Source organism: Peromyscus maniculatus, chromosome 8 (genome assembly GCF_049852395.1).
Source record: "Peromyscus maniculatus bairdii isolate BWxNUB_F1_BW_parent chromosome 8, HU_Pman_BW_mat_3.1, whole genome shotgun sequence".
NCBI classification, from domain to species: Eukaryota; Metazoa; Chordata; class Mammalia; order Rodentia; family Cricetidae; genus Peromyscus; species Peromyscus maniculatus.
In genome coordinates this window covers 89,568,757-89,820,877 of record NC_134859.1, presented here as the reverse complement: position 1 = coordinate 89,820,877, position 252,121 = coordinate 89,568,757, and the positions used below count along the sequence as shown (strand labels likewise).

At 47.6% G+C, this 252,121-nt stretch overlaps 5 protein-coding genes, 1 long non-coding RNA gene and 3 pseudogenes across 21 annotated transcripts; 4 read left to right on the top strand and 5 right to left on the bottom strand.

The window, feature by feature from the left end:
- Positions 1–17,465: 17,465 nt before the first annotated feature.
- Positions 17,466–17,980, bottom strand: LOC107401233 (large ribosomal subunit protein uL24 pseudogene; annotated as a pseudogene).
- Positions 17,981–57,255: 39,275 nt separating this feature from the next.
- Positions 57,256–60,929, bottom strand: Fzd2 (frizzled class receptor 2). Its single transcript, XM_015995359.3, has one exon. The coding sequence runs from the start codon at positions 60,568–60,570 to the stop codon at positions 58,858–58,860; it is 1,713 nt and encodes a 570-aa protein (XP_015850845.1). The 5' UTR covers positions 60,571–60,929; the 3' UTR covers positions 57,256–58,857.
- Positions 60,930–63,271: 2,342 nt separating this feature from the next.
- On the bottom strand, positions 63,272–87,869 carry LOC121831468 (uncharacterized). The gene is made up of 3 exons (XR_013053117.1): positions 87,471–87,869; positions 76,400–76,506; positions 63,272–63,481 (listed from the first exon to the last, which is right to left on the bottom strand). It is a non-coding gene; the product is annotated as an uncharacterized LOC121831468 (long non-coding RNA).
- Positions 87,870–112,477: 24,608 nt separating this feature from the next.
- Positions 112,478–198,553, top strand: Gpatch8 (G-patch domain containing 8). 14 transcript variants are annotated; one of them, XM_076543444.1, is made up of 13 exons: positions 112,645–112,664; positions 130,537–130,611; positions 131,661–131,695; positions 137,966–137,983; positions 140,915–140,987; positions 149,143–149,214; positions 160,357–160,425; positions 160,719–160,763; positions 162,580–162,647; positions 163,408–163,494; positions 166,528–166,671; positions 187,221–187,351; positions 192,385–198,553. In XM_076543444.1, the coding sequence occupies exons 9-13, from the start codon at positions 162,621–162,623 to the stop codon at positions 196,259–196,261; spliced, it is 4,266 nt and encodes a 1,421-aa protein (XP_076399559.1). In that variant the 5' UTR covers positions 112,645–112,664; positions 130,537–130,611; positions 131,661–131,695; positions 137,966–137,983; positions 140,915–140,987; positions 149,143–149,214; positions 160,357–160,425; positions 160,719–160,763; positions 162,580–162,620; the 3' UTR covers positions 196,262–198,553. The 14 variants fall into 14 exon arrangements, with proteins under 14 accessions (XP_006970648.1, XP_076399552.1, XP_076399557.1 ...); XM_042282900.2 differs by lacking the exon at positions 131,661–131,695 and having other exon boundaries at positions 112,549–112,664; XM_076543443.1 differs by lacking the exon at positions 149,143–149,214.
- LOC102921797 (small ribosomal subunit protein eS19 pseudogene) lies at positions 125,997–126,512 on the bottom strand (annotated as a pseudogene).
- On the top strand, positions 155,468–156,074 carry LOC102920761 (ATP synthase F(0) complex subunit g, mitochondrial pseudogene; annotated as a pseudogene).
- Positions 198,554–206,165: 7,612 nt separating the features above from the next.
- Positions 206,166–222,677, top strand: Itga2b (integrin subunit alpha 2b). 2 transcript variants are annotated; one of them, XM_006970589.4, is made up of 30 exons: positions 206,166–206,624; positions 208,436–208,557; positions 208,645–208,742; positions 208,847–209,009; positions 209,241–209,290; positions 209,677–209,722; positions 209,818–209,946; positions 210,250–210,297; positions 210,432–210,475; positions 210,633–210,686; positions 210,831–210,883; positions 211,036–211,247; positions 214,359–214,541; positions 214,804–214,849; positions 214,942–215,046; positions 215,135–215,190; positions 215,283–215,434; positions 215,569–215,694; positions 216,032–216,099; positions 216,222–216,369; positions 218,040–218,132; positions 218,343–218,422; positions 218,699–218,779; positions 218,982–219,081; positions 219,182–219,334; positions 219,426–219,557; positions 220,099–220,215; positions 220,461–220,562; positions 220,765–220,881; positions 222,451–222,677. In XM_006970589.4, the coding sequence occupies exons 1-30, from the start codon at positions 206,221–206,223 to the stop codon at positions 222,502–222,504; spliced, it is 3,336 nt and encodes a 1,111-aa protein (XP_006970651.2). In that variant the 5' UTR covers positions 206,166–206,220; the 3' UTR covers positions 222,505–222,677. The 2 variants fall into 2 exon arrangements, with proteins under 2 accessions (XP_006970651.2, XP_076399551.1); XM_076543436.1 differs by lacking the exon at positions 220,765–220,881.
- Positions 222,678–227,307: 4,630 nt separating this feature from the next.
- On the top strand, positions 227,308–237,476 carry Fam171a2 (family with sequence similarity 171 member A2). Of its 2 annotated transcripts, none has more exons than XM_076543435.1 (8): positions 227,308–227,570; positions 230,811–231,038; positions 231,265–231,357; positions 234,490–234,648; positions 234,732–234,911; positions 235,020–235,136; positions 235,267–235,372; positions 235,893–237,476. In XM_076543435.1, exons 1-8 carry the CDS (start codon positions 227,453–227,455, stop codon positions 237,343–237,345), a joined length of 2,454 nt encoding a protein of 817 aa, XP_076399550.1. In that variant the 5' UTR covers positions 227,308–227,452; the 3' UTR covers positions 237,346–237,476. The 2 variants fall into 2 exon arrangements, with proteins under 2 accessions (XP_076399550.1, XP_076399549.1); XM_076543434.1 differs by having other exon boundaries at positions 235,246–235,372.
- A 428-nt stretch (positions 237,477–237,904) lies between these two features.
- On the bottom strand, positions 237,905–244,611 carry Grn (granulin precursor). Its single transcript, XM_006970590.4, has 13 exons — positions 244,222–244,611; positions 241,600–241,744; positions 241,363–241,488; positions 241,160–241,244; positions 240,671–240,780; positions 240,437–240,572; positions 240,204–240,313; positions 239,880–240,003; positions 239,551–239,648; positions 239,215–239,460; positions 238,771–239,004; positions 238,464–238,688; positions 237,905–238,376 (listed from the first exon to the last, which is right to left on the bottom strand). The coding sequence occupies exons 1-13, from the start codon at positions 244,251–244,253 to the stop codon at positions 238,236–238,238; spliced, it is 1,812 nt and encodes a 603-aa protein (XP_006970652.1). The 5' UTR covers positions 244,254–244,611; the 3' UTR covers positions 237,905–238,235.
- Positions 244,612–252,121: the final 7,510 nt, after the last annotated feature.

Here is a 252,121-nt window from a genome sequence, read left to right as displayed (position 1 = left end):
GTCATCAAGCTTGGGGGCAAGTGTCTTTCTTACCTGCCAAGCCTTATCTGGCACTCTGCAAAATTTTTATCTTTTTTTGTTTCCTGTGTAGCGCTGGCTGTCTGGCACTCACTCTGTAGCCCAGGCTGGCCTCTGAACCAGTCAGAGATCTGCCTGCCTCTGCCTCCGGAGCGCTGGGATTAAAGGCGTGCACCACACACCCATCTGAAGCATGTGCTTAAACCACAGAGCCATCTCCCCAGCTCCTTATTTGTATTTTTAATTACTAATGAAATTAAACATTTCATATTTATCAACCAATCAATGATTTCTTGATAAATTATCCGTTTGTTCATTTTTCCCAGAAATCATTGGTGTTTTCTTTGTTTTTCTTCTTTGGGTGTGTGTCAGGTGCCAGGGGTCAAAAGCAGGATTTCATAAATGTTAGGCAAGGCCTCCACCACACCCAGAGGCCCAGCTCCTCCATTTTCCTATTGACTGTAGAGATCTCCAAGTATTAGAGAAGTCAGGAAGTCTGTCAGAAGAACTACAAACATGTTCTGGTTTGTCATTTGCCTTCCAACCTTGCTTATAATTTCCGTCATATAGGCAGAGGTTGGTTGGTGTTGTCTTTGTCAAATGTACTAGTCTTTCCATTTTTACCTCTAGAACTCATGTCAAACTTAAAAAAAAATCTTTTGTAACTCAGGATTATACATAGTACTGCCATGTTTCCTTCTAGAACTCTTGTGGCTCCATGTTCTAAATTTAATATGGAATACATGTAAATTTTTAAAAATATGTGATTATTTTATGTGTATGTGTGTGTGTCACATGTGTGCTAGTGCCCTCACAGTTCAGAAGAGGACATCAGATCCCCTAGAGCTGGAGTCACAGGTGGTTGTGAGCCACCAACACGGGTGCTGGGAACTGAACGCAGGTTCCCTGGAAGAGCAGTGTGTGTTCTTAACCCCTGAGCTGCAGCTCCAGCTCTGGAAAATCTGGTTTTATTTATACAGCAAGGTAGAAGTCTCCCTGTCTATGTACACGTGTGTGTGGTACCAGGACTTCCAGCATGCCAGGCAATATTCTGCTACTGAACTATGCCTCCAGCCTGGAGCTTACATTTCTCCCAAGAGCTCTTCATTTATTCCAATATCACTTACTAAGCTATCAATTTTAACTTCCATTGGTTTGAACTGTTTTATTTAGCACATACTAAATTCTTGAAAATTCTTGAATCTACTTCTGACCTCCATTCTGTTTCCTTGGCCTATTTTCTACATCTGTAGCAATAGCACATTGCATAATCGATGCAGAATAAAAATATTTCTTTTATATAGAATATACAAATTCATAGAGACAGAAAGATTAGATGTTATCTCAAGATGGAGAAGAAAGGAATATAGAGCAATGATTTCCTAAGTACAGAATTCTGTTTTGTGTGATGAAAAAACTTCACAAACTGACAGTAGTATCAGGACATAATATCATGAATGTAATAAATCAATACAATTAATGTAATTAATGAATATCATAAATATAGTTATTGAATGAATACTGTGAATGTAATCAATGAATGTAATTAATATCATGAGTGCAATTAATATCTTGAATGTAATTCATGCCACTGAATTGTGAACTTAAAAATGGTTACCATTGCAAAAAAAAGAACAAAAAACAAAAAAAAAATATTTATTTCTTTAAGGGGATGAGGTGGAGAGGATGTGGGTGAGTACAGATGCCCGTCCACCTAGAGCTGAAGTTAGATGTAGAGAACAGCTGTTCTGTCTATGACCTTGAAGCATTGCCCCTAGAGATGTAGCAGGTAACTGCCCTAAGTACCTGCCCCTGGGGTGTGGCTCGGGCACCCTTAAGACCTGAGATGCTTGTAGGTCGCTCTCTTTGCTCCCTCGTGGGACTTGGATGCTGGGGCAGTTTCAGGCAGAAGATCATCGTGGGACTGTGTCTCACCTTTTCCAGGACCCTGAGACAATTCCTCCGTTCTGTCTTGTGAGTTTTCCTTTCTGAATAAATCCCTTTGCCCATTAAGCAGACTCCGTGGATTTCTCGCATTAGTTAGAGTTACAGGCTCTCATGTGAGCTGCCTCATGCAGGGGCTGGAGCCCAGCTCACATCCTCTGCGAGAGCCATACATGACCTTCAACAGCAAAGCTATTTCTTAGGACTGCTCCTTAAAACAGTACTTTCATACTTCCACAGACTTATTAATTGATGTGAAGTTGATATAAATTTATTCATTCAGTATGTTCACAGTGTCACACCCCTTACCTCCATGTGGTTCCAAAGCATTTCATCCCTCCACAAGGAAACCTCATATCCACTAAGTAGTTTTTCTCTCTATTTTACTTTCTCCATATTTCTTTATTTTATGTTTCATTTATATGTAAGGGTGTGCATCTCTGTATCTGCCGTGTGTGTGTGTGTGTGTGTGTGTGTGTGTGTGTGTGTGTGTGTGTCTACAGAAGCCAGAAGAGAGCATCCCCTGGAGCTAGAGTAACAGGCAGTTCTAAGAGGCCAATGTGGGTACTGGGAACCAAACTTGGATCCTCTGGAAGAGCAACAACCATTGAGCCATCTTTCCAGCCTCCTACACAAGTTTTTTGGGGTTTTGTTTGTTTGTTTTGTTTTGTTTTTTCGAGACAGGGTTTCTCTGTAGCTTTGGAGCTTGTCCTGGGACTCTCTCTGTAGACCAGGCTAGCCTCAAACTCACAGAGATCCACCTGGCTCTGCCTCCCGAATGCTGGGATTAAAGGCGTGCACCACCACTGCCCAGCCCCTACACAAGTTTTTAACACACACACACACATACACACACACACACACACACACACACGAGCATGTGTGCATGTGCAAACTTGTATTACTTGTATTATAAAATCTAGAATTGGAGTTCCAGAGGATCTGGCACCTTCCTCTGGCTTGGAGGGCACCAGGCACACATGGTGCACAGACATATATTCACACGAATCATTCATCATTCATACATATAAGATGAATAATAATTTTTTAAGTTAAAAAAGCAAAGCAAAACATAGCTGAGCGGAGCTTGCACACACCTTTAATACCAGCAGGTGGGAGGCAGAGGCAAGTGGATCTCTGAGTTCTAGGACAGCCAGGGCTATACAGAGAAAGCATGTCTGAAAAAAACAAAACAAAACAAATAAAAATAAAACAAACAACAAAAACACAACTAGGCTTGGGGCTGGAGAAATAGATGCCTCAGTGGTTAAGAGCACTGGCTGCTCTTTCAGAGGACCGAGGTTCAATTCCCAGCACCCATATGGCAGCTCACAATCATCTATAACTCCAGTTCCAGGGGATATGATGCTCTTTTCTGGTCTCCATGGGCACCACACACACACATGGTACATAGACATACATGCAGGCTAAACCACCATACACAAAAAAAGAAAAGAAAAAACAAAACACCAGTCAGGTGTGATGACTCATGCCATCCTCTAATCCCAGCACTCGGGAAGCAGAGGCAGGTGGCTCTATAGCCTGATTTACAAAGTGAGTTCAGGCCAGTCAAGGCTAGACAGTGAGACCCTGTCTCAAAAAGCTCAAAACAATGAAGAGTTAATCTAATTAATCTTTATCAATAAAAAACCAGGAGTCAAATATCTAGGTAAGAACCTGAAAGATAGCAGGGCAGTGGTGACTCATGCCTTTAATGTGAGTACTCAGGAGGCAGAGTCAGGTGGATCTCTGTGAGTTTGAGGCCAGCCTGGTCTACAGAGTGAGATCCAGGACAGGCACCAAAACTACACAGAGAAACCCTGTCTGGAAAAACCATACACACACAAAAAGAACCTGAAAGATCAGAGAAGCAGGGAACAGCTGCCAGTTGTTCCCTACCTCTAAGATTCCTCTGTCCAAAAGGCCTCTCTCAGCCTGGTCTTACTACTTCCTGTCTTCTCTGTCTACAGTCCTCCAAACCTCTATGGTTAATTTTGGTCAGCTAGTGGCTGGCTCCACCCTCTGACTCCAAGCAAACTTTATTTGTCAGAACACAATAAAAATATCACACAACATTTCCCCTTTTTTTGTCTAAATAAAAAGTGAAGATTTTGCCGGGCGGTGGTGGCGCACGCCTTTAATCCCAGCACTCGGGAGGCAGAGCCAGGCAGATCTCTGTGAGTTCGAGGCCAGCCTGGTCTATAGAGTGAGTTCTAAGTCAGCCAGAACTGTTTCACAGAGAAAAACCAAAACCAAGAAAAAAAAGCCATATTCTGTAGGTCTTTGAAGTGTTTGAAGACCATCTATCTAAATATATCTGTTTATGACCTTGAAAACACACCTAATATGACTATAAGTTTGCTATTATAGATGACTATTAACCTGTTTTTCTTAATTATATATTACATTTTTAAATGAGATGCATAAACATAATACCCTAAGCAAGAGTAAAAATATACATACAGTATAACAAAATAAACTTTAAATTTGTAGCAAAAAATCAAAATCCATGCCAATTTAAAATATTTAAGATTAATAGTTGTTTTTTGGATTAAAGTAGATTCAATAATCTACCCTTTTATCCTATCATTTTTATATCCCCCCTCTTCTTTTTAGAATGAGATCTCTGAATCTAATCTCCTGTGTTTAGTTTTCCTTTTTTTTTCTTGACCATTACCAATAACAACTTGTAAGCAAGCACCCTTAAATGATAATAAGTATCTGTAACCCACTTTTGGGGAATGTGGACATAGTTCTCTAGACTACTTACTATTGATTGGGGGCGCTAGTAATCTTTGGAGGACCCTGAGGAAATTTAGGATAATTGTTAGGTCTTGGCTGTAGTATTCTGTGAGGCTGGATCATCTCAGTCAGCAATTGGAAGCTGTTCTAGATGCTGGATCACCTAGGCCACTGTTTTCATTGGTGTCTGGTCTCCTTGCTCTGAAAATATATAAACTTTTAAAGGTAACATACATATCTGTATCAGTACAAGCATAGATTGTGCATTGTATATAAATCAGCCAGAGATTTTGTTTGTTTGTTTGAGCAGGTAAAATACACATTACATGTCTTGTTGTTCTTTTAGGTCTATTTCTTTATGTTTGCAGCCAGATATTTCAGGGTCTTCCTCGATCAAACCTGATTTTCCTTAGCCAAGAATGAATCCACAGCCTCTCATTTCCTGTGGTAATAAAAAGCATAACCTCTCCCCCACAGCAACACATCTTTTGACTTAAATTTTGAAGTCAAGATGTTTTAAAATGTTGGTTTAATCCAGCAGTTTCCATAATCCAATGTTTCTTAGCAGCCAAAAAATATAAAGCAAACACAATAACATATAGCATCCGACTCTGTTTATTTTCCATCTTTACAAGGCTTATTTCTTTTATATTACTTTACTCCCTTTTTAAGGACTTTATTTTTTAAAACTATATTTTCAAATCTAAGACTGTATATACTTTCTCTTCTCTCTCAATCCTGCGCATATATTCAAACACACTGTGACCCATTTAAAGCCTCTTTTTGTCTAAATATGCCCTTATTGTGTATCTGTAACCTTTTCTGTCTGCATAAGCAAAACAAACAAACAAACAAACAAAACAAAACAAACAAAAAAGAAAAAAAGAAACTGCTGTGTAACTTACATCACGGCATTTTGGCAACTGGCTTCTCCCTCTTGGTTTCCAAAGAGGTTAGTGTTATGACGGAGCCATGTTTACTGCCCCAACTCTGGGAACTTTCTGGGTCCACGCCACCACCAAGTAGCATGCTACCTGCTGCTCATCAACACCATGTAAGTGTTGGTAGCAGGGCCTCTAAAACGATCCTCCTGTTTTTGTCAGGAAGCTCCTTTAAGAGCCAGGAAGCCATCTCTTAAAGGAGCTGCACTTCTGTCTGCCGCCAGCAGAGGCCGCCAGCAGAGGCCACTGCAGAAACGCAGCTACCAAGAAGCTGCGCTTGATTTCATTTTTTATGCGTCTAGAATCCTTTTCTAAGCTTTGTCAGGTTTTATGTGGAAATTTCAGCCTCATATTGGAATGCCATATGAAGCATTAATCTAATTAATCTTTATCAAGAAAAAATTGCAAGTGAAATATCAGGATAAGAACCTGAACGAGGGCTGGAGAGATGGCTCAGCGGTTAAGAGCACTGACTGCTCTTCCAGAGGTCTTGAGTTCAATTCCCAGCAACCACATGGTGGCTCACAACCATCTGTAATGAGATCTGACGCCCTCTTCTGGCCTGCAGGCAAACATGCTGTATACATAATAAATAAATAAATCTTAAAAAAAAAAAAAAAAAAAAGAAAAAGAACCTGACCGATCAGGGGAGCAGGGAGCAGCCGCCATTGACTTCCTACCTCTACCATTCCTCCGTCCAAAAAGGCTGAGATCCTCTCTCAAGCCTGCCTTACCACCTCCTGTCCCCTCTCTGTCTACAGTCCTCCAAACCTCTATGGTTAATTTTGGTCAGCTAGTGACTAGCTCCACCCTCTGACTCCAAGCAAACTTTATTTGTCAGAACACAATCAAAATATCACACAACAAAACAAACCTAGGCTTTGGGCTCACCATACACTAAGGACTCTTACAATTCAAGTTCAAGTTCAGAATCCTAGTGACGTTTTTGCCAATTGAGGTCATCCTGCAGTATGGCCTCTGCATTGCTGGGCCAAAGTCTCAGCTCTGGGTCTGGTTCATCCACCTCTAAGCTGTGCTGTAATTTTTCTCAAGCACCTCTGACTGGTCTCTCAACAGCTTTGTAAACCTGCAACAACAGGGTGTTTTTTGTTGTTGTTATTTTGTTATGTTTTTATTTTTAAATGTTATTTCAGGAGGGATTGTGCCACCGCATGTGAGTGCCAATCAGAAAGCAACTTGTAGGAAGGAGTTGCTTCTCTGCTACCTTTAGGTGGGTTATGGCAATTGGACTCAGGGCATCAGGTATGGTGACAAGTGTCTTTACCCACTGGACCACCTTGCCAGTCCCTACTACAGTTTTTCATTTTCTCCAGTTCAGCCCTAACCACATCTGCTGATGGCTTTAAACTATCACATTAAACTATCACATTGAGTTTTTGTTGATTTTTGACCTCGAGGGGTATCCGAAGACTACTTGGATCACGGTTTAAATGATAATGAAAAGGGAATTCAACATCCAGAGTTTCATTTTCAGACAAAATGTGATGCTGCTAGCTGTTATTTATTAACTGTTTATCAATTGCCACACCACACACATTGTCTCATTTAATTTTTAGTTTGTTTTTGTTTTGTTTTGTTTTTCAAGACAGGGTTTCTTTTGCTGGCTGTCCTGGGACTAGCTCTGTAGACCAGGCTGGTCTTGAACTCACAGAGATTAAAGGCGTGCGCCGCCGCCGCCGCCGCCGCCGCCGCCGCCGCCGCCGCCGCCGCCACCACCACCACCACCACCACCACCACCACCGCCCCGAGTTTGTTTTGATTTAAACCCTGAGAGCCAGGAAGCACCAAAGAACCGTTGCTTCTTCTCTTACTGCACCCCCAGCCAAGCTTTCAAGGATCCGGCTCATCCTTTGCTTCGTTATATTCTCAGTGCCGGCTGGCCCAGTGTTTGTTATAACTGTCATCGTGGCTGGAGCTGCCACGGAATAAGGAAGTACAGCCAGGCTCAGCATCCACTGTAGGGTCGGGCAACATCATTTTCCTGAACAGGAGAGCCCGATGAGTGCCTGAGGTCTGTTTCTACCCAGTCTCCCCACACTTGGCTCCTCTTTATTTCCTGTCGTTTGAAAATGTGTGAAGCTCGGCATGTCTGCCCCTTTTTTTTTTTTAGAGAGAAATTAAGTTTAAATGAATCAAAAACACATGGATCGGCTCTTCCTCAGAGAGACACTCACATTTTAAAATGGAAAGGAAAATACTCGGGACAAAGACCAGATGGATTTTTAAATATGGAAGCAGGGTTGGAATGTTTTGGCAAAGCCTAATCAGTCGGGCACGCCCAGCCCAGACTTTCCCTCATAGCCGCAGAGAGACCGGCCACCTCTGGAATGAGCGGCCCTTGGTCTGTGGGTGACTGCGGAACTGGAAGGCAGGAGTTCATGATGCATCAGTGCCACTTAGAAGTTCCTGGAATCTCTGTGACCAGACAAGCCACTCGGTCCTTAAAATTTTACTTATCTGTTAAAAGGAAGGAGGCCAGGGCCTAGAGAGATGGCTCAGCAGTTAAAAGCACACACTGCTCTTCCAGAGGACCTGGGTTCAGTTCCCAGCACCCACATCTGGTGGCTTACTACTTCTTGTAACTCCAGCTCGGGGGAACCAACCCCTCTGGCCTCTGCGGGTAGCTGTGCTCATGCGCAAATACCCGTACATAGACACACACATATACGAATAATTAAAAATAAATATGGGGACTGGACAGATGGCTCAGCAGTTATGAGGACTGCCTGCTCTTCCAGAGGACCCAGGTTCAATCCCCAGCACCCAGATGGCCACTCACATCTGTAACTCCAATTCTAGGGGATCTGATCCTGTCTTCTGACCACTGCAGGCACCAGGCATGCATGTGGTGCACAGACATACGTGCAGGCAAAGCACCCATACACATACAATAAAAATAAATCTGAAAAAAAAAAAAGGCTGGAATGAAGTTGAGGCATCTAGTTCTAATTAGACATTTTTTTCTTTCTTTCTTTTTTTTTTTTTTTTTGAGGACACACACTTAAGGGCAAAAAATAAAGCCGAAACCCAGATTTTAATCCATTTACTGTGGAGAGAGAGAGAGTGCACACACAAGCAAACAGAGGCTCAGGAGGTTAAGTCATCCACCAAAGGGTCCTCAGCTAACAAACAGCAACCTTGACTTTCTCTTTGGTCTTCAGCCTGGCGCACAGAAACTCATCCTTGGGGTGTGCATCCTCTTCACCATATTGCCTTCTCTGAGAAACATGTTTTCACAGAGAGGATGCAAATTACCATCATGTTCTCGCCTCTTAAGGCAGTATCTGAAAACTCCCATCCTCTCATCTAAAGTTCTCCCAGAGTACCGGACCCTGCTTCTCACTCTGTTTCCCATTGGCAGCATATAGACACTGGCACGGATGCCAGGGGCTCTCCTGTGTTCTGTACCTCTCCATATTGTCTCCCACTGAAGAGCCTCTTCCTCATGCCTCCATGTCGGCTTCCTCTGTCCATCCTTGATTTCATTCGTGCTGTGGCAATTAATCAATGTATCTCAGGCTGGCAGTGGTGGCACTTGCTTTTAATGGCAGCACTTGAGACAGAGGCAGGCGGATCTCTGTGAGTTCGAGACCAGCCTGGTCTACAGAGTGAGTTCTAGGACAGCCAAGGCTACACAATGAAACCCTGTCTCAAAAAAACAAAACCAAAAAGAAAAGAAAAGAATATATTTCTAGGGGCTGGCAAGATGGCTCAGCAGGTTAAAGCCAATTGCTGCCGACCTGAGTTTGATCCCCCGGAACCCACATAGTAGAAGGAGAGAATCAATTCCACAAAATTGTCCTCTGACTTTCATATGTATGCTACAGCATGTGCACACTCAAAGAAAGGAAGGGAAGGAGGGAGAGAGGGGAAAAGGAGAGGCAGGGAGGGAGGGAGGGAGGGAGGGAAGGAGGGAGGGAGGGTTGGCAGACTGTGGAGATGGTTCTATTTTAAGAGCATATGTACCTTTTGCAGAGGACCTGAGTTCGGCTCACACACCTCTGTAAGTCCAGCTTCTAGGGCATCCAAGACCCTGCCTCCATGGGCACCTGAATACATACACACATACACACACACACACACACACACACACACACACACACACGCACACACACACACGATTAAAAAATAAAAAAATAAATCCTTTAGAAAGGAAGGGAGGAAGGGAGACACTTCTTGAGGACTCTTATACCAGAACCTCAGAAAGGCTCTTTGGAAAGATAATTATTACTTATGCTCTTTTTTTCAGTTGGTTTTTTTTTTTTGAGACAGGGTCTAAGGTAGCCAAGGCTAGCCTTAAACTCCTGATTCTCCTGCCTGCACCTCCTAAGTGCTGGGGTTACAGGGGTGCACCCCCACTCCCAGTTTAGAAGAATTATTACCACTCACTAGTCAGATGGTTTGGACCAAGCCATGTCTTCTCTCCAGGCTTCAGTTTCTGCGCCTGTGAGATGAGCATGCATGCTAGCACCTACCCAACACCTGTCTACACAGTTCACAGACACTGCACATTGAGAAGTCAGCAATGGGAGGCGCTTAGGTAGTACGCAGTGTGGGCCGGATTCAGTCCAGGCGCTTTATAGATCCCTGTTCACTTAATCCCCACCAAAATCCTATGAAAATGTTATTATCAACCCTAGTTTCACGTATGTAAAATAGAGGTCGCCAAATTAAGTAATTTACACTGGCTCCCCTCAGGGGGTGGGTGGTGGAGCTGGACTTCAAATTCTGGCCATTCTGGTCCCCGAGTCTCCACCTTCACCGCAGCCCTACGCTACCTCTTATTACCTCATAAAGTGAGGGGGGATAGTTAAAAATAATCCCTTGGCATTTTAATGGCACTTTTCTCATTCTGAAGCACCGTTCATGTTCATTCCTTATTTGATCTTCACAATAACCCTAAGGGTAGGTATTATTAATCCAATTTATGGGGCAAGAACAGAGACTTCTTAAGAGGGTCACGTGTCCCAAGGCACGCAGCTGGCAAAGGCGGTCCGCACTCTATCCAGGACTGCCCGTTCCCAGTGTGTCCCGGGCGTCCCATCCATCCCTTCCTGCCTACGTCTCCTCTAGCTCCAGCACAGACGACTGCTCTGTTCTCTACAGTTTTCTTTAAAGAGGCCCTGGTATTCCCTCAGGACTCCTTGTCAACCATGAACCTGGCTCAGCTCGAAAGCAGCAACATCCCACAAGCAGGGGGTGCTGTGGACTAACTCATGAGTCAGGCACTTCCGGAGCCCCCGTTGAAGAACACAAGAGAGTCCTCCTGACACTCTCTTTTTGTTTTACTATGTTTTAATGTTTATAAGTATTACTTATGTATAGTGTGTGTCCTTAAAGGTATAAATGAGCACACAACATACCTGCTCCCCAGTTCCCAGGTCCCTTAGCATTGTAGTCTAGAAGTTTTGTACACTTATATAAGCAAACATATTTTTTTCACCCAGATGGTAGCACACCATACATTATCTTTTGTTTTTCATACAAATTATATTATACAATAACCACTATTCTTACTCCAGATATTTCAAGATTATTTACCTTTTTTGCTTTTATTTTTGTTAGTGAGGCAGAGTTTCATGTAGCCCAGATGATCTTCAAATTCACTATGTAGTTGAGGATGACTTTGAAATTCTAGCCAGGAGTTGGTGGCTCATGCCATTGATCCCAGTACTCAGGAGACAGAAGGAAGCAGATCTCTGAGTTCGAGGCCAGCCTGATCTACAGAGTGAGTTACAGGACAGCCAGGGCTACACAAAGAAACTTTGTCTCAAAAAAAAAAATTTTTTTTAAAGAAAGATTCTAATCCTTTCATCTGGTTTCTGTGGTCCTTGGCATCAAACACACACATGTGCTAGGCAAGCACTCTTCCAGCTGAGCGACATGGCCCAGCACAAGGTAGCTATCATGCTGATCAATGCACATCATGATTCACAATACCTAATCAATGGACAAGCTAAAAGCTTTGGCCAACTCGTCTTGTACAGTGACGACTGAAGCCGCAATAAATGCACTGGTGTCTCGGTGTTTTGCACACGTGTGTTTGTGAAGAATGGCTTCCCAAAAGTGAGGTTGTTTCGCTGCAGTTTGTGATGTCGGTCAATATTGCTAAGTTCCATCCACAAATGCCACTTGCAGCTGAATCCGCAGTCACGTGAGGATGTTTCTTACACCCTCACCAAACCAGAGACTTATCACAGGTGGTTCCTGACCTTGGCTTGTCTCATAGGTGGGAAGATGCCTTCTCACTGTGATTTTCATTGAATGACTCTGGTAATGAGTGCTCCCTGACCTCTGAAGTTCATATATATGTATAGTTATTCATATATATAAAATTCATACATATGTCATAGTTATCAGGTACCTCTTCATGCTAGGTTCTGTTGTGGCTTCTTCTCCCCAGTTAGCCCTAGCCCAGTTTCCTTTCTTATTTAAGTACATCTGTCTGTCTGTCTGTCTGTCTGTCTGTCTGTCTGTCTGTCTATCTACCTAACTATCTAACTATTGTGTTGAGGGGAGGTACATGCCATGACCCATGTGTGGAGGTCAAAGGACAACTCTCCAGTCAGTTCTCACCCTCCATCATGTGGATCCCAGGGACTGAACCCAGGTCATCGCGCTTGGCTGCAAACACCTTTACCCACCTTCCCATCTGGCTGACCCCTTTGTAGTCCAACTTTCACTTCGTTTCTTGCCTAATGTGCATCATCCTGCTTTATTATATCGTCTAAAAAGCCATTTTCATTGCCTGACCATCCTCACCAGGTCAAGCAGGGGTGACCTTGCCTTTAGAGGGTTAAATGGGAAGGAAATATGGTGGATTTTTTTTTTTTTTTGGTCTTTTCCTTGTTTCTCAAGATTAATTCCTATAACCTAATGAAGCAGAGCTCAGAGGTGTTGGATGGTTCGAGTTGGCCCTGAGTTCTTGTCTGCCGAGACCCACAGTCCAAGGGGTCTCTACACAGCAGTCTGTGTGGGATGCTTGGAAGGTAGACATGTTGCAGATCTATGGTCAAGAGACACTGTTTACTTCATGACTAGCTGTTTGGAAATTCATCCCTAGAAATTTTGGAGCCAGGTAAACATAAAATATGTCTGGGGCTTGTAGCACAGGCCTAGAATCCCAATTATTTGGGCTGCTAAGACAAGCAGATCATAAATTCAAGGCCAGCCTGGTGAACTTAGATCTGTCCTCAAAATAAAAAAATAACGGGCAGTGGTGGCACACGCCTTTAATCCCAGCACTCGGGAGGCAGAGCCAGGCAGATCTCTGTGAGTTCGAGGCCAGCCTGGACTACCAAGTGAGTTCCAGGAAAGGCGCAAAGCTACACAGAGAAACCCTGTCTTGGAAAACCAAAAAGAAAAAAAAAAAAAGAAAAAAACCAAAAGAATAAAATAAAATATACCTAAACACACATTCAAAATAAAAAAATAAAAATGAGGACAGGATACCACCCAATGGGAGAGTACTTCCCTAGTGTGCATAAAATCCTAGGTTCTGTTCCTTGTACTGCCCCAAACAGACAAAGGCCATGAAACATAAAATGTGTTTGCCTGCAAGACTGTTTTGATTGGTTGGTAGGTTAGGGGGTTTCGTTCTGTTTTGTTTGAGTTAAGATCTCATTACATGGCTTTGGCTGTCCTGGAATTCACTATATACTCAATATGTAGACCAGGCTAGTCTCGAACTTACAGAGTTCTGCCTGCTTCTGCCTCCTGAGCACTAGGATTAGTGCCATTATGTGCCACTATGACCCACTACTCTTTTTTTTAAAAACATGGGTATACATGTCCAAATGTATAGGTACCTGCATGTGAGCATGGATGTGGACACCAGAGGTTGAATGTAGTCCTTGATCATGCCCCACCTAATATACTGAGGCAAAGTCTCTCAGTTGAATACACAGCTCATCAGTTTGGTAAGTCCAGCTCACCATCTTGCCCCTGTCTCCATCTCTTGCGCACCCCGGGGTCACAGGTTACAGGCAGGCCATCTGCGATCATCACCTGCAGCTCTTTCAGATGACCTGAGTTTAGTTCCTAGCATCCACAAGGCAGCTTATATCTAACTCCAGTCCCAGGAAATCTGACACCCTCTTCTGGCCTTCGTGGGCAGGAGGCACAAATGTGGCCTACATGCCTACATGAAGCCAAAATATTCATACACATAAAATAAAATAAATCTAAAAGAAAAATATCTTTAAAAGATTTACTTATTTTTATTTGCATAGGTGTTTTGCCTGCATGCATGTCTGTGGGAGGGTGCCAGATCCCCTGGAACTGGAGTTACAGACAGTTGTGAGCTGTCTTGTGGGTGCTGAGTCCTCTGGAAGAGCAGCCATCTAAACTGCTGAACCATCTCCCTAGCCTCTAAAAGAAAAATTGTAAGTAGAGCTTATCTTTTTTTTTTTTTTTTTTTTTTTTTTTTTTGGTTTTTCGAGACAGGGTTTCTCTGTGTAGCTTTGCGCCTTTTCCTGGAACTCACTTGGTAGTCCAGGCTGGCCTCGAACTCACAGAGATCCGCCTGGCTCTGCCTCCCGAGTGCTGGGATTAAAGGCGTGCGCCACCACCGCCCGGCAGAGCTTATCTTAAAAAAAAAAAGTTAGGCCTGGTGGTGGTGGTGGTGGTGCACTCCTTTAATGCCAACACTGGGAGGCAAAGACAGGCAGATTTCTGTGAGTTCGAGGCAAGCCTGGTCTACAGAGTGAGTTCCAGGACAGCCAGGGCTACACAGAGAAACCGTGTCTTGAAAAACCAAAAAAAGAGGGCGCGTGGGGGGGGGGGCGGAGGGGAGGGGGGACGTGGCGCGGCGCTGGAGAGATGGCTCAGAGGTTAAGAGCACTGGCTGCTCTTCCAGAAGTCCTGAGTTCAATTCCCAGCAACCATATGGGTGCTGGCTCACAACCATCTGTAATGAGATCTGGTGCCCTCTTCTGGTGTGCAGGCATACATGCAGGCAGAACACTGTGTGCATAACCAATAAATCTTAAGAAGGAGAAGGAAGGAAGGAAGGAAGGAAGGAAGGAAGGAAGGAAGGAAGGAAGGAAGGAAGGAAGGAAGGAAGGAAGGAAGGAAGGAAGGAAGGAAGGAAGGAAGGAAGGAAGGAAGGAAGGAAGGAAGGAAGGAAGGAAGGAAGAAAGAAAGAAAGAAAGAAAGAAAGAAAGAAAGAAAGAAAGAAAGAAAGAAAGAAAGAAAGGAAGAAAAGGTTAGGATCCCAATGCCCTTTTCCATGTGAAACTCTGAGCCATTTCCCAAGTCTCTCTCTTTGTGGCCCCAGAACACTTCACCCCACAGGTGAGTCCTACTCCTTAAACTGCCTCCATTTACCTGTGAAGTAACCAAAGGCTCCCCTTTAGTCCCTGTCTCCTCAGACCAAAGTAGGAATCATCATACAGATGTTTGTCTTTATTTTTATTACTTATTTATTTAGATAACATCTTTTGTAGCCCAGGCTACCCAAGCTTATTGAGTACCGAGGATGACCCTGTACTTCTCATCTTCAGGGCTCCAGCTCCTGAAGGCTGGGGTTGCAGGCACGTACGGCCATGCCTGGTCTCGGTAGCAGCTCTCTACCAACTGAGCCACATTCTTGGCCCCCCATGGCACCGTCAAGTGAGTTTTCTTCTGCCTGCCAGTGGCTGAGAACCCGTCCTTCAGGAAGCCCGGCTCCTTCTGTGGTCGCCTAACTAACCAGGCCGCCCATTCACACCGCCTCCGCTGCCCTGCCTCGCTCTCCTAACGCACACTTCTAAATCAGTCTTCTGTGGAGGTTCCCCAAGGCCCGCTAACTGATGTGCAAATTCTTTAGTTTGGAATTTAAGGGCCTTGTGATATGGCTCCCGTCTACTTTTCTGGTCCTCTTTCCACTACCTCATGCTCTAGCCACACTGACTTACTCCGCGCCTCTGACCTCACTCACGCCCGTGCTTGGCCCGCGCGGTGTCGCCGCAGCCCAGAGCACGCTCATCCTCTGTGCTCACACTGCTCTCTGTCTGGCTTTGCCCATCAGGCTCTTGTTTGGAAAGGAGAGGTAGCACGTTGTCTTAGTTATGGTTTCCTGTTGCTGCGACAAAACGCCCTCGTCAAAAAACAAGTCGGGAAGAAAAGGTTTCTTTGGCTTACACTCCCAGATCATATAGTCCATCCTTGGGGGAAGTCGGAACAGGAACTCAAGCAGGGCAGGATCCCGGAGGCAGGAGCTGATGCAGAGGCCATGGAGGGGAGCTGCTTACTGGCTTGCTCCCCATGCTTGCTCAGCCTGCTTTCTTGTAGAGCCCAGGACCAGCAGCCCAGGGATGGCCCCACCCACCATGGGCTGGGTCCTCCCCACTGATGACTAATTGAGAAAATGCCTCACAGTTGGATCTCATGGAGCCATTTTCTCAACTGAGGCCCCTTCCTCTCTGATGACTCCAATTTGTGTCAAGTTGACACATAAGACCGGCCAGTATATTTATTTTGTTTTTTTATTTGGGTTTTGTGAGACAGGATCTTATGTAGTCCTGGCTGGCCTAGACTAGCTATATAGCAGAAGGTAACCTTGAACTCCTAATCTCCTTTAGCCTCTCACGTGCTGGGATTACAGGGAAGTGCACCATGCCTGGCTCAACACTTGAAAAAAAAGGTGTGTGTGTGTGTGTGTGTGTGTGTGTGTACACTTGCAGATGCCTACAAAGGACAGAGACATTGGATTCTCCCTGGAGCCATAAACTACCCGATGTGGGTTCTGGGAACAGAACTCCTGGTGTGTGGAGGAATGGCAAGACAACTGAGCCATTTCTCCAGCCCTTAAGATTGCTTGTTTTGTTTTGTTTCAAGACAGGGTTTCTCTGTGTAGCTTTGCACCGTTTTTGGATCTCGCTCTGTAGACCAAGCGGGCCTCGAACTCACAAAGATCTGCCTGCCTCTGCCTCCCGAGTGCTGGGATTAAAGGCGTGTGCCACCACCACCCCACAAGATTTTTTTTAAGGTTTTATTTTATTATATTTTTATTTGTATGTGTATCTGTATTTTAGCCTGCATTTATGTACCACATGCATGCAATGCCTGCAGAGGCCAGAAGATGGCAGCAGATTACCGGGAACTGGAGTTACAGATGGTTGTGAGCTGCCAAGCGGATACTGGGAACCCACCATGGATCCTCTAGGAGAGCAGCCAATGCTATTAACTATTGAGCCATCTCTCCAGCCCGGTTTGATTTTTAATTTACGAGCGTGCTTGTGTGTCTAGGTGGGGGTATGTGCATGGCAGGCTGGGATCACAGACGCATGCCACTGCACCCAACTTTTATAGAGGTGCTAGGATTCTGAAGTCAGGTCCTCATATTTGCCTGGCGAGCATTTAACTGACTGAGCTCTTTCTTCCTAGGCTCTACCTTTTGGGTTGTTTGTTTGTTTGTTTTTTGTTTGTTTGAAACAGGGTCTCCTTGTGTAATCTGGCTGGCCTAGAACTCTCTATGTAGATCAGGCTGACCTTGAACTCAAAGAGCTTTGCCTGCCTCTGTCTCCCAAGTGCTGGAATTAAAGCCTTGTGCCACCATACCTGGTATTAATATTTTTAATATTCTTAATTAGATGTCTGTGTCTGGGTGTGGGTTTATGCTGGAGAGGCCAGAGGCATCAGATCCCCCCCTGGAGCTGGAAGCACAAGTAGTTTCAACCTGAGACACCTGAAGTGGGTGGTGGGAATCAAACTCTGGTCCTCTGCAAGAACAGTTGCTGATCTTTTATTTATTTATTTATTTATTTATTTATTTATTTATTTATTTATTTATTTATTTATTTAATTTATTTATTTTTGACTGTTTAAGCAGTCTTTAATGAAAGCTGTGTAGGTCACACCCCTACTCTTGCATCTTCTCAATTGTTTCTTCCTTGTATTTGTCCTTTTCCTTTCTGACTTGTCGAGACTTGGCTTTCCTTTCCAGGATCTTTTTGCGGTCTTTGTCCAGCTTTAGCCTGGTGATAACCACCTTGCTGGAGTGGATGCTCATGTGGACAGTTGCGCCATTGGCCTTTTCTCGCTGCACTCATTCGATGTAGATGACGTATTTCTTCCTGGACACTTGGACCACTTTGCCAATCTGCTGGCCTTTGCAGTGTTCTCAGACAACCTGAACTTCATCGTCCTTTCGAATGGGCATAGACCGAACATTGTACTTCTTCCTCAGCTCTTTGGAAAGGGGGAAGACATGATCTTCCTCCGAATGTGAGAAGGTGCATTGAAATGCCGTTTGCGGTTCTTGCTTCGGTCCGAAGTCACAAAGGGATTGAACTTCATTTTGGCGGCTACGACCCAGCGATGGCCGCAAAAGGAAAGAGCCAGTTGCTGATCTTAACCCCTGAACCATCTCTCCAGCCCAGGCCAGCCTGGTCTATCTACATTGTGAGTTCCAGGACAGCCAGCGCTACACAGTGAGACCTTTTTAAGAAAAAAAAAAAAAAAAAAAAAAAAAGACAGCATCTTACTAAATTGCTGAGGCGAGCCTTGAACTTCCTATCCTCCCATCTCAACCTCCCAAATAGTAGCTGGGAGTACAGGCCTGTGCCCCCAAGCCCTGTGTGGTGCTGAGGATGGAACTGAAGGTCTCTTCCGTACTGTAAGAACTCTACCTCTAATCCACACCCTCAATGTCTCTCCTGTGTGAGAAAGATGAACTGTTTGGGGCCTTGTCACTTCCAGGGCTATAGCCACCCCTTCAGATTCTTGGAGAGTCAGGAGATGATGCAACTCTGAGCCCCGCCCCACACTCCCCTGTGGAGCACAGTACAAATCTGCCTAGGCGTGGAGACAGCTCTCCCATGTGTGAGCGGAGGCCCCACGCATATGTGTCTAACTGATTGGGAGGAAGAACATTTGTTTACTTGGAGGGTTTGAAATGCATGCAGATGGAAAAGGAAATGGAAAGCTGTCTTATCCCTCGCCCCCCACCCTCCCCCCAGGCCCCAGTGTCCCTTGAGTGAACAGATGGGCACAGACACTTCTCTGCCACAGACCTGTTGGCATGATGGGTGGTGATGGGTGGTGACCTGTGTGCTGACAAAGTCGGACGGAGCAGAAGCAAGCGCTGGCGCTTTTCCACACTTCCTCCCAGCACATGTGCAGAGGGGACGGTGAGATTCCCCACTTTAGGAGACTTCCTTCTCCCTCCAACGGCCGGCCAGATGATCGTGGTCAGGTCCTTAGTCTCCCTTACCCCAAAATAGAGACAGCTGCACCTTCTCTGCTCTCTGTGTGAGCGTCACAGGAGTGCCTTGCAAATTCGCTTTTAAAGGTATTTATATCTTGCCTTGCTGTGGGATGGATTTCCAGGGAGTTAAAGGGTAATGTAAGATGCAAAGAGAGCATAAATTAAAAACGGACATAAAAAAAAAAAAAAAGGAGCAAGAAGCTAACGAGCTAGAAATGAAGGCAGATGCTCACATTGGTGTATGTAGATCTCCAGGGTTGACGGGATGCTGCAAAGTGTGTTCTGAATCACTGAGAGAGGTCACTTGAGGCGATGGTGTTTTAGGGTATCTGGAATGGAGATTGAGAGCTGCAGAAAAGCTGACTAATTCAGATTAGGCTGTGGATCTGAGAGCAGGAACTGGTTCCGATCTCATCCTCTGCCCAGATGTTACTTCTTTAACCCAAATCCAGATGTATTCAAACCTGGGGGCAGCCAGGTCCTTCCATCCCCCACTCACCCTATACAAGGGACCCTTTGGGGACCAACTTGTCTACCTTCTACTCAGACACTCCAAGGAACAACAGCACACAGCTCTAGGACCTGGGATGTAGCCCAGTTGGCAGAGAGCTTGTCCCGCATGCTCAGAGCCCTGGGGTGGATCCTCAGCACAGTGTAGATAGGGTATGGGGGGCACATACATGTAATCTCAGCATTTGGGAGGTGGAGGCAGGAAGATCAGAAATTCAAGGTTACCCTCAGCTATGTAGTGAGCTTGAAGACCACCTAGGCTGTATGAGACCCCGTTTCAGAACAACAAAGAGTTTTATATTTATACATGTACATATATACATGTATGATAAATGTCATAAAGTTAATTGTCTTGTTTGTTTTGAGATGGCTCTCTCAACTACTGCCAAGGGTGGTCTCAGGCTACAGTTTGGCCTCAGCCTCTTCAGTAGCTGAGACTATAGGAAGGTAGCGTCATCCTTAAAAAGAAAAAAAAGTTTATTTCATTAGTAGGTGCACATGCATGCCTGTGTGAGTGATGTGCACCACGTTCATGCAACTGCCCTCAGAGTCCAGAAAGCATCGGAACCCCCTGGAACTAGTGTTCCAGGCAGTCGTGAGCCTCTTCACGTGGGTGCTGGGAACTGAACACGAGTCCTCTGCAAGAGCAGTAAGCACTCCTTTTTTTGTTTTGGTTTGGTTTGGTTTGGTTTTTCGAGACAGGGTTTCCTCTGTGTAGCTTTGTGCCTGTCCTGGAACTCACTCTGTAGCCCAGGCTGGCCTTGAACTCGCAGAGATCTCCTTGCCTCTGCCTCCTGCATGCTGGGACTGCTGAGCCATCTCTCCAGCCCCGATTCATCCTTTCAAAATGTACACATTAGTGTTTGATTTGTTTTTTTTTTTTTTTTGAGTATGCAAACACACTCCGCATCTGTGTCAACGCCACCTCAGCTCACTCTTTGCCACAGAGACGCAGCCCTTTGTCCTTAGCTTCCCTCCTGTCCTCATTCTTAATCCTTCAAGAATTTTGGACCTAAATTTTGGAACAATTGCCTCATATTTCAGCATTTTCCACCTCTGCTCCCTCTCTTTGGCAGTGTTCCCCTTAGATCAACCATGCTGAAAGTAATGATGATCTGGGACCATGAGGTCTCCAGAGACTGTAAGGTCAAGGGGCGCCCTCTGAGAATCCAGGCTGCATGAGGCTGTGGGCAAGACCCGCCCCGGGAGCGGCAGCACTTGACAGATAACATCGTTAGACTGTGACTCACTCCTGCGGCGGCGGTCTGGAAGCTCAATCCTCAGCGCTTACAGCCTTCAAAGGACTGCACATGACCCTCTGAGCTCTGTGGCAAGCCGGAGTTCAGGCCGCCTTATTCCTGAGGTGGACACTTCTTCAAACCCCTTTGCTCCATATTGAGAGCCCCACATGTTGATAGGTTGTTGGTTTGGGGGGGTTGGGTGTTTGTTTGTTTGTTTGTTTGTTTGTTTGTTTTTCAAGACAGGGTTTCTCTGTGTAACCACCCTGGTTGTCCTGGAACTCGCTCTGTAGCCCAGGCTAGCCTCAAACTTATAGAGATCCACCTGCCTCTGCCTCCCGAGTGCAGGGATTAAAGGCGTGCACCACCACCGCCCGGCATGTTAACACTTTATGTGTTGGAGCTGGGTGTGGTAGGGTTCCCCTATAATCTCAGTACTCAGGAGGCTGATACAGGAGACTTGGGCCTCTAAACAGTCTAGACTATGAAGTCTTTAAATAAATAAGTAAATAAACAAATAAAAGTGAATATGTTTTGGGAGTCTGAAGAGAAAAAGAAGCCTGTCCCCTTGGTGGGAGAAGAGGGGGCCCTTCTCATCTAACCAGAGATTTGGCACCTGAGATGACCCACTGTAGGGACCCTAACCCGGATTATGGAGTTAGAACCGGGCAGGACTCCCTAAGAGTCGCACAGTTCTGTTCTCCTCACATTCTTGAGCCAGGACCTGAGTGGAACTGTTGAGAAGGTGGCCTAGAACTCCCTCTGTGAGGGGAGACAGAACTCCTCTGTGAGGGGAGACAGAGCTCCCTCTGTGAGGGGAGACAGAATTTAGTCTCTCAGAACTCCCCATCTGGTGGAGCAATTTGAGCAAAAACAATAAGGAAGTCTTTGACAAAGTACTATTGTTTCCAGTCGCAAATCTTATAAAGGCTGAAGTTACAGCGAGTGATTGGCATCGAGGCAGGATCCTCCAGAAGCATGTGTTGAGCCACTCTGGATCACAGAGGGCCCCCACAATGCTTCAAAAACTCCTTTCTGGGGCTGGCGTATAACTCAGTAACAGAACACTTGCCTAGCGATCTGAAGCCACTTCTGTCCTGGGGGATATCTTCCACATTGCCTTTTTGAGAATCCTCACAGCCATCTGGGTCACACACAAAGCCAAGAGTCAATGCTCGACTGGATGGGGAAACACTGTCTCCAGGTTAGCTGTCCCTAGCAAGAAGAAAGGCTCCCACACCCATGTCTTACTACCTCCTGCTACCACACTGACTTCAGATGACGGGAGGACCACTGAGTATTCCTGAGGTGGAGGTAATGATGCAGGGAAGGGAGACAGCTCGGGGAGGGGGGGATGTGGTCTACCTAAGGAGGACACAGGGATAGAGGAGCCAGGTGCACCAAATGGAGCGGGGGGGGGGGGGGGGGGGGGGAGCCTGGAGAGATCAGCCACTCACTTGCCAACCATGGCATCAGCATGACCATCTACTTTCCCAAACTCTCCAGGCATCTGTCCCAAACACAACCACCCTGTGAGGTCTTGGTGCGTCACTCACATTTTCTTCTCTTTCTTCTTCCTCCCCGCCCCGCCCCGCCGCATGCTCCTGTGTGGATGGCCTCCATAGGGGCACTATTCCTTGTATGTAGAGGTATTTTATTGTACTTCGTGGATGTGCTTTGCCTACCTGTATGTTTGTGCATCACTTATATGTCTGGTGCCTGTAGAGGTCAGAAGAGGGCATCAGATCTCCTGGAACTGAAGCTGCAGATGGCTATGAACCACATGGGAGCAGGGAACTGAACTTAGGGCCTCTGGAAGAGCAACAAGTGCTCTTAACCACTGAACCACGCCTCCAGCTACTTTCTTCTCTTTCGTCTTCTTCTTCTTTTTTTCTTATAGTACTGAGGATTGAACCTAAGCCTCCTCCCTTGCTTTTAAAAAAGTATTTTTTTACTTTTATTTGTTTATTTGTTTCTGTTTTCTGAGACAGGGTTTCTTTGTGTAGCTCTGGCTGTCCTGGATCTCTCTTTGTAGATCAGGCTGGTCTCAAGCTCACAGAGATCCTCCTGCTTCTGCCGCCCAAGTACTGAGATTAAAGGTGTGTGCCACCGCTGTTGCTGCCGCTGCCGCTGCCGCCGCCACCGCTGCCGCCACCTGATTTAAGTTGGTGGCTAGCCTGATCTACATAGTAAGTTCCAGGACAGCCAATGCTACATAGTAAAACTTTGTCTTGAGAAAGAGAGAGAGAGAGATCTGGGTTCAAGTCCCAGTACATACATGGCAGTTAACACTCTCTAACTCTAGTCCTTTTCTGTCCTCCATGGGCACAGACATATAGGCAAACAAAACACCCATACAAGTAACAATAAATAATAAATTTAAAAAATAGAGGAGGACTAGAGAGTTGGATCCACAGTTAAGAGCACTGGCTGCTCTTACAGAGGACCCAGACTTGATTCCCAGCACCCACGGGGCTGCTCACAACTGTCTCTAGTTCTAAGGGATCTGACACCCTCTTCTGGCCTCCACAGGCACCAGACACCCAAGTGGTGGACAGACATACATGCAGGCAAAACACCCATACACAGAAAATAATTTTAAAAAATTTGCTTTTGGTTTCATTTTGTTTTGTTTGAGAAAGGGTTTTTCTGTATAGCCTTGGCTGTCCTGGAACTTATTCGGTAGACCAGGTTGGCCTCGAATTCAGAGATCGTCCTGTCTCTGCCTCTGGCATACTGGGATTAAAGGCATGTGCCACCATGCTGAGCAATAAAATTTTGTGTTTAAAGTTTAGAGACAAGGTCTTATTAAGCTGCCCAGCTTGATCTTGCGTTCTCAGCCTCCCACGGCACATCCTCTTGTTTTCAAAGTGAGGTTCCAAGGCCTGAAACTGCAGACACCTAGCTCGCTGTAGACTTGAGATTCAGTCCTATGTTTTCTGCTCTTAGGCCTAGGAACCGAACCCCTGTGTTACCTTGTCACCCCATCAGGCCAGGGTCCCTGGTCATTAGTGACCCTCTGGTCCCCACTCTGTGCCCAAGCAATTTTTCCTGCCCAGTGTTTGGGGCAAAGCAGAAGGGCTCATCCACAGGGCTGCTCCCCGGCTGCACTAGGTACCTCCCTTCCCCTACCCAGCCCAGCTCTACCTGCTTAGCCCCAGCTGAGTGCCAGGCAAGGGAAGTGAGGCGAGGCCAGAGGGTTGTTTTTCCTAGTGAGAAAAAAATGGCTAAAATCCTGCCATCTCTCATAGAAGACAGAGGCCCTTCTGGCTTTCCTGCTGCCCCCAACATGGGCCAGATAATTGGAGACAGATTTGGGGCCTTGGATTGGGAGGTGAGGCTTGAAATACAGTCATCAAGCCTCCTGTGGGCCTCTGTGTGCTTGAGTATTATGGCTTTGTTGGGATTTGTGTGTGTGTGTAAGTGTGGTATGTGTATCTATTGTGTGCATGAGAACCATGCCTGTGTTCCTTGTATTCTTGGTTAGTGTGCTGGACTCTGTATGGTGTGTATGTGGGTGTGGGTGTGTGTACATGTATGTGTTTGTGCATGGTGTGTGTGTGATTTGTGTCAGTGTGGTATATGTATCTACCATGCTCATGAGAACCATGCCTATGTTCCTTGTATTCTTTGTCAGTGTGCTGGACTCAGTGTGGTGTGTGTGTGTGTGTGTGTGTGTGTGTGTGTGTGTGTGTGTGTGTGTATGTAAGAGAGAGACAGACAGACAGACAGACACAGACACAGAGAGAGAGAGACAGAGACAGAAAGAGAGAGAGAGCCTCTGTGAGAAGCTTCTTAGTTTGATTTGTTTTCTTTTGTGAGATTCAGTCCAGCTTGGCAAGACCTCATCAACCCGTTTAGGATCCTATTACCTGAGACCTGATGATTAAATGTAAAACGATAATGAAGATTAACAAAACAAAAAAAGCAGGAAGGCGGATGGCCTTCAGGGAGAGGATGTGAAGGAGACGTCCAAGCAGAGTGAGAATGATAGCGAAGTGAGGACCTTCGTGCAGGGCTACAGGACTCCGTTCATGAAGACGAGGCCCAGTTTCCTTCCCTCTTTGCTGAAGGACCTCACAAACTTCCAGAGTGGTCCAGCAACTCTGAAACACCCCAGGCCACACTGAAGAGGCCCTGTTACCATCCATCCTACCTGAACCTGGGACCCAGAAAGAGAGTCAAGCCTTTCCTCACAGCCTCTCTGCACACATTCATGAATGTAAATGTTGCTAGAAACTGGAGACAGCTGGGTGGTGGTGGCGGTGCACGTGTTTAATCCCAGCACTCGGGAGGCAGAGCCAGGCGGATCTCTGTGAGTTCGAGGCCAGCCTGGGCTACCAAGTGGTGCAAAACTTATATGTATGTATATATATATAGTGTGTCTGTGTGTGTGTCTGTGTGTGTAAAACAGCCATGAATAAGCTAGATACTACTTGTCTGCAGAGAAAATTGAGGCTTATGATATAGCAAGGACCTTAATCTGTAGTTCCTCCAAGTGATTATGTATCTTTTCATTCCACAAGCATGCATGGGGCCTAGGGCTGTAGATCAGCTTGCATGAAACCCGGGGTTAGAACCCTAGCGTCATATAAACCAGACTTGGTGACACATGCCTGAAATCCCAGCACTTAGGAGGTAGAGGCAGGAGGATGAGAATGTCAAGGTTATTTTCAGCTACATAGTGAGGTAGGGACCAGCATGGGATGGACATGAGACTGACTACTGTGGGATGGTCTGTATGTCAAATTACTCTGATTGGTCAATAAATAAAACACTGATTGGCCAGTGGCTAGGCGGGAAGTATAGGCGGGACTAACAGAGAGGAGAAAAGAAAGAACAGGAAGGCGGAAGGAGACACTGCCAGCCACCGCCATGAGAAGAACCATGTGAAGACACCTGTAAGCCACGAGCCTTGTGGCAAGGTATAGATTTATGGAAATGGATTAATTTAAGATATAAGAACAGTTAGCAAAAAGCCTGCCACTGCCATACAGTTTGTAAACAATATAAGTCTCTGTGTTTACTTGGTCGGATCTGAGCAGCTGTGGGACTGGTGGGTGAGAGAGATTTGTCCTAACTGTAGACAAGACAGGAGAACTCTAACTACAAGACACTGCCTTTTTTTTTTTTGGCTTTCAAGGCAGGGTTTCTCTTTGTAGCTTTGCACCTTTCCTGGAACTCACTTGGTAGCCCAGGCTGGCCTTGAACTCACAGAGATCTGCCTGGCTCTGCCTCCCGAGTGCTGGGATTAAAGGCGTGCACCACCACCACTGCCCAGCGAGACACTGTCTTAAAGCAAAACAAAACAAAACAAAAAACCCAAAAGCCTTATCTGCCTTGAGCATGATGTGGGGCACAGAGACAGGTAAAGAGGCAAGCCCTGCCCTCACAGACTCACTCCCCCAGGAGGACTCCATCCATCAGTGATGCCCCAAGAAGGAAGTTCCTGCTTGTTAGCTGGGCTGACAGTTCTCAATACAGGTGCCCTTGTGCCCGGGCTGTGGACTTAAAGCAATGTTACTCCCCAAATCCATGGTTCCTTACCAATAATTTTGCTGGAAGGACTGGGCTGGGAGAAGGCTACATGGTGGGAAATAGATGTGTGTTCTGGGGCTTGAGAAGACACAGTGATGGCCTGACTGTCCACCCTGACTTCTTCGATGCTTGGCCTTTGCTAGGGGCCTTTAGATGCCAGGAGGAAGGAGAGGAGACGAGAACACACACATTTGGTCCCTCTGGGCTGGTCTCTGACGTTCTGAAGTGACTGGCTGGGTGGGGATGGGGGTGAGAATCCCCTCCTCATTTGTAACAGCCTGACTCAATTCCCCGGAGGGGCCGCCAGCCTTCTCCAGCTAAATCGCTTCCAGTTTGTTTCGTCAAGCCCTTGGCCCCAACATCAAAGCTCCTTTGGAGTTTCTGGGGGTTGTTGCTTTTGCATGGTGTTTATTTCAGAGATGGTTTGCCTGTCGCTGGCCGTGTGGAGTGGGACAGGGGAGAGTGCTGGAGCCTTTACATTTTAGAAACACCAGGTTGGGAAGGTGGAAAGATACTTTCCATGACAGCCTCTCAGGACGCTATTTCCTCCATGCCTGCCTCTAGCTGGGGCAGAGGTCCAGGAGATGGAAGACTGCCTCATCCTGTCCAGAGAGAGCCCTGCAGCTGCCCAGCAGGCCCGCCCCAACTCCTTCCATACCTGAATGCCCTTTCTGCCAAGGGTCCTAATAGCTTTCTCTTTGCCCAATTAATTGAACACGCGCTTGGCTACTGGCACTCTTGGTTGGCCTCTTCTAGCTCCGGGCTCTGGCACCTTTTTTTCCCGGGAGCCGCTGCAGGTTCCAGCAGATCTTGTCTTTCCTGTAACCACCCCAGGTGCCTAGCTCAGGGTGAATGCTCAGAGAGAGGACCTCTGTCTAGATACCATGGGTGGGGCAGGGATGCTGTTGACGGTCCAGGTGGAGGCTGAGTTCCTAGGACTCTCTCCAGGAAAAAAAAAAAAAACCCGCCCTGGGTGAAGTGGAGACAATTCTTGGCCTGAACCATTCTTTAGACTAAGAACAAAGGAGAGAATGAGACAGACACAGGGAATGTGTGTGAGCAGAGGAGCCAAGGCTTCATTAACCGACTGAACGTGAAAGGTTACAGCCCTGAGTTGCAGCAGCAGCATGCTCCTGGGCCGACTGCTGGTCCTTGACATAGGATCCATAGAAACTGGGGGGGCTCCAGACTCCCCTCACTCTTCCCCCCCCCTTCCACTAGCTCATCTACTTCTATTTATTCTTCATATTCTGTCTCTTGCCAGGCCACACTCTTCATGGAGCTTATCTTTCTACCTGTTGTATTAGTGTTCCCAGATGAAGGGAATGTCTTGGGTAACCATGGCCACCTTGTAGCATTTCCCAATTTCATAAGAGGTGCTTGCTAATAAATGAGAGAGCAGGGTCTGGAGGGATGGCTGAGCAATTAAGATCATTGGCTGTCCTTCCAGAGGATCCAGGTTCAAGTCCCAGCATGGCAGCTCACTTCACATGGTAACTCTCAACTGTTGTTAATTCTAGTTCCAAGGGATCCAACACCCTCTTCTGGCCTCCATGGACACCAGGCATGCATGTGGTATGCAGACACACACACAGGCGAAACACCCATGTGCGTAATAAAACAATAAAAAAATTAAAAACAAAACAAAAACACAAACCAAGAGACCAGCTGGGAGAGATGAAATTGGAGACTGGATGTGACTTCAGCTATTGTCCCTGATGGGAGACTATGGAAAGGCTCTGAGCACACATTCATGCGGCGAGACGTCGGTCTTTACCAGGAGCTGCCGTCTAGGCACTCGGCTAGGCTAAGGTGGGCTTTTCCTGCTCTGTGTTCGGGCGAGTCTAACTTGGACTCTTCCCCCACGTGACGTGGACATTCAGAAGACCTGAACGTGGACTCTCCGTCTTCAAACCAATTCCTCCTCCTCTTCCTCATCATGCCATCCATCAAACTCAGAACCTCAAGAATGCCAGGCAGGTGCTGTACCACTGAGCTCAGCCCCAAGCCGCTGTCCTGATTAGAGTGAGGGGTCCCTTTGATTCAGTCAAGCGGATGCTTCTGTCGGCACCCACGCCCTCCTTCCATGCCCATCCTACCTTTGCTGACCAGTTATTTGTCAGCTGCGTGAATGTGGTCACAACTGGTGATTAAAACCATTGGTCCGACTGAGGGTGAGCGGCCCACATCCCTGGCATAGTTGCTAATCCCTTAAAAGTATGTTTTTAATAATCATGGGAGAGGAGGTCAGGGTGGGTGGTCCTGAAAGCTGTGATCCAGCCATCTCTCTCCCCCCACCCCCCCACCCCTGTTCCCATGGTTTCTCCTGGGCAGACACTCCAGGGTGTGTTGGGAAGACTGGCCAACTCTACAACAGATGGACATGGTGCCTGGTACACAGCTGCTACCACCATTCAGGGACAGGCCTGTGCCAAGGGCGTGGCTAACTGAAGTGCCCAGGGGTCAAGAGGCTTTTGCCACGTGGAAGGATTAAGTATGCGCCTGCATTGCTCTCACTCGTGAGCCAAGGCCTGAGGAGGAAGTGTGGACTCCAGGAGACCCCTTACCAAGGCAACCCCGTTCCCTTTTCTCCGGCCTCTCTTCTTAGAAGAGCTTCAAGTTGAAGGAGACCACTCCTACTCACTTAGGTTCTTTGAGTCTCCCAATTGTCCCCAACCATTTGATTAATATTACAGCGGCAGGCACATAGTAAACAGAAGCTGTATGTTAATATGATGTGTGTAACGTCATTATTGTGGGGTACATTTTATTGACCGCTTTGGCAGACCAGCCAGGTGTGGCGGGATTCTCTAATCTCAGTACCCAGGAGACCAAGGCAGGGGTGGTAACTGTAAGTTTGAGGCCAGCCTGGTCTATGTAACAAGTTTTAAGCTAGCCAAGGCTACCTAGCAAGACTCTGTCTCCAAAAAAAAAAAAAAAAAGCAAACAATAAATATGATTATTTCTTTTTAATTTTTAATTTTTTTTTTCACAACAAGATGCCAAACAGTCTTTATTATCCTATTTTATCTTCAAAGCTGGGGATGAAAACCAGGACCTCATGCTAGACAGGAGGAGTATTTCTAGCCCTGTTATCTTGTATTGTATATGGGAAATCTGAGACTCAGAAAGACTAACTTACTCAAAAGCACATAACTAGTAAGGTACAGGGTCAACATCAACCCCCCTCTCTGGCCAACTTCAAACTTATACTTTTCTAATTTTGATGTTATACCATAGAGAAGATGAGAAACAAAAATAATACACAGCCGTCACTTCGAAAATTCAGATAATCAGGTTAGGTGTGGTGGCACAAGCTTTTAATCCCAGCACTCTGGAGGCAGAGGCAGGAGGATCTCCTTGAGTCAGAGGCCAGCCTGGTCTATATAATGAGACCCTGTCTCTAGCAAAATAAAACAAAACAAATAAACAAACAAAAAGCAGATGACCTGGCTCCCCAGACGTGAGGCATGTACACATACTAAAGCATCTTTCAAGGGCGCTTCCCAGACATTGTAGTTGAGAGCCTCGAGAGTGGTACATCACAGGTTTAGAGGATGGAGAGGCCGCTAAGAAAGACAGACGTCACCAAAGACTTCAGAGGGATGGGTGTAATGGTAAATATCAAATGCCCCTTCCACACTCCTGTTTTGAACACTTGTTCACCAGCTAGCAGCATTATTTTGGGAGGTTCTAGAATTTCTAGGAGGCTAGTCCTAGCTGGAGGAAGGTCACTAGGGTTGTAGCCTGGCCTTGATTCCCGCTGTGCCCTCCACTTCCTGGTCCACTGTGATGTGAACAGTCTCCACCACACACTCCTGCCGCCACCGCTTTCCCTGCCATGTGGGCTGAAACCAAAACAAATCAAAATAAACGGCCCTAATGAAGCTCTCCTCCCTCAAGCTGCTTCTGTCATGGAGATGAGAAAGGAACAGGGCAGATCGGAATTCAGTGGCGGTGAGTGGCGGGATTCAGCGGGCTGGCTCTCTGCAGCCTGCTGACTTCTGTCTTCCAATATCTTGTAAATAGGCCTCTCTCTCTCTCTCTCTCTTTTTTTTTTTTCAAACTTTTCTTTTTATAGTGTATGGGCGTTTTGCCTCATGTATGTCTGTGTACCACGTTTGTGCCTGATGCCCATAGAGTGGAGAAGAGGGCATCAGATCCCCTGGACCTGAAGTTACAGATGGTTAGGAGCTGCCATGTGGGTGCTGGGGGCTTACCAAGTCCCATCGAAGAGCAGCCAGTGCTCTTAACTGCTGAGCTGTCTCTTCAGCCCTGGCCTCCTTGTAACATTTGCAGGATTTAAGGCAAGAACCCAAGCAAAAGGTCATAGACAAAAAGTTATAAATAAAGATTATAAGTCAAGAAAATCATCCAATAGAACATTCACCTGGAAACTCGTCTCCCCGATGACTTGGGGTTTTGAACTGGAGCGTGGTGGTACTGTCCTGACGTTGGCGTCCCCGCCTTCTCTCCACACTAGCAGTTCCCTTGGGCTCCATTTCCTGTGAGAATTCTTCTCTAGTCTATCTGCACACATCTGCCAACTTCCAGACATCTATCAACAGCTGTTACTGCCCTCAAGAGGATGGACGGGGCAGTGGCTCCATGGGTCTTGGAAATCGGCTCAAGTCACTGGGACAGAGAATTGGAAGGACTGTGAAAGAATCAGAACTAGGTCAGATGAGTTCTTACCTTGGGTGTTTAGTTTAAGGTATGCCAAAAATGTCATATATATATGGTCATCCTTGGCAACACACTCCACTGTGTCAGGCTGGCCTGCCTCATGGGGGGGAAAAGTAAAAATAAAAGTCAGAATTAATAAAAAATGCCATATTAAAAAAAACAAACTTTGGGGACTGGAGAGCTAGCTCAGCAGTTAGGAGTCTGTATTGCTCCTGCAAAGGACCCTAGTTCAGTTCCCAGCACCTCTATTGAAGGCTCACAACCTCCCGTAACTATGACTCCAGGGTAATCCAAAACCTCTGGCCTCCCCAGGTATTCCTGTGTACAAACCCCACACAGACTCACACCCATACACAAAATCAGGAACAATAAAAATAAATCTTTTTTTTTAAGAAAGAAGAAATCCGCTTTTAAGATAACAAAACCAATATTGCTTTCCTTTTCTTTGTTATTGGTTTATTTATGTAGCCTCAGACTCCATGTGATGTCACACACCCCTGGTGCAGGACCCCAGAGCGTAGTGGAAGGGAGAGTCTGAGGACAGAGCTGAGGCTGGACGGTGAAGGGTAGAAGCTCCTAGAACAAGCTCTCTACAGGAATCCTCTTGTCCGGAGCCTCAGGGGTGGAAAATTAAAAGTACACAAGAGCTTCAGCACCCGGCAGAGCGGCCAACGTTTCCTAGGCTCTCTATGCGCAGTTCTTGAATAAACGCACAAAACTAACTTGCCAGGGGTTCTGAGGAAGGTCCCTCTCAGCATAACCTCAGTGTCGTGGTGTTGGCTGGACCAGGGATGGGAGCAGAGGCAGGCAACCTGGTCATGGCTTCGAGAGGCAGGAGCAGCCATGCTGGGACAGACTTGGAGGCCAGGGTGTCCGAGACTCACCCAGAGCAGGGTTAAGAAGACAGAAGGGGGTTGGGGGTGAGTCTCAGAGGTACAGCTCTTGCTTGACTGATGGAGGGCCCTGGGCTCCCTCTGAATAATACCAAAGAAGACAGGAGGAAGGGAAAGGATGCAAGATGGTGGTGAGTGGTGGAGGAGGAGGGAGGAGCTGAGGGCCAAGCCGAGGAACCAGAGAGTAAGCAGGAAAGAGCTGTGGAGCCTGGCAGGAAGAAAGAGCTCAGGGGGCGGGAAGGAGTGAGTGGGTTGTGTTTCTAGTGAATCAGCAGGGGCCTGGAGACAGGGAATTCAAGGCTCTGAGTAGGGCTCCCAGAAGCCCAGAACAGAAGAAGGCAATTCCTCAAGGAACAGGCTCACAGTTCCCTCCCAGCTAACTGGGGATACACATTGACATTTCCTGCTTCAGGCCTAAACCCTCACCCATTGCCCAGCCTCTCATCCCTCTTTCCTCCCCTACCTCCCCAGGGAAGGACAAAGACACTTAATTATGAAGTCTTTCTACCTAAGTGCTTGGGAACCCCACGACATCTCAGAGTGTGGCAGCCCCATCCTCCCGGCTCAGCTCCTTCTCCTTCTGTCTGGATGTCTGGACATGCCTGCCTTCCTGGGATGTCGCAGAGAAGGACACCTGGTGAGTGGGGACATCCCTCGGGCCCTGGGTGAGCTCTGGGGCTCAGGTGATGATCTCTGGGGTTTGGACCGGTTCCCTCTTTGCTGCCCAAGTCCCTCCCATTTGGTCAGAGAGAGGTTTGGACACTGCCCCCACCCCAAAAAAAGATGTGAACCCAAAAGGAAAAGAAATTTGAATTTTCAGTTTTAAAATGGTCCCCCTGTGCCAGGCCCTGGGCGAGGCTGTTACAAAAATAAACTCAATTCCCTGGAAAGTTTTTTGTTCTTCATTTCCCTCCAGTAAAGTGGTTTATTGTTAGTGTTGGGGACATGGCGGAGGGGGGGGGGCGGCGGTGCACATGAGAGCGTGGCAGCCAGAAGTCAATGTCGGGTATCTTCCTCAACCAGGCTTCACTTTCACTCTGTGAGACGGGGTTCCTTGCTGAATGGGGACCGGCTTCCCAGCAAGCCCTAGCCCTAAGATCACAGGCTTAGTCTCATGTGGGTTCTGGGGTTCAAACTCCAGTCTTCCTGTTTTCATGGCAAGCACCTTCCCCCACCCACTCAGACACCTCCTCAGCCCTCTCCTGGAATTTTTTGAGATAGATTTTTTTTTTTCAACGCTGAAGGTGTAAGGAGGAAAAACAAAAAGAGGAGGAAGCCGGATGGCTCGAGTTCAAGTTCAAGACTTGGGTTGCAGCAAACAGACCTAGGACCAAATCCCAGCCCTTGGCTTCCTCGGCTCTGGGAAAGGAACAAGACTCTGCACTCCTCCGGCTAAGCCTGGGTTCCCGCATCTGCTAAGGAGGGCGGAAGACTCTTCACTCAGCAGTTAGAATAGTTAGAGGAATAGAGTACCAGCCTGGAGAGATGGCTCAGTGGTTAAGAGCACTGACTGCTCTTCCAGAGGTCCTGAGTTCAGTTCCCAGCAACCACATGGTGGCTCACAACCATCTGTAATGAGGTCTGGTGCCCTCTTCTGGTGTGCAGGGACACATGCAAGGAGAACACCGTATACATAGTACATAATAAATAAGTACTGTATATATTATACATAGTACATAATAAATAAGCAAATCTTAAAAAAAGGAAATGGAATATCATGCTTGACACATCGGGCAGATGGCACAGTTTAGGTGCTGGGTTTTATTGTTGCCAGTCTTGGTGAGGTCTAAGCACTCACCAGAAGCTTTGTCTTGCAGGAAGGACCCTGGGCCTGTGGCGTGGGCTTCAGTTCAATGGTTACATGTGAACCAGAGGAAGTGTGTGTGCAGGGGAGGGCCCCCACTCCAATTTCCCAGGAGCCTGGTACAGAAGTACAGATGCTGCAAGCTTAACTATGAAAGAGCCTGAAGTCAGGGGCCCTGAGGACACAGACATCCCTCCCACCCACAGGGGTGGGGTAGGGGGACAATCCACTCCACCGCAGTGGGTGGTTTCTCTGGCCCAGAAGCTTTTTCTGTGACTCAGGGAGAAGTTGCTGTCAGCCCTGGGCTGCAGCGGGGACTCACACTTCCAGTCACACCCCATGTCCATCGCTGGCTCTTCTTGCCTCCAATAGCCACACTTAGAGGTTCGGAACAATGTTTCCCGGGTGCACGAGGAGGTTGTACTCTGAATACAAGAGTGTGGGCCCCTGGCACTGTTTGGCTGCCTGCGTACCCTTTCCTAAATGGGTGCGTGTATGTATGTCTGCGCTCACACCACCCCAGGGTCCCTGGGTGCATGTGTGTGCCATGTGCCGGGATATCTGCTGTGTCCACGGGCATGACTGCTTGTCAAACGAAGTCCCTGGGGCTGGGCTCCGCAGGAAGGGTCAGGCAGCAGGCGGAGACACTTTTCTTGTGTCAGGAAAGCCAGGCTCCCTTTTCAGGAAGCCCTCCCAGGGAAAATAAACCAGCAGAGCTGCAGGGCAGAGCAGCGGGGGCCGTGGGGTAAGAAGGAGAGGGGGTGCTGAGCGGAGAAGCCTGTAAAGGAAGGCAGTCAAATGATACCCTTTGACCCTTTGACCCTTTGACCTCCCCATAAATGCATTTCCCCCTTCTTTCTTTTCCCTCTGCTGCATCCTAAGAGGCCTTTGTTCTTCCCCTCTTTAGAGTCTTTGCTTTGTTTTAGGTTTTTGCAGACAGAGACTATGTAGCCCAGGCTGGCCTCAGACCCACAATCCTCCAGCTTCAACTTCCTGGGTGGTGCGTTTACAGGCGTGCACTACTGTGCTTGTGCCTTTATTTGATTTATTTACTTAGTTTGTGACTTTTGTCCTTCGGTGCCAAGTGGGTCCCAGGCCCCTGGCTGTTGACTCCGACTTGCAGTTCTTCCGCTTGGTGATTGGCTGACAGATAAATGATAGCATATGCTTATTAGGTCCCTGGTTAGTGCCAGGCTTGGCGCTTGGCTCTTGACCTTCAATAGTTCAAGAGCAATAATCAGAAGAAGCACTTGCCTTGTGAAATTTATCAGTCTGAAAGGGGAGTCCGAAACCAATCAAAACGACACAGCGCAATATGAAGTTGAAACAACTTGGGCTGGTGGGATGGCTCAGTAGTAAGGGCACTGGTCACCAAACCTGACGACCTGAACTCAATCCCCAGGCCACATATGGCAGAAGAAGAGAACAGACTCCTAAAAGTTGTCCTCTGACCTACACACATGCACACACATACAGCGTGGCGCACATGCACACACACACACACACACACACACATGCACACACACACACACACACACACACACACACACACACGCACACACACACACAGTAAATAGAATTTTTTGAAATGTAGGGGCTGGCGGCGGCGGTGGTGGCGCACGCCTTTAATCCCAGCACTCGGGAGGCAGAGGCAGGCGGATCTCTGCGTGTTTGAGGCCAGCCTGGTCTACAAAGCGAGTTCCAGGACACCCAGAGCTGTTACACAGAGGAACCCTGCCTACAAAAACCAAAAAAGAGAAAAAAGGAAGTGTAGGGGCTAGAGAGACGGCTCAGCAGTTAGCACACTTGCAGCTCTCGCAGAGGACCTGGGTTCAATTCCTAGCACCCACATTGGGCAGTTTACAGCTGATTGTTTTTCCAGTTCCTGGGGGTCTGATGGCCTCTCCTGGGCTGTGGGCACATACATGTACTCGAGTGCACACACATACACATAATATAAAATAATATTTTTAAAGAGAGGGAGAGGCAAATTTTTTTGTTTTGTGTTTTTTTTTTTTTTCTTCCCTCAGTCAGGGTGTCACTATGTAACCCTGGCTGGCCTCTGCCTCCCAAGGGTTTGGATGAAAGGCAAGCAGCACCACACCCAGCAAGGGCCAGGGTTTCACTATATTGCTGCTTAGGTTGCCCTGAGCTCCTGGGACAACAGATGCACAAAGCCACACCCAGCAGAATCATTTATTTCTGATAAAAAACAAAAACAAAGACTGGTTGTTGTTGTTGTCATTGTTATTATTGTTATGTTGGCAGTGTTGAGGCCTAAACCTAGGATGTCAATCATGCTGAACAAGCTCTCTGCCCCCGAGCTATGCGTTCAGCTTCCGGTGTGATTTATATCCGTGATACCCTTTATATATATATGAGTTTTACTGTTGTTTTGTTTTTCGATACAAGATTTGTCTGTGTAACAAACGGCCCTGGCTGGCTGTCCTGGAACTCGCTCTGTAGACCAGGCTGGCCTCGAACTCACAGAGATCCGCCTGGCTCTGCCTCCCGAGTGCTGGGATTACGGGTGTGCACCACCACCACCTGGCTTTGTTGTTTTGTTTTGAAACAGAGATTATCTGTCACCTTGGCTATGCTGGCATTCACTACGGAAAAGAGGCTGGCCGTGAACTCCCCAGTGCTGGGATTACAGGCGTGCGCCACCGTGCCTGCCGGACAATGTTTTTAAAGTTAAGGAAGCATACACTTGTAAATTTTTCAACGCTTTGTAATTTTTTCACAATAATATCCCCCATACATGCTGAAAGAACAGCAGGACACAGACCGGGGAGACATTGGAAAACTGAATGTCCAAGGATGATGCTCAGTCCATTGATAAATCCCCAGAACCCCCCAGAGACTGAGAGTCACTGTGCTGGGGAAAAGAGAAAAGGGGGCCACAATCACCCCACTATGCTCCAGGGGCCTGGGTCCCACAGAAGCAGTCAAGCTGAGCCCAACTCCACACCCTCCCCACTTGGGCTCCCGTGGGGGCACTCACTACCCTCTGCCACCACAGCCATGTGAGCCTTTAACAGCTGGCATGGCTTGTGGAGGGTAGGGTGGGTGGAAAGGGTGAGACAGCTGAGCAGGGAAGCTCCAGGGGACGAGCGTGGCCTCTCAACCCCGAGCCACCCCAGCAGCTGACAACCTGCTGGAAATTCAAATTCTCAGGATCCAGATCAGATCTAATCAAACCCCTAAAGCGAAGCAGTGGATGAGCAGGTGGGCCAGGGGCCACCCAGGATGGGCATGGTACACACCTCTAACCCCAGGACCTGGGAGATGGAGGCAAGAGGGTCAGGAATTCAAGGTCGTCCTTAGCTATGTAGTAAGTTTAAAGCCAGCCTAGGCGACAGGAGACTCTTTGTCTCAAAAACGAAAATAAAATAAAATAAAATAAACAAGCCACTCAGGCAATTCCTCAGCATGGCCTAGCTTGAAATCCGGGACCATAGGATAAAGATTGGTGGGAAACACTCCAGGCTAAACCATAAATGGGAGCCGAGCTCTTCACTCAAGCCGTCTCAAGACCCTGTTGCCACTTAACCCCATCTCTCTGCCACCAGAGAGCTTTTTGTTTGAAAGGGGGTCTGCCTCATGGAGGCTGGCAACAGACTCATGAAGTAGATGAGGCTGGCCTTGAACCCCTGACCCTCCTGCTTCCGACTTCCAAATGCTAGAATTGAAGGTATACACTACCACACATGGCTCTCATGCAAGTCTTCTGGCTGGAACCACGTAGGCCCTGCTTCCGGCTGCTCTCTGTCTAGCCTCAAGCTCGGGTGGGTGAAGAGCCCCTCCATCCCAGCCTCGGGGGCAGGCCCTGTTTCCTGGGCAACCCAGCTGTCCCTTCGGAGCCACACACTACCCTCAGCAACAAGCACACCCACCCAGCAGCTGCAGGAACCACCCAGCCTGGCCCGGCTCACCCCGATGTCCCCCAGCGTGAGGGATGTGGAGTTCAACCTTGGCTTCCATGTCCGCGATCTCACACCTCCCCAAGGGAGACAGACCCACCACAGCCTGAACCATGACCTCTCCGGAGTCCCCTTCTCCTCCCTCACATATTTGCCAACTAGAAGGTACTGACGACAGCCTAAGGTCCCCCCCCCCCGCCCCGAGAGCCTCCAGTCCGTACCCCAAACCCCAGCCGGTACCCTGCCCCCAGCCAGCAGCTCCTCCTTGGGTTACAACCCATTCGTCCTGGGTACCACCCACACCGTGGGTGGAACCTCATCGCTACACAGGCCAAACAGCTGGCTGGACCACCTGCCTCAAGAGAGACCAAATGGAGGAAAAGGGAAGGTCAGCCGTGGGGGAGGCTCTGAGGGAGAGAAAGCGGGGTGAGAGGGCTAGCCAGGAAGTCCAGGGCATTCTGGCTTGAAGGGATTTTAGGACTCAGCTGGTGCCATCTTACCATTTCCCAAGCTCAGAGAGGGTGTGTTTGGCTCAGTGTCACACAGCAAACTGATATCGGAGCCAGCACAGACTGATCCCTCAATCCAACACCTTTTCCACTGACTGCCCTTCCTAGTGACAGGCACCAGGGCACCTGTGTCTAGAAAAAGACGGTTTTTCTGTGCCATGCCGATATGGAGGAGCCTCTAGGGCGTCTCCCTCAGTGAATTCCCCATTTCTCCTTCCCATCACTCATTCTACGCCTTTTCACTGGCCCTCACCGAGAGCTGAGTTCCCTGTGTGCTCTGCCCTCCGCCAGCCCTGTCACATCTCCAACCTGGTGGGGGCCACCCGTCTCAAAGTGGTCACCCTAGAAATGTTCATGGGTGAGTTCTGTCAGGTCTTGGGTGGTTCAGAGGTTGTGACAAAAATCCCTGTACCCTGTTGGGGGAGCAGAGAGGAGGGCACCAAAACCAGCCCTTAAGGAAGGGTCACCTGCGGTGCATCTACATAGCTGAAATCTTGTTTGTTTGTTTTTTTGGTTTTTCGAGACAGGGTTTCTCTGTGTAGCTTTGCGCCTGTCCTGGAACTCACTCTGTAGACCAGGCTGGCCTCGAACTCATAGAGATCCACCTGCCTCTGCCTCCCGAGTGCTGGGATTAAAGGCGTGCGCCACCACCGCCCGGCCCCGCCTTAGTTGAAATCTTGATGACCCGACTGCTCATGGGAGTTGAGGAGGAGAGGGGCTGAAGCTCATAAGAGAGAAAGCGGGGGCTGGAGAGATGGCTCGGAGGTTAAGAGCACCGACTGCTCTTCCAGAGGTCCTGGGTTCAATTCCCAGCAACCACATGGTGGCTCACAACTATCTGTAATGGGATCAGATTCCTTCTTCTGGTATATATGAAGAGAGAGCACTCATATACATAGAACACATGAGTAAATCTTTAAAGATGGGGGGGTTGTGAGGGGCCCTGGGCAGCTCTGGGGAGGGCTCTGCCTCAGTCATCCCAAAACTTTGGCCCTGGCCATAGCTGCAAAGACTTCCTCCCTCCTTGCTGTGGGACTTTGTAGTTCAAAATGTCTCCAGTGTCAATAGGGTCCCTTCAAAATATCAGAGAGTTTCCCCAGGGAGCAGGTGGGACAGGACCCACGGAGCAGGACCCATTGGCTGTTACAGAGACAAAAGTGTTGAGATCCTGGGGATGAAAGAGGAATGGGGAGCTGTGTGAGATTTCCCCAGGCATGCCTCCAAATGCCACCTGCCATCTCAGCCACAGCCTTTGACTGAGTGCTTCTTGTCTAAGGGTCTCCCAACACTTGTGTCCCAGATCATGTGGGCTAGGGATTAATTTCAGGCCTGCTTGTTAAAGAAAACTGGGGTGGCTGGGCAGTGGTGGCACACGCCTTTAATCCCAGCAGAGGCAGAGACAGACAGATCTCTGAGTTTGAGGCCAGCCTGGTCCACAGAGTGAGTTCCAGAAAAGACAGAGCTACACAGAGAAATGCTGTCTTGAAAAATGAATAAGTAAATAAAATAAAATAAAATTGGGGTGATAAGAAGACACCCTACAAAATTCTGGAGGCTCAAGTCCTATCTTGAGAGGTCCCCCAATCTGTATAGGGGACAGGAAGCTTCTCTTTAGAAGGGAAATGGCATGTCTTCCAGACATACCTAGTGTGAAGATAGAGACATCGTAGCCTCTGACCCGAGGACCCCTACCACCATCCCTGGCCTCCCATGCGCGTGTGCGGGTGTACACACACACACACACACACACACACACACACACGAGTGTCTAAGCTGCAGAGTCACATACACTGGGTGACTTTACACTGGACTAATGAGCCAGCCACCTGCAGTCCCCCCAACTGGAGATGTGACAGAGGTGACCGAATGCAGTAACCCCAAGGGAGCCTCCGTTCTGCCCCATGAGATCTGCTGTACTGCCTTCTCCACTGTGCTGGGACTTTCAGGGTACAGGGTGCCTCCCCAAATGTCGTCCTAAGAATGCTCATGTAAACCTGGTGAGTATTCGTCCTCTGCACATTCCACAGCATCAGTCTCAAGCACTTTCCACATTTACACCGTATTTGTGTGTGTAACTGACCCACCCCACACCAACAAGTCTGAACTGCTTGATGGCCAGCAGCCTCAGTAACCACAGAGCATGTGCACGCCAGCATGCTTGACGGATGGCTTGATGCATGGATGCACAAATGGGGAACGAACGTGAATGAGGAACTTAGACGGGCTTAAGAGGTAGCCAGAGGTGGAGCGCTTATCTAGCATGCCCTAGCAATTCAACAAAATGGTGAGCGCGTAGGCCAGAATGTATACAGGGAAGGAGGGCTCAGAGACCCACGGTCTCATAGCTCACCTGTAGAGACGGAACCCATGTCTCGACTGGTTTTGTCTCACAGCTCTCAGCAGTGCCGATTTAGACTCAAACCCGGGCCCCCCAGAATCCCAGCCTATACCCAAGAGCACTGTGTGCGGCTGAGCAGGTCACACCCTGCACAAGCCTTGGATGTCCTCCTTACATCGGAACCCAGGTAGATAGCAGTTCCTGGAGTTACTGCAAGATGTCACCCTCTTGGCTGTGTGCAGACACCCTGCCTCCAGTCTCCTCCCTGAGCTGCTCGGTCAACACATTCGAATACTTGGGACATGAATCCATGCCCCCTTTCTCCACTACCCAGGGTGCCAGCTAGAAAGAGCCCTTGGAAGGCAGGAATCCGTGACCCAGGAATATGCAAGATCCCCCTCAGGACCAGTAATGCCTCCTGCCTCTCCCAGTAAGAACTCTGTCGGACCTGGTCACGTCCCCAAAAGGCCCCTCACACAGTCCCACACCTGGTTCTATGATTATCTCCCTATAGACGTTAATACAGTGGGGTGGGAGGTGCAGATGTCCAGGCTCCTATCTGAGACACAACCAAGCAGGGGCCTGAGGGCTGGGGCCCACCTCTCTCAACAAAGCCCCCTCCCCCTCCACTCGTGTGCGGGGGCCCTGGCCCCACCCGGGGAACAAGGCTGGGATTAATAAGCGGCCCGGCTCCCTCCCCTAATGGGCTCCAGCTGCACAAACATTCCCAGAATTCAGAGCCGGCTCTGTCTGGGGCGGCCCAGGCCTCAGCCCCAGCATTCCTGACCCCCTCCCCCCAGGCTCGAGACAGCTGCTCCGGAACTCAGCAACTGGCTGGGGATCGAATCCCAATTCAGCTTTTCCAGAGGTGGGGGGCACTGGAATGGCGGGGCTGCAGGCTAGGGGTGGGGGCCAGGAGAAGGGGAGAGGGAAGGAACTTTGAGGGATTTCTCTGATCTTGCTCGCAGACCCTCCCCCAGAACCTCGCCCCTCCCCCAGAGCTGAGCGCGCTCTCAGCAGTAGGTACCAGGGGTCTGCTCAGTGTTACCTAATTTGTCTCACCATGCAGTGCCCTTGGCTGGCACGGCCCAGAAGGAGGTAACAGCCTGTTCTGAAAGGAAAGATAAGCATCTGCCCTTGTGTTTAATAAAGAGATCCGGCTGTGTCTTCTCAGTCCCTGTGGCCAGGCGGGAGCTTGTACAAACAGGTTCTTATCAAGAATGAGAAAGGGGCTGGGGACGCAGCTCAGTAAAGCGCTTGCCTAACTGTGCAGAGAGCCCGGGTTTGACACCCCCACCCAAAAGCGGGGTGCAAAGGTGGCACCGGAAGCAGTGAGGTACATTTGGGGACCCAGTGACAGGAGTCCCAAAGGGGACACATTGATAACCTGTCTTTACATTTCCACCTCTGGATCCAGGGCCGGCAGGGATCGGGCATCTGCCCCTGTTGCCCAAAGTCATGCCAGCTGTGGACAGCAGCGAGGGTTCATCTAGGGAACTGGGGGGCCACATAGGGACTAATGGAAATATAGGTATGATTCTGTCTGTCTGTCTGTCTGTCTGTGCGCGCACGCACATGCACGCGCGCGCAGCTGCTTAGACGTTGTGAGTGTCTTACGTTCCTCACACACTTCATAAGTGTTTCAAGCACACGATGACCAGGGAAGGTTGCCCACCATTCATTCCCCCAGTTATAAGAGTCCCCACCACGAAACCTATGCTAGAGAGAAACTGAGGAAGAAAAGATGAGAAGAAAAGGGGTTATCAGGGTGGGAGGTGGGGAGGGGCACTCGCAAGGGGTTGTGGGATGAGCAGGTTGACACGGCCTGGGAGGGCAGAATGGAGCTGGCCTCAGTCCTCTTACCTTAAATATGGGAAAGCTGGACAGGAGTCTCCCCTAAGTCCCTCCTTTGACTCTACTGTGACAAGAGTTTGGTTGGGGACATAGGAAAGATCCTCCATCTCCTCAGATCTTCAAGAAATAGGACTATGAAGGAGCCTCCAACAAGAGCAGTCAACAGGGTCTATGTAGAGGGTCCCAGGTAGCCCCAGTCCTGTAAAGGGGTGAGGTCCCTGCCCAGGGGAGCCCCAGACTGTATGGAAGCCATGTGTCCCATGGCACAGGGACAGACAAGGCTGGTTCCTCTAACTGGCTGAGTTGGCAACAGCCCTGGGTTAGGGGAGGGGGGACACTTGGGTCAAAGAGCCTGAGGTCGGCACCCTCTCCTTCAGGTGCACACAAGCATGCTCACTCCTCTTCAGGCCTCTGCTCAGAAACAAAGAGGAAGAGGAGGAGGAAGAAGCTCTCTGAGTCTCTGTTCCTGCCAGTCACACTCTCCCTGCATGTGACTTCACCTTCCTCGTGGGCTCAGCCTTTAATCCGTGACGACACAGAAGGAGGACTCCGGCAAGCCCCTCACGAATCCCTGTTCCATATCTCCAGCCCCACCTCACCCCTAGCCACGGAACCAGTTCCTGAGCTGGAGAGAGATGGGAGATGGGCCCTTCTTCTCATAGATAGAATGACCAGGGGACTTTGACCGGAAGAGGAACCCAGGAACAGGAGCCCACCCAGGACTCTATCAATGAGCCTCAGTTAACCGTGCGTCTCTGGCGTTTAGTGAACAACAACTTGGTATGTAACCCTGTGCTAGAAATAGGAATCTTCCAGGCATGGCGGCCCACATATTCTTTTTCCTTTCTTTTCTTTTCTTTTTCTTTTTGATTTTTTTGATTTATTATGTATACAGTGCTCTGCCTACATTCGAGAAGAGGGCACCAGATCATATTACAGATGGTTGTAAACCACCATGTGGTCACTGGAAATTGAACTCAGGACCTCTGGAAGAGCAGCTAATGCTCTTAACCTCTGAGCCAGCTCTCCAGCCCACACATTCTTTTTCAACAGAATGTTTTTACTATTTGAGAATTTCACATAATGCACCTTGACCACACTCACCTCTCAGTCATCCCAGATCTACAACCCCACCCTTGTGACAACCCCCCCCCCCAAAAAAGAAGAAGAAGAAAAGAAAAAATAAACTAAGTCCAGTCTGTGTTGTTCATATCCTCACTGGAGCACGGTCAAACTCCCAGTGGCCAGCCCCCTAAAGAAAACCGAGTCCTTCCCCACCCCCAGCCCTGCCAGAAGCCATCAGCTGTGAAGAGCTGCACTTCAGCATCCCTATCACAGTTTTGAAGAGTCCTCTTCAACAGCTTCCTGTCTAGACTGTTTCTCTTGGGGGGGCGTGGAGGTGAAGGAGAGAGGTTGTCACAGAAGCCCCTCCAAGTCTGTCATTTTCAACCGGGAGTCTACAGTCCTAGATACCATTGCAAAAGTAGCTCCCTCACCCTTGACAGTCATGGGTAGCACAGATCATGGACTTTCACACGATTTCCAGCAACAGCATGGACCATGGACCTCAGTGTGGTCTATGATGACAGTACAGACCACAGACATCAACACGGTCCTAGGCCATAGCACAGACCATGGACACCATCCTGCCCCTAACAGCAGCACAGGCCAAGAATGTTAGCATGGCCTTTGGTGGTAACACAGGCCACAGACACCAACATGGCTTCAGGTGCCAACACAGACCACGGACATCCACACAGCCTTTGGTGGTAACACAGACCACAGACATCCACACAGCCTTTGGTGGTAACACAGACCGTGGACATCAACATGGCCTCCAGCAGGAGCACCGCCCGTGAACATCTGCACGGGTGCCCCACATCTTTAACCCTACCCCTGGAGAGACAGAGGCAGACAGATCTCTGTGAGTTAAGAGGCCAGCCTGGTCCACATACTGAGTTTCAGGATAACCAAGACTACACAGTGAGAACTTGTCTCAGAAAAGAAAAGGAAAAAGCAAGAAGAGGAACAGAAATCCAAAGAAAAAGCACATTCCCAGGAGTATGAAGTCAGGAGAAAGAAAATTCCTTCCCCTAAACTGAAGGCAGAGAAGGCTCACCCGAAGCAGCCACAATCCACATGCAGTTGGATCTCAGAGCTGTTTATGGGGCACGAGAGAAACAACAGACCGAGGCTCCTGAACCTCCCGCATGGAAGCTCTGGATTACAGAGGTGCAGCAGCTCACGGGCACCTTGGGGACAGTGGACCTCTCACTTCCCTCCTCTCTCTTCTTTCATTGAGTGACAGTCCACCCCAAGACAGAGAGGCTTAAAACAATAGTTAATTTTTTAAAAATTTGCCTACGGGTCAGCAATATAAGCCTAGTACAGTAGACAGCTCTTGGCATCATGCAGTGTGGCTGGGTTGGCTCCTGTGGTTCTGGGAAATCCAAGATGGCACCACGATTGTTTGGGGAGAGGTTATTCTGGTGGCTGGAAGAAACAGGGCCACGTGGACTTCGCTTTCCCTTCGCATCCTCCAGGGTGGTCTCTCTCCCGGAGTCTATTGCTGCAGCTGGTGTTTCAGGGCTGGGGCTGGAACTCGGGGTCTCCTGCATGTCGGTACACACGCTGCCACTGAGCCACGTCCTCAGCACCTCCCCCCCTTCCTATGTAGCTCTTCCTTCCTTCAGAGCAGTTAGACTTCTCTGTCATCACTGGCCCCCAAGACAGAAGAAGTACTTTAATCCCAGCACCCAGGAGGCAGAGGCAGGTGGATTTCTGTGAGTTCAAGGCCAGTCTGGTCTATAGAGTGAGTTCCAGGACAGCCAGGGCTATAGAGACTTTTCCTCAAAAACAGCAAAATAAAATAAACAACTAATATCTAACTAGAATATGGAATGGGTTGCTGAAAGGTCTCTATTCTGGGGCTTGCTTTCTCTTAGGCCAGAGTGATCATCCTAAATCCTGCACCTGTAGGAAAGCTTGCCGGCTGGAGGCAAGAGAGAAATGGGGATTTATATTTCATTATGTGCTTTCCACCCTTAAAAATATTTATTTATGGGATGGAGAGAGGGTTCAGCAGTTAAGAGCACTGAGTACTCTCCCAGAAGACCTGGGTTCTGTTCCCAGCACCCACAAGGTTTTCCTCCACCAAGTGCTCTTTGCTGTGATGTACCATTTCACCACAGGCCCCCAAACTACAGGGTTGCCAGGTAAAGTGCCACATGACTTTAATCCCAGCACTCGGGAGGCAGAGGCAGGCGGATCTCTGTAAATTCAAGAACAGCTTGGTCTACATAGCAAATTACAGGCCAGCCAGGAATACACAGTGAGACCATCTCAAAATAATAAACAAAACCGGCTGGTGAGACGGCTCTGCAGTTAAAAGCACTTATTACTTACTCTTACAGAGAACTCAGGTTCAGTGGTGGTTCACAGTCATCCATAACTAGTCTTCTCATCTCCATATACACTAGTCACCCAGGTGGTACATATATGTACACATAAATAAAGCACTCATGTGCATAAAATAAAATAGATCCTAAAAACCACATACATACAAGAACAATAGTGCTGATAGATCATGATCTCTCTCTCTCTCTCTCTCTCTCTCTCTCTCTCTCTCTCTCTCTCTCTCTTTGTCTCTCTCTCTCTCATAGTACTGGGGATTGAACCTAGGTCCTTGTACATGCCAACTAGGTAAGTACTCTGCCATCCTATGTTACATCTCCAGTCCTTTGCTTTTTATTTTGAGAAAGGGATTTACTAAGTTACCAGGGCTGGCCTTGAACTCTCCTCTGTGGCCCGTCAGGCCCTACGCTTGTGATCCTTCCGCCTCATCCTCTGAGTTGCTAAGTTAACTGCATGCATCGCTATGCCCAGCTCACCTTTTCTCTTCATAAATTGATTTACAATGACCCAGAGCTGACTAATACAGACACCTTCTTAGAACTCACAAGGTCCTTAAAAATCTGCCCCCCGGCCCTGCAGGCATTTTCCCAACTCTGACCTCGGTGCTCAGCCAAATGGAACTCCTTCGAACTCCTTGCAGTTCCTCGAGAGCACGGCTTTCTCTCCTACCTTGGAGCTTTTGCACAGGCGACTGCACTCACCGTCCTCCCGGTCTCTGTTTAGATGTTATTTCTTCCAGGAAGTCTGCCATGGTCCATAAAGTTGGGATTTGACTCATCTACACATTCCCACAGCACCTTTGACATCCCTGGGGAAGCGCGGGGCGGGGGGTGGGGTGGGGGGTGCCCGTGTGTACACAAATCCTGAGAGGGAGCTACCCAGTTTTTCATATCTACAGGGAATGACAGTGATTGAAGCCAAGACTTTTGGTACGGTGACTCTGGGACATGAAGGGTCAAGAGTCCAAAAGGAAGGAGGTGATAACATCACATGGTCCTTTCTGTCTTCCCTATAAACTGAAAGGGTTAGAAGGAAATGGGGCTGTGGCTTCATAGGGCTCCACAACCCGACCCACATCTCACACAGCATCGTGTCCACCATGTTCAGTTAGTCAGTGGAGTCCAGGTGCAATGCAAGGAGACATAGACCTTCTATATTTCTGTTACATCTTTATTTTGCATGTGGCAGAGGTAGGGAGTGCATATGGATGTCATAGCATATCGGTGAGGGTCAGGGGACAGCCTTCAGGTGGTGGCTTTCTCCGTCACCTGTGTGAGTCCTGGGGATCAAACTCAGGTCATCAGGCTTGATGACAAGTGTCTTTCCCCACTGAGCCATCTTGTCAGCCCTCTCTTGGCTTTTTGACACAGGGACTCATGTGTCCCAGGCTGGCCTCAACTCAGTATGTAGCTGAAGATGACCTTGAACTCCTGGTCCTCCTGTTTCTACCTCCCAAGTTCTGGGATTACAGGCATGTACCATCCTGCCCAGTAACCCTAACTTTTTTTAACCTATAAAAGAAGTTTTTCATGTGACTTCTAGAAGAATGCCAATGAGCTAGGTGGTGGTAGCACCTGCTTTTGATCCCAGCACTCGGGAGGCAGAGGCAGACGGATCTCTGTGAGTTCGAGGCCAGCCTGATCAACAGAGTGAGTTCCAGGACAGCCAGAAGTGTAACCCAGAGAAATCATGTTGAGAAAAAAAAAAAGGATGCCAGTGAAACCATATCCCTCTTTCTTTGAGAAGGGAATAAGATCCTCCTGAGCCTTAGGGATGGATAAGCAATGTCCTCCTTTCCTAGGGTAAGCACATACACACCCACACATCTACAACTATGCTCACTAGGAACACACAGCCATGTGGTGAGATCTGCTTCCTATGCATAACTAAGTCTGCCCTCAGTTCTACCCACATCTCAGGTAAGGAAGCCCAAAGCACTCTTCCAGAGTTCTTTCTCAGGAAGCTAATGTGTTGACCCTTCCTGTTTCTCTTAGTATTAGTACAAGGTTGGTGAGGACGGAATCCAGCCACCCATTGACTGGGAGGGAGGGATCCCAAACTTGCTCATGTATGCCTTTGACATGTGGGGATGTATGCAAATTTCTCCTGGCCATTTTATATTTATATTTTTGGTTTTTTGAGACCGGGTTTCTCTGTGTAGAGACTGTGCTGTCCTGGAAATTATTTTGTAGACCAGGCTGGCCTGGAACTCACAGAGATCCACCTGCCTCTGCCTCCTGAGTGCTGGGATTAAAGGCATGCGCCACCACTGCCTAGCTAAAATTTTACTATTTTTTTTTTTAATTTAACATGTGTATGTGAAGAGCATGTGTGAGGACCCTGGGAAGCCAGAGGGGATAGATGCCCTAGAGCTGGAGTTGCTGGACTTGCAGGTAGTCGTGAACCGCCTGATGTGTGTGTTGGGAACTAGAAGAGAAAATCTTAACTGCAGCCATCTCTCCAGCCCCCCCCCCCTTTTTGAGGCTGGTTTTTGGACTCAAGTCAGTATAGAAATGAGATCTGGGGTTCAGAGCAGGCAGAGATGGCTCAGACATCTGTGGCAGGGCCCAGGAAAGCAGTATGAGATTTGGATTTCTCTGGGGATCAGCTCAAATCCTCATTTCACTTCACCCTACCACAATCGTCTCCACATCCGCCCTGTGTTGCACACATCCTCCTCATGGACCTGTGACACAACCTTCTTTTCCTCAAGGCCTCGGTGGGCTGTTCCCTCTGCATGAATGTTCTCAGTTCTCTTTTTCTCAACAACTCCCAGGTCTGCCTTTGGTATCGCATGAGTTTACGTATGATCTGTTTATATGTCTGCTTTTCCAAAGCGCAGGGAGCAGAGCCTGGGGACGTAGCTCAATGGCAGAATATTTGCCGAGTGTGCACAAGGCCCTGAGTTCAATCCCCAACACTGCCAAAAATGAAGAAGGCACAGCCAGGTGTAGTGAGTCACACTAGTAGTTCTAGCCTGTAGGAGGATCACTGAAAGTTTAAGGACAGCCTGGTCCACAAAGTTGCTGGGTTACACAGAGAAACCTTCTCTTTAAACACAAAGGCACCAGGCGGCAGTGGCACATGCCTTTAATCCCAGCACTCGGGAAGCAGAGGCAGGCGGATCACTGTGAGTTCGAGGCCAGCCTGGGCTACAGAGTGAGTTCCAGGAAAGGTGCAAAGCTACACAGAGAAACCCTGTCTCAAACAAACAAACAAACAAAAAACAACAACAACAACAACAAAAAACCCACAAAGGCACATCCAACGCTATCTATTACCATATCTCCAGTCTTCTCCCCCCCATTCCCCCACCCCACCCCACTCCCCCACCCTCAGGGACACAGAACAGTGCTCGGCAAACTCTGGTTGAACTCAAATTCAGCAAGTGTTTCTCCTTTCTGTCTCTGCACTATCCAGCTCCACCCTACCTCCTAGGTCCCCATGGGAAGGGGTAAAGACCTTCAAGGATATGTGGGAAGTTTTAGCAGGACTCTAGAGACCCCCAAGGCAATTCTGTAGAGTCTCCCAAATAGGAAAGGGGCCCAACGTGCTGTAGAGGCGTGGTCAAAAGATCCACAAACAGATCCTCACACCCTAAGAGAACAGGCCAAAGAATTCCACGAGGCTCCTCCAATGTGGGGCCAAAATGGTTTCAAATCCTCATGCCTCAGCTGAAATAGTCCGTGAACACACCTGTTTCTGATGGGGTAAGAGTCAAGAGTCTGCGGGAAAACTTAGACCTGGGCCTCAGCCAGCACCTTCCCGGAAGATGACCAGCTGCTGAACTGAGGTGGGGCGGGGTCGGCTGAGAATGAGGTGCCCCTGGACCAGCATTCTTCATTCACACTTGAATGTATCAACAAGTCCCTGGAACCTTGTGAAGATGCAGCTTCTGATTCTGTGGGTTGAGGTCAGACCGAAGAAGAGTCTGCTTTTCGTACAGGAGATGTATCCATAGGACGGCAGAGGAGAGGGTAGTTAGACTCACAGTTGGAGTAATAAAAACCTAAAAGCTGATGATGATCCAGGCATTGGGTTTCTCAGGCTTTAAAGAAAAGGCTAAGCCGGGAGTTGGTGGTGCAGGCCTTTAATCCCAGCACTCGGGAAGCAGAGGCAGGTGGATCTCTGTGAGTTCGAGGCCAACCTGGTTTACCTGGGGAGTTCCAGGGCAGCTGGGGGTACGCAGTAAGACCCTGTCAAAGAGAGGAAGGGCCATAAACAATGTTTAAAATTGGTCAGGAGGTGATGGAGGACAGTGTATGGTGTAAGCCAGCCTGACAAATACCCAACAGGCAAGAAAACTATTAGAATCTATGATTCTGTGGCCAAGTTAGACATCACTAATGGATCCCAGCACAGTGGTCTGCAAAACCAAGTGATGCCTAGGGATCTCTCTCAAGACAGTACTCCAGGAGTAGCTACACAATTCATTATGGTTGACATAAGACCTTTCTTTTCTTTTCTTTTTCTTTTTTTTTTTTTTTTGGTTGTTGTTTGTTTTTCCAGACATTGTAGCTCTGGCTGTCCTGGAACTCACTCTGTAGACCAGGCTGGCCTCAGATTCACAGAGATCAGCCTGCCTCTGCCTCCCAAGTGCTAGGATTAAAGGTTTGTGCCACTATGCCCAGTTCAATATCGTTATTAATATTATCAGTGCTATAGATGTATAGTGTGGGGTATAGTGTGGGGTATGTATACACTAAGTGGCGCCTGTGAAGAAAAAACCGTGTTGGTTTCACAGGTCATAGGGAAATGGATGGTGATGTGGGTGAAAGGGTAACGGGGGGGGGGGGGGGCTGGAGCGATGACTCAGAGGTCAGCGCGCTGGCTGCTCTCCCAGAGGCCCCAGGATGAACCCAGAACCCACACGGCAGCTCACCGCTATTTGCAAGTCCTGTTCCAGGGGATCTGAAGCCCTCTTCTGCGCCCACCCCCCCACCCCCCAGGACACCAGGCATGTACACGGTGTACTAACACACGTGCAGGCAGGACACCCATAAACACAAAATAAAAATTAAAAAAAGAAAGAAAGGCAAGGGAGACAGAAACCAGAAATCCAGCATGAGAAAGAATAAGGGTGGACGGCTTTGCCAGCCTGGGGCCGGTGGATGGTTTATCAGCTCTGTCTGAATGGCTCTTAGCTCCCAACCAAAACTAACACCTTTTTTTTTTTTTTTTTTTTTTTTTTGAGACAGGGTTTCTCTGTGTTGTTTTGGTGCCTGTCCTGGATCTTGTTCTGTAGACCAGGCTGGCCTCAAACTCACAGAGATCTGCCTGGCTCTGCCTCCTGAGTGCTTGGATTAAGGGCATGTGCCATTGCCACCTGGCAAAACTAACTCTCTTTGGTAGGAGTGAGTGGCACTTGTTAGGTTTAGATATCTGTGCTCAGAACTTCTAACTGAAGGAAACTATGAAAGACTTAGCAATGGGCAAAAAGGTATTGCATGTCCTTGCACGTTTTATTGACCTTGAATGATTTTACAGCTCAGACAGCTGATAATAATGGAAGCGATTCTTCTCCACAGAAATGCAGATACTCTGGTGGAGATGTAATTGATTATAGCCCATGGATATTACCCAGTCTGGCATCATTCACTACTCATTTCAGCATTCAAGATAGCCCAGACACGTCTCTGCTTTGGGTTCTCCTTTGAAAGGTTATAATAGCTTATTGGTTCCTTCATCAATTAATGAGTTAATTGGAAATTCTGACTTGTTGATTGCATATTTGAATAATTACTCTGGCTGATAGGAAAACTATTTTTTTTTTTTTTTTAACATTCTCATTAGCAGTGAAGATTGTGAAGGTTTCCAGAATTCTCTGTCCTGGTTAAGCTTTGCCAACATATTTTCAGAGTTTTTTTTTTTTTTGTGTGTGTGTGTGTGTGTGTGTGTGTGTGTGTGTGTGTGTGTGTGTGTGTTATAATGTGAGTGGGTGTATGCATAACTCAAGAGGCTAGACATGGATGTCCTCCATCACATTACCTTATTTCTTTTTTGTTTTGTTTTGTTTTTGTTGTTGTTGTTTGTTTGTTTGTTTGAGACAGGGTTTCTCTGTGTAACTATTCTGGCTGTCCTGGAACTCACTCTGTAGACCACACTGGCCTGGAGCTCATTGAGATCTGCCTGGCTCTGCCTCCTGAGTGCTGGGATTAAAGGTGTGCCACACCGCCTGGCTCCACCTTATTTCTTGAGACAGAGCCTCTCACTGAACCTGATGCTTGCTGCCTTTCAACTGAACTGTTGGATCTTCCTGTCTCCCACTCCCAGTGCCTTGGTTATAGGCACTGGCAGTCAAGTTCAACCTTTACCCCATACTGGGGATTCGAACTCGGGTTCTCAAGCTTGTGCGGCCAGCACTCTTACCACTGAGCCGTCACCCTGTACCATACTCTTAGCGCATGCGAGTTTTACGACAGATTACTCCGGTTCATTGCTTGGATGATTTTTTTTTTTTTTTTTTTTTTTTTTTGAGACAAGCTTTCTCTGTGTAGCCCTGGCTGTCCTAGAACTCACTTTGTAGACCAGGCTGGCCTTGAACTCACAGAGATCCACCTGCCTCTGCCCCCCGAGTGCTGGGATCAAAGGCGTCCGCTGGCTTGGATGATGATTCTGTAGAACAGAACAGTGGCTTCCTTCCGCCACACTTGGTATCTTCGCTGGCTTATGAATTAAGCCAACATCATGTGGAAGAGCAGAATAAAATTTGATTAGACATGTCCACAAGGAAGCCCACATCAGGGGATAGAAGATTACACACTACCCTGGGCCAGGAAGGAAGAGGTGCTCAGGACTGCTGGGGAGCAGGGCACAAAGGGGGTCAGAGGAGGGCCGGGGATAGGGCTCCATTGGTAGAGTGCTTGCCTATCATGTGCAAAGCCCTGGGTTCAACCCTGAGCACACACACCTGGAATCCCAGCATTGTAGGGGATGGGTGGGAAGAAGACAAGAAGATTGAGGATTCTGGGCCAGCCTGGTCTACTTGAGACCCTAACAAATCAAAAAAGGCTCAAGAGAGAAATTGTATGAGTAAAGTTGATTCTGTTATGTAGACAAAAACCTCTCATGGAATAAGAGTCCTCTCCATCACACCACACACCACACACACACACACTCACATACACAACACACACACATACATAGCACACACACATCATATACACAGCACACACACACACACACATACACAGCACACACATACTCACACATATACAGCACACACACACACACACACACACACACACACACACACACACACACACACACACCTTAATAGACAGGTTCCCGAGCCTGTGGTCTTGGCCCCTTGCATGGCTCTGGCACACAGAGATAAAGACTCACCCAACACAGCAACCACCATGGGTATCGAGAAGACTGGATGGGATGTGGCTGCCAGCCTGGGGCAGTTCTGAGGACCTTGTGGGCTAAGGGAAGGGAAAGGTAGGGATTGTAAGTTGCAAAGCCAAGAGGCAGGTTGATCTAGGACCATAAGATCCAGTGTATGCATCATAGGCGATAGGAATGAAGGACTTCAGATATTCCTTGGGGATCTGGTAGGATTTTTTTTTTTTCTTTTTTTCAGTGCTGGGGATTGAACTCATGACCTTGCCCACTTACGGTAGCCATGTTCTCTTCTGCTGAGCCGCACTCACAGCCCTTCCTGGCCTGGAAGGATCTAAGCAAAGGAATTGTGAGCTCTGCCTCCACACTGCTCATGGCTCTCCCAGCCCCCTTGGCACAAAACACTGAGTCTTGTAGGTAGAATTCCCTACAAGCCACCTCTACTGGAGAGGCCCTTGGGATGCTTAGACGTGGGGGGGGGGGGGTGAGCGAGGGGGAGGGGCAAACCCCCTGCCACCTGGGAGCAGTAGCTGGGAACTCTCTCTCTAGCACCCACAATTCCTGCTGTCCCCTCAAGCCCCGGCTTTTCTGCCTCAGCCCACACTCTGCTATCACCCAGGAGGCCAGAGATAAGAATAAGCCCCCCTTCTTTCCCACATCCCTTCCCTGACCATACTCTGTCTCCAGCAGCTGCGGAGCCTGGCTAACCCCAGGCCCTTAGGGAGAGGAAGAAGAAGGGCAGCCAGAGCTTCCTGGGGGAGCCGGGCTCTGGCCTGCACCCTTCCCTCCCACTGGGCTGAGAGGTGATTACTTGTGTTAATTATATCCAAGCTATTTCCGACTGGCATGAGCCCACCCACCCACAGAGCCTGCCCTGAGTCAGGATTTGCTGGGGGTCAGCTATCCTGGGAAGGTGTCTTGTCCCCTGCTATGGCCAAAGAGGGGGTGTTTGTTCCCCCCCAGAACCCTCTTACCCCACCTTCTTCCGGGGCTTCTTGTCGTCACCTTCCACCTCCTCCCTCTTTTTCGCTTGCCCCCACACGAGTCCCCTCCCCCTCTCCCCAGGTTTTAAATGAAATCACGGGGCTCTGAGTTCCGCACGAGGCCCCGACATAAACACTCTGATTGGGGCTAATTATAAGGGCCAGATCGGGAAGCTGGAACCTTCAGAAAGCTTTGGCTTTCAAACAAAGGGCTCCGAGCTCAGCCCCCAGCCCAGGTTGGCTCCTCACTAGGTCTCATTGGGAACGAGGAGACAGCCCCGGCAACAGGCAGTCAAGACTCTAAAGGGCAAAGGATGAGTGCGGCTCCTTGTCCTACCTTCTCCTTCTTCATCTTACTTACTTTTTGCCTTAGCCCTTCCGGTTTGCAAAATCTGGTACCTTTGCTGAGGGCTTGGAGGACTAGTGTGCAGGGGCAGGCGAAGCTGGGGAAGGCTCTTGGGCTGGGAAGCTGGGGAAGGAGGTGGGGGGGGGGGGCACAGGGGAAGCCAGCTGTGACAGCCCTAGCCCTAATTAGCTGGCTTCAAAGCCGTTGGAGAGGCAGTCCCGCCCTGGTGTGTGCCCTGCTCACTCAGGCAAGTAAGACATTTGTGTCCTAATCAGAGAGGGAGACAAACGTTGCCCACCACCACCCTGAGGAGCCCCATGACACTAGGCTAGCATTCAGAATCAGAGCTCGAACCTAGGATCCTGGGAAATCATTCTAATCTGTGCAAGGTACTAATACCAATAGGTTATAAGGCTCTCAAGAAACGTGTGTCCTTTGAGGCAGTAATTCTACTTTCAGGAATTTATCCTAAGTAGTTGGGAAAGTGCTAGCGTGTATCTGACATGTGCTCTGGGCTGGCTCTGTCTGTACCACCTAGCTTACCCTCATGGCAGCCTAGCTTGACAGGAACATGGCCTTTCTGCCCATGGGGACACCAGGCAGAGGTGAGAAACCCTGCACAATTGGCCTGCCTCACCCAGGCGTCTCTCCACACATAGATGCAGAGACCTGTCCTTTGTCCCTCCAAACACTCCATATCGTCAGCTCCCCACACTCTGCTGGGTCTGATAATTTGTTACCCGAGAGAAGACTCTCATCATCCTAAGAACCATCTAGTTTGGGGGTTTCTGCTTTTATAGGTCTAGTTAGTTGTGCCCCTGCCTTCCACCCCGTGTGTGTGTGTGTGTGTGTGTGTGTGTGTGTGTGTGTGTGTGTGTGTGTTTACTGTTGTTTTGAGAGAGTTTCATCATAGCCCAGGCTGGCCTAGAATTCACTTTGTGGCCCAAACCATGCTTTCTCTCAGCCTCCCTAGTGCTGGGGTTACAGGCAGGAGCTACCATGTCTATCACACAGATTCCCGTCCCACCACAGAGATGAGTGTAACTAGCTGGGGCTGGGGCAGGGGAGTTGGCCAAATGGTCTGGAATCCTAAACTTAAAATGTAAAATTGTGTGTTCATGTGGGCTGGCCTCTCCCCAGCCCCCCAAAGAACTAAAGAGTGTTCATATTCCGAGTCAGTGTAATCTTCCATCAGAAATTTAACTTTAGGGGTTTGAGGTGATCTGATCCAGTGAGCAGCAAAATCTGCAGAAGGGACAATTCAACTGAAGGGCAGGCGTATGGATGGCTCCATGAGCTCACATGCATGTTCCACAGCACCTAGCCAGTGTAGCCAGAATCCAACCAAAAGCAAGAGTCCCAACGCCTCTTGGAGACTTCCCCCCTTTAATAGTCCAGGAGTTGGTAGTTACAGGTCCTCTAAAAAGAACCCAATACTCAATCTTTGGGAGACAGAGGAATTTGTCTAGGAAAACTTAAGTGGCTTCTTGGAGGCCTGCTTTTTAACTATCTCTTAAAGGAGTAGGAATTTGTAACAATGGGGATGTATTTGACATAAGGCCGGGACTTGGGGGGGGGGGGCGTTAAACAGTCTAAACAGTAAGGAGGGTGTCTCAAGGAGAGATCTGGCCACCGCAGAGCTGTCTCAAGGAGAGATCTGGCCACAGCAGAGCTGTCTCAAGGAGAGACCTGGCCACAGCAGGGCTGCCACGTCACTCTAGGACTTGAGAGAACTGGGAGACATCACCTGTGGCCTGTGACCTACGAAGTTTTCCTTTTCATTTCTACGCTCCATTAAATGCAAGGCCTTCCTCCAGAGGGAAGGAGCAACCCGTTTACAAGACAGAAAGTGGTTCCTCCACATAGGGCCTAGAAGCGGACCTCTGAGCCCATGTTTTAACTGGGTTCTCCAAACAATGGAGACACTGATCCCAGGTGCAGCCTCAAGCTCAGGCAGTCGACGTTGGGGTTCCCTCTAAGGCCTTTTCTAGCCTGCAGTACCCTCACACTTTGCCCTCAAGCTCCCCCCATTTCAGAGGTTTCATTGAAGTGGGAGTGGGATGGAGGGAGGTCTCCCCCACTGTGTTCTCTCAGGCACTTCACTCCTTGGCTACCTCTTTAGGATCTGTGGCTCTCCGAGAAGCTAATTTATCTTTCCTCCCCCGCTCGTCACGAAGCCACTTTGTCTATCGTCCAGGCCCTGTACCCTAGGTTGGCAGGAGACCTTGAGGTGGGGGGAGGGGGTGGGAAGAAAAGGCTAGCGTCACCAGCTCACCTCTCTTTAAGCCATTCCTGTGAGGGCACAGAAGCGGATGTCACAGAAGCGCACAGAGCCAAGACCCTGGCAATCTCGAGGGTGGGGAAGGCTCTCCCCAATTTTTCAGCAGAAACCAGCATCCTCTTCCTGTTGTACTTCATCCCAGGCACTGGTAAACCCCACTGGATTCCTGGAGTCTCACCTTTATTGCCAGGAGAGACACTCATAATTGTGTGGAATTTAACTCTTTCTCATAGCCTTTACCGGGTCCTTTCAGACTGGGAAGAAATGGAGCCCTGGAGTGGTGACATTGCTTCCCCGCCCCCATCACAGGCAAATTTATGCTGAAGACTTGGTGAATTTAGCACAAATAATTTGGAGAAAGACTATATATTTTGGGAAGGGGGTCTCTGCTGAAATGCCCAGGCTTCAATACAATCGCAAACAAAGCCCCACATATGACTTCAATTACCACCCAACATTCCCACTTCCCTTCCCCCAACATAAACTAACACGCACAAACACATGGAAGTCGGGGTTCCAACTTACTTTCTCCCCGGTCCCCACAAGTCTGCCAACAAAAGATGATAAGAAATCAGTTTCCCCGCAACTATTTAGTCAAACAATCGAGGCCCTGGGCAAGGAGCCCGCTCTCCCCGACCCCCAACCAAATAGGTGAAGGGGAGAGGGGAGGGGGTGTGTGGTTTGGTTAAGGGGAGGGGGGGTTACAACCCTGTTAAACACAATTAAAGGGCTAGATCTCTGAAGATAATTAAATGCGCTTTATTAGGATGATTATTAGGTTTAATTTGCACTATTATCGAGAAACAGGAGAGATGGTGAGGGCACAGCTCTGGCGTGCTAGGCTGCAATTCTTCAGCCTCCAAATTCTAAGACTCCGAACAGCGGAGGGGACTGATGTGTGTTGGAGACTGGAATTCTCATACTGGCAAAGATACTTTATATATCATCTCTCAGGCAGCTAACTTAAGAAAAATCTTTACTTTTATTTGTGTGCAGGGGGAAGAAACATGTTAGACACATTCTATCACTCTTATGATATAGAATGTCACGTAGTAAACACGCAACCCCATCCCCACAGCCACAAAGAGCCTGCCCAGAGAGGCCTTCTAAAGCGAACTTAACCCAGTAGTTTCTGTTCTTGTTTTCCTGGACAACTTTTTATTTTTTTAAAAGGCCAGTCTTTGTCAAAAGAAAACTAAAATTCCCACCAGCCCATCCATTCCCCTCCCTCCAACCCAACCATTTTTACTGCTTTTGGAAAACAAAAACAAACAAACAAAACCCCACACATAACACACAACCCAACCCTAAAAACTGCTAACCTGGATACCACTGCGGGGAGCAGACTACCGGGAGAGAAAGGGATCGAAGAGCAAAAGGTCCCAGGGTTGGCAAATACAGACTTCAGAGGCTAGTGGAATCTCTAAAATTCAGGGAAAGAGGGTAGTTCTTAAAATGGTGTGTGTACTGGGCGGGGGTGGGGGGCGAGTGTCAAAACACACTTCACAAAGCGTTTTGTGGCCCACTCTCTGCGCGTGGGCCGGAGCTGAAACCACAGAAGGGTCTCCGTGCCCGCGGGGGAGTGGGCTGGGGGGGGGGGATGGAGGCCATTCCTCCCCACATCTCCGCCCTCTCCCGAAAAGCGGTATGTTTTTCCGCGTCTGCATCTGGATTGGGAGTTTTCCAGATTTCGAGTGAGGGAGACAGAACAAATGAGGAGGGTGAAAAGGGGGGTGGGGGTGGGGGAGAAGAACGGGAAATAAAATATAACAAAACGAATCCAAGTCTCGTAAAAAATATCCAACAGCTTCCCCAGGCCCCGCGTCGGCGAGGAGGCTTGCAAATTTGGCTTTTATAGAACTTGAGTGGAACTAACTTCCAAGTCCTTGAAGCCAACAAAAACAGCGCGCATGCTAGGTGCCTCTCCCAGCAGGCCCAGCCCTGCCAAATCACCAAAAAATTCGAACCAGAGCACAGGGCGGCTTTTAAAAGGGCACTTAGAAGAGGCGAGACCTCCTCCCCCACCCCCACCCCATTCTTCAGCCCTGGCGCCCTGGCGCCCTCGCTGGTCTTTTTTTTTTTTTTTCCCCCATTTTCCTTTTAAATATAAAATATATAATTAAATTTACAAAGACTATTTACAGTTTTAATTACAAACCTGGTAGGGGGGTGTTGGACAGAGTTCTTTTTAAAAAGCGACCTAAAATAAGATGGTTTTTACTGTTCTTTATTTAAAAAAATAAAATAGGAGTCCATAGGGCGCACCCCCTCCCGAGTGAAGGAGGGCACCACGCGGTCCGGCCCTGGGGGAGGGAGGGGGTGCCCACCAGGCGAGGCCGCATCACACGGTGGTCTCACCGTGCCGGCTGTTGGTGAGACGCGTGTAAAACTTCCTCCACGAGTGCAGCGTCTTGCCGGACCAGATCCAGAAGCCCGACGTGATGCCCACGATGAGCGTCATGAGGTATTTGATCATGTAGACTGTGAAGTCGGGCGACATGCGCGGCGTGTAGTGGGCCGGGCACGGGATGGCCAGGCTCTTGCAGTGCTGGCTTACCCACGAGCGCTCCCAGTGCTCGCGGAAGGCCTGCTCGTAGAAGTAGCAGGCGATGACGATGGTGGCCGGGACGGTGTAGAGCACCGAGAAGACGCCGATGCGCACCATGAGCCTCTCCAGCTTCTCCGTCTTGGTGCCGTCGTGCTTCATGATGGTGCGGATGCGGAAGAGCGACACGAAGCCGGCCAGCAGGAAGGAGGTGCCGATGAACAGGTACACGAAGAGCGGCGCCAGCACGAAGCCCCGCAGCGGGTCCAGGCTGTTGAGGCCCACGAAGCACACGCCGCTCAGCAGGTCGCCGTCGATCTGGCCCATGGCCAGGATGGTGATGGTTTTGACGGCCGGCACGGCCCAGGCGGCCAGGTGGAAGTACTGCGAATTGGCCTCGATGGCCTCGTGGCCCCACTTCATACCGGCTGCCAGGAACCAGGTGAGGGAGAGAATCACCCACCAGATGGAGCTGGCCATGCTGAAGAAGTACAGCATCATGAAGAGTATAGTGCAGCCCTCTTTCTTGGTGCCCTGCACCACCGTGCGGTAACCGTCCTCAGAGAAGCGCTCATTGCACACCACGCGCTCCTGGAGCACGAAGCCCGCGATGTAGGCCACCGACACCATGGTGTAGCAGCCGGACAGAAAGATGATGGGCCGCTCTGGGTAGCGGAAGCGCTGCATGTCCACTAAGTAGGTGGTGACCGTGAAGAACGTGGAAGCGCAGCACAGCACCGACCAGGTGAGGATCCAGAGACGGGCAAAACGCGTCTCCTCCTGCGAGAAGAACATGGAGCCGTCGGGCCGTGCGGGCTCGCAGGGCGCTGCACAATCACGCTCACCTAGAAACTTATAGCTGAGATAGGACGGCACCTTGAGGACGCGGGGGCAGTGGAAAGGGTGCTCCAGAGTGGCGTAGCGTGGGGGCACGCCACCGCCGCCAGGGCCGCCCGGGGTGCCACCCGCGCCGGGCTGCAGCCCGGAAGGCGGCGCGGTGGTGAGTAGCGCAGGAGCTCCGTCCTCGGAGTGGTTTTGGCCCACGCAGATCTGCTCCGCGCCATGACGCGGGAAATGCTCGCAGCGGAGGCGCTCGGGCCACTGGAAGCCGAACTTGTTCATGAGCGCCTCGCAGCCTTGGCGCGCTCGCTCGCAGATGGAGCGGCACGGCGGGATGGCCTGCTCCAGCACCGTGCACACCGGAGCGTACATGGAGCACAGGAAGAAGCGCAGCTCGGGCGAGCACTGCACCTTCACCAGCGGGTAGAACTGGTGCACCTCCAGACCCGCGTCCTCCTGGTTCGTGTGGCCCAGAAGGTTGGGCATGATGGTCTGGTTGTAGGCGATGTCCGTGCACAGCGGGATGGAGATGGGCTGGCAGAAGCCGTGGTCCGGGATGGAGATGCCCTTCTCCCCGTGAAACTGGGCCGGCCCGGCGGCTGGCAGCAGCAGCAGTGGCAGCAGCAAGCGGGGCAGGGCGCTGCGGGGCAGGGCGCTGCGGGCCCGCATGCTGGCCGCCGCCGCCCCCCACTCGGCTCCTGGGCTCCCCCCAGCCCCCGCCCCCAACCCCGAGACCGCGCGCCTTCCCGGCTGCCGCCTAGCTGCCCGGCCGCCTCCCGCGCCTCTTTGCAAACTTTGCTCGCGGCCGCAGAGTTGGGGAGGCCGGGCGGGGGAGGGGGCGGCGCACCCGCCTGCTGGCTCGCCGCGGTCGGACTGAGTGGTCGAAGACACCGCGCACAGCTGCCCTCGCTCCTCTTCCTCCTCCTCTAGCCTCTGGGCTTCCCCTCTCCCCACCCTCCTCTACCCAGCGACTCCTTTGTGCCTCCTTCAGCCCTCACCTCGGCCTCTCCGATCCCAATTAGTCGGTTTCAAGGGGGCCCCCGCTGGCGGCCCCGCCCTCTCCTCAGCCCGGCCCCCCCTCAAAGGGATCCTTGAAACCGCCCCGTCGAGCTTTGCGCCGTCCCAAAATGTGCTCTCGGCCAATCAGATTTAAACTCGAGGACCAGCCCCGAGGGCTGGATTGGTCGACCACAACATAATGAGATCAGAAACCAGATGCCAAGAAAACTCTACCCCCCTCCCTTGGCTTTTTTTTAAAGAGACAAGCTATTATTATATTAGGGGCTGTTTGCCCAATCCGCGATTTCTTCGGAGTCGCCGAGGCGAGGTCCAGAGACACGTTTTCCCAGGGTGGCGTCCGATCCAGGCAACTCAAGCCTGATCTGGGGTCCTGGAGCCCAGGCGCTCTCGGGTACACAAGCTCTTGGCTCACCTCCCCGCTCCTCAACCCCGCCTCCCTTTTCCAATGCCATTTATAAAATCAAGTGAAAATAAAATCTCAGGTTAAAAAATATATAAAAATATAAAAATGTGTGTGTTTTAAAAGCTCGTAAGCGAACTTTTAAAACTTTTTTGCAAAGACTTCTTTCAAGCCCTTCTCAAACAGTCGTGGTAAAAGTGTAACTCCACCCTAAACAAGGACCCCGAGAAGTTTGCCTCGCCCCTCCCCCTTCACACACCCTTAAGTAACCCTCTGAAAAATGAGAGCCTGTCTCTTTAAGGGGCTCTTAAAGGGGCCGGGACTCCGGGGTGTAATTGCCCCATAGCGAGCACAAAGGAGCCCATTATGGTTCTTTGTGTTCCGTGGCACCTCAAAGTGAGAAAATTCAGGAACTCAGAGGCCAGGCTGCAGGGCTAGGGCAGGGGTGGGGGGGTGAGGTGAAGGAGAAAGGCCCGGAGCTGTGGTTTCAATCCACCCCCCTTCCGAGGAAAATCTTAATTATGCAAAGTAAAGTTTAGTTGCCATAAGGAGGAGGTCTTAATAGAAAGTTAATGGCGGGGGTGATGGGCAGTTTTGAGGGAATAAACTGCTCTCTTAGGTCTGACGAATGTTTTGGGGAATTTGCCTTCTCCCTCCCCATTCCTGCCCCGCCTCCTAAAGGCTTCCAGATTTGATCTCCCGGGAGAAAAGGGAGTTTTACCCAAACTTTAAGTGATTCCACACCCGAGAGATGGTGTGTGTGGCGAGGGTGGAGGCTGGGGTTGTGACAGAGGATTTCTCCTCGCCATCTCTCACCTGGCTGAGGGGTGGCGTGGTCCGTAGAAAGCCCCCCCCCCCAACACCCCAACACACTAGGCTTGTAAATTGGAGGTCTGGAGAGAGGAGGGAATTTGCATGGGAATCTGTGTCTGGTAAGGGATGATGGATCAATTATTTCTGTTGTCTCTCTGGAGAGAAAGAGGAGGAGAACTTAAAAAGAAAGAAGATTGAGTTCAGAAAGCCGCTTTTGTTTCTCAGTGTGGGCCAAATCTTCCCGGCTGTGGGAGCTGCTTCCTGCTCCAATCTAGGATTGGGCTGCGTTTGGAACCGGCCAAACTGCAGCTTAGAGGAGAGAAGAAGACTGTATGATGAACCTGGGCTTCACAGGGTTGAGAAGTGGTCTCTTCCCCACCCTACCCCGGACTAGATGAATGATTGTAAATTTTCAGCAGCTCACAACTGTGATCCCAGAAGTCTGAGGCAGGAGAATTACTAGGAGTTCCAGGCCAGCCTCAACTGCAGAATGAGAATGGAAGAAAAGAAATAAACAAAAGTCAGGTGGTGATGGCAGACAGCTTTAATCCCAGCACTCAGAAGGCAGAGGCAGGCAGGTCTCTGTGAGTTCGAGGCTGCTCTACAGAGTGAGTTCCAGGACAGCCAGTGCTGTTACACAGAGAAACCCTGTCTGGAAAAAAAATAAAAAAAAAAAGAAACAAACAAAAATATTCAAATTCTTTACAACCTGAAAATGCTCCTTTTGGATGATTTTTTTTTTTTTTTAAAGACAGGGCCTCACAGTATAGTCCTGGATGACCTAAAACTCTCTATGTAGACCAGGATGGCCTCGAATTCACAGAGATCTGTCTTCTAAATCTGCTGAGATTAAAGGTATGTACCACCACCCTCAGTATCCTTTTGGAGTCTTGAATAACTTCTCTTTCCCCTGTTTTAAAGAAGAAAGTGTTCTGGGGCTGGAGAGACGGCTCAGCAGTTAAGAACACTGGCTGCTCTACAGAGGACCTGGGTTTGAGTCCCAGCACCCACTTAATGGCTCACACAGGTCTAGAACTCCAGTTGCAGGGCATCGGATGCCCTCTTCTGGCCTCCTTGGGTACTACATGAATGTGATACACATATGGGCTGGCAAAATACCTGTACAGGCAAAATAAATAAATAAATAAGCAAATATATAAATCAAGTTTTTTAAGTAAGACAGGCTCCTGTACCCCATTCAGGAAGTTCACAGTCTAATATAAATTGAGAGCAAATCCAGTGTAAGTGTTGCATCTTCAATTTCCTTCCAGGACAAATCCATTTCCAGGTCAGGGGTAGCCTGGGTGGCGGTTATCCCTTGGACCACTCCAAGACTGAGGGGTGAAGCTGGGAAGTGGAAATGAAGAACCTTTTTCATGCAGTCGGTCAATTTTTCATTCCTTCAACACACTATTCCCCTTCGCTCTCCCTCTGTCCCTCCCTCCCTGCTTTCCTCCCCTGCCCATCCTGCCCATCGCACTCCCACCCACCCCACCCATCACCCACCTTGTCTCTCCCTCCCTCCCTCCCTCCTTCCCTCTCTTCTGAGGCTCAAGCCCAGCACCAGAAGAATACAAACTGGGAGCCCTATACCTGAGTCCCATCCTGGGTCTTGTGCCCGGCCCCCCGACACACACCAGGCCTTGCACACACTAAGGATTCCTGATTCCAAGACTAACGTAATCGCTGCGGGAGCTGACTATCCTGTGTCCTTGTTACCCAGGCTGGTCACAGACTCCTTTTACAGTGTGGGCCATGTACCAGGTAACTCCAGGACGTCAAATGTTTTGATGGGGCTGGTCACAGGCTCCTTTTACAGTGTGGGCCATGTACCAGGTAACTCCAGGACATCAAATGTTTTGAAGGACTGGTAAAGCAGCTCAGTGGGTAAACTTGGCACTTGCTGCCAAGCCTGATGATTGACATCAGTCCTAGGGGCCCACCTCAAGGAAGAAGGGGACTGGAGGCCACAAGTTGTGCTCAGACTTCCACACACATACCCCTACATACAAATTAAGTAGATATAATTTTTAAAATTTAAAGATGGGAGCCGGGCAGTGGTGGCACACGCCTTTAATCCCAGCACTCGGGAGGCAGAGCCAGGCGGATCTCTGTGAGTTCGAGGCCAGCCTGGGCTACAGAGCAAGATCCAAGACAGCTCCAAAACTACACAGAGAAACCCTGTCCCAAAAAATTGAAGAAGGAAAAAAAAGGGGGCTGGAGAGATGTCTCAGTGGTTAAGAGCACTGGTTGCTCTTCCAGAGGTCCCAAGTTCAATTCCCAGCAACCACATGGTGACTCACAACCATCTATAATGAGATCTGGTGCCCTCTTCTGGTGTGCAGACATACACGCAGGCAGAACACTGTATACATAATAAATAAATAAATCTTTAAAAAAGAAAGAAAGAAAGAAAGAAAGAAAGAAAGAAAGAAAGAAAGAAAAGAAAAACTGAAAGAAAAAAAAAGTGGTGGCGAGGTCCAGCACTCAGAAGACAGAGGTAGGTGAATCACTGAGTTTGAGGCCAGCCTAGTCTACAGAGTGAGTTCCAGGACAACCAAGGATACACAGAAAAACCCTGTCTTGAAAAAAAAACAAAGTAATAAATAAAATTACCAAAAAAATTAAGGTGCTGGAGAGATGGCTCAATGGTTAAGAGCAGTTAATCAGGCTGGAGAGATAGCTTACAGGTTAAGAGCACTGACTGCTCTTCCAGAGGTCCTGAGTTCAATTCCCAGCAACCACATGGTGGCTCACAACCACCTATAATGAGATCTGGTGCCCTCTTCTGGCCTGCAGTCATATGTGCTGTATACATAATAAATAAATAAATCTTTTTTTTTTTTTTTTTTTTTTTTTAAAAGGAGCAGTTAATCCTGCCAAGGACCCATCTCAGTTCCCAGCACCCACATTCTGGCTCACAGTCATCTGAAAGCCCAGTTCCAGGGGCTCTGATACCCTCTGCTGACCTTAGTAAACACCAGGCATGCACAGGGCACACAGACATACATGCAGGCAAAACACCCACACACTTAAAATTGAAAAATCTAAAAAGAGAGCGAGGCGTGGTGGCACGGGTCTTTAATCCCAGCACCTGAGAGGCGGAGGCAATGGATCTCTATGAGTTTGAGGCCAGCAAGAGCAAAGAGTGAGACTCTATTTCAAAAAACAAAAAATGAAAAAGCAAAAGTAAAATCAGACCTGCTAGGATATACATACATACATACATACATACATACATACATACACACACACACACACACACACACACACACACACACACACAGACATTGTGGTGCCAGGGACTGAATCCAGGGTCTTGCACATTCTAGGCAAGTGCTCTAACATTAAGCTACATTCCTAGCCATTTTTTAAAAAAGATTTATTTATTTATTATGTATACAGTGTTCTGCCTGCATGTATCCCTGCAGACCAGAAGAAGGAGCCAGATCTCATTACAGATGGTTGTGAGCAGCCATGTGGTTGCTGGGAATTGAACTCAGGACCTCTGGAAGAGCAGCCAGTGCTCTTAACCTCTGAGCCATCTCTCCAGCCCCCTAGCCATTTTTTTTTATTTATTTCTGTGTGTGTGTGTGTGTGTGTGTGTGTGTGTGTGTGTGTGTACAGTCATTATTTTAATTGTTTTTTGTTTGTTTTGTTTTGAGACAGGTTCTTACTATGTAGCACTGGCTAGCCTAGAACTCCTTATGTTGATCATGTCTGCTCTGCCTCATGATTGCCACCATGCCAAGCTATTTTGTTAAAGATTTATTTCTTTATACTTATGTGTAGGAGTGTTTTTCCTGTGTGTATGTAAGTGTAATTCATGCATGCCAGGAGCCCTCAGGTGCCAGAAGAGGGCACTGGATCCCTGGTACTAATTGAGACCTATCATGTGGGTGCAGGAACTGAACTCTGGTCCTCTTACAAGAGCAGCAAGGAATCTTTTTTTTTTTTTTTTGGTTGTTTTTTTTTTTTGGTTTTTCGAGACAGGATTTCTCTGTGTAGCTTTGCGCGTTTCCTGGAACTCACTTGGTAGCCCAGGCTGGCCTCGAACTCACAGAGATCCGCCTGGCTCTGCCTCCCGAGTGCTGGGATTAAAGGCGTGCGCCACCACCGCCCGGCCAGCAGCAAGGATTCTTAATGGCTGAAGCATTTCTCCAGTTCTTTTGACTTTTTATTTTGAGACAAGATCTCATTAACTAGGGTGTCTTGGAACTCACTTGTAGGCAGAGTTTTCCTGTCCTGACCACCTGCTCCCAAATAACTGGCAGCCACTTCCCAAATAACTGACTCAGAGATGTAATGTAAATTATAAATGCTTGGCCAATAGCTCATGCTTGTTACTAACTAGCTCTTACAATGTAAACCATTTATTTTTAAATCTCTTTATTTATTATGTATACAGTGTTCTGTCTGCACATATCCCTGCAAGCCAGAAGAGGGCACCAGGGAATTGAACTCAGGACCTTTAGAAGAACAAGCAGTGCTCTTAACCTCTGAGCCATCTCTCCAGCCCCACAATGTAAACCATTTAAATTAATCTATGTGCTGCCCAAGACTCTTGGCTTTTATCTCTATCCTATTTTGTGTATCTGCCTTATTCTCTGGCTGGCTGGTGACTCTATGACTCCACCCTTCCTCATCCCATCATTCTCTGCCTAAGTTTATCTTGTTCAGCTATTGGCTAGTCATCTTGTTTATTAAACCAGCCATAGTGACATATATTCACACAGTGTACAGAAGGATTATTCCACAGCACTCACTCCTGTGATCTTGCCTCCTCAGCCTCCTGAGTAGCATGAATTTCAAAGCTGTGTCACCCTGGGCTTTTTCTTTTGTTTTGAGACAGGATCTCATGAAGCTTGCTGTGGCCTCAAACTCACTTGCTATGTAGTGGAGTATGACATTGAACTCCTGATCCTCCTGCTTCCACCTCCCAAACCCTGGCATCACAGGTGTGCACCCACACCTGGCCCTTAAAGCTGTGTCTCCTCCACTATACAGTGCCCAGTACCTTTTAAAAAACTGTGCATTTATTCGCTTAACGAATTTATAGCTTAAGCACCAGACCCAGCCGCGTTCCTATGCAGCGTAGGTTCCAATGGAGAGGTTCACATTCATCACACAATCACAAGCATGGATAAATAAAGCCGCTGGGCTTTATCTATCAGCTCTCCGGAGAGAAGGTCTCTGGTGATGCGAAGGCATCATGAGGAGGGTATCTAACTGAGTTAGAGGCATGGTTGGAATGAGTGAATGAGGATGAGGCAAGAAAGGCCAGAAGGATGAGCCCTGCAAGACTCTGGATGCAGAAATATGCATTCACAATCTAATGGAGAGGCAGGCAGGCAGTCCAGAGCGTGGAATGCCAGTACAGGGGCATTCTGGGGGAATAGATGGATTGGGGAATGGGCAGGGTGCCCAGGTACTTGGCCCTGTTAGAGCTCCATGTGCATCTGGGGGACTGAGGCGGGGAGTGGGGGGGGGGAGTGGGGGGTGATGGCACAGGAGGCTTTGACTGAGCACCTTGTACACAGACCAGGCCTGGAAGGGGGCGGGGGGGGGGGGGGGGGGGGACACTGTAGAATCTAGCAGAGGAAAAGAGTTACACTTAAGTTATAGGTCGTATATTTGGGCAGCTTTGAGAAACACAACAGGCATCCAGAGACATAACTCTAGGGTGGATTGCAAGGGACCAGCTAAGGCACAGAAAGACAAATCCAACCTAGTCTCAGTCACACATTAAAAAGTTACAAAGTTCACTTTGAACAGAGCAAAGCCATCCTCAGTTACATAGAGAGTTGGAGACCAACTTGAGCCACATAAAACCCAATCTTAAAAAAAAAAAAAAAAAAACAACGGTAGCAAGAGCGGTGGTGTCGCAGGCCTTTAATCCCAGCACTCAGGAGGCAGAGGCAGGTGGATCTCCCTGAGTTCGAGGCCAGCCTGGTCTACAAAGCCAGTTTCAGGACAGCCAAGGTTGTTTGTTACACAGAGAAACCCTGTCTTGAAAAATAAAAAAGGTAACTCCAGGGCTGATGAGCATTCACCTTCCATAAGAGAGATACTGGATTGTCTAGGGGAAAAAAAAGTTTATTTTCATAGAAGTAGGAAGTATAGGCCAACACAAAGAAATGACCAATGTTTAAGGAAATGGAAATGTCTGCTACCCTTTGATTATTACAGATTCTATTCATGTACCAAATGATCACATCAAATCCAATACGTACAACTGTACCAATCTTTTATTTTAAAGCTTTCAGACAAGAGATGGTAAGGGTGAAAACTGAGGTGAGGGGGTGTGTAAATGTGGAGAGAGGCAGGAAGAAAGGAGATCCACCCCCAGGTTTCTGACCAGATATCCCAGCTATCATTGGCCATGGTCAGAACATCAAGGAAAAACCGAAGCTGAGCGTGGACCAGCTTCATCATGGGTGTATAGGCAGATCGATTTTGAAGCCCAGTGTCCAGCGGGGAGGTCACTAGCCTAAGATGGGGAGCTGCAAGTGGGACCGAGACCATCTAGAGAACCCAGAATGGGAAGGAAGGCTAAAAGCTGTCTGAGATGCCAACCTTTAAGAACCAAGAAGGGAGCCTGAGGAAGAATCAGGCCAGGCCAGATTCTAGACAAGAGAATGCCACACGGCTTGTTTTTCCTGATTCCAGTTCAGAAGTTTTATTTACCTTGCTTCAGTTGTGAAATGGCATGTAGCCCTCCCTTGACCCAGTGCTAAGCTAAAAGCTTGGTTAATATGCGTTGTTATTTCTTAAATTAGATTTATTTATTTATTATTTATTTATTTATTTATTTTGTGGGTGCATGCAGACATCAGAGGACACCTTCTAGGAGTCCTGCCTCTCTTCTTTCACTATGTGAGCTCCCCAGGATCGAACTCAAATCCTTAGGCCTGGCAGTGAGCTCCTTCCACTGTTGAGCCAGGAGTTGTTTCAGTTGTTGTTGTTGTTTCATTTGGTTGTTTGGTTGTTTTTTTTTGAGACAGGGTTTCTCTGTGTAATAGCCCTGGCTGTTCTGAAACTCACACCATAGACCAGGCTGGCCTCAAAATCACAGAGATCCACCTGCCTTTACCTCCCGAGTGCTGGGATTAAAGGTGTGCGCCACCACTGCCTGGCTGTTGTTGTTTTTAATCCAACAAATTATGGGGCACCTGCTTCATGTAAGGCAGTCTAAGTCAGAGGTGGGATGGTGCATACCAGTAACACCAGCACTTGGAAGGTTGGAGACAAGGGCATCAGGAGTTCAAGAGCAGCCTTAACTACATAGCAAGTTGAAGGCCAGCCTGGATTACATGGGACCTTGTTTAAAAAAAAAAAAAAAAAGCCGGGCAGTGGTGGCGCACGCCTTTAATCCCAGCACTCGGATGCAAAGCTACGCAGAGAAACCCTGTCTCAAAAAACCAAAAAAAAAAAAAAAAAAAAAGAAAGAAAGAAAAAAAAGACCAGGTATGATGACACATGCCTTTAAACCACCGAGGACATGGGAGGCAGAGGGTGGGAGATCTCTGAGATTGGAGGCTAGCCTGATCTACAAAGCGAGTTCCAGGTCTAATAATAAGTAAAGTTTTTTAAAAGAGAAAGAATTCTAAAAGCACAGGCTGATGTTGGGGAGGGGGAGGGGGCTGTGAGACGACTGTGTTTGCATTTCTGGAACTTCCTTCACTCAAAGCCTCCCAGACCCAGACAGGCTTAAAGGCTTGTGTGTCACACACAGCTGAGTGAATGACAGCCTGCCAGTGATATCCTGCATGCCACAAGCATGCTCAAAAGACAGCATAGAGAATGCCCAGCGAAGGAAACCGGAGGGGCGCTGCCCAGGGTTCCCTCTTCCCCGCAAGACCTCCATGTCGGCCCCCCACCGTAGGGACAGCTGCCCAAGCACTTGCCCACCCTCTTCTCCCCCAGCCCCAGCTCCTTCTCAGAAGCCAGCTTCTCTGCCTCTCTCTGCTACGTCTACAGAACCTCTAGGGGATCGTGCCTGTTGTGGGGTGCTCCTAAGGGAAAGGTCTCTTCTCTAGGAAGCTCTGGCAGAGAGTGAGCCCCACCTTCCTCCTCCATAATGGATCACTGTTCTTCCTCCCCAAAGCATTACCACCTTCTGCCCTGAAGAGGGAGGGATTGTTGGCATCTGTCTGGGGACTATGAAAGGAGAGCAAAAAAATTTCAGATACTTTCCAATCCTTAAAGGTTTTATTCTCTAATCAAAAATACTCCGTTCTTGGGCTGGGTGTGGTAGAGCATAGCTTTAAGCCCAGCATTTGGGAGACAGAGGCAGGTGGGGATCTGCAAATTTGAGGCCTGCCTGGTGTGTTCTAGTCTAGCCAGGGCTACATAGTGAGACTCTGTCTTTAAAACAACGACAAACAAACACCTGAAACCAAAACCAAACCAAATAAACAAAAAACCTTCTTGGGGCTAGTGACTGAGCTCAGATGGGGCTGGAGAGATGGTTCAGTGGTTAACAGCATTGGCTGCTCTTCCAGGGGACCCAGGTTCAATTCCCAGGACCCACAGGGCAGCTCATAGCTGTCTGTAACTCCAGTTCCAGGGGATCTAGCACCCTCACACAGACGTACATGCAGGAAAAACAGCAAAGCACATTAAATAAGGAAGGAATGGGACCAAAGTCAGCTGGACACCGACCCGTGAGCGGTGGTCATGCCTGTAATCTCCACAGTCAGGAAGCCAATGGAAAAGGATCAATGGAAGTCGCTCTCATCTGCAAAGACCTAGGATTCTGTGACCTCTACTTCCTGCCTTTGCAGGTCCTCAGTACCTGTCACCTGGCCCTGCCAAAATCCACGCCTGTTTAGTTAGCCCCTTCATCCCTCCAGCACCTACACCCATGTTTCTGGAAGGCCAAATGGGCTTTAAAAGGATTAAACAGATATCACAGAGAATGTATTACTTAAGGGCTTTAATTAGCCCAGGCCTTAGCTTGAGCAAGCGTGGGTGGCTCAGGGCAGAGAAGGAGGCTCAGAAATCTATGCTGAGTTTGGTGAGTGACTGACTCTGCTTTTATATTGAAGAAATTAGGGTTCATAGGGATCAATGGATCAAGAACTCTGTCTCCTGTTCTAAAAGGCTAGGGCCTAACACCAAGAAGAAAGGGGAAGCCTGAGTGACATGCAGGTTGAAGTGTGGAGGCTCTGTGAGGGGAACCGTGTGGATACCCGCTGGGAAAGTTGGCTTTTCACTGGGGGCTCCTCTCAGCTGCGGCCACTCCCTTCCATTTGGGAGGGGGCATCTCCTAAGCCCCTCTGTTTCTTCTCTCCCTCCTCTCTCCCAGGATTTCTCTCCTTTGCTTCAAGGCAGGGGGTCACCTCGGTCCCCCCTCCCCTCGCTCGCTCTTTCCTGTAACTTAAGCTGTTGTTGGGAATTGGAGGAGCTGGGCGGGTTTGAGCGGAGGCCCCACTGCTTTTCAGGGTGGAATTGAAACCCTGGAGCTGGGCTTGTGGGGTAACGCAGAGGGGGAGGGGAGAAGGAAGTCAAAGCGGCGGCTGCAGCTCCCTCTGGGAAACCAACTTTGATTTACTAGCGAGGACCTGGCTCTCTCACTACCCCCACCCTTCCCACTCCCCCTCCTTCCCCGGACTCCGCGTTGTGGGGATAACTGGGGGATGGGTAAACCGGCCTCTTCCCCCAACTTGAAAATCAGCTCTTGTGGTGGGAGGACCCGCCAGCAGGAACAGGCCTAGGGAATCCTGGATGTCTGGTCCAGCTGCAGACTCTTAAGGGGGCCCCCCTCGAGTCTCAGGAACTGGATCGGGTGTACCCTTGGAGAGAAGGAAGGCCTTCAGCCTGGTCAGATTCATTCCGGCTCTGGCTAAGCTAACTCCCTCTCTGAGATCTGGGGCTGGGGGATACAAAAGTGAGGAGCTGCGGATATTTTTCTGGTTATTTCTCTATGACCTATGATCCCTTTAAATTGATGATAAGAACTAAGATAAGAAGATATCTGGGGGCTGGAGAGATGGCTCAGCAGTTCAGAGCACTGGCTGCTCTTCCAGAGGACTCGGGTTCCATTCCCAGCCCCCACATAGCGGCCCATAACTGTAATTCCAGTTCCAAGAGATCTGACAATCTCACACAGACACACAGACATACATGTAGGCAAGACACCAATGAACATAAAATTAAAAAAAAAAAAAAGGTATCTGAGAATTGAAATGAAAAATACTATTTTAAGAAGCATGAGTTTGAGCCGGGCGTTGGTGGCGCACGCCTTTAATCCCAGCACTTGGGAGGCAGAGGCAGGCGGATCTCTGTGAGTTCGAGGCCAGCCTGGGCTACCAAGTGAGCTCCAGGAAAGGCGCAAAGCTACACAGAGAAACCCTGTCTCGAAAAACCAAAAAAAAAAAAAAAAAAAAAAAAAAAGAAGCATGAGTTTGGATCCCTAACACACGTGTAAAAAGCTAGATGCAGCCCTGGGCTGAGGAGGGGCAGCCAGTCCAGCTGAATTCATGAGCTCTTGGTTCAGTGAGAGATCGTCTCTCAAAAAAATAAGGTGGCTGGGTTTGGTACTTAGGACCCCACGTGGTAAAGGAGAAAAACAGCTCCTGCAAATATCCTCTGCCTCCGCTTGTGCTCATGCACACAAAGTAAATTAAATATGTATATACATATGTATAATGTATTACATATATTATGTATATATACACATATGTATGTGTATATGTAATTATATGTGTATAAGGTATTATATATTATGTATATATGCACATATATTATGTATATATAATTATATATGTGTATATATAATTAATTTATTTATTTTGAGGTAGGGTCCCTCTACATAGCCCTGCCTGTCCTGGAATTCGATTTGTAGACCAGAATGGCCTTGAACTCAGAAATCTGCCCGCCTCGGCCTCCTGAGTGCCGGGACTAAGGGTATGTGCCACCATACCTGGCTACAAAATAAATTTTAAATGTAATTTTTGATGGTGTTTAAAATATTCATATTACTTTTATTTATTTTTTTGGAGGGGTGGGCACACATTCCCGGTGAAATGGGAACAATGTCTACTCACTCCATGGAACTGACAAGAAACCAAAGGAAGTACAGCATCAAAGTGCGCCTTGGTAAACCAATGGGTTTTATTGGGGTTACTGACAAGGGTGTGAGTGAAGGGTCACTTACAGGACCATAAATGACTTAAAGACAGCTGCATCACCAAAGCCCAAGCCAGCATGAGTGACAGTTACAAAAACTGGGACTAGCACTCGCTGTACAATTTTGAAGGCGGCTTGAGAGGTTGGAGAGTTTCCTCCAGGCTGCACACTATTCTCCTCAGAGTGTCTCTCAGCAGTTTCCATTGCTTATATAACCCCGGAGAAGGCCCGGCCTAGTGAATCTGGTCAGTTTCAGGGACTTCCTAAAGCTTTTGAGTTGCTTCCTTCCCTAGTTTCCAGGGGCTTCCCTGCCGGATGGCATGTTTTGCCTTGGAGGAATTTGCTACTCAGCACACAGCAGGCGGCAAGCCTGTGTAGCTCAGAGGGCAACTTGCAGGGGTTGTCTCTCTCACACCATGTGGTCCTGGGGATGGAACTCAGGATATGAGGTTTGACAGCAGTGTGGCCTGCTGAGCACATAAAGCTCTGTAAAATACATAAATAAAAACGAAAGCTATCACCAGGCGGTGGCGGCTCACGCCTTTAATCCCAGCACTCAGGAGGCAGAGCCAGGCAGATCTCTGTGAGTTCGAGGCCAGCCTGGTCTACAGAGCGAGATCCAGGACAGGCACCAAAATTACACAGAGAAACCCTGTCTCAAAAAAAGAAAGAAAAGAAAGGAAGGAAGGAAGGAAGGAAGGAAGGAAGGAAGGAAGGAAGGAAGGAAGGAAGGAAGGAAGCTATCGAGGAAGGCACTGGACATCCACCTCCTGTTTCTCTATGCGTGCACACACATGCACACACATTGCATGCGGCATAGACATTGATTAGGAGGGAGCTCACACAGAACGTTTACACACATAACCACCACACAATACATGCACCACAGATATTTTCACCGATTCTTTGTGCTGAAGCTCCATGTGAACTGTGGTGGATGCGGGCTTCCAGTGGGGACTCAAGGCCCTTTACGGGGGAGCTGTTCTCCCCTCTCCCTTCTCTTACCACTTCTGACCTCACACTTACCCTTTTCTCATCACACCCTTAAGCCCCACAAGGTTTAAGACACTCTCTGGCAAAGGCCCTCCAGTAGAAATAGGGTCCCGAAGATGCCTGACCCCAGAGTGGAAAGAGAGCCGTGAGTCATAACTTGAGGGGACGTCATGCTGCTGGCTGGCTGCTCCAGCTGGACCTTCTCGGTGGGACGGGGAGGTGTTTCAGTCCCCACACTCTTGGGTTCTAGGCAGAGCCCTCACCTCACCGGTCTTTTTAGGGTTCAGCATCCAGCTTTAGGATGAGTGAGAAGAAAGGACCAAATGAGCACGTGCTCAACCCAAATAGAACTATTATTGAGACAGAGTCTCCTACAGACCAGACAGGCCTCAAACGCACTATGTAGCCAAGGATGGCCTTCAATCTCTCATTCTCCTGCTTTCACCTCCCAAGTGCTAGGATTTGTAGGCATGGACCACCATGTGCAGGTCAAACAGGAGCTCTTTAGAGCTCAACCGTTCCATGAGAACCAGAATCAGCCGGTGTAGTGGTGTATGCTTTTAATCTCAGGCCAGACCCAATAAGATGCTGCACATATGGAGGCCCCAGTCATCCTGTCAAACTCTCCACACGTCAGAGGCCTTCTGTTTGACGATCTTTAGATAACCCCAGTAGTTTATGATGAAATTCTGGTGCTGAAAAGAAATCGGTTACCTTGTGCACCAGGAGAAGACAAACCAACTGTCACCATTTATCCCATTAGTATTTTCTTCCTTTTTTACAAAAAGATTTACTTGCCAAGTGGTGGTGGCGCACACCTTTAATCCCAGCCCTTAGGAGGCAGAGTCAAGCAGATCTCTGTGAGTTCAAGGCTAGCCTGGTCTACATAGGGAGTTCCAGGACAGCCAGGGCTATACACAGAGAAATTCTGACTCAAAAAAACAAACAAACAAAAAACAAAAACAAAACAAAAAAAGATTTAATTTTGTTTATGTGTGTATGTGTATTTCTCTCTGTGTGCATGTAGGTGTCCACAAAGGCCAGAAGAGGGCATCAGATTCCCTAGAGCTGAAGTTAGGGGGGGTTGTGAGCCTCTTAATGTGAGTCATAGATATAAAACTCAGATCCTCTGGAAGAATGACAAGTGTTCTTTTGTTTTGTTTGAGACAGGGTTTCTCTGTGTAGCCTTGGATGTCCTAGATCAGAGATATGCCTGTTTCTGCCTCCCAAGTGCTCAGATTAAAGGCTGTTACCACTGCCTAGCTTTGTTTTTTCCTTTTAGACAGGATCTCCCTTGCTGGTCTGGAACTCATTGTGTAAACCAGGCTGGCCTCAGACTCAAAGTGGTCTCCTTGTCTCTGCCTCCCTTGCACTGGGACTAAGAGCATGTGCCACTATGTCTGGTGACATTATTGTTTTCTTTGTTCTGTAACCATTTAACAACACACACAGCCCTTCCTTGGACAGTATCTTCTCTTGAATCCTCCTGCTTCAAAATTTCTCTTGTACTTTTTTAAAAAATGATTTTTTTTTTATGTATGTAGGTGTTTTGCCTGCATATATGTCCATGTATGGGTATCAGGTCTCTTGGAACTGGCGTTACAGATAGTTGTGAGCTGCTGCATGGATGCTGGGAACTGAACCCAGGTCCTCTGGAAGATCAGCCAGGGCTCTCAGCTGCTGAGCCGTCTCTCCACCCACCTCTCTTTCACTTTCTTTTTTTTTTTTTTTTTTTTTTGTTTGTTTGTTTGTTTGTTTTGGAGCTGAGGATCAAACCCAGGACCTTGCACTTGCTAGGCAAGTGCTCTACCACTGAGCTAAATCCCCAACCCCTCTCTTTAACTTTCTAATAAACATGTTGGCCAAGGGCCAAGTGTTCTGTTTCTTCTATCTGTGGGCTTAATTCCTCATCATCTGGAGGACATGGTATTGGAGTCACAGACCACAACTATAACAACTATTACAGCTTAGGAGCTTGTCCAGGATTCCACAGAACACCACAAAATATAAGCGACCCAGAGTCAAAGTCCACCCTTGTTTCTTCTCCTTTGGAGTGTGTCTTAGAGTTTCTATTGTTGTGAAGAGACACCATGGCCACAGCAACTCTTATAAAGGAAAACATTTAATTGGGTGGCTTACGGTTTCAGAGGTTTAGTCCATTATCGTCTTGGAGGGACTTGGTGGCATGCAGGCGGACATGGTGCTGGAGAAGGAGCTGATAATGGAGAAGGAGCTGCATCTTGAACCTGCAGACAACAGGAAGTGAACCGTGTCACACTGAATGCAGCTTGAGCAAAGGAGACCTCAAAGCCCACCCCACAGTGACACGCTTTGTCCAAAAAGGCCACACCTACTCCAATAAGGTCACGCCTCCTAATAGTGCCACTCTCTTTAGGGGCCATTTTCTTTCAAACCACGACTCAGTGTCCGCTTAAGAGCTCAGACCAGCCGGTTATGGTGGCTCATTCCTTTAATCCCAGCAGAGGCAGGTAGATATCTGAGTTGGAGGCCAGCCTGGTCTACATAGTAAGGTCCAGGACAACCAGGACTATGTAAAGAGACCCTATCTTAAAAGGAAAGAAAAAAAAAACCCAACTTAGACCACTTTTATCTCCAGATCCTAAGGAAAAAATAATAATAATAAAGGATAGTGTTTTTCTGTGTTCAAGCTTGGCCAGAATACCAGATGGGAAGTGGGGGGGGGGGGAATGGCCCCCAGAGGGAAGTATTAATTATCAGTTTATATTTACAACCTGACTTGCTTCTCTGGGAGGAGGGAAATGGTATGAGTATGACCTTCTATATATGCAAGATTTCTCTGCTTTGAGAAAAAAAACAAACAAACAAACCCTGATTTATATTTAAAAAAAAAAAATGACACGAGGGGCTGAAGAGATGACTCAGCACTTAATGTTTTTCACAGGACCTGGGTTCGGTTACCCACACCCACATGGTGGCTCACAACCAGTTCTAGGAGATCTGATGCCCTCTTTTGACCTCTACAGTCACCAGGCATGCACATGGAGCACACATACATGTGCAGGCAAAACACTTATACACACAAAATAAAATAAATCAAAACAATTTTTTAAGCTGCATGGGAGGCTGGCGAGATGGCTCAGTTGGCAAGAGTATTTGCTGCCCTAGCAGAGGGCACCAACATGGAAACTCACAACTGTCTAACTCCAGTTCCAGAGGATGTGCCGCCCTCTTCTGGCCTCCATGAACACCAGGAACACACATGGTACACATACATCCATGCGCACAGAATATTCAGACACAGAAAATAAAAATAATTCTTAAACAAAACAAAACAACCACATGAGTTCATGAATTCTAGCCATGATTTTGACTCAATCCCCAAAGCCTTTAAATACACCACATTGGGAAAGAAACTGTCCCATAGAGGAGAAAAGGCTTCCATCTAGGAAGGAGTACCTACAATGTCTCTTTCCTGCCCTCCCTATCTAGGGGAACCAAAACTCCAGGCTCCCCTCTCCCCTCTCCTTTGCCCTTGAGAGAGGCATACCTAGAACCCCAGAAAAGATCCAACCAGGTCCAAGACTGAAGGCAAATTAAAACTGACCCGAGAGGCTCCTGATTAATAGATATTTTCTGGGAACTAGCCCAGTCCTGTGATTTGACATGGACATGAAAAGGCATACTCATGTTTAACCTTCACCCTCACAGAAGACTACAATCTCACGGGCTGCAAAACTGTGTGGGGATAAAACACACAAGGCAGATTCTGAAGGAGACTGGCACAGGGAGGAAATTGTCCCTCTACTGATGGCAAGCAATCCCCATGAGTGGCCCTGAACGGGACAGTCTCCTGGGGAGACTGAGACAAAAGCATTTCTTACTGCATCTTGGAAGGCTGAAAAAGAACCCACACTAAAAACCCTTCAATTACTCCAAGCTGTCTTGAGTCATTCAAGGAGCTGAGTCTCCCACAGCCTTCCTAGGGAGACGCCATGAGACACTAATCATATCCACTCAGATCCTGGGTCAATAGGCAGACTCCTCCTGATCTTTTTTTTTTTTTTCCTTTTTAAGATTATTTATTTATTTAAGGAGTTGGTTTCAAGACAGGTTTTCTCTGTGTAGTTTTGGTGCCGGTCTTGGATCTCCCTCTGTAGACCAGGCTGGCCTCGAACTCACAGAGATCCACCCGGCTCTGCTGGGATTAAAGGCATGCGCCACCACCACCCGACCCTTTTAAAGATTTATTTATTTGCTATTCTGTGTATGTGTGTGTGCTTACATGAGTTTGTGTGTACCATATACATGCAAGTGCCCCGTGGAGGTCAGAAGAGGTCATCAGCTCCCCAGACACTGGAGTTACAGAGGGCTGTGAGCCACCATGTGGTTGCTGGGAACAACTCCAAGTCTGGTGCAAGAATGCTAAGGTCTCGGAACTATTGAGCCTTCTCTCCAGCCCCAAGGGACTCCTGATTTTGACAGATCACGGTTACAACTTGGACATCCCTGGCCATCAGACAAACATTACAGCAGATCTTCTAGGGCCTAATAACACCCTATAAGATTTAAAAAATGATAAGACTGGGTTTTGTGTGTGTGTGGGTGGGTGTTTTGCCTGCATGTATGTATGTGTATCACATGTGCGCAGTACCCACAGAAGCTGTCAGACCCAGCTGGGACTGGATTCATAGATGGTGGTAAGTGACCACGTGGATGTTGGAAGTCAAAGCTGGTCCTCTGAAAGAACAGCCAGTGCTCTGAACCACTGAGCTCTCTCTCAAGTCCCCTAAAGATTTTCTTTTTTTAACTTTTATTTCATGTGCATTGGTGTTTTGTCTGCATGTATGTCTGTGTGAGGGTATTGGTATTGGATCCTCTGGAACTGGAGTTACAGACAGTTGTGAGCTGCCATGTAGGGGCTGGGAATTGAACCAGGCTCCTCTAGAAGAGCAGTCAGTGCTCTTAACCACTGAGCCATCTCTCCAACCCAAGATTATTTCTTTTTTTTTTTTTTTTTTTGGTTTTTCGAGACAGGGTTTCTCTGTGTAGCTTTGCGCCTTTCCTGGAACTCACTTGGTAGCCCAGGCTGGCCTCGAACTCACAGAGATCCGCCTGCCTCTGCCTCCCGAGTGCTGGGATTAAAGGCGTGCGCCACCAACGCTCGGCTCCCAAGATTATTTCTTAATGTGTATGAGTTATTTAGTCTGCAAATATGTCTGTGCGCCACATGTGTGTATTGCCAGCAGAGGCCAGAAGAGGGCATTAGATCTCTCAGAAATGGAGTTATAGACAACTGTGAGCTGCCATATGGGTGCTGGGAATCGAACCCTGGTCCTTTGGAAGAGCAGCCAGTGCCCTTCAATTGCTGAGCCGTCTCTCCAGCCCCTACCCTAGACAAATTTCTCAACAGTGCCACTAATTTAGTCTACAATCAAGACCAGGAAGAAATCAATGAAAGAGAGTGGAGAGACAAAAGAAAGACTACCTTGTTAGTGTCCTCCCTCCAAGCCGGAGAGCTGCCAGGACATCAAATTGATAAGTTTTGATCCCTGGTTGCTGGGTTCCCGCTGCCACTGATGTAATAAGCCAAATCAAACTGAATTAATAAATCCAGGTTTAATGAGCAAAGCAATCCTGAGTGGCCCTTGGGAAGGCAGGGGAAGAGTCACAGAGGAAGGGTCACATGGGAAATATGGCTACCAGGTCCTAAGTACCCTGTAGGCGTGGTCTTGAGCAGCCCCAGGGAGGGGCTGGCTTTTGGCAGGCTTCCTCAGAGGCAGGGGTCTGGAACTGGAGGGCAGGTCTAGGGGAGGGGCTGCTGTTTCCCCACCCATGACAGTATTCTTTAAACCCTGAGACACAGCAGGGCTTTCCCAAACATCACAGTCCGTCTAAACAGCAACTTTGCTATCCCTGTAACACTCCTATTCTTGGAGTCCAGAATCTAACAAAGTGGAGACTAGTCCAAGACCTCAGACTTATTAATAAAGGTGTAATTCCACTTCATCCCTTGGTCCCCAACTCATCCACTCTTCTGGCCCAGATCTCAAAGGACCCCAGAATGGTTTATTGCCCTAGACTTAAATAGTGCCCTTTTCTGTAAGTCCTTACACCCTGAGTCCCAGGACCAGTTTGTCTTTGAGGACCCAACATCCCAAGTTACCCAGCTCACCTGGAAGATCCTGCCCAGGGATTCAAGGATAGTCCCCACCTCCTTGTCCAGGCCCTGACTAGGGACTTGCATGACTTCTTGAGTTCTCAAGCCAAGGTCCTCCAATATGTGAAGATCTCCTTTGTGGACCCACAGAAGATTCCCAGGAAGAAACTAAGTTACTCCTCATCTGACAGGGGCTGTAAGGCATCCAAAATAAAGCTCAATTGTGCCAGCTGTCAATCAAATACTTAGTATTGGACTTAGTTAACAGGAAAAGGGATTCAATGAGGACTGGGTGTGACCTAGCTCTTCCTTACACACACACACACACACACACACACACACACACACACACGTATATATTGTATATGTATGTGTATAGAAACCCGCCATTAAAAAAGAAACCCAGGCAGGAAAAACAGAAACCCTCATCAAGGGGCCAGAGGGACACAGGCCTTCATAAGCAGGCTTTGAGACTCCCAGCTGGTAAAGACTTGAATCTCCATGTAACTGAAAGGAAAGGGGTGGTTTGGGGGTTCACTCAACAGCCTTTAGGCTACCGTAGCTGAGATTCAGATCTTAGGGGAAAGGTTAGCACTGTGGCCGAAGCTGCTCTGCTAACTCCAGAGACCTTGGGGGATGATCTGAGTGCACTGTCCCCGATCACATGGAAGGAGTATCCAAACCAAAAGGGAGGCTCTGGGCAACTCATAGCAGGCATCACCCTGGGAAGGTCCAGCTGTTCAAGGGAAAATCGGTTCCTTCCTTAACCCTGTAACCTTCATCTCAGAGGAAGAGGAAGATGAGAAAAGTCCAAACAAGGGGCTGGAAAGATGGATCAGCAGTTAAGAGCATGTATTGCTCTTGCAGAGGACTTGGGTTCAGTTCCCAGAATCTGCATGGTGGCTCACAACCATCTGTAATCCAGTCTCAGGACATCTGATGACTTTCCTGACCTCCATAGGCACCAGGTACCCACAGCACGTTGCGCACAAACATATATGCAGGGAAAAGTGTCATACACATAAAATAAAAACAAATAAATCTTTAAGAAAGAACAGGGTGTGGTGCTACAGGCAGAGGCAGGAAGATCTCTGAGTTCAAGACCAGCCTGTTCTACACAACGAATTCCAGGACAACTAGGGCCACATACAGAAACCTTGTCTCGACAAACCAAAATATAAATAAATAAATAGATAACAAACAAACAAACAAAAAAGTCCCAAACATGGGCTGGCAAGATGGCTCAGCAGGTACTTATTGCCACACCTGACTCCCTGAGTTTGATCTCCAGGAATCCCACAGCACAGTAGAGAATCAACTCTCACAAGTTGTCCTGTGACCTTCACATGTGGTTAGTATGCACACACACACACACACACACACACACACACACACACACACACACAATCATACTAAATAAATTAATGTAAAAAAAATACAACAAAAAATTTAAAAGCCCAAATATAACAAATGAACAATTCTATAAACTTTTGTCACTAGGGTGGTCTTAAAGACTCCCCTGGCAAGGGATCTGTCTTGGGAGTTCCTTCAGTAAGCAAGGGATCCCCGGAGCCAGAAAAGATAGAGACCCCCTCGAAGGTAAAGCCCTCCCTCCCTCTAGGGATTAAGACTCAGCTGGCTGAACTGACAGCCATAACCAGAACTCTGGGGTTAACCTGCGAGCGTTACCATCCACACGGATTCCCAATATGCATTTTCAGTCCTCCATGCCCTTGCAGAGACGTGGAATCATAGCCCCTTCCTTACAGCTGCAGGCTCCCCTGCTGGGTACCACCAAGAAAGAGACATGCGGTGACAGTCACCCTTTGTAGAAGACATCAAAGGGAACAGGTGAGTGGTCTGCAGGAAACAGATGACTGACTGTGCAGCCAAGGAAGCAGCTAACCAAATTATGACCATGGCCTCTGGATCTTGGCAGGTCCCTCCACGGGTGAGAGCAACATGAGGATGGAAAAGTGGGGGCCCCACGTGTTGGAGGAGTGGCTTCCATAGGGGTAGCAGTTGTTTTTGTTTTGTTTTGTTTGTTTGTTTCTATTCCCATGGCCTCATAGGAAATCGCTTAGGCTGCTTAGGAACTCACTCACTTCTAAAACAGAGTTGTTGATGGTACTTCCATCACATTAGCTTGATTCTGGAGATTGCTCCTACCTGCCACAGGTGGATGGGACATTTTATTTATTTAATGTGTAGAGGTGTTTTACCTGCATGTATATGTGTGTGTGCTGTGTGTGCGGGGTGTGTGTGTGTGTGTGTGTGTGTGTGTGTGTGTGTGTGCAGTACCTGGAGAGGCCAGAAGAGGGTATCAGATCTCCTGGAACTAGAGTTGCAGGTGGTTGTGAGCCACCATGTCATGGCTGGAAATCGAACCTCAGGTCCTCTGAAAGAGCAGTCAATGCTCTTAACCACTGAGTCAAATCTCCAGCTACAGATGGAAATTTTTAAGGACCTTCTATCAGGCTTTTCATCTGGACAAGGATGGAGGCCTACAGTCTCCAAAATGACTATTTGTATTTCTGAAACTGCCAACCAGGTAGTAATGGTGATATACAAATGCATAATCCTCACATCCATTGGCTCATTCCTCCAGGAATACAAAAGATAAGCTCCTATCCTGGGGAAAGACTAAGAAAGATAGTTCACCATTAACATCCCCTAAAGTTGGGGCATCAAAGTCCTCTTAGTGTGGGTAGACACCATCAGTTGAGTGAAAGCTTTACCCTGTAGGATAGACAGAGATCTTTGAGATGGTCCAAATCTTTTTATTTATTTTTTTTAAAGATTTATTTCTTATGTATGCAGTGTTCTGCCTGCAGGCCAGAAGAAGGCACCAGACCTTGTTATAGATGGTTATGAGTCACCATGTGGTAGCTGGGAATTGAACTCTGCACCTCTGGAAGACCAGCCATTGCTCTTAATCTCTGAGCCATCTCTCCAGCACCCCCCCTTTTTTTATTTTTTTTAAATTATTTTATTTTATGTGTGTGGGTGTTTTGCCTGCTGAATGTCTGTCATATGCATGCAGTGCCCATTGAGGCCACAAGAGGGCATTGGTTCCCCTGGAAATCAAGTTACAGACAGTTGTGAGCTGCCATGTGTGCTGGGAATCCAATTCCAGTCCTCTGAAAGCGGCCAGTGCTCTTAGCCTCCGAGTCACCTCTCCAGTCCAAGGTCCAAATCTCTGTGGTTGTTGTTTGAGACATGGCCTCATTGTGAAGCTGTGCTTGGCCTGGAACTCTTGATTAGACGAGGCTGTTCTCAAACTCACAGATCTCTGCCTGCCTCTGCCTCCCAAGTAGCTGAGATTAAAGTTGTACACCCACTATGCCAAATCTTAGTTCATAAAATCATCCAGAAATTTGGACTACTACAGAGCATCCAAAGGAATAATGGACCAGCCTTCAAGGCCTCAATGACACAAGAGCTACCAACTGCCCCAAGAATTCAGCTGAATCTCCACGGTATCTGGAGGGGAAGGAAGAGGAAGTAATGATTTATTTTTGTTTGGGTTTTTTTGTTTTGTTTTTCGAGACAGGGTTTCTCTGTGTAGTTTTGCATCTTTCCTAGAACTCACTCTATAGACCAGGCTGGCCTCGAACTCACAGAGATCCACCTGCCTCTGCCTCCTGAGTGCTGGGATTAAAGGCATGCACCACCACCACTTGGTGGGAAGTCCTTTTCTTACTAAATATTTCTCTTTAAAAACAATTTATGGCCGGGCAGTTGTGGCACATGCCTTTAATCCCAGAGCTTGGAAGGCAGAGGCAGGTGGATCTCTGTGAGTTTGAGGCCAGCATGGTCTACAGAATGAGTGCCAGAGCAGCCAGGGCTGTTAAATAGAGAAATCCTATATCAAAAAACCAAAAAAATAAAATAAAATAAAATAAAATAATAATTTATGTGTATGGGTCTGTGTCTCTGGGTTTGTATATATGCATGTAGTGCAGGTACCACGGAAGCCAGAAAAAGTTGCCAGATTCCCTGGAAACAGAGTTACAGGTGGTTGTGTGCCACCCAATGTGGGTGCCAGGAATCAAACTGCAAGTGCAGCAAGTGCTCTTAACCACTGAGCCATCTCTCTAGTCTCCACTAATGACATCCTACTGTATAAGAAATGAAGTCAGGCCCAATGGCAGATCTCTACAAGTTTAAGGCCAGACTGATCTGCATACGGAGCTCCAAGCCAGTCAGGGTATAACGGATGACATGACCACGCTAAGGTATGGCTGAAGAGAAGGTTTTTATTCTAGAGAACCAGAGGCATCTGGAAGAATCCGGAGTCAACAGAGAAAGTAGTAGAAGTGGCCGGTAGACTGGACTTGACCATCAGAGGAGAGAGACGGGGGAGAATGAGAGAGGAAGACAAAGGAAAGACCTAGTGTGAGAAGTGAGAGGGGAAAGAGATTGCTCAAACAGAAGGGTTATGAGGAGACGAGAAGCCGGTGGCAGTGAGGCCCCGGGGCTGGAAAAGTTTAGGGTAAGGGCTTGGGTGGGAAGATGGAGAAGATGGGTCGGGATGCTAACATGGAGACTCTGAAGTGTGCAACAGGTACTTGTGATACTGAGGGAGCCTGGGAGCTAACAGATACTTCGGTATACAAATAGGTACCAAAGACAGCCATTTGTCCCTTCTGCCAGTGATGAGAACCGGCTTCACAAGTTCCTAAAGAACGCTGACTTTTGTCTGATGACCAGAATTTGGACCTGACAACAGCAAGACCTTGTCTTTTCTTTCTTTCTTTCTTTTTTTAAAGATTTATTTATTATGTATACAATGTTAGAAGAGGGCACCAGATCTTCTTACAGATGGTTGTGAGTCACCATGTGGTTGCTGGGAATTGAACTCAGGACTTTTGGGAGATCAGTCAATGCTCTTAAGCCCTGAGTCATCTCTTCAGCCCAAGACCTTGTCTTAATAATAATAATAACAATAATGACAATAATAATAAATTAAAGATCAGATGAATTACTCAACCTCGTTGACTCCCATCCTGCTCAGAGACACAACCCTAGACTGTGGGAAAGGCCACTCTTCAAGCCAGGGAACCTAATGATGGTCTGACCATCCTAAGACAGGTCTCATCCCTTTACCCATTTGTCCAGGAGTCTTATCAAGGGGTTCTTTTCATCCCTTCTGCAAAGTCCCTGGAATTGACTTTTGGATTCACCACACTTATCTTGGCCTTGAACTCCGGATCCCTCCTCCCCAAGGGCACCCCAACTCCAGAGGAGCCTTATTCTTATGAACAGACAGAGCCAAGAGTATCTCCACACGAAAACAAGCAAATGTAGGAATGCCGTGGAAGCCACTAAGTCTGGCTAAAGGGGACAAGCCTTGTTGTTTTGTCATCCCGATTTTCCGCCTTTAGGGCTTACCTGACCGTTCTCAGAGCACCTCTGCTTCCCATAATGACCTTTCGTCAACATCTGCCCACGATGGGTGACGCCATAGGTTTCCTTTTCTCCAGTATCCTCGTGTGTGGCTTGCTTCCCTTTTTGGACTCTCTAACCAGGAAGAGGGCTTCTCCTATGCGGGTGTGGCACACGCCTTTGATCCAGCACAGAGATCTACCTACCTGCCTCTGCCTCCGCCTTCCGAGCACTGGCATTAAAGGCTTATGCCACCACCTCCTGGTGACATAAATTGGTTTTAAAGAGAAATATTTAGTAAGAAAAGGACTTCCCGCCAGGCGGCGGTGGCGCATGCCTTTAATCCCAACATTCAGGAGGCAGAGGCAGGTGGATCTCTGTGAGTTTGAGGCCAGCCTGGTCTACAGAGAGAGATCCAGGACAGGCACCAAAACTACACAGAGAAACCCTATCTCCAAAAACCAAACCAAAAAAAAAAAAAAGACTTCTAACTTAGATTCCTTTAGATTCTCTCCTATAAAAACACACTCTAAATGTGATCAGCCTCCCAATTCTCTAGCCCATCTTTAACACATAATGATGACTCAGTTCATCCGTAAGTGTTTCTTCCTGCCTTCCAGTTTCTCTCAACTTCAATTCCGATGGAATATTCACATTCCACCTGGGCCTCCCATTCAGACTACTGAAGCTCATTGGCCCCTGTGGTCCTTCCTGGGGCCGGTCACACGACGATACAATGGAGACGTTAATCTTCTTCCTCAAGAGGTTGAGAAGGTCAGACAAAGCGATGCCTTCACTTGGTGGACACGGCCCGCGCCGGCCCGTGTTTGTTTTTCCTCCGTCCCCTCGGTCAGGAAGAAGCTGTGGGAGAGGGATGTTTCCCGGGGAGAGGGGCAGGTACAAGGACTTCTAAGCGCTGAGGTAAATGGGAAGGGGGGCTGGGGGTCTCAGGTTGCCTTCCCCCAGGGCCAGGTCACCCTGATAACCCCGGAGGAATTCTGTGGCCTAGGGGGTGGCAAGATAGAATGGCAAATCCACTGCTTGGTTAAAGTAAAACTCTGAAGACATCAGTTTGGGGGACTGATGGATAGGATGTGGCTTCTTTGAAGCTGAGCCTGGACCAGTCACTCTCCAGGCGATGCCTCTTTTACTTCTTCTCCTTCTAAATGCATCCTAGCATCCCCAGGAGGAGGCGGGAGGGGGGACTCCAGAGGAAGCAAAGGAAAAGATCTAAGCCCTGAGCATTGTCCCCATATTGAAAGGGTCCTTAAAGGGGCAGATGAGGGTCCAGGGGCTCTGGTTACCATCAGTACAGGCAGGTCCTCGGATCCTACCTATTGTTGGGGGTCAGCTGATGAAAACACATATCCTTCTTCTCGCCAAGGCTGGTGCGCCAAGGATCCTCCACCCCATCACCGCCCTTCCCTTAGAGAGCCTGCTGAGGCTGGAATGAAAAGAATCTGAACTACAAACAGACCTCTTGGCTGCCTCCCCAACTCTTCCCCAGCCTCTCCAAGGCTGCAGGCTTCCAGGCAAGGCTGAAAGGGGGGGCCTAGGTGGGAAGACCCCACACACAGACCCCGGAGGAAAGGGTGCGGAAGTAAGATGAGGAGAGAGAGACACTACACAGCATACTTTTTTAAACAGGGTCTCACTCTAAGATCCAGTTAGCCTGGAACTTACCACATAGTCCAGGCTGGCCTCCAGTTCTTGGCAATCCTCCTGCCTCGGCTTTCTCAAGTCCTGGAATTATAGATGTGAGCCAGTACTTACGGCTTGGGAAAAAAAAATCATACTTTCCAAGCCAAAAATCAAAACCTTTACAAGTCGATTTGCTGGAGTCATGGCATTAGGGATTTGAAACCAAGCTCACTCTAGAATGAGCCAGGCTGCGGAAGTCTCCATCCAACCCAGGGTTGACCTGTGCTCCCAGCCCTTGTCTCCTCTCTGCTTGGCTCTGTTCTCTCAAGGGCTGAGCTCTCCTGGTGCTAGCCGGGCAGCATTACAGCCCGAGAACTCTCTGGATAGCCTGGAAGACTCGGGAAACATGGAGAGTGGTCCCTAAAAGGACAGGAGGCACAGAGCCAAGGGCCACTCCTGCCGCCACACTTCCCCAGAGCCCAGCATCCTGCCCTCTGGAGCCTCCTCTCTACGGCACCTGAACAATGTGGAACGTCGGCGTGATTTAGCCAGGACAATACATGCCGTGAGATACCCAGGCAGTGTCCTAGAAGGGTGACCTCGGGAGAGGACCAGGGAACTAGAGAGAAGAGGCTTCCAACCAGGAGCAGGAAATTGCCTGAGGCAAGATGACCTCTTTCCAAGGGCAGCTCTTTCCAGCTTGTCTAACACAGCTCCTGCCAAGGGTGGTATAGAAAGGCACTGAGCCCACAGCAGGCTGGGGAAGGACATTGAAAAGGCAGCTTAAGGGCTTCCTGCTGGGTGAGATGGATTAGGGGCCTGTGGGGAGTGAGTCCAGCAGCAGAAAGGCACTGGCCCCAAGCCAGAGTCCCTTGGCCAAAGACACTCTGAGACCAAGAATCCCTGGGTATCTGGCAGGCTGGAAGTCAGCATCTTCCACCTGGCTGAATGGCCCAGACAGAGTGACATATGGTGATAAGGGGAGGCCACAGAGCACAAAAACTGAGGAAGGAAAGCGGCCCTGCTTGTGGGAACCAGTGGACATTTCACAGGAAAACAAATGACTTCGCCAGTGATTTTATCCAAGTCTCCCTGAGACCTTGAACTATCTTTGTCCTTCAGGGCTGGTTCCCTCCTGGGCTCTGTTTCTCTAGTCTGTAAAATGGGAGCTCTGAGGCCACATTGGCAGTAGGATAAGTAGGGAATCTTATTTTCTTTTATCTATTATCTATCTGTCTGTCTATTGTCCGTCTATCTATCTGTCTATATCTATCTATCTATCTATCTATCTATCTATCTATCTATCTATCTATCTATCTATCTATCAATTGGTCTTTTGAGACAGGGTTTCTCTGTATAAGACTTGGCTGTCCTGGAACTTGCTTTGTGAACCAGACTGGCCCCGCACTCAGAGATCCACCTGACTCTGCCTCTTGAGTGCTGGGATTAAAGATTTGCACCACCACTGCCCGGTTTTTGTTTTGTTTTGTTTTGAGACAGGGTTTCTCTATGTAGATCAACGTGGCCTGGAACTCGCTCTTTGAGCTCACAGAGATCCACTTGTCTCTACCTCCTGAAGGCTGAGATTAAAGGCGTGCTCCACTATACTTGGTCATATGTGGCGCTGGGGATCAAACTCAGGGCTTTGTGCATGCTAGGCAAGCACTGACCAACTGAGCTACACTGCCAGCCTATTTAAAATGATATGACCTTTCTATCTTGAGAAGACTCTCATTGTGTAGCCCTGGCTGGCCTGGAACTCACAGAGATCCCTCTTCCCTCTATCTCCTGAGTACTGGACCACTCTGCCCATGACTTTAAAAGTGCATGGCCCAGGGCTCTTACAAGGAGCCTGAGACAGGAGAATCACAAGTTAGAAGTTACATAGTGATATCCTAATTCAGAACAAAAATCAGTCTGTCAAAGATAGGTGATGTGGTGCATGCCTTTAATCCCAGCATTCAGGAGGCAAAGGCAGGCAGATCGCCGGGAGTTTGAGGCCACCCAGAGCTACATAGTGAGACTGTTTCGAAAAACAAAAAGCAAAGTAAAAAAAAAAAAAAAAAAAATCAATCCATCAATCATATTGAAGGCTATGTGGCTCCAGGGACCAGAAGCATCATTATCATGTTTTGTTTTGTTTGTGTTTTTGGTTTTGTTTCTGTTTTTTGGAGACAGAGTTTCTCCGTGTAGTTTTGGTGCCTGTCCTGGATCTCGACTCTGTAGACCAGGCTGGCCTAGAACTCTCAGAGATCCGCCTGGCTCTGCCTCCCAAGTGCTGGGATCAAAGACGGCCGCCACCACCGCCCGGCTATGGTTATTCCTTTGAGGCTAGAATCTTACTAAGTTGCCTGCCCAGGTAGGCTTCTATCTTCTGGGTCAAGCGACCCTCTGGCCCCATTCCTCCTAGTATCTAGAACTAGGTGCAAGCACCTCAAGTCCTGTGTTTACAGCAAAGACATCTCTGATAGCTGGAAGCGGGCTAACATCCTCAGGTCCCCACCCCACCTCACGGGACAAACCAGCGGGTGAGAACGTTTCACCCAGCTAAGATGCGGGCAGCCACTGAGGAGAGCCTTTGGGGAGAAGGGGCTTCCGTGCTGGATACTCGAAGCTCAGGATGTGCCGGCATCAGAGCGGCCCTGTCTCCCAACTCACTGGGCCAGTCCTGTTCTTTGTGCTCAGTTCTTTCCCACAGCCCAGCAAGGGGGGTGCTAGGATCCCAGGCCCACCCCCTCCTGCTGGGCAGCACCCCATCAACCCCCACATAAAAAGCTTGAGAGGGGACAAGGAGGTGGGGACGTTCTCACTCCGAGGAGGCCTCGGCACCCTTCTCCCTTGCTGGGGAACAAGAAACTTGCCAAAGGCTTGGGCCCCTTCCTCATCCCCTGGCCCCAGCGCTGGCTCCCCCAGACAAAAAGCTGCTTTACATGAGAAGAGCGGGCTGGCCTGGCCTTACCCGGGCACTCAAAGAGGCGGTAGCCCCTGACAGCCGGGGCTGCCCCTTCCCCCACAACGAGGCCTCGTTTAGTTGCAATTAGCAATTCTTTGCATACGCCCCTTGAGGCTGGAGGGACGCGGGTCCTCGCCCCCCGAAAGTCAGCCTTTCACCTTCCCCGAGTCTCCCCGCTCCTCTTTCTCCTCGGAGCCCCTCTCCACCGCCCTGTCCCAGCTGGGCACTGGGCTTCCTAGGAGTTCTCCATAGAAGGAAGCCCAGCAGAGGAGCGAAACCGAGAACCCCGAGGCTGGGGGGGTGGGGCAGAGGAGGAGGCTGGGCTTGCTCAAGCTGGAGGACCCATCACAAACCCGCCCTGCCGTGACCCTCCTCCCTCCCTAAGCCATCCTCTCTCCAAATCAAGCCTGACTTTTGGATGGCCTAGAAGGACCAAAGGAAAAGAGGTTTCTAGTAAAGAGATCCAAGGGCGAGGTGGTGGGTGGGAGGGGGGGGAGTGGCCAGGACGGAGCTGCATGGGGGAGAAACCAGGGACTCCGTTCTCTGCTGGCAGCTTGGCTGTCCAAGATTCCATGTCTCTCATTTCGAGGGGCTTCGGTGTAGGGCACAGCTAAGTTTTTCCAGGGACCAGACAGGGAGTAGGAGTAGGGTAGGCCAGGCCTGGAGAGTGAAAAGGAGACCACAGGATCCCGGGTCCTTTTTAGGCTCACCCTCAATCTAGAGGGCTGAGGGCGAGGAAGTGGGACTGTCGCTCAAGAGGGGTCTCCAAGCCTTTGAGCCGTATTATTTCCAGGGTCTCCCTCTCCTTCCCTCCAAGACGCTGCTAGGTTTTTCTTGTCTCCACTAGGGGGAGCCTTCGGTACGGTGGAAACTGCAGGCCTGGAGGAGGGCGCCTAATAGCCGCAAGGGCCTTACTTTTCTCCTGGGACAGAAATGAAATGTCCCGCTGGGAAAGGAGATACCATCTTGATCTCTGTGAGGAATGGAGCAGGTAGCAACATTCGGTACTCCAGTGGGGTGATAAACGGGTGTGTCAAGGCAGAGGGAGGCGGGCGCTAAACCTCCCCGAGGTCATCTCCACCTCCAGCACAGCATCATGGGGGAAGTCAGGTTCCCGGTTGAGGCGGCCTGTGAGCCTCTTCCAGAGGGTTTTTAGAATTTATAACAAGAATTGGAGTAGTGTAACACGAATTTCTGAAGGTCTATCATAAAAAACCTGGAGCCTGATATTGGGGTGACAGCTGAAAGATCAAAGTATCAGAACAAGCCATAGCCACCACCTCTGACCTCACCAGCGCCTCAGCTCACCAGCCTGAAAGGGCTCCAGCTGAAAGAGCCGCCAGCTCAAAGGGACCCTTCTGCTGAAAAGCCTTTAGTTCCTGTCTCCTCACGCTTTATATACGTTTCTTTGCCCAGCCATCACTTCCTGGGATTAGAGATGTGTGCTTCCCAGTACTGGGATTCAAGGTGTGAGCCTGGCTCTGTTTTCTCTCCTAGACTGAGTCAATCTCATGTAGTCCAGGGTGGCTTTGAACTCACAGATCCAGACAAATCTCTGCCACCGAGTGCTAGGATTGAAGGTGTGTGCCACCACTGCCTGGCCTCTATGTTTAATCTAGTGGCTTGTTCTGTTCTCTGATCTTCAGATAAATTTTATTAGGGTACACAATCTATCACCACATTTCCCTTTTTTTTTTTGTCTAAAATAGTAAAAGGTTATAACTAATATAAGAAAAATGATATACAATAAGTATATATAATATATACAGTCAAGAATTACATTAACAATGTCCAGTCCATTAGCATTTGACAAATTCAGAGAAAATACTCCATTGTTTATCCTATTTTGGTGAATCCAAAGTGTAGTACCTAATTCACTTTCTTTCTTTTTTTTCTTCCTTCCTTCCTTCCTTCCTTCCTTCCTTCCTTCCTTCCTTCCTTCCTTCCTTCCTTTCTTTCTTTCTTTTTTTCAGAGCTAAGGACCAAACCCAGGGCCTTGTGCAAGCGTCTACCACTGAGCTAAGTCCCAAACCCCCTAATTCACTTTCTATCCTAATGTATTACCAACCGAAAACTATCTTTTGATGTCTTTCAAACTTATACACTTTACACCTCTTTAGTGAGTTTCTGTTCTGAGTTTGTTAACAAGGAAAACTATAACTATAATTATCTAGTCTTCAACTCTATCAGAGACCTGAGAAGGAAATAATATTACCTAAGTAAGCAGGAAGTGCAAATAAGCAACTTGTGAAAAATGTGAGAAATGACAGAAACAGCTGGCTGCCTGGACAGTCACCCAAGGTTCCTCTGCAATGTTGGGGCATCCATCTTCAGCCAACAGGCCTAGCATATCTGACAGACTTTTCTGTGAAGTGGGATTTTCTGAAGGGCTGTCCTACCTTGTCTTGGCAGAGTTCGGCAGTCCTTTCTTTTGTGTCCTGCTTGTCTATTTGGACAGTATACTGTCAGCAGTCGAGGTAAAGGCACTTTCTTGCCCAGTGGCTGACTTTTGCCACAAAGAAAGTAAACTCCATATGGATGATGCCCATCATCTTCTCTGAAGCAGATTGGTGCTGCCAGAAGCAGACATGTCTCATAGTCATAAAAAAAAAAAAAAAGAATCTATGTTATTAAAACATCTTAAATGCCATATTCTGTAGATCTCTGAAGTGTTTGAAGATGACATGTTTATCTAAAATATATCTGTTTGACCATGAAAACATACTTAATATGACTACAAGTTCGATTGTAGTAGGTGACTAACTACTAACCTCATTTCTTTATATCCTAATTAGTTGGTAATAACTTTCAAGGATTAGAAAATTGCATTACATTGTTAAATGAGCTGTATAGGTACAATACCTTGAACAAGATTAAAAATGTATATACAGAATGTTCTAACAAAATTTATCATTTGTATCATTATACAAAATTGGTATACAGCATACAAAATTCCAATCCAATTTAAAACTAGTAGTTGCTTTTTAAAAGCAGATTCAATAATCTATCTTTTTATATCTATATCCTTTTTTTTTTCCAGAGTAGATTCAATAATCTACCCTTTTATCCTATTTTTTTTTAAGAGTAGATGCAATAACTACTTTTTATCCTATCATTTCTATATAATACATTTCTATATCAGGGTAGAGCTGAATTTGAGGCACAGCAGGAACCCCATGGGGATCGGCTGGCCTGTTTGGGTGGGCATGGTGTAGGTCTAGGAAACAGAAAAAAAGAAAGGTCTGGCTGCTTTGGGGGATGTGGCTTATTTTTGACACTGGATCTCATACTCTCCCTCCTGCTGATTTGGAACTCATGATGATCTTCCTGTCTGCTTCCTAATTCCAGAGATCCTGGGTGTGACCCACCATGCTAGGCTCTTTTTGTTTATTTTGAGGCAGGGTCTTTTTTTTTTTTTTTTTTTTTTTGTTTGTTTGTTTGTTTTTTTTGAGACAGGGTTTCTCTGTGTGGCTTTGCGCCTTTCCTGGAACTCACTTGGTAGCCAGGCTGGCCTCAAACTCAGAGATCTGCCTGGCTCTGCCTCCTGAGTGCTGGGATTAAAGGTGTGTGCCACCACTGCCTGCTTGAGCAGGGTCTTGTTTGCTATGTGGACACTTAACTCCACCTACAAAGTGGCGGAGTTACAGAGTGCAGCAATGTGCTCAGCCGAGATCTGCCCCTTTTGTCGACCTCTGATGGGCTCTCAACACTCAGCCTTAAGCTTGAGAGGTGGCCCAGAGGGTAAAGGCACTTGCTGTCACATATGATGACCAGAGTCAGATCCCTTGGGCCTGCATGGTAGGAAGGAGAGACCCAGCTCCCACAAGGTGTCCCCCGACCTCCGTATGTGTGCTGTTGTACCCACATACATACGTACGTACACAACAAAAAATAAAAATAATAAATGAACGAAAGTTTAAAAAAAAATCAAAATCATAACAATAAAACCTTGGGACCCAGTCTCACAGACCAGACGCAGGAGGAAAGTGCACTCTATTCTCAGAGAAGTGGTGTACGAAGCCCCAGGATTCCTTCCTATGGGGTTTAAAGATGCCCTTTCTCCTCAGAGATTCCCAAGCTCAGCTGGGCAGTGATGGCAGGGCACAAGTCTTTAATCCCAGCACTCAGGGGGCACAGGCAGGCGGATCTCTGTGAGTTCGAGGCCAGGCTGGTCTACAGCGCGAGTTCCAGGACAGCCAGGGCTACACAGAGAAACCCTGTCTGCAAAGGAAAAAAAAAGAATTCCCAAGCTCTGGGAAAGAGCTACATCAGTGAAGTAGGGAATATGAGCTCCTAAGCAGAGGTGAGGGAGGGCGGAGGTGAGGGAGGGCAGAGGTGAGGGTGGGCAAAGAGGAAAACCCTGGGAAGGAAGCAAGGCCTGCTGGGGCGGAAGCCATAGTCCCTGGGTGAAGTGAGACCTCCACTCCTTCCCAGGAGCTCCCAATGTCAGTGCCTCAGAAGTCCCCAGGTGGAGTAGACATCTGGGATCCTTCAGCTTGCTGACGACTTGGGGGCCTCTGGGCTTGCGAAGTCTTCATGGCCACCTAACTCTACTTGAAGGAAGGAATTTAATGGGGGTCAAGCGTTGGGAGCTCTGGGCAGGAAGCCATGTAAGGCTGCAGGAAGTTCTCTCTGGAGAGCCTCCTCCCTTGGTCCCTCCTGGATGAGCTCACTCACAGCACCCCTCAGCAAGCGCATTCTCCTCAGGCTGGAAGGAGGACCCGGGAAAAGAAACCTGAGCGGCTGGGCTGCATTAGGAGGCCCGCTCTGTGAGTCACTGACCCTTCTCCAGTATCTACCTCACCTAACCTTGCCCCAGCCTAACCCTCCCTGACCTGGGAGGTCTGGAATTCTATGCTGCCAAGACCCGCAGCCCTGCCTCAGTCACAAGTCTGTGTTAGCCTCGCCAGTGCCCGGGCTTCCTGCCGCCTCTGCCACTGCTTTCCTGCATCTCGTCTCCCCAGAACCATATTTGGACTTGCAGAACTCCCTGGAACCTGCCACAGCAGCACCCTCCCCCCCCAGGAGTTCTCTCTTCTTAGGACACAGACCACATTCCCTCCTCTCAATGTTACAGTTGCCCCAGATCTTCTTACCCACAGATTCCAGACCAAAGCATCCAACCAATCACAGGTCTAAAACAGTATAAAGGGAAAAAAAGGTGTGTGTCTACATCAAACATCTTTTTTCCCCTTCTTATTATTCCATAAACAGTAACAACTTTTCCACAAAGCACTTACAAGACAGGAGGGATTGTTAGTCTCCAAGAAGATGTGTACAGGCTGTACCCAGATACCACGTCATTTTGTATAAAGGATTTCATCACCCGAATATTTTGGTACCCACACGGTTACTGGAAGCAGCTCTTCTGGATACCCAGGGATGCCCATATTTGAATCATCCCATCTGTCTACACTGAGCACACAGCTCCCAGAGTAACTCTGACTCATAGAGAAAGAATCTGAGTCACCCGTGATATTTAAAATATTCTAGTAGCCACATATTTTAACAGGAAAAAAAATTAAGACAAGTGAAATTAACCCCAATAACATTTAATTCAATGCTCTAAATGATTTCCATATGTAATCAATATAAAGTAATTAGTGCTAAGTTTGCCCTTTTTTTTTTTTTTTTTTTTTTCTCTTTCAAACTGTCTTTGGAATTTAGTTTGCACTTACAGTGCTCCTCAGTTTGGATCAGTTGTGTGCTCATGACGCATATACCACAAGTGGTGAAGATACTGGGCAGCCATTGGGTTTCCTGGCACCTGCCTTGATCCTAGTCCTGAGGAGGCAGAGGCAGGTGGATCTCTGAGTTCAAGGCCAACCTGTTTTTCATAGACAGTTCCAGGCCAGTCAGGACTACATGGTGAGATCCTGTCTCAAAACAACAACAACAAAAGATACAGACCCGTGGGGCTTATAAAATGGCACAGCAGGTAAAGGCAATTGGCAGGCAAAACTAAGGACCCAAGTTCAATTCCTAGAACCCACATAAAAGGTGGAAGGAGAGAACTGACTGTACAAGTTGTCCTATAACCTCCACCCACATGCTGTGACATGTACACACCTATGCACATGCATCCCCCCCCCTCTCTCTCTCTCTCACACACACACACACACACACACACACACACACACACACACACACACACACACACACACACACGATAACAGTAAAATTAAGAACTAAGGGCTGGAGAGAAGGCACGGAGGTTAAGAGCACTGACTGCTCTTCCAGAGGTCCTGAGTTCAATTCCCAGCACCCACATGGTGGCTCACAACCATCTGTAATGAGATCTGGTGCCCTCTTCTGGCCTGCAGGCATACATGCTGTATACATAATAAATAAATAAATCTTAAAAAAAAAAATTAAGAACTAAAAAAAGATATTGAACAATGTGTGGAACCTGTTTGGCTCCATCAAAAAGTCCAGGTAATAGCCCATTTAAAAAGTTGTTGGGCCGGGCGGTGGTGGCGCACGCCTTTAATCCCAGCACCCGGGAGGCAGAGGCAGGCGAATCTCTGTGAGTTCGAGGCCAGCCTGGGCTACCAAGTGAGTTCCAGGAAAGGCGCAAAGCTACACAGAGAAACCCTGTCTCGAAAAACAAAACAAAAAAAAACAAAACAAAAAAAAAGTTGTTGGAAGGGCTGGAGAGATGGATCAGTGGTTAAGAGCACTGGCTGTTGCTCCAGAGGACCTGAGTTCAATTCCCAGCACACACATGGCTGTTTACAACCATCTGTAACTTCAGTTCCAGGGGGATGCAATGCCTCTGACCACCAAAGAGACCTGTACTCATGTATGCAGACACACACACAAACACATAATTAAGACCATAAAAATGAAGTCTCTTAAAAAAATGAAATCTCTTTTAAAATGTCTATTTTATTTATTTGTTTGTTTGTTTAAAAGATTTCATTATTTATTTATGTATATGAGTGCTTTATCTGCATGTACAACTTTATGCCAGAAGAGAGTGTCAGATCCCACTAGAGATGGTTGTGAGTCACCATGTGGTTGCTGGGAGTTGAACTCAGGACCTCTGGAAGAGCAGGCAGTGCTCTTAACCCCTGAGCCATCTCTCCAGGCCCCTTATTTATTTTTTAATTGTTGGGCTGGGCCTGGTGGCTCAGGCCTTTGACTCCAACACTCTGGAGGCAGATGCAGACAAATGGCTGTAATTTCTAGGCCAACCTGGTCTACATAGTGAGTCCAGGCTAGTCAAGGCTACATAGTGAGACTCTGCCTCAGTGAAATGAAATAAAATAAAATAAATTGTTAGGGGCTGGAGAGATGGTTAAGCAATTAAGCACACCAGCTGCTCTTCCAGAGGACCAGGTCCTGTGGGATGTTTTGTATGTCCTGTGGGATGTTCCGTATGTCCTGTGGGATGTTCCGTATGTCCTGTGGGATGTTCTGTATGTCCTGTGGGATGTTCTGTATGTCCTGTGGGATGTTCCGTATGTCCTGTGGGATGTTCTGTATGTCCTGTGGGATGTTCCGTATGTCCTGTGGGATGTTCCGTATGTCCTGTGGGATGTTCTGTATGTCCTGTGGGATGTTCCGTATGTCCTGTGGGATGTTCTGTATGTCCTGTGGGATGTTCTGTATGTCCTGTGGGATGTTCTGTATGTCCTGTGGGAGCCCTTCTTGGGTTCCTTGTGGCGTTACCCAGCAGGTTTGCATAGAGGATGATTAGGACCATGGGCCTGAGTGCAGGTGTCTGAGATGGTCTGCACTTGGCTGTACTGGGGGATGGTCTGTATGTCAAGTTGCTCTGATTGGTCAATAAATAAAACCTGATTGGTCGTGGCTGGGCAGGAAGTGTAGGCGGGACTAACAGAGAGGAGAAATAAAAGAACAGGAAGGCAGAAGGAGACGCTGCCAGCCACTGCCAGGACAAGCAGCATGCGAAGACGCCGGTAAGCCACCAGCCGCGTGGCAAGGTATAGATTTGTAGAAATGCGTTACTTTAAGATATAGGAACAGTTAACAGGAGGCCTGCCACGGCCATACAGTTTGTAAGCAATATAAGTCTCTGTGTTTGCTTGGTTGGGTCTGAGCGGCTGTGGGACTGGCGGGTGACAGAGATTTGTCCTGACTGTGGGCAAGGCAGGAAAACTCGAACTACAACCAGGGTTCCATTCTCCTCATCCACATGGTGGCTCTCAACCATCTGTGACTCCAGTTCCAGGGAATCCAATGTCCTCTTCTGGCCTCCATGGGCATTGAAAACACATGGTACACAGACAAAACAAAGTCATACACATAAAATACTTTTGTTGTTGTTTTCAAGACAAGGTTTCTCTGTCTTTGGAGCCTGTCCTAGAACTTGCTCTCTAGACCAGGCTGGCCTCGAACTCACAGAGATCCACCTGCCTCTGTCTCCCAAGTGCTGGGATTAAAGGCATGAGCCACCACCTCCTGGCTAAAGTACTTTTTTTTCTTTTCCAGAGCTGAGGACTGAACCCAGGGCCTTGTGCTTGCTAGGCAGGCGCTCTACCACTGAGCTAAATCCCAACCCCATAAAGTACTTTTTTTATGAAAAAAAAAAAAAATTCCTGGGCTGGTGAGATGGTTCAGTGGCTCACAACCATCTGTGACTCCAGTCACACCAAACCTGATAACGTGCATTCATTCCCTGGGACCCAGACGGTGGAAAAAGAAAACCAATTTTTGCAAGTTGTCCTCTGACCTCCGCATATCCACTGTGGTGTACGCATGCCCCCATCTCACAAATAAATGTAATAAAAAAAACAAAAAACTGTTGGGGGCTGGAGAGATGGCTCAGCGGTTAAGAGCCTTGGCTGCTCTTCCGGAGATCCTGAGTTCGATTCCCAGCACCCACATGGCGGGTCACAACCATCTGTAATGGGATCCAATGCCTTCTTTTGGTGTGTAGACAGAGCATTCATATACATAAAATACATAAATAAATATTTTTTAAAAATGTTATTGAAAGGCTAGGGCTGTGCTCATTGGTATAGTATTTGCCTGAGTTTACTCCACAAAGTACCTGGTGGAAGAATTGAACTGATCCCACAGAATATTGCTCTGAACTCCACAGGAACACCATGATCTATACATGTGTGCACATAATAAATTCATTAATTAAAAATATTAAAGTTTTTTTTTTAAAAAAAACATATGTGAGTGTTCTCCCTACACTCATGTTTGTGTACCATATGTGTACCAAGGAAGCTAGAAGGTGTAAGTTAGACAGTTGTGAGTGTGCTAGGAACCGAACCTCGGTCCTCTGCAAGGGCAACGGGTGCTCTTAACTGCTGAGCCATCTCTCCAGCCTCCTGCCCCTCCAAAAATTATTTTAAATTAAAAAGAAAATGCTTGCGTTTGAATATTAGCTCAACCCTGTGTGATCTTAGGTAGGTCCCTTAACTACTCTGTGCCTTAACTGTCTCACCTAATAAATGGGCCTGAAACTTCTCAGAGTTATCGAGAGGATGATGAGAAGCGCTTGGCACTTAGTGTGCGTTCAATGACGGTTAACTCTCGTCATCTGTGCGAGTTGGTAATCTCGATCCCAAACAACTGTTTGACGAACGCCCGGAAGGAGTGGCCTTTTATCTCGCAGCGGAGTGAAGCGACAAGAGCTGGACAGAGAGTGGATTTTGTTTGGAGGAGCTGGACTTGCGTAAAGATGGCTGCGGGTGGCCAGACGGCTAAGACAGAGGTTGTTGCTGTGGAATTTGGAACAGTAAAAGAGCAGCATGAAGCCGATGATTCACCCCTGGAACGAAGCTTCTAGGGTTTAAAAAAGAAAAAGAAGAAAAAGGGTGCAGAGGGGCTGGGAACTTTCAGCAATCGTAGAGCGAGCGAGGTGATGTTCACACACCAGCGAGCTGCGTGGCTGCGTAAGGTTTGCCGAGTGCTTGGAGAAAGGCGTCGGTCGGGACAAAGGGTCTGATGGGAGTGGAGCCAAAACGCCCCAATGGGTACCCTCCCCCTCGCCCTCTCTCCACATGCCTCGGCCAAAAAAGGGGTTGGGGGTGGAGGTGGAGAACCTGCATTTTGAGGTTACAGCGCCCTCTGCTGGACCATGGGCCTGGAGGGCAGCCGCAAGAGTGACCGTGCGGGGTGAGCTGAGAAGCGGGTGAGCAGATGAGGTTCAGTCAGGGGTTCTTCCCATTCTGCATTCTTTGGGAGACCACGCACTCAAAAAGAAACAAAAAATGTATACAAAATGAGCAGCCCATGAAATTCGTTCACTAGTTGATTATTTTTTTAATTACTCACAGTTGGCGTAAATAAACGCGTGATGTATGACACGCACCTTCCCTCATAGCCCTTTGGAGTTCCGGGCTGTAAGTTAAAAACAATTAACAATCGAAGCTGAAACCTATGGAACTCTACAGCCAGGTACTATCTGTTCCTTTTACATACCAGGAAACTGAGGGACATATTTAGGTCACATGCCTAAAGTCACACACACTAGAAGAGCCAGAATAAACTGAGCAGCATCGAACCACCCAGAGACCCACTGTTCCATTAAAATAGTCACATCTGGTCCAGCAAGATGGCTCTCGGTAGGTGAAGAGAACGAACTCCCAAACCTGACCTCTGCTGGAGCTGTGGCATGTGGGTACCTGCACTCAAACTCATGCATCATACATACATGCAGCATGGAGATAAATAAAATGTCTAAAAATTCGAAAAATGTATTCAAGAGGCCCGTGAGTAAGGAGCCTTCTGCTAAAAACCTAATGACCCGAGCTCAATTCCAGCACCGGGTTGTCGGAAGGAATTCTCAAAACCACTATGAAAACGCCCTCCTGCAGGTTGTCCTCTGACCTCCACATATGTGCCTATCTACACACATGAAATATATATATATATGCATATACATCTACGTATATGTAGATGTATCATATAGGCACATCTGTATGTATATATATTTCATTTATATACTTATACAGACACACATACATATATATATTCAAGACCATTTTCTCTTACCTGAGGTAGGGTGGATCCTGTTGTTCATGAATCTAGACCTTTTTACTTCTAGTTTGACTTTCAAACCATCTTTCTTTCTTTCTGTCTTTCTTTCTTTCTTTCTTTCTTTCTTTCTTCCTTCCTTCCTTCCTTCCTTCCTTCCTTCCTTTTTCTTTCTTTCTTTCTTCCTTTCTTTCTTTCTTTCTTTCTTTCTTTCTTTCTTTCTTTCTTTCTTTCTTTCTTTCTTTCTTTCTTTCTTTCCTTCTTAATTGAGACAGGGTTTCTCTGTAGAACAGTCCTGGCTGTCCTGGAACATTGTTTTTTATTTAAAAAATTTCACTACACTTGTGTGTGTGTGTGTGTGTGTGTGTGTGTGTGTGTGTGTGTGTGTGTGTTGGTGGGTGCTTGCCACAGTGCACCAGTGACAGTCAGAGAACAACTTGTGGGCCTCAGTTCTCTGCTTCTACCATGTGGGTCCTGGGGATTAAACTCTGATCATCAGAGCTGGATGGTGGTGGCGGCCTTTAATCCCAGCACTACAGAGGCAGAGGCAGATGGATCTCTGAGTTCAAGGCCAGCCTGGTCTACAGAGCAAGATCCAGGATAGCCAGGGCTACACAGAGAAACTCTGTCTTGAAAAACAAACAAACAAACAAACAAACGACTTGGTCTACCATTAGCTAAAGGAAACAGAAGTTCTTCTCTCCTCATCCCCTCTACCTGGCATGGATCCTCCTTCCCTTGTTAACCAAATCGAAGCCAAGGGCGGCCTCTGATACTCCTCCTTCCTTCCCTGTGGAACTTCCTGCTCAGAACAGAACGGATTGTCCCACGTCCAGTGGCTACATCTTGGGACTTCTCTTACATTTTGTAGAGACTGATTTATTGTTTTCCACAGTAGATGGCCAGCTCAGAAAAGGCAGGAATGCCCTTATCAATAGCTCAAAATCCTGGCATATCAGGAATTTTGGTGGTATGGTGGAAGGGGGCCTTGCAGGGATGTGTATGGGGAAAAACTGAGGTTCACTAGTAGCTGAAGCTTTTGTGGTGGTTAAGACTTCTCTGCCAGGATCAGAAGTTCAAGGTCATCCCAAGCTGGCCTCTAACTCTGCCTGTCCCACCTCCCAAGTGCTGGATTACAAGCTTGAACTTCCATTTAGTTTCTGTGGTTTGGGGGGTGGAGCAGCTGAGCTCTGACCCTAAAGAGTTATGTTTATATATGTTTATGTGTCTGTGTGAATGTATACCATATGTGTGCAGGCATGGGAGCCACAAAAGGACCCCCTGGAGCTGGAGTTACTGTTGGTTGTGAGCCACCAGGTCACATGGATTCTGGGAATCAAACTCTTGTCCTCTGGAAGAGCAGCAAGCACACGGAAGTGCTGAGCCATCTCCACAGGCTCTGGAAAGCTTGTGGAGGTCCCTGCCAGGGCTCCAGCCAGCAGAGAGCCAAGAAGGGAACTGGTTCAGCACGACTTAGGTGAGCTGGTCCAAACTCTGGAGTCTGACACCAGGCCATTTATTTTAAACATTTTCAAGTACAGTATAATTCGGGGGAAAAAAAAGTTTCCTGGTGACAAGTATCTCAGTCCCATATGCACAATAAAGCTCAAGGCGTGATTATACCGAAACTGTTTTACAAAGTACAGGTGACATCTCCCCGAAGGCTGGGCTTTATTGACTGAGAAGTGATGTTCAAGATAAGGGTCTAAGGAGGAAGAATTTGGGATAAATGGTCTGGATTCTGGTGTGTCCCATCCTTACAGTTTAGCAAAAGATCACCAGGCTATTACACAGCGTCCACTCCCAGCCTCCTGGATGGAAAGTAGGTATGCACATTCCTCCTGTTGAAGAGACAGGCCTGCCTGCTTGACACTTCCGGTTTCTCTCCTGCCTGTCTGTGAGCACAAGGACTTGTGTCCTCTACAAAACCTTATTTATTAACTTATTACTTAATTCAGTTAGTTAGCTTTTGAGGCAACATCTCACTATGCTTATTGGAACTCACTATGTAGCCCAATCAAACTCTGTGCTGGGATTAAAGGCCTGTACCTTGACATCCACCTCGGTAAAAACCAAAAAACGAAAAGAACAAGAAAACAAAACAAAAACAAGAGTCAAGAGGCTGGCGAATTTGTTGTAGGGCACTTGTTCAATGAGAGAAGTTAGAACAGAATCCCTATTTCAGTTTTTTTTGGGGGGGGTTGTTTTATTTTGTTTTTGTTTGTTTGTTTGTTTTTGGTACAGGGTTTCTCTGTGTAAATTTGAACGAAATCTCTATTTCAGACTTCTACCAAGCCAGGAAAGCAGAGGTGAAGGTGACTGCACTGCTTCAGGCTGGCCAGTAGGAGGCAGCATATGCATGCCAGTCTCCTTGGACCCGGAGTTCCGCAAGCACACTTCGAGGTCAGGTCAGACCTTGACTACCCCAAGAACCTTTTGGTTCCCCAAACCCGAAGCAGAACACGTGGAGACTCCCCTCCAACCTTCTCCCTGGATCAGGCACCCTATCAAATCCTAGTTTCCCATCCAATATGGCATTTCTTCGCCACTTTCCTCCACCCAGCGCTGGACCAGTTTCTGAAATGCCCTCTCAGGACAGTGTGCTGGCCATTCTTCGCTCCGAAACATTACAGTAACAAAATAAAGTAAAAATTCAAAAAGGAGGCAGGATCTCAATGACCACATCCACAGGGGGTAGCCTGAGACCCAGGGAGGCTGGCCTGCACCAACCTTGAGTTGCTGGGATTGCAGGCATGAGCCACCGTGTCTGGCTGTTAGTCGGGGCTGATAAAGTCTCCTTCAAGTTTAGACAGGAGCCAGTTATGACTAGTGGTTCCGGAACTGAGTTCCAGACTCTCCATGGACGACATGGGCAGATGGCACAGCGGGTAAGGGCTTGCTGTGAAAGTCAGAGGGAGCGAGTTCGATCCCCGGAGTCCCCTGAGGATTCGCGTTCGATCCTAGGCGCCACAGAGTAGAATGAGAGAACTGGAGGCTACCGGGGCGCCATAACTGCACACCCCCACCCCCACTCTCCGAGGACAGCCCTCGGTGAGTTCACAACCAGCCTAGCCTACATACTTAGTTCCAAGACAAACAGGGTACTGTCCTCAGACCACCACAGGGACATGAGTTCAAGGCTAGCCTAGTCTACATGGCAAGTCCAAGACAGACTGTGATAGTCTCAAAAAAAAAAAAAAGGAATCTTTAAAAATTAATTTAATTAATTAAAAAAGTTTTAAGAGATTTGTTTATTACATATACAGCGTTCTGCCTGCATGTATCCCTCAGGCCAAAAGAAGGCACCAGATCTCACCACAGATGGTTGTGAACCACCTTGTGGTGGCTGGGAATTGAACTCAGGACGAGCAGCCAGTGGTCTTAACCGCTGAGCCGTCTCTCCAGCCCAATTTAGTTAATTTTTAAATGAATCTTTATTTCTTTTTTTAATTAAAAAGAGGCTAAGGTCGGGTGAAGGTGGCATATACCTTTAATCCCAGCACTCTAGAGGAAGTGGTAAGCAGATTTCTGAATTTGAGGCTAGCCTGGTCTACAGAGCAGGAAAGCCAGGGCTACACAGAGAAATTCTGTCTTGAAAAACAAAACAAAATAAAATAAAAAGAGGCTAGATGTGGTTGTACACACCTCATCCCAAGACTCAGGAGGCAGAGGCAGGCAGATCTCTGTGAGCTCAAGGCCAGCCTGGTCTACAGAGTGAGTTCCAGGACAGCCAGGGCTACATAGAGAAACCCTGTCTCGAGGGGGAAAAAAAAAAGATTAAGCAAGCAAAAATAAAAAAATTAATCTACAAAAAAAAATGTTTTGAGACGGGGTTTCACAGTGAGTCACCAGAAGTTAGTGTAGGGATCTAAACTCAAGTCCTCTTGAAGAGCCATCTTCCAGCCATCCAACCACTGGGCCATCTCTAGTGAGACAGGGTCTCACTATGCAGCCCTGGGAGGCCTGGAACTATGTAGATCAAATTGACATCAAATTCATCAGAGACCTACTTGCCTCTGACTCCCAATTTCTGAGATTAAAGCCATGTGCCATCACATCTTGCAATAAAAAGTGAAATAAAAATTAAAAAATAAACTATAGGCTTATTTTTCATTTTGTGAATGTAGGGCTGCGTGGTGTGTGCACTTTAGCGCAGTTGTCCACAAAGGCCAGCAGAGGGCGACAGACTCAACCCATATGGATGCTCTGCCAGCGCAGTCATTGAGCTATTGACCACTGAGCCCCAACCATCTTTCTTTTAGTAAGTGAGATCTTTAAGGGTAGTGCTGGAGGCGCCTTGGGTGAGGTTATACTCTGGTACAGTAAAACCTGGAGCCACCAGAGCTGAAGAAGGAGTTAAGGACACGGCTTGTTCTGCAAATGGGCTTTGTGAGATCCTTAGGAAACTGAATGTTTACAGCTGAGACAGGAGGAAGACATTAAGCAAACGTTTTTAGTTTTGGTTTTGAGACGGGTTCTCTCTATGTAACCCTGGCTTTCCAAGAACTCTCTATGTAGACCAGGCTGGCCTTGAATTCACAGAGATCCACCTGCCTCTACCTTCCAAGTGCTGGAATTAAAGGTGTGCGCCACTAGGCCTGGCTGGCATTAAGCAAACGTTAATAAACTGGAACTATTCATTCACAGCCAGTGTGAGGCTTCAGTTGGGCCAAGAGTGAGAGACTACTATGCCTTTCCAAGTCCCCATAATTTTTCCTACTTTTTTTTTTAATGCCACCATAGACCACCCAGTAGGAGAGTGTGGGACTCAGACCATGATCGCTTAGTGATAAGCAGGACCAGATCTACTTTGTTATACGTACCTCTTGCCCTCCGTTTAAACTGAAAGCATGCCAGTGTTATGCCCAAGTCATGAGCCCCCCAGAGGTCACTAGGAGTCTGAGTTCATATGCAAAGGCAAAGGGCCTTTATTACAAGCTCTAGCTTGGGCCTCCCACCCATTCCAACACAGCGGTTGGGTCAGGGAAAGCCTCAAGCTCAGTTATGGCAGGGTTTTTTTTTTGTTTGTTTGTTTTTTGTTTTATCCAGAAAAGGTTTCTCTGTGTAGCTTTGTGCCTTTCCTGGAACTCACTCTGTAGCCCAGGCTGGCCTGCCTCTGCCTCCCAAGTGCTGGGATTAAAGGCATGTGCCACCACCGCCCGGCACGGCAGGGTTTTTAAGGAGTAAAGGATGGGGGTAGGGGATTCCAGATTCAGATGGAGGTTCAGCTCCTGATTGGGAGGAGTGAGATAACAGAAGTCTTGTCAAACAGGGATTAGTACTAGCGTTGCTGCAAGGAAATTGGCAACCTATATACAAGTGGTGTAAGCTCTCCTTCATGTCGTGAAGCATCTAGTACTTGTTTGTCTCAATTCTGATTGCCACCACCACCCCAGGCAGGGTACAGTTTGTGGCTTTTCCTGGTTGTTGTAAAGGCGAGGCCTAGTCCCAGTGTTGTTAGTCTGCAGCCTGTCATGGCTGCACTGATGTTAAGGGGGCCTCTTCATTCCCCCCTCTACAAGTAAAGAGAGAGGACACAATCATGCGTGCTGTGTGTCTGGGGGTCCTTGGGGATGATGATTTTGTCCACCTTAAGAGCGGTTGGGGAAGAGCTGAACTATCATACAGCACCCCTTTCCTGAATTTAGAACCATACCATGAATATATTGGGTTAAGTCAGTGTTGTAGGCCCATCATCCAGATGGGACAGTATAATGTGTTTCATTCTGCACAGTCGAGGTTTTTGTTGTTGTTTGTTTTTCAAGACAGGGTATCTCTGTATAGTTTTGGTGCCTGTCCTGGATCTCACTCTGTAGACCAGTCTGGCCTTGAACTCACAGAGATCCGCCTGCCTCTGCCTCCAGATTGCTGGGATTAAAGGCATGCGCCACCACTGCCCAGCTTTGTTATTTTCAACTTGATACAAGCTGGGGGCATCTGGTAAGAAGGGCCCCCAACTGAGAAAACGCCTCCATCATGTTAGGCCACAGATAATCCTGTGGGTCCTTTTCTTGACTGATGATTGATGTGGGAGGGCCCAGCTCACTCTGGGTGGTTCCCCTGTGGGCAGGTGGTCCTGGGTTTTATAAGAAAGCAAGCTAGGGAAGCCACAGGGAGCAAGCCAGTAAGCAGCACTCCTCCAAGGCCTCCACATCAGCTCCTGACTCCAAGTTCCTGCCTTAAGTTCCTGCCCTGACTTCCTTTTCATGAAGTATGCTGTAAACTGAAATGAACCCTTTCCTCCCCAAGTTGCGTCTGGAGGTGGTGTTTATCACAGCAATAGAAACCTAACTAGAACAGATCCCCAGGGACACAAGTGGATACACAGGGCCCTGGCGGACAGAACTTGGATTCCCTGTCTCTGCCTCTGCTCTCCATGATAAAAGAACAAAAGTTTGAGTCCACAGATACTGAGATATTTCTACTCCACTCTCTGCAAAACAGTAAGAAAGTTACCCTTTTTGTCCTGTTGATAAAAGGCTTTTTAAAATGTACATCGGTGTTTTGCCTGCATGTATGTCTGTATGAGGGTGTCGGATGCCCTTGAGCTGGAGTTACAGCTTCCCTGTGGGGCCCAGAAATTGAGCCCAGGTTCTCCGGAAGAGCAGCTAGTGCTCTTAACCACTAAGCTATCTCTCCAGCCCCAGGTTCTACTTTCTTTCTTCTTTTTTTTAAATTTTATTTATTTTTATTTCATGTACATTGGTGTGCATTTGCCTGAGTGTATGTCTGTCATGTACATTTGCCTGCACGTACGTCTGTGTGATCCTCCAGAACTGGAGTTACAGGCAGTTGTGAGCTGCCATGTGGGTGCCGGGAATTGTACCAGGGTCCTCTGGAAGAGCAGCCAGTGCTCTTAACCATTGAGCCATCTCTCCAGCATACCTATGTGGTTGTTTTAAGACCAAGTTTCACTTACGTAGCTGTGCTTGGCCTGAAACTTGCTATGTAGACCAGGCTGGCCCTGAATTCATAGAGATCTGTCTGTCTTTGCTTACTGACTGCTGGGATTAAAGTTGTGTGCTGCCACACCTAGCCTATAGGCTCTATTTCTTTTTTACTAGCAAATTAGAGTCCTAGAAATTTGCTTCCTTACTTGGAAACTGTGTGAAAACAATTGCTGTCCCTACCTCTGGGTAGCCATAACCACTGAGTGGGATAATTCAAGTAAAAATCTTAGCATGGGGGCTGGAGAGGTGGCTCAGTGGTTAAGAGCACTTGCTGCTCTTCCAGAGGACCTGGGTTTGGTTCCCAGTACCCCCATATTAGCTCACAGCTGCCTGTACCTCCTGTTCCAGGGGATCAGAAGCCCTCTTCTGGCCTCTTTCAACACTGTAGGCATGTGGTACACATACATACATGCAGGCCAATAAAATAAAACAAATAAAAATAAATGAGTAATTTCATTTCCTTTAAAAACATAGCGTGGTGTCTGGCATACAGAATATCTTAAGAAAGAGTTGCTTTGAGGGTGGAGGTAGGAGGATCAGGAGTTCAAGTTCACCCTTAGCTCCATACTCCAAGTTCCAAGTTGGAGGTTAGCCACAGACCCCATCTCAAAACAAAAACAAAAACAAGAACCAAACAGCTTTCAGTTACAATAATAATTAGGAATGCAATTTGAAAATGTTTAACAGGTGTTGTCTCAGTCAGGTAGGGGGCAGTCTGAGTATTACAATGAACAGTGATGGTGTTTTAACCCCGGCTTTAATCCCAGGGCTTGGGAGGCAGAAGTAGGAGATCTCTGTGAGTTCGATGTCAGCTTGGTCTATGTAGTGAGTTCCAGGAGAGTCAAGGCTACATAGTGAGACCCTGTTTCAAAGAAAAAAAAAAACAAAAAACCAACCAAAGAAAAAAACAATAATGAGGGCTGGCGAGATGGCTCAGTGGTTAAGAGCACTGGCTGCTCTTCCAGAGGACCCTGGTTCAATTCCCAGCACCCACACGGCAGCTCATTAGCTGTCTGCATCTCCAAGATCTGAGACCCTCACACAGACATTCATGCAAGCAAACACCAATGCAAATAAAATAAAAATGAATAAATTATTTTTAAAGAGATAATGAAAGTGAGCCTGGTGATACATGCCTGTGATCCTAGCATTGAGGAAGCTGAGGAATTTGAGGTCAGATGGGGGTTAATAGAGAGTACAAGGCCAGTCTGGGCTACATAATGAGACTCTTGTCTCAAAAAAACAAAAGCTCACAGTGTATCGATGTCAACCCAAAGAGGACTGACTATCAGCAGTTAGGAGTATGCAGCACCACACTGGTATCCTGAAAGAGTTCCTACTAATAAATGTAGAAATGGTAGGCATCAGGATATTTATTTACCTGCTGATTGAGACAAGGTCTCACTATGCTTCTGAGGCTCCTCTGAAACTTAGTGTGTAGCCCAGCCTGGCCTCTGACTTGCTGTAATGTACCAGGCTTTTTCTTTTGGGCCACCAACCAGTTCCCAAATCATGACATGAGACTTCTTATTAGTTACGAATGCTTGGCCTTATCTTAGCTCTTATTTTAATCTGGTTCTCTTTGTCTATGTTTTGCTTTAGGGCTTTTTACCTTTCTTTCTTTCTGTATGTCTTACCTTCTGGCTTCCATGTCTGGCTGGCGGCTGCCTGGCTCCTGGCCCCACTGTGTCCCTCTCTTTCTCCCTTGTTCTCTATTCCTTCTTCTCTCGCCAGCCTAGATTTCTCCTCCTACTTATTCTCTCTGCCCATGAACCCCACCTATCCTTCTCCTGTCTAGCCTTTGGTCGTTCAGCTTTTTATTAGACCAGTCAGGTACCTTAGGCAGGCAAGGTGCAAGAGCAACACATCCTTACACAGCTAAACAAACGGAGCATAAATAAATGCAATACATCTTTACATAGTTAAACAATTATTCTGCAACTCATCTCTGCATTGCTAACAAAGGCAGCAGAAACGATTGTAACACACTTTCACATAATTAAAGTAATATTCCACAGCATAAACAAGTGTAACACATCTTTACACAGTTAAATATTCCACAACAACACAGTACTCCCACTGGCTGAGACTCATCATTTTACATGCGTTGTTTATAGTAAGTGATTCACACAAAGGTCATCAGTGAATGACAGACGACAGCAAGTGAAAGGAGGCTGAGGGGCTTGGTATGTAGCTCCATCGGTTGGGTGCTTGCCAGCATGCATGGAGGCTTGGGTTTGATTCCAAAAACAGATGTAGTAGAGCATGCCTGTACTCCCAGATCTTGGGCAAGAAGATCAGAAGTTCAATATAAACTCACTACATAATGAGTTGGAGGCCAGCTTAGGGTATATTAGGGTATATGAGACCCTGTCTAAAAAAAAAAAAAAAAAGAGGGGGCTTAAGAGATGCTCATAAGTTAAGAGCACTGGCTCCTTCCTCTGGCAGACAATTCCAGGTCCAATTCCCAGCCCCCACACAGAGGCTCACAGTTGTCTGCAGATCCAATTCCAGGATATCTGATGTCCTCATCTGGCCTCCTCTGGCACCAGGCCTGAACATGGTGCAGAGACATACATGCAGGCAAAACACCCCCACACATAAAATAAAACTAGAAATATCTTTAAAATAAAATGTCGCCGGGCGGTGGTGGTGCAAGCCTTTAATCCCAGCACTCAGGAGGCAGAGGCAGGCAGATCTCTGTGAGTTTGAGGCCAGCCTGGTCTACAAAGTGAGATCCAGAACAGGCACCAAAACTACAGAGAAACACTATCTCAAAAAACAAATAAACAAACAAGAGTGCTTACTTTTACAGAAGTCCAAGGTTCAATTCCCAGCACCCATATGGTAGTTCACAACTGCCTGTAACTCCAGTTTCAGAGAAGCTGATGCCCTCTTTTGGCCTCCCTAGACACCAAGCACATACAAGGTACACATATGTACACGCAGGTAATACAGTCACACACAAGTAAGATGAGTAAGTCTAATAAAGTTAAATAAGCTCCCCCATAAAAACATTAAGAAAATAGGAGCTGGAGAGATGGCTAAGCAATTAAAAGCACTTGCTCCTCTTACAGAGTACCTGGGTTCGTTTCTAGCACCCACATGGTGGTTCATAACTGTCTATAACTCATACATGAGCCTCAAACAAATTTGAAAGGAAAAATGAGAAAGAAAAAAAAAAGCCAAGCTCTTTGCAGACATGTGTTTAATATTCTCTCCTCTCCAAGGCTGTGAATCCCTTGTTATGCCTTGATTTACAGGTAGCTTTAAGATAGGTCATCTTTTTCATTAAAGATGTTCTCCCCCTGCAGTTTCACTTAGATTTTGTTGAGGCAAGGTCTTGTTAGTTTTGAACTCCCTATGTAGCCAAGGATGAGTTTGAACTTCTGATCCTTCTCCCTCAGCTTCAACCGTGGCTGTACCCAGTTTTAGTCTTTGACACTTGCTCATATTTACAACTATTAAGTCATTTTACTGGTTATCTGACTTCCTGCCGGGAATGGAAGCCCTTTGAGAAGAGAGATTTTTTTCCCCCTACCTCTCAAGTAATCCTATTATGTGTCAATTTAAAAAGAACTCTCAGCAGGGTGGTGGTAATCCCAGCCCTCGGGAGGCAGAGGCAGGTGGATCTCTGTGAGTTCGAGGCCAGCCTGGACTACAGAGCAAAGTTCTAAGACAGGCACCAAAACTATACAGAGAAACCCTGTCTCGAAAAAACAAACAAACAAAAAAACCAAAACAAAAGAGGACTCTCCTTGGACTGTGGAGGGGAGCCTCGGCTACATAGCGAGCTCGAGTCCAGCCTGGGCTCCAGGAAACCCTGTCCAAAACCAACAAAAACACTTCAAAGTACTCTGGTTCTAAAGTCCTGTCTCATGCTACTGGATACTATTACTTGGCAAATACAGCCTGGGCTTGAACGTGAACAAGAGCAGGAGAAAGGCTGCTGAACACCAGTAAACTGCAGCAGAGGGGACGCTGCCCAAACCCCGCACACCCGGCCCCGCTGATCTTTCCCTCCGGAAGCGCTTCTGGCGCTCGGGAGGAAGTGCGCATGCGCGGCCCCCTAGGGTCGCTCGGGGCCGTGCGCGAAGCCGGGCGCTGAGCGAAGGTTCCGCCTCCGGGCCCCCAGAGCGCCTGCGCCTCCGGAATTCCCGTCGGGACGCATTCTTGCTCCCTCCCTCCCAGCCCCCTCCCCCCGCAGCCCGCAGCTGCGCGCGCCCGGTGGGCGTGGGAGGAGGCGTGGAAGCAGGGAGGGGGCGGGTGTCGCGGGAGGGAAGGAGCGAACCGGAGAGCGTCGTCCTGAGGAGGAGTGAAGGCGGCAAAATGGCGGACCGCTTCTCCCGCTTCAACGAGGACAGAGACTTTCAGGTAAACACGGGCGGCGCCGAGGACCCCCGCGGCGGGCTCGCCCCGAGCCCGGGGCCGCCTCCCTCCCGGCCTCCCGGCTCCCTGGCCTCCTGCGCTCGGCTCCGCCTTGCACCCGGCTCCCTTTCCTGCCTCCCATTTCTCTAGGGGCCTCCCAGCCTGCGATGAGGCCGCGTCTCCGGCTTCGTCCCCCATTCGCTGCGCCTCTGAGACGCGGGCTTCCTCCTGGCTGGCGCTGGCTCCCGGCTCCCCGGCTGGGTGCTTTGTGGGGCTGCGCCGCGGTCGGCCCGGGGCCCTGTGCAGGCAGGCGCCGGGCTGGCCCTCGGGGGAGAGGGCTGGGCTTGGGAAGGCTGGGGGCCAGTGGTTTTCAGGCCGGGGCTTCCGAACCCTTGGATTCTGCTCGCCCCGATCATCTCGGGAATCTTCTCCCGTTTCTCCTCGGTGTGATAAACAAACCTTTTATCGTCCGTCTAACCTTGTCCTCGCCCCGGGAAGGGGTACTCTTACTTATCAGACGCCTTTTTGTTTAGGCGAGCACTGAGCTTTCTCTGGGTATAAATACTACTGTTGTTTTCAGGCCGTTAATTGGGCTTGGGAAACAGTAAGGTATTAGGACTGTGGACTGGTGTAAACTTAACTTCGAATCCTACCAAGATTTATAAGGAGCATAATAATGGCCTTTCTTTCCAAGCGTGAGATAACGCGTGCCTAAACCTTGATTTTTCTTTCTTCATTTGCAAATGTTGATCTGGAAAAGATGTCCTTGTGATGGCAGGCATTTGAGGTGGGGGGACCCCAGGGCCGAATTAGAATAATTCGTCTTTTAGCTGTTGAAATTGTTACTGCAGAAATAATTGGAACCATAAAGGATTTAGTAGCCTTTGGCTATTTCTAGGTAAAATACATCCTCAGAGTTGCGAATCACTGCATTACCACCGCATCTTCTGGCAACAGCAATTTGGGTCAAGGGATGAGCCTCAGAACTCAAGTTTTTATTCCTTGGAGCTTACTCAAAGCAACACAGGACTAGTGTAGCTGTGTGTCAGAAGGCGATTGGAAGGGTTTGGAGTCTTGGAAATGATTGGGTTGGTAAATAGACAAAACAGTTGAACAGTTTTTTAAATCAACACTGTTGAACAGTCTTGTGCGTAGAGTGCTATGAGAAGTTTGGCAGCGGTAAGGAATTTGGGGGTTGCCGAAAAGCCCTTGTGGTCATGTGCCTGCTGTGTAGGCTGCAGCACAGCATCTCAAGGTGTTTTCAGAATGTGTCGCAGGTCCACAGAAGTTTGATTCGGCTCAGTTCGGATGGTTGATACCAGAGAAGGCTTTATACATATATAGTAAGCCCAGTAAAGCAGGTGCAAAGTACATGAGCTTTATTAATTTCATTACCTTAAGATTACTTAAAGGGACGTACATTACTGATGATGAAAACCTTTGAATGCTTTTCAGAGAAGAGAATTCAAGGTGACCTAGTAAAATTGAAACCCGACAGTGTGGACAATTAAGTTCTGAGGAAAAATGGCCCTCAACTATTTCAGCAGTCTCCCACAGGATTTTGAATGAAGACTATGAAAACTGGGTATCAGGATGTGAGTGCTGTCACTCAGAAACTAAGTAGGAACCCTTTTTGATGCTTTAGCTGAGTTCATCTAAAATCTGATTTCATGGGCCAGTGAGATGACCCAGTGGGTAAAAAGCCCTTGTGCTCCCGGAAAGTCTGACAACCTTGGTGACCCCTGGAAGGTGGAAGGAGAGACCGACCCCAAGAAGATGTCTTCTGACCCCCACATGTGTGTTCCCTCACATACATACACACAAGATCATAACAAATTAAAAATACATTTTCATTTCAAAAGTCACAAAACACCTGATTTTAGATGGCTGAAAAAGGAAGAGGAAATTAAAAGTAAATTTAAAAAAATAGCAGCTATGGAGGTGGTTCAGGGACTTAAGTCTCATGACCTGAGTTAGATTCTTGGGATCCACAAGTGGAAGGGAAAGAACCAAACAGAAAAGGTTGTTTTCTGACACCTCCCATGAAGTAAATATAACAGCTTTTTTAAAAAAATAAAAAAAAGGATGCTTCATAGTTTTATTATTATTATTATTATTTTTAGTTCTTCGATGTTACTATATACATTTTTAGCTGTATTTTCTGTACTTGCTCAGAAATAACCCACTTAAAATTTGAGTCTCCTAGTATTTTGTGTAAAGAGAATATTGGAAGTGGAATATTTATTTATTTATTTATTGAGAACATGTATCATGTATCCCACACTAGCCTTATGTCTGCATTGTAGCCAGGAATGATCTTAATTTGTGATTCCCCCCTGCCTCAACAGTGCTGGGATTACAGGTGTGCTCTTCCACACCTAGAACTCCTGGTACTAGACAAGCACTTTATCCACTGAGTTAAATAACCAATCAGAAATGAAATTTTTTTTTTTTAAATTACATTTTAAAAATTTATTTATTTACTTATGTTTGTGTGTATAATGGGTATGTATGTGTAGTAGATTCTCAACCATTGAGTTAAATTCCCAGTCCCTTTTGTAAATTATGCTATCATTTCTAAAAAAAAAAAAAATTATTTTAAAAATAATTAAGGGCAGAGGCAGGCCAATCTTAAGTTGGAGGCTAACCTGGTCTACAGAGTGAGTTCCAGGACAGCCAAGGCTACACAGAGAAGCCTTGTCTTGAAAAACAAAGAAACAAACAGAAAACTTAAGGGCTCAGGGTATAATAAGTTCAGTGGTAGAGCACTTGCCTAATTTGTGAAGGGCTCTGGATTTGATCCTTAGTACTGTGGTAGTAATAACAGTAACAATAAAATAATAAAATGAGAAAATAGTCAGTACACACACACACACACACACACACATATACACACTTTTTTTTGGTTTTTCGAGACAGGTTTCATGTCTCTGTGTATCTTTGCAGCCTGCCTGGAACTTGCTCTGTAGACTGGGCCAGCCTCAAACTCACGGAGATCTGCCTGCCTCTGCCTACTGAGTGATGGGATTAATGCCAAGGCCATGCCCTGGCCTGGATGTTTTTTTTTTTTTTTTTTTTTTCGAGACAGGGTTTCTCTGTGTAGCTTTGTGCCTTTCCTGGAACTCACTTGGTAGCCCAGGCTGGCCTCGAACTCACAGAGATCCACCTGCCTCTGCCTCCCGAGTGCTGGGATTAAAGGCGTGCGCCATCACCGCCCGGCTCTGGATGTTTTAATAAAAGAAAAAGAAAAAAAAAACATTGATCCACTGTCAGTAGTGTCCTTTGGTTAAAGTCATTGAAGAGGAAATGAAACATAGTAAAATACTCTGAGTAATGTATCTGAAATATGTTTCAAGTTTAGATTACTCACAAGTTAAATGTAGCCTCCTTTTAAGGTTTTAAGCAGTTGAGCAAAATAGTGCATATTTATATGTTTACCACTTGGGAGGTGAGGTAGGAAGATTGTGAGTTTGAGGCCAGCCAGGGATACATAACGAGACCCTGTCTTTTTAAAAAAAAAAAAGAAAGAAAGAAGGAAGGAAAGGAAGAAAGGAAGAAAAAAAAAGGCCAGTTCTGGTGGTGTGCTCCTGTAATTCCAGAATTTTGGAGTTAGAGGTAGGAAAAATTAGGACTTCGATAATATCTTCAGTAAGCTAGTTTGAGGCCAGCCTGGGTTATGTGAAACCCTGTTTCAAAAACTGAATGAGGTGCCAGTAAGATGGTTCAGCTAATAAAGTCACTTTCTACCAAACTTGCCTGAGTTTAATCCCAGGGCACACATGCTTGAAGAAAATCGACTCCTGCAATTTGTCCTCTGACCAGCTCCACGTGTGTGTTCCCACACACAAACGACAAATAAAATTTAGAATGTTAAGAAATGAGAAAAAAGCATTATTCTTTAGGTTTTGTATATATTATCTTCACAATAATCCTTATGAAGTAGCTGCTATTATTATTCCCATTTTTACATGAAGTAATTGCAGCATAAATAGTTCAGTAACATGGTTAATACATCTGTTACGTTGTAGGGCTTGTATTTAGATTGGCTTTTCCAATTTTTATTTTTCAAAAATGAAGTGTGTGTGTTTATCTGTGAGGGGTTTGTGCTTGTGAGTGCAGTACCTGTAGGAGCCAGAAGAGGGCATCAGATCCTGTGAAGGTGCAGTTAGAGGCCGTTGTGAGCTGCCTCACATGGGTGCTAGGAGCCAAATTTGGGTCTTTGAGAGTACTAATGTTCTTACTACCAAGCCACCTCTCTAATATATATATATTATATATTATATATTATATATATTATATATTATATATATATTTAAGATTTATTTATTTGCTATGTATACAATGTTCTGCCTGCATGTATCCCTTCAGGCCAGAAGAGGGCACCAGATCTATTATGGATGGTTGTGAACCACCATGTGGTTGCTGGGAATTGAACTCAGGACCTCTGGAAGAATAGCCAGTGCTCTCAACCCCTGAGCCATCTCTCCAGCCCTTAGATTGGTTTTTTAACTTTTTTTTTCTTAAAGTATTTGTGGGTGTGGGTGTGGTGTATGGGGGCATGCCACAGTTCCTTTGTATGAAAATAAGGTCAGATCACTACTTACAGTTATCTCTTTCTACCTTTTTGGAGACTTTTGGAATTGAACTCTGGTAATCAGGCATGCAAGGCAAGTGTCTACCTGCTGGACCATCTTGTTGCCTGACATTGCTCCTGAACCTGTATTCAAGATCATTTTTTTCCACTAGCAGTTTTATCCATTATCTAAGTGTATTTATTTATTTTAAAGATATGGGCTGCTCACATAGCCCATGCTGGCCTCAAACTTACTAGCTGAGTCTAACATTGAACTTGTAATCTTTCTGCCCCTCTGATTGCCAAATGCTGGGATTATAAGGCATGCTCTGCCATGCCAGTTGTACTGTAGTCCCAGATTGAACCCTGGGTCTTGTGTGCACAGGACTGATACTACCAGCTGAGCCTGACTTTTATATTTTACACAGATATAATTGGATCATCAATTATGGAAGGTAGACTTATAGGTCACACAGGTAATGGAACGAACCTTTTAGACAGTTAACAGGTTTTCTGTTCTGTTTTGTCTGGGATTAAAGGCGTGTGCCACCACTGCCAGCAGTGCATTGAGTTTTTAGGAAAAAAGGATTACAGCAATAAAGAAATGAATACCTCTTTTTTTTTTTTTTTTTTTTTCAAGTCAGGGCCTTACCTTTAGTCTACCCTTGTCTGAGACTCATAGCATTTGTCCCCAAGTGCTGGGATTGCATGCAGGCATGAGCCACCACATTTGTCTCAGGCTGTTTTTGTTTTTTGTTTTTCTTAAGAGTTTCTCGGAGCCGGGCTGTGGTGGTGCACACCTTTAATCCCAGCACTCGGGAGGCAGAGGCAGGTGGATCTCTGTGAGTTCGAGGCCAGCCTGGTCTACAGAGTGAGTTCCAGGAAAGGCTCAAAGCTACACAGAGAAATCCTGTCTCGAAAAACCAAAAAAAAAAAAAAAAAAAAGTTTCTCTGTAGCCCTGCCTGTCCTGGATCTCACTCTGTAGCCCAGGCTGGCCTCAAACTCACAGAGATCCACCTGCCTCTGCCTCCCAAGTGCTGTGATTAAAGGTGATGGTTGGTGTCATCCTTTATTGTTTTACACCTTACTTGTTTACTGGGGGGTATTTTTTCCCTATTTTCACATTTATTAGTCTGTGTGTGTGTGTGTGTATGTGTGTGTACACCCAGGTGCCATGTTGCATGTGTGGAGGTCAGAGGACAGTTGTGCGAGTTCGTTCTCTCCACTGTTTTGGTCTCATGGGTCAAACGCACACAGCAGGTTTGGCAACAAGGGCCTTTGTTTGCTGAGCCGTCTTGTCATCGCTTGATGTTGGATTTCCCTAGGAAGTGAAATTACCTGGCACTGTGTCTGTGTTTCAGTTTGGTGTGGTAGCTGTGCACCTCTCATTTTGTAGGCACTTGAACTGTGACAGCTGAGATCATTAGATAAAATGTGGAAGGCCTGTTGTCAGCAGCCGGATCAGGGCCTAGACTTCCCTCTCCTCCTCAGTGCCAGGCTTAGACAGAAGGGAGTGGTTTGGGAGCCTAGTGTTTACTGAGCAGACCTAGCCTGGGTGCCCTTCTCTGCCTATAAGATACTGAGATCTTATTCTCCAAACAAATGTCCTCTTCTGGCCTCTAAGGACACATACAAATATTAAAACTTTCTTTTTGTTTGTTTTTCTTTTTCTTTTCTTTTCTTTTTTTTTTTTTTCTTCCAAGATAGGGTTTCTCTGTGTAGCCCCGGCTGTCCTGGAACTCACTCATGGGGAAATATTGTAATGAACATAATAAAAATGTAACATTTGCTCAAAGACTTTCTAGAATCCGTTTACATGATCACAGTGTTAAACCGCAGTAAGAAAGCCATCTGTCACTTTTATGTAGTATGTTTATAGGATTCCTTTTTGGGTCCCTTTTCTCCCTTTTCCTCCCCTTATACTGGGGGTCAAAAATCAGGGGCTTGATCATGCTACACAAGTATTCTACCATTGAATTGTGCCTTGCATCTTTTATGTACCATCGGTGATTAACAGAATGGGACTCTCAGAAGAGTTTTACTTGAAAAGAGGCTCATAGTTTTAAGATATTCAGGTCCCAGAAACGGGTTTTGTGTCTATGTATGTGTGCATTGTCTAGTACTATGGAAGAGAGTTGCTATTCTAACGCAAGTTTGCAAGAAATAACAAATGGACAGATTTTATTCTCTTTTTTTTAATTTATTTTTCTATTATCAGCTTGATACAGTATAGATTATTATCCTAATAGTGAAATGTTTCACTGAGGCTTGCCCAGTAATTGAGTAAAATCAAAGCTTATTATAAGCCACAGTCATCCTAGGGTCCCCCCGCTATATATCCTCCCTGGTTCTGTGGGTTGCAGTCTGATTGTTCTTTGCTTTATATCTAGTATCCACTTATGAGTGAGTACATACCATGTTTGTCCTTCTGGGTCTGTGTTACCTCACTCAGGATGATATTTTCTAGTTCCATCCTTGGGCCTGCAAATTTCATGCTGTCATTGTTTTTCTCTGCTGAGTAGTAAGTACTCCATTGTGTATATGTACCACATTTTCTTAATCCATTCTTCAGTTGACAGGCATTTAGGTTGTTTCCAGGTTCTGGCTATTATAAATAGTGCTGCTACGAACATAGCTGAGTATGTATCTTTGTGGTATGATTGAGCATTCCTTGGGTATAGGCCCAAGAGTGGTATGGCTGGGTCTTGAGGTAGTTCGATTCCCAATTTTCTGAGAAACCACCATACTGATATCCACAGTGGTTGTACAAGTTTGCATTCCCACCAACAGTGGAGGAGTGTTCCCTTTGCTCCACATCCTCTCCAACATTGACTGTCATTAGTGTTTTTGATTGTAGCCATTCTGACAGGTGTAAGGTGGTATCTCAGTGTCGTTTTGATTTGCATTTCTCTGATGATTAAGGATGTTGAGCATTTCTTTAAATGTCTTTCAGCCATTTGTGATTCTTCTTTTGAGAATTCTGTTTAGCTCTTAGCCCATTTTTAATTGGATTCTTCAGTATTTTGATGTCTAGTTTCTTGAGTTCTTTATATACTTTGGAGATCATTCCTTTGTCAGATGTGGGGTTGGTGAAGGTCTTTTCCCATTCTGTAGGCTGTCTTTTTGTCTTATTGACCATGTCTTTTGCCCTACAAAAGCTTCTCAGTTTCAAGAGGTCCCATTTATTAATTGTTGTGCTCAGTGTCTGTGCTGCTGGTGTTATATTTAGGAAGTGATCTCCTGTACCAATGCGTTCAAGAGTACTTCCTACTCAGATTTTATTCTTGTTTTTCTTTTTTTTTTTTTCCTTTCAATTGGAACAAATGTCATAAGCTATAAAAGTCAATGTCAGGGCTGGAGAGATGGCTGAGAGGTTAAGAGCACTGGCTGTTCTTCCAGAGGTCCTGAGTTCAATTCCCAGCAACCACATGGTGGCTCACAACCATCTGTAATGAGATCTGACACCCTCTTCTGACATACAGGCAGAACACTGTATACATAATAAATACATCTTTAAAAAAAAAAAAAAGTCAGCCGGGCGGTGGTGGCGCACGCCTTTAATCCCAGCACTCAGGAGGCAGAGCCAGGCGGATTTCTGTGAGTTCGAGGCCAGCCTGGGCTACCAAGTGAGTCCCAGGAAAGGCGCAAAGCTACACAGAGAAACCCTGTCTCGAAAAACCAAAAAAAAAAAAAAGTCAATGTCAGCTATGCTCGGGATACCAAAACTTAGATAAAATCACTACCATTTACATTCCCATGGTATGAGAGATAGAAAGGATTTGATTCAGGGATAAAACTAATAGTGACCAAAGGAATATCAGCTGAAGGTTCTCTAGAAGTATTAAAAAAGTAAAGGATGTCAGGTATGTTGGTGTCCCACCCTGGAATCTCAGTGTTTAGGAGGCTGAGGCAAGTCTGGGCTATAGTTAGAGGCCAACCTGATCCACATACTGAGATCTTATTCTCCAAACAAATGTCCTCTTCTGGCCTCTAAGGACACATACAAATATTAAAACTTTCTTTTTGTTTGTTTTTCTTTTTCTTTTTCTTTTGTTTTTTTTTATTTTTATTTTTTTCCCAAGATAGGGTTTCTCTGTGTAGCCCCGGCTGTCCTGGAACTCACTCTGTAGACCAGGCTGGCCTCAAACACAAAAGATCTGCCTGCCTCTGCCTCCTGAGTTCTGGGATTAAAGGCGTGTACTACCAATGCTTTTTTGAAGGAAAAACAAAAACAAAAACTCCCAAAGGCACAGGATATATAGTGCAAAAACCTTAAAAAAAAAAAAAAAAAGATTTACTTATTATATATACAGTGTTCTGCCTGCATGTATGCCTGCACACCAGAAGAGGGCACCAGATCTCATTACAGATGGTTGTGAGCCACCATGTGGTTGCTGGGAATTGAACTCAGGACCTCTGGAAGAGCAGCCAGTGCCCTTAACCTCTGGGCCATCTCTCCAGCTTCAGCAAAAAACATTTTAAAACATGGCTTATATGAAAGTCATATTTCCAATTCCATATGAATAACAAAGAGAAAGACATTCATTAAAAAAGATCTTTTGGAAAAAAAAATCTTTCGTGCTATTTGATGGTGTGCACACCTTTAATCCCAGCACTGGAGAGGCAAAGGCAAGTGGATCTCTGTGAGTTTGAGGCCAGCCTGGTCTATAGAGCGAGTTCCAGGACAGCCAGGACTGTTACACAGAGAAACCCTGTCTGGAAAAAACAAAATAAATAAGTGAATAAAGATCTTTTGGTGGAAGGATGGTGTTGGAAAGAACTGTGGTTACAAGGCTGCATATGATTGTGCATTTAGTTTTGTTTTTTTTTCCACCATAGTGTAGAGTCCGAGAATGGATTTGGACAACTGTATTATTAATCTGATTCTTATTTCAAGGCTGTTCTTGCATGATCAAAATCAGAGGAAAACAACTGTATTTTTCCCCCTCTCTTTTTGTGTGTGTCTAAGCAAAATGGTTGAGACAAGGGCTTTTATTATCTAGCAGTGTGCTTTTGTTGTCTTGTTACAACATTCTGACTAGAGTACTGTAGAAGAGTTTTTTCTCTCTCTTCTCACAGCTCTGGTCCCTTCCCTCCCCCTTACCTTTTTCTGCTGATTTTGTCTTTCTTGAGATAGGAACTTCTTGTGTAGTCCAGGCTGGTCCTAAACTCTAACTCCCTTTCCTTTGCAACTTGAATTGAGTGCTAGGATTAGAGACAAATGACACCACACCTTGCTTATCTCGCTTCTTAGGCCTTTTTTTTGGGGGGGGGGGTTGTGAGACAGGGTTTCTCTGTGTAGCCCTGACTGTCCTGGAACTTGCTCTGTAGGACCAAGGTGTCCTGGAACTCAGAGATCACCTACCTCTGCTTCCTGAGAGTTGGGATTAAAGAAAGGCATGTACCACCACCAATCATCTTCTGTTAACTTTTAAATTTGCAGTATAAAATGATGCTATTAATATCCAGAATGCCCTGTGATCTGGCTGGGAAAAATTAATTAATTGATTAATTACTTAATAAAAACTATCAAAAGAAAAGTTTTCTTTTTCTTTCTTTCTTTTGTTTTTTGAAACAGGGTTTGTTTCTGTAGCACTGGCTGTCCTGTAAACCAGGCCGACCTTGAACTCATGACATCTGTCTGCCTCTGCCTCCTGAGTGCCCCCAATTAAAAGCGTGTGCTACCATTGACCAGCCTGATTTTCCGTTTCAAGGATAGTTTTTTTTTTCTTCTCTCTCTTGATACATTCCCTTTCAATAGTAAAATTTATTCATTTGGAATGTGTTTGTGTTTGTTAATAGATTAAATAAATAATGACTGTCTTGTATGGTTGTGTCTGCCTCATGCCACTTCTTTCAAAATTTGAAGTTTAGCAGGGTATGGTGGCACATATATATAATCCTAGCTTTTAGGAAGCAAAGGCAGGTGGATCTTTGTGGGTTCAGGGCCAGCCTGTCTAATAATGAGACTGCCCCCCCCCCCCCCAAAAAAAAGGACATTTATTATTTATTGTGTTTGTATGGATGAGTGTGGCCTGTGAGTGCCACAGTGTGCTTGTAGAGGTCAGAGGACAGTTGTGATAGTTTTCTCCTTTACCATGTGATTATAGGAATCACTTACTGCACTTTCCACTTCCTTCCTTCCTTCCTTCCTTCCTTCCTTCCTTCCTTCCTTCCTTCCTTCCTTCCTTCCTTCCTTCCTTCCTTCCATTTATCTATGGAAGGTAGAAACAAAGTCATTTTGTAACTTTTTCTTTTGAGACAGTCTCATATATCCCAGACTGGTCTTGAACTTGCTGTGTAGCCAAGGATGATGTTGAATTTCTGATCCTCCTGCCTCTGTCTCCTAAGTGCTGGCTGGGATGGTGTATGCCACCATACCTGGTCTGTGTGATGTTGGAGATTGAACCCAGAGCTTTGTGCATATTTGGCAAACATTGTTTTCAACTGAGCTATGCCTGTACCCAACATCATTATATGATTTGAATTTAGAAGTCCAAATTGAGGTCAGCAAACAGCTATGGTTAAAGGTGCTTGCTACCAAAAGCCTGAGTTCAATCTGTAGGACCCACATAGTAGGAGGAGAGAACTAACTCCCACAACTTGTCCTCTGACCTCCATCTGTGTGCCGTGGCACAAATGTGTACACACACATGCATACACATAATTGTAATAGTGAAAAAAATCCTTAATTATAGATAAATATGTTATTTGAGTTGTGAGGTAGGGCCACAGTACTAAGTTTGCTCAGAGACATTATTCAGTCTCTAAGGAGTGTTGGTAAATGGAGTAGAAGAGATAAAGCTGGGTGTGGCAGTGTATGTCAGTGTCCTCAGCTCCTTATAGTGAGTCCAAGGACAGCATGGGCTGCCTGAGACAAGAAGCAAACAAATGCCAAGCATGGTGGTGCATGCCTTTAGTCCCCGCCACTAGGAAGGTAAAAACAGGCAGATCTCTCCGAGTTCGAGGCCAGCCTGGCCTACAAAGGGAGTTCTGGGACAGATAAGGCTATTACATAGAGAAACTCTGTCTGGAAAAAACAAAACAAAAAAGGAATTTTAGTTGGTGATGGCAGGGAAAGACAGAGGCGTGTCTTAATATATTTACTAGCCAGAATCAAGTTAAAGGTAGACTAAGAGGCATGTCGAAATTAAAATCAATTTAAACTTGGCTCACACCTCATCTAGATGGAAAAAAGTCACGTTTACAGCTTTGTTAATTGATATGATCATTCATCAGAAACTTAAGACCTGGGCCAGCAATGTGGTTTAAGCCAGTGCTCTTGCTGAGAAGCCTGATGACCTGAGCTGATTCCCCAGAACCTACTATTCCAGATTTTTCACTTTTAGGCCACCAACCAGCTCCCAAATCATGACATGGAGACTTATTATTAGTTTTGAATGCTCGTCCTAGCTTAGGCTCATTTCTTTTCTTTCTTTCTTTTTTTTTTTTTTGTTTTTTGTTTTTCGAGACAGGGTTTCTCTGTGTAGCTTTGTGCCTTTCCTGGAACTCACTTTGGAGACCAGGCTGGCCTTGAACTCACAGAGATCCGCCTGCCTCTGCCTTCCGAGTGCTGGGATTAAAGGCGTGCGCCACCACCACCCGGCTTAGGCTCATTTCTGACTAACTCTTTTCAACTAAATTAACCTGTTTATATACCTTTTGCTTCAGGGCTTTTTACCTTTCTTTCTGTATGTCCTACTCTGTGTCTGCTGGCTTGGTGGCTGCCTGTCTGGCTCCAGACATCTCCCTTGTTCTCTCCTCCTCCTTTCTCGAACCTAGATTTCTCCTTCTATTGATTCTCTCTGCCTGCCAGCCCTGCCTAACCCTCTTCTGTCTAGCTATTGACTGGTCAGCTCTTTATTAAGACCAATTAGGTGCCTTAGGCAGACAAGGCAAAACAGTAACACATCCTTTCATAATTAAACAAATGTAACACATCTTTACATAGTTAAAATATTCTATAGCACCTACAAAAAAGTGGAAAGAGAACCAGCTTCCAGTTATCCTCTGTCTTCCACACAAGGGCCATGAGTATTTGCCCACACACATCATACCTGCAAGTGAATGCAAACACATACATACCCAAATAATAAATAAAGTGAACTAAAATTAAATTACTAAATAAAAACTACAAGGGAGTTCCAGCAATGGTGGCGCATGCCTTTAATCCCAGCACTCAGGAGGCAGAGGCAGGTGGATCTCTGTGAGTTCGAGGCCAGCCTGGTCGACAGAGCGAGTGCCAAGATAGGCTCCAAAAGCTACACAGAGAAACCCTGTCTCGAGAAACCAAGAAAAAGAAAAAAGAAAAACCACATGGGGGGCAGGCATAGTGGCTCATGCCCTTAATAAACCCAGCATTCAGAAAATAAAGGCAAGAGGATCTTTGTGAGTTGGAGCTAGCCTGGTCTATATATCGAGTTTCAGGACAGCCAAGACTAAATAGAAAGACCTTGTTTCAAAAAAAGCAAAAACAAAACAAAAAACCCACTTTGAGCCCACTGACTTTGGTAACTAACTTTTTTTTGTTTGTTTGTTTTTGGTTTTTGAGACATAGTTTTTCTGTATAACAGTCCTGGCTGTCCTAGAACTCACTTTGTAGACCAGGTTGGCCTCAAACTCACAGAGATCTATCTACCTGCCTCTGCCTCTCTCGAGTGCTGGGATTAAAGGCGTGCACTACCACTGCCTGGCATAAGTAACATTTTCATTACTATATTTATTTGTTTATCTATCTATCTCTCTATCTATCTATCTATCTATCTTTTTTTTTTTTTTTTATGAATGAGGCAATTTATTAACCCAACATCCTTTGTTCTAATGCTTCTTGTTGGCAGCTGCCACCTATCCGGCAATTCTGTCCAGATCTCTGTCCCTGAGGTGTTAGCTTGCAGCCCCCATCTTGGTCCTTTTCCACCATTTTTAGCCCCTCTAGGGCTTGGAGGACGCAGTGGGCCACACTCTTGGAGCTTCTGCTGAAGTGACTGGGCCTAACACCGTTTCTCTGCTGTCCTCCATAGATCTTGGTCATGGAGCCAACTCCAGTACCACCTCGGAGGTACAGGTGCCGTGCTGTGGAAGCAGCTCGTGTGTAGAACCAGTTCTCATCAAGAGGCAAGCTCTTTATGCTTGGCTAGCTTGACTGTGTCCACCCATTCGGGGACTTTTAGCTTCCCGGACTTTTTGAGGAAGGCTGCCAGAGCTCTGACGAACTCCTGCTGATTAACATCTTTTACAGTAACTCCAGGCATTGTGTGGCCTCCGCGCTGCCAGCCAGGGGAAGGGGCTATCTGTCTATTTATATGTGGGGGCACATGTGCCACAGCAGATAGTGGAAGTTCAGAGGACAACTTCTTTGGGAGGTGGTTCTCTCTTTCCACCTCATGTTCTGGGGATTGAACTCAGGTTTTCAGTCTTGCTCACCAACTGCTTTTACCATCTAAGCCAGTGGTTCTCAACCTTTTCAATGCTTCAGTCCTCATGTTGTGGTGACCCTCCCATCCATAAAGTTATTTTCGTTGCTACTTCATAACTAGTTTTGCTACTGTTACGAATTGTAATGTAAATATCTGTGTTTTCTGATGGTCTCAGGCAACCCTGTGAAAGGGTTGTTTGACTCTCAAAGGGGTTTGGACCCCACAGGTTGAAAAACACTGCTCTAAGCCATCAAGACAGTCCTCGTAAGTGTTTTTAGGGGTGGAGGTGGAACTGAATAGTAGAGTGCTTGTTTAGAATGTGCAAGGCCTGGGATAGATTTCCCCAGAACCATAACACAACATTCATTCTTTCTTTTTCAAAAACTCTTGTAACATTAGAAATACATATATATCCTCAATACAGGAAAAAGAGGGAACCAACCAGAAAATTAATATTTGATTCAATGCTATTTATGATTTATTCTTTCCTAATGATAGGAAAGATAGGTCTGAAAAAAACTGCAGTTAGAAATAACTTCCTAGAAATCTTAACTGCTTTTGTCTTCTTGTTTCAATGACAATTTGTTTGATTATGCTTACATATAACATTGTACGGGCACATTTATCTCTCAGCAGATCAAATCATCTACAAAAAACAATGTTGGCAACTCAGACAGTATGATGCAACTTTTCTGTATGTTCTTCTAGTGTGACATTTTGTTTTGTTTTGAACAGCATTTTTCTGAGTAGCCCCCTCCAGGATGATGGGGTGGAACTATCAATTCTTCTGCTTCTGTCCTGGAATTACAGATGTGCTCCCCCATACCTCGCTATGACTTACTTTCTAGAGCATAAAGAAACATGAATTAAGACTGGAGAGATTGCCGGGCGGTGGTGGCGCACGCCTTTAATCCCAGCACTCGGGAGGCAGAGCCGGGCGGATCTCTGTGAGTTCGAGGCCAGCCTGGGCTACCAAGTGAGTCCCAGGAAAGGCGCAAAGCTACACAGGGAAACCCTGTCTCGAAAAACCAAAAAAAAAAAAAAAAAAAAAAAAAAAGACTGGAGAGATGGCTCAGTAGTTAAGAGAAAGTTCTGCTCTTGTAGAGAACCTGAGTTCAGTTTCCAGCACCCATATCAGGCAGCTCACAACTCCAAGAAGATCCAGTGCCTCTGGCCTCCTCCTTGGGCACCTGCATTCACACATAATTAAGGGTTTCTCTGTGTACCCTTGGCTGTACTGGAACTCACTTTGTAGACCAGACTGGCCTTGAACTCAGATTCCCACCTGTCTCTGCCTCCTGAGTACTGGGATTATTAAAGACATGCCCCACCATGACCTGGCAATCTTAACAAAAAAGGAATACAGAGCCAATACCACGGCTCTTGCAGACAAACCTGACTACCTGAATTTGATCTGTGGGACCCACATATTGGAATAAAGAACTGACTCCTGGAAGTGGGCTTCTGACCTCCTCATGGTGGATTGGCACATTCATGGAAGCACAAGCACACATATAAATAAGTAAATACAATAAAAATAGTTAAAAAGCAATGCTGTCTTCCTGATGCAGTCAGTTTAAGCATAGATGTCACGTGGATGTTGATAATGTTTTTAGTTAACAATTTAGACATTTGTTGGGGGAAAAAGAGTTCAGAATTTTAGATTTAGTCTTTTTTTTTTTTTTTTTTTTTTTAATTTCCCAGGGCTTGTGATTGAATGTAGGGTCTCTTGCATTCTGGGAAAATACTTTACCTCTGAGCAGCATCTCTAGCTCCCAGACACAGACTCTTTTAAACTCTATTATATATTTATAAAATTTGTTTGAATGTTTTGCCTGCATGCATGTGTGTCTACTGTGTCATGTCTAGTGCCTGAGGCAAGAAGAGGATGCTGGAACTGGGGTTACAGAGGGTTGTGAGCTGCCATGTGGATGCTGTGAACTGAATCCAGATCTTCTGCAAGAGTAGCCAGTGCTCTCTCTTATCTGCCGAGCTATCTTTCCAGGCTCCCAGTCATAGATGTTTTAAAAAAATGTGTATGGGTGTTTTGTCTGCATGTGTACCTGTGCACCACTGTAGCTAGAGTTTTCCTGCCTTGCCCATGGTCAGGACAAATCTTTATCACCCGCCAGTCCCACAGTCACTCAGACCCGACCAAGTAAACACAGAGACTTATATTGCTTGCAAACTGTATGGCTGTGGCAGGCTTTTTGCTAACTGTTCTTATATCTTAAATTAATCCATTTCCATAAATCTATACCTTGCCACGTGGCTCGTGGCTCACTGGCATCTTCACATGCATCTTGTCATGGCGGCTGGCAGTGTCTCCCTCTGTCTTCTTGTTCCCTCCTTTCTCCTGTTAGTCCCGCCTATACTTCCTGCCTGGCCACTGGCCAATCAGTGTTTTATTTATTGACCAATCAGAGCATTTGACATACAGACCATCCCACAGCACACCACATGGATGCTTGGTGCCTTTAGATCCCCTGGGGTTGGAGTTACAGATGGTTTTGAGCCAACATGTCAGCAAAGGGAATCAAACTTGGGTCTTTTGGAAGAGCAGTCAGTACTCTTAGCCACTGAACCGTCTCTCTAGCTCCAGACATAGACACCTAAGCTTTTTCTTTTTGTTTTGCTTGCCTGCCACCTTTCACTATTTCTTCCTTTCTTTTTGTTATTTTCCTGTGCTGGTGATTGAACTTAGAGTCTTGTGCATAGTAAGCAACGTGTCCCTGACCTCATCATCTCCCCCACCCCACCCCCCATCCTTTTTGGTTGTGTGGCACTGCTGTCCTGGAATTTGTTCTGACTTCCAACTCAGAGATCTACCTGCTTCTGCCTCGAAAGTACTGGGATCAAAGGTGTGTGCCAGGCCTGCTAGTCAGCTTGTTTACCAGTGAATTATTATTTTTATCTAAGTTGTTCTATTTACCAATAAAGACTTGGGAGTCAGATGTTGGGATAAAAACCTGCTAGATCAGAGAAGCTGAGAAGCAACCAGCTGACCTTACTTTTTGGTCAGAGACACACAAGAGAGTGTCTCTCCTTCCATCCCAAACCAAAAAGACCTGAGAATCTCCTAAGTCTCTCCCTATTGCTTCCGGTGTGTCTCTATCCATCTTCCTTTGCCCTCTGTTCTCTCTATGATTAATTTTTGTCAACTAGTTGCTGGCTCTGCCCCCCATCCAAGGTTAATTTTATTAACACAGTCTGGGAATTTCATAGTGCGATCAAATAACCCGCAACAAATTATACCTCTAAATTCTCGTGAAGAGTCTGTGTTTGCATGTGTAGACTCACATGGCATATTACATGTGGTGGTCAGAGGATGACTGTATGGAGTTCTTCTCTCTTTCCACTTCTACATTGGTTCTGAGGATCAAACTCAGGTTACCAGGCTTGCATACTTCCCTTCTGAGCCATCTTTCCTATCCTGAACTGATTTTATGGGTGAGTGCATACCTTCTGTCTCCCAGGACTGAACCTAGGACCTCATGTGTGCTGATTAAGAACTCTAACTCTGAGCTGCATCATCTGGTGGCAATTTTTAAGAAAAAAATATTTTTTTACTTAGCAGTATGTGGGGTTTGTGTGTTTTATGGCACACATGAGGCTATCATGGGACAACTTGGCTGAAGTAGGTTCTCTTCCATCATGTGGGTGCCAAGGATCAAACTTGGGTGGTCAGGCTTGGTGGCATGTGCCTTTACAGTACGGAGCCATTTCACTGGGCCTTATAGAATTTTTTCTTTTTAAGAGTCTCAATTTGTGGTACAGTTTTGGTTTTCTGCTGAAAAAGAGTACTAAAAATAATTTGTACTTGGTTGGATTATCAGTCACTTTAATATTAATTACTTTTGAAAAATAACTGCAGGGTTTTTTTTCCAGGGTAATCACTTTGATCAGTATGAAGAAGGACATTTGGAGATTGAGCAAGCATCCCTTGACAAGCCTATAGAATCGGTAAGGTGACCCGTGCTCACTTTGGGTCTTAGTCAGTTAGTTAGGCAGAGCTCGTGTGGCAGTGACGTGAGTGAAGTTAAACTTAGGTAGAAGGAGTAGTACGGTTTGGAGCCAGTACCCTGCATGCCCTGTGCAATTAGGTGAGCTTTGGATGTGGTTTCATAGTGTTGGGAAGTCAGTGGAACACAGAAAAGTCAGGATTTAATGGGAAAAATGTCATTTTGGCCCATATTAAGCTTTGATAAAGACAGAAAGTTGGGTGTAGTGTTTTTATAAATTGAATAAAGGAGTAAAATGTATTTTGATCCTTTAATACCTTTTCTGGGCAGTATAATCATGTGTGAAATGTTCCAGTAGAAACAGTTAAGTAGCAAACTGTTAGACCCTTGGAAGGAGACATGGTAAGCTTAGTCTCTGTAGCTTAAGAAATGTTTGGTGGTTTTTTTTGTTTGTTTGTTTGTTTTTGTTTTTTGTTTCCAGGTCAAAAGTTAGTTATTTTTGTCTTTCGCAGTTCTTAACCTATGACATCAATGATACCAAGTCATAGAACAAGGAAATTTATTTTCTCTGTCTCTTAATTTAAAAAAAAAAAAAGTCTTATGTTTTGAGCACTTAAAAAAGAAAACATTATTTTTGAATAACTATCCATTGTTAAAGTGTCTAAACTTGTTACTGTCAGTATTAAAACTTTATGCTTATATAAATACATATGCTTTATGCTTATATATATACATACTTCAAAGGATTTCTTTGAAGCATTGGTAAAGCTGGAATGGATAAAAGGTCAGAAAGGGAGTCCTAGTTTTATATCAGTCAAGATAGGTCCCCCTCCATGGAAGAAACACTGGTTGCCTTTTCTTCTGGGAAATAACAAGGAGGCTTAGAAAGTATAGATAGATAATTTAGTTCTTATTTTCAAAACTAACATAGTAAAGGATCAACATATATTTATGTTCCTAATTAGGTTGGTGTTGTGTGTGTTTGTGTGTGTGTTTAGATGTTTACAGAAATTTACACAACTTGGGGTGTTCGACATTTTTCTTCCACAGCAGTTGGCCCATATTAGCTAAGCAGCCATGATCTGGTTTGTATTGCACGGTCTGCCTTTTTTTTAATTTCTTCTCTAGGGTTTCTTTCTCCCCTCCCTCCCCTTCTTATTTCTGTCTTTCTGGTCCAGTGAACACTGCATATAGTACTTTCTGTCTTCATGTGCTGGCATGATGCTAGACTAGGCATGGCAGTAATTGATGACGCATGTGATAATGCTGCAGAGGGAGAGTTCATATCTGATAATGTGCTGAAAGTCCAGTTTTATATTTTAACAGAAGATTAAAATGCCACGCCCATTTTGCTAAGTTAAAAATCACCAAGATATGTGCCTTGTTCTGTTTTGGAGATTATCATCAGGCAGAATTTTATAATGAAATCCATAAGCAAGATACATGGTTTTGTAATAGAAAATGATTTAGTTTTCCCATTTTAATTTAAAAATATTTCTTTGTGTCAGAATTTTAAGAACAAACCACCAGTAACAACTCCCTAGTACCGTATTCTGTGAGGCACATGGATAAGCTATTTCCGTTGAGTACTTTGACTTGTCAGTATCAGGAAGTTTAATTAGTCTGAATCTGGAGCCTGGTTCATTGTCAATGTACTCAATATTTTTTTTTGTAAAGCATTGACATTTAGCACTTTTAAATCCTGTATTAGGTCCACATTATAATTCTTTTAATCCATTCCTGTGACATGAGACTAATGATTCTGTTTCCTCACAGTGCCCAGGACTTTTTTCTTGGACATGTCGTATTCATAAGCAAAGCACTGTGACAAGACAGTCTGCTTGTGTAATCATTGCCCAGTAATCTCAGTGAGTAAGAGTAGAATTGGCTTAAGTCTTCTTTATTAGATAATGTTAATATTCTCCGTTTAAAATAACAAATGATACTGTGCTCAGACCACATCTTTACTTTTTAAAATAAATGTGTGGTCAGAGATAAATATATTATATTAAGTTATATTTCTAATAGAAAATTATTGCTGGAATCCATAAACATACATATTAATTGTGAATTGGTAGTTTAAGTAATAGCAGAAGACCTTTGTAGGATGCATTGTGTTAAATAGAAATAGGACTCAAAAAAAGAAAAGTGGGACCCAGAAAACAAAGGGCTTTAGTTCTGCTATGTAATCATTTGGAAATAAAATTTGAAGTTTTAAAAGAACTCCTACATGATTGATATCAAAGTAGGTAGTGTTCCTTCTTATCCAAAGGCAAAAGTCCCCTATCATCTGAATGTCCACCAGATAATAAGTATATATTTACTTACAGGGCTGGCTGGCTATCTTGAGCTGTTTTGTTCTAAGGGGGAAATGTTGCTTCTAACACAGAAAGAGCCTCTGCTGAATTAAAATCTTTCTCTGCAGCAATATCTTGAGAGGTGCTGACTGTTTTGCTACAGCATGCAACTCAAAAGTGGCTGGAAATACACAGCTTTGGGAGTCTACAGATCATTGCAGGAGCTAAAATTGTAGCCATTTAAATAAATAAGAAGGGTGACCTGCAGCAGCTGATAGCTGTGGAGGTCTGCCCAGGTTTGGGTCAAGAATATGCCTGTATGAAGGGCTGTTACGAGTATGGAATTAAAGCTATTTGATTCATAATAGAGCCTATTTGATACAAACCAGCAATAAGTGAAATGAGACTCAAAGTTGCTAATAAATTATACCTTAAGTGAACTTCTGAAGTCTGTATAGTGAGATGATACAATTGTTCAGTTTTAGTAGGCAAATGTTAAAAACAAAAATCTAAGATTCATAAAGTATTGATAATATTTACTATAAAGTTTTACTTTCCTTTATTTCAACTAACAAAATATCCTTCTGATCAAGAGTAAAACATTTTCTAAGAAAATTACATTAGAATTGGCAGGTAATTTGATTATCTGAATTATGGTGAGAACAAAATCTAACATTTTTTTCTTTACCACAAACAACTTTTTTAGTTTGAACTTTAAAAGTTGTTAGTTTATGAGATTTTGAAGTTCAAGCCACAATTATGACCTCCATACATTTAAAATATTTGGAAAACTAAATATAATCTAAAGCTGTAGCACAATCTTAGATTCTATTATAATTAAAAGAATCGGTTGTTATGGTTTAGGATATGATCTTTTGTGACCTTTATCTTAGTTTGAAGATGATAAATCAGATAGGCTAATAAAAGTTGAACAAAAGACAAAATGCCTACATCATAGATTTGAAAAGATGCTGTCATTGGTCTAGTTGTACTAATGTACCAAGTACAACTGTCCATCAGCCATTAGTTGCTTTTTCATTCTACCTGACTGATTAAAATCCTGACTTTAGGAATTGTCAGGTTGAGTGGGTTTTAAAAATTAGTGTTAAGTTTTCAAACTCTAGTTGTCAGTGTTTAGCTTATTTATCTAAGGATTTAGTAGCACATGTATAGCTGGAGTTTTGTTATATTGCACATCTGTTTAGATCTGTGGACTCCACTAGTTCCAAAATGTAACTCGGTGAGACTGCTGATTTGACTCTTAGCAGTGACTTTATGTGGACTGCACAACAAACAACGTGCTTCTTGGAGCTGAATGGTGTAGCATTACTCTATGGCTTTTCTCTCTAGCCTTCATTTGTCATCTGTAGTGAGCTGTAGATGGTTTTTGTTTGGGGAATTTTTACAAATTTGTTCTTTGCATGGGTTCACCTGGTAGCTTTGGTTCTTGCTTATAGAGTCTCTCTAATACACAATCAGCAAAGCTTACAACCCACTCAAGAGACCATTTTTGTCCTGCTGAAAATGGGCCAAATTTTATAAATTGAATGTGGTTGTCAACTAAAAGAAAATTGAGTCTGGGATTAATATTTATTTAGTCACTGATATATCAGAAGTATAGTTTTCTCTTGAGATATGAGATTCTATTTTCTAGTGTCAAAACTTGTAGCCAGCTTCTTTAGCTAAAATAGTTTTTTATCTAGGTTTTGGTAGGCTCCCATCATACATGATGATGGTGTTGCCAAATGGTCCTTGTTACTGGGGCAGTATATAGTTACATGGAGCAGAGAGTAGTTCCTGGGAAAGTTTTCTACTTAGTGTTTATTAATAGAGAAAAATGTTGAGGACCATCTAAAATAGTTAATGATGTTTTTGTTTTCTTTTTTAATATTGGTATTACATTTTAAGCATTATTGGTGGTTACTTATAAAACACTTCTAGCTTTTGAAGATCTTCTCATTTGAAAACTCCCACATAATAGACAAGAACACATGTTGGTAGTATAGAATTTTTTTTCTTTCTTTTTTTTTTTTTTTTTTTGTGTTTGTGGTTTTTTGAGACAAGATCTCGCTGTGTAACAGCTTTGGCTGTCCTGGAACTCACTTTGTAGACCATGCTGGCCTCTAACTTGCAGAGATCTGCCTGCCTCTATCTCCTGAGTGCTGGTATTAAAGATGCACACCACCATGCTTGGTGGTAATACATGATTTTAATTTATGTTTGAATTTTAGAAAGAGAAAACCAAAACAAGTCAATTGATGTAATTCTACCACCCCCCCCCACCCCCGAAATGGATTTTCAGCTCAGCTTCATTTGAACACAGTAGGATTTCATTTTCAGCTGAAGAACATAGAGCTGCCATTTTGAATTTCAGCTCTGGAAACTGAATAAGGTAGAAAATTATTTTTGTGTATCCTCCTTAAGAAAAATTCCTTTGACTTATTTCTTAGCTTAAAGTAGAAATTCCTTTTTTTTTTTTTTTTTAATGTACATTGGTGTTTTGCCTGCATGTATGTCTCTGTGAGGGTATCAGATCTTGGAGTTACAGACAGTTGTGAGCTGCCATGTGGGTGCTGGGAATTGAACTCAAGTCCTCTGGAAGAGCAGCCAGTGCTCTTAACCTCTGAGCCATCTCTCCAGCCCCTTCCTTGTAATTCTTACATGTACATTTAAATTGTAAACAGCCTAGCCTATTACCACCATACATCTTTGTGATTGTAAATTGCATTATTTGAAAAGACTAACAAAGAAGATTAAAATTTGTTTTTGTAAAATAAATTCAAAACTCGTATGTAAACATTATTAACTTTTTTCTTTTCTTTTCTCTCTTTTTGGACAGTGTCTCCCTGTTGTCCATGCCAGTACAGCTCAAGATGGCTTTTAAATCATGGCAATACTGGTCTAACCTCTCAAGTTCTAGGATTTCAGTGTGAACTATCCCACGTGGCTATCTTGTTGAGACAATTTCTTGTAGCCTATACTGGCTTCAGAGGATGATTTGGATCTCTGATCTTCCTTTCATCTCTCAGTGGGATTATAGACACATGACATTATACCCCATAGCCTTTTCTTTGTTTCTTTTTCTTCTTCTTTCTTTCGTTTTTTGTTTTTTGAAACAAATCTCCCTATTATGTAGCTCTGACTGTCCTGGAACTGATGTCAGGCTGGCCTTGAACTCAGAGATCCACCTGCCTCTGTCTCCAATTCCTGGAATAAAAATGGTGAGCCACCGTGCCTGGCTTTCCTCTTACTTTTTTTTTTTTTTTTTTTTTCCTAGACAGGTTTCTCTGTGTAACCTTGGCTATTTTAGAACTAGCTCTGTAGACCAGGCTGGCCTCAAACTCAGAGATCCTCCTGTCTCTGTTTCCCAAGTGCTGGGACTAAAGGTGTGCGCTGCCACCTCCGGCTCTTATTCTTTTTAAGTCTAATCCATACTGCAGTCCTGGAACTCACTGAGTAGACTAGGTGGGTGTTTGTCTCTCAAGTGCTGGAATTGCAGATATGTGCCACCATGTCTGGCCTTATGTATTTTATTTTTATTACTTAAAAATACTTTTGTAATTATTGTAGTGACAAAATAGTAAAGAGTTGCTGATTTTTTTCCAGTAGTTAACAATTTTAGAATTATATTTAATGCTCATTTTCTATTTTCTGTCACTATTACCTGTTGAAAGTTTAAGTTTTTATGTCAATCTACCATTATAGCCATGAGACTCTATCATGAGAAAACCACAGAATCACAGTCCTAAATAAAATACATTACTTGTTTTCTGCAGGATAGTAATTGAGCCTCTTGTTTATTGATGGTGAAAATTTCTATAGTTCAGAGATGGACAAGTCTTATTTTTTTATAAAAGCGTTTTGTTGTGTTTTCCTTGTATCCATCATTCTCAGGTCCCCTGGGGCTTTTAATTTTTTTTTCCTTCCTTCAATTTGTCTATTACTTTATTTTGTTTTATTGAGACGGGGTCTCCTTATGTAGCCTTGGCTGTCTTTGGAACAGGACATGTCCTGTAGATCAGGCTATACTTGAACTGAAGAGATCTGGGTGCTTTTGCTTCCCAAGTGCTGAGAGAGAATAAGTGTGTGCTACCACACCTGGCCTTACTTCTCTTCCTTCTTTTCTTTTTAAATTTGTTCTGTGGGCTGGAGAAATGACCAAGTGGTTAAGAGTGAGTATTGTTCTTGCAGAGGACCAAGTTGATTCTTCACACCCACATCAGGGAAGCTCTTAGGTGCCTGTTAACTCCAGCTCCTGGGTATCTGACACCCCTGACCTACTCAGGAACATGCGTGCACAGACACGCACGCACGCACGTACGCACGCACCAATTTAAAAAAAAAAAAACTTATTCTTTGTCAATTTCTTACAGGTATAAAATGTTTCTCCATCATAGCCACCACTTGCTTTTTTTCCCCCTCTTCCTTTTTGGTAGGAGATTGTACTGAATCCTGCTGAGCCACACAGCAGCCTTTGTTCCAAAAGCAGGCAGTTTGAAATGATAGGAGAGGCCCAGATTTCTTTATTAGTTACTCATTTACTCGAGGCTGGTGAGGAGGCATGTCTACAGCTTTGTTGTTGCCTATTTTAGTCAGAAGGCCTCAGTGGCATGTTCGATAGTTCATAGCCTCGAACATTCCATTCTCTGCTCCTACTCAGCAAAGTCGAGAAAAGAGTCTTTAGTTAGAGCAGTTTAACATTAGGTTTTAGAAGAGTAATACCACTAGCATTCCATACAGTAGCTTTCCTCAGAGGTGACAGTCAGCCTCTTGAGTGGTGTTGTCAAAGTGCTAATGTGTATGACCTGAACTTTTCTTTTTCTCCCTTTAACATTGGCTTTTCCTTTCACTGTGTCAGTCACAACACACTGCTCTTGAATCTCTCAGCTGCTCTTGACTTGTGATTTTACTTATGCTTTCAGTCTTCTTTAATAAATACATTACTTGCAAGCAGTGAATTGAAAACAATACAAAAAAAAAAAGATAAAAAAAATAAAGCGACCATTAGTGATCGGACAGTTTCTTACTTTGTGTTACATTTAACTGTTCTTTTGACAGCCCAGTTTTTAAAGCCAGGTTCGTATGGAAATGCTTTCACTCCACTTGCACTGCTTTTGGAAATAGCGTACTGCTTCATCTGTCTGTTTATTTTAGTGCATTCATAATATAACCCAGTCAGCATAATGTCTCATCTCACGTGGCCAGAGATTGAAGTAGAAATAAAAACACTAAAACGACAAATGGGGGAGGGACAACAATTTTTGTCAGCATTATTTAATACATAAATCTTTGTGCCAGATACAGTTACAGCATTAGTGCAGCCAGAGAGTAAACAGTGACGAGCTGAAGTGGTTTAGTTATCCAGTGTTTTTGAGATAAGAACTCGCCGTTTAGTCATGGCTGTCATTAGACTCAAGGTGATCCTCCTGCCTTAGACTCCTTGTTGCTAGAATTATGAGTGTGCCACCACCTCAAGCTCAGCAACACACTCTAAGAATCATTTAGCTGTCCTCGTCATTTCTAGGGGTTCACTCATACTTAGATACATTTTTTTGATAGTAGGAAAAATGAGAGCTTTTTTTTTTTTTTTTTTGCTGTGCTCAGCTTTCATATAATTTTGTTTTATTTTTTAATTAAAAATTTTGAAGTAGTGTGGCTCAGACCTGGGCCTCACACTGCTGGGCAAGTATTGTACAGCTACACTAAATCCCTAGGACTTTTTTGTTGTTTTGTCTCATTTAGCCCAGGTTAGTTTCAGATTTGTTATATAGCCAAGGGTGACCTTGAACTCACTATCTACTACTTGAGTTCTGCCTCTACTCCCTGTCTTAGACTTGCTATATAATCCCTGGGATTATAGATGATTCAATGTGATTGGCCCTTTTTTTTAAAAATAATGAAGTTATTTATAAATAGTTAGGCATATTCAGTATTGGGTGAGATGATGCTTTTCTTAGCAGTGTAGGAGAGAAGAACAGAAACAGTGTTCAGTGAAGTTTTGTGATATTTAATAATGTGAGCATCACTTGGGATTGCATACAGCCTTGTGTTTCCTAAATCTTTCAATTTTTAGCAAAAATAATTTCTAGTGACCTTTTAATATACCATATATGTGGGGGGGGTACCATATATCACTGTAGTACCTTTTGTTTTTTCAAAACACCTTGGAGCCCCATAAAATTAAGTACTCCAGGCATGGTGGTGTCCTGGGAAGGCTGAGGCAGGATTATCAGAAGTTCCAGGCTAGCCTGGTAGGCTACATAGGGAGACCTGTCTAGAAAAAGCAAAACCACAAAAGAAGTATTTTTTTTTGGGGGGGGGGGCTACCAACCATTCAGTTGGTGGAGTGTTTGCCTAGTGTGCATGAAGCTTTAGGCTCAGTCTTTCCAGCATTATATAAAGCAGGTATGGTGGTGCATATCTGTAATCTCAGCTCTAGGGAAGTAGAGGCAGGAAGATCAGATGTTTAAGGTCATCCTTGGGTATATAGCAAGTCTAAGACAGGCCTAAGCTGATGAGATCCTGCTGAGAAAGTCTGTTCTCTCACTTCCACCAGTAAAATAGCTATCACTCAACTGCATGTTGTCCTAAACTTGTGGAAGGAAATTGTTCTTGAGGAAAAACAAAAACAAGCTGAGTGGTGGTGGTGCATGCCTTTAATCCCAGCACTTGGGAGACAGAGGCTGGTGGATCTCTGTGAGTTCAGGCCCAGCCTGGTCTACAGAGTGAGTTCTAGGACAGCTAGAGCTACAGAGAGAAACCTTGTCACCAAAAACTGAAGGGAGCAAAAAAAAAAAAAAAAGAAAGAAAAGCAAGTAGATAATTTATGAGTCTTTATTAATTGATTTCAGGTATAGTAAAATTAATTCCAGATGAGAATATTAGATTACTTTTATAAATTACATGAAATACATATTGAAGTTTTTTTTTTTTTTTTGGTTTATTTTAATGTGTGTGTGGTGCTGGGGATTGGGCTCAGCCTGGTGCATGTTAGGCAACTGTTCTTCCTCTGAGCTATAGCTTAGCCTTTAGCTTTTTTCTGGATTGGTAGCATGTTTTTCCTATTCAGTAGTTCTTTAGCTTGGTCTTGTTACTTCACAGTAGTTTTAAAGTAGAGTATTAAACAGAGGGCTATGGAAGTTCTCTCCACACAGTAGCTGACATTTAATTGTTGTTTCTAGTATCTTTCATATTATTTACATTGAAATACTGTTTCCAGATGAGACATTATGTATGTTGACCCCACATGCACTAATGGTTCTTTACTGTTGACTTATTGCTAGGCCTGTTTCATTCTAACATCTTAGCATTTTTGTTAGACTACACGTTGAAATGCATCACTCAGTCTGTGCTTGAGCTCATTTTATTTTTTGTTTTTCAATTTAACTTCTTGTTTTACTAACCTCAATGTTTTCAGTTTAATATTGGCTGCATGCTGGTTATATTTATATGTTATAGATATTAAAGCCAATCAAGCCTAGCCTGGATTTGGTGGTTGTCTCCATTTCTCGTGCTGGGGTAGCCTTACACTTACAACTTACTTTATATCATGAAAGCCTGACACATAAACAAAATAACTAAACACAATGCAGATTTTCTTTTCTTTTCTTTTAAAAAATCTTAAAGTGGTGCTGTCTAGGTGGTGGATATGATTGTATAAATACCTTGATTTTATGCTTTTTAATGTTAGTTTTAAAACTTCATAAGTGGATTCTCCCCCTTTTTCCTCCCCCCCTTTCTCATTTTAAAGTGTTATGTACAGAAGTTGCCCAGCACACTATCAGAAAGGACCCTTTCCCCATATGTTCTTCCCATATAAAATACTAGCCAGCATTTCTTTTTACATTAATGTCCCTTTTACTGGGCACATTTACCCTTTTATTAGCACCTTTTTTGCATGCATATATGTAGAATTATCTCTTGTCATCACCTATTTTAATGTCACTTAGGAAGGGAAGAATATATTATTGGAATATTTTTGGTTTGTCTCTCTGTTCTGTCTGTCAGGATAATATTGGACACCGCTTACTCCAGAAACATGGGTGGAAGCTGGGCCAGGGATTGGGAAAATCTCTTCAGGGTAAGTTTTTTAAATTTACCAAAATGAATGAAACAATGTTTGTGAAACAAATCTTGTTCCTAGATATATTTGTTGTCCTTTAAACAGAATTCCGGCTTTTCCCCATCTTCTTCCCGACTAGAATAGTCTGTTTTTCCTACAACCTTATCTTAAGTCATTATATATATAGCCTCCATATTTGCCAATAATTGGTGAGCATAAGTTGCTGTGTCATTAAAACATAACAAACATCCATAGTGTGGATGGCCCAAGCTGTTTGCATTTTGTGTGTGTGTGGTGATGACTATGCTGGAAGGAAATCTGTCACTCAGAGTGGTCTCTCCATGCCTTCCATGGTGCTTTATGTGCCTACTGAGTGTGAGGTTCTTCAGCAGCAGGTTTAACTTGGGTCCTTCTAAGCTCTCCCAGAAGCCAGTAGTTTTCCTGTGGCTCTTTTGCTTTGTGATCAGAGTGGATGTAGTGGTAGAGAGGAAATTTAACCTGCATGAAATGTAAAATAAAGAAGATATTTCCTAGGACTGTCCAAGCAGAGGCCATTTCTCAGATTTAGATCAAGCTCTGGAAAATACATGATTTAAAGTTCTGTTGTACTTTTCCTTTAAACTGTACCAGTCATTCGATAAAACCCAAAATACTAACATGTCTTCCTCTGAGCTCTTGCTCTTTGGAAAGCAACCAACCGAATTTACATTTTTTTTTTAAAGATTTATTTATTTATGTATACAGTGTTCTGCCTGCATGCCCTGCAGGCCAGAAGAGGGCACCAGATCTCATTACAGATGCTTGTGAGCCACCATGTGGTTGCTGGGAATTGAACTCAGGACCTTTGGAATAACAGCCAGTGCTCTTAACCTCTGAGCCATCTCTCCAGCCCCCGAATTTACATTTTAGTTCTTGCTGGTTTGAAACTATTGATGGTTGCAGATTTGATGTAAATGCTATCTCAGAAGCAGGGGAAACTGCTTTTGACCATAAAGGGCCTTATATAAAGGGAGGTTTAAAGATAATTGTGCCAATAAGAATCTTTTGAAGTTTGGAAATGGCTCTTTACATGAATGCTGAAATCCAATCAGTGTGTTAAGATAAGCAAGAGAACAGGGAGTGCTAGACTCTTCCATTTAGTAAAACTTGCTTTTGCCAGGCACCTGAGGTAGTGCACACTTATAATTCTAGCACTTGGGAGATGGAAGCAGAAATTTGAGGTCATCCTGGGCTACCTGGTGAGACTGTCTCAAAAACTAAACCAAAACACCACTAACAAACAACTATTGGTTTGTTTGTGTTATGGATTAAACTGGAGGCTTCAGGCATGCTGGGCAAACATTCTACCAATGAGCTATATCCCTAGCCCTGCTTTTAAAATTCTTATTTTTATTCCTTTATTTGGGGGGGTGGGGACAAGGTTTCTCTGTGTAGTCCTGGCTATCCTGAAACTTGCTCTGTAGACTAGGCTGTCCTCAAACTCAGAGATCCACCTACCTCTGCCTCCTGAGTGCTGGGATTAAAGGTGTGTACTACCACCACCCTGCAATCTCAGTTTTTAAAAAAGAACTCTATTGAATTTTGATTTTCTTTAAATTATTACTTTCTTGAAAAGAAGGTCTTTGGGGTCTGAGTTTTGTATTTTGTTTATTTTGTTTTGTTGAAATAGGTATTACTCAGGGTAGCTTCAAAATTCCATGGTTCTCTTGCCTCATATCCCCAGGTATTGGGAGTATAGGTGTACAGTACCATACTCAGTGTGGTCTTTGAGAAAAATGAATTAAGTTTTATTGGTGCTATAGTTCCAGCTCCATGGTAACATGCACGTAGTGAACCCACAGGAACTCATAAATACCTTTACTTAAAAGTACAAGGGAAATTGAGAGCTTATTTGCAGTTTAGTTTAGTTATGTTCTATTTTCTTGAGACAGGCCTGAAACTTGAAATGTAGACCAGGCTGGCCTTGATTTTTGTACTGATCCTCCTGCCTCTGTCTCTTGAATTCTGAGATTACAGCTTTTATGTGTTCCTTGTTTGTTTTCTTATTGGGTTGGGGTGAGGATGGACCAGGGCCTCCTTTTAGTCCAGGCTGGCCCTGAACTGTATGACTCCACAGCCTTAGCCTGTTAATTATAGGAATTACATATTTTTGCCACCACGCCTAGCCTCTTTTCTAGTCCAGTTGTGATAAATCATATGACTAATTTATCTTTTCCCTTCTTTCCCCTTCTTTGCTTTGTGTTCTGAATATCTACCCCAGGACTTTGTATATCCTGTGTCTGTGCACTGCTGTAGAGCTACACCCAACGCTTCTCTGTGTAACTTTCTGCTTTTGTTGGTTTGTTCTTTGGAAACAGGGCTCATTATGTAGCCATGGCCTCTGCCTCTGCCTGCTTGGGTGGCTTTACTTGGCTATTTTAAGGGTGTAGTTTAGCAGTGTTAAGTATATTCACATTGTTGACTTTTTAAAAATAGCTAGTAAAAAATCTTTTAAAGATTAAACGTCAAAGCCAGGCAGTGGTGGCACACGCCTTTAATCCCAGTGCTTGGGAATTAGAGGCAGGCGGATCTCTGTGAGGCCAGTCTGGTCTACAGAGCAAGTTTCAGGACAGCCAGAGCTGTTACACAGAGAGACCTTATCTCAAAAAACAAAACAGAAATTAAGGGTCAAGTTAGTTTTATAAATAGCTTTATTTCTTATTATCACATTCAGCATTGTGCAGGTATTATGCTGGATTTTGTCATGTAACTTACTCCAATTAACACATGATTTGACCTAGAATAGACCATAGTAATGGTACTTTTAGGTAATTTGTAACATGTTTTTCACTGTTCTAAGTCTTTGCTATGATTAATTATAGAAGAAAGCCCTTTTACTTTGATAAAAATGATAATGCCTTCTTGGTATCATACTTTTACTGTAGATAATTCTAGGCTCACACGTTATTATAAATTTTCATTCTTATTTGAAATTAGGACTCTTAACATATTGAACATACAACCATTCACTAAATTTTAAACATGATCTCGTTAAGCCTTTTTTTTTTTTTTTTGGGTCAAAAGTTGAAATGTTATTTCAGCCCATGCAAGGCTTTTTACAGGTGACACCATACTCCTTGGGGCTCCAGTGTAGGTAGTGGACACTGGATAGGTTGAGGATAGGGCATGTTGACTCTAAAATAAAGTTCTCTGTGCCAAGATATCAAATTGCATTTTGTAAGCTGGATATTCCTTTTTGTATTTGAGTTTTATTATTAATTTATCTTTCCTTGTGTTCATTATAATATTGTAAATACTTATTAAAAATCTTTATTGTATATGGCAGATAATTGTTACTGTTAAAAATAAAGACCTGCAGAAAAGTAATGTTGATAAAATATCTGTCATCTGAAGGAGAGAGCCCAGCCTGTGAAAAACATTTTGCACCATTATATATCATAGAATCAGAGGATATAATTAATTCAGAACAAAACAATGACTTGATTGTATTTTGTGACCGTTAGACTGGATGCATTTCTGAAAATAATTTTATAACGTTTTATGGCCTTGAAATTGAATTATTATATTGCTGTGAGATGTGTTTCCTTAGTAGGTTTAGCTCAGAAGTGGTGCCTAAACTTCCTTTGTTACATTGTCTACATTATTTGTTGGTTTGGCTGTTTTGTTTTGATTGTAAACTAAAAGTTCCAGTCTTGGGAAATATGAATGGAGTCTGATACTATTTCAGAACTCATCCTGTTTAGAAAGATAAAACAGTAGAATTAGACAGCTAACATATTTACTGAGTTACTAGGATATTATTTTTGGCTCTGCATGGTGGCCCATGTCTATAATCTCAGAATTCAGGAAGCTGCAGCTGAAGCTGGTAAATTACCTTTAGTTCATAATGAGACTCTGTCTCAAAAGGACATTGTTTCTGCCTTTTAAGCTTATTTCCCAACACAAACCTCCCCCCCCCCAAAAAAAAAAAAAAAAAAAAAAACTAAAAACTTGCTCCTTTTAACTGCTTGAGACCTTTAGGCCAGGGACCATACTGTGCCTTATATTTTTTGTGACTTTCTGTCTTAGGTAATTTTTATTATTATTATTTAAAATTTACTATTACTTATTTTATGTGTTAAGTCTTTTGCCTGCACGCATGTCAGTGCCCCACATGCATGCATGGTGCCCACAGAGACCAGAAGAGGGCATTGGATCCTCTGAGACTGGAGTTACGGGTGGTTGTGAGCTCATCTGTGGGGGCAGGGAATTGAAGCTGTGTCTTTTGGAAGAGCAGCCAGTGTTCTTAACTGCTGAGTAATCTCTCTAGACCCTTATTTATTTATTTATTTATTTATTTATTTATTTATTTATTTATTTATTTATTTTTAAAGATTTACTTTTATTTATGTGCATATATATGTGTGTGTGATTGTTTGGTGGTACATGTATGCCACAGTGTACATGTGAAGGTCAGAGGACAACTTTTGGGAGGCAGTTCTCTTCTTCTATGTGGGTTTTGAAAACTGAACTCCCAGGAAAGGCTCCAAAGCTACACAGAGAAACCCTGTCTCAGAAAACCAAAAAAAAAAAGGGGGGGGCAGGCAGGGGGAGGAAGAAAGAAAACTGAACTCAGGCCATCAGGCTTAGTGGCCAGTGCCTTTACCCACTAAGCCATGTCACTGGGCCTTTTTGAAGGGTGGCAGAGGGAAGGGTTTCTTTTACTAACTCACACCAGTCATCCTGGTTCAGCCAGCCAAGTTCTGTGTTGGGATTGCAGGAGTTAGCTACTATACCTGGCATTGTACACTCCCTTCTTGAACAAAATCAAGAACGTGACTGTCCTGAATATTGCTTTGGTCTTCTTGAGAATAAGGATTTTCAGTTACTTTTGTGTAAAAGTACTTCATTTGGGTTGTGTTCCGTTATGTTTGGTTTTGTGATTGGGTCTTGCCCTGTAGCTCAGACTGGCTTTAGATGTGGCAATCCTCCTGTCCTTGCTTCCTGAGTGCTGGTATTACAAGCACACATCGATGCTCCTGCCTGGATCCATCTTTAGATACGTTAAATGTTTAAAAAAGTACATTTATCTATTACAGTGTGGGGGGGTACGTATGCATATGGAGGTCAGAGGACAACTTGTGGGAGTTGGTTCTCTCTACCATGTGGGCCATAGGGACTAGACTCAGTGTCAGGCTTGGCCTTGGGCCTATCCTCACAGGCCCATCTTGCCAGACTTTTTTTTTCTTTTACTTATGTATGTATTTTTTTTTTTTTTTTTTTTTGGTTTTTCGAGACAGGGTTTCTCTGTGTAGCTTTGCGCCTTTCCTGGAACTCGCTATGGAGACCAGACTGGCCTCGAACTCACAGAGATCCGCCTGCCTCTGCCTCCCGAGTGCTGGGATTAAAGGCGTGCGCCACCACCGCCCGGCTACTTATGTATGTATTTTATGAGTGCTTTATCTGCATGTATGCGTGCATGCCAGAAGAGAGCATCAGACCCCATTATAAGTGGTTGTGAGCTGCCATATGGTTGCTGGGAATTGAACTCACTCAGAACCTCTGGAAGAGCAGGTAGTGCTCTTAACCGCTGAGCCGTCTCTCCAGCCCCTAGACTTTTTTTTAATTATATTTGTTTATTGCACTGTGTGCCTGCATGCATGTGTGTTAGGGCATAGCTTGCTAGAGTAGGTTCTCTCCTTCCACTCCATGGATCCCAGAGATCAGACTCAGGTCACCAGGCTAGTGGCAAGCACTTTTTTCACCAAACCATCTCTAGCTCCATATTTAGATGTTTTAACTGAATTAGAGGTAATCAATTTCAGGCCTGTTATAAACATTATAAACTGGGTTACGTTCATCTTACTAATCTGTTTTCCAGTATAGGACACTAGCATCTAATACGCATTGTATATATTAGTACTACTAGACTCTAGTGTCTGTGCTTTTTAATCTTCTTCTATGGGTTTTAATCTTAAAGTTTTTATCATTTTTTTAAAGATTTATTTATTTATTTATTATGTATACAACATGTATGACCAGAAGAGGGCACCAGATCTCATTACAGATGGTTGTGAGCCATCATGTGGTTGCTGGGAATTGAACTCAGGAACTCTGGAAGAGCAGTCAGTGTTCTTAACCTCTGAGTCTCACTTTATAGTCAAGGCTAGCCTGGAATTCACTGTGTAGTACATACTGACCTGAAACCTGGGGTAGTCTTCCTGCCTCAGCCTCCCAAAGTGCTGGGATTACAGATGAGTACCAGCATGCCCGGCTTGTTTTAGAGCTTCACCAGCCTGAGGATTCCTGTGTTTAAGTCAGGAATGGTGGTGCATGCCTTAGTTGCAGCACTGGAAGGGAAGTGTTGGAATTTCATGGTTCCTGAAACCTTGTCAAAGGGAACATTGTACACAGTTTAGGTATTAAACAGAGACATTCTACATTTTATGGTAACACATGGCTATCCTCTAAATTTGTGTTTGTGAAGGAGACTCTGAAGAGGTTGTAGATTGCTCTTTTATGCATCTTTTAAAAGTTTTAAAAGTTGAAACACTTGTGCTGGTGTGCATGCACATACATGTAATTTTTAATTTATTTTGGCAGTGTTGGTGGTTGAATCCAGATCTTTATGCTAGCTAGTTAAAAATTCTAAAGTAGGGCTGGAAAGATGGCTCAGTGGTTAAGAGCGTTGGCTTCTCTTCCTGGGGTCCTGAGTTCAATTCCCAGCAACCACATCGTGGCTCAGAACCATCTGTAATGAGATCTGGTGCCCTCTTCTGGCCTCCAGACAGAACACTCTATACATAATACATAAATCTAAAAAAAAAGAAAAAAGAAAGAAAAGAAAAAGAAAAAAAAATTCTAAAGTAATTAATAGTGAGATTGGATCTTACTGTGTTGCCCAGGCTGGTCTTGAACTCCTGGTCCAGATGATCCTCCTTCCTTAGCTTCCTGGATAGTTAGCAATACTGGCACAGGCACTAGAGAACTTTTTTCCACACATGTGCATATTCAGTTTTGTTGTACAAGGCACACCCGTGGAGGTTAGGGAATAACTTTCTGTAATTAGTTCTTTGTTTCCTTCTTTTTAAGGCAGGGTCTTTTTTGTCCTAGCTGTCCTGGAACTCACTATGTAGGCCAAGCTGGCCTCGAACTCATAGAGATCTGCTTGCCTCTGCTAGGATTAAGGACAAGTGCTAAGAACAAATGCTGTGATTAAAGGTGGGTGCCATCACGCCTGGCTCCTTCCACTTTGTTAATCATTTATTTTTAATTCATGGGAATTTGTGTTTTGCCTGCATGTTTTGTCTGCATGAAGGTGTTGTATCCCCTGGAACTGGAGTTAGAGGCAGTTATGAGCTGTGATGTAGATGCTGGGAATTGAACCCGGTTCCTCTGGAAGAGCAGCCAGTGCTTTTAACCGTTGAGCCATCTCTCCAGCTCCTTCCTTCCACTTTTTTGAGACAAGGTATCATAGAGGCTGGTCTCAAACTCATTATGTAGCCAAGGATGATGAATTCCTGATAATCCTTCTACATCCAGAGTACTGAGATTATGGGTTTTATAGGTGCTAGGGATTGAATGAACCCAGGACTTCTTGTATGCTAGACTAGCACTTCACCAGTTCTACAAGTCCCCAGCCCTATCGATCAGTTTTCTTTACATATTCTTGTGACAGATACAGTTTTTTTGAGTGGCATATTTGTAAAAGTACAGTCTCTATTTTCCCCTGTGAAGTTTAGGAAAATGGAAGTAATATTAAGTACGTATTATAGGCCAAATATTGATCTAGGATCTAGATGTTTCTCATTGTCCTGTTTAATAAAATATATAGTTTCTGGGGGGAGAGGGGGTAAGTTGAGACAGTGTCTCTCATAGCTAGGGCTGGCCTTGAACTCCTGATCTTTCTGGGCCAGCCTCTTGAATGCTGGGATCCTAGGTAAGCATCATCATGCTTGGCTCATTTGTTTTGAGATAAGGTTTCACCGTGTGGCCTGTGCTGGCCTCCAGCTCTCAGTGATCCTCCTGCCCTATCTTCCTAGTGCTGGCATTATAGATATGAGTGACCAGGCCAAGTTAAGTATGCTCATTTTATAAATTGAAACAGTTTTAGAAAAGTCCCACAGCTACTGAGTATCTGCCATTTAAGTATAAGCATGACTTTAAATCTACTTTATACCCTTTTTCCTTTCAGAAAAAGCTGATACTGAAAATAGGAATGGAATGGGGGAGGTCAGGAAACATAGCTCCTGAATCACAAAGCAAGGTATGGATTGTCAGGAAGGCTTGTGCCTAGTGTGGGGTGTGTTTGTGACCCAAGCTTCTGGAAGTAAGAGTCAAGATCCCCAGTATGAGGTCTATAGTTTGAGACCAGTGTTGTCTCCATACATTAGTTTACACAGAGCTCATATAGTTTAGGAAGCACCAATTCTCCCTAATGATTAAGTAAGTCTGTTTTAGTACATTTGTCAAAGACAAGCCTAATCTTAGTAGTTTCTGAGTTACGTTTAGTAAGGTCTCTGGTTCTGAGAGCCTTAAACTTTTTTTTAATCAAAGTCTTGCAATATCATCCAGGCTGGCTTTGAACTTGTAGCCTTTTGCCATAGCCTTTGGAGTGCTAAGATTATAGTTGAAAAACAAAACATCTGGCTATCTTTAATCTTCTTAGTAGAAATTAGTTAATACAGATATTGTACTTAATTTATAAAATTAGATTAAAAAGATAAATCCCAGAAAGTAAATAAAAATTAGAATTCAGTCTTGAGTAAGAGGTCAATTTTTTGTTGTTGTTTTGTGTGTGTGCAGGGTTTTTTGTTTGTTTGGTTGGTTGGTTTTTTTTAGATTTATTTTTAGAGACAAGAAAGATAGCTGAGTGATTAGGAGCACTCATTGCTCTTGTGGAGGACCTGGAATCACTTTCCAGCATCTATCTACATGGTGGTAAAAACCATCAGTAACTTCACATCCGAGTAGTCAAACGCCTTTGACCTCAGGCACGAGGCACACATGTGGTGCACATGCATGTTCAGGCAAAACACTGATACATATAAAATAAAGAAATTCTTTCCAGACAGGGTTTCCTGGATCTCACTCTGTAGACCAGGCTGTCCTTGAACTAACAGAGATCCTCCTGCCTCTGCCTCCTGAGTGCTGGGATTAAAGGCATGGGCCACCACCACCTGGCCTATATGTGTGTGTGTCTTTCTTTCTTTTCTTTCTTTCTTTCTTTCTTTCTTTCTTTCTTTCTTTCTTTCTTTCTTTCTTTCTTTCTTTCTCTCTCTCTCTCTCTCTCTCTCTCTCTCTCTTTCTTTCCTTCTTTCCTCCTTTCTTTCTTTCTTTCTTTTTCTTTTTTTTTTTTTGAGACAGGGTTTCTCTGTGTAGCTTTGCGCCTTTCCTGGAACTCACTCTGTAGACCAGGCTGGCCTGGAACTCAGAGATCCGCCTAGCTCTGCCTGCCGAGTGCTGGGATTAAAGGCATGCACCACCACCACCACCACCACCACCACCACCACCACCACCACCACCGCCGCCGCCCGGCTGTATGTGTGTTTCTTTGAGACTATATGTCACATGTGTAGGGCTCCCAGTAGAAGCCAGAAGAGGGTGTTGGATCCTTTGGAGCTAGAATTATAGCCTCCAGTCCTCTGGAAGAAATGTATGCACCTTTAACACTGAACCATTTTTCCAGTCCCAAGAGGTCTAAATTTTAGAGCTAAAAGGGTGAGGGGAGGCTATAGTGATAGCTCAGCAGTTAAAGCATTTGTTGCCCATGCAAAGGACCAGGGTTCAGTTCACAGCACCCAATGACTGTCTGTTACTCCAGTTCCAGGGACCCAGCACCCTCTTCTGACTTGTGCAGACACCGGTACACATAGGTACATTCAGGCAGAGCACTCATACACATAAAATCTTAAAAATATATAAATTTAAAAAAGAAAGGGTCCGTCCTAGTGGCACACACCTTTAATCCCAGCACTTGGGAGACAGAGGCAGGTGGATCACTGTGAATTCCAGGACAGCCAGAACTACATAGTCAGACCTTGTCTCAAAAAACAACAGCAAAAAATAATAATAAAATTAAGAAAGAAAGGGATTGGAGAAGAATAGAAAGGAGTGGTGAACTGTAGAGAAAAAGAATATAATGGAAAAGATTGGTTTTTGTTTTGGTTTGGTTTGGTTTGGTTTTTCGAAACAGTGTTTCTCTGCATAGCTTTGCACCTTTCCTGGAGCTTACTTGGTAGCCCAGGCTGGCCTCGAACTCACAGAGATCTGCCTGCCTCTGCCTCCCGAGTGCTGGGATTAAAGGCGTGCGCCACCACTGCCCGGCTTTGGTTTTTGTTATAAGAGCATCATATTTAAAGAGTACATCTCGGGACTAAGGAGATGACTCATCAGTTAACAGAATACATATACTGCTTATACAGAAGACTGGTTTTGGATCCCAGAACTCCTGTCAGGTGGCTCACAACTGCTTGTAACTCCAGCTCCAGGGGATTTAGACACTGCTGGCCTCATGTGCACATAACCCCACACTGATAGAAGTAACCAAAAGTAGTAAAATTTAAAGAATATGCCAGGCAGTGGTAGAGCATGCCTTTAATCCTAGCACAATTTCAGATTAAAATTGAGAACAAGTGAAAGTTGAAGGCAATTTTTCCTTTTATCATTTTACTTTCTATTTTTTAGTTATGAAAAGAATGTGGAGCTGGGGAGGTAGCTTAGTCAGTAAAGTGTTTGTCATGCAAGTGTGACGATCTCAGTTTGATCCCTAGAGCCCATGAAAAAAGCTAGTCATGGTGGTGCATACCTGTAACCCCATCTTAGGAGACAGAAACCAGCAGCCTCCAGGCCAAAGAGACCCAGACCCTGTCTATCAAAACAAGGCAGGTGGTACCTGAGGAACAACTGGGGCTTACCTCTGATGCCTGTGAGACGCGCACGCAAGTGCTGGGGGTGGGGTGGGGGTGATGCAGGGTCTCACACAGCTCAGATTGGCCTCAAAGCTTGTGTGGTAGATGATGACCTTCGGTTCCTGATCCCCAAGCCTCTACCTCCAAATGCTGAAATTACAGGTGTGCACCAATGTACTGGCTAACTAAATGAAAAACATCTTTTCTGTTTGTTTGTTTGTTCATTCATTGTTTTAGAGGTGGGGGTCTTACTATGCAGGCCTGGTTGCCCTGTGTAGACCATACTAGTCTCAAACTGAAAGAAATCCATCCACCTCTGCCTGTCAAGTGCTGGGAATAAAGGTGTATGCACAATGCCCAACATAAATGAAATATTTTTTTAGAGATCGTTTTTTTTATTGATTAGTTTAATTTTAGAAAAATCTTGGATGATAATGATGTTGTATGTGTGCGTTATGTATCATGTATTGGGCTTGTGTATGGAGGTCAGAGATAGTTTGCCTCTGTATACGCCAGGCTAGCTAGCCTGTAGTTGTCGTACAATTTTCATGTCTCTGAGATAAAATTTCCATTTTTCAGATCAAAAAATTGACTCTTATTTTTTTGAGATAAGGTTTTCCTATGGCTCAATGTTAACCATGCTGGCCCTGAACTGGGAGTCTTCTGCCTCCACCTCCTGGGTGCTTGCTTTACAGGCATGCACCACCATACTTGACAGGAAGTTCCCATTCCAAACAACAATTTGTCCAAAATCCTTTAGCAAATAAGTAGTAGAATTGTGCTAAAATGTGTATGTTTTATTTCTGTTTTAGCAGAATCTTCATAAGTATGTTTTTGTTTGTTTGTTTTTTGGGTTTTTTTTTTTTGTTTGTGTGTGTGTGTGTGTGTGTGTGTGTGTGTGTGTGTGTGTGTGTGTGTGTGTGTAATCTGAGCCTTTAATCAGTGTGCTGTATGGTATGCCTAAACAGTTTACTGGATCCTTCGATTTTGATAGAATTATAATACAGGACAGTTGTCTACCTTGCTCTCCAACAATTTGGAAATGGCTCTGAATATGATATATTTTCTTTAGAAACTTGAAGTAATCATATATAGTCTTCATACTCTTCATACTTAATATAAATTCACTAGAAACTAGAAGCTAAGTTAGGTAGTAAAAACTTTTCATAGACTTTTTTCTTTTGGTTTTTTGAGACAGGGTTTCTCTGTGAAACAGAGACCTTTTTGAAAGTTAGTTCTCTTCCTACCATGTAGGTCCTCCTGGAGATCACATTCAGATTGTCAGATTGGCTGTGTAGACAGGTGGGCCTCAAATTTGAGCTGTTTTTCTGCCTTATCTTCTGAGTGTTGAGGTTATAGGTATGGGCCACTGTGCCTAGTTTCCCCCTTGATTTTTTTTTCTTACGTTTTATTTTTTGTGGAATTTTTAGTTTTCTACCATGTATAATTTTTATTGTGTATTTTGTTTGCCCTTCTTAAACTATGCGTTTCTAAAGACTAGTAATTAATGTTTTTTTGCATATTCTTTGTTATTACTTTTCGTGTTTTTTATTGTATATATATTTACTGACAGAATACCCCAGAACTACACTAAGTTTTCAAGAAAGATAGGGACTAGTGAGATGTCTCAGTAGGTAAATGTGCTTGCTGTCAAGCCTAACTGAGTTTGATATCCATGACCCACATAGTAGAAGGAGAGAACTGACTCCTCTGACCTCTGATCTCCACATGCACACACCACGACATTCACCACCACCGCCACCACCAAATAAATAAATACATGTAGATTGGAGGGGGAAATAGGAGGATGAGTTAGGAGCTGGGCAGGTGGGGGTGGTCCTGTGATCCCAGCACTTCAGAGGCTGGGGCAGGAGGTTCATAAGCAGGCTGGCCTGGGCTATATAACAAAACCTGGGGGTGCATAGAATAAAACTATAAATTATAACCCATGCCTACTTAGGACTAATGGGGAAACATAGAACAAATATGAGTATTATAATGGTAATACTAGGTTGGGGATTTAGTTCAGTGCTTGCAAGCACAAGGCCCTGGGTTCGTTCCTCAGTTCTGGGGGGGAAAATGGTAATACTAGAGAATTGAACAATTTAACTTAGAATTTTGTTGTTTGAATGTTAGATGGTCTTATATTAAAAAACCCAGAGCCAGATATCAAGTTGAAAACTGAAAGAGCCGAGAAGCAGAGCAGCCAGACATTAGTTCTTAACCTCTACGAAATCCTCCGGCTAAAGAGATTGAGTTCCTATTTCCTTGTGCCTTATAGACCTTTCTCTGCCCAGACATTCCTGGGATGAAAGGTGTGTACTACCATTGCCTGGCTCTGTTTCCAGCGTGGCCTTGAACTCACAGACATCCAGACAGATCTCTGCCTCCCCAGTGATAGGATTAAGGGTGTGTGCCACCACTGCCTGACCTCTATGTCTAATCTAGGGGCTGGCTCTGTCCTCTGATCCTCATGCAAGTTTATTAGGATACACAATGTATCACCACATTTCCCCTTTTTTGTCTAAAATAATAAAAGAAGGTTATAACTAATATAAGAAAAACTATATACAATATATACAACCAAGAGTTGCATTAATAATGTCTAGTCCATAAACATTTAACAAATTCAGAGAAAATACTCCATTGTCTATTCTAGTTTTGTGCATCCAAAGTGTTGTACCCAATTTACTTTCTATCCTAACTTGTATTACCAACCGAAAACTATTTCTTGATGTCTTTCAAACTTATACATTTTACACATCTTTAGTGAGTTTCTTTTCTGAATTTGTTAACAAGGAAAACTGTAACTATAACTGTTTAATCTTCAACTCCCTCAGAGACCTGAGAAGGAAATAATATTACCTAAGTAAGCAGGAAGTGCAAACAAGCTACTTCCGAAAAATTTGTGAGAAATGACAGAAACAGCTGGCTGCCTGGACAGTCACCCAAGATTTCTCTGCAATATTGGGCCATCCACCTTTGGCCTACAGGCCTAGCATATCTGACAGACTTATCTGTGAAGCAAGATTTTGTGAAGGGCTTTCCTACCTTGTCTGAAAGATTCAGCAATCCTTTCATGTTCTGCTTGTCCATTTTGGACAGCATACTGTCAGCAGTTGAGGTAAAGGGCACTTTCTTGCCCAGTGACTAACTTGCCACAATGAAAGTAAACTCCGTATGGAGTTTCTTCGATGCATATCATCTTCTCTGAAGTATATTTGAGCTGCCTGGAGCAGACATGTCTCATTATCATAAAAAAAGAATCTATGTTAATAAAATATCTTGAATGCTATATTCTGTAGATCTCTAAAGTGTTTGAAGATGATCTGTCTATCTAAAATATATTTCTGTTTGACCTTGAAAACATACCTAATATGGCTACAAGTTTGATTGTGATAGGTGACTAAATATTAACTTGCATTTCTTTATATCCTAATTAATTGGTAATAATAGCTTTCAGGGACTAGCAATTTGCTTTACATTGTTAAATGAACTGTATAGGTACAATACCTTGAACAAGATTAGAAATATATGTGTAATATTTTCTAACAAAGTCTCAAATTTGTATCAATATACTTAACTTATATACAATATACAAAAATCCAATCCAATGTGAAATACTTAAAACTAGTAGTTGTGGGGCCTGCATACTGTCAGCAGTTGAGGTAAAGGACATTTTCAAGGGTGACGGGTCCTTCCAAGGGTGACATTCAGCTGGCAGTTCGAGGAGACGGACCTTCCACCCTAGACCATGGCCAAGTTCATCCGTAACTTCGTGGAGAAGGCCCCGGGACTAATAACCGCTGCCATGACTAACTCGAAGCCTCAATTGGCCACATTTTGCGGTACACCAAGTTTGAGCTAGTTCCCCCAACTCCTACTGAATTCCCTGCAACTATTCAGAGTGCAAAAAAAAAAAAAAAAAAAAATTCAAAGTGCTAAAACTGGTAGCTTTAAGCACCTTACAGTTAAGGAAGCTATGCTGAATGATTTGGTGGCCACTGAGGTATGGATGTGGTTTTATATCGGAGAGATCTAGGCAAACGTGGCATTGTTGGCTATGTTTGAAGACTGATCTTTAACATCTCATTTTATTTGAGTTCCTATTTGAATGTTCTTTGACCACATATAATGAAACTGCTATCTGAATAAAATATTAGCTGTCGGGGGAAAAAAAAACAAAACAAACTAGTAGTTGCTTTCTAAAAGTAGATTCAAGACCTTTTTATCTTATCATCTCTAGTGTTAAGTTAATAATAAACTGCAATCTAGATAATCAATTAGATAATCAATCCCAGGGCTTTGTGTGTGCTAGGCAAGTGCTCTACCAGCTGAACCATACCCCCAACTTAAGGAAGATTATAAGAACACCAAGTAAAAAGTATATTTCAGCTGGGGAAGTGGTAACACATCTCAGCACTGGGGAGGCAGAAGCAGGCAGCTCTCTGAGTTCCAGGCTTGCCTGGTCTGCAGAGTGAGATCCAGGACATGGGGGGTGGGGGGGGTGGGAGTTACACAGAAAAACCCTGTGTGGAAGAAAAAAAAAAAGAGAGCTTATTTATTTAGTAGCTGTTTTATAAAGAAGCTAAAAGCAAACATAACCTCAGTACTTGGGAAACTGAGACATGGAGAATCAAAGACTCAGAACCAGTATGGGTCACATAGCAAAACTGTCTCCAACCACAGAGAACGAAGAGATTACCACCAACATAAACAGCAGGGGGTATTATTTAGAAAAGAAAACATATCTCCCATGGTAATATCTCCCATGTACATAGGAATTTTTTTTTTTTCCTTTTGAAGGGGTGAACAGTGTCACTATGTACTCTGGAATAGCCTCAAAATCAAAATCCTCCTGCCCCAGCCTCCAGAGTGTTGAGATTTTAAGCATATGCCACCATACCCTGCAAATCCAATTTATTTATTTATTTATTTTTGAGTAGGGTCTTTCCATGTAGTCCTTGCTGTCCTGGAACTCACTAAATATACCAGGCTGGCCTTGAACTTACAGACATCCACCTGCCTCTGCCTCCCAAGTGATATATAATTTTTATTTTATTTTTCCCCCCTTAACACTGTGTAGACCTGACTGGCCTGGACTCTGACTGCCTCTGCCTCCTGAGTGCTGGGATTAAGGCTGCACATCTGATTTTTTTTTTTGTTTTTGTTTTTGTTTTGTCTTTTGAGACAGGGTTTCTCTGTGTAGCTTTGGAGCCTGTCCAGGAACTCACTCTGTAGCCCAGGCTGGCCTCAAACTCACAGAGATTCGCCTGCCTCTGCCTCCGAGTGCTGGGATTAAAGGCATGCGCCACCACCGCCCAGCCAATCTGAATTTTTAAACGTCTAGAAATCCACTTTTTGTGTTTGTTTGTTTGTGTCTCTACCTCCTGAGTGATGGGACTAAAGGCCTGCACCACCATTATGCCTGACCAGGAGTGTGATGTGTATGTTTGAATGCCGTGGCATGTGTGTGGTCAGAGGACAACTTGGTGTAGTTAGTTTTCTCCCTTCACTTTGACATAGGTCAGGCTTCACAGTAAGCATTTTACCTTCTGAATGAACTATTTTGTCCAACCACAACCACATCACTTCAGATCATAACATTCCACCTTGGTTCCTAAAGACTCATAATCAAAGGTGTATTTAGTTCATCTCTTAAAAGTCCCCATAGTCTTTAACAGTCTCACCACAGTTCAAAAGTCCAAAGGCGGTCTCTGCACAGAAACCCCATGAAACAAAGTCAGATTTGTATACTTCCGTAGGCAGTGGCACAGAGTAAACAGTTCTGTTCCAAACCATTCCAAACTAAGAAATGCAGGCATAGCACAGAAAGACTGGAAGAAATGATGCAGCTCCAGGTCCAGTGTCTGGGGCTTATGACAGAATCATCTGGGCTTCAGAGTGCTCGAGTAACCTGTTGCTTGCTGTAGGTCTGCCTCTTAGAGAACACACACAGCCCTTCTGGGCCAGCTCCATTCCATACCTGCAGTTTTCCTCTAGGGATTTCCTGTGGTTTCCATTGCAACTTAGACTTCACCTTCATGTGGTGGCTTCTTAGAGACTCTTTGCAAGGGCTCTGAATCTGCCACACCTTGCCTGGTGTCAGCAGCTCTCTCCATGAAACCTTGACACAGGACTGTTACTTACCCAACATATTATCTTTCATGCCTGCACAGCATGTACTGTGTGGTTGATATTGACAAGGTCGGCTGCTACCTTGGGAAGCAGCCTGTCCCCTTGGACCACAGTTGTAGTATTCACTGTATGCTGACCCTGGGAAAACACTTCCTAGATGATTGTGCCTATTATGGTTTTTGGGTTTTTGTTAGTTTTTGAGATAAGGTTTCATTGTATAGCCCTGGACAACTTTAAACTTATTATGTTTAGACCTAGCTGACTTGTAATTCTTGGCTGACCTCCTGCCTCTGCTTCCCAGGTATTATAAACATGTGCCACCATATCTGGAGAAGGATCAGTTTTCAGAAATATTTCTGAGCATGGGATATAGCTGATTCAGTAAAGTACTTGAAGGACCCGAGTTGGATCCCTAGAACCCAGCTTACAGAAAACTGGTTTGGGTATCCTTGTAGTCCCAGTGCTGGGGAAGCAAACATGTAGATCCTTTGGATTGAATAGCTAGGTAGGCTGCATGGTAAGCTCCATAAGAGACTTTTTCTCAAAAACCAAGTTGAATAGTACCTGAGGAACAATACCAGCAGGTGTCCTGTGGCCGCTTTAGACATGTGCACCTGCACATAACACATGCAGCCTTGGACTTGCACACACAGATGGTTTTGAAGCCTTGCAATGACTGTGTTGAGTTCAGCAGTCTTCTGTATAGTGATTTAAATTCATAAAGTTTGCTTTGTTTGTGACCACTTTCGATCTGTATGACCATTCTGAAAATAGAGAATAGCCATCTGCTCATAATCTCCTGTGGTTGTAAAAAGGCGCTAACTGTTTAGTTATCAGAGGAAAGGAGATATAGCCCAGCCTTGGGAGACAGAGGCAGGTGGATCTCTGTGAGTTTGAGGCCACCTTGGGCTACAGAGTGAGTTCCAGGACAGGCGCAAAGCTACACAGGGAAACCCTGTATCAAAAAGCAAAACAATAATTGAAGTGATGCATACAGACTGTTGAAATCTTTATAATGCCTTTATTTTGGATTGTGAGCTAATCATGTACTGTGCTCAATGCTGAATTAATTATAGAACTATAGTTCTGATCCATGGAGTTTAAGGTTGTCACTGTGTATGCACATTCTTTGTTGTAGTGATGGTGATTCTCATCACTTTCGTTTTTTGACATCAGGTCTCACTCTCCAACTCTGACTGACCTAGCACTCACTGTGTAGCCCAGGCTGGTCTCAGGTTTGCTGCACTTCTCATCCCACAGCCTCCACGGTGCTTCCTGGCGTGAGTCACCATGCCTGGCTGTTTTGCAGTTCTTTGATTAAAGATAGTCACATAAGGCCAGCTTGCAGGGCAAATAAGCCAGCTAACTGCCCAACAGCTCATCTCCGTAAGTTGGGCCTAGTGAAAGACATAATAAAAATGTTCTTAATAGTTTAGTAGAAATTAAATAAAAATTTCCATGCTTCGAATATAAGGAAGTGACTTGACTTTAGCTCAGTGTTGTATAAAGAAGTTGGCTGTTTGAGGGAATACACACTTTAACTACTGCTGCTTGTCTTAAAATTTTTTTTTGATCATTTCAAATTGTTACTTATTCTAAGTTATTCTTTTTATGGTTTATTTTTATTTTATGTGCATTGGTGTTTTGCATGTGTGTCTGTGTGAGAGACTCAAATCCCCTGGAACTGAAGTTACAGACAGGTGTGTGTATAGACAACTGCCATCTGGGAATTGAACCCAGGTCCTCTGGAAGAGCAGTCAGTGCTCTTAACTGCTGAGCCATCTCTCCAGCCCCCTCTAAGTGATATTCTTTATGATAGGATCAATCATTGATTGGAAATGAATAAGTAAGGGGATTTTTTAGAAAACATGGTACAATCTCTTCCTGCATATATTCTTTCCTTCTGTGATTTTTTTCCTTGGTTGTATAGTCACTTTAATAATAAGAAATTATTGCTTCATGTAAGCAGTGATTTCATCTTCAGATTGTTTTGTAATTTGGATCTTTTCTGTGAGTTAACTCTGCAGAAATTATAAATGATACTTCTTTTGAGGTTTTTTTTTCCTGAATTCTTTTTCAAAGATTGATCTAGTTATGTACAGAAGCATAAATGTTGGTGACAAAGTATTTTAATAGGAAGCAAAGATTGAGTAGAGCTGCTTAGTTTTACTCATTCTTAACAGAACATAGTTCTTTAAACACTGACTATCTAAAGTTGTTTTCTAGACTTCTGATTATTAACTATTTTAAAAAGGTCTTGAAACCCTGTCAGCCAGGCTCCTTATACTTCTTTTGTGAAAAGAAATGACTTGGTCAGTGTCTGGTTGATCCCATCCAGTCTTTACTGTGATTTATTTAAGGAGTCCCATCTTGGACCTGAATACTGATTTGCCAGAACGAATAAGTTAGATGAAAGACTGGAAGCTAGAGTAAGTTTTCTCCCTTTCAACAGACTGACATCCCAGCCCATCCCCCATCCCTGCCTTGTTGAAGAGGAGATTAGAGTGTTCATGTTCTCAAGTAGCATTACAAAAATCTCACACCCCATCCTGACCAGTACAGAAACAGCTGCTCTAGCACAAAATGTCCTTCCTCTGTCCTCACTGATATTGGGGGAGGGACAAAGCCCAATGGTACTTCACCCTGGTCCTGACTGCCTGCTAGAAGGCCTGTTTCCTCCCCTGATGGTCTCTGCCTAACAAACGGTGTTTCTTTTTTACAGCGTTATGACCCTGGACTTGTTGTGGTGATGGTAAACTTAGCAGTGGTAATTGCGTATTTTCAGATGAATTACTCCTCTGTCATCAGCGCACCAATGTTAGGCTTCCTCTCTCTGTTGTAGCCTCATCCTTCTGCTTGGTCTTTTCATTTTCCTTTCCTTTCCTTATGCAACTTGTCTGATACCTGTTCATTAAAGGGTACTGTTAAGAAGGGATGTATCCATGTTAGAACCGCCAAGAATCAGCTAGAATATTAAATTCTAATACTGTCAAAAAACTTGATTTCCCCACCCCCAGTGTAATGGGCACTAGCACTTGCTACTGCAATTTACAAATAAGTTAAAACAAACTTTGACTGCCTTAGAAGGCAAAAGCACTAACGCAGAATTTATAAACAGGGGTTTACAGAGGTAATCAATCTGTACCAAACTTTGTTGATTCCTCCAAAATAAATTCTGACCAATCCAAAAAAAAATTCTAAAATAAATTTCTTTGATGTTTCTTTTCAATTGTTTCATTGGACTATTTGTTTTTACCAGTAAATCCCTGAATGAGACGTTATGAAAGTGATATTGCACCTAGGAAGTCATTTTTATAACCTGTCTTCTTTACCTTGGTCCTTTTGCTAAAGATTGCAGTCACTGCTTATTTATTATACCATTGGGCAGAAGAGAACACTACATTTTCATCTTGTTTGACTGGCAGCCTCGGGAATATCTAGTAGAAGACTTCTAGAAGGGGTTTTTGTTTTCCTGGCAAAAGATTTTCATTAATATTGGGTGGGGTTTTTGTTTTGTTTTTAACTTTGATGACAATTGCTTTTTTCTATCTACTTATTGTTTAAAAACAATAATGGGATCTTGTTGATAAGCAGTTAAACTTCTGCGTTTGTTTTTCAGTATGATTTAAAGATAAAAAGTACAAATCTTTCTTTGATAATACCTAAGATTTAACCTGACAAAACTAAAATTTCTTGCCCAAAGGTATAATAATATATATGTGTGTGTGTATGTGTGTGTGTGTGTGTGTATAACAACAACAAAAACAAGACGAAAAACAATTGTTTACACCAGCCTGAGTGAAATGATGAGGGAAGTAAACATTGTGTTTTTTCACTAAAGGTGTACCCTGGGTAAGGTAAGTCCTTCTCAGTTACATCACAATGAACAGCGCAAGTTGTGATGTAAACCAGCTGTGGTAGTCAAGTGCTTGTCTGCCCCATTTGCTTTGTTTGGCTGGTTATGAGTGGATTAAATATAAATTTATTTCCAAAAAAATCTCCAGTATAGATCAATTAGTTGAAAGTCAATTTTCTTCGCAACTAGTCCTTTTCACAGCTTACCAGTTACCATCCAAAGCCAGTGGCAAATTCATTCTAGGAAATGAGACCTTAGGCACCAGTTTTAAAATAAAACCAGTCTTGTCCCTAAGGGCAAGTAGCTGTTGTTTTTTCATTTCAAGTTTTCCTTTGATTGAAAGTGGTCTTTTGAAAAACAAAAATTTAAGCATACTGATTTATAATTGTATCAATTTCCTCTGTTTGAAATGCACTCTTTTCTTCCCCCTATTCAAGCGGTTAGTTAAGATATATCCATCACCAGTTTTAAGGGATGACATCCATTCCCTTTGCTTTGCCATAGTTACCTGGAGTTCTCTCCTGCTAGGAGGTCAACCAACATGATTTGTTGAGTTTAATCCAGGGAAGGAAGGCTTGGATGGAAGCTGTGAGAATGGCTTTTGTTTGGTTCACTGTAGCTTTCTGGTCTCTGCACTCCAAGGCAAGATCTAACCACCCAAACCTAGTGTTAAAGTGACTGTTGGTCTAATTGTGTGTCTCAACTTGATTCTGTGTTCCTGTTACAGGGAGAACAGACCCTATTCCAATCGTTGTCAAGTATGATGTCATGGGCATGGGTCGTATGGAAATGGAGGTAAATTGGTCTCATTAAGCATTTTATGGGATGTATAAAATTGGCATTAACTTCAAACTTAGATATCAGTGTAAGCATTTATTTATCAGATGAACATAATTTTAATTTTTCTTTGGTCAATTAAAAATATATTTTATTAGCCGGGCAGTGGTGGTGCACGCCTTTAATCCCAGCACTCGGGAGGCAGAGCCAGGCGGATCTCTGTGAGTTCGAGGCCAGCCTGGGCTACCAAGTGAGCTCCAGGAAAGGCGCAAAGCTACGCAGAGAAACCCTGTCTCAAAAAACCAAAATATATATATATTTTATGTTTTCATTTTGTGCTATTTTTGAAGCACAGAAGATATAAATACTGCCCCTGTTTTAACTGGGTTGTAAACATTGAGTTTTCCCAGTATTATACAGAAAGACCAGGTCAGGCTCTGGTACTTGTTTTAATTTAATAGACAGTGTTGTTCTGTGCTTAAAACACTAGAAACTCTGCCCATGTACAGTTATATACAGCTATTATCCGAGATACCTTCTTTCTGTTGTCTGAAATGTTGGTGATGAATATTGAACTGAAGCCTTGTTATCAACAGTTGGGTCTATTAGGACTGTCAGGAGAGAGATTAAGGAACTTACTTGGCTTGCTGTTTTCTGTGACAGGACAGTGAAGCAAAAACTAGCAGAAAAAAACACAAGCTTCTTGCTTTCCAACAGCAATACACTAATTCTGGGGTACTTTAGGAAATAAGAATAAATATGTCTTATTTTTGTCAAGCTGGATTATGCCGAAGATGCTACCGAACGGCGTCGTGTCCTAGAAGTAGAAAAAGAAGACACAGAAGAGCTGAGACAAAAGTACAAGGTACCTTAAACACAGGCACTGCTGTTTGAGAATGTCATACAGAGAAGAGGTGGTCTTTTTTGATGAAAAGGGTCTCCTTGACTGACAGCATTTATTTACATTTGGTGGTGATTTGTGTTAATCTCAATTTGCAGTTACTTTTTATTTACTACTATAGTAAAAATTATGTGTGTTGGACAAATGACATTATGTTTGAAAATATTAGTCCCAGACAATACATAGAAAATCAAATAGTAGCAGCAGAAAAATGATGAAGAGTCCCTGAATGCTTTCCTTTAAAAAAAAAAGAAAAAGAAAAATGGATGATGGTATTTTTGCGGGGCTGGCATTCATTTTATGTAATGCCACAGTGTACATGGCAATCAGAGAACAACTATCAAGAGTTGGTTTTTTCCACCCAAAGATCAACCTCAGATCTCTGGCTTAGCAGCAGGTGGCCTTACCTGCTGAGCTGTCTTCACCAACCCTGAATGAGGTATTTTATTGTAACAAATTAAGAATTTTCTTTTTCATTGTTAATTATACTCACTACTAAAGCATAGATTTATCTCTCCATGTGGACATCAAGTTGAATTATTTTTCCTTTTTTTCTTTTTGTTTGTTTTTGTTTTTCAAGATAGGGTTTCTCTGTGTGACAGCCCTAACTGTCCTGGAACTCACTTTGTAGACCAGGCTAGCCTTGAACTCACAGAGAACCACCTACCTCTGCCTTCCCAGCACTTGGGAGGCAGAGGCAGGCGGATCTCTGTGAGTTGGAGGCCAGCCTGGGCTACAGAGTGAGTTCCAGGACAGGCTCCAAAAGAGGCCAGGCAAGGTACTAGACATGACAGCACACACTTATAATCCCAAGCAACACCTAGGATCACTCACAGGAGGAGATTGTCTCAGAAAAGAAAAAAAAGGGGAGGGGGGCTTAGGAGATGGTTCAGTGTGTGAAGCGCTTACCAATGCCAGATGTGCAGATGTGGCAGCGCATGTCTGTGATCTCAGTGCCCCTGTGGGGAAATAGGAAACAGTGACAAGATAATGCCTGGAAGCTTGTGGACCGTCTAGCCTGGTACATTTGGCAAGTGTGACACCTGTCCCAAACAAGGTGGAAGGTAAGGATAGACATCCAAGGTTGTTCTCTGACCTCCTTGCATTCAACATACTTAAACATGTTCCACATATATGCAAACAAAACATATGGTTTGATGTTTTGGTTTTTTGAGACAGGGTTTCTCTGTGTAGCTTTGGAGCGTGTCCTGGATCTCACTCTGTAGCTTAGGTTGGCCTCGAACTCACAGAGATCCGCCTGCCTCTGCCTCCTGAGTGCTGGGATTAAAGGTGTGTGCTACCACACCTGGCTAGGTTCATTTTTATTTTTATTTATTTATTTGTTTATTTTTTAATTCGGAGCTGAGGACCGAACCCAGGGCCTTGTGCTTGTGCACTGTACCCCTGAGCTAAATCCCCAACCTCACTAGGTTCATTTTTAAATGAATAGAAACTGCAGAAGAATTACAGATCTACAGTTTATTTTATCTGTTGTAAAATTCTAAAATGATTGTTCTTAAAGAACTTGGGATTTTCACTGCTCACTATTAGAACCTAATCAGTCATGAATAAAAATTGTAGTACACATCTATGTAGTACGGTTTATTTATTTAACAAAATGATTGGGCAGTTGCCTTTCTCTTCCCTCCAAATTATATGTCTTGCCTATCTGATCCTCTTTATAGCTCGTTCTGTTTTTCATGCCTTTAAATATTTTTAGAGATTTTTAAATTACATGTACTTGCTCTGTGTGTGTCTGTGTCTGTCTTTCTGTCCCTGTCCAAGTCCAATTCCATGTCTGTCCATGTGCATGCCCTGACATACCTGTGAAGGTCAGAGCGCAGCCATAAAATGATTGATACTGTGTAGGTCCTCTGGGTGTCACACTCAGGTCTGGTGGCAACTGTCCCTTTTCCTGTCTTCAGATACTGAACCAGGCATGGTGACATGTACCTGTAATCCAAAAATTTGGATTACCTCAAGGATGATTGCCTCAAGGTCAAAGCCAGCTTTAGCTACACAATTTTAGGCCAGACTGGGCTATCGTGTGAATGGCAATCTCAAAACAATAATAGCACACACACACACACACACACCAATTAATTAATTAATTGAAAAAGATATTAAATATGTCTTGGTTTTTTTTTTTTTTTTTATTTTGATTTTTTTTTTTTTTTTTTTTGATTTTGATTTTTTGTTTTTCGAGACAGAGTTTCTCTGTGTAGTTTTGGTGCCTACCCTGGATCTCACTCTGTAGACCAGGCTGGCCTTGAACTCACAGAGATCCATCTGCCTCTGCCTCCCGAGTGCTGGGATTAAAGGTATGTGCCACTGCTCTCCGGGGGTTGGTTGGTTGGTTTGTTTGTTTGTTTGTTTGTTTTTAATGTTGAACCTAACCTTGAGTCCTTTGGATAGACCTCACTCTTGGTGTGTAATCTTGTTTAGTATGTGTTCTATTCCAGCTGCTGGTTTAAAAGTAAAAAATAGTGGCATAATGGGGCTGGAGAGAGATGGCTTAACAGTTAAGGGCACCTGATATTCTCAAAAAGGACCTGGATTCAGTTTCCCTGTACCTACATGGCAACTCACAATTGCCTGTAACTTCATTTCCAGGGATCTGAACTCACTCTCTAGGCCCTGGCCCTGTGTACTAGGGATAGCTTTGAACTCAAGGCAACCTTGTCAGTCTGAGGTGTATTATGAGCATGACCAACACTATGCCTGGTTAAAATTGTGCCTTATATTGAATCTAGTTGGTTTTTGGTCAAGGACAAAATGGGGAATGGTCTTGTTTACTGTTGCCAAAAGGGAAATAAAATTACACACGCTTGAACACTTGCTAGTGCATATATAAATTGTTAACTCTACCAAATTGCCCTTTGTGTTTTATCCAGTGTCATTGAATTTTATGGAAAGTTATTTTTCTCTCTACTTGAGCAATAACTGTCTAAATCCCACTGAGTTTATTTCTTGTTTGTATTTTGTGATTCTTAACAGGATTATGTTGATAAAGAAAAGGCGATCGCAAAAGCCTTAGAAGATCTTAGAGCGAACTTTTACTGTGAACTCTGTGATAAACAGTATCAGAAACATCAGGAATTTGACAACCACATTAACTCTTATGATCACGCACACAAGCAGGTAAGGGATAACTACTTGGTACCAAGAAAAAATATTCTTAATGGTTATAACTTGATGCTTATGAGTGTGACTGGTTTCTTGTGTCAGCCAGTCCTTATTTTTGGCCACCTGATTCACTAGGTTTTTTTCCCATGGGAACTATCCCAACCTAGACTCTCTCTTCTCCCTGCCACTCCATCACCCTTTTCAGTAGAATAATCAAGTGTGAGTTTCTTAAACCTTAGGTAATATTTGTGACTTTGATCAGTTTCAGATTTTTTTTTTTTTTTTTTGGTTTTTCGAGACAGGGTTTCTCTGTGTAGCTTTGCGCCTTTCCTGGAACTCACTTGGTAGCCCAGGCTGGCCTCGAACTCACAGAGATCCGCCTGGCTCTGCCTCCCGAGTGCTGGGATTAAAGGCGTGTGCCACCACCGCCCGGCCAGATTTTTTTTTAATAAGGCGGTTGAGCTACGGACCACTAAAAGAGCTTTATGTCAGTTTCTCTCCTTTTCTCAACATGTTAAACTGGTGGTCTTCTGAACCTCTGAATGTAAGAGTTCAAGTTTGAGAGCTGGAGAGATGGCTCAGTGGTTAAGAGCATGGACTGCTATTCCAGAGGACCTGAGTTCAATTCCCAGCACCCATATGACAGCTCACAGCTGTCTGTGACTCTAGTTCCAGTTCCATAATCAAAAACACCAATGCACATAAAATATAAATAAACAAACAAATAAATAAATAAATAGTTCAAGTTTTAATGGCTACTATTTCCTGTCAGTAAGTCATTTTGTTATTCCATATACCTTGGAAAGTGACTAAATCCTGAAGAATAATAAAATTAGATAGCAAACCCTCCTTGTCTTAATTAGAGTTTCTGTTATGAGGAAACACCATGGCCAAAAGCAATTTAGGGAAGAAAGGGCTTATTTCCTAGGTAACAGTTCATCACTTGAAGCGAGGGCAGGAACCTGGAGCAGGAGCTGGTGCAGAGGCCATGGGGGAGTGCTGCTCACTGACTTGTTCCTCAGGGTTACCCAGTTTGCTTTCTTAGAACACCCAGGACCACCTTCTTAGGCTCTTGGTAGTTACTTCAATTCAAGTGCTTTTAAACGAGTAAGGTCTTGCTAAATGGCTCAGGAACTCCCTATGTAGACCGAGCTGGTCTTGAGCTTATGGTGGCCCTCCTGCCTACCCCACACATGCCCACCCAGTGTTAGAATTGCTGGGCTATCTCCCTAGCTTTCAAAGTTGATTTTTAAGAGGAAAGACTTTCTATGCAAAATATTTAGGAAAAGTGCCAAACTAATAAAATTTATATTGACATTAATACCTCAATGATACAGCTCTCAATTTAAGTGTAATAGAAATTGTTATAACTTTAATTCTTAGATTTTGACATTCTCATTCATTCTCCTACATATTTTATTGGCAGATTTGCTTTACTACTCTTAATAATTACAGGAGTTATCATCTTGGAGATAACTCCCTCAGGGGGCGCTTAGCAGTTTTTATCTGGACACATTTCAGGCTGCCTTAACTAGGAGGTGATACTTCTTGCGATCAAGTTGAGTGGAATTCAAAGATACTGTTAAATATCCTACAGTGCACAACACCTTAAAATAAAGACTTACCTGGCTCAGAATTGCAATCACTAGTGCTGAGGTCAACTATTGAAAACCTTCAAATATATGATTATTATTTCACACTCGCTTAGCACAAATTATAATCATTTTACATTTCTGGTTATCATACACATTTATAAAGAGCTCATCTCAATTCAAAGTGTTTACTTATAATTGTTTTTAGATCAAAAAATATATATATAAAATTAAGAATGTGGGGATCTGGGGAGATGGTTCAGATGGTAAGGCACCTGCTGTGCAAAGCATGAGGACTGGATTGGATTTTTACACCCATGTAAAAGGCAGGCAGGTGTAGTAGCATGTGCATAATCCCAGGAGACAGGGAGTCCCAGGAGCAAGTTGACTAGCCAGACTAGCCAAAATGGTGAGACCCCCTCCCTAAGCATGTAAGGTGGGGAGTGACTAAGGAAGACATCCTCCGTCAACCTGGAGTCTCCACGTGTCCTACACCATGGACACATAACACTTCTCTCAATTCTTTATCTGAGGATTGGCAGATTGCTCATCGAGTAAGTGCTTATAGCACAAGCACGATACTATGGATTCTGATCCCCAGCACCCATGTACAAAGTAGGCATGGCAGCCTGCACCTATAATTTCTGTGCTGAAGAGGCAGACAGTTTTATCCCAGGGTTTCAACCAGCCTCACTAATTAGCAGGTTCAATGACAGATCATGTCTCACAAAATAAGATAGGAGGTGATAAAGACAACTTACACTAACCTCTAGTATCTATATGTGCATACATACACATACATATATAATACATAAAATTAGGAATTTCTTACAGAGAATTCATTAATACTGTCTACTAATATATAATATGTTTGAGAGCCCTGATTTGGAAAGATCTTTAGCTGTATGATTCACAAATGCATATTAGTTCATTCCTTCACCTAAATTAGAAGTACACTTTACATATTAAAAGGCCTGAGACCTGTTTTCAGTAGGTGAAGGCAGGAACATTTTGAATTTGAAGCCAGCCTGGGCTACATAGAAAGAAGTTTCTAGCCGGGCGGTGGTGGCGCACGCCTTTAATCCCAGCACTCGGGAGGCAGAGCCAGACGGATCTCTGTGAGTTCGAGGCCAGCCTGGGCTACCAAGTGAGCTCCAGGAAAGGCGCAAAGCTACGCAGAGAAACCCTGTCTTGAAAAACCAAAAAAAAAAAAAAAAGAAAGAAAGAAAGAAAGAAGTTTCTGTCTCTAAATACAAAGCAAAACAAAAGAACCGTTGTAGTATATATGAATTTGATTTTTTTTGTTTTATTTTTATTAAAATGTTACTCATTTTGCTGAAAAGTAGACCATGTCATCTTTCTTCATATTCTTGTCTTTCTACAAATTGTAAAATCTCAAAAGAGCATATTATATAGCAACAAAAAAGTCATAAATTTTTATTTTATAATTCCAGCTGTTCTCTACTCAAGTTCGTCCTTCCTTCTTTCCTTCCTTCCTTCCTTCCTTCCTTCCTTCCTTCCTTCCTTCCTTCCTTCCTTCCTTCCTTCCTTCCTTCCTTCATTTTCTCTCTTTTTGAGAGAGGGTGTTAACTGTGTAAAACAATGCTGGCCTTGAACTTGTGATCCTCTTGTTTCAGCCTCTAGAGTGCTGTGGTTAAAGGCTTACCTTGCCTTGCCTGACCTGTATTTAAAGTTTGTAAAGAACTATTAGTTGACTTTGGTACAGCCCAGGTAAATAACCCCTGATAGGAGATAGGATCTTGTATTCTGTTCCTCCTCAGTGGGCATGAGCTTACAACTGGGCCTGCATTTTTACAAATTGGTGCTCTAAAATTATAAAGGCACCCTTTGTTGCCTTCCAGCAAGACACAGGATTGTTATAACGCTGAGGTCAAAGGTAAGTACTTTACTCCATATTAATTTTTCCTAGCTTGCATCTCCTATCAAATTTTCACTATTAAAACTTTGGAGAAAAGCTTTATTCGTGGTGAACTAAAATAGGCAGGTCCTGGGAAATACTTTTACCTTTTTTTTTCCCCCTCGGAGCTGAGGACCAAACCTAGGGCCTTGACCTTGCTAGGCAAGCACTCTACCACTGAGCTAAATCCTCAACCCCGCTTTTACCTTTCGTAAGGTCCAATTTCTAAAAAAAGAAAAGGCATGATTACTCTCATTTGTGATCTTTTTTTAAGGAATGGGAGAGGAAGGTGTTAAATGCTTCTGTTGGCTAGCTCTTCTCAAATTATCTAAGATTTTGTGATGTACATAAATGTTGAGACTCTGCTTAAAATTTCTACATGTAAAAGTTAGGCATTGTGATTCTAATTCTCGTGCTCTGTTTTATCACCTTTGAAATCTCCAGTGATGAAGCCAGCCATCCTTGAAGAAATAACCCAATATATGATTACTTATTAAGTTCTGACATGTGGGGCTGGAGAGATGGCTCAGAGGTTAAGAGCACTGACTGCTCTTCCAGAGGTTCTGAGTTAATTCCCAGCAACCACATGGTGACTCACAACCATCTGTAATGAGATTTGGTGCCCTCTTCTGGCGTGCAGGCAGGCAGAACACTGTATACATAATAAATAAATAAATCTTAAAAAAAAAAAAGAGGAGGAGGAGAAAAGAAAAAAAAGTTCTGGCATGCTTGAGTGCTCAATAAACATCAACACTGATCATGTCTGAGCCTCGATGTTTTAGTTGCAAGCTACAGTTAAATTCAAAACTAGAGATTTTTCCAGCCCCCCTTCCTTGCCCTTTTAATTATTTTACATATCTTTTAAAAATGTTTGTCTCTGGGGCTGGAGAGATGGCTCAGAGGTTAAGAGCACCGACTGCTCTTCCAGAGGTCCTGAGTTCAATTCCCAGCAACCACATGGTGGCTCACAACCATCTGTAGTGAGATCTGGTGCCCTCTTCTGTATACATAATAAATAAATTTAAAAAAAAACCTATAAAAAAATGCTTGCTGATAGATGTAAAACCTCAAATTTGGACTGCAAGGGATCTTCTTCCCAGAGTGAGTCTGTAGCAGCGCCTTACTAGTGATCAGTGGGGTGGAGGGGCAGCCCAGTGCAAGTGTTGTGTCCAGAGCCCTCTGTCTGCTCTTCAGTACTGCCAACAAACAACAAAAGTCAAGTCTCTCACTGTCACACGTTTCTCCTCAACCTGCTTGGGACTCCCCATCTTACCCTCTATTTGTGTCACCAGGTGCCTTAGAATACAGTGAGCCGAAGATTACAACTTAATCTCCACAGACTGTTTGGCTTAGTCTTTCTGGTGTAGGTTTTTCTCAACTGAAAAAAGTCTGAGTCACGTGCACACACTTGTAGTTACTGATGCAGAAACTTGGGGCCAGCAGCCTGGCAGTAAGGCCTCTTCCAGGTTTCTGTTTGATTTGTTTATTAGTTCTGTTGTTGCTGTTATTTAATTAGACAGAGTTCTGACTATGTAGTTGAACTTCTGATCCATCTGCTGGGGTTACAGATAGGAACCTACCATGCTTTAAAGCCCACCTCTTAAAATACCTACAACTGCTCAGTAAGTCAACTGTTGGCTTGTCTTGGACTATCTGAGGACATTGAGTTTATATTTCAACAAACCTTGATTACAGCCAAGTAGTTGGTGTCTCTTGCTCACTCTCCAGTAGCTGTGGGCTTCACATCATCTTTTACAGTCTGTGAGTCATGTTACTCAGACTTCTTGAAACACTTGAGGTTGTGACTCAGGCTTCCTCGCTTCCTTCCTATGTTTCCAAGTTCTGACTGACACCAGGCATACTGAAGCAGCAGCCTCCACACCTTCAGACAGAATAGGGTTTTCTCTGAAGCTTCTTTGTAAGGACTATAGTAGCGTTTTCATTAGAAAAGCCTTTAACCCAGAGAAGTACAGTTAATTTAGTTGGTCTTCAACTACTGGCTCATCATTGAGGGCTTCCCTGCACAGGTGTTTCAGGAAGTTTAAGGGAAAGGCCAGCCATGTAATAGTCAACAGAAAATGTCTCTTGTGTTCTGTACTGTGCTGCAAATGCACACTTTGAAAAATTACTACCAGTGTTTTAGGAAAACAAGATCTTCAAATCATCCTTCCCTCCCTCCCTTCTTCCTTCTTCCTGTCTCCTTCCCCTTCCTTACTTTCTTTCCATCATTTTGTTCTTTTTATTACTCTTGCTGAACTCTAGAGAGCTGGGGCTGTAGACACATACCACTGTACATGAACCTTTTCTTTTGAGAACTAATGTAGCATTCAGTTGTTGGGTTTTTTCTTTCTTTCATTCAATTAAAATATTTTTCACTAAATAAGGAATGTGGCTTGAATTTCTGTGAATATTAGTAGTTCAGCAAAATAACCTACCTTATTTTCAGTTCTTCAGAAGATATACTTTATAATTTTGAGAGGTAAAGCATGCTTTTGAGTCACTTTAAATGATCCAGTATATCCATGTGGTTACACTGTATCTCCCAGCTGGGAGTCTATATTGGATTTTTGTGCAGCGTAGACTTTGCACAGTCCTTGACAAGAGTTTTGCAGTGAAGGTCTATCTGCATTTTCTTGGTTTTCTCACAAAAACTCTTTTTTTTTTCTTCTGAGTTTCAGGTATGTTGCTCCTTTATTTATTTATTTATTTATTTGTAAAATTGTGCTCCTCTTTAGAATTTAAGGGAAAGGAACAAATAAAGTTCACAAAGAGAATTTCATATGAGCATGTAGTGGCAAATGAGCCAAGCCTGATAATCCATTGGGTAATAGCTGAGTTTTGGAAAACCTGACTGATGAAGGCCTGTGTCTTTATAAAAATTACTGTTTTGCCAGACTTGGTAGCATGGTAGAAGCAGTGGATCTCTGTGAGTACAAGGCTAGCTTGTTCAACTTCATAGTGTGTTCCAGGCCAGCCAAGACTGCATAGTGAGACCCTGTTTTGAGGGGGTGGTGGGCTGGGGAATGAGGCTGGAGAGATGGTTCAGCAGTTAAGAATTCCCTGCCCCCACATGGCAGCTTACAACCGTCTGTAACTCCAGTTTCAGGGGACTCAACACCCTCACTTATACATTCATGCAGGAAAAACATCAACAGGCATAAAATAAAAATAAATTTTTTAAAAAAAAGAAAGAAAATTGTTTGAGACAGTATCTTATTTTATAGCCCAGACTCGCCTCAAACTCAGAACAACCTTGCATGGGACCCAGCTTTGCTTTCTAGCACCCTCATCAGGCAGTTGACAACCACACACAACTCCAGTTTTAGGGGACCCAGAGCCCTCTTCTGGCCTCCAAGTTTCCACTGCACACACATGGTGCACATACACAGGCAAAAACACGTTCATATAAAATAGAATAATTTTTTTTAAAGGTAAGCAGAAGAGAAGCAGTATAAACAGTTGTGACCTACTAGATGCTTCTTTGTGACTGAGAAAGTAGTGAGTGAATTCAAAGCCAGCCTGGTTTTGATCCTCTCTCAAAAAGCAAAAAGAAGGCCGCAGACACTACTCAATTGTAGAGCACTTAACCCATCATGAGTGAAGCCTTAAGGTCGAATACTGAAAGGGAAAAGGTTATTTTGGCAATTAATCTCATAAACCTGTTGATACGTCATTGTAATTTTATAATGATGACAGCTGAGGCTCTGAGATAGAAACTCAGTTGACTAGTGATTCGTGGATTGACCTAGGTTTTCCTGACTGAAGTTTTACACTTGCGCCTTTCTGAAAGACAGGAGCAGCTGTATTGAGAACAGCATCTGACAGTCACAGATGAGAACTAGGGCAGGGTGCTGGCAGTGGGGAGGGCTGGTCTGGGTCTCAGGAGGGGAGGGGCCAGCAGAGACTCGGGGAAAGGAGTTCTTTGACCTCAAGTGGGGAAGAGAGTCTTGGAGTCATGTAAGGAAAATATGAGTCTTAACCGACGTCTTGGAGCCAGTGAGGTGACTCAGAGCAGATAAGGGGCTGCTGCCCAGCGTTATGACACAGTCAGTCCCTGGGACCCCATAGGAGGAAGGGCAGAGCCAAGTCATGCCGAGGCCTATACACACAAAGGCATAATAAATACATACATACATAAACGTTTGTCCGTTTCTGTCAGAATGTCACCATCTGAAAGGTAGCTCTGTGTGTGCTAGGTTTGGGGTGGTTATACACTGTCTCTCAGGTGTGTCTTAGACTTGTGAAGGTCTAATTTCTACCCTAAGACTCCAGGCTTCACTGAAGTTGGTAAGGGTATGAAGGAACATTTGCTGGACTTTATAGAGTACCCAGGTAGGTTTTACGTAGAAGGACGCTTGCAATTTAGATTTGTTGCCTTGACAACATTTTGTTGTGTCTTTCTCTGTCTTTACACCTGTGGCGAGACTTTTGAGTAGACTGTGTTGAGAATGCTGTGGGCTTGATTCTGTTCCTTCATCTTCCAAGAATGGACAGAAACAAGAGTCCTGGCGCACGCCTTTAGTCCCAGCACTCAGGAGGCAGAGGCAGTGGATCTCTTAGTTCTAGGCCAGCCAAGGCTACATAATGATACTTTGTTTCAAAAAACAACAAAAGAGCGGGGAAGAAAACCTAATCCTTATCTGAGGCAGTGAGGAGGCTCCAGGCTTTGATAAAAATGATCATTGTTTTGAACAATGTCCTGTAGTTCTGAAAGACTCCCGAAGGCAGTCTTCCCTCTGGAGAGACCCTCGCCCAGAGATCACACGAGACCACAAGTCAGATGCAAACAGCAAGAGGCTTTATTCAGGAACACGGGTACCCGGGGCAACACAGTCCCTCAAGAAGCTCAAGAGACTGGCGCGCCCACGGGCTGGAGCGGAGGGTTTTTATAGGGTCGGGCAGCAGGAGCACGAGGAGGGCGGGTTCAAACTCAGGGCAACTCATGGTTTACAGGGCTCTGATTGGACGATTCAAATGAGGCCGGGTTCAAACTCAGGGCAGCTCGTGGTTTTTCCCCGAGCTTGACACGCCTGCTTCCTGGCTCCAAGTTGTTTTTCTGACCTTTAGTACCCTTTTCTGGGGCCAGGAGGCCGGCTGTAGACACCCTGCGCTTTTCAGACCTTACTTGAAATGGCGTTAGGCTAAGCTAGTATGCTGGGATCTTTCATTCCCCCATTTTCTTATCTCAGGGAATGGAATCCTCCATTCATGGGGAAGAATAAGGATGTGGCTCCATTTCCACCTGGTTGAGTCGTTGGTATTGTTGGGTCAATACCAAGGTCTGAACAATAGAAACACGTTCCCTGATAAATTGGACAAGTCTGTTTAGGATGCAGGGCCCGAGAGTCAGAAGGAGGAATAAAATCAGAAGGGGCCCAATAAGGGTGGAGATGAGGGTGGTGAGCCAGGGGGACCTTCCAAACCATCCTTCAAACCACCCCTGCTGTTCTTTAAAGAGTTTTTGTCTCTGTTCTAGTCTCTTTCTTAACTTAGCCATGCTATCTCTCACCACCCCAGTATGATCCGCATAGAAGCAACATTCTTCTCTAAGGGCAGCACATAACCCCCCTTCCTGCAGGAAGAGGAGGTCTAATCCCCTCCGGTTCTGCAGAACTACCTCCGACAGGGAGGTGAGTGACTTTTCCAAGGCACTCACGGATTCCTCCAGTGCCTGGATATCGGTATGCATGGCAACCTGGAGTTGTCGGAACTGGTTGGTTTCCATGAGGGCAGTGGTACCTGTGCCTATTCCGGTGGCGATCCCTCCCATTGTTAATCCACCTAGTATCAGGGCCAGGGTTAGTGAGACTGGCTCTCTTTTTATACGGGGGACCCCTGTTTCATATCGGGCATAGATATCTTCAGGTGTATGATAGACTATCCTGGGGTACAGTTCTATGAGCACGCAATAATCGGCCGTATTAGCTAGTATTGAGGGGGAGAGGCATGGTGTAAGTCCAGTGCTACAGGCCCAGTAAGTTCCGTTGGGAGCCACGAGATAATGGGGTCCTGGTACAAGTACCTGGGTGCGATTACACAGGTGTTGGTAGGTGTAGGGTACTGTCCCCAGACATAGTCCTTGTCCTGACACCTCGGAGATTGTGAGCTTATGCTGAGGTGTTGAGGCACATCCTGATGGGGGTGAAGAGGAATTGGTGAAGCTTCCGACTACGGCCACCCCCTCATAATAGGGAGGTGTGGAAACTAGGCATAACCAGCACTCCTGAGTAAGCGCCCTCTATAAGATTCAATAGCCTGTCTCCCGTACCGGGTCTGGGTGGTTGGAGGGTGACTGGGGTTACAGCGGCATTCGGAGCCGTGCTTGGGCGAATGGCCGAATTGGGTCGGGTGGTAGCCCTCGGGGGTGCTGGAGCAGGTAAAGAGGGGCGCCTTTGGTCAGAGAGAACCTGGTTGGGGCCTATAGAGGCGGAGGGCTCCTCAATTTTAAGTTTAATCATAAAGGTAAATCCCTGGTCCTGTCCTGTCATGAAAAATCTAAGTCCCCATGTTTTTCCTTTAATCCAATCTTGTGCCGTCCCCCTTCCTTTCTGAGTAAAGGATATGTTTAGGGGGTTGCAGGTGAAGTTTATACAGGGGCCCTCCCCCTCCCAGTATGTACTAAGCTCGCCTGGGAAACCCCAACAATGTGCTCGGGTGAGTGGGCGCCATGTGCGGCTTTCCCCTTGGGTAGTCCTTTTTACCCTAATGAGGTCCCAAGTGGATGAAGGCTTCCAATAGGTATTGCCAGTTGTTTCACATCCCCATGCTTTACAGAAGTAACTTTCATAACCCCCACATTGGCTAATCAGCTTTCTGTCCCTACCATCCCGGGGGCAGACGTAGAAGGATAGTTGTGACAGGGCTGCCCTAGCTTCAGGGTGGCCACATCCGTATCTCCCGTCACTACATTTGCAAGTACCCTTACCATCCTGACAGACGTCTGGTGCTCTGGGGTTCATGGGGTCAGTGGTAGGGATGTCCCAGTCCTCTGACCCTGCTGCTAATTGGCAGAGATCTGGATGTAAGTTAGGCCACCATGTAAAGGGGGTGTGAAAGGCGGTCGTTTGCCAGACCGTCTCCCCATTTTGTGAAATGACCTGCCAAGTGAGCCTCTTAGCTAGGTGCGGGCTCTCTGCCGCCCTAGTCCCCTGGGGATAGGTAGAGATTAAGAGGAGGGGGAGGAAGAGGAGTCGTGGGTCAACCTTATTTTTAAGGGGTTTTGTGTATGGCGCACTGTCCATGTTGACTTTCTGGATCCTGCTGGGTCGGGTTCCCTGGCAGCCTTCACGTGAGAGGCGTGGATCCATGCAGCAATCCCGTCGACCTTGAGTGCAGTGGGGGTGGTCAGCAAGACAGTGTAGGGCCCCTTCCACCGTGATTCCAGGCTCTTGGTCTGGTGTCGTCGGACCCAAACGGAGTCCCCGATCTGGAAGGGGTGGGGCACCACCGGCTTGTCTAGCTGCTCCTGATAAGCCTTGGCCAGGGGCTTCCAGACCTCCCTCTGCACCAACTGGAGGGCTTGAAGATGTGCTTCTAAAGTAGGGGTGGTGGCAAGAGAGGAAATATCAGGATGGAGAAAGTCTACAACAGGAGGTGGGGCCCCATATATGATCTCAAAAGGGGTTAGGCCGTGTGGGCCGGGGGTATTTCGGGCTCGATAGAGAGCTAAGGGAAGTAGGAGCACCCAATCTCTAGTGCCAGTTGCAAGCGTTAATTTGGTTAGAGTCTCCTTAATTGTTCTATTAGCTCGTTCTACCTGTCCTGAGCTCTGGGGGCGGTATGCACAATGGAGTTTCCAATCAACCCCCAATAGTTTGGCCACCTTCTGACTTACCTGGGAGACGAAGGCAGGCCCGTTATCCGACCCCAATATTTGAGGCATCCCATACCTGGGGAAGATTTCTTCCAACAGTTTCTTTGTTACCACGTTAGCCGTCTCATTCTTGGTTGGAAATGCTTCGATCCATCCAGAAAAGGTGTCCACGAAGACCAGGAGATACCGGTACCCGTAAAGTCCAGGTTTTACTTCTGTAAAGTCTATTTCCCAATGAACACCAGGACGATGGCCTCTTTGTCGGGCCCCCTTGTTTAGACGCACCTTTCCTGCATTGACTTGAGCACAGGCTGGGCAGGTAGAAGTTACCTGCTGGAGTACCTGATCCTGGTTCAGCAGCACTGCCCAGGTGTTTTCTCTGTCTAATAAGGTCTTCATCTTGTTTTTGCTCAAATGGGTCAATGCATGGAGTAATCTCAGCATATATCGGGTATGGGAAGTTGGCACGACCATCCGGTCCCCTAGTATATATGCCTGTCTTCTTTGTTCCCAGTCCGCCCCCATTTTCTTTGCTAGCTCATGGTCTTCTGGGCTATAGGGCACGGGGTCTCCCTCAGGCTGTGGTTCTTGTATAGCCATCAACTGGCTGTTTCCTGCTGGCTGGGAAGCCACTGTTCGGGCAGTCAGATCTGCCAGCCGATTCCCTCTGGCTACCGCAGAGTCATCCTTTTGATGCCCTGGGCAGTGGACAATACTGAGTTGGAGCGGGAGGAACAGGGCCTTTAGGAGGTCTAGGATCTCTTTTTTGTTTTTGATTTCCTTACCCGCGGACGTCAGCAGGCCTCTCCGTCTGTAAATTTCCCCGTGGACATGCGCAGTGGCGAAGGCATATCTGCTGTCAGTATAAACTGTGAGCTTCTTACCTTCTGCCATCCGGAGGGCTTGGGTGAGCGCAATCAGTTCTGCGCGCTGGGCCGATGTCCCGGGCGGGAGCGGCGATGCCCATACCACTTCCGATTCGGTGGTTATAGCTGCTCCGGCTCTGCGCTCCCCCTCTTCCAGGAAACTGCTCCCGTCGGTGTACCAGACAGCGTCTGGATCCTTGAGCGGCTGATCTGTCAGATCAGGACGGGTGCCATGTGCTTCGGCTAGAATCTGGAGGCAGTCATGCTCCTCGGAGGGGCTAGGCAGTGGCAGCAAAGTGGCAGGGTTAAGGGAAACTGTCGGCCCGAAATTTACCCGGTCTGAGTCCAGTAGTAAGGCCTGATAATAAGTCATTCTGGCGTTAGAAAGCCATCTGTCCGGTGGTTGTCGGACCAAGGCCTCCACTGCATGAGAGGCCAGCACAGTCAATGGTTGTCCCAGAGTCAGTTTTCCCGCATCTTTGAGTAATACGGCAATGGCTGCCACCATGCGGAGGCATGGAGGCCATCCTGTAGCCACCGGGTCCAATTTCTTGGATAAGTACGCTACAGGTCTCCTCCAAGGTCCCAGTCTTTGCACCAGTACCCCCTTGGCAACACCTGAGTTCTCATCCACAAACAGCTCAAAGGGCTTGGTTAGATCTGGCAGACCCAGAGCCGGGGCCTCGAGTAAGGCCTTCTTGATCTGTTGAAACGCTTTCTGATGTTTCTCCTCCCATTGGAACATGGTCCCTGGTTTAGTGAGGGGGTATAATGGGGCTGCCAGTTCAGCAAAGCCAGGAATCCAAAGGCGGCAATACCCAGCCGTACCCAGGAATTCTCGAACTTGGCGGGGGTTCCGAGGAGGGGGGATGGAGATTATCGTCTCCTTTCTTGCTTCTGTTAACCATCTTTGCCCCCCGCTCAGGGTGTAGCCTAGGTAAGTGACCTTGTCTCGGCATATTTGGGCCTTTTTGGCTGAGGCTCTATAGCCCTTCTGCCCAAGTCTGGCCAGTAAAGCTCGAGTGCCCTCCATGCACTCGGTTCGACTCCTGGCCGCCAGGAGTAGATCATCCACATACTGGAGCAGAGTCAGGGTTGGGTGTTCAACCCGGAATCCGGCCAGATCTGCATGTAGGGCCTCATCAAAGAGGGTTGGGCTATTTTTGAAGCCCTGCGGGAGCCTGGTCCAGGTTAATTGTCCCGAGAGCCCTTTTTCTGGGTCTCTCCATTCAAAAGCGAATAGTAGTTGGCTCTGGGGGTGCAGTTTTAAACAAAAGAAGGCATCCTTCAGGTCTAGCACAGTGTACCAGACGTGGGTCGGTGGTAGGGTGCTCAGAAGGTTATAGGGGTTAGGCACCGTGGGGTGTATGTCCTCCACCCGCTTATTGACCTCTCTCAAGTCCTGGACCGGCCTGTAGTCTCCTGTCCCCGGTTTCTTAACAGGCAAGAGAGGGGTGTTCCAAGGTGACTGGCAGGGCTTTAACACCCCTTGGTCCAGGAGCCTCCGAATATGGGGCTTGATCCCCTCATGAGCTTCCCGTGACATTGGGTATTGTCTGATTGAAACGGGAGTCGCGGAGGCCTTTAGTGGGATCATCAGCGGTGGCTGGTCGCGTGCCAGCCCCAAGCCCCCGGTCTCTGCCCAGGCCTGAGGAAACTCTCTCAGCCAAGTCTGTAGCTCCTCAGGTGACTTCTCCGTGGGTTCTGCCTCAAACAAACGGTATTCTTCCTCTAAACTGAGGGTAAGGATTTGTAGGGGTTCTCCTTTAGGGCCTGTGACTCTTGGTCCCTTCTCATCAAAATAGATTTGTGCCTTCAATTTGGTTAATAGGTCCCGTCCTAACAGCGGATGGGGGCATTCAGGTATATGCAGGAAGGAGTGAGTTACTTGCCCTGATGCCAGTTGGACCTTTCTCTCGGCAGTCCAGTGATACCTCTTGTTTCCAGTTGCCCCCTGCACCAGTGCAGAATGCCGGCTAAGAGGCACTCCGGCGTGGGTTAGGACTGAATGTTCGGCACCAGTATCAACCAGGAAGGTCACAGGCTGCCCCCCGATCTTGAGGGTTATCCTAGGCTCAGGGGGGGGCTCCTGGCCTCGACTCCCCTAGTCCTCTAGATTAAGGAGGTCCACGGTTTTGGGCTTGGGTCGGTGGGGTCCTTGTGGCTTCTTGGGGCAGTCTCGGGCCCAGTGTCCCTTCTTCTTACAGTAAGCACATTGATCTTTGTCAAGGGGTGACCTCCTTCGCTCTCCCGACCTATCTCCCTCTCTCCGCTGTCCCTGAGACACAACGGCGGCCAAAACCTTTTTCATCTCCCTATGTTGTTTCTTGTCCCTTTCCTCACGTTTCTGCCATCTCCTTTCCTCACGCTCCTCAGGAGTTTCTCTCTTATTAAACACTTTCTCTGCTTCCTTCAATAAATCTGGCAAACCTAGCGCTTGCAAACTTTCCAACCGCTGCAATTTGGTTCGGATATCTGAGCTAGACTGGTATATAAATGACAGGATGACACCTGGTGCTTGCCCTGGGTCTTCTGGATCATACGGAGTGTACATCCTATAAGCCTCCTTCAGCCTCTCTAAAAATGCAGCGGGTGTCTCTTCCTTTCCCTGTATCACATTCCTTACCTGAGCCAAATTGGTAGGCCTTCTGGCGGCCGCTCGGAGACCCGCTAAGAGCAACTGGCGATAGAGACGTAGATGCTCCCTACCTTCAGGTGTATTGAAGTCCCAGTCTGGGCGGGTCAAGGGAAAGGCTGCATCGATGATATTTGGGAGTTGGGTTGGCCTCCCGTCATCGCCCGGAACCTGCTTCCGGGCCTCCAGGAAAACTCTCTGCTTTTCCTCTACTGTTAAGAGGGTCTGCAGGAGCTGCTGACAGTCGTCCCAAGTCGGCCTGTGAGTTACTAGGATGGACTCAATTAGACTGGTTAAGGCAACAGGATCCCTGGAGAAAGGGGGATTATGTTGTTTCCAATTATAAAGGTCTGAGGCAGAGAAGGGCCAATATTGTAACTGATGGTTGAGGCCTTCCCGAAGCGGGAAGGCTTTGGACTCAGTGGGGGGGCCGGCTCGGCGGCTCCTGAGGCGGCCCGCGATGGGGGACTGGACTGCTTCCTCTTCTTCCTCCAAGTCCCCAGCGAGCGGGGTCATCACGACAGGAGCCGCCGCGAGCGCAGCCGCCGGGGTCGCGGCCGGCGCCATGACAGGAGCCGCCGCGAGCGCAGCCGCTGGGATCGCGGCCGGTGCCATGACAGGAGCCGCCGCGAGCGCAGCCGCTGAGGTGGTCGCGGCCGGCGCGATGACAGGAGCCGCCACGAGCGCAGCCGCTGAGGTGGTCGCGGCCGGCGCCATGACAGGAGCCGCCGCGAGCGCAGCCGCTGAGGTGGTCGCGGCCGGCGCGATGACAGGAGCCGCCGCGAGCGCAGCCGCTGAGGTGGTCGCGGCCGGCGCCATGACAGGAGGCGCCGCGAGCGCAGCCGCCGGGATCGCGGCCGGCGCCGTGACAGGAGGCGCCGCGAGCGCAGCCGCCGGGATCGCGGCCGGCGCCATGACAGGAGGCGCCGCGAGCGCAGCCGCTGAGGTGGTCGCGGCCGGCGCGATGACAGGAGCCGCTGCGAGCGCAGCCGCCGGGATCGCGGCCGGCGCCATGACAGGAGGCGCCGCGAGCGCAGCCGCCGGGATCGCGGCCGGCGCCATGACAGGAGGCGCCGCGAGCGCAGCCGCCGGGGTCACGGCCATGACAGGAGGCGCCGCGAGCGCAGCCGCTGAGGTGGTCGCGGCCGGCGCGATGACAGGAGGCGCCGCGAGCGCAGCCGCTGAGGTGGTCGCGGCCGGCGCCGTGACAGGAGGCGCCGCGAGCGCAGCCGCCGGGATCGCGGCTGGCGCCATGACAGGAGGCGCCGCGAGCGCAGCCGCTGAGGTGGTCGCGGCCGGCGCGATGACAGGAGCCGCCGCGAGCGCAGCCGCCGGGGTCGCGGCTGGCGCCATGACAGGAGGCGCCGCGAGCGCAGCCGCTGAGGTGGTCGCGGCTGGCGCCGTGACAGGAGGCGCCGCGAGCGCAGCCGCCGGGGTCGCGGCCATGACAGGAGGCGCCGCGAGCGCAGCCGCCGGGGTCGCGGCTGGCGCCATGACAGGAGGCGCCGCGAGCGCAGCCGCCGGGGTCGCGGCTGGCGCCATGACAGGAGGCGCCGCGAGCGCAGCCGCCGGGGTCGCGGCCGGCGCCATGACAGGAGGCGCCGCGAGCGCAGCCGCTGAGGTGGTCGCGGCCGGCGCCATGACAGGAGGCGCCGCGAGCGCAGCCGCTGAGGTGGTCGCGGCCGGCGCCGTGACAGGAGGCGCCGCGAGCGCAGCCGCTGAGGTGGTCGCGGCCGGCGCCGTGACAGGAGGCGCCGCGAGCGCAGCCGCTGAGGTGGTCGCGGCCAGCGCCATGACAGGAGGCGCCGCGAGCGCAGCCGCTGAGGTGGTCGCGGCCGGCGCCATGACAGGAGGCGCCGCGAGCGCAGCCGCTGAGGTGGTCGCGGCTGGCGCCGTGACAGGAGGCGCCGCGAGCGCAGCCGCCGGGGTCGCGGCCATGACAGGAGGCGCCGCGAGCGCAGCCGCCGGGGTCGCGGCTGGCGCCATGACAGGAGGCGCCGCGAGCGCAGCCGCTGAGGTGGTCGCGGCTGGCGTCATGACAGGAGGCGCCGCGAGCGCAGCTGCTGAGGTCGGCTGGTAGGGCGGCGGTTCATTTACCAGCAGATCTACAAGAGGGGAGTTAGGGTCAGGGGGAAGGACAGGGGGCTTGGAAGGCTCCCTGTGGGGAAGGACTGGGTAGAGAGAAGAAAGGGAGTTAGGAGGCGTCGAAGGTTGGGGAGTGAGAGGGGGTTGTGGGAGGAAGGGCTTGACCCAGGGGAATGGGTTTTCAACCAGGGATCTCCAAATGGTGATGTAGGGAACCTGGTCTGGATGCCCATGGGGGCTAGGGGCAAACACCTTCCTCTCAACCTGTGAAATGAGAGAGAGATTAAATGACCCTTCCCGTGGCCATCCTACATCCATCATGACCCATTCGGCCTCACAGAGGGTCATCCATCTATTTTTTTTGATAACTACACCTTCATTTCTCCCCCGGCCTTTGACGTCCGACCAATGGTCAGTAGTTAGGCTCAAGGGGGTAACGACATTCTGTCCCATATTAATTCCTGGATGGAGAAGGATTAGACAAAGAACACAAAACAAACCGACACCACAAACAAGAGACAGTTTCGCTGCGCGGCTCCGGTGTAAAACCGAAAGCAAAAACTCAGATGGGGACACGGAGTGTTTGAATTCTCCGTCCCCTGCCAGCACCACGTATCCTTCTGATACGGGGGTGGCCCCGAAAAACCGTGCCCCTGAGGGGACTTCCCGTGCCCCCGAAGGGGACTTCCCGTGCCCCCGAAGGGGACTTCCCGTGCCCCAGAAGGGGACTTCAGAAACCCGTGGAACGTCTTCCAGGGTCGCAGTGGCGAAGTCCGAGCTCGTCAGCTCCTTCAGCCCCACTGACTCCAGACCGATTCAGGCGCGCAAACAGATAACATTTAACATTCAGACAAACCGACAACAGTTCCCGTGCCCCCGAAGGGGACTTCCCGTGCCCCAGAAGGGGACTTCAGAGACCCGTGGAACGTCTTCCAGGGTCGCAGTGGCGAAGTCCGAGCTCGTCAGCTCCTTCAGCCCCACTGACTCCAGACCGATTCAGGCGCGCAAACAGACAACACTCTGACAGGACAGAAACGACATACACCAAGGCCGGCTTACCTCCTGACAGTGGGTCGGTGGTCCCGAGGTGGGGGTCTCAGATCCCGGAACGAGCCCCCAAATGAAAGACTCCCGAAGGCAGTCTTCCCTCTGGAGAGACCCTCGCCCAGAGATCACACGAGACCACAAGTCAGATGCAAACAGCAAGAGGCTTTATTCAGGAACACGGGTACCCGGGGCAACACAGTCCCTCAAGAAGCTCAAGAGACTGGCGCGCCCACGGGCTGGAGCGGAGGGTTTTTATAGGGTCGGGCAGCAGGAGCACGAGGAGGGCGGGTTCAAACTCAGGGCAACTCATGGTTTACAGGGCTCTGATTGGACGATTCAAATGAGGCCGGGTTCAAACTCAGGGCAGCTCGTGGTTTTTCCCCGAGCTTGACACGCCTGCTGCCTGGCTCCAAGTTGTTTTTCTGACCTTTAGTACCCTTTTCTGGGGCCAGGAGGCCGGCTGTAGACACCCTGCGCTTTTCAGACCTTACTTGAAATGGCGTTAGGCTAAGCTAGTATGCTGGGATCTTTCAGTTCAACAAATGTCTGCTGAAAGTGATGAAATATTTATAAGAAGTAAAGAGATGACTGTGCATGGAAGAACTTAATGAGGTGTATAGGGAAAAGATGGCAGATTTGGGGGGGGGGGAATCACATTCTTTTTAGATTTGGCAAGAGAGCCTATTACGTGTTTAGAAGGAAAAAAGATTTATCCATTAAAAATGGTGTAATGGTCATAGTGGATCCTTTCTGCCCACTTGCTCTCAAAAGGAAAAAGTTGGAATTTATATTTGCTTAAAATAGTTGATCCTCGACGAGCCTGGTGGTGCAGGCATGTAATACTATTTGGAAGGCTGCAGCAGGAGTTCAAGGCTTGCTTGGGCCACATACTAAGGTGAGTCCAGGCAGGTTACTGAAAATAGAAGAGGGTTGGGATATACAGATAGCTCAGTGGTATAGCACCGATTTGCTTTTTGTGAGACCCTAAGTTGAAGCTAGAAAGAAAAGTTTAGCACTGAAGAGAGAATTTATAAAAATGTGTGCAGGACCTACACCAGCAATAGTGTTGTTAGCTGCTGATTAATTGAAGTTCTCCAAAGTAAAGATAACTGAGCACAGACCCTACTTTTAGGCCGTGCAGTCGTCCCCGAAGTTCTACGATCATTTCTCTTGAGGAAATGGAAATGATTACAGAAAAACAGAAGGATGGTTTCATTTATCTAGAAGTGATTACTATGTTTGTCTGTGTGTGTACACACGTGTGTTTTCAGGCTCTTTGCTTCTCCCCAGTCCTAGTAGAGTGTATGGTTTTGTCCCTGATTGTTCAGTATAATCGTTTGTAGATTCACTGAGAGCTTATGTAGTAATGCTTGCCTTATTTTTTTTTCTCTTCCACTCTTGTTTATTTTTTACTTTTTTTTTTCCTCTTTGTGATGTGACATTTTCAGCTGATGTTTTGAAAGCAAATCCTTCTAATTTGGGAGCCCAGATCACAAGAGTGAGTTTTTCTATAGTGTCTTTAGCTGTCTATCTTTTTTGTGTGTATGTCTTTTCTTCCCTTCCCCTCCCAATTCTAAAAGATTTGAAACACATTTCATAAATATTAGGTAAGAAAATTCCTGTCTGTTGAACACCATGCCTTTCTAAAGCAATGTCCACTTTATATTGGGTCAACTCCCTTTTCCTAAACTGTTGGAAAAGCACAGGCTAATGGGTAGGCCTTGCTTCACTTTTTATATTATTATGTCACACTGTCTTCATTGCAGATGGGTATGTCTGGACTCTGTCACCAGCCTGTCTCATGACAAGCCTTTCTTTAGTGTTTGTTTCTTTTGTTTTGAGGAAAATTACGCAGTAGCATCTGGAAACAAAAGACCCATTCTGTTACTTGAAGTTTAAGTAACAAAATCTTTCTTTCCTTTGTTCTCCTTCTTCATCCCTGGTGTTCCTCTCAGGGCTGCGAAGGAATGAAATTCGTTTCAGCAGACTGGCTTGGTGAAAGTGGTCAGGCTGAGTTCTGAGCATGCTATGGTTAGAAACCTCCCTTGGCTTTAAGAGTTACAGGAAACCTGTTAGTGCTGAAACCAAACAAAACCCACACCTTTTATTTTATGGTGGGGAAAAAAGTATTTATTTTGTTCTGATTTTGATTTACTCACCTCCCCCCATGTAAGCTGTACATTGCTTTTTAAAATCTTACACCTTGGGTGATTTTCTGTACCAGCCTAACCCCTTTCTGGTCTCTTCGGCCTGTGTTGCTACAATGTATCTCACATTTGTTTGTCTGGTTCTGCATCCTGGAAGAGCAGGTGATTGGTCTCTCTTCTTTCTTCCCAATACTCTAAAATTTGCCTGTTGCTTCTGAAATCATTTTGTTTTGTACAATAAGACAAATGCCATGCTATATCCTAATTACAAATGCTCATATTCAAGTGTCATACTCAAAGTAATTAGCCATTTTGTTTCTGGGTACCATATAAATATAATAGTGTATTCCACACTAGTATTATAACATTAGTTGAGGGTAAATATTTTAAAGGTGTTTCCTTCACATCTGTATGTCATTTAAAATTACTCACCCTCTGTTTCTTCCTTTCTGTTAACTCAGAGATTAAAAGATCTCAAGCAGAGAGAGTTTGCTCGAAATGTCTCTTCAAGATCCCGCAAAGATGAAAAGAAGCAAGAAAAAGCCCTTCGGAGGCTCCACGAGTTGGCAGAGCAGAGAAAACAAGCTGAATGGTAGGGAAGTTTCATGTTGAGTGTTTTGTGGTTAAATAGAATCCTTAGGCCGGGTGGTGGTGGTGGTGGTGGTGGTGGTGGTGGCTCAAGCCTTTGATCCCAGTACTGGGGAGGCAGAGGCAGGCAGATCTCTGTGAGTTCAAGGCCAGCCTGGTCTATAGAGTGAGATCCAGGACAGCTAGGGCTGTTACACAGAAACCCTATCTGGAAAAACCAAACAACAACAAAATCCTTAAGATTTAAGTTTATAGATTTAAAATTATAATTCAAACACTGGATGTGGTAGCTCATGCTTATAATCCTAGCACTTGGGAGCCCCAGGCAAGAGAATTACTGTAAGATTGAAACCGACCTGAACTACAGTGTGAGACCGTCTCAAAAAAAAATATTTAAATTAGGGGCACTTACTGCTCTTCCAGAGGTCTCGAGTTCACTTCCCAGGACTCATGTCAGTGGCTCACAACCATCTGCTACTCCAGGGGACCCAGTGTCCTTATCAGGCCTCCAGGGGCACTGGCACTTACATGGCGTACACTCACACAGACACATAGATAAAAAAAATCTTTAAAACAATTTTTAAATTGGACTTGGTGTGTACCTCAATGCTTACCTAAGAATGTATAAAGCCCTAGGTTTGATCCCCAGTACCATATAAGCATGTTGACACATAGCTGTAATCCTAGCACTCAGGAAATACAGGGCTATCCATGGTTGAGTAATGAGTCTGAAATCAGCCTGATACACCTGAGAACTTGTATTTAAAAACAAAAAAGGAGAACCAGGTGGTGGTGGCACACACCTATAATCCCAGCTCTCAGAGAGGCAGAGGCAGGCAGATCTCCGTGAGTTCGAGGACAGCCAGGACTATGGAGAAATCCTTTTCCAAAACGTCAAAAGAGGAAACAATATGAGGAGAGAGGACAGAGCCTTGGCTTGTGAACGTCCACTCTTACCTTCAGAAGTGTGACAGTCCTGGCACAGGAGATAGGTGTGCATCTGAGTGTTTGATCACTCCCCAGAGGAGGGGACAGTTGCTCTTGCCATCCTGCCCCCATACACCCTCGGTTTGCTGTTGTCCTAGACTTGAAATTTCTACTTTGTGTTTATTTTGTTTGGCTTTTCTTTTTCTGTACTGAAAAGGAGCCAAAAATAAGTGAGAATTGGGAAAGAAAAAAAGCACTTAAAGAACCCATGAGCGCTAATGTTGAATTAAACTACTTATAAAATGATTGAAATTACTTATCTGATAGAGTTTTAAATTTTATTTGCTGTGTGAGTGTGTGCGCGCGCGCGCGCGTGCGCACATGTGAATGCACATGCCATGACATATGGAAGACAGAGGGCAGTTCTGTGGGGTCTGTTCTCTTCATCCTCCTTTACGTGGGTTCACTAGGCTTGCAAGGCAAACCTTTACCCACTGAACCACCTCACCAACCCAGCTTGCAACTCTTCATAGTGTCAACATCTCTCTCTTGGGCATGTTCCAAGAATATCTCCTTGGAAGATACACATCAGGCTACTTTCTGTTTCAGGACATATTATAATAACATCTTTTTCTTCAGAAGTGTCTTTTAGTTATCATTTTATAAATTACCAGTTAAGAGATGACCAAGTAGGGATGATCGTTGTGTAGGGCACTGGTTTGGCACTCACCCTGACAAGCACCATCATTTGTTAGTGTTAGGTAGACGAACACAATATTAATATGTCTTACTCTCCATATCTGCTTAGATTCCATCTTTGAACAGCAGCAGCATGCGCAGCAAAATCTAGATACCATGGTATCTGGGTTTTTTGACTCCCAAGTTCAGAACAGCTTACAGCTAGTGAATATATAATTAAGTGTCTTTAGTTATTGAGTTCAGAATTCAAGAAATGCCCCACACTGAAAATTGTTGACAAGGGTATGTAGTAAACACAGGCTTTAAAGCTCTTCTCTAGTCCTGTTGTGGGAGCTGGAAGGTTGCTTGTCACAGGTATTGTTCTGGGCACCCAGAAAGTATAATAGTTCCTGTGGATTTATTTTCTGTGCCTTCACTTACTCAATTAGCTGTGATATGAAAATATTAAAAGGGGGCCAGAGGGTGCTTCAGCAGAGTCCCCAGAACCCACACAGTGGAAGGAGAGAACCAGTTCTACAGTTGTTCTCTGACTGTGACACATGTGCCATGGCTTGTATGTATATACACACACAATAAAATGGAACAAGAAATACATTAAAAAGAAAATTATAGTTGGGTGTGGTGGCACATGCCTTTAATCCAATCACTTGAGAGGCAGAGGCAGGTGGATCTCTGTGAGTTCGAGGCCAGCCTGGTCTACAGAAAAAATTCTAGGACAGCCAGGGCTACACAGAGAAACCCTCTCTTGAAAAAGAAAACAAACAAAAATTATGGAAGTAATTAGTAAGTTTTAAGTTGTATGCTAGATGTGTGTTATAATGCCTGAAACCTGAATCATCCCTTTATTTAGTATGTCCATGCTCCCCATCCATTTTAAGGGCAGAAGGAATATATATTCCCATAACTTGCATTATAGTACATTGTAATAACTCCTCTGTTCTTGTGGTTAATCTCTTGGTGTGTCAATTTATAAATTAATTATAAATTTATAAATTAATCATAATGTGCTAGGGGTGGGGTGGGGTGGGGGGGTGGGAGTTTCAGTACAATCTACAATATCATGTATCCACTTGTGGTCTATAAATATCTACCATGTGACTAAAGAGAGTGCTAACACATCACAGAAACAAAGCATGAATTTAGATGTGGTGCCCAAGACATAAGGCAGACTTTTTAATTTCTAAGACAGCTATAACCACAGAGTAATCCAATGGAGGTTTCCGGCTATGTCTAATTTAGAATATATACTACTGCATATATTTGTAATACCAGCCTTCTGGAGGCCAAGGAACTAGAATTGCCACATAGGTTCAAGGCCAGCCTGGACTACATAACTAGATTCTCAAAACAAACAACAAACCAATATGTCCATTTTTTTAATGAAATTTGAGCCAAGTATGGTGGTATATACCTTTAATCCTAACGTTCAGGCAGATCTCTTAGTTGAAGGCCAGCCTAGTATACATAATGAGTTCTAGGCCAGTGATGCTACATAGTGAGACCCTGTCTCAAAAAATAAAATAAATTTGAGATACTTGGCCACCAACTCTACATGGAAGGAAATAACCCACTCTCTCAGGTTCTGACCCCTACATGGCACAAATAAACACACACATACATGTGTGCACATGCATGCAAAAGATAATTTTTTCATGTAAATTTGAAAGTACAGAGGAAATGAAAGCTTTTTCCTTCTTTTTCTAAATTTATTTTTTTTAAATGTGCATTGGTGTTTTGTCTGCGTGTATGTCTCTGTGAGGGTGTCAGATCTTGGAATTGCAGATGGTTGTGAGCTGCCATGTGGGTGCTGGGAATTGAACTCAGATCCTCTGGAAGAACAGCCAATGCTCTTAACTGATGAGCCATCTCTCCAGTCCTAAAGCTTTTTCTACAACTAAATGAAATATAGTCCCTTTTTTTTCTGTGGTGAGAGGTAAAACAAGGTCTTACTTCGTTTCCTCGTGTGGCCTTGAACTCCCTGAATAGCTCAGGCCAACCTTGAATTCAGTAGTAATTCTCCTGTCTCTCTCCCCTAAGTACTGTGCTTACAGGCTTAAGCCACCGTGCCCTGTGGAATAACCCTTTGGGATAGTTGTACATTCATATATTTGATTGTATGCCAGTTGGTAGGAAGATACATTAAGAAATATGTTTGGGGCTGGAGAGATGGCTCGGTGGTTAAGAGTACCGACTGCTCTTCCGGAGGTCCTGAGTTCAATTCCCAGCAACCACATGGTGGCTCACAACCACCCATAGTGAGATCTAGTGCCCTCTTCTGGACTGCAAGGACACATGCATGCAGAACACTGTATACATAATAAATAAATCTTTAAAAAAAAAAAAAAGAAAAGAAATATGTTTGGAACGGGAGGTAATCCCAGCACTTGAGAGGCAGAGGCAGGCAGATCTCTGAGTTCCAGGACAGCCAGTGATAGACAGAGAGACCCTGTCTAGAAGAAAGAAAGGAAGAGGGCGGGGAGGAAGATTGGAAGGACCAGTGAGATGGCTCAGTGGGTAAAGTTTGTTCTTGCCACTGGGACTAATGACTTAAGTTCAAACCCCAGAATCTACATGGTAGATAGAGAGCACCAGCTCCAACTTCTCTTTACAGGCCATTGGCATGCACCTCCCCCACCCCCTACAGTAAATAAATAATCGTAATCTTAAAAGTAGAGGGGCTAAAAAGGTTGCTCAGTGGTTAAAAGCACTAGATGCTCTTCCATAGGACCTGGATTCAGTTTCCAGCTCCCACATGATGGCTCACAATCTTCTATAACTCTAATCCCAGGACATTCTGATGCCCTCTTCTGACCTTCAAAGGCACTGTACACATACAGTTCGCAGGCATACACATACAAGCAAAATATACACATAAAATGAAAATAAAAATTATAATTAAAAAAAAAAGGTTGGTAACAGGTTAAAGCGGAATCTGTGAGAAGGTATTGGTAAAGAATTTGAGTTGGGGGCACTGGAGAGATGCCTCAGAGATTAAGAACACTGGTTGCTTTTCCAGAGGACTTGGGTTCAATTCCCAACACCCACATGGCAGCTCACAACTACCTATATTTCCAGCTCTAGGGGATGGAGCACCCTCCCAGACATACATGTAGGCAAAACAATAACGCACATAAAATTAAATTGTTTTAAAAAGAATTTGAGTTGTGAGATAAGCCTTCTTGTAGGGCTGATAGCTTAAGAGATGAAAATAACTAACTGGCCGTGGTAATTTAGTGTGGTACTTTAATCAACCAGCTGTGCTCAACAGGTTCCATTCGTCAGCACATTGGTAGGGACCAGCTACTCTGAATCTTTGAGACCTACCTATGATGAATGGGAGGACAAAGAAGATGACTATTTTACAAGATATATCATAACTCTTGTTTTTTCACTTTCTGAACCACTGTATAGTGCACCTGGAAGCGGCCCCATGTTCAGACCAACCACAGTGGCCGTAGATGAAGATGGTGGTGATGAGGATAAAGACGAGTCGTCCGCAAACAGTGGCGCAAGTGCTGTCTCTTCTTGTGGCCTTGGACCTGACTTCCCCACAGACAAAGGGGGCTCCTTTACTGCAGTACAGATCACCAGTAGCACTGGACTGGCACAGGCTTCTGGGTCGGCCTCCCAAGGTATCAGCTTTGGCATTAAGAATAATCTGGGGCCCCCACTGCAGAAATTGGGAGTTTCGTTTTCCTTTGCCAAAAAGGCTCCCGTCAAACTTGAATCGATAGCATCTGTTTTCAAGGACCATGCAGAGGAAGGGACCTCTGAAGATGGAACAAAAGCTGATGAGAAGAGTTCTGACCAAGGGGTGCAGAAGGTGGGAGATACTGAAGGGAGTGGAAATCTTGATGGAAAGAAAGAAGATGAAGATCCTCCAGATGGAGGGTCCCTTGCCTCAACACTGTCCAAGTTAAAAAGGATGAAGCGGGAAGAAGGAACCGGAGCTACAGAGCCAGAATATTACCACTACATCCCCCCAGCACACTGCAAAGTCAAACCTAATTTTCCCTTCTTACTCTTTATGAGAGCCAGTGAACAAATGGAAGGTGATCATAGTACACACTCAAAGAATGTTGCAGACAACAAAAAAAGCAATTCTCCCAAGCCTAAAGGTTGCAGTAAGGCAGCAGCAAGCCATGGAGCAGAAAAGACAGTTAGTGAAGTCTCTGAGCCACAAAAGGAAACCACTGTGGCTGAGCCTTCAGAACCTGGAGACAAAACTGAGACGAAGAAGGGCTCAGGAGGGGTTATAGGTGAGCAAAGTATGGAGAGTCAGGAGACTTCAGAGAGCCAGATGCATGAATCCAATCCGAAAGAAGTTTCTCAGGCCACCTCTGCAGCAATAGCAGGCCAAGGACCCAAACATCCCACTGGTCCGTTCTTTCCTGTGTTGAGCAAGGATGAGAGCACTGCCCTCCAGTGGCCATCGGAACTATTAATTTTCACCAAAGCAGAACCCTCCGTCTCCTACAGTTGTAACCCCTTATACTTTGACTTTAAACTTTCCAGAAACAGAGATGCCAGAGCTAAAGGGACAGAAAAACCAAAAGATGGTGCAGGCTCCTCAAAGGATCTCCTCCAGGGCCTTGATCCTAGAGAGCCGAGTAGAAGCAAGGACGGGGACCAGGATGTAGTGCCCTCCTCAGAAGGCAGAGGGGATGAACCTGCTTCAGGGGCTGCCTGTAGCAGCCTGAACAAGCAGGAGCCTGGTGGTAGCCATGGGTCAGAGACTGAAGACACAGGAAGAAGCCATCCTAGCAAGAAAGAACCATCAGGCAAGTCCCACAGACACAAAAAGAAAAAGAAACACAAAAAATCCAGTAAACACAAACGGAAACACAAGGCAGACCTGGAAGAGAAAAGTTCTAAGGCAGAGTCTGGAGAGAAATCTAAGAAGCGCAAAAAACGAAAACGAAAGAAGAACAAGTCATCAGCCCCACCTGATTCTGAACGAGGACCCAAACCGGAACCCCCTGGGAGTGGTAGCCCTGCACCACCAAGAAGACGCCGCCGTGCTCAAGATGATTCCCAGCGACGGTCCCTTCCTGCTGAAGAAGGAAACAGCGGCAGGAAGGATGATGGGGGAGGTGGGAGCAGTTCCCAAGAGCACAGTGGAAGGAAACACAAAGGGGAGCCTCCGGCCTCCTCCTGCCACCGGAGAGCTGGCGGCAAACATAGCGGCCGCTCCAGCCATCGGAGCCAGCCCAGCAGTGGGGATGAGGAGAGTGATGAGGCCTCTTCTCACAGGCTGCACCAGCCGTCTCCATCTCAGTACAGTGAGGAGGAGGAGGAAGAGGAGGAGGAGGAGGAAGAGGAAGACTCGGGCAGCGAGCATTCTCGTAGCCGCTCTCGATCTGGCCGTCGCCATTCCTCACACCGATCCTCCCGGCGTTCTTACTCGAGCAGCTCGGATGCTTCCTCAGACCAGAGCTGCTACAGTCGACAGCACAGCTACTCTGACGACAGCTACAGTGACTATAGCGACCGATCCCGAAGGCACTCCAAGCGCTCTCATGATTCAGATGATTCAGACTATGCCAGCTCCAAACACAGGTCCAAACGACACAAATACTCATCCTCCGATGATGACTATAGCCTCAGTTGCAGCCAGTCCCGGAGCCGATCTCGGAGTCACACTAGGGAGCGCTCAAGATCCCGGGGCCGAAGCCGCAGCAGCAGCTGTAGTCGCAGCCGAAGCAAGAGGAGAAGTCGCAGCACCACAGCCCACAGCTGGCAGCGGAGCCGGAGCTACAGCCGGGACCGCAGCCGCAGCACCAGGAGTCCTTCCCAGAGGTCAGGCTCCAGGAAGGGGTCGTGGGGTCATGAGAGCCCGGAGGAGAGGCGCTCTGGCCGACGGGACTTCATTCGCTCAAAGATCTACCGCTCTCAGTCTCCCCACTATTTCCGATCAGGTCGGGGGGAAGGACCTGGGAAGAAAGATGATGGCCGAGGAGATGACAGTAAGGGAGCAGGCCTGCCCTCCCAGAACAGCAGTACCGGCACAGGAAGTGACTGCAGCCCTGAAGATAAGAACTCTGTCACTGCCCGGCTGCTGCTAGAGAAGATCCAGTCCAGGAGAGTGGAGAGGAAACCCAATATGTGTGAGGAGGTGCTGGCCACCCCTAATAAGGCTGGGCTCAAATACAAGAACCCCCCACAAGGTTACTTTGGGCCTAAGCTCCCCCCTTCTCTTGGTAATAAGCCTGTCCTTCCACTGATAGGGAAGCTTCCAGCTACCCGGAAGCCCAGTAAGAAATGTGAAGAGTCTAGCTTGGAAAGGGGTGAAGAGCAGGAGCAGTCTGAGCCAGAAGAAGAGTCCCCAGGGAGTAGTGATGCTCCATTTGGGCATCAGTTCTCAGAGGCAACAGGTGGTCCCTTATCAGACCCTCCTCCGGAAGAGCCAAAGTCTGAAGAAGCTACTGCTGATCACTCTGCGGCTCCGCTAGGCACCCCAGCACACACTGACTGCTACCCTGGGGATCCAGCCATCTCCCATAACTACCTCCCTGACCCCAGTGATGGAGATACCCTGGAGTCTCTGGATAGTGGCAGTCAACCAGGCCCTGTGGAATCCAGCTTGCTACCTATAGCCCCAGACCTTGAGCACTTCCCCAGTTACGCACCTCCCAGTGGAGAACCTAGTGTTGAGTCGACAGATGGGACTGAGGATGCTTCCTTGGCTCCTCTCGAGAGCCAGCCCATCACCTTCACCCCTGAGGAGATGGAGAAGTACAGCAAGCTCCAGCAGGCTGCACAGCAGCACATCCAGCAGCAGCTTCTGGCCAAACAAGTAAAGGCCTTTCCAACCTCAGCAGCCCTGGCCCCAGCCACACCAGCCCTGCAGCCGATTCACATTCAGCAGCCAGCCACAGCCTCTGCCACCTCCATCACAACTGTTCAGCATGCCATCCTACAGCACCATGCTGCGGCTGCTGCCGCTGCCATTGGCATTCACCCTCATCCTCACCCCCAGCCACTTGCCCAAGTACATCATATTCCCCAGCCCCATCTGACCCCTATTTCCTTGTCCCATCTCACTCACTCGATCATCCCTGGCCACCCTGCCACCTTTCTTGCTAGCCACCCTATCCATATAATCCCTGCTTCAGCCATCCATCCCGGGCCCTTCACTTTCCACCCTGTCCCACACGCTGCCCTCTACCCTACCCTGCTTGCACCACGGCCTGCTGCAGCAGCTGCCACTGCCCTCCATCTTCACCCTCTTCTTCACCCCATCTTCTCAGGTCAGGACCTGCAGCACCCTCCCAGCCATGGTACTTGAGTTGGAATTTGTAAGCTTCAGTTGGGCTAGGGAAGGTGACCTATTCTTCCCTGGGGGTGTTGAGCCATTTATTCCAGCAAGTCAAAGCTGGAATGGGCAGTGTCTTGACAGCCAAAGAAATGAGTTTTGGCTTGCAGGGATGGCTTTAGATTCGAGGTTTGCTTTGGGTTTACTATCAGGGATATTTTCCCCTTTCTATTAGTTCCTCCCTCCCTTGTTTCTACGCGAGGGAACACCAGTAAGTGCTACCCACACTCCTCTGCAGCAGACTGTCAAGTATAGATACTTCCTGCCTCCCTCTACTTTCTAGTCCTCTGCTCTTCCCTCTGTAAGTTTAAAACATTTTCCTCCTCTGATGGGTTGTCACCAAAGCACCTGCCTGCCCTGGGCCCATCTGGCCTTGCCCTCCTCAGTGCCATGAGGAAAGCCAGGCTGTCTCTTCAGCGGTGGAAACTCCGCCACTTTGGGCAGTGTCTTTGAACAGCATTTGGTGACATCATCCCAGGTGAGGTGGAAGAGGGAGTCTAACCTAGAACCAAAAGCAACTCAGGCTGCAATTTAATTACTTTCCTTACAAACGGAGCCGCGCATTGGGCACTACTGTCCTCATTGCCCCTCGTCTCAGAAGAGGCATCTACATATCCCAGAAAAGAAGATCCTATCATGAGTAGAAGCTATGCGGAACAGAGAGTCACCATGTGCTTCCCAGAAAGGAGCTCATGTCCGGAGGGTATATTTTCTTCTGTTATGTTGATGTTTTTCTTCTTAATTTATAGGATTTTTTAATGTAAAATTGCACTGAACTCTATAAACGTAAATGCTGCTTTTTGTAGCCCATATTAAAAAGGTTCCGTATTTGTAGTATACTGCAATAATATTTTTTACATCCAGCTCTTTAAGTGATCCTTGTTCTGGTGGCTTTCTGTAAATATGTTTGCCCTAGTTGAATTAAGAAACTTTAAAGGTTATAAAGTTAAAAAAAAAAATAAAGTATTTGTTTTCTGCTAGATGCAAAAATGACTAAGCATGTATATTTTATCAAGCTCCTGTATTTTTTGAAGTTATGAACTATAAAAATGTTATGTTTTGTTTTTGTTTTTTTTTGCTGGGACAAGTGTTAAGTAATTTGCAGTAATTGGTTCATCCTGCACTGGGATTTTTGAGATAATGGGCAGCAAGCAGCTGCAGGCATCAGGAGGATGCTCAGTTTCAGTGGTCTCCCTGATATGCTTTGTTATACAGAGAAACAGTGGACTCCGTGAGAAGGGGAAGATTGATTCAACAGCTTTATTCTCTGGCAGCAGTGACACTCGGTGATTGTCTGAGAGAGGTCCCTGGGTTCCCCTTGGGACCTGGTTCCGGACAGTCTGTTTGCCTTCCTAGTATTTAGCCCCCTCTGACAATTTTTTTAATGTGCCTTTTGGGTTGGCTAGAAACTAAAATAGAAGTAGACCAGAGGATAATACATAGAGTTGGGACAGTTTTCTCCTCCTGTTGGGAGGTGAGCGCGTTTACAGGGACTTGGAGGTCTTTGGCTTCGCGGTTGTGTGCCGTCTGCCCAGCTCGGTTTCAGCAGTAGAGGCTCCTTTTTCTTTTCTCCCGTGACACTGACCAGAAGTGCATCAGTCCCTCTTCCCTCTTGCCTTCCCTTCACCCAGGCTCTCAGCCCTAGGTACCACTCTGACCCAAAGGTGCTTGTCATGCAGGTCTCATCTCCTCTGTTGTTAGTGTTCTTCTTGGGACTAGAACTGGGTAAGCAGTCAGCTGACAAGGTGAACAACCCGACTTGCCTCGGCCAAGCTTCTCTAGTCATGCTCTCTAGAGTCCCCAGAAGGGAGAGGTTTTGAGTTTGTGAGAAGCAGGTGCTGGGCGAACGAGGCGCTTGGCTGGGCCCTCCTGCCTGCTCGGGCCTCGCCTGGTTCAGAAGTCTCACTTTTTGGATAACCAGCCCTGGAACAATGAAATCATGGATTTGAAGTGAAGGGACTCACTTTCCTTGCTTTCAGCCCATGTAAATATTGAAACAAACAATACAGTGTTAACATTTTTGTGCTGCTTCCCGTTAGGTTGTAGATGGCGCTGCACTCTGGCCGCCTCTGCCTTCCTGGAGGCAGTTCTCTTTAACTTCCAGAATAGTAGTTTTAAAACTTCAGAAAAAGGAAAAACAAAATAACCTATCCTTACTTACAAGCATAACAGATTGTATTTAACTTTATCACATATGATAGAGATATATATGCTGTAAAATGAGGGAAGGAACTTTCTAATAAACCAATGCTTTGTGGAAAATTAGCAGAGTCCGTTGTCATTGTTCCCACTTCCACTCAGGCTGGGGCAGGTTGGAGATGTGGGTTATAAACAGTGTCTTGTTGGAAGTAATTAAATAATAGATCCTTCTAAACCAGGTGGAGATACTTGGCATTGTGCTTCTGTGAGCTTGGGTTGCCTGAGGGTCTGGAGAGTTGACCTCCAGGGGAAGACGGGCGTGTTCTGCCCAGTCGTAGCCAGATGACTGCCATGTGCACTTCTTTAAGAGGAACAGAATTACAAGATTCCTCTGGCCTTTGCCCTCCAGGTATAACTGAATTACCAGGCTTGAATTACTGTCCTCAGCCCCTGACCACCTCACACCAGGAAGTCACCTCAGGAGAGCCTGGGAAGCTGGCTTGGAAGGTGTGCGCAGTGACAGTTTTCCTCTTCCTCAGCCTTTCAGAGTTGGGTGGTGGCTGTCTCCTCCCTTTTATGTAGTTGTGTGATCTCTGCCGCAGAAAAGCTGAGTGCTCAGAACTGTTTGAAATGGTGAAGCTCTGTGTTCTGAGAAAGGACGTTAGAGTGAAAAGGGCCGGGGAGTTAGCTCGGTGGTTAAGAGCGCCTGTTGTTACAGAGGACCGGCTTCAGTTCCTAGCACCCACATGGAGGCTCACCACCGCCTCGGGCTTCAGGCATACACCCATGTGGTACACGGACATACTTGCATGCAGAACACTCATACACATAAAAACTGTAAATATAAATCTTTTTTTTTTTTTAATGAAGTGAATTTCTGAGAGCAAGGAAGGCAGCAAGCAGAAGAGACGGCTGCATAGCCTGTGCTGTGTGAAGTCTGCCTGCCTGGGTAGCCTGTGCTGTGTGAAGTCAGTCTGCCTGCCTGGGTAGCCTGCGCTGTGTAAAGTCAGTCTGCCTGCCTGGGTAGCCTGTGCTGTGTGAAGTCAGTCTGCCTAGGTAGCCTGTGCTGTGTGAAGTCAGTCTGCCTAGGTAGCCTGTGCTGTGTGAAGTCAGTCTGCCTAGGTAGCCTGTGCTGTGTGAAGTCTGCCTGCCTGCCTGGGTAGCCTGTGCTGTGTGAAGTCAGTCTGCCTGCCTGGGTAGCCTGTGCTGTGTGAAGTCTGCCTGCCTGGGTAGCCTGTGCTGTGTGAAGTCAGTCTGCCTGGGTAGCCTGTGCTGTGTGAAGTCTGCCTGCCTGGGTAGCCTGTGCTGTGTGAAGTCTGCCTGCCTGGGTAGCCTGTGCTGTGTGAAGTCAGTCTGCCTGCCTGGGTAGCCTGTGCTGTGTGAAGTCTGCCTCCCTGGGTAGCCTGCGCTGTGTGAAGTCAACTGTTTTGTTCTGATCAGGGCTCAGCCATCTAGGCTTGAGACATGGAAGTACTCCCTCTTTTACTCCCTCGATGACTAATCCAGACCTTGTCAACCATTTCTATTCTTGTTGCCACAGAAAATTCCACCTCACCCATACCAGCTCCTATCTGATGATTGCAGCATTTTCCTGGCTGACTTCCCTGACTAGGATCTAACACTGCCCCAAGTACGTTTATCAGCTTTTCAGAACCCAAGTACCATTCATTTTATATTCACTGTGTCCAGTATAATTGTGAGCTCTGAGAAGATAAGCTAATTCTTATAGCTCCTTTAAAACAAACAAAACTTCAGGCATTCTCTGTTACCTTGCTCAATGCCAAACCATGATAGAAGCTTGACGGTTGCTGACTAAATGAAGCCGAAACAGAGGTAGGTTTATTGAGGGATTTTGGGACCTCAGACTGATAGAATAAGAAAGTGAGAATATTACCAGTCCTCAATCCACTTTCAGCAGGGAGATAACCCAGTTCTGACACCAAAGGAAGGCAGTCTGCAGTCCTCTCCCTGGCCCAGATCTTACCTTCCCTCCTCGGGCTTCTGCTTTTAATGACTGTCATAGTCCACCAGCTAACTAACTGGGGACCAAACCTTTGGATTACCTTTGGCCACTTCAACTCCTGATTCTGTCCTTAGCTCCTGTTTCTTTCTTGGTTTTTGGAGACAGAGCGTTGCTGTGTAGCCTTGGATGGCCTTGGTGACTTGCTGTATGGCCCAAGCTAACCTCAGACTTGATGTATCTGTCTTCTTCCTGCCTCATCCTGCTGGGTTATAGTCTTGTGTCACTGTGCCCATCTCTGCTGTCTCTTTCTTCCCACCAGTACCTGGTTCAGGCATCACCACCTTTAACCCAGAATGCTGACCCACTCAGCTGGTCTTTCCACAATGCCCCTTCTCCAGTCTGTTGTGGCCACAGGCAGCCAGTGTCATATTCTAAATTGGAGCACAGTTCATCATTGACTCTCTGTCTTAGGGTTTCTACTCCTTCAATGAAACACCATGACGAAAGCAACTTGGGGAGGAATGGGGTTTTTAAGTTTAGACATCACAGTTCATCATCAAAGGAAGTCAGAGCAGGGACCTGGAGGCAGGAGCTGATGCAGAGGCCATGGAGGGGTGCTGTTTACTGGCTTGCTCAACCTGCTTTCTTAGAGAACCCAGGACCACAAGCCCAGGGATGGCACCGCCCACAATGGGCTGGGCCCTTCCTCGTCAATCACTATTAAGAAAAAGCCTTACAGGCCTTCCTGCAACCTGATCTTATAGATGCATATTATATTCTTTTGTTTGGTTGGTGTTTTGGTTTGTTTGTTTTTCAAGACAGGGTTTCTCCATATAGCCCTGTGTAGCAAGAATCTTAGAAGGTCTTATTAATAAAATCAAAGCTGAGCCAGGTATTGGGGTGAATGCTGGAAAATCAGAGAGACAGAACAAGCCACAGCTAACGTCACCTGGCCAACTTCTCAGCTGATCCTGTTTCCTCAGACTGGAAGCCTCTGTGTCCTCATATCCGAATGGCTCTCAGCTGAACTGTGCTGCTCAAAACCTAAAAGCTTGAATGCTTAACCAGCCAAATGCTTCTAGTTTCTGGTCCTCACACCTTATATATACCTTTCTGCTTTCTACCATCACTCGCTTTCTGGGATTAAAGGCGTGAGTCACCATGCTTGGCTGTATCCATGAACAGATGGATTTCTGCCTCTGGAATGCTAGGATTAAAGGCATGTGCTACCACTGCCTATCCTAAGTATCTAGTGGCTTTTCTGTTCTCTGACCCCAGATAAGTTTATTTATTAGGGTACACAATATTCTGGGGAACACAATACCACCACAGCCCTGGCTGTTCTGGAATTGGCTGTGTAGACCAGGCTGGACTCTGCCTGGTTCTGCCTCCCCAGTACTGGGGTTAAAGGTGTGTACCACCACCACCTGGCTTGGAGGCATTTTCTCAGTTGAGGTTCCCTCCTCTTAGATGACTTTAGTCTATGTAAAGTTGACATAAAACTAGCCATCACAATCTCTTCTTAATTTATTTTGTGTTTGAATGCTAGCAAGCATGTGGAGGTCAGAGGAGTTGGTCTCTTAGGACCTTGTACAACCTGAGGATGGGATGCACATCGTTAAGCTTGAAAGCAATTGCCTCTTCCCCTATTGAGCTAACTTGCTAAAACTGACGATTTGATCTCTTACTAACTTTTAAAATCTTTAGACAGCTGGACATGTTGACACACACCTTTAATCCTAGCACAAGGAGACAAAGGCAGGCAGATCTCTTGAATTCCAGACCAAACTGGTCTACACATCAAGACCCTGTCTCAAAACCAAAATGAAAAATCTTTAGGATTCTCCACCTCCGATGGGCCAAAGTTCAAATTCCTTTAGTGTGGCATTCAAGTACCCTCCAGTGATCTGAGTCCCTGCCTGCCTTTCCTGCCCTCATGCCCACCTGCCCCTTTACCCTTCAATAGACACCCTTCACTTAGCCCTCTACGAACCTTTCCTCATTCCTGACCTCTCTCCTGCCCTGGTTGCTTGCACTGTTGCCAGCATCAGCAGGACAAGGGAACCTGGGTTTGAATCCTACTTGTATTGCCCGTTGACATTCTCCATTTTACCCAGAACTCTGCCCTTATGGCATAGTCCTAGTATATCCGTTTCATAGAGTTGCTTCCTCATTTCTGTTTCCCAAGGTCACTTGCTGTCACCCGGTGGCAGTCCTGAGTGTCCTGGGCTTTGCTGTCTCTGGACTAAGTTGAGGATCCTTGACTGTTGTCTTTGTAGCTTCTATACATCAAACAGGAAGGAAGCACTTTTTTAAAACTAGTGCGTGGGAGCTGGATGTGGTGGCACACATCTTTAATCGAAGCACTCAGGAGAAAGAAGTAAGTGGATCTCTTGGGAGTTTGAGGCCAGCCTGGTCTACAGAGCTATTTCCAGGACAGCCAGGGCTACATGGTGAAAAAAACAAGACAAAACTCCTGTGCATGGGACTAGAGAAACGGTTCAGCAGTTAAGAGCATTTACCACCTTTGCAGAGGACCCAGGTTCAGTTGCCTACATCCATGTCACAACTGCTTGTAACTCCAGTTCCAGGAGTTCCAAAACCCTCTTGCCTTCATGGGCACTTGACACACTGATGAAGATAAGCACACACACATGAAGAACACAGTTAACAATAACAAAAAAAAAAAAAAATCTTGGTGGTGCATGATTTTTTAATTCCAGCACTTGGGAAGCAGAGGCTGGCAGATCTCTTGAGTTGAGATTAACCTGGTCTACACAGTAAGTTCCAGGTTTACACAAAGAAATCCTGTCCTTTTTGTTTGTTTGTTTGTTTTGTTTTTCAAGACAGGGTTTCTCTGTATAGTTTTGTGCCTTTCCTGGAACTCACCTTGTAGCCCCACAGAGATCTGCCTGGCTCTGCCTCCCGAGTGCTGGGATTAAAGGCGTGAGCCACCACCGCCCGGCGAAATCCTGTCTTGAAAAACAAAACAGGCTGGAGAGACGGCTCAGAGGTTAAGAGCACTGACTGCTCTTCCAGAGGTCCTGGGTTCAATTCCCAGCACCCACAAGGTGGCTCACAACTATCTATGATATCTATATGAGATCTGATGCCCTCTTCTGGCATGCAGGCAGAACACTATACATAATAAATCTTTTTTGAAAAAGTTTTTTTAAAAAGCCAGGCAGTGGCGCACGTCTTTAATCCCAGCACTTGGGAGGCAGAGCCAGGCAGCTCTCTGAGTTCAAGGCCAGCCTGGTCTACATAGTGAGATCCAAGACAGGCACCAAAAACTACACAGAGAAACCCTGTCTCAGAAAAAAAAAAAAAGTTTGAAAAAAAAAAAAACTATTCTAGCACATAAACTAGGGTTAGTGATGGAATTCCTGTAATATCAGCACTCCAGAAATGGGGGCAGGAAGACCAAAAGTTTAAGGGCAGCCTGGGCTGAATGAGACCCTGATTTAAAAAGAGGCCCAAGAAGGGATGTCGTGGGTGGAAAATAAGCCCAGTGAGAAGGCCCAATGCGCAAAGGCATTTGGCTGCCAAACCCGATGCCTGGAGGTCAGTTCCTGAGACCCACATGGTAGAAGAAAAGTCCTACTCCCTACCTCCACACTCATGCTTCAGTACACAAGCCCACACTCACACACACAGTAGATTTTAGACTGTTTTTGAAGAAGAAAAAAGCAGGTGGTAATGCAGGCCTTTAATCCCAGCACTCGGGAGGCAGAGGCAGCCAGACGTCTGTGAGTTCAAGGCCAGCCTGGTCTACAGAGTGAATTCCAGGACAGCCAGGGCTACACAGAGAAACCCTGTCTCGAAAAACCAAAACAAAACAAAATTAAAGCAAAACAACTACAATGTGATGTGAGTTGATATAATTAGGCTACCCCGAATACAACAGCAATGCAGGAACTACTCAGTTGGGAACAGTGGGAAGGCAGAGCATCAGCACAGAGAGGCCTTGTTAAGGATTCATTCTGATGTGTGCATTGCATACTTACCATGAATTTGGCACTGAGAACACACCAGTGAAGAAAGCCCTGAATAAAATCCAAGGAGCTTTTTGCTTAGTGAAGGATAAAAATTTTAGCTATTTGCTGAGGTAATGAAGTATGAGAGGAAGGGGGGGGATTAAAAGGACTTCAAAAGTGGGGTAGGGTGGCCAAGTAAGATAAGGCAGTGGTTAATTTAATCAGAAATAAAGATCAAGCCCGGGGTACATGGCTCAGTAATAGAGCACTTGTCTTATATGTGTGAGGCTATTCCTAGTACTGCGAGCGGGGGGGGGGGGGGGGGGGGGGGGGGGGGGGGGGTTGGGGGGAAGTGAGGGAATACAGACTAAAAGGGGGGTGTGGCTATGATCCTTTACTCCTTTGCTTTGGGGCCAAGGCATGCAAGACCACAGGGCGTGGTGCCCTTCTGCTTCCCTGGTCCACAGAAAAGGACCCTTCTACCAGAATCGGGCCCTTCCCGCTCTCGCTCTTCACTTCTTCCACTCTTCAGGAAGACTTCAGCACCACCACACACTGGGCCTCTAGCTAGGCCCTGGGACGGCAGAAAGGACCCTTGCTCTCAAAGGATTCAAATACTCAATCCAGTAAAAGGATTGTCGCGGCCATCCAGTGCTGTACCCGTGTGTGTGGCAAGATGCCAACCGGAGGACACCATCCAGAATCAATTCTTCTTTTGCTTGTCTCTTTGTTTTTCAAGACAGGGTTTCTCTGTGTAGCCCTGACTGTCCTGGAGCTTGATTTGTAGACCAGGCTGGCCCGGAACTCACAGAGATCCTCCGGTCTCTGCCTCCTGAGAGCTGGGACTAAAGGCATGTGACGCCACCACTCGGCTCAGAATCAGTTGTTTATGTTTAGATACCAGCTGTCACCCGAGAAGGAGTGACGCTGTCCACTTGAACAGCTGGTGCTTCATTTCAGGGCTGTGAACAGCACACCCTGGGATGATGTCATTTTAGCCCCATCTCCTCCCCACTTAGGCCAAGATCCATTCACCACCTTTCCCCGATATTGAAGGCTCCGTGTGGCCACACAAAGACTTGATTCGAGGTGAAGAAGTCGGGAACTGATGGACCCCAATACTGCTGGCTGAGGCTGTCCAAAGGCTGCGGGAGGAGGAAGTGGATAAACACCATACTCAGAATGATGGCCACCTCAGGTCTTATCAGGAGACAGCAGCTTCCTCAATCCTTCCTCCATCTCTGGCCAAGTCATAGTGTTCAAGGGCAGGACAGTTAAGTGGGGGAGGAAAGAGCTGTTCAGCTCTGGGCCGTGGTGAAGTAGAACAGACCAGTTCACAGTCGCACTGTCCCAGGCAGCAGGGGACAGGGGTTGGCCTGGCATGGTGACATGGAGACTGTGACGGGGAGATGGAAAGGGTTTTCAAAGACGGGCAGTGGTGGCGCACACCTTTAATCCCAGAGCTCGGGAGGCAGAAGCAGGTGGGTCTCTCAGTTCAAGGCCAGCCTTGGTCTACAGAGTGAGTTCCAGGACAGCCAAGGCTAAATGGAGAAACCCTGTCTCCAAAACCAAAAACAAGGCCAGGTAGTGGTGGTGCACACCTTTAATCCCAGCACTCAGGAGGCAAAGCCAGGCAGATCTCTGTGAGTTTGAGGCCAGCCTGGTCTACAGAGTGAGTTCCAGGACAGGCTCCAAAGCTACACAGAGAAACCCTGTCTCGAAAAACCAAAATAAATGAATAAATAAACAAATAAACAAATAAATAAATAAATAAGAAGAAAAACAGGATTTCAAGGGGTGCATCCATGAAGCAGGCTTGGAGATGAGCTATTCTAGAAAAAAAAGGGTGAGCAATGGCTTTCAGCACTAAGATCCATCCCCAGAGTGGCCCCTCCCCCTTTCTGGTAATCCTACAGACCATGCCAGTTAGGGGTTATTGCCCTCCACCATGCCTGCTGCTCAGCAGTTACTTTGGGTTCCAGTTTGATAAGCCGAAACTTCCTGTGGTGGGAACTTTAGGGAAGAGGAAAGAGCTGACCCATTCCTGTTTAGGAGGTTTGGGGAGGAGGATGGCTAGAGCTTCGTGTACATGGCATGCCCTGTGGCTCCTGCAGTGGACACCACTGTTCTTGGGACCTAGTCCTGCTCCTCCAGCCTGGGCCTTGAACCTGGACCCTGTGACGCTCACCATCTATGCAGGCCCCAATGGCAGCCACTTTGGATTTTCTGTGGACTTTCACAAGGACAACCATGGGAGGTGAGTACCAGGGGAAAAACAGGTGTTGAGAGAAGACTGCCTCCGATCATTGCCTCTGTGGCCTCTCCTTCCCTAGCTGAGCCAGGTGCAGTCTAGTGTCTGTTTGGGTCCAGCTCTTGTCAGGAATGCTGGGGAGGGACAGGTTCCAGTGAGGGTGCCGAGGAAGAATACCAATGGGAAGATGAACATTGAACAGAAAAGGTAAAAGCTTACGTCTTCTTTGTCCCCAAGGGTCAGTGATATGACTCACTTTACCCTCAGCCAGTCATCCAAAACTGACTGACCAGGATACAAGTGCCCACTTTTCTCCATTTTGAACCTCATCTCCTTCCAAATTATAGATATTTGAAAAGAAGTAATAAATCACTAACAGTCAGCATTGATCAGGCTTTGAGATCAAACTGCTAAAATTCCTGGCTCATCTTCACAGCTGTGTTTAGCCTCAGTGACTTATTGTGATGGACACTGGAATGCCCAGTGTCTGGGGAATAGTAATGACTGTTCTCAAGGACAGGTGTAAGGAATCATCTCCTCTGCCTAAAAGAGCCATTTCAACAAAAGCCAGGCCCCCTTCCCAACCAAGATGGCTTGCATCCAGAGACTGTCCATGAAGGGAAAGGGATCTGGGGTTGCCTCAACTCTGACGATTCTGTAGCTGAGTGTGGTGGCACATGCTTGTGAACCCAGGGAGGCTGAAGCAGGGCTGTTACCACAAGTTAAATAGCCAGGGACACATAACAAGAACCTGTCAAATAAAGAAAGAAAAACTCCCGAGCTGGGTGTGGTGGCACAGGCCTTTATTCCCCTTTAATGGGAGGCAGAGGCAGGCAGATCCCTGTGAGTTCAAGGCCAACCTCATCTACATAGTGAGTTCCAGGACAGCCAGAGCTACATAGCGAGACCCTGTCTCAAAAAAAACCAAAACCAACGAACCAACCAAATAAACAAATCCTCCTGTCTTCGGAGCTGTTGAGTGTTCACGCAGGGCCTGACACTCAGTTCAACTCCTTTCCCCAAGCTTGGGTCCTATGGGCACAATTTAATAAGCATCCTGTTGTTTATTAACACACACACTTTCACAAAAGCATGTGGCTGAGGGCGTACTGAATACCTCTCATACATTTATTGCATCTACTCTTCCAACGGCATAATTGCTTGATACTATCCCTACTCTACAAATGGCAGAACTGACTTAAACTTAGGTCTGCTAGGATCCTCAACACTGTCAGCACCACACACACATCCCCACCTGAGGTTGCAGCATCCTTCACCATTCAAAACAGTTCTCACTAAGGGATCCATTAAGTTAGACAAGGCAAACGGTTTGTCTGGTTCTTGCTGGGAGGGAGTGGGGGCATCAGTGTATGAGGCATAGCGGGTGTTTTCAGTAAGGATTTTGTTGTTGTTGTTTGGTTTTTTGAGACAGGGTTTCTCTGTGCAGCTTTGGTGCCTGTCCTGGATCTCGCTCTGTAGATCAGGCTGGCCTCGAACTCACAGAGATCCGCCTGCCTCTGCCTCCCGAGTGCTGGGATTAAAGTTGTGCCCCACCACCACCCGGCTTCAGTAAGGATTATTCAACCCTTCCTGTCCAAAATAAACCAACCGGTTTAGTCCTAGGTGAATTTCCTAAGAATACAGTTTCAGCTGCCCCTAAAAGGAAGAGGTTGGCCTTAAAGGGGTATCTGTGAGGAAAGATGGTCCATAGGAGACCTATGCCACACCTCTTTCCTGGTGGTACTGGGGTGGTGGGTGGCGGGCACCGGGCAGGATAGAAAGACCCTGAGCCCTGCTCACCCAGCTTGCCTACACAGCGTGTCCATCGTGGTGGGCGCCCCCAGGGCGCTAAGCGCAAGTCAGGAGGAGACTGGTGGCGTGTTCCTGTGCCCCTGGAAGGCCAGTGGCGGCGAGTGCACCTCGCTGGCCTTCGAACTGAGTGAGTCTCCGGCATGGAAGGGAAAGGGGGAGCCAGGTGGGAGTGGATGGCGGGGCTCCAGAAATCCACCCTTTCTGTGTCCTCCAGGGGATGAGACCCGTCACGTAGGCTTGCAGTCTTTGCAAACCTTCAGGACCGGGCAAGGACTTGGGGCATCGGTCGTCAGCTGGAATGACGTCATTGTGGTAGGCACTGTGGACAGGTCACAGGGAGCAAATCCAGGCCAGCGACACGATGGGGGAAGCCCGAATATCGCGCCCTTCCCCATTCTCCTGTGACTCTGCTCTAGGCCTGCGCCCCCTGGCAGCACTGGAATGTCCTAGAAAAGAACGACGAGGCAGAGAAGACGCCAGTGGGTGGCTGCTTCGTGGCTCAGCTACAAAACGGCGGCCGCGCAGAGTACTCGCCCTGTCGCACCAACATCATGAGCTCGGCTTACGCGGAAATTTATGGTAAGCGCTGTTCCGCCTCTGGCTCCACCCTCTGATAGCTGCAAACCCCGCCCCGCCGCCGACCTCGCGCCCTGGGAGCCCGGCCCTCGGCTACGCCCCGCCCCCTGGGGTCCCGCCTCCAGGCCCGCCCCGCACCCGCCCCGCATAGTTTTGCTTGCCCACGCGGGATTCCTGGCTCAAGCGCGAGCTCCCGGAGCCGACCCTTGGCTGACCCCCACTTGCCTCTTGTAGGCCCAGACAAGCGATACTGTGAGGCCGGCTTCAGCTCTGCGGTGACCCAGGCAAGTCGCAGGCAAGAGCAATAGAGAGCTCGGCCTGGAGGCTGAGGCAGGGGGATCGCGAGTTTGAAGCCAGCCTGAGCTACAAAGTGAGACTCCTCTTAAAAGGAGACGGGGTGGCAGGGAGAATGAGAATGGATGAATATGAGAATATCGTGCAGTCCGGCAGGCGATGGTGGCGCACACCTTCCGTCCCAACACTCAGAAGGCAGTCAGGTGGATCTCTTAAGTTTGAGGGCAGTCTAGTCTACAGAGTGAGTTTCAGGACAGCTACGGCTACACAGAGAAACTGTGTCTCGAAAAACAAACAAAAGAACGTCGTGCAGGCAAAGTGATTTAGGGTTGTTCCAGAATAGGGGGTTCTCTCACAACCAGGACTTCCCTTTCAGGATGGCGAGCTAGTGCTTGGGGCCCCTGGCGGCTACTATTTTTTAGGTACGTGCCCAGTAATCTAACCCACTCTCGTCTCGTGATTTGGGGAGACCCAGGTGTCTGGGGCCCCACACCTCCTGTCCCTGTCCCCTTGCCAGGTCTCCTGGTTCGAGTTCCAATTGCGAATATCATCTCTAGTTACCAACCGGGTACCCTTTTGTGGCATGTTCCCAACCAGCGCTTCACCTTTGACTCTGGCAGCTCGGTGTACTTCGACGGCTACCGGGGTAACCTTGGCATCTCCTTTCTAGGCTTCCCAGAACCCTAAAAGTCAGGTCCCACCCCTGTCCGAGGTGTTTTGCCAATCTTGACTAGTCCCCAGCGCAAAAAGCACCACGCCCCCGGTTCCCGCCTCTTCCCCCACACCTGTCCAGCTCCCATCCACATTGGCTCGCCCTTCTCTCCTTGGACTCAAGTAAGACCTCCAGCACGCCTGTTTTCCCACCTGCACAAAGCAGTTTGTACTCATGACCCTCCTTTCCTGACCGAGGTCTTCCTCCTTGCTTTAAACGCTACACTGCTGTTTTCAGGGTACTCGGTGGCCGTGGGCGAATTCGATGGGGATCTGAGCACTACAGGCAAGGAATTCAGTTCGGGGCGGGTGGGGAGCCCTGGGGCAGGAGCACCTCCGCACAATTTCCCCTGGGTCCCTATGTGAGGATGGAGTAAGTGGTTTCTGAGGATCTGATTTGCCGAGCCTTGCTCTTCCCAGAGTACGTATTCGGGGCCCCCACTTGGAGCTGGACCTTGGGAGCGGTGAGTGACGGCTCTCCCACCGCTTGACATTCAGAACCCCCGACACCAGAACTCTTGCTTACCCCACACACTCGCCAAGGCCCTGCCCTTTCTCAGTGAGAGTGGGAAGTCACAGAGGGAGCGTGAGTGACGCACTTGGGTATGTTTCTCCGTGCAGGTGGAAATTCTGGACTCCTACTACCAGAAGCTGCACCGGCTGCTTGGAGAGCAGGTGGGGGCAGCGGTGGCCCCATGGGAGTGGCCAAAGTCAGGGAATTAAGACACACCCCTAAAATAGTTCACCGGATCTGAGGGTGATGTCTAACAGAGGACGCTGAGCTCAGAAGCCCAGATTAAAATTCTCTTCATCTTATAGGTGGCTTCGTATTTCGGGCATTCAGTGGCAGTCACTGATGTCAACGGGGACGGGTGAGAAGAGGGAATGCCCCTTACCCAGTTGGGTCCTCGATTGCCAGCAGCAGGAGTTACCCTCGTCTTGTGCCAAGGGTAGCCCAGGACTGCCCTCGTTCCTAGAACCTTCCTAGCTCAGCGGCACCTAACCTTGCCCGTCTGGTCCACAGGAGGCACGACCTGCTGGTGGGGGCTCCATTGTATATGGACCACAGGGCGGATCGCAAGCTGGCCGAGGTGGGCCGTGTGTATTTGTTTCTGCAGCCTCAGGGCCCCTATGTTCTGGGCACACCCACTCTCCTGCTGACTGGCACTCAGCTCTATGGGAGATTTGGATCTGCCATTGCACCCTTGGGTGACCTCAACCGGGATGGCTATAATGGTGAGTGGAAGAGCCGCTGTGTCTGGCCTTAAGAGGGTCAGAAGCCCTAACAAAAAGATGAATTTAAGGCGGAGTACACCTGTAATCCCAGTACAAGAGAGGCTGAGACCTTGGGCAGCAGGAGCCAGGAAAGGCTTGACTGCTGATTGGAAAGTGGATACCAGGGCTCAAGGAATCCAATTAGGCCGGTTTGTCTAGGTCCCAACACGATGACCCCTGCATGCAGGTTTGGAGAATGGAGTTAGAGATGAGGTGACTTCACAGATATTCAGGGCTTGGACTATTAGGGCTGGATGGGAAATGGAATATGGAGTCAGGGTGAGAAGGGAGGTGAGTGGAAATGGGGAGCAAGGCAGTCCGTGGTTCCGTTCTGGCTTAGCTGGCTTTGAAGGGCTTGGGACTACTGGGCGGAAATATGGTGAGAACCGAGAACTGTCGCAATTGACTTTGCACACTTCCGCTCCAGAGGGCTGAGGGCGAGATGGAGACCCGGGAAGCGTGGATAGGATCCGGAGCCTGGGAGTTAAGAGGAGGCCCAGTGTAGAAGCCTGGGAAGCGAAAGAGCATTCAGGGAACACCCCGAGAAGGTGGCTCTGGGAAACAGTGTTCAGACAGGTGGGAGAGAAATCAGGAGATTGGTGGCCCAAGACTCTGAGAGAGTGCTTTAAGCAGGAGGGAGGGATGGACCGAGTGGCCCCCTCACTCCTGAAAGGTACAGTTAGATGGGACTGGGAAAACATCATGGGCTTTAGCAAAGGATGAGCTCCTTGGTGGCGGTGTCAAGGACCAAACCAGGCAAGTATGGTGGTGTGTACCAGTAATCCTACCACCCAGGGAGTGGAGGCAGGAGAAACAGAGGTCACCCTCTGCTACCTAAGAGACTGGAGAGCAGGCAGCCTGGGATACATAAAACTCTCTGTCAAAAAAAAAAAAAAAAACAGGGCTGGAGAGATGGCTCAGTGGTTAAGAGCACCGACTGTTCTTCCAGAGGTCCTGAGTTCAATTCCCAGCAACCACATGGTGGCTCACAACCATCTGTAATGAGATCTGGTGCCCTCTTCTGGCCTGCAGGGACACATGCAGGCAGAATACTGTATACATAATAAATAAATAAATCTTAAAAAAAAAAAAACATGAAGAAGGGCAGCGTAGGGCCCAGAAGATCGCTGGGGCCAGGTCCGGGGCATGAACAGCAGTAAAGCACTCAGCAGGCAATACAGACAACTCTCTCACCAATTTGGCTGTGGAAAGGGGAGCCATCATGGACTGAGGATGGGGACCATGGGAAGATCATTTTATTTAGGAAGAGCTGGGAGTGTAATAATACAAAGGAAAAAGAGTCATGTTGGGAACTGGAGGGGTCAGCCAGCTGAGGGTCCCTGTGATGCCTGGGGATGCAGACACTCCATCCAGAGGCAGGAGATACCAATTCGAAGGTCCCCTGGAGAAAGCAGGAAGACAGTGGGTCCCTTACTGAAGGAAACGGGGCTGACAGCCAGGCAGCAAACAGGAGACAAGACAGGTGCTGTGGGGAAATCCACAAGATGGTTGAGAGGCCCCAAGGGTCCCAAGGAAGGCTGGGGATTCAGAGGCCACAGTGCCCTCCTGCTCTGTCTCCTACAACCCTGAGCTGAATTAGCTCCGGATAGAATCTGGCCAGGAGAACCCAAAACTGGCCATGGGACAATAAGGCTGCAAAAATTAACAGTGAATCAAATGGTCAGTAAATCCATGAAGACCAAGACCAGGACAGAGACAGGGCCCTGGACTCCAGGACACCATTGTGGTCAGAGGCCTCTGTTTGCTTTTTGAGACAAGGTCTCACTGTGTAACCTTGGCTGGCCTGGAACTCTCCATGTAGATCAGGCTGGCCTCAAACTCACAGAGATCCACCTGCCTCTGTGTCCTGAAGGCTGGAGTTAAACACTTTTGTTTGAATTATAATTCTGGTGATCAAGACCTTGATTTTGTAAACAAAATCAGAAGATAAAGGGGAGACGGTTAAAACACACAGACGTGTGATCTAAGTTAGTTATAGATGAAAAGAGCTCATAAAGTCATGAGGCTGCTAGCAGATACACTCTCAAGGAGGGTCTTAAAGGCACTGGTGTTGATAAACTATGATGTGGCTGTGAGTTTGTTTGCATGGTGAAGGTGAAACAGAGTTACCGTCTGGAAAACAGGTTTCAGCTAGTTTTTATTTGTTTTTCAGTTTGGTTTTGTGTTTTGAGATGGGGTCTCACTATGTAGCCCTAGTTGGCTTGAAACTCAGTATGTATATCAAGCTGGCCTTGAACTCAGAGAGATCTGCCTACCTCTGCCTCGTGAATGTTGATATTAAAAGTGTGCGCTAGTACACCAGGCCTGCTTTTTTTCCCCCTTCTATTACTGGGAATTAAATCTAGGACCTCACACAAACTAAGAAGTTTGCTGGCCTGGTCTGGGCTCAGTTATTTAATCTTCTTCTAGAATGGGAATTAAGGGCAGGGTTGTGGCTGAGCTAATAGCTTGCCTCACAGCCATGAGGCCTCAACCCAGCATAAACCAGGTGTGGTGGCACCAGTACCAGTCCTCCCAGCACGGAGGAGGTGGAGGCAGGAGGACCAGAAGTTCAAGGTCATCCTCAGCTACGTGAATAATTAGAGGCCATTTTGTGACACATACCACCCTGTCTCACGGGCATGCTATCAAACACCTTTAATCCCAGCACAGGGAGGCAGAGGCAGGCAGATCTCTGTGGGTTTAAGGCCAGCCTGGTCTTCATAGCAAGGTTCAGAACAGCCAGGGATACACAGAGAGACCCTATCTCAGAAAAACCAACGAAACAAACAAACAAAAACCAAACCTGTCTCAAATTAACAATAATAATACTCCTAATTGTCAGGAGTAAATGGAGTCTTAGTGAGTTTCCTTCATGTGGGGACAGTGAGGAGTGTGTTGGAGCTTTAATACCAATTGTTAACACTTGACTGATCTCTCTCCTGCCTCCTCCATACGGACTTTGTACCCTCCTGGTCTCCCCGGGCCTCCCTAGAGAAGACTCAAGAGAGGCTGGCAGCATCCCCTGGGGAGACCCGATCACAAACAGCCACACTCTTTCTCTCCTTCCAGATGTTGCTGTGGCTGCCCCCTATGGGGGTCCCAGTGGTCAGGGCCAAGTGCTGGTGTTCCTGGGTCAGAGCGAGGGGCTGAGTCCACGCCCCTCCCAGGTCCTGGACAGCCCCTTCCCCACAGGCTCCGGCTTTGGTTTCTCCCTCCGCGGCACCGTAGACGTCGATGACAATGGATACCCAGGTGTGTTGCATCCAGCCAGTCAAGACAGGCCTTTGAGCACTTGCTGGGAATGTGGAGAGACCAGCAGCTGGAGCTTCATGTCTGACCTGACACCAGCTGTGGGCTCTAACTTGTCTGTGTGGCTGGGATGCTGGGGTTTGGGGGCAGAACCTCCGGGGGCGGGGCGGGGCGGGGGCGGTGATGGTGTGGAGAACTTTTTGGAAGATAAAGACTCTATGCCTGCTCTAATGGCCACTTCTAACCCTTCTTCCTATGTCTATAGACTTGATAGTGGGAGCCTATGGGGCTAGCAAAGTTGCTGTGTACAGGTGAGCACTGGCTAGGGGGAAGGACCACACACATCGTCAGAGGAGGCTGGGTCAGGAGGGACACAGTGGTGAGCCTCCTCTGGTCCCATCAGAGCTCAGGCTGTGGTGATGGCCACTGTCCAGCTGCTGGTTCAAGACTCCCTGAATCCCACCGTGAAGAACTGCGTGCTGGAACAGACCCAGACGCCAGTCAGCTGGTGAGGAGGTGGAAGTCACAGACTTGGCAGGGTTTGGGGCCTCAGAGAGGCCCCACCCCACCCCCAAACCCGCTCTCGTCTTTTACAGCTTCAACATCCAGATGTGTGTGGGCGCCACCGGGCACAACATTCCTCAGAAGCTGCGTGAGTGGCCCGGAGGGAGGGTTGGAGGAAGCAAGGTCTGGCTGTCCCCACTAGAGGGAGACCTAGATCCTCCCTGCTCTCCTGCCCTGCAGAGCTGAAGGCAGAGTTGCAGCTGGACCTGAACAAGCCCCGCCAGGCCCGCCGAGTCCTGCTGCTGGCCTCTCAGCAGGCGAGCCTCACCCTGAGCCTGGACCTGGGTGGAAAAAACAGAACTATCTGCCACACCACCACGGCTTTCCTTCGAGTATGCTCAGGCTAGAACGGGCGGAGCTGGGTGTGCAGGGTTCTCCCCGCAGGCAGTTCAAACAGTCCTAGGACTCAAGCAGAGGGTGTGGGCGGGCGCAGGAGCAGGCTAGCCTGACTCTTGCCGTCTGCTAGGATGAGGCCGACTTCCGGGACAAGCTGAGTCCCATTGTGCTGAGCCTCAACGTGTCGCTGCCCCCGGGAGAGACTGGAGTAGCCCCTGCCCTGGTGCTGCATGGAGAAACCTATGTCCAGGAGCAGGTAGGGTCAGCGGGGCAAGCAAGAACGGGCAGGGCAAGATCCCTGGTAGGGGGATTGAGATTAGGGAAGAGGTTGTAACCACGAATCCCAAACCTTGAAGTCACCCCCAAATCCTGATGTAATTCTCCGAATCTCAGTGACCCCCAAACATTGTCGTAGATTGGCAAACCCTGCTATCCCAGAACGTGGTCATCGTCCCAAACCTTTATACACACTCCATCCCATACTCCCTAAAGTCTGAAGGGACCCCTGGAACCACTGCTGTTCTCTGAGCTCTGAGGGGATCCCTAAACCCACAAGCCCTCCGCTTACCCACACAGCCCATTATGTCCCCTAGACCCGGATCATCCTGGACTGTGGGGAAGACGACCTGTGTGTGCCGCAGCTCCAGCTCACAGCCACTGTGTGAGAGGGTCTCCCACTCTACCCACCCTGTCCCTCCATGCCCCAGGGGACCCACGCCTTCCCTGAGTCCCCTCTCCTCCTCCTGGCCTCTAGTCCTAAACCAGGCACTCCCTCACACACAGGGGGGACTCCCCACTTCTGATTGGTGCTGAGAACGTGTTGGAGCTGAAGATTGATGCCGCCAATGAGGGTGAGGGAGCCTATGAGGCAGAGCTGGCTGTGCACCTACCTCCCGGTGCCCACTACATGCAGGCTCTCAGCAACATTGAGGTGAGGTGCTGCCCCGGGGCACAGCCAGCAGGCAGCCAGCGTGAGAGCCTTGACTCCGGCCTCCCACCCAAATCCTCACTGCTCCTCTGCTCGCCTATAAAGATGTTTTCAGCTTTTAGATGCAATGCGTGTCGGTGTGACGACGGGCAGATGAGAAATGCTGGCTAATGGTACACATTTGAAGAACCCAGTTACAAAGCCACCCAAAGGCTCAGGAAGCCAGTGTTAATTAGAACCCCTTTAACATCCACTGGGGAGATGGGGTGATGGCTCAGTTGGGAAGGTTCCAGCCACCCAAGCAGAGAACCTAGGTTTGGATTCCCATGGGGAAGCCAGGTATGGCAGTGTGGTCCTGGAACCCTAGTGCTGGGGATTTAATGATGGGTGTAACCCTAAAGCTCATTGGCCAGGCAGGCTAGCCACATCCCTGAGACCCTGTCTCAATAAATAAACATAGAGAACTACTGGGGGGAAATACCAATATCAAACTCTGGTTTCCTCATACACACACACACACACACACACACACACACACACACACACACTTGATGACTTACTCTTTTCCCATAATGTTGGCAGGTACTTACACAGAAATTGTTAAAATTAAGTTAAATTCAATGTTTGTGCATGCATGTGTGTGCACAGTGTGCAAGAGGATGTGTGATGTGTGTGCACGTGCCTGTGGAAGCCAGAGGTTGGCCTTCTGTGTCATTCACTTTGTTTTTGTTTGCTTGCTTGCTTGCTGGTTTTTTGAGACAAGTCTCTCACCGTCTGCACCCAAAACTCCCAGATTCAGCTAGACTGGCTGGTCAGGAGCCCAGGGACCCTCCCCTCTCCACCACCCTGGCGCAGAGATGACAGGCATGTGCCCCCACACCCGCTTTTCCCGTGGGTTCTGGGGACCAGACTCAGGTCCCATTGCTCACGCAGCAGGGACTTACCCACTGAGCCAGCTCCTCAGCCCAGGGTTTTCATCTTCTGAGAAAGAGTCTCACTCTGAAACCAAGACTGGTCTGGAACTCACTACTTAGTCCAGGACAGCCTTGAACTCTTGATACTTCTGCCTCAGCCTTCCCAGTATTGGAATTGTAGGCATGAGCCACCACACACACACATGTATAATGTATATGTGTGTGTGTACTATGTATGTATATATACATATACATTTATTATATATATACACACATTGTGTGTGTGTGTGTGTGTGTGTGTGTGTGTGTGTGTGTGCGCGCGCGCGCGCGCGTGTGCATGCACGCACGCTTTCACCACAGTGAGCATGTAGAGGGGTCAGAGGACAACCCACGGGAGTCAGTTGTCTTCTTCTATCACGTGGGTTCCAGGAATTGAACTGAGGTGGTCAGGGTTGGTGGTGAAGCCCCTTTAACCAGCTGAGCCATCTTGACAGCCCTGGACAGATTTTTGTTTGGTTTGTTTTGATTTGGTTTGTTTTGAGACAGGGTTTTCTCTGTGTAGCTCTGGCTGTCCTAGAACTTGCTCTGTAGACCAGGCTGGCCTCGAACTCAAGAGATCCACCTGCCTCTGCCTCCCAAGTGGTAATGAAAGGCTGTGTGTCGCCATGCCTGGTTTGATTTTGTTAATGTCATCTATAGCAGACATATTGGGCACCCCGCCCCCATGGCTATTCTCATGTCTGTGAAACTCTTCCCCAGGGCTTTGAGAGGCTCACCTGCACCCAGAAGAAGGAGAATGAAACCAGGGTGACACTGTGTGAGCTGGGCAACCCCATGAAGAAGGACACCCGGGTAAGGCCTCCATGATGTGGGCCTGGGGACAGCCTGGTGTGTGTGGGGGGGCTCTCAGGAGGGAGTCGGGAGGTCTTCCAACTCTAGCTACCTCCTAGGGTAGGTGGGCTCCTGGGGCTGTGGAGGGGGATAATAATGGTGGCTCTGGTGGGGGAGGACTAGACCCAGAGTGGACACTGGGGTAGTGACTTCAGTGCTTCCCTCTTCCAGATAGGGATCACCATGTTGGTGAGTGTGGAGAACCTGGAAGAGGCCGGACAGTATGTGTCCTTCCAGCTCCAGATCAGGAGGTACTGAGCTGGGCAGCATGGCTGTCCACCACCCTTCCAGCTGCCCCTCGTGCGGAAACCCTTCCAAACGGAAAGGCCTTCCCAAGTCTGTCCCCTTTCTTCCTCCGTGACTTGTTTCCGAGTCTCGGGGTCCTAGAGGACATTCTTTCTCGATCTAACTTCAGTATAGCATGCTGTTGGGGGTGGAATTAACTCCCCCTGAGCTGTCGAAAATTCTGGCTCCACTTCAAAGGGCTGGTGTCCCTCAATTTCTTCTTCTCCCCTTCTCCCCTCCAGCAAGAACAGCCAGAATCCAAACAGTCAGGCTCTGCTGCTTCCTGTGGCAGTCCAAGCAGAGGCCACCGTGGAGCTTCGAGGGTGAGAGACCATGCATGGGAAGGGGACAGGGCAGAGGGGGCGATGTTGCTCCCAGGAAGTGGTGGGGTGTAGTTTGTGGGTACAGTTCAAGATTAGCACATGGAAGACCCTGGGTCCCACCCCCAGGATCTTGTAAAACAAAAGGGTAAAGTTTGAGGGGTCCTGGAGGATCACCCCACTCTGGGGGCTTGGGCACTTGCAGGAATTCCATCCCTGCCTCCCTGGTGGTGGCAGCAGAAGAAGATGACAGGGAGCAGTCTGGCTTGGACAGCTGGATCCCCAGGGTGGAACACACCTATGAGGTAAGGAGGAGCCTCTGGGTAAGAGTGGGGTGAGGGAGGTCCTGGGAGCTGCAGGCTGGATGCCGAGCCACCAGCACCCCACTGTCTCCACACCCCCCAGCTCCACAACAACGGTCCCGGCGCTGTGAATGGCCTCCGACTTGTCATCCACTTTCCCAGCCAGTCCCAGCCCTCGGACCTGCTCTACATCCTGGATGTGCAGCCCCAAGGTGGTCTCCTTTGCTCCTCACAGCCGACCCCTAAGCCCCTTGAGGTGAGGCTCTGGGCGAGGGAGGGAGCCAGAGCAGGGTCTGGGTGTGGATGCAGACCCTGGAAGCGAATTCACTGCGCCCCTGTGCTCCCAGCTGGACTGGACACTACGCACTCCCAGCCCTTCCCCCATTCGCCCGGTCCATCACAACCATCACAAGCGCGAGCGCAGACAGGCGTTCCTGCAGGGACCCAAGCCGCTGGGGCAGCAGGACCCAGTTCTGGTGGTGAGAAGACTTGGCGGGCACCAGCTGGGGCCCTCAGGAACCAGGGGAGACGGGAGGCAGGGGTGGTGGTGCGGGTGTGATGCTGGACTGGCGCTTGGCAGAATGGGCTGGGGGACACGTGGGTGTTTGTTTTTTTAAGTTTTCTTCTAAAGAAATGCCAAAGCAAGCCAGGCCTGGTGGCGCATGCTTTTAATCCCAGCAGAGGCAGGCGGATCTCCTTGAGTTCGAGGCCAGCCTGGTCTACAGAGCGAGTTCCAAGACAGCCAGGGATGTTACACAGAGAAACCCTGTCGGGGGGGGGGGGGGGAATGCCAAAGCAATATCACAAAAATACTGAACACTGCAGGCTATGGGTGACCCCTGCCTTCGGGCCTCGTCTAAGTATCCCTGGGAATATTGAGCAAACAGTATGTAGAGAAACTATCTGCAGCTCGGCCGGAGACCGGCGCTCCCTGACCCTCCTGGCTCTCTGTGTTGAGTTCTTGATTGATGGCGGATGATTGACAGGAGGGCCTGGGGACTTACCACCCGTCTCTCTCAGAGCTGCAACGACTCAGCGCCCTGTACGGTGGTGGAATGTGAGCTGCAGGAGATGGTGCGCGGGCAACGAGCCATGGTCACAGTGCGGGCCATGCTGGCGCTGCCCAGCCTCCGCCAGGTGGGGGCTGGACGCTGGCGGGCGGGGCCTGAAGGGGGCGGGGCCGGGGGCGGGACAGGAGTTTGCCCTGGGCTCCAGCAGGTTCACAGCGTCCTTTTTCCTCCGGGCGGGGCGGGGCGGGGCGGGGCGGGGTGGGGCGGGGCAAAACCCGGGCAACTCCGAAGCTGGGAGTCCCGGGCTTGGATTGCTGCCACCTCCTGGACTGGAGTGGCTGCGGTAAGCGTCTGTCACCCCGCCCCCGACAGAGGCCTCTGGACCAGTTTGTGCTGCAGTCGCACGCTTGGTTCAACGTCTCCTCCCTACCCTACTCGGTGCCGGTGCTCAGCTTGCCCAGCGGACAAGCTCTGGTGAGCGACCCTAGATCTCTCGCTGTCCGCGCCCAGCCAGCGTGCGGCGATGCTTTCTCCAGGGCCGAGGGGCGGGAAGTCTGTCTGAGGTTGAGGGGCGGGCTCTCAGTAGGACTGAGGTATGGTTACTAGAAGATGGCTTGGCTGGGCATCCTCCTCCCTGGTCACAGCCCCCCTGAAGTGACATCCAGTTTGCTCTCAGGTGCAGACACTGCTGCTTCGGGCCTTGGAGGACAGGGCCATTCCTATCTGGTGGGTGCTGGTGGGAGTCCTGGGCGGTCTGCTGCTGCTCACCCTGCTGGTCTTGGCCATGTGGAAGGTGAGGCTGGAATCGGGGCTCAGCGTTCCCAGGTGGTCCAGGGATACGGGACCTGTCTCATCTACATGTCCATTATTAGGACGTCATTTTTCTGAGAACTTGTGCTGGGCACGTTCCATCCCTCCCATCCCCACAAGCAGGACGCCTGAAATCCTCAGGTCTTCAGACCCCTCCCCCACTGTCAGGGAGTCCGAGGAAACTGAGACCTGCCCTCAGAATCAGAACTCCCTGACTGCTATGGGCGGGGCTCGTAGCCGGGTTTCTGTTGCAGTGATAACAATACCATGACCAAAAGAAACTTGGGGAGGAAAGGGTTTATTCATCGGACACTTCACAGTGGAACTGAAGTCGAAACCTTGAAGGACAGCTGCTTGCAGGCTTACTTCCTTACCTACCTTTCTTGGCCCAACTGCCCCGGCATGGCACCACCCACAGATGCCTGGGTCCCCTACATCAATTAGCAATTAAGGAAATGTCTCACGGGGGCTGTAAGGATGAGTGGGCTGAGTACTGGCTTCTCTGCCAGAGGACCAGTGTGTGGTTCCAGCGCCCACATGGCCACAACCCTGTGTAACTCCAGTGCCAGGGGATCTGACAGCTTCTTCATGTTTCCTTAGTGCCAGGCATGCATGCAGGCAAACTCAAAATGCCCAGACACATAAAATAAAAATAATTAATTTTTTATTTTTATTTATTTATTCTTTTTTTAGTTACACTCATGATATTCATTAATTACACTCATGATATTACATTTGTGGTATTCATTGATTACACTCACAGTATTCATTCAATAACTGTATTTATGATATTCATTAATTACATTAATTGTATTGATTTATTACATTCATGATATTACGTCCTGATACTGAAGTCCATTTGTGGGGCTTTTCCCTCACACAAAACAGATTCTGTACTTAGGAAATCATTGTTCTATATTCCTTTCTTCTCCATCTTGAGAATTAATTTTTTAAAAAGGAAACTGCTTCAAAAGCTTGGCTACAGGCCAGTCTGACCTGGGTAATTTGTTTGTTTGTTTTTTGAGGCGGGATTTTCCGTGTAGTCCTGGGTGTTCTTGAACTAGCTCTGTAGACTAGGCTAGCCTCAGACTTAGAGATCAGCCTGTCTCTGCCTTCAGAGAGCTGAGTTTAAAGGCATGTGCCACCAGGCCCAGCTGACCTAGGAAAATTTTCAATTAAGGAGATCTTATCTCAAACAAACAAACAAAAACAACGGAGGCTGCTGAAACCGCTCAGGGGATGGAGGTGCTTGCCAACAAGCCTAAGGACCCGAGTTCTAACCCTGGGATCCATACAGTAGAAGGAGAGAACCAATTCTTGAAAGTTACTCTTGACCCCCAACGATACACACACATCAATAAATAAAATGTGATTTTTTTTTAATTTATGGGGGAAACATCTCCCAATTAAAAAAATCCCCATTCTCATGCTGGGGCTGCAGCTCCATTGCACGGGTTCTAGGCAGCTGGTTTCTAGCAGACGTCCTCAGTGGTTGCCTGGGGTGTGTAGCCAGTCTCTGCCTGACTCCAGCTCCTGTGCCCCTCCCCTCCAGGCTGGCTTCTTCAAGCGGAATCGACCACCTCTGGAGGAAGATGACCAGGAGTGAGGACACCAGTGCTCAGTCATGGAGGGAAGCTGGGTGCCTGCTTCACCTCCTGATTCCAACCGCTTGGCCCTGCTCAGAACTCCACGGGTTCAAACTCTACCCGTGGTCTTCCCTTCCCAGCAGAGCAGGCACATCCCCTTTCCTACTGCCTAATAAAGAGGTTGATATCAGTAGCCACCATGCTGCCTTGGATCTGAGGATAAAGTCGGGAAGTGAAGGGACGTTTGTGGGGACTGAGAGTTGGAGCAGAATGAGTCTCTACCAACAAGGTAGCAAATGGAGTAGAGAGTAGGGTAGCGGGTGGAGGGAGCGGGAAGGAGTGAAGGAAGGGCCTCCCATGAGACTCAGTGGGCAGGAGCACCAGAGAAGGAAGGCTGGGTTTCTGGTAGGCAGTTTTGTATCTCTTTAGTTTTTTGTTTTGAGACAGAATCTCACTATGTAGCCCTGGCTAGTCTGGAGCTCACTGTGTAGACCAGGCTGGCCTCGAACCCGAAGAGATCAATCTATTTCAACTTCCCAGGTGTTGGAATTAAAGACATGAGCCATCATGCCTGGCTCCCTGATGGGCAGCTGTAAGCTGTGCGTTTTGCATAACTTTGGAGGGACAAACCTCAAAATAGTCCAAGACTTGGGACATGGCATTCCTGTCTTCCCTCCCTTCCCCCAACAAAGACCTTTAAAGAGATCTGGAGGCAGAGGGGCTGAGCTCAGTTTGAGGAGAGCAGTGTCTCACCAGGGGGGACAGCAGATGTCCCCTGCAGTCATCCTGATGCCCTTCCTTCTGAGGAAACAGGTCTTCTGCCAGGAAAGGGGGTGAGGAGTAGAAGGCAGCTGGGGGACTGGAGTGGGGGACAGAGTTGGGTCAGGCTATCCTCTAGGGGTTTGTTGATTCACATGTTCCAGACATGTTTGGGGTTTTTTGCTTTGTTTTGTTTTTCGAGACAGGGTTTCTCTGTGTAGCCCTGGCTGTCCTGGAACTTGCTCTGTAGACCAGGCTGGCCTCGAACTAAAGAGGCCTGGCTCTGCCTCCCAAGTACTAGGATTAAAGGCATGTGCCACTGCCTGGCCAGGAATGGTTTCTGAGCAAATAACAGAACTATTCCAAAGTGGGCTGAGGGCTGAGCAGTAAACAAAGCTAGTCTCTATCCCATGGGGCTTATATTCAAAAAGATGAATGAAATAAACCAAGAAATAAAAGAGTAGCCATTGATGTCCACGGCTGTGAATGAAAATAGAAGGAAGGGGCCAGTCTTGTAATCCCAGCTATTCTGGAGGTAGAGATAGGAGAATCACAAATTCGCAGCCTGCCTCGGCAACTTATTTTGAGATGATGTCTCAAAAAGTAATAATAATTGGGTGGTGGTGGTGGTGGTGGTGGTGGTGGTGGTGGTGGTGCACGCCTTTAATCCCAGCACTCAGGAGGCAGAGGCAAGTGGGTCTCTGTGAGTTTGAAGCCAAGCCTGGTCTACAGAATGAGTTCCAGGACAGGCACCAAAACTACACAGAGAAAAACCCTGTCTGGAAAAACAAAAACAAAAACAAAAAAGTAATAATAATATTATTATATATTATTAAATATTTATTATTATTATTATTATTATTATTATTATTATCATCATCATCATCATCATCATCATCATATAGCTAGAGATGCAGCTCTGTACACAAGGTGTTTACCTAGAATACAAGAAGCCCTGGGTGGGGGCTGGAGAGATGGCTCAGCGGCTAAGAGCACTGGCTGCTCTTCCAGAGGTCCTGAGTTCAATTCCCAGCAACCACATGGTGGCTCACAACCATCTGTAATGAGATCTGGCGCCCTCTTCTGGCCTGCAGACAAACATGCTGTATACATAATAAATACATCTTAAAAAAAAAAAAAAAAAAAGAAGCCCTGGTCAGGTTCAGTCCATGGCCCTGTGTATAGCAAGAGTGATAGCACATGCAGGGTATACCAGAACTCATAAGGTGGAGACAGGAGGATCGGAAGTGTGAGGTCGTCTTCAACAACATGGTGGGGTTGAGAGTTTGAGGCCAGCCTGGGTTACATTAGACTCTGTCTCAAAGGAGAGGCTTTGAGTGTTTGCCTATTCACGGTGTACTGTCTCACGTCTCTTTCTTTCTTCCTTTTCTTTTATGTGCATTGGTGTTTTGCCTGCATGTACGTCTGTGTGAGGGTGCCAGATCCCCTGGAACTGGAGTTACAGACAGTAGTGAGCTGCCATTGTGGGTGCTGGGAATTGAACCCAGGACCTCTGGAAGAGCAGCCAGTGTGCTTAACCACCACCGCAGCCAGGAGCCATCTTCCCAAACCCCCCACACCCCCCCCCTTTTTTTTTTTTTAAATAAAGGTCACCATTTCCATCACATTAAAAAAAAAAAAAGTAAGAAAAAGAAAAGCTGAGTCCAGTGGTAGAGCAGATGCCTAGTGTGTTCTAGACCCTGGGTTCACCCAACAGTGCTGAGGGTAGGGAGAGAGACAGAAAGAGGAAGGGGGAGGAGAAGGGGGAGGGGAGGGGAGGAGGGAGGAGAGGACAGAGTGCTGGCAGAGTCGCCTCTTTCCAAAGTTTAGTTGAAGGATACATAGGTAGTTAGGGAGGGGTCTCTGACAGTTGAGCCAGGGAATGAGTGAGCCACACTGGTGCATGGGGTAGAGGGTCCAGAACGGAACGTTCTGCCGGTGACAAGTTCTGGCAAGGAGGCTGGTCACTGGGGCTGGGGCTGCGCCTGGCTGGGCATGGCGCTGGGGCACATGTCTGCTGGAGAGAGGAAGGGGTGGCTGGTGAGCAGACACACTTCGCAGCTGTGCCTTGAACACGAAGTGTCAAGTGTCCAGGGAAGCCATGGGTGAATAGATTGACCTCACGAGAGCCGATACTCCATTGTACCCAGAGGGGTAAATGGTAAATTCTGAAAACAATGAGTTGACATCCATGCATGTTGAGTTCCAGAACAGGTTTCTAGGTGCGTGACTGTGACTATTTAAGTAAAGATTAAGCTGTGACCATTGAATGTCAACCAAACTGCCTCTCAAGTCAATCATTGCAACTGACTGGTCCAGACCACCTATCTTGATCCAGCACAGCGCTCACTCGGCATTTGTTCCTTACAAACAAGAGAAACATGAGCAGGATTGTAGTGGCTGGGACTTGGGACTGACTGAGTCTGGTAAAATGGGGGCGGGGGTCCTCTCGGGGATGTCCCAGCTCCATCTCAACCCTGGGCTGCCTGCAGATGTCAGGAGTTCCTTGAACGGAGGTGGCCGAAGCCTCCCTGCCCCACAGATGGCTCCTGGCTGCGGTGGTAATGGTGCTGATACAACGGGCAAGTGAAGCAGATTCAAGGCAGCCCTGACAGATTGTAAAGTTGGGTTGAGACCAACAAGATGAAACTCACCAAGGATGAGTGCTAAAGCCGGTGTCAGGCTCCAAAAAAAATGGTTACATAAGCACAGAACGGGGAATATGGTTAGATGGAAATGTCTATTAAAAAGGAGGAGATGTGTGCAATCCCATCTACCCTGGCTAGCTACTCCAGTCTGAGGTGGGAGGGCTGTGAGTTCAAGGACAGCTTAGTCTGCATGTGAGACACTACCAAAAAAGGAGGAAGAGGGAAACAGATGGAAGTGGGGGGAGGGGAAGGAAAGAAGGAAGAGAGGAAGGAGGGAGGGAGGGAAAGACCTGGTGGCTTTTGTCCCCTTTAGTAGAGAGGCCTAAAGAGGGAAGCCTGCTGGGTCCTCTGGGGGTGTCCTTCCTTGTCCTAGGTCCCCTCAGGGTAGTAGGTTGTACTGAAGAGCTAACAGGGCAGAGGGGGGAGTGTGTGGTTAGATGAGGACCTGCTCACGCAGAACTGAAGTGGAGTGATGGTAACAACCAGAAATAATGAGGGAAAGCTTGTTTGGGGCAAGTCTTCAAATGTGGGGTTCAGCGACGCGAAAGAGCCAGTGTGTCATTGGTGAAGCCCGAACCCATGGGATGCTCTGGGAGGGAGATTTGCTTCCACACTCCGCTCCAAGACCTCTCTGGCCAGGTGACTCCTCCCCCGACCAACAACGGCCCGTTATTACACCCATGCTCCTGTCAGACTTGGGTTGGAGTTCCAGGGACTGGCTGTGTAGACCAAGGTGACTTTGAACTCACAGAGATGAGTGCTGTGATTAAAGGTTCGTGGCACCACCCCCGGCGCCCCAACCACTCTGCTAGGAAGAGATTATTATAATTGTCATTTTAAAGGATAAGTGAGGTTGACCATGGCGGCTCACATTTGAAATCCCAGCACTCCGGAAACCAAGGCCGGAAGATCGCCATGAGTTCGAGGCCAGTCTGGGCTACCTAGTGAGTTGCAGCCCAACAAACCAACAGAGTGAGGACCTGAAGGCTGAGGGACATGTCTTGCCCAGCTTGTTTCTGAATGGGAGACGTGAGAGAGGCCAGACACGACCACAGGTCTACTTCTCCGTGCTGGAGACGGCAGCCTCCTTAACACTGCGGAGCTGTCCCGGTGGGAGAAGGGGAGTCTCACCCTTTTGAACCACACACAGCCCTCAGGAGTAAGCAATAGCCATTCTCCAACACGGCCAGCCTCCCCTCTCCCCCAATTTGACACCATGTCTCAAGAGCTCTCGAACCTCAACCCGGGTAATTGCCCCCTAATTGCTGCGCTCCCTTGCTGTTTGGAGTCTTGGGTTGCTGGGTGGGGGGCTGTCGGGTGGGCTGCAGGCAGAGCCGGGCCGCGAGGGGGCGGTGCCCGCAGGCCCGCCGTGCCGGGCGCCGACTGCAGGGGGCGCTGGCGGCCGCTCCGGGCGGAGACAATCGAGCCGAGCGGGCGCCGCAGCCGGAGCGGGAGCCCAAGCCCGAGCTGCACGGAGCCGTGCAGAGCTGGGGCTGAGCGGGGCCGGCCGAGCGGGGCCGGGAGGCAGCGATGGACCGCTAGGGCCCGGCCGAGCCCCGCGATGCCGCCGCCGAGTGGCCCCGGCGTCCTCGCGCGGCTGCTGCCGCTGCTGGGGCTGCTGCTCGGCGGCGCCTCCCGGGCTCCCGGCAAGTCTTCGCCGGAGCCCCCCAGCCCTCAGGGTGAGTCTCGGCCGCGAGGGGGAGGCGATCGTGGGCCTGCGCCCGGTGATCGGCTACCACCGCTGGCGCCCCTCTTCACGGTGCTAGTGACTTGGGGTGCATTCTGCTCCCAGGATGGGGGGAAGGCGACCCGAGATCGGTGCTTCTGGGAGAGGGAACGGGGGACTGTTTGCGGCGGGGGTCTTGGGGAGACACAATGAGGAGGGCGAGGGTCTCCAGGCTCGGCGCCACCGCCTCCTCCGACTTGTTTTTCTCCCTCCTGGTCCGCGAGGCGCTGCAGCCAGAGCTATTGTCTGCGGAAGACACCCGCCCAGGGGCGGGCTGGGGCGGGCGCCCGCTCCGCAGCCCCCCGCGGGTCCCTAGCCGCGACCCAGGCTGGGTGGGGGCGCAGGCATCGGCTGCCACCCTGGGCCGGACGGGGGCTGGGAGCTTAGAGCTGGGCTGCAAGGGAGGAGGGGAGAGGGGGAGTGGGTGAGGCTGTGGGCGGGATTGACTGCTCGAATGAGGTTTTCACCCAGGAACCTGACAGCTTCCAGCCAGCCCCCCAGGTTTAGAATTTGGGGTGCATCAAATAAACACTGATCAGCTCATACTGGAGGGAGGGACTGCAGTGCTGGTGGTGGGGGCTGAGGGAAGGGGTAATGGTGATTCCCAGCTGAAGGCGCATGGCAAGGCTGTGGTGGCGGAACCATGCTGAGCTGGCTGGCTGGCTGTAGGCAGCACCAGCTGAGAGGGCAGGTGTCTGGGTCCTTGTCCAGCCCGTCTCTTGCCACTACCCTCCTCTGCCAGCTTCCAGATCCTCCCCTTCGCTCCCCAAAAGGAGGAGACCCTGACCCTCCTCAAGCCTAACCTGGCTCAGATAGGTGTGTGAGGTGGGGGTAGGGCTGGCCTCTGCGGTGAGAGCTGGAGACCCTGGCTCCACAGCCCAGTCCTGGATGCTCTGGACCTCCACCCTCCCCATCCCTGCTTCCGTCTCCCACATTTCAGGTTCCTGCGCCACCACCCCACTACTGCTGTACCTTCCCCCTGCCTGTGGCTCCGTCCTGAAACAGTGTTCGTTCCTTACACAGCCCCCCCCCCCGACACACACACACACACACACACACACACACACACACACACACACACACACACACACACCAGAAGCTATCAGGAAAGGCGGCGGCGGGAGGTGGGGGGTGTCTGGTGGAGGGAAGTAGGGTCCGGATGAAGCGAGGAGGTCGGATTTCCTCCTGGAATGAGGCAGGGCTAAAGTGGAGAGATCCAGCTACTGCGTGGAATGTCAAGGTTGGAGGGTAGGGAGAGATTTCCCTCCCTGTGCCTCAGTCTCCCCTGATTTCCCAGAGAAGAGGCCCAAGCTTCCTAGGAAGCTCCGCCCACAAGACTCTGCACCCCAGGGGAGGGAGGGCCCAGGGAATTAGCTGGAATAGAGCCAGGATGGGGGCTCTCTCAGGCAGCTGGCTGGGAGCCCAGGCTGTGGGGAAGAGGGAAACTGCTAGACACCTACCCCACCTCCTTGGCACCGACGCCCCTCGGGCCTTACCTGCCCACCTCTGTATTGTTTCCCCGGGACCCCTCCCTCTTCTAAGGCTTGGGCCCTTGAGCCCAAAGGCTTCCCTCAAGTGACGAAATTTCAGACTCCTGGACCCCCTCTCGCCAGCTGCTCTCTCCAGCTGTTCCCAGCCTAGGATAGGGCTGGGAGCAGTCAGGATCTTTTAGCTTCTCAGAATTCCTACTGGGAGAGGAGACTGCCACTCCTTGGAGAACCAGAGTGGAAGTGGGCAGAGTGGGCGCCCCACCCTGAAGAGCTAGACTCTGGCCTAGCCTGGAGAGGGAGGTGGGCTCCGGGAACAGCTGGATGGGATGCCAGGGACAGGCGTGGTGCCCTGCATTGGAAGCCTGAGATGAGACAGCTGTCACTGTCGAGTGGCAGCCTCCGGGAAAGGCCTTCTCGGGGTTCTGTGGCTGCCCACACCTCCCCCCCCCCCGCCCCCTCCGCTCTCAGCTCCGGAGTCCTTCTCCACCCGGGATTTCCACCCAGCACCCAGTGTATTCCCCGACAGCCTTCTGTGTCTGAACCTCTCCATCTATGACACTCAATGGGGAGGCTGGGGTGGAGCATGGTCTGGAGGGAGAAGTTGGTGCTGAGTGGAGAGGGTTAGGGTGGCTGAGGCTGCCTGAGGAAATCCATGAGAGTAACTCAAGGCCTCATTACCCCATCCAAGCCCAGAGCACCTCACTGCCAGGGCCAATATGACCCGGTTATCCTGGAGGCGGGGATCACAGACAGCCTGGGAATCTAGAAGTTGTATGCTTCCTTCCCAATCCCCTCCACAGGATTGTCTGGGTCTTGGGCCTGGGTCTGCTTCCCATGCAGCCCTTCCTCACCCGGGCCCCAGCTCCCTTGCCTGATCTCCTGGGAGGAATGAGGGCGTTGCCATGGTGACTGACTGTAGCTGACCAGCTAATAGACTTGAGGGGAGGGATCCAGATACATGTTTGGGCTTAGGAGCTGGGGCAGGTCCCTACATTTGAAGGGAAACAGATTTTTGGAAAGGATCCTGGAGTGAGGGTGAGTGATAGGGATGACCTAAGACAGCTTAGCATCTTAATTTTGTTTTTCTTTCTTGAGAACTCAAATGGGGACCCAGCCCCCATCCTCCCTCCAAGTTACCTCACCTTGACCTTCACCCTCTTCATCTGAAGCTCCTCATTCTCCCCTGACTCATTCTTGGCCTTTCTTCTCCTCCCCATAGACATTGGTCTCTTAGGGTCAAGTGGCCAAATATTTATATTCTAGAAGTAGACTGCTAGGTTTGAAACTCCGATTTCTCACTTAACTGTAGTGCAAGAAATTACACTTTCTGAGCCTCACTGTCTTTATCTGTAAAATGGGCTGAGGGCATATTTTAGCAAATAGAGCATTTCTTTGGCTGTAAGATGTATTCCTATTTTGGAAACCAGTAAGAGTGCGGGAAATGCTGTCAAATTATAATGATGACATCACTTATCACAGACACCACCTGAGCTCAGAAACCTGAAAGTGTGCATGGGCTAGAGCTGGCGAAACGGATTGACCTGCTCGGACTGCTGGCTTTGGCAGAGAGCGCCGCTCACTGATTGAACTCCGTGCTGAGAGCCTGGATTTGATATCCCCTAGCACTGCGCTGGAGTCAGCCCCCCCCAAACCCCAATGTCCCCCCTTCTCATCCTCACTCCCTTCACCCCATCTTCCCACAGAGATCCTGATCAAGGTACAGGTATATGTGAGCGGGGAGCTGGTGCCCCTGGCCCGGGCCTCGGTAGACGTGTTTGGGAACCGCACTCTGCTGGCTGCTGGCACCACGGACGCAGAGGGCGTGGCCACGCTACCCCTCAGTTACCGCCTGGGCACCTGGGTGTTGGTCACTGCTGCCCGCCCCGGTTTCCTCACCAACTCCGTGCCGTGGCGTGTTGACAAGCTGCCGCGTGAGTGCAGGGGGCAGGTGGAGGGGGTGGGGACAGAGCAGCAGCTGACCCACCATCAGCCCCTTCCCAAAATAGTCCTTGGGGGTGGCGGGGGCAGCTTCCCAGCAGCTGCTGCCTGGGCTGGGGCATAGAGAAGGGGCCGGGGAGGATGAAGCCACTGGGATGCGGATGAAGGCGGCATCTGGGGAGCGCTTCCTCTAGAGCTGACGGGCCACCCTTCTTGCAGTATACGCATCCGTCAGCCTCTACCTGCTCCCAGAGCGCCCAGCCACCCTCATCCTCTATGAGGACCTTGTACACATCCTCCTAGGCTCTCCAGGTAAGCGATACCCCGCTGTTCGCTCCATAGCTCCTCTCCCTGCCCTCACCTGTATGCAGAGACCCTCTGCTTCTTAACACAGTAGCTGGGTGACCTTGGGCAAGTCACTCACCCTTTCTGAGCAGTACTTGATGTATGTATCAGATGTGGAAAGATAATACATCATCAAATTAAGGTTAAAAAAATTGCATCAGGCGCAAGGCCCTGGGTTCAATCCTCAGCTTTAAAAAAAAAAAAATGCATCAGATGTGCTAAGAGAGAGAGAAAAAAAAAACAAGTGTTCAATAAATATTTATAGTTTTTGGGGGGCCTTTTTGTAGTTTCTATTCTCCAAGTCCCGCCTCCCTGATCTGCTTATCTCCAGTAGATCTACATGTATTTGTCGTGCACTTTCCTGGTGCCTGGCTGCTCTGAGGCCACGAGGGCCTGCCACAGCAGCTCACCATCTATCCCGTGGCCTGGGGCAATCCTCAGTGTTCCTTGTCTCTGCGCACAGGCCTTCGGTCCCAGCTCACATTCTGCTCCGTGCCATGCGGAAGGCTGGTGCTGGCACACAGGGTGAGGGAGAACACACCCACAGCCCACCTCACGGTCCTAGGCAAATGGGAAGACAGACAGACAGACAACTGCCAATCCTGGGAGAGTTTACAGAGCAGGCAGACAGTGGCCGAAACACCCCTCACCTTTGGGGGAAACCGGGTGGGGCTAATAAAAGGAGCAGCGGCTGCGTGGCCTAGGGGTGGCAGGTGAGGTGAGGCGCCTGGCTGGAGAGAGAGGGTGGTGAGTCGGCAGGCAGAAGGGGCAGTGGGGGTTCAGTGTGCTTTCTGGCCGGGATTGCAGACCAGCGGAAAGGCCGCTCCCCAGTTTAAATCCTTACGGAATCCTTATGGACAAATTGCTAGCTTGCCATCTTGGGCTCACTTGACGCCATATCAGAGGCCTCCATTGCCCCCCAGGGATTCCAAAATGTCAAATGGATCTTTGTCCCAGTACTTCTGCCCTCTCGTGGCTTCCACAGCCCTCCGTGTGAAGTGCAGAGCTCTTCAGAGCTGGCAGCACCCTGCAGGACAGAGCAACCACTACCCCCTTGTAGCCTGTGACCTCTGGGCCTTTCTCCTGCGTGTCCCCCAAAGCAAGTCCACTCCCTTACTCCCCTACCCTACAAAACTGCAGAGGGTGGGCCAGGCTCCCAACATGTAGTTGGGATGGGCTTGTGTGGAGGGATGTGGGGTGACAAGGCCAGGCTCCAGGATGGTGGTCCTGATACGTTTCTGAAGTTCTGGCTCCATTTCTGCGTCTATAAAATGGAGTCGATACCTCAGGGGCTGCTAGGCTAATTAAGGGAGTTACTATACATAGCCTGCTTAGGACAGTATCCAGAATATTTTGAAGTTTAATAAATGTTACCTATGATCACACTGTATTGGAATTCTGTTTATATGTCTGCTCCCTCGGCCCCAAAACACACACACACACACACACACACACACACACACACACACACACACACACAGCACTGTAAGCTAATGTGTGTCTATCTAAATGGAAATTATCTGGGGCTGGAGAGATGGCTCACTGCTTAAGAGCACTGGTTGTTCTTCCAAGTACGAGGGTCCTTTTGGATTCCTAGAACCAGCACGGTGCCACACAAACTACCTTGTCCCAGGAAATCTGACGCCCTCTTCTGGCCTCTGAGAGCACTGCACACATGTGGTGCACAGACATAAATACATACAAAATGCACATAAAAAATAAAGGAAAAATATATACTTCTTTTGTCTGTCTGTTTTTCAAGACAGATTCCTTTGTATAGGCTTGGTTGTTCTGGAACTCACTTTGTAGACCAAGCTGGCCTCAAACTCACAGAGATCCGCCTGCCTCTGCCTCCCCAGTGCTGGGATTAAAGGCGTGCACCACCACCAGCTGGTAAGGAAAATTTTTTTTTTAATATTTATTTATTTATACAGTATTCTGTCTACATGAATGTTTATAGGCCAGAAGAGGGCACCAGATCGAATTATGGATGGTTGTGAGCCACCATGTGGATGTTAGGAACTGAACTCAGATCCTCTGGAAGAGCAGACAGTGCTCTTAACCTCTGAGCCATCTCGCCAGCCTTTTTTTTTTTTTTTGAAACAGGATTTCTCTGTGAAACAGTCCTGGATGACCTAGAACTCGCTCTGTGGACTAGGCTGGCCTCGAACTCACAGAGATCCACCTGCCTCTGCCTCCCAAGTGCTGGGATTAAAGGCATGCGCCACCACCACCTGGCCAGGAAATTTAAAAAGGATAAAATTCCACAGTTCCTCAGCCACACACGTTGGCCACTTTTCTCTTTTTCTTTAATTTTTGAGAGTAGCTCAGAACTCTGGTTCAGTCTAGCTTAAGACTTCTGCTGTAGACTCCCGAGTGCTGACATTACACGTGTGTGCCACCAGACCAAGCTCACCAGCCATGTGTATCCAGGGGGCACTAAATGGGCAGCATCCTAGCAGAAGGTTCTAGAGAAACTGTAAAGAACAGCACACACTATACTGTGAGAATGGAGATAGGGGGTCTTCTCCTAGTCAGCTCGGCATCCCGGGACCTAACTCAAATGCCTGCCACTCAGAAGACACTGTTAGCCCAGGACATGATTGTTGTTAGTGTGTGTGTGTGTGTGTGTGTGTGTGTGTGTGTGTGTGTGTATGTGTGTGAGTGTGTATGTGTTTGAGTGTATTTCTGCACACCATGTGCATTCAAGAAACTATGGAGGTCAGATGAGGGTATTGGGTTCCCTGGAACCAGCGTTACAGATGGTTGTGAGCTGCCATGTAGGTGATGGGAACAGAACTCTGGGCCTCTGCGGGAACAGTCAACTCTCTAAGCCACTGTGCCTTCTCTTCAGCCCCACGACCCTCACCGTTTTATAAGTTTATAAGGAAACTTGAGAGAAAGCAAGTAATTTGTGGAAGGTCACACACATAGTCGCCAGACATGGAGGTTTCAGTACCACATCCCTTCAAGTTACCCGTTCCTCTCCATCACCACCCTGGCCTTTTTGGTTGGCCTAACCCAGTGGTTCCCTTTTTTTGGATGTTTGCACTCTGCGTCGGTCCGGTCAGGCTGCCATAGTGCCTGCTTTCCATCCAGGTGCCCGCTCCCAGCCCTGGGTGCAGTTCCAGCGCAGAGCGGCCCGCCTGCCTGTCAGCTCTACCTACAGCCAGCTTTGGGCTTCGCTCACCCCCGCCAGCTCCCAGCAGGAAATGCGGGCTTTCCCTGCCTTCCTGGGCACCGAGGCCTCCAGCTCAGGTAGGCCATGTCCCGAATGTAGAGGGGAGACCCCTTCCTTACCTAGGGACTTAGCCGTTAGTGCCAGTGTCCTCTTCCCTCAGGCAATGGCTCCTGGCTGGAGCTGATCCCCCTGGCTGCTGTGAGCGTACACCTGCTAACGGGCAATGGCACAGAGGTGCCGCTCTCGGGCCCCATTCACCTGTCCCTGCCAGTGCCCTCGGAGCCTCGTGCCCTGGCTGTGGGCACCAGCATTCCAGCCTGGAGATTTGACCCTAAGAGCGGTAAGTGTTAGGGGCAGGGCTGCAGGAGGTCGGGGAAGGAATGTGGGGCTCAGGTGAGAGGTGGCAGGACACCGAGTTTGACAAACGAACTCCTCTGGCCTCTTCCAGGGCTGTGGGTCCGAAATGGCACCGGTGTGATTCGGAAGGAAGGCCGACAGGTCTACTGGACTTTTGTCTCCCCACAGCTGGGGTACTGGGCGGCTGCCATGGCCTCCCCTACGTCTGGTGAGATTGGCGGGGAGGTGGGGCAGTAGGCAGTGGTGGGAGGAGAGGCTGGGAGAGCTCAGGCCCTGTGAGAGGCAGGAAGGGCATCCTAAGCCCTTGCCTGGCACAGGGCTGGTTACCATCACCTCAGGCATCCAGGACATCGGCACCTACCACACAATCTTCCTGCTGACCATCCTGGCCGCTCTCGCACTTCTGGTTCTCATTCTGCTGTGTCTACTGATATACTACTGCCGGTGAGTGCTCCCGGGACCCACCCGCCCGCCCTCTCTCCCAGGATCCCTGCACCGGGGTCCCAAAGACGCAGAAAGCACAATTCTGATCCTCAGTGGGCTTCCGGGAAAGAACAGCAATACAAGGCCTCAGACCCGAGAGGCTGGTAGCTTTACAGGGAGGGGTGACAGACGGCAGGACCTGCGGGCCTTGCCCCTTGCGGAGACTATCCAGCTGCTCCAACCAACCCAACTCTCACTCCCCGGGGATCCCCCCAGAGCAGGCACTCTGGCTGGTTTACATGCCAAAGCGTTACCGAGTTTACCCCCATGAAGTTGAAAGGATGAAGCTCCTGGATGTGTTATCGTCTTTCTACAACCAGCTTCCAGGCATCATCTAGCGGGATCCCCCTCTCCCCCACCTATCTCGAATGTTCCAAGCATCATCCACGATCCATCCCTTGTGCTGGCAACTGTGGGGTTTAAGGAGACCTTTGCTTTCAGCATTCCCGAGGTCTTGTCTCGTCTCGCTCCTCCTCTCCAGGAGACGCTGCTTGAAGCCAAGACAACAGCACCGCAAGCTGCAGCTCTCCGGGCCCTCGGACAACAAACGGGATCAGGCCACGTCGATGTCTCAGCTCCACCTCATCTGCGGGGGACCCCTGGAGCCTACGTCTTCGGGAGACCCCGAGGCCCCGCCCCCAGGCTCTCTACACTCGGCCTTCTCCAGCTCCCGGGACTTAGCATCCTCCCGAGATGACTTCTTCCGTGCCAAACCGCGCTCCGCCAGCCGTCCGGCCGCCGAGCCTCCGGGTACGCGCAGCGGCGACGGTGGCGGGCTCAAGAGCGCCCGCTCCGTCGAGGGTCCTGGAGGGCTGGAGCCCAGCCTGGACGAGTACCGGCGGGGTCCCGCGGGGGCCGCGGCCTTCCTGCACGAGCCGCCCTCGCCGCCGCCGTCCTTCGACCACTATCTAGGCCACAAGGGGGCGACCGAGAGCAAGACCCCTGACTTTCTGCTGTCGCAGTCGGTGGACCAGCTGGCACGGCCGCCGTCCCTCAGCCAGCCCGGGCAGCTCATCTTCTGCGGCTCCATCGACCACCTCAAGGACAACGTGTACCGCAACGTCATGCCCACCCTGGTGATCCCCGCACACTACGTGCGCCTGGGCGGCGAGGCGGGCGCCGTGGGAGTGGGCGACGAGGCCACCCCACCGGAAGGCTCGGCCGCCGGCCCCGCGCGCCCTTTCCCTCCACCCGACCCCCAGCGCCCGCTGATGCAGGGCCACGCGGGTGCGGGGGGAGACGGCGGCGGCGGCGGCGGCGAGGGCTGGGGCGGCGGGCGCTCCGCCCCGGTCAGCGGCTCGGTCACCATCCCGGTGCTGTTCAACGAGTCCACCATGGCGCAGCTCAACGGCGAGCTGCAGGCTCTGACCGAGAAGAAGCTGCTGGAACTGGGCGTGAAGCCTCACCCGCGCGCCTGGTTCGTGTCCCTGGACGGGCGTTCCAACTCGCAAGTGCGCCACTCCTACATCGACCTGCAGGCGGGCGGCGGCGGCCGCAGCACCGACGCCAGCCTGGACTCGGGCGTCGACGTGCACGAGGCTCGGCCGGCGCGTCGCCGGCCCCCACGGGAGGAGCGAGAGCGCGCGCAGCCGCCCGCGCCGCCGCCGCCCGCGCCCCCGCGCCTGGCGCTCAGCGAGGACACGGAGCCCAGCAGCAGCGAGAGCCGTACGGGCCTCTGCTCGCCCGAGGACAACTCGCTGACGCCCCTACTGGACGAGGTGGTGGCGCCCGAGGGTCGGGCGGCCACGGTACCCCGGGGTCGGGGCCGCAGCCGTGGGGACAGTTCCCGCAGCAGCGCCAGCGAGCTACGGCGCGACTCGCTCACCAGTCCCGAGGACGAGCTGGGGGCGGAGGTGGGCGACGAGGCTGGCGACAAGAAGAGCCCGTGGCAGCGGCGGGAGGAGCGGCCGCTGATGGTGTTCAACGTCAAGTAGCGCGGCCCGGGGATCGGCCGCCGCCCCTGCCGCCAGTGCAAGGTCCCCAGAGTGCGCGCCCCGGGGTGCTGCGGGGGGCACGCGCTCTTAGCCGGGAGAAGGGTTCTGAGCCCATCTGGGGTATGTGCTGGGGGAAGTGTCTTGGGAAGGGACCCTGGATCGGCCTCTAAGCAGAGGGTGGTGGGAGGGGCCCGGTCCCCCTCGGGAGGGGCTGGGGAGGAGGGCTGGGGTGGGGAGCAGTGTCTGGATAAACGTGGCTGTACATAGAAAGATCTATTGTGGGCGAGCAGGAGGGGCGGCCCAGCTTCAGCGGCTAGGGTGAGGGCTGGGAAGGGAGGGGCAATCTCTGTGGACCCTTGGGAGGGGAGGGCTGCCGCTTGGATGTCACAGGGCTGGTGGCTGGGGTGGTCCTGGGGACTAAGTGGGTAATGTGATGGTGACGCTCTAGACACAAAAATACAAAGCTGTTGAGGTTGAAGATGTGTGTGTGTGTGCGTGTGTGTGTTTCTCTGGGGGATGCTGACACTGGAGGACCCCAGAGCACCAAATCAGACACCGCTAAGAAGTGTACAAACTTTATTGGAGCCAACACGCGCGCGCACACGTGTGTACATACACACAAGCGAGCTCACACAATACCTGTGGATCGGGAAGAGCACCTGGCCACAAGGTCCACAGAAATCTGAAGAAATGGCAGTTTGAAATGGGGCTTTTTTCCACAGCGTTCTTTGCATAAGAGAAGGTCTTAGTTTGAGGCCCCATCTCCCATGGTGATGGGGTGACTCAGAATGGGTAGGTCTAGAGGAAGAGGTGCTAGGGAGGCCTGAGTGGTGGGTACCCTCTGATCAGGGTGCCCAGGGCTGTGGAGTTTCTTAGTCTTTAGCCCCTCCTTAGAGCAGCGGTCTCGGGGCTGGATTACTCAAAAACATGTCCCAGCGAAAGGTCTTCTTTTGAAGCAAACACTTGGTTCCCTTAGATGAGCAGTGGAAGCCAACGGGGCAACAGTGTCGCCCGTCTACACAGCAGGTGCCCTGGACGGCCAAGGGAGAGTGAGGACCGGAGAAGGCAGGGCCCAGCCCACGGCCACCCCCAGCCCCAGGGTCAGGGACAGCACTGACCTTTAGGTAGGGACAGCAGGCCCACTCTTCTAGGTGGTTTCTACAACAGGTCTGGTCATCGTGGCAGAAATGCCCCTCGCCACACTCCACACCCCCAATGTGAGGGCCGAGGGTCAGGCGGGCAGCAGGCTGGACGGAGTCCACCTCCTTCTCACAGGTTCTGGCCTTCACGTTGCAGGTGTACCCAGCTGGGCAGCAGTGCTGGTGATCCTCACAGCACACGGCCTGAGAGCGGGGCAAGGGGCAATCACCCTGCTTAGACCACGAACACAGCCCCCTTCTCCCAGGGCAGTGGGTGGGAACTCACATGGGGCAACTGGCAGCAGGCCCAGCCTTCCTTCAGGCTAGGGCAGCAGGTCTGGCCTACTGGGCAGCTGATGTGCTGGTCACAACTGTTATCCTCACTTAGGGACATGGATGTGTGGTGGGCGGGTATCTTCTCCAGGCTAGCCACTATTCTGTCCCCATCTTGACAGTACCCCTCGGCTGTACACGTGAAGCCGTGCGGACAGCAATGTTCGTGGTCTAAGCAGCAGACAGCCTAGGGGTGGGGGGCGGAGAAGAGCGTTCTCCCAAGGGACTCTGGGAGGCCTGCCCACGGCTCCTCCAGCTGGGGACAGACCACAGCCCAGGGCACCACCCTGGACTAGGCGGACCGTGGACACACAAAGCAACAGACACTCCTGCCCACCCACCCGCCAAGGTCCAGGTGCTCTCCCCACCCCCACGGTGCTGACCCCCATCCTTGTACCTCTGGGACAGGACAACAGCCCCAGTCCCCAGAACTGAGTCTGCAGCAGGTATTGCCAGGAGGGCAGGTCGTGAAGTCGTCACAGGGGACATCACTCGTGAAGACTTGTGGGTGCGGCGGGCTGGGAAAGGCTGTGATCTTCTTCATCCAGGGCAGGTGGAGGGCTCCCATTTCACAGGTGCCCGTCTCTGTGTGACACTCGAACCCTGTCGGGCAGCAGTGGACATGGTCGTCACAGCACACGGCCTACGGTGGACAGAGAAAAGGCCCAAAAGCACTGGCGCCAGGCTGGCAGCTCCCTCCGCTGGGACCCGTGTGCCCGCGGCTCCCGGGTACCTTGGTGAAGGGACAGCAGCCCCAGGCCCCAGTGATGAGGTGGCAGCAAGTGTATCCATCCGGGCAGCTCACCTCCATGTCACACTTCACCTCTATCACTGTGGGCAGAAGACACGTCATCAAAGGCACCGGAACCCGGGGTTGCAGATGGAGCGCTTGGTGACATCAACCCACAGTGAGCCTCAGGCAGCACCCGTGGGGAGGGGATGGATGCACTTGCCAGGTCCCTCCACGCAGCCATCGACACCCACCCCCACACCCGTTTCCGGACCTGAGCCGAGCCCCCCTTTATTGGGCGGAGGAAATGGGAGTCCAGTCTGCCCCTGTACCTGGATATCCATGCAGCCTGGTCAGGAAGTCCGTGGTGTAGTCCTTGGCTAGGCACTTACTCTGGATCAGGTCACATACCGTGTCGTGGGGACAGCAGTGCAGATGGTCGGAACAGCAGATAGCCTGGGTGGGGACAAAGAGGGGGGGTCTCTGGATTCCAGTCTCTAGTGAGCACAGGGAGCAAGCCAGACTGATGGCTGACACTACCCCAATCTTCCACCAGGGGGCAGCATGGGCCTTGAGGCGCCCAGCAATCAGCCCAGTTCTTGGAGCCCCCTTGTAAGGCTGTGTCCGGGCCCAGTTGGCTCCAGCCCTTTACTCACGTTAGGCATTGGACAGCAGCCATACTTCCCAGTGGGCAGCTCGCAGCAGGTAGAATCATCGGGGCACTGGGTCTGTGCATCCGGACACACCACGGAATCATGCCAATCCACTGGAAGAGGAATGAGGCATGAGGCAGGAGAAGCGGCCAGGATGGAGGGGAACTTCTTTCCAGCCAGGAGTTAAATGTGGCTTCACCCCCAAGTGCTAGCTGGATGGCCTCCCACCTCCTCACCTGCCCTGTTGGTCCTTTGTGCAGGGAATTTTTTTAATAGCTCGTGGGTGCCCACAGAACTGATGCATCGTGTGTGAGCCAGGTCACAGGTGGACCCTTGGGGACAGCAGTGTACTCTGTCTTCACAGCAAGAAGCCTGAGAAGAGATAGATGGCCCATAATCCATCTTCTCCAGCCCCAGCTCCCAGCTCTACCCCCACTACCTGTGAGTCACCCCCACTTCCCCCCCCATACCTGGGGAATGGGGCAGCATCCCCAGGAACCATCAATCATAATGCAGCAGGTAGAGGAGTCGGGACATTCGAATTTGCTATCCGGGCACTGGATAGCACCCACGGAGTTACCTGCAGATGGGAGAATCCAGGATCCCACCAATCCAGTCAGTCAAGGTCACTGCCAGCATCATCACTAAAGGAACTGCAGTAGGTCTAACAGCTGGGACCAGGGCTTAGGTGACGGCCCAAGATCCCAAGCCACCCTTCCCACAAGCTAGACCCCACTTCGGAGAGATGGTAGAGGCATCCAGTCAAAGTGGGCGGGTGTGAAATCACCCCAGCGTGCCTCTCCAGGTCCCAACACCTGGAATTCTGCATCCCTGTCTGTCCCCTTCTGCTCAGAACTGCCCCTCTGTTCAGAGCAGAACAGGAATCGGGACCACCCCGGCAGCTGGGCTCCGGGGCATTTCCGGCCCACACGATGCCCCCATCCCGTGCCCCACAGCACCTGATTTTCGGAAGCAGGCTGTCCCATTTGTGCTACAGTGGAAGCCCGGGGGGCAGCAGTTGAAGCCATCACCACAAGAGATACCCTGGGGGACACAGAGAAGCCCGTGTGAGCAAGACCCCTTCGCCGGGGACGAGGAGAGGGAAGGAAAGCGGTCAAGGCAGATCTTAAGCACCGCCCCCTCGGGCCAATCGCACCCTCACCCGAGGAAAGGGGCAGCAACTGGAAGTCCCGGACACAGTGCGGAGACAGGAGTAGCCAGAAGGACAGTGGTCATGGCTCTGACAGGAGCCACTTAGAGGATGGCTCATTACGACAGGCAATGTTTCCTGGAAAGAAGAGATGACATAAACCAGAGTATCTGTGCCAGCCCTCTTCTGGCCAACCCAAGGTAGCCCTCCAGAAGGTTCGGGCTGCCAGCTGGGCTGTGAGACACTCACCAGAAGAGGGTTGCAGCAGCTGTACTTGGCTCCTCCCGGGTCCGGGCAGCAGGCAATAGAGCAGAGCTGACCATCTGGACACTGTGTTCCAGCCACCAGTCCTGCCACAAAGGCCAGCCAGCTTACCAGGATCCACATGATCTGCCTGCAAACGCCAAGGGAAGTCTGGTAGCCATCTTAAGCCTAGGCCACCTTCTATTCTGAGGCCATGCCCTTCCCTGTGCCCAGGCCAAGGCATGGCATGCATTGGATTTATTGAATCCTCTCCACAAGTGAACCGGAAGGCAAGTCGATGCGCTGCCGGAGCCAGCGTGTCCCACCGTGTGTGCGGCACACCTGCACCAGCTTGCACACACTGGGAGCATGAACGCTGGCAGGAACACAAGTGTGTTGATTCACGTCCTCACACACGGCCTAACACCCGACACTAGGGGTGAGTGGAGAGGAGCCGAGTTGTGACAGTCAGGAAGGCGCGTGGCTTTGATCTGAGACCGTGAGCTAACTGGGAGGCAGAGGAGACTTCAGTGGCCGCGGGAGGACAGCCAGCTTCACCTTCCTGCCTGGTGCCAACTCCCACAAGTACCTTCCAAAGGCCTTTGGGGAAACAGTTGCCAGTCACATGATCATATGGGAAGCCAAGGGGGTGAGAAAGTTGTGAAAACGGAAGTACAGTGGCCAGAGGTGTCTGGGCTGCTGTCCCCACAGGCCAGCCACTGCCTGCCCGCAACTGTCCCCTCCCCTCCCAGGGGAAGGGCACACAGGGCTGGATTAGCCTCAAAGCTAACTTCATAATGACCCCTCCCCGGCATTAACAGCCTCCCCCCTAAAAGGGGCCATCACCAGGGCCCCCTTGGACTCCTCCAACATGCCACCTGTCTCTCCCTACTCAGAAATCGAAACTCAGCTGCAAGTGCCCCTGTGCCTCAGCAGGAGGAACTGAGCCTCTCACTTCCCTAATAAGCCTTTTCCCAGCTCAGCTGGCCTACCCAGAGACCGAGAGTAAGGCGACCCTGCCTGGGGCAGCAAAACCAGCGATATTCAAAGACCCTCTAGGGGCCACTCTGCCTCTCCCTGCTGTAATCCCTCTGCAACAATTATGCAAAACAGTAATCGTAATATTACTTTCACTTTTCAAATCCATGCCCAAGTCAGGGAAAACAGACTGCAGATCCTGGGTCCACATGTCAACTGACACCCTGGACATTGCCAGGGATTGGACACTAAGTCTCAGTGGCCGGAGGTATAAACAGAGGGAAGGGGCTGAGTATCTATGTCCCAGGCAGGTGACCTATGCAGGATAGAAATAGGCTGGGTACAGCTGGGCGGTGGTGGCCCACGCCTTTAATCCCAGCACTCAGGAGGCAGAGGCAGGCGAGTCTCTGTGAGCTCGAGGCCAGCCTGGGCTATAGAGTGAGTTCCAGGACAGCCAGGGCTACACAGAGGGATCCTGTCTCAAAAAAAGAAAGAAAAGAACAGAAAAAATAGGGTGGGTATAGGAACCGTGTAGCATCTGCACTTGAGTACTAGTCCTGGAAATGCCACTGATTGACTGCCAAGGGCCTCAGAAATTGTTCCCTGTGTCTCAGTTCATCAGTCTCTGTGTGAACCCTGGTGGCCATAGAAGGCGAGAAATCCCAACCGCCCAGACCTCAAAGCTTCCGCCAGGCACGTTAGGCTGTCTTTGATTCCAGCACTTGAGAGGCTGAGGTGGGCGGATTGCAAGTTCGGGGCCAACTTGGGCTACACGGTGAAAATGAGGCCAGCCTGGGCTACATAGATCTGTTCGCCGCCGCCCCCAACCCCCCCAACCCGCCCCCCGCCCCACCCCCGCTTCCTTCTCTAGTTTTCAAGTGCGCTCTCCCCTAACTCAAAGAATATCCCCGAGGTCGTCTCCTGGCCAGATTAGAATGGGGTAGGGGAGCCCTAAATCCCCTCATTAGGATTAGGGAGTGGTGACCCCCTGGCCTCCTCTACACCACGCTGTTGAAACAGCCAAAGGACAGGAGCCGTTCAAGACCCTAGCTTCGAAATCTTCCACTAGGTGGCACCCCCCAACTCCGAGTGTCAAGGGGAGATGAATTTCCCAAAAGGTGAGCCAATCGAGCTGCGGAGCAGGGAAAAGTGGCGGGGAGAGGCGGAAGTTAGCTCTCTCACCCTCCAGAAAGGAAGTACGGTTGACACAAGCCAGGGATTCGGCCACCACGCCCAGGTCCTGCTCCCAACCCCTCTGAGATCCCCACCCACCGCAAGCCACCGCGGAGACCACTCGCCGCACCAGCATGAGAAAGAGCCAGGACCTGGAGACAGAGGTGGGAGGCACAGACGGAGTTAAGCTGGCCCAAGAGTGGGGTGCTTCCTGCTCTGGAGAAAGGCCTTCGGCCTTCCGACATGATGGGCAAGGGGAGCCTTTTATTGGGGGTGTCTACAGCTGCTCCCACCCCTCCCAAATGAGAAGAGAAAGAAAGAAACCCTCGTTAGTGCATCAGAAAGCCCGAGGGGATTTTCAAGAGGCAGGTCTTCTCTTGTCTCTGAGCTGCGACTCCAGGGGAGTCTCAATTGTATAGCAGCCTGGCCAGGCCTCTGGGCAGTAGCCGGGGAGATGTCTGCAACGGGTCCTCCTACCTGCTTCGGGGTCCGCGCTCCCTGGGAGGCATCTGGCGGTCAGCTCCTGGACTAGGGTTTGGCCGCGCGATGGCCCGCCCACCTCAGTTTCCATTAGCCGAGGGTCGGGGATCCCGGGCTTCCATTGGTTACTTGTCTACATAGAGGCGGGACTCTCCAGGAATGCTGTGTTTCTTTTCTACTCAATTCTCACTCCTCCTCCCTTGCCTCTCTCTCCCCACACCCCATTTCTAGGGATCATGTGACTAGACAATCATATGACACTATGGCCCGCCTCCCCCAGAGCAGCGCTTGCTGGTCGGGTTGCTTCCCACCCCCACCCCCCGGGTCCTGGCGGCGCCTGGCGGGGTGTTCTGGAGATGGAGCTTCGCGTGCCTAAGGCCACCGACAGTTACGAGGGCTGCCTCCAGGGCGCGTGTTCAAGGTCGTTTACGGGATAGCGTCCGCTCCTGGATCGGGACAGTTGCACATTCATTGTCTTTTCACGCTAGGCAGCGGGGACTCGGAACAAGCTAAAAGATGGTTATGAGCGTGCAGATAAACAGTCCCTAGGTTTGGTTGGGAGACTAGCTTAGACTAAATCTAATAAACGTTCGAGGGCGAGTACCAGGCGCCATGGATGTGTGTAGGGAGGAGGCAGGAGATTGGCTCAAGGTGGGGGAAGAAGAGAGATGTAGATCGACGTTGAACTAGATCCAAGAGATAGCGCCACATAGAGCTGAATCTGGAAGAATTTTAAGAGGCTGGTTAGGCGGGCCCGAGGTACTTAGGAAGAGGCTAGGAAACCAGATGGAAAGTACAGCCTAGAGGGTTGAAAGTCACATTCAAGGTAAGGGCATGTGGCATGGGCTGGCGGAGCAGGCTGGTGACTGTCAAGGTGGACGAGGCTTCCTAGTTTCAGCTGCCCCCACCTTCGAGGAATTGCCGGGGTGGGTAAATAGATTTTAGCAGCAGAACAGACTAGCCATAAACAAGAGTCAGGCTGCTGAGTGCTAAAGGGCCAGGGCCAGACAGAGACGCCTGAAGAGGCGTCTGGCCAGGAAGAGGACAGGCCCAAGGAAAGGCAGTGTGTGAAAGACAGGTTCCCCCACGTGGAGCAAAGAGCTTGACTGGGAGGCCGCTCCATACAAATAAATTCAGGACGGTGAGAGTCTTGCATAGAGCAGAGCAGAAGAGTTGCTGTGGGTTCTGTGGTGGACTTCTTAGGCGAGAGCTGCAGGAGTCCCAGAAAGTGGAGACCAATGTGGAGAATCTAGGGTAATTCCGCACCCCGATGACATTCGTCTGGGTGTCCCTTCTAGGATCCCCAGACTATAGCTTACACTTCAGTGAGACACATCCATGCTCAGGCAGGGGAGTTGCTTAACCAGGGCTTGGAAGCGAGCTCCAGCAAGACTGCAGCTCTGAGTCAGGGCCTCGTGTGTTCCAGACTCGCCTCCGACCTGATCCGTAGCTGAGGATGAGCCAGGACGCCTCGTTCCCTTCCTCTACCTCCTAAGAGCTGGGACTCGGCAGCCATGCTTAGCTTCTGTGGTGCTGGGATTAAACCCAGGCCTTGTTCATGCCAGGCAAACGCTATCAACTGAACTGTATCCCAGCCCAGGACTGCCTCATAAGAAAGTGGAAAACGGGAAATTATATTCTGGGCCTACTAAAAGCCTATTTCTTTTTGTTTGTTTGTTTTTTGAGACAGGGTTTCTCTGTGTAGCTTTGGAGCCTATCCTGGATCTCCCTCTGTAGACCAGGCTGGCCTCGAATTTACAGAGATCCGCCTGCCTCTGCATCCTGAGTGCTGGGATTAAAGGTGTGTGCCACCACTGCTCAATGAATATTCATTTTTGTGTGTATCATGATTGCATGCCTCTTACACAGTGAAATTTTGAGAAGATTCTCATTCTTCCCATCCTCATCGACTTTTTTTTTTTTTAAAGATAGGGTCTCACTGTGTAGTCTTAGCTACCTTTGAATTTACTTAATTAGACCAGTCTGGCCTCTAATTCACATAGATCCACCCACCTCCCTCTGCCTCACAAGTGTTAGGATTAAAGGCATGTGGCACTGTGTTCAGCTCTACCGAATCTTTTGAGATGTCACCCATAGAACAAGTAGACAGTCATTTCAGCCAGACGGGCTGGCCAATGGGCCGCTGGGAGCTACCTGTCTCCTCCTCCGCTTCACTGCTTCCGAGGTGCACAGCTACACCTTAGGGGTTCACACCTGCAGAGCGAGGACTTGACGCACTGAGCCGTCTCCTTAGCGTCTGAGTTTTATTTTACGTACTTGGAGTGAGTGATGGGGATATCAGGTAAGTGCTCTACCTCTGAGCCACATCTCCAGTCCCCGTCTTAAATCTAGTGTAGAGGCTGGGAAGTTCAAGACCTAGGAAAGCAGATGGTAGAATCAAGTCCAGGCCGTCTTTTTATTTTTGTTTTGTTGAGACAGGGTTTCTCTGGGTAGCCCTGGCTGTCCTGGATCTCGCTCTGTAACCCAGGCTGGCCTCGAACTCACAGAGAGCTGTCTGCCTCTGCCACCCAGGTGCTGGGATTAAAGGTGTGAGCCACCTCCTCCCGCCCAGGCCATCTTTTGAATGATTCAGGCCTTCCACTGTTTGAGTGAGCCCCACTTACAATCTGGTCTACCCAGAAATCACTGACCTAAATTTCATATCATTCAAAACACACATGGAAGGATGCATGTAGATAACCACCACATTACCCTTTGTTTTCCTACATTTTCTCCTGTGCTATACTATGTATGTGCGTATATATACTGGGTATTACATATTTTCCCTCCCAGCCTGTTACTCGTGTTTTGTGCTGTTACATCATCTGGAATCTATGGATCAATCTTTCCTTTCTGGCTTCTGCTTTTTTTTTTTTTTTTTTTTTTTTTTTTGGTCTTTCCCTTTCCTGGTCAAAATTTATAGAGACTGGGTGTTTCCATATCAAGTGCATACGAGGTCCTGATTCTGTCAGTATTAACACATCCCGTAAGTTTCCAGCCTGATGTCCAGATGCCAGACCTGTGCTGAAGTGGGGCTGTGTGGGTGACAGGCCATGCTGAGTTGTGATGAAGTGTAGATGTCCCCAGTAAAGTCACGCCTCACACTGCCCTGCTTTCTGCGGGCCAGCCCAGAGCTGCTTGGTTGTGTAAGGGATGTGGGACTCTCCCACCTGGGACCCTCCCCTTCCCCCTGCCTCTCCCTGGTTTTTCAATAGTCCCTTCAGGGTTTTCCGCAGTCTCTGCTCTGTTCTGAAGGGCCATGACTGTACCAGCATGGGAGCGCCTCCAATCCACAGGACCTTGACATGCCAGATAACATACAGAATGCCCAGTTAATTGAATTCCAGGTTTATTTGTTTGTATACACAGGGTCTCACTGTGTAGCCTTGACTGGCCCAGAACTCCATATGGAGACTAGGCTGGCCCCAAACTCACAGAGATCCACCTGCCTCTGCCTTCTTAGTGCTGGGATCAAAGGCGTGCGCCACCACCCACCAGACTCTAAAGGTAAATTTCCTTTAGTGTACATACATCTCAAAACTAAAATAATGACACAAAAAAATGACATAAAATAATGACATAAAAAATGCACAAAAATAAAAATAATGACAATAACAGCATGTCCCATGCAGCATTTGAGACACACTTGAAATTATCCACTGTGCAATCGAGACTGAAATTTCACTGGTGGTTTTGTGTTTTTATTTGCTCTGCCTGCTTAACCATGGAAGACCAAGGCTGGAGAGAGCATAAAAGCAGCTTCCCATCCCCCACCCGGCCTCGCTTGCCTGAGTCAGCCCGTCACAAGCAGTTCTTGCTCTGGTTCTCCAGTCGACTGCCCTCCTCCTTTGGGTCATCCAAACAGCTGCCTTCCAGCTGTGGTCCCAGGACACACAGGGTGGGATGAGTCACAGCCCAAAGGACTAGCTTGATGGGGGGGGGGCGGCGCCTGAACCCCCTACGAGCTGAGTCACATGGTCACCCGTCTTCCATAGTCAGGATGGCGATGGGCAAAGAAGACTAAGATTCTGGGAAAGTCATCCTGGAAGGAAGACCGGTGCCAGAGGAGGAAACGGAGCTCAGAGAGACTCGGGCCAAGGCCTGGTGAGCTCAGGAGCTGTAGAGTGTCCATTCCAAGCTCTGGGTTGAGGTGGGGCCACCTACACAGGAAATGACCAGAGCCTGTGCTGAGAAGGCCGTGGTTTTGGTTGATTTTCTCCTATAGACATCTTTTTGGTGGGCAGGTGGGGAGAGAGGGGGATCAGAGTCATACTGTGCAGCCCTATCTGTCCTGGAGCTCACTATGGAGACCATGGAAGCCATACCCCATTCATACACACTGGACAGCACTCTACCCCAAACTACACCCTGCCCATGAAGCTCTTTTTTTAAAGATTTATTTATTATGTATACAGTATTCTGCCTACATGCCAGAAGAGGGCACCAGATCGAATTACAGATGGTTGTGAGCTACCATGGGGCTGCTGGGAATTGAACTCAGGACCTCTGGAAGAGCAGTCGGTGCTCTTAACCTCTGAGCCATCTCTCCAGCCCATCCATGAAGTTCTTAATACATCTATCTATCTTTCTAGATATCTATCTATCTATCTATCTGTCTGTCTGTCTATCTATCTATCTATCTATCTATCTATCTATCTATCTATCTATCTATCTATCATCTACTTATTTATTTTTCCAAGACAGGATTTCTCTGTATAGCTCTGGCTGTCCTGGAACTCACTCTGTAGACCAGGCTGGCCTCGAACTCAGAGAGCCACCTGCCTCTGCACCATCATTGCCTGGCTTAAATTCTTAATACTTTTCAAACAAAGGGATCCTGTGTTTTCATTAGCCCTGGACCTAGAAAACGAAGTGGCCTGTCACGACTTCCCAGCCCAGACTCCCCTCTGACTCTAGTTCCTCTGATTGAAAATGCAGGGTCAGCCATGTGTGCTGGTGAGAGCCTGCAATTCCAGCACGCAGAAGGCTGAGACAGAAGACCTGCTTCAAGTTCAGTGCCACCATGAGCTACAAAGCCAACCTGTGGTACATAGCAGGACCTTGTCTCAATCCCTGGCCCTTAAGATGCAGTGTGAATTCCTGGGTTCCTTCCTCATCACAAAGGTCAAATGTGAACAGAGCCAGCTGCACATGCTCGGAGGCAGCATTAGTGCTTCCAAGGCGAGGCTGGAGAGATGGCTCAGTGGTTAAAAGCACTGGCCGCTCTTCAGAGGACCAGGCACACACTTGCATGACATATATGCAGAAACAAACCACCCATACACATAAAATTGAAAAAAAAAAAAGATGGATTGGGGGTGTGGTGGCCCACACCTTTGGTCCCAGCACTCAGGAGGCAGAGGCAAGAGGATCTCTGAGTTGGAGGCCAGCCTGGTCTACAGAGACAGCCAAGGCTACATAGAGAAACCCTGTCTTGAAAAACCAGAAAAAGAAGCCGGGCGGTGGTGGCGCACGCCTTTAATCCCAGCACTCGGGAGGCAGAGGCAGGTGGATCTCTGTGAGTTCGAGGCCAGCCTGGGCTACGAAGTGAGTTCCAGGAAAGGCGCAAAGCTACAGAGAAACCCTGTCTCGAAAAAAAAAAAAAAAAACCAGAAAAACAAACAAACAACAACAACAAAAAGAGTCGAGACTGGGATTTGAGCGGATCTCCAGAAGCCCCCCTGTTAGTCACTGTGACAAAATACTTGAGATAGATTCAAACCAACAAAAACAAGCCTGGGTGGAAGATGACTTAAGGCTGAAGGGGTGCTTGCATCAAGCCTGATGACCTGAGTTCAGTCCCTGAGGCCCATATGATGGCGGGAGAGAACTGGCTCTCATAAGTTGTCCTGTGACCTTCACATGCACACCATGGCACTTGTATGCTTCTATGCACACAATACACCACGCACATGCAAGATAAAAATGAAAGAAAAAAAAACGGAAGAAAGGAAGAATTTGTTTTGGCTCGGTTTCAAAGGTTTCAGAATTCAAGGTTGGCTGGCTCCATCGTTTTGGGACTCAGAGGAGGCTGAACGCCTTGGCAAGAGCCTTTGTGTGGCCGAGCTCCTCCCTTCAAAGTGGGGACGGAGACTGCGTGAGTGAGGATAAAATACAGAGTTCAAAAAGGCCCTACTTGCCGGGCGGTGGTGGCGCACGCCTTTAATCCTAGCACTTGGAGGCAGAGGCAGGCGGATCTCTGAGTTCGAGGCCAGCCTGGTCTACCAAGTGAGTTCCAGGAAAGATGCAAAGCTACACAGAGAAACCCTGTCTCGAAAAAACAAAACAAACAAACAAAAGGCCCTACCTGCTAATAGTCCATTCAGCTATGATGCCATCAGTGGATTAAAGTCTTACGGAATTTAGTACTCTCAACAGCACTGCCAACCAGGGACCAAGCCTCTTGTGGGCTGACGTCAGATCCAAGGCCAACCTGACCCAGCTCTCCACAGGACTAACAGACAGAGCAAGCAGGGACAGAGAGGGTGTGTCCTTCCCGAGACCTCTGGCCTTAAGTCCTGCTACAGATAGAGTGTCCTTCTTTAGGAAGAAAGGGATATCAGGGCTGGAGTGGTAGCCCAGGCTGGAGCAGCTTAGCGATCAGGCTAGACACTGCCACAAAAGGGTTTTGGGGATGTAGGCACTAAACAGGGTGAGGAGATCAATGCTCCTGATCCACCATAAGCTGTCATCTTAGTCAGTGAGAGTGGCAGGTGATGGTGACTCTTTTTTTTAATTATTATTTTTTATTTCATGGGTATTGGTGTTTTGTCTGTGTGAGGATCCCCTGGTCCCCTGGAACTGGAGTTACAGTTTTGAGCTGCCACGTGGGTGCTGGGAATTGAACCAGGGTCCTTTGGAAGAGCAGTCAGTGCTCTTAACCGCTGAGCCATCTATTTCTCCAGCTCCCCTTGATGTTTTACTCTTTACCCATGACTGCGCCCACGGTGGCTGAGTGCTGGATGCTTGCTGCCATGTGTTGAAACTCTAGTGGTACCCAAAGCTGCACTCTCCTTCCATTCCAACAGGCCCGGGTCCAAGGACAAGGCTCGGTGCTTCCTCTAAGGCCCGGAGACGGGCTGGGGTCAGCCAGCTAGAGCTCTCTCCTGCCTGATGAGCCCCAGTCTCGGCTCTGCCTCTCACCAGCGAGGTGACTTGAGCTTATCCGGATGCTTACAGGGTGTGTTCAGGAGGTCTGGACATGCCAACAAACCCAAGTAGTAACTTCTCAATAACCTGTCACCTCCTTCTACATCACACCTTTGGTTGCAAGAATTTTCATGAGCAAATTATTTAGGTCAGTGGGATTCATTTTCTGAATCAATGCTATAAACTTAACGATATAAAATCTGATTCCCGGGCTGGAGAGATGGCTCAGCGGTTTAGAGGTTTAGAGCACTGGCTGCTCTTCTAGAGGACCGTGGTTCAATTCCCAGCACCCACATGGCAGCTCATAACTGTCTGTAATTTCAGTTCCAGGGGATCCAACACCCTCATACCAATTTATATAAAATAAAGTTAAATTAAATTTTTTTTAAAAAAGAATGTATTTTAAAAAAAATCTGATTCCACTCAAGTTAGGGAGGGAAAAGCCAAAACTTCGACCAAGCAAAACACAGGAATTTAGCTCCTCTTGATGCAGTCCCCAGGGTCATGTCTAAAGAGAGCGACTCTTCTCTAGAATGTGATTGCCACCAGGTCAGTGCCCTGGGTGTCGATGGAGGTTCCCACCTGTGTCGTGAGTCCTGTGGGTGTGCGGAACACTCTCCCTACCCTGCTCTGGCCTGTGAGTGTGAAGATTGCTGAGGGAAGCTGGCCCCCCAGGGAGTGTCTGAATTGCTGTGGACTCCAGGCATGGAGCCCTGCTATAGTGAGAGCATCCTGGACTGTGGACACT

What these genes read in the sequence shown, in the direction of transcription:
- Fzd2 (XM_015995359.3), bottom strand. Translation starts at nt 60,570, where the DNA reads ATGCGGGCCCGCAGCGCCCTGCCCCGCAGCGCCCTGCCCCGCTTGCTG.
- Fam171a2 (XM_076543434.1), top strand. Translation starts at nt 227,453, where the DNA reads ATGCCGCCGCCGAGTGGCCCCGGCGTCCTCGCGCGGCTGCTGCCGCTG. An exon ending in GGAGCCCCCCAGCCCTCAGG is followed by an intron (nt 227,571 to 230,810) that starts GTGAGTCTCGGC and finishes ATCTTCCCACAG; the next exon opens with AGATCCTGATCAAGGTACAG. An exon ending in GAGATTTGACCCTAAGAGCG is followed by an intron (nt 234,912 to 235,019) that starts GTAAGTGTTAGG and finishes GGCCTCTTCCAG; the next exon opens with GGCTGTGGGTCCGAAATGGC.
- Gpatch8 (XM_006970586.4), top strand. Translation starts at nt 112,620, where the DNA reads ATGGCGGACCGCTTCTCCCGCTTCAACGAGGACAGAGACTTTCAG. An exon ending in ATTGGGAAAATCTCTTCAGG is followed by an intron (nt 140,988 to 162,579) that starts GTAAGTTTTTTA and finishes TTCCTGTTACAG; the next exon opens with GGAGAACAGACCCTATTCCA. An exon ending in TGGGTCGTATGGAAATGGAG is followed by an intron (nt 162,648 to 163,407) that starts GTAAATTGGTCT and finishes ATTTTTGTCAAG; the next exon opens with CTGGATTATGCCGAAGATGC.
- Itga2b (XM_006970589.4), top strand. Translation starts at nt 206,221, where the DNA reads ATGGCTTTCAGCACTAAGATCCATCCCCAGAGTGGCCCCTCCCCCTTT. An exon ending in CACAAGGACAACCATGGGAG is followed by an intron (nt 206,625 to 208,435) that starts GTGAGTACCAGG and finishes TTGCCTACACAG; the next exon opens with CGTGTCCATCGTGGTGGGCG. An exon ending in ACCGGCTGCTTGGAGAGCAG is followed by an intron (nt 210,687 to 210,830) that starts GTGGGGGCAGCG and finishes TTCATCTTATAG; the next exon opens with GTGGCTTCGTATTTCGGGCA.
- Grn (XM_006970590.4), bottom strand. Translation starts at nt 244,253, where the DNA reads ATGCCTCCCAGGGAGCGCGGACCCCGAAGCAG. An exon ending in GAGCGCGGACCCCGAAGCAG is followed by an intron (nt 241,745 to 244,221) that starts GTAGGAGGACCC and finishes TGGCGTTTGCAG; the next exon opens with GCAGATCATGTGGATCCTGG. An exon ending in ACAAAGGACCAACAGGGCAG is followed by an intron (nt 240,314 to 240,436) that starts GTGAGGAGGTGG and finishes TTCCTCTTCCAG; the next exon opens with TGGATTGGCATGATTCCGTG.